This window comes from Diospyros lotus, chromosome 2 (assembly GCF_014633365.1).
Source record: "Diospyros lotus cultivar Yz01 chromosome 2, ASM1463336v1, whole genome shotgun sequence".
Taxonomy (NCBI): domain Eukaryota; kingdom Viridiplantae; phylum Streptophyta; class Magnoliopsida; order Ericales; family Ebenaceae; genus Diospyros; species Diospyros lotus.
The window spans coordinates 15,416,157-15,694,799 of record NC_068339.1 but is presented as its reverse complement, the minus strand read 5'-3'; the positions used below and the strand labels follow the sequence as shown (position 1 = coordinate 15,694,799).

The window sequence follows — 278,643 nt, the reverse complement described above, 5'->3', positions numbered from 1 at the left end:
TGTGTGTGTATATTTGTACGTATATGCTTGGTGAAATATAGAGTCAATAATGAATGTCGCCATATGTACAGATGAACTGTATACAAGTTTTACGTCGTACGTAACATTTATGCATTTAATTAATTATATTATTGGGAGATTTGCTTGCTGCCTTGTTGTATTCTCTTGAGTCGTTTGGATCTGAATTCTCCCATATTGTTGCCTTGTATTCTTGCCATCCATGCCGCGTTTGTTTTTCGGCTCAGGTGTTGTTCCCAAGTTTTAGCCTCAGGTGCTACTACTAGCTGAGTTTATGGCTCAATCTTATGGTCTCTGTTTATTATATTTTGTTGGCTTTTTTGTTTAGGTATAACCCATCGACTTTCTACTTATTTTGTTGGTTTTTTATTTTAATTTTCTAGTAGAAAAATATTTACCCATTTAACTTTTTTTTTTAGTTGAAAAGAGAAGAGAGAATAAAATATTAAAATCCATTCAGTTTTAAAAAAATATTTCTTAACTTTCAACTCTAATTTTACAGCTAAAAATGTTCCAACATCTTATACTTCACAAAATCATAGCATTTACATTTAGATATTTATAAAATATGAAAATAATATTTTAAAGATTGTGATATTTTTAGTGATGCTCGTGCATTATATTTACATTAATATGTTATAATATATAACACATTAATGTACAAATATTATTAAAAATCTAATAAATAAGCATCCCAACGAACAGCATCTTGGAAAGTTTAGATTAAGTTGACAACAAGAAGGATGAGGAGAACTGTAAGTGTTAAACGGGAAGCTCGATCGGGGCCATCCACTTCTGGGTGTGGGGTGAAAATTTTTAATTTGAAACGAGTCAAGCACAAGCAGCAGGCCGCATGCGGGCCGTGCTGCGCCAAATCGAAAGTGGCAAATCCTAAGTTGGGTATGACCCGTTTGCATCTCTAACGAGAATATCAACAGATATCTAGATTTTAGTGACCGAGATGGAGATGGTGTTGAGGCAATAAATAATAATTAAATGTTAAAGGTTAGAGTGTGGCCTTATGCGTAGGGGGACCAAGTACAATAACTATAAAAATCTTATCTTCTACTAATCAACTATCATTTTGCAAGCATTATTGCAAGTCTATATTTTGGCTCATAAACAGTGCAAAGTTGATTTGGTGCAAATCTAAAAAGCTAATATATATATGACAGAATGATTACAGAAATATTCAATAGCAGGCAGAGGAAGATAAAATAAAGCTAAGGGTCTGTTGCCGAGCATGCAAAGTGCTCGGTCCCGGCCGGAGCCTTAGGTCGACGGGTTTAGGTTCTAGAGGTCTCGTCTCTTTTCTTTCTTAACTTAAGCTCCAGTAGGGTTATCCATCCCACCAGCCTCTCTCCAATCAGTAATTACCTCAGTGTGATAGTTTTGTAACTTATTCGTAATCATGCAATCGCATATTCATGCACCTTTAAACTAACATATATAAATGATACTTTAATGTGTGGGATGCAGTTAAACTTAATTTGATCGGATTATGGATTTATGATATTGTCGTTAGAGCTTAACACGTACGATATATGTTCAATTTCTTAGATTGTCATTGCATGGACGTCGGTTAGTTGAGCCAGAGTTTACTGTAGAGACGTATCTTACAAGTCTCGTTTTAGAACTGACTTAACGTACCTTAAACGATATTTCTCCAAATTAATTAGACTTGTCCCTTTTTATTTAAAAAAAATGAATAATAATTCCCTAACTCTAAGTCTAAAAAAAGTAACCACTTACCTGCATGGACACTCTACATTTGAAGGCCAAAAATTCCTAGCAACACTGGGGGTTACTGGTTCAAGTTTGCATATTAATATATTTGTACGATTCTATTTCTACATATATAATCACTTGAAAACTAGGAAGCCCAGACCAAGCTGATAACACAACTGAAAACATTTGGCGATTAATTATGACCTAAGAAAGCACACTTAACGTAAATTTTCTCAAAAATCATCAAAGATATAAGCCAATTTGATTGGCCAATTTGAAAACATATTATGTCATCTCTTTTATATAAAATATTATTTGGTTCTTTCGCCTATCTTTGTAAGAGAGAGAGAGAGAGAGGATGAAGAAAAATGAAAAGAAGGCAATAATGGTATGTAGGGGAGCAGACAGAGGGTTGCTTTTTGGGGGAATAAAACTTTGTCTCTCTCCCCTCTTTCTGTTTTTATTTTTTTTTAAATTTTAGGTTTTAATATCTTTGTATTATTTTATGTCACATTAATATAAATATATAATATATTAATGTATGAATGTTATGAAAAAATTATGACTAAATACTTGAATAATATTTTTGTTTTTTTAAATTGCATTAGACGCGCAATAAAACCTTACATTTAATAAGAAAATACAAAAGAAAGAAGAGAGAAAAACAGACATTCTCTACTTTTGATTTCTCATTCAACACACTTCATTCTTTCCATCATTTCCACTTTAGTACTTTATATGAATTTCAGCTGGCCTCATCTGTCCGTTCAAAGGGTGATATGTATACATACATACGTACGTACGTACGTACAAACATATATATATATATCTCTCTCTCTGGAAGAATAATTTTCTTTTCTTAAAAAAATAAAAAAAGAAAGAAAGTAGCAGAGCTCTCTCTCTCTCTCTCTGTGCCTGCAACATCTTGAATTGTGGGTCCCAGTGGTAGACCCCATTTATGAAACTTTTTTGCATGAGAATAACACAGGCAGGAATTAACATCACATCATTGCCTATACCACGTTCTCATTGTCTTCTTGTAATCTGTTTTTCATAATAATAATAATATATCATCGTCCGTCACCCCTTACTTTATATTTTTAATTATGAGTTAATATTTAATTTGTGTAAAAATGATATTATTTTTATTACAGGTTACCATGATTTTGACATTACACTTTTTATATATACCTTAGTCCAGTCCAAATAAAAATAGTTGATAAGTTCTCAAAATTAATTTAGTTGCTATCTTCTTTCGTTTAAGTTTCAGCGATGAAGTCATACGTAAATAATTACATATGTGTATGTATATATATATGTAGAGAGAGAGAGAGAGATGGGACATTCCATCAGCTATTGCAAAATGATTAATGTGAGAGCAAGTTAATTAAAGCCTTTCCAGTAGGCTATAATTAATCCAATGAATGGCATATTATGTACATTCAGGGTACCTTCTCTTTACAGAACGAAGGGCGATAAAGGGTTGGGCTTTGGCTCTCTCCACTCACGGAGGGAGAGAGAGAGAGAGAGAGAGCAAGCAATCTAGTGGGAATAAAAAGCAAAAAAATGAAATAATTAAGTAAATAAAGGAAAAGGCAAACCAAAAACTAGAAAAAAAAGAATAAGTTAAAAGCCTAATTAAGGTAGAGCTAGGTAGCTCACAAGCAAGAGGTATAAAGAATGAATGGGTATGGTCTAGTCATGTTTCTCTATAGCCCTTCGTTCTTCTCTGCCCACCTCCCTCTCTCTCTCTCTCATTCAAAACATTCCCATTTTTAGACGTTCCTGTTTCTTCCAAACAGGAGCAAATTATAGAAAACCCACTAAACTAAGCACGAAGAAGAATAAGAAGAAGAAGCAGCAGCTGTTGGTGGCGCTGGGGTGGTGAAACCGTGAAGCATCACAAAGAAGAAGAGAATAAATAAGAAGAAAGATTAGGGTGGTTTTAAGAGCACAAAACCAAAGTGTTTTGTCTCTTCGGGGGTGCGGGGGGTGCGGGTTGGCTGAGTTATGCGCGGCGGAGCTTGTGCGGTACAGCAGACCCTCACGGCGGAGGCTGCTTCTGTCTTGAAGCACTCTCTCAACTTGGCCCGGCGGCGTGGCCACGCCCAGGTTCTTCTTGTTCATGATATATAATCCAAATTAATTATCGTACGTTTTGTAGGTGGAAGTTAGGATATAGTATGTAGTATATAGATTCTTTGTAGAATATATATATTTATGAGTAAATGCTACTTGCATTACTCTATATTTATCCGGGTTTGGATAGACTTTATCTTAAATTTGAGTTGGTTGTAACCAGGTCACTCCGCTTCATGTGGCCGCCACGCTGCTCAGCTCAAGAGCTAGCCTCCTGAAGCGCGCCTGCCTCAAGTCCCAGCCTCACCAAACTCCACACCCTCTCCAGAGCCGAGCCCTTGAGCTCTGTTTCAACGTGGCTCTCAACCGGCTCCCTACCACGCCCGCTCCGCTCCTCCACGCCCAGCCGTCCCTCTCCAACGCTCTGATCGCCGCGCTGAAACGCGCCCAAGCCCACCAGCGGCGCGGCTGCATCGAGCAACAGCAGCAGCAGCCGCCGCTCCTCGCCATCAAGGTCGAGCTCGACCAGCTCACCTTGTCCATCTTGGATGACCCCAGCGTGAGCCGCGTCATGCGAGAAGCCGGCTTCTCTAGCACCGCCGTGAAGAACAATCTAGAAGAAGACTCCCCATCCTCTTCCATATTCCACTGTTACGGCGGCACCGGCGGCGGCGTTTATTCTTCTCCTTGCTCTCCTTCCCGGAGCTTCTGGCCTGCCCATTTCGTCTCCATTGCCGATTCCGCCTCGCTCAAGGAAGATATAAAGCTAGTTTTGGAGGTTTTGTTGAGAAAGAAGAGAAGGAACACTGTCATAGTTGGTGACTCTCTGTCCATAACGGAGGGTCTGGTTTTGGAACTGATGAGCAGGGTGGAGAGAGGAGAGGTTCCTGATGAACTGAAATCTGCCCATTTCGTGAAATTTCACTTCACTTCAGTGCCATTAATGTTCATGAAAAGAGAAGAGTTGGAGCTGCAGCTTTCAGAACTGAAAAGGAAGGTAGATTCTCTTGCATCTGGAGGAAGGGGAGTCATTATCTATACAGGTTGTTAAGATTAGAACCAGATTGAATTTGAATATGTATTACTTGAATTGGGTATAATAATCATACAGTTAATTTTTATTTAGAGTGATATGGTATTTTTGTTTTGAGTCTCTGTGTTTCTTGTAACGCATGCAGGCGACTTGAAGTGGATAGTCGACACGGTAGGGTTCAATGGAGAGTTTTTTTCTGGGTATAGCCCAGTTGAGCATCTTGTTACAGAAATGGCGAGGTTTCTGTCCCATTACAACTCATTGAACAGAAAGGTTTGGTTAATGGCCACGGCCAATTATCAGACCTACATGAGATGCCAGATGAAGCAGCCTTCTCTCGAGATGCAATGGTCTCTTCAAGCTGTTTCTGTTCCATCAGGTGGACTTGGTTTGAGTCTTCATGCCACTAGGTGATCAGTTAAACCTTTCTTTTTCTCTACTCTACTTTTATTCTTAATGTATTCTATATATTGTTTGGGTAATTGTGTGTGTGTGTGTGTGTGTGTGTAAATGCTGGCAATATATTACTGGTTGGTAGCAGAAATTTTGTTTTCTTTCTATTTTGCTATATATATGTGTTTTCATGGTCTGACTTGTCTGAAGGAAAGCAGCACCACGCCACTGCAAATATGTAGGGTTGTTAGAGACAGATATGAATCACTCTCCTTTTGTTTCTATCTTTGTCTGGATATGCATTCCACTCGTGACCAATATATAATTTACTTTCTGTTCACGAAAACAAACAAGAAAAAAACAAATAATTCAAGGTTTTAAATTTTTAAAGGTTTTTTTTTTTGTTTTGGCGGGAAAAAAACTCTCTTGTAAGAATGCACGACTGCTATAGGGAATGGTGAAAAGAGAAAAGTTGCAAGTGAAGTGATACATGGGCACAGTGTTCTTTTCATTTCCCATTGAATTTGCTTCGTTTATAAATTTTATCTAGCTGGTATAAAATTAGGATTTTTTTAATTTGGAAATTCTATGCTGAAGAATTAATTAGTCTGACAAGAAGATGAAAATGTTAATATATGATAATTAATTTGGTTGTGCATGCAGTGTACAGGAGTCAAGGATGAGCTTCTCAGAAAACCCATCTCAAGCTCTGGAAACAAAAGCTTTTGTAGGAAACAAGGATGAAGATAACAAGCTCAGATGCTGTGCAGAATGCACCTCCAAATATGAAAAAGAAGCTGCTTTGCTCAAGTCTGGCTCAGCCCAATTGCCTTCCTGGCTTCAATCACATAACAGTACCCATGCACATCAGAAGGTATAAGAAGATCTACAATATAACACGCGCATTTATATATTTAACCACTAGGATGGGAGCCTAGTAGGTAAAGGTGAATTGTCTTGCCTCCAAGAGGTTTCGAGTTCGTCTCTTGAGTTCCTAGTTCACACTACCATTTGAGGACTAATTGGTCACTTAGAATGAGAATATCTCAGATTTAAGGTTAAAGGTATTGTCTGTGTAATGAATTGGTTCTGTCGAGCCTAACCTAATGAATGAGGGAAGAGACTGATCGTGCTCCGACACATAGAATCCCTAGTTCCAAACATACTCCTTTTCTATCAACAATTATTCATTCTTTTACCTTGTATGCCAACTTTTTTCTTCTTTTTTCTTAAGCAAATAATTATTCTGACTTCACTTCATCAATTTCAGGATGACCTGGTTGAGTTGAGGAGACAATGGAACAAAATCTGCCACAGCCAACACCAAGGCAGGCCTTTGTTCAACCAAAGGCTAATTCCAAAGAGCTGCAACTACAGATCATCAATATCATATCCTAGGTGGCCTAATGAGAACAACTTTTTCCTAGACTCCAATATTAATAATTCAATCTCTTTTTCCCCTTCCAACTTGAAATCCGACCAAATTGCCAGTAGCCCCCTGCAGCCTCGTTTCAGACGCCAGCAATCTTGTCACATCGAATTCAGTTTCAGCAATGGGTTCAATCACAAGCAGCAGCTGCAGCAGCCTATGGAACCAAACTTGGATTCTCTCAAGAACTCTGATGGAAAGGAAGTAAAGATCACTCTTGCTCTTGGCAATTTTTCTCAGCACCCAAACAGCACTAAAAGAAGTGATCAAATTTGTAAGCGTTTGCAAGAGAATGTGCCATGGCAATTGGGAACCATCCCTTCAATAGTGGAAGCTTTGATCGAACCCGAACCTATGAAGAAGGAGACTAAGTGGTTGCTGATTGAAGGCAATGATGCAATAGGAAAACGGAGACTGGCTCGGGCAATTGCAGAATCTGTTTTCGGGTCGCCCGATTTGCTTCTCCACATGAACATGAGAGAATCAAGAGAAGATCATAAGAGGGTGACAGTACTCGAAAGGGCCTTGAGAAACAATGAAAAGACGGTAGTTTTGGTTGAAGATGTTGATTTTGCTGATACCCAGTTCCTAAAGGTTCTTTCTTTGGGTATGGAAACTGGGAGTTTTGGAGAATTTTGCAGAAAGGATGGAGAAACAATATTCATCTTAACAAGGGGAGATTGCCCTAGCCATGGAGATGGGATCAAAGATCTGAATTCTGTAATCCATATGAAACTGGAGGTCAATAGAACGCTTCCCAGTATTTCAGAGGTCGGGATACAGCAGGAGTCTCGTGCACTGGGTTCGCCTAAAAAAAGAAAAGCGGAGTGGGATGTCTCAAACAAGGCCAAGAGTCCAAGGCAGCCGCCAAGCGGATCAACCACCCTTGATCTGAACATTAAGGCCGATGAGGACGAGGAAGACGAAGACAGAAGCGAAGGTTTCAGCCCCAATTCGAGCGATTTGACGCGAGAAATGGGGAATGAAGGCCAGATCAATCCATGTGGGTTCCTTGAATCGATCAAGAACCGGCTTGTCTTCAATTCGGATTGTGAAAAGGAGATAAAAGAGATGATCTTGGTCAAGATCAGAGATTGTTTTGAAGCGGTGATTGAGAGCAGTTGCTTCTTGGAAGTGGAAGAGAGTCTGTTAGAGAAGCTCTTGCTTGGCTTTGGGGATCTCGTCAACAGCCTGTTTGAGAAATGGCTGAAAGAGGTTTTTAGAACAAGCTTGTTAACGGTCAAAAATGGCCGCAAGGAGGGGATAAGCAGTGTTAGGCTGTGTTTGGGGGGGAAAGAAGATAGAGAACTTGAGGGTTTAGGGTTGGACTTGGAGAGTGGGTTCATGGCTTCAGCCCTGCCCAAGAAAATTCAAGTTTCCTTTATGGGTTGATAATGTCTCCTGTAAATGTAAAATCATCAAAATGTTTAATTAGTGTTACTGCAATGTTCTTGGTAGAACTAGAATGTCCCCCCTTTCCTAATTTTCTTCTTCTCCCTTCTCGGTTGGAAATTTTGGGGTCCCCACGACTCAATTCAATATCGATTCTGTATTGAAAAGGTATTGTGTATATTAATTACTTAATTTTATAATAATCAGTTTTAACTAATTATTTTTACTTGCTTGAAAAACACTTCAAGCAATATTTAAGATCAACTTAAAATTTTCGTTGAAATTGAGGGCACAAAAGCGATAGGACCGTGCAAAAACACTAATCCCAAGATCAACTCAAAACCATTTTTATTAAATATTTAAAATAACAAAGTTATTATCACTGATCCAATATTTTTTATTGACAATAACATTAAAAATAATCAAGTAAAAATATATATAGAAAGAGATTCACGTTGCATCAAACTAATCTAACACTTTACCATGAAAAGAGATTTCTTTTCTTTTTGAGGCATTCAAACAAAGCTTTAATTCTACACCTCATTGGACATTGTTCACACACTACCATTGAAAGGGATGTCTAGAAACTCCATAATGTTAAGCAATTTATGATTTTTTTTTTTCATAAATTAAATGTACTTGGCAAATGATAAATAAATGAATTTTATTAACTCCAACCCTCTTGGGTATAAGTAGAATACATCTATTAATTCAAAGCTTAATTAATCCCTAACTTGAACCGTTTGATTTAGGGGGTGTTTCGCTTATCGGTTTGATCACTTAATTATAAGCTGTTGTTGTTATTAAGCAAAAATTAATGAGATGTTTGTGTGTACCTCATCAGCGTTTAAGTTAGATAGCTTAAACGATACTACCACAGCATTTTACAAAAGCTGGTAGGGGGGAGCTTTTGCAAAACGCTTCTAATTTATAAATTGTGTTGACCAATCATTTTACCATTTTACCCTCATCATTTTTGTTAATTTTCAATCATGCCCTTCTTCTTCAACCTTTGACTCTCGTCGCTTGTCGCCCCAAATCTTTCGGCCATCACTGTCACCCCCACCGATCGTTTCCCATCAACTATTGCCCTCATTAGCAACATCGATCGTTGCCCTCATTGTCTTCTTCGTCGGCTATTACCCCCTCCCCCATTTACTTCAACAATTCTCCTTCGTCGTTGGCTATCCGTAGCCCCATCGATCACTGCTCATTGTCATCCCCACCCTCATCTCCTCCCCCACTATCATTGTTTATGTGTGTACATATATATATATATATATAAAACATCAATAAACATATATATACATATATTAATATTTTATCAATATATTTTTAATAATAATATATAATTTATCAACATTTAATGATAAAATTTTACATCTTTCAATATCATGTCTATTTTGATCTTTTTGTCAAGTTTTGATAACTTATTAGTTCTCTCAAATCAAGCACATAACTATTAATTGATAGTTTAAAAATATATTTATGCAAACACATTATCAGCTTAAACGCTATCAAACTTTTAAATTTTATACAACTTAAAAGATAAATAGCTTAAAAGCTATGGAAAAAAAGGGGTAGGCCAAACACCCCCTTAATCTCCCTTCCTTCCACTCAATTGGCTGTAGTCAATTAATGACCATTAATTTGCTATTGTTCTGCATCATGCCTGTTTCTCATTGGGTCTCCAATCCATACAAGGATTATTATTTATAAAAACAAAAAAGCATAATCATGATAGCATGTTTTATTGGGCTTCCATATTAATTAGATGTATTATTTATAATTAGTAAATATATATTATTGTAAAGGTACTCGAGATGTCTTTCTCACAAGTGCTGTATATATACAAGCACTTATATGGCCTTTTAATAATCAACAATTATATAATAATAATAATGTCACCTTTTAGTTCAAATTAAATTGCTTAGGTTGGTTTAATAATCAATAGAGAATGGATCGAGATGACTACTTTTGACTTGATCGTGGTGGTCTGGATGAAATGGGAAAGCATGATTATTGATTACATCAAGCGGCTGAGTGTGGGGTCATCGTACGTACCTATCATACAAACAAAACCCCCCAATAATTTCCACTTTTTTGTGTGGATATGATTATCACTTTGAGATATCTATCATCATAGTGTTGTAACACATTGAACTTGCTTTATCCTTTAGGAGAAGACCCTCCTCCTCAATCAATCACCCTATTATCTCTGTTCAAGCAAAATTAAAGCTCAGTCTATAATAGGGGAATGATGGGTACACCATCATTGCCAATTTACCCACTAACTTCTAAAACAAATAGCTAGGCCACGTTATATATATATAAACATAAAAAGAAATCATTTTTATTCTAATCACCTCAACCGAGAATTAATGATTGCAGACCCATTAGCTCAATCCAATCCTCCTGGCTTATCATCTAATTAACTTAAATTCAGTTTTTTAATTTGATATCAAAAAGGCCTTCTTTATCCCACCATTAAAGGAGTTCATATTCCTCGGGCTTCATCCAAGATTTCTCTTTTTGTTTCTTCATAGCTTTAAGTTTAACTTGGTGTGGGGCACCCACCTTTTTTTAATTTTGCTTATTTTTTCACTCTATAATTGAAAAACAAAATATTAATAAATTCTAATCCTCTCTTATAAATCCACGATTAAGAATAAAACATTCTTGATTAAATTTTTAAAATATTATAATCATGTTATTGTGATAATGATAGTGACTTTATGTAAAAATTTAATGAAAACGACACAAAAAAACTAAGTAGAGTTTTCTCACTCTTTTTTGGGAACCAACTCAAAAATTAACACGGTAACAAAATGTTGGTTGGATTGGAATAGATTGGAAAAAATAAGAAATTCACAAAAATTCTCCTGTTTAGTATCATCCAGTTGGCCATTTATTTATAGCTGTAATGCAATATTTTGAGTGTCCATAATTTTATTATATAAAATTTAAAATAATTGAAACCATAATGGACATTTTTCTCGCTTTTTCTTCAACTTTTTTAAGGAAAAAGCTAAAAATAAATATAAAAAGGCAACAGTTTTCTTCCCACCCAAAAAAATTAAAAAGAAAAACAACAATGATGTTCTGTTTTAGGGTTTCAGCTTTAGATATTAAGATATATATTTCACGATTTCATGCAATTTCCTATGCTTCCTCACCGATCGACTTTTTCCTTCCAAAATTTAATCAAACAAAAGAGATAAGTGCTCACTGTCTTGACAAAAGAGATAGAGAGAGAGAGAGAGAATTACAAATGTAGCCTCAGCTATATTATATATTAATGCTACAATGGTTACAAATTAGAAAGCAAAAGGCACAGCCGGGCTAAGTTGTTAAAGAATGAGGCTTCAATGCTGTTAACAACTTCCACACGAGAGAGAGAGAGAGAGAGAGAGAGAGAGAGAGCAATTAATGTACAAAGAATGGAACTAACTGCATACTCTAATTTACATTTGTATGCCTACGGTTTCTCACTCGACATATACAAGAGGTTGGGCCCTCAAAATACATTACCATCCCATAACGTGAAGCTATTATATTATGGGTGGGAACTCAAACTGGCACATAACTTACAGACGCTGAGTACTTGAAGGTGGGTTTGATAAATTTTCCCCCGCTCCATGTCCATGGTCAAGCAAAGTTTTTAGTCTTCTCTCCACCTCAGTGCTTTGTGAATTCATCTCTTCAATAATCATAGACATGGCAGATTTGCAGGAAACCTCATCCCTAAATGCCAGGGTCCATCTCCCATCAACCAAAGTATTTGTCTTGAGCTTTCCTTGGGTAGCACATTTAGCGGTATCCCTGAATGGAAAGGTGGTTGGGCGGATCCGAAGGTGCAACCATCTTAAATGTTTTTCGTCTATTCTTGGCTGAAGGCATAGAGTCAGAGTCAAGTCTATATCATTGGTCCTATGCGTTTCAGGATCAGCTAATATAATGATTTTACACCAACAGAGGAATAAGTATTAGTGAAAGAGATGGGTAGAGGAAGACCAAGAAAAATTTGGTGCGAGACATTTAGGTATGATATGACAATGTTTTAGGCAAGAATATCTAGCATAGAGCAGGACCACGATAGTGAAAACATTGTACTGAAGCTTAATAGATAAGAGTGGTATGGAATAGTTTCCGACACAATTTTGACCATGACAATTTATAGAAAAAAGTTCAAAATGGGATGCCGAGAGGAGACCAAAACAGTGCGTCCATGGTAGTACAGCTATGCCTCTTTAAGTGCAATTGTCCCAGCTTCTAGACCCTAAATCATCTGATTTTTTACTGGCCCCACTAGTTTCGAGCAACAATAGATTAGCTTTTCAGCCTAGACGTGCAAAGAATTCAATAATAATAAAAAATAGGTGGCATGACTCTGTTTTGGTTAAATATAAGAAGCTTGCTAATTGACAATTATTGAAAAGGATAGGGACCTTACATTACAGCCAGCCAAAGGTGCAGTAACACGAACAACTCCATAATGCTGTTTCAATGGTAATTCTTCAGCAAGAAGAATCCACCCAGATGTGCCAACAGACAATGCTAGGAAGCATAAATGGCGTTCTTTACCTCTCTCAAATGAAATTCTACAGGGCACTGCATCAACTGAATAGCAGCCGTGGAAGATTAAAGTGAGAGAAAAAAATGATTTAGCAACCAAAGTGAACAGTCATTTCCTCAAGAAATCCAAAGAATGATTTGATTTTAAGATAAGTTAAGAGCCATTTAATAAACAAAGACACGTATATGGTGCCCTATAGATAGACGCATTCACCAGTCAAAATAGGAAATAGTGTATAGCTCCTATCATAAGAACAAGAGGGAGAACATACCAAGCTTTAATTCAACACCTGGTTTTGGACTGAAACCATCCAGGCCTGCGCTTTTGGCTCGATACTTCTCGGGGACATCAGTTGGCAACTGGATAGGTGGTTGATCAGGCAAAGCTCCACCAACAGAGAAAGTCCGTAGTTGATAAAGAAGTACAAACACCTAAAATGCACACCATGTCAACAACTACTGAAATCAAAAGATAAATAACAACAGCAATAACAGACACTAGAAAACATTAATAGACACAAAATGAATGTGTGATAAACAAAAGCACGAACTTGAGGCCGGTTTTTATTTTTTATTTTGTGACAGTGGCATTTCAGGATGAGGTTAGTGGATCAACTTTTACCTCTCCAATATTTACAATAAATATAAAAATATAAAAAGAGGTAGAGGCAGACCTAAGAAGACTTTGGGAGAGACATTAAAGTTTGATATGAAGTGTATGGATCTCAATGAAGATATGACAAAAGATAGAAATACATGGAAGTCTAGAATTCATGTAGTCGACCCCACATAGTGGAATAAAGACTGGATATTGTTGTTGTTGTTGTTGTATAAAAATATAAGATCATAAAATTCCGCCACTATCAACTTATGTCTCTTAGTTATTTATTACAATCCTTCAAAGATCATAAGTGAACCCTCCATAAAACCCATTGTCCATTAATGAAGAATTGCAGAAAATTTTTCACAATGATTGATCTTGATTTATTATCCTGCATAACACACTTCCTCTATAACCATGGATGCTGCTGCCCCCAGAAGAGATTGATTTTGTATGTTAATCACATGTCGGTGATTTGTTAAGTAGTTAACCAATTAATATTTTATGATTGAATATTTTTTGAACTGTCATATGGTTTTAATCAATTCTCTAACTTTTTGAAATAAAGAATAGGATATGGACTAAAATACCTGCTTGCTTCACCATTAATAATCTTTCCCTAGATTAATGCACATCCAAAATAAAAAGGTGGACAGATAGAAACCAGCAGTGAATTCCTAGATCCATTGTGGCCACATGGCATAAAGGTTGTAGGATCAAGAATTACTGGATTATTTTTGTGATTCTGTAGAACAAATTGGTAAATATGGAGTTTAGAGACAACCTTCACCAACTCATACAATCTTTCTCCAGCAGTAAAGGATGATTCACCCAATGTAGGTCCTGCAGGACATACTATTGTCAATGCCCAACCATATACAACAATTTTAGAGGGAAGGGGGCCCAGGGGGGTGCTAATTTTAATATTTTTATGCTAAAACTTCAATTCCTTCAATTTTCCATACCTGTGTATGAGCACTGCCGGGATGGGAATAGCAAGCACTTGGGCTCTCTCTGAGGGGATGAAGCCTCAATTGCTACAAATAAAATTTCACAGGTCAACATACTTCTATTAAAGAAAATTTTAGTACATTTTTATTTATGGTAGCAAAGCTGAATACCTTTTTTACACTTCTTCCAATCATCACAGAGGAGTGTTACAAGTAGGTCACACCAAGTTCCTCTAGTCTCCCCAAGAAGGCCACTAGTACAATTCTGGTACGAATCCTATGCATGAAGAGGCTAACATGTCAATATGCAATTAAAAAACAATCAGCCATCCTGAAAATAGTGAGAAAAATTAAGTTAAAGATGCAACTCATGGACTGTATAGCCTGCAGATGTGAGACATGAACTAGGAGATGATAATTTTTTTTATACGCCATTTCAAGAGCAATTGTTATTATCCTTATCTAGAACATCATATCAGCAGTAGTGGTTAGGAGGAAAGGAGGTGAAGATGAGTTCAAGTTTCCAGGAACACCACTCACTGATGAGAAACAACAATCCAAAAGGCACATATGTCAACAATCAAATCTTTTAGCGTAAAAGGGTTTTTATACAATGATGTGATGAACTTTAAAACATCTGTTCATTTACAAGGAAACCTTCAGACTTGTCTACAGTGTGCAAATGAAAGGAAGAAGAAATGTGAACTGAACAATGTGGCTTAGAATTATTCAGATGGTGATGACACTTGTAGACATAATACGAGTAAGGCTTGGGTAATTTTACAGTTCTTTATGTTATCTGTACATGAGTCTACTTAATCTGTGCTTGACAAGACTGATGACTCTTGAGTCTGATGAAAAACAACCACTATTCATAAAGAATGTGCCAAACTATCCAAGGAAAGTTTTAAGATTAAAGAGAGCAGCATTAATTCACAGGAAAAATTAAATTTCATTGAAAAAGAAAGGGATGTCATAAAACCAGACTTGGAAGTGTCACTTGTCAAAGTTAGTAAACTAAAAAAACTCACAGAACTATCACGTCAGACAGAATGTGAAAAGTGGAAAAATAATTGTGTTTGCTAAGATGGATGAAAACTTAGGACATTACAAAACTTGAAACTGACCTGTCTACTTCACAAATATCTTTGAAGAAGTTAAATCCAAGTACAGATCAACAACAACAATCATAGCCTTAATCCCACTAGGTGGGGTCGGCTGAATGCAAGTACAGATACTTTGAAAAGAATCTTGGAAGCTCAGAAGGATTTTAAAGGCAGGCAAGACAATGGATTCACTTGAACACCTTTGCGTATCTCTCCTTAAGGTTAGCTTTAATCACAAACCGAAACAAGGTTCAAAAAATGCGCATTGCATTTCCAGCTGTATAAGTTTCAAATTTTACAGCTGGTTGGATGTTTTAACAACTTGTGCTTTACTAATCATTAACTACTAAACATTCCAAATATTACTTATAATATCTTTAAGAAAGAAACTATATTCAAAAAGACAAGATGTCCATCTCAAGGCAACTAAGTGTAGGAAGGATGGCAACAGACAAAGCAAACAGTGAGAGCGGTTATCCACCATCAAGTTATGCAGTCAACAAATAATCATGGAAATTAATTATCATCTATAAAATAGAAAGTGAAAGCTCCCACTCCAGCAAGTAGTTTAATTCCTCCGGAGGCAATATCTCTTGACACCCACAAAAGTTCTTCAAGTTTTTGGTTGAAGCTGGGCCACAAAGGTTCTTCAACTAAGTATTTGGTTCAAGTTTTTACTCCATTCCCATTTTCAACACAAGGCATCCAAGAATTTTGTTCCTTGTTGCCAGTTCTTTGGTAACAAATACGACAGGTGGAGATGAAGAGAAAAATGGCTTAGAATGATGAAGAGAAAAATAGAAAAGAAATATAGAGAAGAACAAGCAGAGAAAACCTATAAGAAAAATAATCTTTATACTTGTGAGGTATCTTCTAGATTCCTACATAACTAAAATTCTAAAATAACTAAAATTGTGAAATTGTAAAATAATTAAACACTTTATCTCCACCAGGTAGCTGATTTCTATTTGAACTGTGTAACATGATTGCATCCTTCTATTGATGATCTTAGGAAGATGAGACATTTTTAGCCAAATAGTGCTTAATGTGCACAAGACGATCAGGGAATCAGTGGATCACCTACTTCTACATTGCCCTTTGGTGCACCAGTTCTGAGCCTAATTCTGTGTATGTTTATGGTGCTGATTTCAGTTTCAAATCTCTTACACTCTTGGTCATGTAATTGTCTAAAGGAGGAGACATAGAACTGTTACGAACAATATCAGAACAGAAACAGAAAAGCTTTTGAGGGAGAAGGCCCAATAGCAGAAAACTCCTTCACCTCTTAATGTGGTTAAAGAGGATTCCTCTTTTCATCTGTCCCTTTTTGCCTTGTTCATAGATGATTTCCTTGATGAGATTGATAGCCTAGGTTTTTTCAGTCTCTTTCTTGTTCATCAATCAATATTGTTGTTTACGACAAATGAAGATCACCATAATGTTTACAAAATATGCAATGTGATTAAGAAAATGAATAATGCAATACAGGCTGACCATTAATTCAATAAAAGAACACAAGTCAATTGAGGAAACACAGACCATAATCCTTCAGTATCAAATACACCACGTTTGAAGAAATTTAAGACAGAAATTGTGTTAAATAAGCCTGTTTTTCAACAGAAACTACAAGACTATATATATATATATATATGTGCACTACATAATAAAAGGTACTCGGAAACAAAACAAATAAGATAGGGGGATTTATGTGATGGAGTAGTCCTGGATGTTTAGGATACTACTTACTTTGAGCAATTTGAGATGATAGCTATTAAACTCCGCCTCACTATAAGGAAGCAACTGGCGCAAAAGCCAACCACCATCCCATAATGTTTCTGCAGAAATATTTGACCTGCAGAAAAGACTGACCAATGCATCGAGCACCTAACAGAAAAAGATGTCATATAAGAATATTAATAAAAACAAGCAAACTTACTTGCAACAGAAGCAAAGTAAAAAATTTTAACTACCCTTAACCAAGACAGAGAGCAAAGTCAGACACAAAGCAATGTACACATTAGGCACTTCATAAAGAACAGGAAAATTGCACGCCACACTGGCTTTTCTTTTCCTTCCACAGAACTGCAGGTACTTCTACTGTTAAAATTTAACAGTACATCAATAGCTAGAGATTACAGAAGATTTTCTTCGAACATGTAACTCTGCAACCTTTTTTGCAATGTCAGATGCACCTTGAGGCTGAATTAGTCACATTTGCATATAATGCATCCCTTAATATAAGGAGTAATATACATGCATGTATGGATATAATACATGCCAAGAAGAATACTAGGAGGGTAAGGGGGGAAACGGAGATTGTAACAAGGTCTTATAGTTGCTAATAATTCATTTCTTATTCTCTATCTGTTATGGGTATTTCTATAATTTAGTTATGAGTTACATAAAGGTTTTCTAACAAGCTCAGTTACCAATATTCATTTAACCCTAATGGATCTAATTATTTGATTAACTTCAGTTTCACTAATGTACCAATATTACTTATCCCAAACTATAATCCGAGTGTCACAGACACTCGGATTATTAGAGGAATTTTTACAAAGGTATCAATATGTCTTCTTCTATTGGTGCCACACTTGGAGATGAACATAGGGTGTGAACAGATTTGACTTTTGGAGCTATGTTACTATAAAAATTTACATGTTATTTCTTTCCCAAAACGCACAAGCATGTGCACGCAAAAAAAGGATAATAATAATAATAATTCTTAATTTAATGGTTTAGAATTGGATTTCAGAACAGATAAGTCTTTGAACGCCTTTCACTGGTGTGATGCACCTGTTATATGAAAGTCCATTATGTGCAAATGAACCAGTGCAATTGCCTCACATCTCCTTCCCTATTATTCCCTCAGTCAACCTTCAAGCATGCATAAAGCTACACGTTTATTGTTTCTTTTGGAGGCAAAAGAAAAATATCCTAGATCAACATATAATACTCTAGGAGTAGAAATAAAGTTACTTGAAATCTGTTTATACTGGGGCTCAATCCAATTTCTGACAAAGAACACGGCAATCCATACTGATCCTGCTGACAGAAATGGGGGAAAAAGAAATCAATATTACTGGATAATTTTGCAAAAATTTGCAAGAAATAATTAAACTTGAACATGTTAAAAGTTGGCAAATTTGAAATCATTTGAGTTCAAACATTGATGCTACTGCAGTAAGAACTAAGAACAGTCAATATGATGCTGATATTCTGAATTATAAAGCCAACTTTGCTCAAATGGCAACAGCCTAATGCACCCGAGCTCAAGCCTGGAAAAACAACACTTCTCCAGCTGAGCTAGCAATTAATTATTCTGCTCTCTAGTGCTCGTACTCTCACTCGAAACACTAGCCCAACTATCAATTAAATCAAAATATAAAGCAAACAAGTACACAATTGAGAAGAAAATATAGCACAAAATTTTGAAGATAAATTTTACTTATCAGCTACTACATCAACATTCCAATACTTCCACCTTGTCCATACACGGATGAGAATCAGCCAATGAAACAGGAAATGGGCAACTCAACTTGTACGGTACTTCAGATGACAGTGAAATGGACAACCTAAATCAGGGGGAAATTTTCATGGCGACCCATTTAAATGTAATGACAACTTATAAAAGTAGGCATATGAATTTAATGATATTCCACCTACTTTATGCTCAAAGTATATTACCCTGTTGAGGGGAAGTGCTAGGAAACTAGATTTTCATTGTTGTGTTATCTGATTTAAAGGAGGATCAGTTAAAGGTAAACTTAGGAAAATTGGCCGTTAACTCTGGTGGTCTAAAGTTCATATCTATGGTCTACTCATCTGCTTCGTTTTGGATCTTCCATGTCAGGGGCTTGGTTATTGAAGGTCTCGGAGGGGAGAGATCGAGTAGAAGAGACTCTATATGTCGAAAGGCGGTGGGTCACTGCAAAGTAGTTCTATGGATTGGATCAAGAAAAAAAGATGGGATCTGGGAAGAACCCAAGTAAAAATCCTTGGGCTCTTTATGCATACATTGCCTGCATGAGAATATCTAGGCATCGGGCAGCCTTTAAAATGAATAAAAATAAAGAATAAAACAATGCCTCAAGGTTCACCTTCAGTGAGCCCGGCCTACACAAAAAAGACACATTCAAAATGTTGGAGAAGAAATCAATTATACTGATTATACTAACAGTCCTTATAGTTTGCTTCAAAATTTCATTTGGTCTGTATGGATTCAATTGGACCACTCTGGAACTTTTAATTTTCCTAAACTTGTAAAATTTAGCCCAATTGATGATATTCATTAACAACTGCACAAAAAAGTCCTTATGGGCCACATAAGTCTGGTAAAATAGTATAATTGCAATGTCATAATACCAACAATCATAAGCCCTTCATATCACCATAAACAAACACTAAAACCTATTCCATAAATACTCATACCAAAAACCAACCACATTGGCACCACCTGTACTTTCTCTATCTCTATTCATGATTTCACCCACCATTAGCACCACCTTCCACCACTATCATGCCCCTCCCCACTTCCTCTTCCTCTTCACCAATACACCACCGGACCATCCCCTCATCCTTGTCTCCACCAACTCACCACAGTCCTCCTGTTTATTCAACTCACCTTTCCTCCACCACCCATTTTTGTTCCAATTTATTAGAAATGTTATCAATTGGACTAGATTTGCATGCTTATGAAATGTGGTAAAAACAACACTACAAGGGTCAAAATAAAACTCAAGTAAACTACAGCTAGTATTTGCATAATTGGCCCATTTGTTTACTAGCATATACTCACATATTGGTCAAACTGGTTCTTACAATAGCTATCATCTGTTTGCGGCTCAAGTTTAAGATCAGCCAATATTTGCATTATGTAATGTGATTAGACACATCTCAGAATGTTTGCTTCTTCAGCTTTTCAGAGCGAGTGAAGAATCATTCAAATTTACAAACCAAATAAATATCTTTCATTTGCCAACAAAAATGGCAAAATCACAGATGCAAATAGAAGTAAGCGAATAAGTATGATAAAAGGCAGAGATGGAGAGATGAGCATCAATAACAGCATGGATACCTTTAGCCTTCGTAAATAGCTATCAAGTTCACTAGTGATGCCATCTTTCCCTGAGTTACTTTCTGATGAAAAAAGCTGCTCCTCACCTGATCCCTCACCCACCAAAGCTTGCTATAGAAACATAACAAAGAAGGCAACTATAACTCAGCCAAGCAGGTCATCACTGGATAGATAAACTTGATGCTTTGAGAGAGTAACTTCTAAATATGCTGACCTCAATCTAAAAGAGGAAAAAAAATATCACTGAAACTAGTTGAGAAATCCATCATACAGTCGGAAGTCAAAGAAAATGTAACCAAAGTTTTACACTAAAATAAAATATCAAGTTAGCCTTATTACAAAGATGATATTTTGTTCAGAGCAACAGTTATTAGCTTTTCTGACCCACTCCATGGAAGTATTGGGGGAACCTTAACTTGACATGGAGGCTAGAAGGTGCCAATTATTACAACATGACCTTTAAGGTTTCTCAAAATCAAGCGATGCAAATTGAGTAAATACTTAAAATACCTCTATCTAGATTTTTTCAGACAGCCATTCCAGTCTACACTACCAAGTGCAATATCTCGTCAGAATATTAGGCTCATTCACTCAACTAAAAGCCCCATCAAGTAAAAGATAGCAATTCTTCCATCGTAATCTAGAGAATAGATGAATGAAGATTTCAGCAAGCATTCTTAGAGGAGACACTAATCCAGGAGTATTCAATTATTAGTTCTACAAACTAGATATCTTTTTGGGAGAGAGATGAATTTATGAAAGAAAAGGAGCTAGCAATCCAGTGACCTCATTCCATACAACAACTTAGAAAAACTTGTGATCATTGATGACTATGATTTGAAATTTCAGTGGACTCTTGTTACGGAAAACATCTAGGTTTGGGTTTTATAAGTAAAGGAAGGTTAATTTGCACTTGATTTTGTAGAAGAAAAGGAAACAGTATTCCTTAAGTTTTATTGATATGAATGAAAATATTTATACAAGAGGTTTTCTAAGAATTCTCCTAAAATTTAGAACTAGATTACATTCCTATTCTCTAGATTACATTCCTAATATCTAGGACTAGATTACAACAATATTTGAATGTACAATAAGGATAAATAAAATAACAAACACTCTAAACTTTATCTCTAGTCAAGCTATCTCTATCTCTAGTCAAACTTGATCATCGGTTGCTGTTATCTTGCTGTTTTCTGTTATCTTGTTGTTATCTCTATCTCTTCGTATACTTCAACACTTCCCATCAAGCTAGTGAATGAATATCTACCATTCCTAGCTTGCCTACTAGCTCCTCAAATCACTTAATCGCCAACCCTTTAGTAAGAAGATCTGCCACCTGTTGATTGAATGAAACATAGGAGATTTGTAGCAATCCTGATTCAATTTCTTTTAATAAAATGCTTGTCAATCTCAATGTGCTTAGTCCAGTCATGTTGTACTTGGTTATGAGCAATATTTATTGCTGATTGATTGTCACATAGTAGCTTAATGGGGTGTTGTATTTGAATCTTCAAATCTTCTAGAATGATTTGTAGCCATAGGAGTTCACACACACCGAGGGTCATAGCCCTAAACTCAGCCTCGGCACTTGACCTTGATACCACCCTTTGTTTTTTACTTCTCCAAGACACCAAATTACCCCATAAGAACACACAGTATCCAGTTGTGGACCGTCTATCCACTAGAGAGCCTCCATAATCCGCATATGTGTAACCTTGAACTTCGAGGGTTGCTCCTGGTGCAAAAAGAATGCCTTTGCCTAGTGTACCCTTTAGATAATGTAGAATTCTTCTTACAGCCTGCATGTGTTCCTCATTGGGGCTATATATGAATTGACTTACTAGGCTAACTCCAAATGCTATGTCCGGCCTAGTATGGGAGAGGTATATTAACTTACCTACCAATCTTTGAAACTACCTTTTATCTATTGCTTCCCCAGAGTCATTTGTCAGTAGCTCGATGTTTGGATCCACTGGAATTTGTGCTCCCTTTCCTCCTAGCAGGTCGGTCTCAGCCAATAAAACAAGTGTATACTTACTCTGAGATAGAAAGATCCCCTTTTGTGAGTAGGCCACTTCAATTCCTAAGAAGTACTTTAATCTCCCAAGGTCTTTAATTTCGAATTCTTTAGCAAGATTTTGTTTTAGGCCTTCTTGTCCAGCTTCATCATTACCTGTCACAACAATATCATCAACATAAACCAATAAAACGATTACCTTATCTCCCGTATGTTTAATGAAGAGGGTGTGGTCCCCTCGGCTTTGATGGTACCCCATAGTATTCATTGCTGTAGAAAATCGCCCAAACCATGCTCATGGGGACTACTTGAGTCCATATAATGCCTTCTTCAATTTGCATACTTGTCCTGCTTTGTTATGTGAAAAACCGAGAGGTAATTCCATGAACATCTCTTCCTTTAAATCCCCATGTAAAAATGCATTTTTAACATCAAGTTGTTACAACTTCCACCCCAAATTAGCTGCTAATAAAATGAGTACTCGAACGGTTGTCATTTTTACTACTGGGGCAAAGGTTTCAAGATAATCAATCCCATAGGATTGAATGTAACCCTTGGCCACTAACCTTGCCTTGTATCTTTCAAGGGTACCATTAGCTTTATACTTTAGATTAAAGATCCACTTGCAGCCCACAGGTCTAACACCCTTGGGTTGAGATACTAATTCCCAAATTTGGTTCTTGTGCAACGCCCTCATCTCTTCTAACATGGCTTCTTTCCAATTTGGATCCTTTATTGCCTCCTCCATTGATTTTGGAATAACAATAGCATCTAGGGATGTTAGGAAGCTTTTGTGGGTAGGAGAAAGGCAATGATAGGATAGGAAATAGGAAATTGGCTAAGGGTGTTCGGTGCAATTTCGGACTCCTTTTTGGATTGCAATTGGAAGGTCTAGATCAGTAAATTCTGGTTCTGTTGCAGTTGTTTTTTCAGGTGTGTGTTCTTTCATACTTGAATCAGGGGCTGCCATTGGTGTGGGCTGTGGATCATCACTAGGCTGCCTTCTCTTGTACACATAGGGGGATCCTTTGTACCTGTCAGAAGGAACCAGCTGCTGGTTTGCTGATTCAGGGCATGTTGGATGAAGAGGAGAAGCTTCTGATGGATTGGACTGGTGAGAGGGAGATTGGGACTGCTTAGGAAGATGCTGGACAGCATCAGCAGTTGGTTCTGGAAAGGAAAAGTAGCTGTCTAAGTTAGTTTCAGGTTGAATGTTCTCCCCCTTTGGCTGAGAGTCAAAGAAGAATTGAGACTCAATGAAGGTGACATCCTTAGAAACATAGATTTTTTGAGAAATAGGGTTGTAGCACTTATAGCCTTTTTGGGTTGGAGAATAACCTATAAATACACACCTTCTTGCTCTAAGGTCTAGCTTGTCTTGGTGGATCTTGGGTATGTGAACAAAGCATACACATCCAAAAACTTTGAGAGGCAAAGGAGAATGTAACTTTAGGTCAGGGAAAAATTTGGTTAGGCATTGGAGAGGACTTTAATTATTAAGAACCTTAGATGGGACCCTATTAATTACATAAGTGGCTATCAAAACAGCCTCTCCCCAAAGATATTTAGGAACATTGTGATAATGAAGAAGGGCTCAGTTGACATTGAGGAGATGTCACATCTTCCTTTCAGCAACTCCATTTTGTTGTGGAATGTCTATGCATGAAGATTCATGGACTATCCCTTCATTTTGGAAAAAATGATATAAGTGAGCATTGATATAATCCTTTGCATTATCTATTCTAAATTTTTGGATAGGAGTTCCAAATTGAGTGTGGATCATTTTGCAAAAAAATGGTAGAACAGTCCCAATGCTAGCCTTATCTTTTAGTAGAAAAATCCAACACATTCGGGTGCAATCATCTATAAATGAAATAAACCACTTTGCCCCTGAATAGTTAGGAATTTTTGAAGGGCCCCAAACATCTGAATGAATTAAAGCAAATGGCTTAGATGAAAGTTTATTGCTAATAGGATAAGAAGATCTATGATGTTTGGCCATAACACACACATCACATTGAAAATTGCTAGGATAAAGAGTTCTAAACAAAGTAGGAAACATTTCCTTTAATAGACTAAAAGGAGGATGACCTAGACGAAGATGATAAAGCCAAATGGAAGATTGATCAGATGCTGAATTTTGGGTTGAGTAGGTTGCCTGCAGTTGGTTGTCTTTAGGTAATGAACTCCTCCCTTGTAAGATGTACAGCCTGTGTTGCTCTTTAGCCACACCAATCGTCCTCCCCGTATTCATGGCCTGAAATTTACACACATATGGAGAGAAAAAAGCATTGCAGTTGAGGTCTTTTGTGAGTTGTTTTATGGAGATAAGGCCTAGGGTTAAATCTGGTACATAGAGTACCTGATTTATTGATAAATGAGGGCCAAGACTTACTTTGCCTTTTCCTTTAATGGGAATAGAGGTCCCATTGGCAATAGTAATTTGTTTGACGGTTTCAAAGGGCTCATAGGTATCAAAAACATGGAAATTGGGTGTCATATGGTTAGTAGCCCTGGAATCCAAGATCCACGTGTTATTCCTATCAGTATGAGAGGCTGAAAAAGCTAAAAAAAGAGTAAAAAAACACTTGTTTACCTTCCTGTGCAATGGAGCAGGATGCTTTTCCATCTCTTCTATCTTGGATGGTCTTTAGGAACTCCTTCAGCCTATTTATTTCCTCTTTATTGAGCTGATTCAAATCTGATCCAGAACCAGTTACTTCTTCTTTTTTCTGCTTCTCCCTCTTGTCCCTTGGTTGACAGGTAGCTTTGAGGGTAGTTTTGTTGATGGCCTTGAGTCCTCATATTTTGGAACCCTCCAACTCGGCTGAGAACTGCCTCCTTCCCATGCAGTTTGAAGCATGTCTCTCTAGTGTGCCGTGGCTTGTTGCAAAAAGTGCACCACTATCCTTCACGTCCGAAAGCCTTGGTTCGGGTTGTAGATGGTTTCCACGTTTTTCCTCCTACTCCTTCCTTATTATTGGATAGGAGTGCTAATCCTTCCATGTTAGATCCACTAAGCATAGCCCTTCTCCTATTTTCTTCACTCCTCACAATAGCAAATACCTCATTTAAATTAGGAAGCTTATCTTTACCAAGAACTTGTACTCGTACATGATCAAACTCGGGGTTTAGGTCTGCTAGGAACTCCACTATTCAGTCTCTTTCAAGGATTTGGTTGAGGGTGGCAGTATCTTCTTGGCACACCATCTTAACGGCTTGATATTGGTCAAGCTCTAACCATAGGCCTCTCATCAGATTGTAGTACTCTGTGATAGTCAATTGACCTTGTTTTGTACCATTGATCTTTGTTTTAACATCAAAGATCACAAATGCATCCTTGACTTTAGAGTAGGTTGTTGAATGGTCTCCCAAACCTCTTGGGTAGTACTAAGGAACATAAAATTCCTGCTGATTTCCGGCTGTATGGTACTCCACAACCAAGACATAATGCGGGAGTCTTCCACATCCCATGCATTGAAACCTGGATCATTTTCTGCTGGCGGATTCTTAGTTAGGTGGCTGCCTTTTCCTCGTCCTTTGAGAAGCGTCTTGATCAACTGAGACCATTGAAGGAAATTCTTACCATATAACCGGTAGGATTGGTGAACATTCGGTAATTCACCAGCAAGAGGAGGTTGATCCACTGGAATTACTTCACCAGTGGTGATGGTCGGAGTTGGAGAAGGGTGTGCTGAATTTTCTGACATGATGATCAAAGGAGATCAGACACAAGAATGGCTTCAATCGGCTGTTGGACTAGAAACAGGGAACAAGTGCAATGAAGGCACGTTGTAACTGTAGAATGTGTGATGAAGGCATTAGGGTTGCTAGTAATATAGGCCTGAATCAGTAGGCTCTGATACCATGTAGAAGAAAAGGAAACGGTATTCCTTAAGTTTTATTGATATGAATGAAAATATTTAAACAAGAGGTTTCCTAAGAATTCTCCTAAAATTTAGAATTAGATTACATTCCTATTATCTAAATTACATTCCTAATATCTAGGACTAGATTACAACAATATTTGAATGTACAATAAGGATAAATAAAATAACAAACACTCTAAACTTTATCTCTAGTCAAGCTATCTCTATCTCTAGTCAAACTTGATCATCGGTTGCTGTTATCTTGTTGTTATCTCTATCTCTTCGTATACTTCAACAGATTTTCATTAGCTGTATATTGCAGTATTTTGATAACACAGCCCAAGCCATCAGAGGCCACAGCTTTTAATGTTACAACCAAAGTGGAGGAGGAAAGTTGGAATTTTGTGATTCCACTCATAGTTACAGCGCGCCCCCCCCCCCCCCCCCCCCCCCCGGCGCCCGGAACCACGATCTGGATTGCGCATTCCAGATCATGGTTCTTTTGCATCCCTGGATCGGGAGGAATGCAATCCAGATCCCCAAGAATCAGGATCCCAAACCATGCATGAAGTCAGTTAAAACGAGGGAAGAAATTTAAAGTTAAAATAATTTTCAAATAAAATTAGAGAAAAGAAAAGCTTGTCTACCTCATTTTCACTTATGTTCTATTGCATTTTGAAATATATTAAAACCAGAATTATTTGTGTAGGATTCTTCATAAAAATTCAAAACAGAAGAAATTAAACCAACTTCTATAAAAGCCAAGTATCAAGCCAACTAATTTCAACCCAAGTACAACTATAAAATGTACCACAACCCAAAAATAATGAATCGATTAAGTCTATCCCCTCCGTACCACAAAATTAGCATTCTAGTTTACTACCCATACCATGACTAGGAACATACCATGTTCTCGGTAACTATGATTCCACTTTTGTTTCCTTTCAATTTCCCAATAAGGTAGTGTTTGTTAACCAAGATATAGACCGAAAAAAGTAGGATATGGAAAGCATCCCAGACAAAAATGTTTTTCCTTGTGTTTGTTAAATTTATTTGAAAATAAGTCATGTGACTTCTTATCTTGGACTTTCCAGATAAATTTATCCCCTTCCCCCTTTGGATAAATTATCTTGGACATTACAAATAAGTTATCTTAATGCAACCTTATCTTACTCATTTTAACAAATGCTACCTAAGAAAATACATTTCAATGTTGCAATGGAAACAAAACAAAACATTGTTTCCTTGTGCAAAAAAAAAATTTGCAATTGAGATTTCTTAACATGACAAAAGATGTCTGCTCTACTATTCTCATAAAAAAGAAGTTGGATTATCAATCTGTCCAAGACATGGAGGATGTACCAGAGCTTTTTCTGTATGCATTTGTCATTTAATTTTTATTGATGAATTTAGTTACTTATTTTGGATTTTCTTTTGTGGAGGATGTACCAGAGCAAAATCGAAGAGAATTTTGTTCCACAAAATAGGGAAGGACTACTAATCAAATTCCAGGAGGCATACACTGGAAAAGCAAGATAGTTGAGAATAACAAAACATAGCAACCAAATATTTGACAAAAACCAAGTACATGGTGGACAAAGGGCTATTTCACAAAAAAATTATAATCCTAATTGAAGCTGGAACTGCAGAACAACATTCAGAAATGTGAAAGATAATTATCACTACAAGACTGAGGTTATACCAGTAAGAGTTTTTTATGTTGTTTGCGTTGTGGAAGAATTCCTAGGGCATCCAACATTGATTCCTCAAGCTCTGCAGATGAGAACTTCATAAGAAAACAGTTGTAATAACAACAGTGAAGTACAATCAATCAGTTTAACCTTTTGTTTGTAATAGTGTAGCCAATAAGCTCAAAGAACCTAAAACTTGAACATCATCACCAGTGGAAACATAAGAAAGCAAAGCCTCCCTACATAAATCAGAATGCCAATGAGGAGAATATTCAAATTTAATAGATATCAGTTACACTATTTAGTGTTACAAAAGAAAGGAACAAAAGAAAGCTTCTTGAGAATACAAATGCTCGAGTACAGGAAATCAGGAATGCAAATGTTTTATACATTACATTGGTCTAAAATTTCCAGTGCGTAATTTACAGCGGAAAAAAAAAACATTTCTAATATGTTTCTGGGTATGGATTAACTCAAATGGATGTTAAAAACGTAGTATTATAACATGTACTACCCAATAACATTGTAGAGTATTTGTTTCACCCTTCTGAAAACAAATTTGGTTTATTTTCACTTTATCCTTACAAATAACCATGAGATTGGAATTTCAGAGTGTTCCAGACAGTGAAATTCCTTTCCAGTATGAAGTTCTCCACATTATTATAGCCTTAAAACCAACATAAATTCAACATTTATTCACGCAAATTTTTTTAAGGGACATAATGCCTACTAGGACGAGTTTTTGACATTTTTCCAGTGCTTACAAGTCTGGATCTTATACCCACTAGACACTAGTTAATAAAACCAACATGTTACACAGTGGCCAATGCTGTCACAACAGCTGCTTCCAGAATTTACATTTTACAGCCATGAGCAAAATGCCCATGGCCTATAAAAGTTCAAGAGTGTTGTGGCAAGCTGTGAAGAACAGTTCTATTAGCATATATTTAAATTAAAAGATACAATCTAGCTAAATGTAACAAGAGCAGCATGGAAATATAATTGGCAACTAGCTGCTAATAGTGATTTATGTTACCTTAAAGCTGACTGCGAACCTTTAGAATGATGTTGTCGGACATCATCCTCTGAGTAAATTTCTGCAGAACTAGATGAGTTCAATATTGTATCTCTTAAACGTCCAGAGAGCATCTCTGTACTAAGATCATCTTTTTCTGGGTTTTGGTTTTCATCCGAAAAACCATAACCAGGCACATGCCCATTGAGTTTCACTTCAGAATTTAGTAAAAAAGCTTCTTCAGGACAGAAAAGAGCAGCAGCAACAGTATTTGCCAAATCTTTAATTTTCAGTATGCGCAAAATGCAGCAAAGTAAATATAGAGAAGTTACAGCACCCATCTTTTTTTCCTGGATTCACAGGACACAGAAATGGTTAGAAAACAAGTTTGTTGAGAACAGTATAACAAGTCAAAACTAGTCAATCAGCTGCATTACATCCCATTCCCATAAAAGAGGCAACAGAACAGTTCTAGAAACAAAAGGCTGGATAAGGGAGGCAATTCATACATCAATGGCATCTCTCCTCAATGCTGGGAGAAGCAAAGGAAAAATTAAAAGCTCCAAAATGCTGTCAGTTATTAACCTCCCAACATCAGGAATCCCAGCAGAAATAACATCACTAAAGTAATAGAGATTGTCTTCAATTTCATCTATGGCAGAAGAAGTGGTGGAAGCTGATTCTGGGGTGTTGCTCCTGTCTCATTAACCAATACATACAATTTAGACCATAAGCAAATATTACCTGAAGTCACAATAAAATAAATAATTACAATCCTTACTTTGCAGAATCCAACACTAATGCATTCAAACTTATGCACTGTTCTCTGAAAAATTTAAACAATTTCAGAAAATAATCTGCCTGAGGAGTGCTGCTGACATATTTATTGACATATTCATCGCCAACTGGAAAAGGGAAAAGATGAAATCAGAAAGACAATGATGCAGTCTACAAATCATGAGGATCAAAAGGAGGAAAACTGAGATGAGACCATATCAACTTACCATGATAAACATTCAGAGTCAAAGCACGTACAGCAGTTCGAATCATGCCCTCTTCATGGAAAGCATGTCGTATCGCCTCAACATACAGAGGAAAAGCAACCACTTCATCCTAGATGGACCCAAAAAAAGTGTAAATTATGAATTTAGAAATGGAAAAACAATGATTGCATGCTAAGAAAAGAGTGGAAGCATCACTTAAACCTTTAATTATGAGGGATATTGTGCAAACAAATCAAAACTACTTACTTCTTTGGAATCAAAAAGAAATTAACACCAACTGAATCTTAGTTACAAATGCACAACTTATAATTTAGTTGGCGAGGACCATCTTGGGTCCTAAACTTCATAATTCTAACCTGCACTGAACTTATATTGAATATAAACTTGAGAAAGAAAAGATCAAATTAAGCTTAATTGATATTCGAGGAAAGAAATTGCATCATCTTTCTTGATGTTTCATGACACTTCATAAAGCAAAAAAGTAATAGAATTCATGCAAGGGCAGTCCTAGATAAGTATTAGCTGGACACCAATTGGAGGAAATTGAACTTCCTATTACGAGAAAAGGCAACTTATAGTAGTTAAGAAAGCATCCTCCTCTAAATCACCATATCATTAATTAGCTAAGCTATTTTCACTACAATAGCTCTCTAAACAAATGCTAGCTTACATTCCAAATAACCATCAGAACTTTATCATAAGTAAAAAATAGTTTCGAACGTATGTTAATCCACATGCTAATCCCTTTCCCCAAATGCATCTGAAATAGTGGTGGAAAACTCTCCACTAAGGTGCAAAGTATTCTATTCATAATGGGAACCATTCTCATTACCTTATTTTTGTGGACTTATTTTGTGGCTCAGGAAGGACATACCTTTTTGCTTATCTTTGTTCGTGCATTTTTTGGAATATTTGTTCATCCCAAGATACAGGTATCTTTTGTTTTCTTTATTATTTATTCAGGTTTTGATCCATTTATTCCAGCTTGGATTAATCATATTTTTCTTATATAAAAAATTCAAAATTTAATTAAAAAAAGGGGAAAAAGGACAATGTGATATAACTTTTAATTCCTTCCAACACATTAAATCCTCCTTCAACTACAAATCTCCTGTCTAAATCTATAGGCCATATAGTAAGCAATCTTGTGTGGTTAAAAAACCCACTGGGAAATCTAAGCTAGAATAACGATGAGATCCAATTGATGCACAAGAATAATCGCAAATCATTGGCTTCTGCCACCTCTCTTTATAGGCATCAATTCAGACCTTGCTCAAATCACTTCAATGCAAAGATTTTCAAATAGAATGTGTGTATGAACTTTAGATTTAAATGGTTGACAGTAGATGGTCAAAATCTTCCAAACAAATATCTAAACATTCAAAAAGAATTGTGTATGGATTTTAAAAATAATGGTATTCTCATACTTTTATTAGTTCGGTGAAAAAAAGTAAATCGAAGTGTATAAATTCAGATAAAATTCACAAAAAGTTTGTCAAATTCAACCAAAAACTAAAATTTAGAAGTTCCAAATTCAATTTATATGATCAAAAATTTAAGAGAACTCAAATTCAAATAGATTTTGAGATTTAACTGAAAGTTCACATTTTTATCCATGCTTACGGCTTCCATTGCCTCAAAACAAAAACAGAAGTAAACATTGAATCACATCCACAAAAAAGACCAACATAGCATGAATAAATTAGGGAAACTACCATTTTCAGTTCTCAAATTTAGAAATAAAATAAAATAAGGGGTATTTCCATTTAAAGGTATTTAAGCTAATCTATAAAACATCAACTATTCTTTGTTAGGATCTTATGTTCCCAAAGGAAACCTTATAATTATTATCCTTATTGATGAATATCACTAGGGTGCATTTTATTTTATAGATAATTTAATCCTTTTTAATAATCAAAACTAACCCCACCTAGTGGAATTTGGGCTTAGTGTTGTTGATGTTAATTATCACATTCTAGATAACCTTAGTGGGTTTGTCTAAATGCCTCTGCAGTTCTGCAAGAATTATTTTCTGAAAATAAGTGGTTGCCCATGGCTCACTAAGATTTGAAGATCAAAAAACTGTTTCACCATGTAACCTTCACAATCAAATACATTTCTCTATCATGACAAATGTATTTATGTGTTTTGTTAAGTCGGAAATTAGACAAACAAAACCTCATTTCGACCGAAAAAATATCATCTTAATGCAATCCAATCCTTGGAGGGTGATTATACACAAAAACCAAAAAGGTACAGAAACAAGTTTCAGCCTGCATTCCAAGATAATTATGACAACAGCCAATAAAAAGATCAACATTGCAGAAATAAAACACAGGTAGAAACAAATTGACACAAATAACACCACTGTACAAATAAATAAAAAAATCAGAAAACACTTACATTATTTGTCTTAACCAGCAAAGAAATTGTATTCTTGTTCAACTTTCCACTAATAGCTCTTCATGGACCAAAATAATCCAGTTGGAATACCATGGTAACCCAAGAAAAAAAATAAATTATTGTTGAACACATAATATTATGTTCGCATAAATTAATAGTAAAATAAACCAAAAATTTAGATAAAATAAAGTTGAGGGCTGCCTTGGGAAAAATAAATAGTACAACATACCTCAAAAAAGATATGTAGTAAGATAAAAGCTCTTCATTGGAGAAATCAAAGGAATAAGTTATTAGGTAGTTAATGTGTTCATTACTGAACATATAATCTGCAAATTTTTCCATGTAAAGAAATCATCAATATTGTTCAAACATAAGGACAACAGATTGTCAAATGGAAAACAAATAAAAAAAATGTTCCTTTTCTTACAGTACTTACAGATTGCATGTTCACTTTTCAGGTTTTGGATCATAATGCCCATGGTTTGCAATAACTGAACAGAAACAGTAACACTTCTGCTAATCTTCTGTACACGGACAAACTCCCCCATGACCTGTTTCTCCATGAAATACCTATTGCAGATCCACAAATGACATCAAATTGCTGAAACACTAGCATGAAATGTAGCAATGAATGCAAAGAACTTAGAAGCCTCACTCAAAAAAGGCTGAATCATGCTGGTCTCCATAAGTTATTAACTCTGCTATTGATCTCAATGCCTCAATGACAAAATCCTTCACAACAAGATAAGCATGAAGATTTCATTAAGCATAGAAAATTGGCACTAAGAGCATCTTGCTGAACAGGACGAGAGGAAGGGGTAGATGAAGTATAGAAAGGGGAAATTTGCAGAAGGATGAAACTTACCTTGCTAGCTTCATTAACAACTTGAATCTTCATCAACTGCTCGGTTAGATATCTGTATCCAGTAAAACCAATCAATTTAAAAATCTGAGAAATCAAAAACCATTAGTATCAGTTGTCCAACTACCAGAATAGTTTCAAGATATCACCACCCTGGTGTAGTGGTGAGCATGAGTGTTAGTTGAAGAAGTCTGATTTATCAAGTGACAGAACGAAAGAAATTGGTTAAAGAAATTAAAACAAAAAGGTTAACCTTTCTTCAGACATAGAGATTTGGTCATAATAACAATGGGCATTGTATGGTTTTTCTAGAATTTTTTAACATGGATGCATTTCAATGGGTAGATAAGAAATAGAGAGGTAGTGAAAGAAAGAGAAAATGAAAGATGAAAGATTGGACAATAATTAACTAGGAACGGTGATGATGAAGGGAAGGAGGCGTAATATCAAAATGGCAGATAAAATGAGTAAAGAGGGAGTAAGTTAGAATAAAAGGAGATATAAATATCGTCGATACTATATGAATGGCAACAGTGAAAAATAAAATGAATTTATTTTTTTGATCAAGAAAGAACATTAAGAAGAACTGTATATTAGAGGGAAAATCTGCACAAAGGAGATGGAAAAGAAATTTGTAAAGCTATCTACCTACAACAAACCTCGTATATGAAAAATCCACAAGAGGATGGACAAAAGAAGATTCCTTTTTCAACCACAAAAAGAGGGAACAAGGAATGTTTCCTAACAAAAGTAATTCAGCTCTCAATGTCCTCAAAAAACTCTCATGGTTTGGTCCCTCAAAATGCCCCACATCACACATAAAGGGGTCCACCCACTTCTGTGACTCCACCTTGAACAAGTTGATATCCAAGAAAGTAAGACGTTTGAAATTATGGTCAGTATCACCCTCATAAACCCCAAAAGGCAAAAATAAGACACTGCATCTGTCAGGCCACAAAGTAAATGTAAAAGGAGGTGGTTCACTAATTCTCCACGCTCCTTGCACATGTAGCAGCAGTCAACTAAAATGTGTGTTCTCTCCCTTAGATTTTCAACACTGAGATGGAACCGTGTGAATGACACCAAAGTATGATTGTGTCGTGGCCATATTCTCCATATTCTTCTTCTTCATTAACAGGTTTGCTTTCTTATTGAACAGGTGTTAGGTGATGTTATGCCACAATTGAGGGGTCTCTTAAGTAATTTTGCCTTGCAATTTTTTCACCAAATTTGCATATAAAATTCAAATCTAATCTAGTATTACATTTGATTTCAATCACTAACACAAGTTTTCTTGGGCCAGAAATAAAATTACAAAAAGAAGCCCATCACTTTTTTCTCCAATGTGGCATTTGGTGTATCTATTTTTGGATGAAGTCATTTGGCAACAAAACAGCAACCAAATACACCATTTTACCCCCATGGAAAATTCTTGAGCAAGCTCCTAACACAATTCATCAGCCTGTGGCTTGTAGGACTGAGGTTTAATATGGACACAATAAAAGTATAAAACCTCCTTATTTTTGTTTGAATAAAAAAAATAAACAAAAGGTTTTGTTTGCAATATTCATCCCATTTATTTGGTTAAAATTGATTTAAAAGTATTTTGGTCGGTATCACATTCTTGCCAAGGTTTTATTTGCAAGGTACTAAATTTCTTGTGAGTTCAAGGTCCTTTCCGACAGAATATAAGATTGGTAAGAAACAGGTAGCATGGTTGCAAAGTGAAGTTAGCCTTAGATAACTTAACAAATGCAGAAGAGATAAACATTAACAACATAAGAAACATGGAGTGTTATCCTGAGATAGAGTCTCATAGGAAACATGCTAGCAAGCATTCTTGCCCCTCTTATGATAAATATTAACTAAACTGAAAAGCTTATCCCAAATTTTGTCCAATTTCACGTGTCCCTCCAAGTTCAAATGGGATTAAACCACCTTTATACAGGAAAAATAACATGGATCTGGTTTTCCTGAACACAGCAAAACTAATTATGTGAGCCAATTTCACAGAATCAAAATCTCTAGTTTCATCATTTCACTATGTGGAGTTGGCTATATAGATTCTAGCTCGCCCACCATCTCTATCCAAGATCATATCTACTGTAAGTTCATTATATCCCATGTTGCTTAATATAGTCATCGTCCCCACTTGGTTAAGAATTTCACAATTCCCACTAAATTTTCTTTGGTCTTTCACTACCTATTCAGTTACAAACTTCTTACACTCCATTTGTTCTCTTCACAAGTGCATCTATTAGTCTTCTTCCCATATATGCAAACTATCTTAAACACGTCTTGCTCATCTTAGCTTCAACAAGCACTACTCTAACATTGCTATGAATAACCTTATTCTTAACTATCTCTTTTTAATAACTAGATATCCATCCTAACTTCCTAAACCGGGCTATGCTGATATTCTGCACATGTTGGCAGTTAACTACCCAACATTCGATACCATGCAATAGAGTTGGTTTTCTAGCCATGCAATTAAATTTTTCCTTTATTTTTAAAGAATTTTTTAATTACATAAAATGTTGAAAGCACTACTCCACTTTAACTATCCTACCTCGATTCTGGAAGTAAAATTCTCAATAATCTCCCCACCCTTTCAAATAATTGATTCTGAGATATTTGAACTAATATTTATCTCGAATAAAACTACAGGGCTTGTAACTAGCTGTGATAAGAAATAACACTCTCAACACTAGAAGTGTTAAAATAACTACTCAATCTACGATTAGACTCTAAATAGCTGACTTTAAAAATAAAAATAAAAAAAGAGTTGAAAAGTACAATGAACTTGACAAACTACTCTTTATACTATAACAAGAAAATGTGATCTACGATTACCCAAGCAATCTTAAATAAGGAAAATCTCATTAACAACGTGTCAAGGTGCACACTCGATATATTCTTAGATTTTAACAAAGTGCCAGCTGTCAGTTGTTACCAAAGTAATGTCTTGATGGTTCAACATTGACGAGATTCATTATTTGGTTAAGTTGTTAATTAAGTTTTCTTTACTATTGCAAAATTCTTTTCTTTTTTATTTTGGAAGTTTTTGCTATGGGAATGATCTAGTCCTTTTGCCGGTATTTGATAGTTTTGCTTTCCTCAAAATGCCAAGATCTCCATGGTCCAAAAATAAGCACTAGGCACGAGCAGCTTCTAAACTTCAAAAGGGATCAAAGCACTAGATGTTTCTAGCTGCAGATTATATGAAAAATTATAAGTGCATATGGCAGCATTCACACAATAGAGAAGAGGAAGACCCAGAAACAAACTTTACCTGAAATTATTTGGGTTCCTCGAGCTAAATAAATGTAAGATATTTCAACGATTTGCTTTTAGTTTGTAAGTTCTTATTCCCAGCAAGGAAAAAAAGAAAAGAAAAAGGAAAGTCGAGCAACATCTGAAAATCACTACTTTAAATTAATTGACTTTCTGAGCTCCTCTTCTACAATGCAATTCGGCTCACTTCAACCAAATTTTCACGGGCAAACAGAACCAAACACGTAAAAACTACTCCAATCTTTCTGCAAAAGGCGAGTTGAATTGAACCCTATAAATCGAAAGAGAACTAAATCAAAGGAAGAGCACGTACCTGAGCTCATCCAAAGAGAAACGATTTCTGGGTCTCCAGAGGGAGGAAAGCCACATGGTTGGTGCGAATCAGACCTCCTCCGGATTGAAACGCATTCTCGCCCGACCCCACACTTCAGTAAGAACAAATTCAATCTTTCCCGGAACGGTACTCAAGACTGATCGAAGGAATCTGGTAAATCGGCCGACAACCCGAGAGTTGTTGAAATTGTCCCTGTCCGCCGTCCGGCCGGCGCTTCCCACGGCGAACTGTCAATGGCAGCGAGTGCCTCTCAACCGAAGCTTCAAATTTTTTAAGCACAGTTACAACAATTGCAAGACGAGCGAAATTGATGATCCGTGTCGCAGTATAATTCTGTAGAGACTGGAGATTCCGACTCTAATCTAATCTTCCACTTCCAAATTCAATTTCAATTCCAATTCTAATAATTAGAATACGCCAGAATAGCATAAAGAGCTCCACGACGCAATCCAATCCCAATTCGGATCCAGGTCCGGACTCCTCCATACAAATTACCTAAATTTCAGGGACCTCCCTGCAATTCATCACTTTTTTTTTTAATTATTAGGAACAACATTATTTAATTAAAATTGAACCGAAAACTAAAGCTGAGTTCTCATCAAAATTTGATTTGATTTGCTTTCGATAAAAAAAAATAATATTTAATTTTTCACTCAATTTTAACATTAGTATTCCCATCTTAAACAAATTAAATCGAATTGTTAAAATATATGATTATTTCATTAAAATATCAATAAATTTTAGATTATTAATGAAATCGTCACCATTATCAAAATAATTAGATGTCTAATTGTCAATGAAGATAATTTTACTTGCTAATGTGTCTTAAATTCTCAATTACCAAACTTTCTTAATGTTTGTTATTTTTAATTAATTTAATTTAATTATCAAATCATTTTATAATTGACTAAAATAACCAAATACTCACTTATAATTAAAGTTTTTAATTAATTTAATTTAATTATCAAATCATTTTATAGTTGGCTAAAATAACCAAATACTCACTTATAATTAAAGTATTTTGTTATCTTATTAAATTTACTTGTATTGTAGAATACTCAAATTATATGCAAATAGGGTTTATAATGTAAATAAAAAATGATATTATCTAAATTGAAGAATGACTTGTTGCTTGACACGAGTTAACAGAATTAGTATGTGGGTTCCACCCTCTTATACGATTCATGCCCCTCTCTTCTCTCTTAATTTGCTAGCGTTAGGCAAATTTCATGTTGTTCGGTACAAACAATATAAAAGTTTTGTTATTTAGTAATGTAAAGAATAAGAATTAAATTATAATACAAAAATGAGAAAAAAAAAAAGAAAGAAAAGAGAAATAAGAACCAAATATATAAACTATGCAAAACAATTCAAGATTGGTAGCAAAGTTAATGGTAACTTGCCCATCAAACCTCATGCCACACAACAGTGGTAGAATTACAGAGAGAATTATATTTATACCTTGATAATTCACATTGAATTTTCTGTATTAAGATATACAGGCAGCAGAACATTTCAAGTCAAAGACATTGATTCTTAAACCAATATCTCTACCTAACAAAACACTCAAGTAAAACACCCACAAGACAACTGAAAAACCAACATAGGAAAGCAATCACACTAATCAGCAGCTTTTAATGTACTCCCCCCGTCCCCGGGACAAGCTCCAGCCTCCACCTGCGAATAAGAGACCCTGCTCCAAAGAGAAACACATCGTTCCCTAACCACAGAGTTCACTTGACAAAACAATGACATGACAATCATCGGGCAAGATTGGTTGTTCCACCATTACCTTCCATCAAATGGTCCAACAATAATAATTAGAATTACGTCTGACAAAATCTCCTAAACTGAACAACACTCTACTCCATCCACAATTTTAATATCACAAATTGAAGAAACTAATACTCACAAAACTAAAGGGTTAATCAAAGTTGAAATTTTTTAAATATAACTCAACTCAGCCCCAACTTGAGGCTAACCACAAACAGGGGATCAACAAAACTTTTGAACTCCAGACAACATATGAATGACACTGCAACTATAAATAAACACTACAAAAGCAATAGAGCTAACAGAAACGGCTGAACCTTCACCATCTAAGACCTCCTTCCTCTTCTTCTTCTTCTTCTTCTTCTTGGCTTCAAAGAGCATTCATTCAAAAGGAATAAATAATCACAGGCCCGATTGCTCTTTCGCCTTCTTACTCCTTTTCTTGTCCTTGAGCTTCTCATCTCCTCTCTTTTTCTTCTTAACTTTCTTTCCTTCAGATTTATCTCCTTCTTCCCCTTCTCCTGCCTTGCCACCTAATTTCCTCGACTTCTTCTCGGCTTTCAGACTGGGGACCTGCTCAGCCATTGAATCTCCATTCCCAATCTTCTCGGCCTCATTGTCGTCGTCTTCAGTGGCCAGTTCATCTTCTTGGCCACCCACTTCGTCGTCCATGTATCGAACTTCATGAATCCTGCCCTTCTTTGAAGCAACCTTTTTCTGGATCAATTTTCCATGTCCCTCACTCGCTTCTTTGATGCCTTCATCGCTGCCATTGTCAGTATTCCTTCCTTCAATCTTCAATTTCGCATCCGGCAGGGCCTGGTAGATGGGTAAGGCCAGAGACTCCAAGAACTTCAAATGGAGCGATCTCAAGCCTGCCCACTTCTTCGGAATAACCTCCACAATTCTGTCAATGGCAGCCACCACATTCTCCACGATGTCCCCGCTCTCCATAGACGGCTTCGCGACCCTCACGACGCTACACGTCCCCTTCGCGACATAAAGCAGCGCCGAAGAGCACGCCCTCTCGATCTGCTCCTTCCAGTTATTGTGCGTCAAATCCACCGGCACCGGAATCTTCTTCTTCTTGAAGAATTGCTTGCCGAGAAGCTTCGGGAGCAGAGGAATCACGCGCTTGTCGGCGAAGAACATGTCGTACGAGTCGCAGAGCTTGCGCTTCGCTTCGAAGGGCTTGTAATCAGACTTCAGCTTGGAGAGCTTCAGGACCTTCGCGATCGGGATGTTCTCAGACTTGATTTTCTTCTTGGCCATGTCAGAGGTGAGCTTGGAGGACTTCGGCCGGTCGTCGATGATGAGGCATAGCTCGGAGGAGGCGCCGTCTTGGAGAGCGTGGGGGAGGGGGATTTTGTGGGCGTTGATGCGGGATTTTTGGGGGATTTTCTTTTGGGTTAAAACGAGGTAGACGAAATCGTCATCTTGGTCGAACAGATGTGGCTTTTGGTTCGCGGAATGGGCTGTTCTCCACTTGAGGAGGGCGCTCACCGCTCTTTCCACCGCGTCTGGGCTAACCCTAGACACCGTTGCGGCGGCCTGCGCTGCCATTGAAGAGAGAGAGAGAGAGAGAGAGAGAGAGAGGGACAGAGGGAGGGAGAGTGGGGGTAAAGAAAAGGCAGAAGACGGAACAGGTAGAACAAGTAGGGTTTAGGTGGTTGGGCTGGGCTGGGCTGTTTTTTTTTTTTTTTTTTTTGTAAACTTAATTTAGTTATCTAAAAATGAATTTTGTAATTTTTCATAAAATTATTAACCAAAAAGGTTTACATTATACCTAGTGAAAAAACTTAAAATTATAATTGAATTTAATACTATATTTTATTTCTATTCTATTTAAAATTAAAAATAAAATCTAAGCCATTTTTACACACTAATTGCCCATGCAACTCTCTATCCTTTATTTAAGCTCAGGCCAATTATAATAGAGTAATAATGTCTTCAAAATCATCAGAAAAAATTACCTTTAACACTGATAAAATTTTATTAATTTTCAACACAAATTATTATAATCCAAATGCATAAGATTTCTTATTTTTTTATCATCATATAAATATGCAACTTTTTAAAAAATTTATTTTGATAATAAACTTATAACTTGTTGGTTACAAAAACATAATTTTATCGTTGCTATCCAAGTTTAAATCATTGTTGCCTCAAACTAAAATATGTTAAAAATTTGAACTAGTCACTAAATCCTCTAATTTATATCTCCTGCTGATATCATGGAGTCAAACAGCGACGGACGCTTGTGATGGTGCGTTAACCAAAATATATATATATATGTTAAAAAATCTAACAATTACTAAGCAACTCTTCAACCATGAAAAATGATTTTTAGTTTCTATCTATAATTTTCTATTTCTATAGTCTAATTTTCTAAAAAACTAGGAAACTAGTCCACAACCAAACAGCCCATAAAGAGTAGAAGCAATACAAAACCACGCCCACCTACAGCTCAATTTCCTTCTTAGCATCTTCATGCTATAGGACGAGACAAACATAAGACAGAAGCTACAGTTTGCCTTATCCTCCTCGTTTCCTTTTTTTGGGAAGCTTCCTAGACTTGTTGGGGCGCCGTGTCTCAGAAAACAAACTCTTGTACTTGTCCAACACCCTATCCCTCTCATCCATCAAGCCCAGCATCTCATATGCATTTGCTACTTTCTGCACTACTGCCTTCTCTGGAGGCTTCCGATCGAAGGCTTCCAGACCCTTAAAAAGCTTCACAAGATTCTCCAGCATGTTGTTGCGATAATAGACCGATATCATCAGGTGACATAGCTGCCAAGGCACCGCATGCAGGTCGCTGCCAATTTTTCTCGCCCAAAACTCGTGCGCTTCTTCTGCCCGGTGGTCCATGTCTAGGGCCCGAATTAACTGTCCATAGGTGCCCATTGTGTTGCCCTGCCCCTTGCTTAGCATCCACTTTATGACCTGGATAACTTTGTGCCACTGCTGTTCTTTCTCCAGCGTGAGCAACGTCTGTCTGAGTGACCCGATGGGGAAGTTCTGCTCCCACGCAACCCACGCGTCGAGCGCACCATAAACAGCTTCTTTACTATCCTTCAGATTGTGAAGGGTATCATAGAGAAAATTAACCTTGTCCTTTCTAGGCACGTTCTCGCCAATTTGGTGCTTGTGTACTGCAGGATCCTTCCCTGTCAATTGATGCGTGGATTTCTTTTCATCCTCGAGCAATGCCACTGAGCTTGCATAACTTTTGTTTGGACCAGGAACGTGCGCCATCATACTGTAACTTTGGGTCTTAAACCCAAGCTGAGGGGAGTGACTAACTAGGTTAATGACTCCTGTAGAGCCCAATGTCATGGCTTGCTTGCCATGATGATTGTCTGGTGACACCATTGCATTTCCATGGCTCCAGTTCAGGATTGGAGTTTGCACCGAAGTATGGTAACTGTATCTCAGGCACCGAACTCTAACTATTTGAGTGATCCGGCCAACCAGGGCAGCCATTCTCACTGACTACGATACTAACACCAATGTTTACGTTCAAATGTTGATATAGCTGCAGGTGTATATCATGACGAGGAGTGACTTGCAGAAGAAATAAAGAATACCCTAAAAAGCAAGTCCCAAGATCAGTAACATTTGATGATAAACGTAAGAATGCACAGAATTCCAAAAATCTCCAACGCCATAAACATCAGAACGCACATAAATCAGTTCTCATGAAACAAGATATTATCGAATTTTTGTTTTGACAAAAAAAGGCTTCATTGAAAGACAGCATTGAGGGATTTAATTATCAAAAAGAAAAGACAACATCAAGGGGAGTTTCGTTAGTACGGAGAAGAATAAAATAAAGAAGCCATCTGTGCATGACAGAATATCAAAAGCCCACAAAATCCAAAATTATCTAGCAGATGCCATTGTTTTGACGATACATGAAGAGAATAAATTGCTGATTGAATTTACCTAATCTTTTGTCGAGGAACTATAAAGAAACACACAACATTCAAAAACTAAGCAAATATTACTTCTTCCTTGAAAAAATAAAAATAATAAAGAACAAAACTTGTAGCAATGTTAAATAGATGTCATATCAAAGCTAGTGCTGATCCTCTCACCACCTATGTTGCATCAGGAGGAAAAGGATAAAGAAAACTGGAGAGACAATTCAAAATCACCAGAATAATTTGATTGGGGGATAGTTGGTAACGAAATGGGATGTAATGAGCAAAATAGAACGTAAAATATTTCCTCCTCGTTTGGGAATATTGGGTGGAATATAATTTAAAACATTTTTCCCTTTTTTGGGAGAACAACAGAAATGGATGGAGTGGAAGGATATTAAACAACAAAGTGGAAGGATATTAAACAACAAATGACCATTAATATCCTCTTAATGAAAAGCTTGTGTAATTAAGTCAGTGGCAAATTTGAACTTCTAGAAAAACTATGAAGGTTAATGTTGTGAATAACAGTAAATTAAGTTTTCTATCTGTTTTCATTCCATTCATTCTCCCCCAAGCTGGGGGAAATAAATAATAGGGTTTTGGAGGAGAGTAGATGGAAAGTGTTTCCATTCCATTACTATTGTCTATCTCAAACAAGGAAAACATCTTCCATCCATTTTCATTCCATCCCCCTCTTGGGAAAAATCCTAGGGCTATTGAAAAGTTTCCCTTCAAAAGTTAGACAGTTCTTTCCATCTCACTTTTTATGAAACAGGAAGAAATAAAATCCATCTTGGTACCCTGTAATTAGTTGAAGCCAGTATGCTTTGTGAGCCATTTCTCCTCAGGATGTTCCAATGTTCCAACAAAAATTGCAAAACAATTGCTAATGAGGACCAGTTAACAAAGAACATATCTGCTACGACCAGTTAGCAGGTCCTCCCACCCCAAGCCTTCCATAAGATAAGGCGTCCAAGGCTCTTTAAGACACTCCAGAGCCTCATACATATCCACATTTCCCCACCAAGCTGCTACAGGCAGCTGAATTAACCTAGCAGGCCATACTTGACTGCAGGCAGCACCCAGCTCTAAATACCATGTTCCAACATTTTGACCCTGCTTTTGAGACCCACTCTCAGTGCATACAGCCAGCATCTATTTGAGGTCTTGAGCCTCTAATAGTGCACCACTGTCCAGTGTTTGTTAGCCACTTATCCAACATGCATCAACTGCAGTGGCAGTGTCTAAGGCTGATCTCAGACTCCTGAGCAACCTTCTTGTAATCCACTCTGGTTACTCCTAATTTGTAGGTTCCAAGTGAAGTAAAATATGAAAAGAATAATTTATGAAGGATGCTTGTTATCCAAAGAATTATAACAATAATGTACTGGGAGAACAAACATTGTAAGGAAATAATTATTGTCCTCGTATAATAAGCAAGTTTATTCGTTGTAGGAAGCACCATAAAAATCACATTACAAGCATCCAATGTATTTCACAATCTCACCAACATCATCCATGATCCCCAATTTTTACTTTCCCCAGCCAACAACACCCTCCTTTTATTATTGACCTTTCCACATCCAACAGAATGTACAGGTTAATAAAGCATCTGCCAAAAAATGACTCACAGTTTCACAAGTTAACTAGTAAGAAAAAGTATCAGATAGTCTAAGTAAAATTTCATGCATGCTAAGGACGACATAAAATTCAAGTCTAAAAGCACAAAAAAGATTACAAAACCTGAAATTTTTCAGAAACAAAAAAGAATTACTAACTGATGCTCTTGAAGACATGAGCTCGTAAGGGTCTAGTTGTCATGTCACGTTCAAGACAACTAGGGGGTTTTGCACATGCTACACGTGTATCATGTATTAATATGATTAAAACTCAAAATGTAAATCATTTAAGAGAGGAAAATACAGACAAAAAAGCCCAAAAACTCACACATACAGAAACTAGCATTTATTGTAAATAGTTTGATAGTGTTCTAACAGATGACAGTTTGAGTTTTGTTCCTCTTTTGTATGATGTGCAATTATTTATACTTCCAAATGATCAAATGTCATTTTAAATAACTAACAATAGATAACATTTTTTTTTATATACATTAAGAAATTGTTTCATAACACTTACATTGGCATCCTCCCTTTATATAATATAATTAAGTACACTAGTTTTCCTGTCTAACCCTCTGAGCTTTTGAGTCTCCTTGATGCTGTCTTTAAGCTACAGCTACTTCATGCAAGCAAGCCACCAATTAGCCTCAGTTATACGACTGAGGCATCATTTAGTAACCGATATTATAAAATTTCTCTTATACATCTACTGCCAATGGCCATTCATACATCTCATAAATGAAACAAGTAAATATAAGCAAAATACAGAAGGAAAACAATTTTACAAAAATTATGCACTATTCAAGTGTCCATCCAAAATTGATACATGCACGAGATTATGCTTAGATGTATCTAACCAGAACCTCTTTTAATAATCCAAATTGAAAGTGGATCAAATAACGTTGCAATTGTTAAACCTTGATTGGCCTTCATACTCTTCTTTCCAGAATTGCTCTTAAACCCTACCCAAACTCTCAACAAACACCAAAACAAAAGGAAACCCTAGAGGTCCCACACCAGTGCCACTACATATACAAGCATTAAATGCCAATACATATCAAGAAAGCAAGGATATAGATGATACGTTGCAAAATGAATGGCTATCATATAATCAAGTTAGGGTCAGTGGCATAACATTCACAATAAAACACATGTAATCAACATATACAAAAATCACAACAAATAATCAAATCAAACATATGATAAACTGAAAACAAATCAAGCAAATAATCAACATATGTCAAACTGAAAACAACAAATTAAACAATAATCAATATCTACTGAAAACAATTGTTGAGGTGTGACACCCAACAAGTCCAAGGCGATGATGTTTTGGTCAGGTAAGTTATCTATCATAGGCCTCGGCCCAGGATTGATAGTTATATTGAGAGGTTCAATCCCACAAAGAGGTGGCCCATCAAGAAGATGGCCCAAGCACATTTATTTTGGTTTTGAGAAAAGCTGGGCTTGGCCCAGCTGCTCAACACAAAGACCAAGCCCATTTCTTCACAAGCCCACTGCCTTATCTAAAAGCCCACATATATAAGTCCTTGTTTGACCTAGCTTCTTCAGTTCTGTTCTCCCAGCCGATTCCTACGCAGGTTTGTTTTTTGCTTCCCTTATCTTATCTCAATCGTTTCGGATATCCTGATGGTTATCCTCATCCTTGGAGAGATCTTTCCTGGTTCTTGGGAGTTATCTGGATCTTTAAATCGGGGATATAGGAGGCGCCAAATAGAGGAGAATGAGAGAGTGAAGAGAGAGAGAGAGAGAGAGCCGAGAGTGAGAAGAGGGTTCTCCTTGGTGGGGTTTCTTCGTCCTTGTGTGGGTGTGCGATTCTCGGTTGTGGGTTTTGTGTTTAAGGCAGTTTTGGGTGTTGATTGAATGCGGTTCTTGGGTTGTGCTTGGAACCGATTCTTGGTTATCTTTTGTGGGTGTCGAACCGATCAACGCTGAGCCTTGAAAATCCACCTTCTTCTTCCTCATTTTCGAACGCCTAAAGAGAGTTTACTGTTCTTATTTTTCAGCTTGTTGTTAGTCCATTTTACATACTGTTTTTGCTATTTTCTTTGCCCTAACGATCTGTTTTTCTGGTTGTTTTGCGAGACACAAACACAACAAAGTGGTATCAGAGCCTTGGTGGCTTCGTGGGTGGAAGAAATCGGCAATTCCTTGGCCGTTTTCAGATCTGGAACGTTTTGCAAAAAAAACGTAACCCAAATTTGAAGATCCAGCTAGATCTCCCAACTCTATTCAAAACTCAGTGCGTGAGACCCTACGTGGGTTTCTCGACGTTGAGGCGCACCTGTGGGTGCGGCGCGTGTCACTCAACGTCACTGGCAGCAGCAGCACGTGGTGACTGCAGCGGCGGCAAGCAGCGGCTTCAGCGACTGCAACTCCTAAACAGTGTGCTCTACCGAAGAGCACATCAGCCCTGTGTGATCGGTGCTTTCAAAACTCCCTTTTGGTTTATGGACTGATTTATCAGTCCGCTCGGTGAGAATTTTCTTAACCCTATTTAAATTTCTAGCAACTAGCAGGCCATCGGGTGGGGGTGGCCATTAGGTTGGGGGTTACCCTGTGGTGGTAACCAATATGTGTTGCTAGAACTAGGGTTATTATGTGATTACTTGCCTGCATTAGCTGTGATTTAATCTTCAGTGTGGTTGCTATTTTTGTTGATTTCCTGTTTGTTTAAATTGCTGCAAAATCTGCACCCTAACTGCTAGTCATTTTCGTGTCTTTAGAATTTGTTTCCATTGACATTTAGAGGACCTAAAAACAGTCTACTTGAATCTGTTTTTATCTTGGTTTTTTGTGTTGCATTCTTGTGTGCTTTGTGCATATCATGGCTGCACATCACTTTGAGTTAGGTGTGTTTAATGGAAAAGGTGATTTTGCAATTTGGCAACAAAAAATGAAAGGAATATTGGTTCAACAAAAGGTTTCAAAAGCAATTGATAATACTTTTGACAAAGCTCTCACTAAGGAAGAAAAACAAGAAAGTGATGAGTTAGCATATACTCTTGTCATCTTGCATTTATCTGACTCAGTTTTACGCAAAGTTGGTAAACATGACACTACTCAAGAACTTTGAAAAAAACTAGAGAAACTCTATTTAACCCAGTCCACTCCTAACAAACTTTTCTTACTTGAAAGTTTCTTTAGCTTCAAAATTGATCCCTCGAAAGATATAGATGATAATCTTGATATTTTCAATAAACTTGTTCAAGATATCACTAATTGTGGGGAAAAAATTACCGAATAATATAAAGCTATTATTCTTTTAAATGCAATTCCCGACATATATAAAGAGGTCAAGAATGCAATTAAGTATGGGAGGGAAACTCTTATCCCCAGATATTGTAGTTGAATCTCTTAAGTGTAAGGAAAGAGAAATGAAAGCTGAAAGAAACGAGAGAAAAGGTGGAGAGATACATTTTGTGAGGGGAAGGCCTCAAAATAGGGGTGGTGAGGGACAAAATAAGAGTGTCAAGAAAAATGGTAGAAGTAGGTCTAAATCACAGGGGAAGTCAAAAGGTAAAAAATGTTATGGTTGTGGAAAACTAGGGCATTTTATCAAAGATTGCTATGCAGAGAAAACCAAACAAAAAGAGAAAGAAACGAGTGAGGCTAATGTTATATCTTCTCAATGTGATACTGGGGAGGTATATATGTTGATGAACCAAGAACCCTCTGAAATTAATCTATCTATGAACTCCCATATGCATGAGTGGATCCTAGACTCCGGTGCATCTTTTCATGTCACATCTCATAAACACTGGTTTGAAAACTTGTATGAGTCTGATCATGGGCATGTCATTACGTGTGATAATGTTGCTTATAAAGTTGTTGGTGTTGGTGACATAACTGTAAGATTTGAAAATGGCTTTGTGCATACACTAAATGGAGTTAGGTACATTCCATAGATGGGTAGAAATCTAATTTCTGTAGGGGAATTAGAAAAGATAGGTTTCACAGGAGGGGTTGGCGGTGGCATGATTAAAATGTTTAAAGGCGCTCTTAGAGCCTTTAAGGCAGTTAGGAAAAATGGCATATATATCACCTATGTTGAAGTAATTGATGGCACTACTTCCACTATTGCATCAGTTGACACTGATCACACACAAAAGTGGCATAATAGGTTAGCTCATGTAAGTGTTAAGGGACTTAAATTTCTTAACGATAAGGGTGTGTTTGGTAAGGATCAGGTGTCAAATTTGCCATTTTGTGACCACTGTGTGCTTGGAAAACACCATAGGCTTTCTTTCTCATTTAGCAGTCATAAGACGTCTAAAGTTTTAGAGTATATTCATACGGACTTGTGGGGTCCTGGGAGCAATCCCACTTTTGGGGGCAATAAGTATTTTTTGTCCATCATTGATGACTTCTCTAGGCGAGTATGGATTTATTTGTTAAAGGAAAAATCTGATACTTTTCAAAAATTTAAAAATTGGAAAATTCAATTTGAAAATCAAACTGGCAATAAAATAATTTTTTTGAGAACGGATAATGGTCTTGAGTTTTGTAATGCTGATTTTGACAATATGTGCATTGAGAGTGGCATCACTAGACATAAAACAGTACCTTATACTCCACAACAAAATGGAGTTGCTGAGAGGATGAATAGGACCTTACTTGACAAAGTTAGGTGTATGATGTTGAGTTCTGGTGTGCCTAAGTCATTCTGGGGTGAGGCTATTATGACTGCTTGCTATTTGACCAATTTGACTCCTTCTGTTATTTTGAATAGTGATACTCCTTATGAACGTTGGTATGGTAAATGTGCGGACTATTCTATGTTGAGGACCTTTGGTTGCACCGCTTTCTCTCATCAGAGTGAGGGAAAGCTAGATCCTAGAGCTAGGAAATGTGTCTTCTTAGGTTATCCTGAAGGTGTTAAGGGATATAGATTATGGGATAGAAACCAAAAGGGTGTCAAAATCATTATTAGTCGGGATGTTACATTTAATGAAGTAGATATGCCATGTCTTAAGGATAAGTTCGATTTGGTGAGTGAAAAACAGTAAGATAGCGAAGAGCCTGAGGTTGAGGTGGAGAGAGTGAGTACCCACATTCCCATTACCCCTAGTGAGGTGGAGAATAATGATACTCAAGATCAGCATATTACTGAGGAAGAGAGTAGTGAGGATGTGGAAGAAGAACATCCTGTTGACCAAGATCCTTTAACCGATTACCAATTGAGTAGAGATAGAGAGCGAAGACCACATAGGATTCCTCAAAGATTAGGAACTGACTATAGTCTTGCTCATGCCAATTATCAAGGATTAGTTGACAAAGAGCCAAATACATACGATGAGGCAATTAAAAATGAAAACTCTAAGGAATGGGTCAAGGCAATGAAACAAGAAATGAATTCACTTTATAAAAATCAAACATGGGAATTAGTTCCTAAGCCAAAAGACAAATCCTTAGTGGGTTGCAAATGAATTTATAAAGTGAAAGAGGGTACCAGTGGGAACGAACCAATAAGATTTAAAGGTAGGTTGGTAGCTAAGGGGTTCACACAAAAGGAGAGGGTAGACTATAATGAAATCTTTTCTCCCGTTGTTAAGTATACCACTATAAGAGTAATGCTTGCCTTAGTTGCACATTTTAATTGGGAACTTGAACAACTAGACGTAAAAACTGCATTTTTGCATGGGGACCTTGAAGAAAAGATTTATATGTGTCAACCTAGGGGTTTTGAAGATAAAGATAAACCTAATCATGTGTGTTACCTTAAGAAATCTTTATATGGTTTGAAACAGTCCCCTAGGCAATGGAACAAACGCTTTGATTCTTATGTGCATTCCATTGGGTTTAAGAGGAGTGAATTTGATCACTGCCTATACTTTTAACAACATAATAATAATTGTGTGTTTTTATTGTTATATGTTGATGACATGCTTTTAATTGGCCCAAATTTGAAGGTGATAAATAAAATAAAAATAATTCTAGATAAAGAATTTGACATGAAAGACCTAGGAAATGCTAGAAAAATCCTAGGAATGGAAATTGAGAGGAATAGGTCAAATTCATGTTTATTTCTACACCAATCATCTTATGTTTTGAAAATATTGAAAAAATTTGGTATGCATGATTGTAAACCTGTTTCCTTACCTTTGGCTAGCCATTTCATATTGTCTAAAGAACAGTTATTTGCTAATGAAGAAGAAAAAGAATACATGAGTAAAATACCATACTCTAATGTCATTGGATCTATAATGTATCTAATGGTGTGTACTAGACCTGACTTAGCTCACGCAATTAGTACACTTAGCAGGTTTATGTCTAACCCTGGTCCTAAACACTGGGAAGCTCTGAAATGGTTGTTAAGATATCTGAAAGGTTCATGTGACATTGGCTTAGTGTATAAACATAAAACTGAATGAGTGAAACTAAAAGGATTTACAAATTCTGACTATGCCGGTGATAGGGATAATAGAAAGTCCATGTCGTCCTATGTGTTTACTTTATGTGATGCTTGCATTAGTTGGAAGTCACAACTTCAACACATAGTTGCTCTTTCTACTACCGAATCTGAATATATTGTTGTCACTGAAGCAATTAAAGAAGCATTGTAGTTTAAGAGTTTACTCAAAGAAATAAGTGTTTTGAGTGATGACGTGATTTTATATTCAGATAGTCAATTTGCTATTCATTTGTGCAAAAATCATGTGTTTCACGAACGCACTAAGCACATAGATGTCAGACTTCATTTTATTCGTGACATTGTGTCTCAAGATATTGTTAAACTTGAGAAAGTATTGTCTGAGTATAATCCTTCAGATATGGGAACTAAGGTTCTCACATTGGCCAAGTTTAGAAGCTGTTTTGCACTTCTAAACATTGGTAAAGGTAAGTGAATTTTTTCAATCGGTTTGGTACTTGTGTCAACTAATAAATTCGTTTGTTTGTGTGCAGGCCTTGTTAGGTATCAAGGTGGAGATTTGTTGAGGTGTGACACCCAACAAGTCCAAGGCGATGATGTTTTGGTCAGGTAAGTTATCTATCATAGGCCTCGGCCCAGGATTGATAGTTATATTGAGAGGTTCAATCCCACAAAGAGGTGGCCCATCAAGAAGATGGCCCAAGCACATTTATTTTGGTTTTGAGGAAAGCTGGGCTTGGCCCAGCTGCTCAACACAAAGACCAAGCCCATTTCTTCACAAGCCCACTGCCTTATCTAAAAGCCCACATATATAAGTCCTTGTTTGACCTAGCTTCTTCAGTTCTATTCTCCTAGCCGATTCCTACGCAGGTTTGTTTTCTGCTTCCCTTATCTTATCTCAATCGTTTCGGATATCCTGATGGTTATCCTCATCCTTGGAGAGATCTTTCCTAGTTCTTGGGAGTTATCTGGATCTTTAAATCGGGGATATAGGAAGCGCCAAATAGAGGAGAATGAGAGAGTGAAGAGAGAGAGAGAGAGCCGAGAGTGAGAAGAGGGTTCTCCTTGGTGGGGTTTCTTCGTCCTTGTGTGGGTGTGCGATTCTCGGTTGTGGGTTTTGTGTTTAAGGCAGTTTTGGGTGTTGATTGAATGCGGTTCTTGAGTTGTGCTTGGAACCGATTCTTGGTTATCTTTTGTGGGTGTCGAACCGATCAACGCTGAGCCTTGAAAATCCACCTTCTTCTTCCTCATTTTCGAACGCCTAAAGGGAGTTTACTGTTCTTATTTTTCAGCTTGCTGTTAGTCCATTTTACATACTGTTTTTGCTATTTTCTTTGCCCTAACGATCTGTTTTTCTGGTTGTTTTGCAAGGCACAAACACAACAACAATGAATGTGAGATGTGAAAACATATGCAATCAACACATAATCAACAAACCTCCATGGCTAATCAGAACAGAGAACATGAATGCTAAATAGATCGAAAAATAGAAGACCCTAAAGTGAGAAAGGGGGTTGGCAAACAGAGCAAATGGGCTAGCAAATGAAGAGGAAAAGGGTAGAGGAGGGATCAACAGCATGGATTTGAAAGCGAGAAGTGAGAGAAAAGGGTTTCTCCCATTCGAACAGAAGGATTTTTTCCATGCAAAATAGGAGGGATGAAGACCATTGATGATGTAGGAGGAACCGGTAATGAAGGGATAGAGCTTTGACGATGAAGAAGAGCTCCAGGTAAAGGGGAAACAATGAAGATGAATGGAGGGAAGGGAGTTCTGTTGCGTCGGGAGGGAGGTTATTTAGTTGTGCAAATGTTTTCCAGTTTTCCATCTTCACTTTTCCACAAAATCTCCAGTTTCATTTTTCACATAAAATTTGAAAAATGCAATCAAATGTTAGATACAAAAAACCATTTCCCAATCTATAAACCTAAAACAGATGTTCAAGCTGCTTGTTTTCCAACACACAAAATTTAGCAACAGTGATTATTTGCTTTTGCTTTTCCTTTTCTTTCCTTCCACAAGTGATTATTTCCTTTCCCCTTCCTTACAATTTCTAGATATAAACATAACTGGCGTAAAATCTTTGCTTTATTCTGGATCCAAAAAACTAATAACAATAACAAGAAAGGAAAACCCTTTGACCTCCTCCAAGTCCCCATTTCAATTTCAGGCTTCCAAAATTCTTATTAGAACAGTGCATAAGTTTATCTATCCGCGAACATAAACACTGTCTGGTTTTACCATTTTTTCTATGTGAGAACCCCAGACTCAACAGAACCCAAAAAAGATAAATCACTAAAGACGGTGCTACTCCTAACAGCGAAATTTTACCATATTTTCAGGTGGCGGCGGTGCAGCGGTTGCATGAACTTCCCCGCGCCTCCGTCGTCGCCGGATCGTGGCTGCTGCAAATGCCCGCCGACGATTAAGGAGGAACCGGTAATGGAGATAGCTTCGACGGCTGAATATGAGCTGGAGAATGAGAGGATTCTGTTGGGTAGGGAAGCGGAGATGGACAGAATTTATTTTTTTTTACAAACCGCTTATTAATTGCTTTTCTCGAAATTAAAAAGGTAAAATACATTTTACAAGGACACGAAACATAATGGACGAGGTCCAAATCAACTGCATGTGACACATAGAGTCACATCAATTTTATTAGAAAAATATTATTATTATATCTCTTTGTGTACACCTTTAACTATATAAAGATGTATTAACGATAACAAAATATTTTATGAGCCGCATAAAGACACGTGAATTATATGGAGACGAGAGGTATTTTAGTCATAATACTATTTTTGTATAGCTCAAAATATACAAAAGTAATACACAAGTAGCATGACTCATTTTATTATAACGGTGTTTTGTGCTCCATTTTGATCGTTTATAATTTTTTTTTAACTTATAAATTATAACCTTATTTAATTATAAATTTATTAAAATTTTAAGAGTTTAAATATTATTGAACTTATAAGTTATTTTATCAATGTTTTCAAAAAATTACTCCCACGTTTTTCAAATAAATTATTCCTACCTTATTTCGTTAATTGAATATGTTATTATTCCTACCTTTTTCAAGTAAATAAGATTTTAATAATAATAAAAATATTTTTATAATATAAATATATTTTCTATTCATATACAAATAATTATTTTAAATTAAAAGTGAGTACAAAAAATTAATTTATTTTGAATTAAATGTGAGTTGTATTTATACATGTTTCCTTATTTTAATCATTTATGTCTCAGAGGTTTATGTATTAATTTTCATATATAGATAAATGCATTTCTTACTAATGCAAAAAATAATTTTATTTTTAATTAAATAATTATTATTTCTAGACATATTTTCTTATTTTAATCATTTATGTCTCAAAATTTTATATTTAAATTTTCATATATCAATAAATGTACTTATTTATTATGAAAAAATAAATTTATTTTGAATTAAATGTGAGTTATTTTTATACATGTTTTATTGTTTTAATCATTTATATCTCAAAAACTTATATTTGAATTTTTAAATATTGATTTATCATGAAAAAGTAAATTTATTTTGAATTAAGGATTAATTATTTTTAGACATGTTTTTTTATTTTAATCATTTATATCTCAAAAGCTTATATTTAAAATTTTAAATATTATTTTCTCATATAAAAAGTAAATTTATTTTAAATTAAATATGAGTTATTTTGATACATGTTTCCTTATTTTGTTCCTTATTGTTTGAAAAAAGTCTAGACAATTTTTTTAATTTCAAACTTCATATTAACCATTTATTTAATTATTAATTTGTTTTAAAGAGAGATATATATATAGGGTAAGTATGGAGGCTTAGAAAGTGCTAGAAGTGTGCTAATTGTTAAAATTCTCAACCATTGGTACCTTATTTATAATTGTCTCCGATTATAAGTTTGTTATTTTTACTTACTTGTTATGCGAATGAATTGTATTTGCTAGTATTGCACTAGTGATTTTTACTTAGGTAAGGGATTATATGTTAATTATAACTTCAATTAAAGGGTAATGTTGATTTCTCTTAGTGAAACCTCAAGTTGAGTCTTGAGATAGAGGATTGGGCTCTTTAAAGTTGAGCATTTATAAATTTCTCTTATTCCTTGTGGTTATGTGATTTTATTGTTATCAATCATACTATAATCACCACATATTAAGATCACAAATTTAAGAATTTTCAAAATAGTTAAAATTAATAATTATTTTAAAAAGTAAATTCACCATCATCTTAGGTATTTTTATGGGCAACATAATAATTTTATTCTCAAACAACTATCATATCTTTAACATCGACCTATCATTTTTATTCATCTGTATTTTGTTTGTCATCGCCTTTTCCATTGCCTGTTGACATCATCCACTACCAATGCCTCTATTGTCCGTCACCTCTATCGACGTTTTCAATATCTCTATAAATATGTATATATTTAACACATATATATTGTATTAATATATATTTTTAATAATTATGTATAATTTATCAACATGTAATTTTAATAATTTTATTAGTTGGACATTAATTTATAATTTTTTCATTAAAAATTAATATTTTATAGATTTTATTTGTATTATTCAGCAATATGTCAATTTTAGTATTTTTGTTAAGTTAAGATAATTTATTAACTTTTTCAAATCAAACACGTAATTATATAAATAATTATTTAAACTACATTCATCCAAACATGTTATTAATTCAAGTGCTAACTTTTTAAATTTTACGCAACTTATTAGTAAAAATGCTTATAAGCTTGAAACAAAAAATAATAAGTTAAACAACCTGCCTCACGATGACTTTCCAAAAATTCAATTAAAAAATATTTTTCAATCGTGATTTACAAGACTCAAATATGCATCATGTAACAGTGTAACTCTAAGATCATAATAAGGGTCAACTTATACGATCTCAATAATTTTTGTACTTCTAAGGGTATTAACTATAATTAATTAAAATAAGTAATGATCCATTCCATGAATCTTCACTTTATTCTGAGAAACCACAATAATCTCTAATAACATTAAAAATTAAGTTAAATTAATTATTTTATCTTTATATTATTTTCTCTCATGTTTTACTCACATTTTTATTTTAAATAATTAAAAAATTACTAACAATGATCGTTGCTAAGTGAACTTCTACAATTACTGAGGTTAACCAAACAAGAAGATATATATAAAAAAAATAAATAAACAATAAGAGATGGAAGGAAAAAAATAAATATATATATATATATGTGTGTGAGAAGATAGTGATTGAATTTAATTGAGTCATTACTTAATTTTTAAAAAGTGAAAATATAATTTTTTACATAGAAAATAATGAATCGCAAATATTAAAAACAAGAGAAAGAGGTTTAAATGAATAAGGCCCTGTTTGTTGTAGTTTAAAAGTTGTAACTTATAGCTTATAACTTCAAAAAAGTTGAGATGTAGTGTTTGTTTTAGTTTATATAATTGTAACTTATAATTTCTACTAGCTTTTAGAAGGGGTAGAATATGATTTTTTCAAAGTTGGGGTACCCCAGCTTTTACAACTTATGCTTAAATAATTATATTTTTATGACAATTTTACCCTTATTTTTAGTAAATAATTATTCTATTGTCTACGCAATCATGGGTTTTTCTTTTCTACCGTCATTTTCATTTTCAGATCTCTTCCTCTCTCTCGTCATCTTCTTCTCTCTCTATACTTTAATTAATTTTTTTATAACACTTGAATCTTATACATATACACTAATTAATTTTTAAATTATCATTTTATAACTACTAAGGGTATTATGGACAATTATACAAAAATAAGTTATTTTAAAGCTTATGATATCAAATACCACAACTACTTAACTACAACTTATTCTAAGCTTTAGAAGCTATAATCTAAGAAGGTATAACTTATAATTTCTTTAATTAAGCCGCAACAAACGGGCCTAAGAGAGTTTAGATCCCTTAATTGACTCAATTTGACATAAAATAATACTGATATATATGTTTTCCTTTTTACTTTATTAGCCCTTCAGTTTCTAGGAATCACGAAAAGGTAAAGGTTCTCGATGTCTAGAAAACTGCAGAAAAGTCCTTGGAGTTTTAAAAAATAACCGAAAGGTTATTCACTTATTGGAAAATAATTAAGAAGCCCTCAAACTTTTAAAGAGCGTAGAAATACCCATAAATTATAATATGAGGTGACGATGGGGCAAACAAGTTGAGATAATAAATTAATAAATTATTTTGTGTACAATTTGAAAAGGGTTATTTATGATATTAAGGTATTATTGTGTGGTGTTACGAGATAATAATTTTGCAATAGCATACTTCATTCCACTGGGGCCTCACTGCTTTGAGACGTCAAATATTGTCAATCCCCCCCCACACACACATACATATACATATACATATACACATATATATATATATATATAAAAGGGGGCGTTGGGCCTAGAGGGGAGCGTGATTTGCTCAAATCAATCCGCTGCTGTGTCTCTGAACCGACACTTTCAAGACTCTCTTCGATTTCCACGTGCCCCACTGTCTCTCTTTCTCTCTCTGCACTTCAATCTGGCATTTTGTTCCCTTTGTTCTGCTGATTTCGAGTCTACTTCGCTGGCTTGCTTTCTGCTTCTTTACATTGCACTTGAATTGCTGAACTTCTCGCCGTAAAGGGGAGAGAGGCCTAGCGAATGTTCTGAGGGGAGGATGTTTAAGTTTAATTTCTTGAACAGGAAATATGTGAGGAAGATTCTCAAGCGCAAGGACAGTGATGCCGGCGAGAAAGGTACTGTTCTCCACAGCTTTTCTTTCCACTTTCTACAATTTCTATTCGCTTTTCTCGGATCTTCTTGCGCTTTACCTGGCTAGGGTTTCTTGCTTTTCCCCATTACCCTCATTGTTCTGCATACAGTTGTTTCTAAAGAATGTATTGGGTGGTGGTGGTGCTAACCTTTGTACAGGCCTTACAGGTACTTGTTTTGATCTGGTCCTCATACTTGGCAGTTGCATGGGTTTATTCGTTTTACCTGATCCGGGTTCTTATTACTTTTAACCAGCTTAAATAGTCATTTTTAGTTGATCTGATCTTTAGGTTCGAGATTTCATGGTATTTGTATTTTTTTTTTTTTATGGTTGAAAGATCAGATATTAGTCCTATTTCTACTTTGGTAAAATTATATTTATCAAATGTACCTTATCAGGATACGTGTCACGCCATTTAAAATGTTAATTAATTTCTAAAAATCATATTGACAATACAAATCCATGCAAATAACTATGTGGTAGAACTTTATGCCAGATGCCCTTTGTGACACAACCCTCCAACAAGTGAATGTTCAGATAAAGTTTTAACACCGTTTTCATATGAAATTTTTTTATGAGAGGGCGGTGAATGAAGATAATTGATATAACTGTTTTCCATTACTATAATTGATATTGTGAAATCAACTTGTATAATATAGAAACACGACTAATTAGGAAAAATCATGTATGTAAATAAAAAAATGAAGACCGCTGAAAAGAGATTATTCAATGACTCGTGTCAACTCCGTTACTAATTAGTGATACCAGAATCAACCTTGAACAACAAAACCCCTCAATGAAAAGTAAGGATTTAAGACTTTTGCCCCTAAGGCACAAGTCAAGTGGTTGGGTCACGATAAGCTGGAATTCGCACCAGTAGGTCGTAGGTTCGATTTCTTGCCTTGTGCAGTGAGACAAAAGCTCTACCTGCGATTTACCTCATCTTCTAAAATAGAGGGCACGAGCGACGGGGGATCACGCAAGGGTGATAATCCCAAGGATTTAAGACTTCTCAGTACCTAAAAACATAAGTCACAATTACTTTGTTATTGAATACTTAATTGTTTTTTTTTTTTTTTTTTTCTGTAACTGAAAAATTCATAACACAAAAAAAGTGAAACTATACACAAGCAAAGGTAGGGCATACCTCGAGCAAGAAACAAAAGCATAAGAAAAAACTAAAGTTACTAAACACATACCAGAGATATAGGGATTTAAAGGGCAGAATCCCTAAAAAAGCTACAGGCCATCTAAGACAACCTAGGGAGAGGCACCATAAGTGGATGAAGTCCAACCCCTGAAGAGACTGGGTGAATTGAAGAGTAGATAAGTGCATCCAAACGACGTTCTGGATCAGATGAGCCAATTGGTCTATTGAACGCTCCTAACCACGGAAACATCGGTTATTGTCTTCGCACTATATGTAGTAGACCATGCCTTGAAGAACATGACGGTTGCCCACCTACCATGGGTGCTTTCCACTCCATCTTCTGGAGGCCCAACACACCTTGCTATTCCAGTGACACCAGGGCCAACTATATTTAGCCCATCTCTGGAAGAGGACGACGATCAACTTTGAATAGGGGCACTCAAAGAATAGGTGACTATGCTTTTCTGCAACCTCATGACATAAGAAACATCGGTTTGGGAAAGGCAAATACATATTGAGGCGATCAAGAGTCGATAGATGCTCCTTGATAGCCAGGCAAAGAATGAAGGCAAATGCTAGGATCCCTGAGCTATGCCAGACAAGATCGCACCAAGGCACCCTATCATTTTGAGGAGACAAGGCCTTGAAGGCCTCCCCGATTGAAACAATACCATTCCTCTCTAGAAGCCACTGGGGGAGGTCAAGCTAACCCACCATTGGCAAGGGAGGCATGGAATCTCGAATAGCATCTAAGGAGGCATTGATCATAGACAACCATCTCCAATTTTACGGAACAAATTTGCAAATTCAAGAAAGTAACGATTTAAGAAAACTAGAAATCCATCAAGAGATTGGTAGACATCTTCATTAGTGATGGCAAATCTTGGATGGTATATGTATATGTATATGTATATGTATAACATATTGTAATACAAGCCACAAGTGTCAATAGATGTGGAGATAACAAGGGGGATATAGATGAAAATTTTTGGTTGTGTCACTGACAAATAGGTAAAAGGTGGGGATGAGAGTCCACTGCCAAATCGGAAAAAGACTGATATCTTTTTGAGTCTTTGAGACTTCCACAAAGTAGCCAAAAAGGAAAATGAAAAGTTCGAAAAACTTAATAAAAATGGGAAGTGGCATCACATAAAAATAGTACCAAACTCTTCCTAAAGTTTTGACCCCTAGAAGGAGGCCTGTGAGAGAAGAAAAGTCCTGGTAAGATCATACTCTGTCCAGTAAAGCAAAAACAGCCTTGCCATTGCTGCCTTCAACAGCTGACAAACTAATATGAGATGGAGGAAGAAGGAGAAGATGAAGGTTTGGGAAGAGAACAAAGAGGGAACTTAGGCAGTGGATTGACATCTCATTTCATCAAACTGGGTCCCTAAGCCCCTAGCTCTTCAAGACTGACATTCTTTATCTTATGTTGCACACCGCTAGGTCTCCATAAACTCACTTCATTACCAATTGACTAATTGTATGTGTTTATACATGTTGGAAGAAGATAGAGATAAGGAAGAACAAGATCAATGGGCAGAATGGATAAAGATCAAGATCATAGCAAAATCAAACTAACAGATAAGAAAGAATAAGGATAAAGCAGCCTTGGAATCAGATAAAGATATCCAAGTTCTTGCTAATCCAAATCTGTAAATAATTAGCTAAAAGTTGTTGTAATCTATTCCTGTAAATTAGGAAAGTTTTTAGGAGTTTTTTGTATATAAGTCATCCTAGATTAATGAAGCATTCATGGTGGAATGTTTTACAATTTCCCTAACTAATTCTTTCAATACATATATCCATGTATACTTATATATCAGTGGGGAAAGGAGAGATCTCATATGAGGGAGCATTTATTTTTTGTGTTTTTCTAAAAATTAAGCGCTTTTTTTTTCTTCTTAAATCATCCCGTTGATCATTTTGAAAGAAGTTGTTATGTTTTCTTGATATAATCCGGTTCATAAGCATATGAAGTAAAAATATCAGAATGTGACTAGTTTGTTATCTGGTTCTCCGATGAACCAACCTGGGTAGTTCAATCATAATAATACTGATATCATATTATGTGGAGTGTATTTGGCTCTGTATAGATATGATGCCATGGCATATTACCAACCCTGTCTACTACTAAAATAGTATAAAGAACCTAGATAATTAACTCTTAGAAATATTTTGTTTATGATGAAATAAGAATAGAGATATCATCAATAAATAAATAAAATAAGAATAAGATCCAACTGGATCCTGGAGCTCCTTAAAGTATATTTTCTTCTAGCTAAGTACTCTAGTAATCTAAGAATTTGTCTTCCTTAATTTTCCTTTGCCCAAAGTTAAACCCTGTGTAACATCCCTCATCGAGCGATAGGAAGGACCGAAACAACTTACCCTGATGGGCCTATGCGAACTTCCCAGGGGTCACCTATTCTTAAGTTTCCCCAGGTCAAGCACGCTTAACCTGAGAGTTATTTGCCTATATTCAACCTAAAAAGTATCCATCTGGTATTATTTCATTCTTTACTTATTCTCGATATATACTACCCTTCTCTGGGCTCTTGGGGTATTACATTCTCCCATTTTGAGCACATGACGTCCTCATCATGCGACCTTACAACTGGTCTCAGATCTTCTCCCCTCAGGGGGCTGCCATCCTGGAAGCCTGCTAGAAGCCGCTCCTTGTACAGGTCCTCGAGCCCCGGCGCCACTCTCCACCCTTATCGGATAGCCTTCACTAAGGTTCGACTCTGATACTACCTGTAACATCCCGCATCGAGCGATAAGAAGGACAAGAACAACTTACCTTGATGGGCCTACGCGAACTTCCCAAGAGGTCACCCATCCTTAAGCTTCCCCAGTTCAAGCACGCTTAACTTGGGAGTTCTTTGCCTATATTCAGCCCAAAAAGTATCCATCTGGTGTTATTTCATTCCTTATTTATCCTCGATATATATTACCATTCTCTGAGCTCTTGGGGTATTACACTCTGTGTGTGAGAGGCTCTATTAGCCATATCCTTTTCTTTCTATTGTTGTCAGATTTGGTAAATTAAATTAAATTTTCAGGTTTGTCTAAATACCAATTTATGCTTGAACAAAACCTGGTCGGGTGAATTAAGGTCCATGGGTGGCTGGAATGTATTGTTTTGAAGTAAATTAAGAAAAAAATGTTTTGACATCTCCTTTTTGCAGTCTTGACGATCTTTATTTGTTTTCCTTGTTAATTAGGAAGAGCACTGGAAGAATTGCGTGGTTCTTTGTTTAGCAAATTTCGTTTATATGGAAGTTCAAGGCGGCAACAACCATTATGGGGACCCACTGCTGCTCTTACCTTCAACTTTTTGGTTTCAGTGAGCATTATTTTGATGAACAAGTTGGTCAGTGAAATTGCTTTTCTTGATTATGTGACACAAATTAAATTCTGTTTAGCTGTTAGCTTGCTATAGTTTTTTATTTTTATTATCATTGTTATCTTTAATTCAGGTGCTTGGCCAAGTTGGGTTCAACTACCCTATCTTCCTCACTTTTATTCATTACATATGTAGCTGGTTGTTAATGGCTATACTAAAAGCTTTATCAGTCCTCCCCATATCTCCTCCATCGAAGTCAACCAAATATTCCTCGTTATTGACTCTTGGTATTGTCATGTCTCTCTCTACTGGCCTTGCTAATGTTAGCTTAAAGTATAATAGGTGAGACATGGCACCCCTCTTTGCTCTGTATGGCTGTTTCCATTTGATTATTTTATAAAACATTGATGGAAATCTCCATTTCTCAGTGTTGGCTTTTATCAGATGGCTAAGATTGCTGTAACACCAACAATTGTTTTAGCAGAACTGGTTCTCTTCCGTAAAAGGGTTTCTTTCCAGAAGGTAATAATCCACTGTTGAACTTTCTTGGCTATGTTTGATTTTGCCATCAGTTTTCACATATTTTTATTTGTTTTTTGTTCATTTTCGTTTTTTGTTAAAATATGGAGATTAAATATTGTATTTAATAATGTCCGTACTATCAAAATTTTGAAAATAAAAACTGAAAATGATGTTTGATAAAAAAAATATTATGTGTTTTGTCAAAAAATATATGTAAAAATAATTTTATATCGACAAATACCCATCCCTACAAAAAATCACCAAAGGTTGGGTTGATGAAAAGGGTGTGGCTACTTGGTCACAAGAGTTCTGGGATTGTTGTTTTAGAAAACAACCCACCAAACTCCATTTTCTGTTCTTCATTTCAAAAGAAGACAAACTAGAAAATTGAAAACCGTAGTAAAATCATGCAATCCCTTTAGTATGCATGTTCTAGGTAAGTGGCTGTCTTCTATGGTTTTGTGTTTTTTATATTAATCGCTTTCTCATAGAATTGTTGAATACCTTTATTCCTTTTGAATTATTTTTTCTGGGAAGATACGTGAGTGATCACAATATATGGTGATGGACAATCTAATGGGAACTATGTACCATTTTTTTCCACCAAGCCCTCAGTTATCTGGTTCTTTGTCCTTCTAAATTTGACAACTTCTGAATGATATCCGTGGATCAGATAAGAACAGTCTGGTATTTCTAAGTATAATGTGATGCTTTTGCCTGGCCCTTTTTTTGTTCGTTTTATGGACATTCAAATAGGCAAAATATGCAATGGCAAATAGCCTGACAAAGGAAAGACTTACATGGATACCTTACATATACTTGCCAATATAAAGAAATATATTTTGTATCGCATGCATGGGATAAGGATGCATTATTAGTTGTATGATAATTATTGCTAGGGTTGGGTATGTAGTGAGGTTGGTTGATGGAAAAGCTTGTTACCTTTAAGGTTTCAATTCATAGAAGAATGGTTCTGGGGTTTGTAAATAGAAAGCAGTAATTGACTTGAGGTGGAAGGGGGCAAGTTGCTGGTTGGAAGAGCATTAGTAACTGGATGTTCTAGAAGCAATTGTTTTAGGTGTTTGGATAATGAAATAAATGCTAGAAGGTTGGGGGAAGGATTTTTTATTGATCTTGATAAAGTTTTGATTTTGTCTAAAAATGGGAAGTATTTAAAAAGTTGTGAATTAATGAGAAGTGACTTGTTTACGTACTTGGAACTTTTTGTGGAAGAACACGAGAAGAAAGATTTTCAAGTCCCACTTAAATTTGTTCCTTTTAGAAGGACAGAGCTTCTCATGAGATCACCGAATCTAACTCCTAGAATAGCAAAATGCCGAGGTATACAAAGTTATATTTTCCATCTTATTTTTATAAAGAAAACTCCAAAATAAGAACCAAATCATTAATCAACTAGATGTACTAGAATTACTTGGAACTATTATAGCCCATAAATAAGATTTTGAAATATGAATTGATCCTTAATGCCCGTGGATTAGGTAGTACAATCCTAGGTTGCACGGAAACAAAGTCGGGAAACGTTTTCGATACGAAACGGAAATGGGGAAACATGCATTTTTCTAAAAAAATAGGTGTAAACAGTTTCGAAACGGGAAACGTTTCCAGTTTCGGAAACGGTTCGGAAACGCCGAAACGGTGCCTCTGAGCTATTTCCGTGCTTCACTGGTACAATCTATGTTGACTTAGTCACTGAATTGATGAAATACCTCACATCTCCAAAACACAACGAACACGAGCAAAGATTTTCTACCAGCACTAACCCATAAAAATAACTAATGGCTTTATTAATGAGGTCCTAGAGTCACCCATGAAAAAATATTAATTTCCACAGTTGTTGCTTAGCATGTTTTGCATCAAAAGTAATTTAGCTAGGTAGAGTGTTGCATGATAAGAAAGTTTGATGGATTAATGTTCTCACTATCCTACTCCCTTAATATGTTTGCCTCTATAAGAATGGGTGTATGTACCAAGAACACCTTGCAATATGCCTACTAAGACTCACATGGAATAGTAGTTCTCCCCAAAAATGACACATAGTCCTCTATTTCATAGTGTTAGATTTCTTAATTATTGTTACAACCCTCAAGTATAACTCACCCTCAAAAGCTAGCTGTTAAGGGGAGAGTGTCCAAAAGGTTATAAACCCCACATCAGAAGTCCTGAATTTCCAATGTGGGATAAGTCCCATACCTTACAGTGGATCATAACATACCACCACGCTCCGCAGCTCGGCGCCCACGACAACAGGCTGTGCACTAGCCACTACTAGTCTCGGGCGAACACTGCAATGCCGACGTCACCTCCGTCGCAACTCGCTTGTGTTGGGAGTCATGGGGTCGGATCTGATACCACTGTTACAACCTTCGGGTAGAACGCACCCTCAAAAGTTAGCTATTAAGGGGAGGGTGGCCAAGATATTATAAACTCCACACTAGAAGCCTGAACTTCCAATGTGGGACAAGTCCCATACCCTGCAGTGGATCATAACAATCGAAGGATGAATTTCTGTTAGGATCTTGTGTTTTCTGAAAATTGCTTCCGATGCCAATTCTTGCAGCCTAGCCTTCTCAGCAGCTTGCTTGACAGTAGCAGGCTGCATCATTTTTACCGTTGGCCTCAGCTCATCATTTAGGCTACTGATGAAGCTAGATACGAAATAGGACTCATTTAAAGTCGGATGATAAACGAGCATTAATGACTTCAAGTCTTCGAATCTGACTTGGTAGTCAATTATAGAACCTTCTTGGTTCAGTTTATTGAATTCTTCAATCACATTTGTCATTGGCCTCTCACTAAATCTGTCACAAAAGTCATCCACAAATTCTAGCCAATTAAAATCAGTCCTCAGCCTACTCCATCCTTGGAACCAGGCATTAGCCATATCATTGAGATATGCTGCTTCTAGGTTCACCTTTTGACTGTCAACACACGATAGTACTGAAAGAATCTCTCACACCGCCTGATCCACCACCTCGGTTTATTCCATTCAAAAATTGAAATCTCTAGCATCGGCATAGGTGTGTGGTGATGAATTGGATTAGAACCTCTAACTCGAATTTCCTGCTCAAATTCAGTTCGTTCCTCAGCTTCCTGTAGATCAGGAGCATGAGGAAGAATTCCAGCTCCTGCTAGAACAGGAGCTGCAGTGGATCTTGTAGGAAAGTCCACCGGTGGGCTGGCCTGAGGCATTTTAGAAAACGTCCTCAGAATTCCATCCAGCCTTTGGTTGATGTTAGCAAATTCTTCTTTAACTTCCCTGTCAAATGTCTGAACACTTCTTTCTAAGGTTTGCACAACTTCTTTGGTCACCACATTCTCCTCTCAGCCACGACTCACTTCCTCCTAAGTCTGCTGCAAACCTAATTCCATAATTTCCAGTCTTGTCTCCAACTGCCTCAAACAAGTCCCTTTGGCCATCTCTTCTGCTTGCCTTAAAATTCTGCTCTGGATCAACTGCTAAGAATTGCCTAGATTAACAGCGCTTCCTAAGAATCAATTGGCTCTAGAACAACTTCCTAATAATCAATTGGCTCTGGAACAACTTCCTAATAATCAATTGGCTTTGATCAGCCTCCTGAGAATCAATTGGCTCTGGAATAGCCTCCTAAGAATCGATTGGCTTTGTTACAACCTCCTAATAATCGATTGGCTCTGGAACAGCCTCCAATCGCTTCATCCTTGTACCTTGTACCTTCTGCCATTTCCTCAATTCGCCTGATTTGGAAAGTTGCTTGTGATCAGCTTCCAAGGACCGCCTTGCTCTAATACAAAATGACAGAATCTAGGTTTGACCTAGGGTTTTGAGTGGAAATTGGAAGAAATCGAGGGAGAGAGAATAGAAAGGAAGAGAGGATTCAGAAGAACAAAGAGAGTAAGATCGAAAGAACAGAGAAAGAGAGAAAGAATAGGGAGAAATCAGAGAGAAATTTGGGAGATAATTGAAGAGAGAGAAGTCTTAAATTTTGTTTATTACTTAACAATACCTCCATCCTCTCAGATTTAGCCTATTTATAGGCTCTCTTACTTTCAGTCAGTTGTAAACTGATAGGTACAATATGAACAGCAGCACTAGAGTACAACCAGAAAGAAACACATGTAATATACAATTACTGTTATATCATTGGGGTCGTGGCACCCTGATAATGAAGACTAGACCTGGGACTAATGTCACAACTCAAGGGTAGTTAGAAGGGCATTATTGTAATAAGGTTGTAGTAGTTAGTAGGAGGTATTTTGTGAGTTGTTAGGAGCACATGGGTGCTATTTTTCAGATTTCATTTACTATTGAATAGCCTATAAATAGGCCCTAATATGTAAAGAAAGAGATGTGGATGAATGAAGAGGATTCTTATCTCCCTAATTCTCTCTCCCTCTCGTTTCCTCTCTAATCTCTCCCACTCTCTTTCTTTTGATTTCTCTCTCCCTCCTTTAATTCTATCATCCAGTTCTCTCCCTAATTCCAATCACAACCCTAGGTAACCCCAGGAATGTGACAAATGATATCAGAGATGGTCCTTCCTCGGCTGTGATTTTGGTAAATTCGTATCAACTTGGTTTAAAATTGAGAAGCAAAACAGAGCCGGTTGATTCTAGGTTGTATTTGGCGATTACGAGCATTTGTTCCATCAGAGTTTGAAGGACTTGAAGGCAGATCGGAACCAAGCTAGAGCTAGGCTAACCTCAGCTATAATTCCGACGGTAATTATCGAAAGGGATTTTCTGGAAGCAGGCAATTCCAGGCGTGAGCGTGCGATTCAAGAGGGCAACCTCGGAAGCAAAGTTGCGCATCAAGTTTCTGAAATCCATGACGAGCAACAATTCCGATCGAAGCTGCTAAAGCCAAGGCAATTCAGCGCATCTAATTCCAATAAGGCCCGATGATTGTCGGTGTTTCAAGCGAGTAAAATTTGGTGGATAATTGAAGCAGAGGTGACTGAGGCAAGAAGGAATGGCACCGACGATTCTCGGCGAATTGTGAAGACTATCGGTGATTGGGCAAGAAGAGCGAATTGAAGCAGATCCAAATCTGAGTTCGAACGGAACCAAGATGATTCCAAATTTCAAGTGAATTTGGACTAATCAAGGTCGGTGATTGGGTATGAAGTGGATGTTGGCCTGGGCGAACTGAAGCGGAGTGATCAACTTCAGGAGGTGATTGGAGTTGATCAATTTTAGGAGAATCTTTCAGAACATTGATTCTGCAGACCTAAGCAATTTTAGCAGGCGATATCAGGGGGCTGATTCAGATCTATCGCTCGACAGTAATTTCGATTTGAATTTGAAGTCAAATCAGAGTGGTGCAACGGGTTTTGGGATCGAAAACGGATCTTGAAGGCGGAGTTAGGAGTTGATTCGACAATGAATTCTGGTAAATTGTGTTTGAAACTTGGAAGGCGATTCCGACGGTGACTGTGAACCAACGTGGTCATGTGGAGTTGATTGAGGCGAGCTTAGTATTGCTGAATTTGGATTTTGAGGAAGGCGACTGCAGGAAACAATCTCTTGTGTAATTGTGGAACATAAGCAAATTGCTGATCAGAAGTGATCCTAGCGAAGCGGATCTGCTTGGTTCTCTGGAAGTTGAGGGAGGCGAGTTTCAGGTTATTTCTGACTTGATTCCAACAGATTTTATTGGCTGCATCAGAATCAATCAACATAAGAGGTGGATCTAGAGCAGCTAATTGCGAATTGGGAAGCAGATTTGTAGGCGACTTCTATCTAGGCAATTTGAAGTGATTCGTCAAGAGCAACCAACCCTAGGTTGCTAGCTGGTGTGGTGAGTTTTGGTAGCAAGTAAGGCCAAGCTATTCAGGCGATCCAGGGAGAGGATTCATATCAGAGACGTTGAAATTCAAATCTAGGTGCATTGCTGTGGTTGCTACTTCGATGAGGTGAACCTGATTGGGTAACCCGGTAATCGGTCATGGCAGAGGGAATGGGAATGAAGCGATTGGAAACCACGACAAACAATATGGTAATTGGTGTCAAGTAGGTCCAAGTGGAGGCAAGTTGCTACCGATTGAAGTATGTGGCCAATCTGGATTTAGCCTTTAGCGGGCTCCGGAAGGAAATTGCTAGGTTCCACCAGCAAATCAGCCAGTAGTTGAACTCCTTGAGCATGTTAGCTAGGCAACCTAATGTCCGCCTTCCGATGGAATTCACTCCTAGGGCTTCATCGACTCCCATTCTAACGATGCCAATGAATAGACAGAGATCACATGATTCGAGGGAAGCAGAGGACAAAGCTGAGGCAGAGGAGGATAATTGGGACCAAGGGGTTGGCAATAATCACTCCACAATTCCAGAGTCACAAATGGACATTCCCCCATTTGAAAGAGAAAGACTTCAGTGGTGGATCCGACGGTGCGAACGGATGTTCTACCAACACCAAGTAATGGAAGGGGAGAAAGTGAAAATGGCTGTAGCTTATTTGGATGGTGTTGCAGACGCTTGGTTCTAGAATTGGAGCTGGGGAAGAGTAGGATGGAGCTGGCCACAGTTTGTAGATGCCTTGTGTCACCAGTTTGGAGAAAGGACCAAAACCTATATTATCAATGGAGCTTCTAAGGCTGTTAATCTGGAGATGCAAGAAGCTGATGAGGAAGAAAAAGAAGCGGAAGAAGGGATTGAAGAATTGGGGGATGGCAGTCCAACGATGTTCACTAGCAATCCGGGAACCAACGATCTTGGAATGGAAACGCCCACGACAGCCTTAGATTGTGGAGATCTTAAATCTATTTCTCTTGAAAAAATAGGAATGGAAAGAGTTGCTGAATTACCCACTATGGATCAGGTAATTCCAACTGAGAAATCAGTCAATTAGGAGGAAACTTGTGCCTTAATTGAAGTGGATAACCAATGGAGGGCAATTCAAGATTGGTTAGAGGTTAAGGGAGGATGTTTGCATGAAATTGATTACACTAAAACCTTCCAGCAATATGTTTCTGATTTGGAGCAATGGAGGATGCAAAAATATAAAGCGAAGCAAGATGAAAGGAAGAAAGGGAAGGAATTCTTTGTTGAAGGGACTGAGACCCTTGTTGTTTTGCTTACTCATGTTTCCATTGGTATGGCAACAAGACATAATGCTGTTGCTGCTGAGGAGAAAGAAAAAAGAAAGCAAAAGAAAAGTAAAAAACAAGATAAGAAGAAGTAAAAGCGAAGAAGAAACCAATGGGTGAAGATGGGCATTGGATGAAGAAACAATGGCTTGGTTGTAATAAGTTTCTTAGGGACAAGAAACCTTTCAAGGGGAGGGGAATGTCACAACTCAGGGGTAGTTAGAAGGGCGTTATTGTAATAAGGTTGTAGTAGTTAGTAGGAGATATTTTGTGAGTTGTTAGGAGCACATGGGTGCTATTTTCCAGATTTCATTTACTATTGAATAGCCTATAAATCGGCCCTAATATGTAGAGAAAGAGATGTGGATGAATGAAGTGGATTCTTATCTCCCTAATTCTCTCTCTCCCTCTCGTTTCCTCTCTAATCTCTCCCACTCTCTTTCTTTTGATTTCTCTCTCCCTTCTTTAATTCTATCATCCAGTTCTCTCCCTAATTCCAATCACAACCTTAGGTAACCCTAGGAATGTGACAACTAAAACAAAAACTGGTATGAGAGAGACATCCATCTAGTGGGAAGACTCATGGCTTTGTGGAAGGATAGTGGCCCAATTAGTGGCGGGATGTTGCAGTTATTCATAAGACGTGATCGTCTGGATTTCAGATGGCATCTTGCTTTGATCAGCTATGAACTATGGTTACATATTATATACATTAAATTCTTCTGGATGTTTCTGCTATGAAGTTGCCTCTTGTAGTGTGTTGAACACCCACTCTTTGAAATTTTCAGAAGCTTCTTTGCCGCTCCCTTGACATGTTAATAATTTGAATTTACATGCATTTTTTTGGCAGTTAGTTCGCCGTGTTTCAATCCCAGAATGTGGTTTGGATCTAATAATTATTTTCCAGCCACGTGTCACATTCATCAAAGTATGATGACACAAACTGCCTTTTTGTGTCTTTCCTTCGAGAAAACTTAACATTGTCTATATTGTTATGAACTCTGACATACAATTTGTATTATTGGATACTGAGCACATACTTTACCATAAGGATGTATAAAATCATAAAAATTCAATAATTTGTAATTTATGGCTGCATATATATGTATATATGTATGCATATTATTCTACATATAATGTTTTGTGCAGTTGTCAATTCAGTAACTTGTTGCTCTGACCAACTGCATATATATATATATACATATATATGTACGCATATTGTTCTACATATAATGTTTTGTGCAGTTGTCAATTTAGTAACTTGTTGCTCTAACCAAATTAATATAAGTGCGTTATAAACTTTTTCATGCCATGTTACTTCCTTCTTGGGCTACCCATTCTGCCTTCTTGGGCTTCCTTCTTGTGCCCATTGACCTCTTTTCTAGTCTTTTGGTTTTAAAAGTATTGTACTCTTATACATAATGTAGAAAACCATTTGCCGAAATATAGGAACAATTAGGTAGTTAGGCAAAATAATATGGACAGTTTAATTGATTCATTATATAGTTATTTGTTTTCCTAAGTTAGGCAATTTTGTGTGTGTGTGTGTTTAACTATCTCCATAGGCACATTTACCATTTGCAATATATATGTGTGTGTGTGTGTGTGTCCAATCCAAATAATAAGAAGGGAGTTTTACAATCCAAATTTCTTCATCGTATTAGAGCATTTCTGATTAGAAAATTCCTCCATTGTCCCAATGGCGTCCTTCACCACAACAGTCTCTACTTCTTTCTCTCAGGTTCTCGCTGCTCCTAGTTCTAATGGACATTCGGTTATGATGTTCATATGCGACAGTGGAAAAGATGACTATTTTAGTGGTGAAGCCCTTAAACCGAATTCAATAGATTCAAAGTACAAGATATGGAAGACAGAACACAATATGGTAATGCCATGGATTATCAATTCCATGACTAATGAAGTTGGAGAAAATCTCATCCTCCACGAGACGACATAAGAAATTTGGGATGCCGCAAAGTAGACATATTCTAACACTAAAGACACAACAAAGACATTGTCAAGTAGACCTCTTAGTCACCCAATATTTTAGTTGTCTAACTAGATATTGACAACAACTCAACATGTTCAAAGTTAACTAAATAGACAGACACTTCATAAACAGAAAAATTGAAGGTGGATTTCCTATATAGCAAGGATCTATCATAGACTACCTATTGAAGACTCAGTTTGAAGATGTAAATATCCAAGCTAGGCTTACTTCATATTTATAGTCTAGCTTGAGGGGGCGTGTAGAAAATCATGTGCAAAAATATAGGAATAGTTAGGCAGTTAGGCAAAATAATAGGGACAGTTTAATCGATTTATTATACAGTTATTTGTTTTCCTAAGTTAAGTAGTTTTTTCTGTGTTTAACTGTCTTTGCAGGGACAACTACGATTTGTAATATATATATATATATGTGTGTGTGTGTGTGTGTCCAATCCGAAAAATAGATCAAGGAATTTTACAATCCGAACTTCTTCACATAATATGCCCGTGATCACTCCCCTTGGATGGTCCTCCAGATTTATAGCAAACACTTGGTTGCTTCCTGCTTCCTCCTTTGTGATCCTTACTGTTGCTATCCACTTTTGCACTTTGGTCTCATTTGGTACAGTGAATAAAATGTCAACCCTTGTTTATTTTTCAGGTTCTTGCACTTACTGTTGTATCCATTGGTGTAGCTGTTGCTACAGTAACTGATATGCAGTTCAACTTGTTTGGTGCTTGTATAGCAGTGGCATGGATAATACCCAGTGCTGTCAATAAGATATTGTGGTCCAATCTTCAACAACAGGAGAACTGGACAGCCTTGGCGTATGTCCTGCTCATCATGGAATAATTGTTGCATCTAGTTCTCCTGATCTTCATTTGATACTATAATCACGCATGCTGGCATTTCTTACTAAGATTTATATGACTGATCCGTAGGCTAATGTGGAAGACTACTCCAATCACTTTGTTCTTTCTAGTGACTTTGATGCCATGGCTGGATCCTCCGGGCATTTTTCATTACAATTGGAGCTTCTATAACTCAGCAACTATTGGCATTTCTGCTCTCCTTGGCTTTTTGCTGCAGTGGTCTGGTGCTCTGGCTCTTGGGTGAGTGATATTTTTTTTGGGGGGCTGAAGGGTGAGTGATATTTGTTTCGACTTACCAATTCAATCATGTCACTGCCCAAATCAGAATCTGACAACATTTGATGCTCTTAAGTTGGTCACATTAGCTGCATTTGCTTCGATAAGCTCTGGGATGTCTTGAAATTAGGCATAAAAGTTGAGATGAGGCTTGATTAAGCTAATATGTAATAGTTAGTAATGATTTTTCTTTACCAAGTAATACTTTATGACTGGAAGGTCATGAGTTCGAGTTTTGAAAATAGGTTCTTTGCAAAGTAAGGGTACGTGGCTCTCCCCCAACACTTGCAAAGCAGGGAGCTTCATGCACTGGGGATCCCTTTTTCTAACAGAGAGTTTCCAAGATTCTATGGCTCGTTACATGTACTATAATTGGTGGAAGGTCATCCACTGTCTTGTTTGCATTCTTCTATTTTGATACTGGTTTAGCAGTCTTTAGGTAGATTATTCATTTGGATAAGCTGAAATTTAGGTTATGACTTGTGAGATTTAGTAATTTCAAGACCGGAGAGTTCAGTCAAGGCAATCTCTAGAGTGTCAACTCATTCCCCATTTTGAGTTTGATTGCAATAGGAAAAAAAATATGATTACTTTTAATCAGTAGGTTGTGAGCTATGGTCCAGATCTTCTGACTTTTATTAGTTATCTGATTTCAAGTGATACTACTATAGTAGCAGGATACACCAAGTGAAAAACCTTTCATTTCTACAGCCTTTTCTGATTTCAGTCGTGTCTATATGTCGTAAACCTTTCCGTTATATACTATGTCTCTAACATTACAATTTTCTGATTGGACAAGTTCTGTATTTCAGAGAACTTTTTATGTTCCTTTGGCCTGAAATTAGCAGTCACGATTTGCAACCAATGAACATGTATCTTTTATGAACATGAGAATGCATGAAGAGGTGCGGTTTATTGCTATGAATAGATACTGGCCTTCACTCTCTGTAATTGACAAAGAGCAAACAATGTAACGTTCACTTTGTTGGACCCATGATTATGAACTCCTCTAATACATGGCTGTTCAGTTTAGTGATCTTGCAGCTTTGTTTATGAGTTTGTGGCTTATTGTTGTAGTTTCTAGTTTATGGACCTGTTCAAGCTGGTTGTCTGATGACCATAAATGGATTGCAGGGCAACTTCTGCCACCACCCATGTCGTTCTCGGACAGTTCAAAACTTGTGCCATTCTGCTTGGAGGTTTTGTTCTATTTGGATCGAATCCAGGAGCAACTAGCATATACGGAGCAGTAACTGCCCTCGTTGGCATGTCCTTGTACACTTACCTCAACTTACATCCGCAGCAGCCATCGATGAAAACAACTTCCAGACAAGGTTCGTACTTGTTGCCAAAATCGAAACTCGGCAAAGAAAGTGGGCAGAGTGACGAGGGAAATTGTAGCGAGGAACGTGTCTAGTGCTTCATCCGGATGCAGGAAGAGGAAGCGCAGCAGCATACACAAGGCAGGTTTCTACTAACACGGTTGTCTAAATTGTTGAATTCAGATTTAATTATACTCAGCCCTTTGGATTTTGAGAATGTAATACTTGTTCATCTGATTTAGCTAGGCTGACTCTGGGGAGCAACACAAACTACTTTTCAAAACGGGCTTTTGCCCCCATGTTGTTTTAAATCTTTGTTGTTTACATTGAGGTTATCTTGAATTTAAAGTCAGTTTAACCTAACCTAAAAATATGATGGGGATAGGGTTTGTACATTCAATAAAAAAAAAAAAAACTCGAGTTTAGAATTTTTGATTTATCTTATTCTTTTAATAAATAGAACTGCATATTTGATTTACTAGATTTGGAGAGGACATTGATTAGAGTACAGTTTAGGGAGTGTCAAATTTCAGTGAAATCCTGAGTTAGGCTGTATTGGGTTTTGAGATTAAGAGTCAAGATAGTTTAGCCCTTTTGCAACCGTTTGTTTATACATAGTTTGAATTTTATCTTCCCTTTGCCTGTGGATGTAGATAATTTCCCAAATCACGTTAAGTTTATCTTTGATTTAGATCCCGCGTGGGTTATAACAAAATTTCTTTTTGTTTGGTTTGGTCCGCATTAAGTGGTATCAGATTGATACCTAACAAGGAAGCGACATTAAAACTCTTTATTTAATAAATGATACATCAGTCTGTCTGATTTATTAGCAGACAGTTTATTTAGGCAACCCTTTTGAAATTTCCAAAGCATGTGAATGTGAATTTTTAAAAAAAGTGGGAATTGCAGGAAAGGGAGGGGGGGGAAGCTTCATTGAAAACTTCCAAAAGCAACCTTTTTAAAAGCATGGTTCCCTGACAAATTAATTGTTTGGTCTGTGCCTAATTGCTTCAGCATATAAATTATAGATGGATGGTGCATGCATGTGACAGCAGCTCGTCTCAATTCAAACAAAATTAGGGCTGAGAAGGAGACATGTTTTGTATCCTGTCCTGGCCATTCTTGCTGCTGCTAGACAGATGAGTTTGTCAAATAGTACATGTATTACACATGCATCTCATCTATTCTATCCCTGTAGAGAATCTTGGGATCCGACCGTCCACTGCCACTCCCAGTCTAACGTCACTGTTAGTTTAATTTTTTAATTTTTGGAATTATCGTCCTTGTATGGTACTTCGTCGCTTGTGCCCTTGATTTTGACAAAGAAGGTAAATTGCAAGTAGAAACTTTTGTCTCGATGACGAATCAAACTCATAATTTATTAGTGTGAATTTCAATTTATTATGGTTTAATCATTTGTGACATGTGCCTGGGAGGTAATTATTTAATTTTTATTTTATAATAATCTTAAAATGATAGTTTTATTGCCCGAAATGTCTACAATTAGGACTAATTCAAAAGCATTTCGAACATTTTATATATAATAGTACTACTATTTAAGACTATGAAAGAGAACGTAAATAATAATATTATTCTTTATTAAAAGTAATATTTTAAATTCACAGAATATAAAGTAATATACTTCAGATTTTTTCTAATAAAACGATTGCCCTGAAATTAAGTTGGTTGTGACAAACTCTTGTTATTTAAATCCTTTACATCTTTTACAAAGGTTAATATTAATCTCGATTTAGGCTTGATATGCTCGTAACCCACATGTTCTACCCAAAAAATTGTAATGGAAAATGACTCTTAAATTGAGTTCTGACACTGACACTACCTCTTAAGTCAATCACCATGAGAGGTTTACATATATAGCTGTTTGAATACTGAGTTCCAACTTCCAAGGGCACCCTTAAAAAAATAAATCTTTGGACTTAGGGTATTATTATTGATTATACAGCTGGGTTTGTTTGATTTTGTCACCCTTGTAAGGACTAAGGTCCTCGCAAATAGGGTTGCTTTGGAAAGCATCTTCTATTTCTCCTTTTTCACACTGTATCTGAATTCTTTAAACGTTTTTGCCAGCTTTGTGACTAATCCTAATCCTAATGCCAATCCAAATTGTATGTATATGGGTCAAGCATTTTCTTTTTTAATTTCTTAATCAAATTTACATTTCTTTAAAACTACTAACCACACTCGCATGACTAACTAACTTTTTTTTTTTAAAGTATAGGATAAGAGTAGTTTTTATAATAAAACAATTACTATTATTTTTATTATTTGACTAAAATGACCTTTCTTATATATATATATATAATTCTTGGAATTATCATCATTTTTGTGCGGTCTCTCGCTTGTGTCCTCGATTTCGATAGAAGAGATAAATCGTTATATATGTCATTGATTTCGATAGAAGAGGTAAATCGCTATATATATATATATAATTCTTTTAGGGTGTTTTGTGGTTGAGGATACACGTAGAGGAAGACAGAGTATTATATAGTTCAAAAATAAAATGGGTTAAGATAATTTTGAATTTTAAAATTATTTTTACACGTTAATAATTAAGTCCTCTATCTATACTGCAAAATAAAAGAACCACCTTTTTTTCAAATTATTATTTTTTAAATTGGACCTATTTAACTAGTCGTAATTAATCTAGCTTAAATAATAATAATAATAATAAATGTTATAAATTGGTTTAAACCAATAAATGACCATTCGAATTGAACAATCTTCAGACCTATTCAAACTTCAAGGAACTAGCTAGTTGTATTTCACTCAAATATACATAAATAAGATCATGATTTAATTATTATTCTTTTAAGCATGTAGTAGTGAATTAATAAATTTGCGAATAAAAGTAATATATAATTACAAATTATGGGGTTGGGTTAGCACAGAAGAGCAAGAATGAAATGTACTAACTAATTAAACAATTAAGTAGCAAGCAGATGAATAATTCTATGTTTTTCCACTATTTTAATTAAGAATAATAATCTAGCTCAAACTGGCTTATCTGTTGGGGGTACTAAACTTACACCACATGAAAATAGAAAAACAAACTTAATTCGAAAGATTAATTAGAACCAAAACTGTGTTCGCCGTAGTATTTAATTTCTGCACTGAATCCAGTGGCTCCTTAATTTAATTTCCTTGGACTTGACTTGCTGCAGCTATACATAATAATAATAATATATAAATTTAACTTTCCCCTCTTTGTCACCACAGCTTAGAGGCCAAGCAGCACGTAGTAGAGTACTGTAATGGGCAAAGCAATCAGCATCCCAAAGATAACCCTGCAAAATTAATTTTGCCCATAAATGTATCTCCATGTCAAAATATATGTAATATTATATAGGCATTTGTTAATGGGTGGTATTTAATATATTTTATTTTTAACATTCAAATAATTTTATTAATCGGTAAATATTTTAGAACACAGTGCATTTATTATTATTTAATAGAAGTATTTAAATATTAAAAACAAAATGTATTGTATCTTAGTGGGTGTCATAAAGGCATTCGTTAGCGAAACTATATATTATATTGTCTCAAAAAATATTCATTATAAGGGTGATATCATGTGATTTTGTAAAATATGAAGATTAAGAGCTTACGCGGTGCTAAGAATGTCTGGGTGGATATTGTACTCTTTTGCAAATACGAAGGGAACAATCCCTTGAGGAAGAGCAGCCTGCATACAGAGAAATCCAATTGCATCGCTTTAGTATTGGACACTTTGTGTTGGACAAAACAATGCTCTCTATGCCAATAATAAAAAGTAAGAGAAAACTTAAGGAATATTAATTTGATTTGACTTAAATAGTTAGTTATATATGTTCGAGAATATTATGTTATTTGCGTCGAATAACATAAAATGAGAGAAGGGCATGGCTCCACCCCCTCCCAAACACACCCAGAAGAACAAATTTGTAGTTATGTTAATGAGTAATTTTATAATATTAATTAAGTACAAGACATCTCAATAATCATATTCTTTAAATAACTGGTCATTTAAATCTCAAAAATTCTAATTATCGAAGCATAGGGCCCTCATATGGCACTAACAGCACTCACCTTAACATGCTTGCAACGAGGGGAGGTGAAGTAGGGGTGGGGGTGCCTATTTATATTAGAATTCTTATTGTGAATGGCATCTTCCATTCTCATCTGTGTTCACACATATCTGTTTTGTATTAAAAATTGAAGAATGACCCAACACTGCTGCTTGACTAAGCTTTATCGAATGCTTTGATCTCTGAGGTTGTTGTTCCGGTTTGGTTTAAGTGTGAAGGGGGCTGATGATGTTATTGGTAAAGTCTAACAAAGATAGTGTCCTGTTTTATGGACAACACTTGGGTTTGCGAGAAGAGAAGATTAGCTTGTATATCCTAATTAAACTAAACTAAACTAAACTAAATAGGTGAGCCCAGAAACTAATTAAGACTGCTTACACATATTGGTGCTTTTTGACATGATCCCTGCTGGTTTTCTCTCGGCTAGAGCTTATATAATATAATATAATCTGGGTTATATGTGTGTGTGTGTGTGTGTGTGTATATATATAGGTACCTGGACAATGGCAATATGTAAAAGAACCCCACGAAGGCCTATAGCAATGGAGGTAGCTGCGATGACTGCTGGGCCAGTCAAGAACCTCACCGCCATTGCAAAGGTTGCCACCGATTTCCCGCAGGCTATGATCTTCGGCTGTAAAGCCATAAATAAACCTGCTCCCATAAACAAATTAACAAATTAAGGTATCTTCATCAACCAAACTTAAATAATAGTAATAATAATAATATTCTTTTAGTTGAAAGATACAATTAATTAATGCATAGATATATATGGATTTGATTAATAATTAGTTGATGAAGAAATTAAGATTATAGTACGTACCCAGGCTGAACATAGCCATTCCTAGACCTGCATCTGATAGAATCGATATTGAACCACGCACGATGGATGGCATTTGAATGTTGTACCTGCCAATAAAAGTACGTGAGGTGTAGTGACAATTAAGTATACATAAATAAATTTATGTGGGGAATCATTTGAACACTAGTCACTAGTCACAAGACAAACCCACATGATTTTATGTAAGAGAGTATGATTTTTTCACTGTATGTGGTAGGCCGAGCAAGCATTGCAAAATAATCTTTGAACTTCTAAGTAAAATGAGATAATCTTAATTATGGAAATGGTGATCTAAATGTCTGAATCATAAAGATTGATCTAACAACAAGAAACTATAGTCATAGAGATGCACTTAATTAGGGGTACCTGAAGGAGATGAGAGACCAGATGAGGCCGAGAAGACTTGAATAGGTGTTAGGGTTTCTTATAAGCTTCCTCCATACCATGATCAGTATGAGCCTCGTCATCACACTCGCCGGCGGCATCTGCTGCTTCTTCCCGCCGGCTCCTTCTCCTTCTCCTTCTTCCGTGCTCACCACCTTCTTCTGCCCCGTGAAGGGAGACCCACTCGCCGGAAAATTCGATCCCTCCACCTCCATCTCTATCTCTTTGTTCCCATTCATCAACTTTGCTTGACTCGCATTTTCCATCAAATCATTCATCCCTGTATATATGCATACATTTATATCATCATCACTAAAAATAATGGATATCATTCGATCTGTAAAAGTTCTAAGACTACTAATTTTTTTATACCTTTTGAGGAAGCAATCTCTTGTTGAAGAACAGCCTTGGAAGCGTCAATGGTGGCAAAATCTGTCGACTCAGCTCTGTTCACTGCGTTTCTCAGGTTCCCCTCCGACACCGGCGAAGCGCTTGAGCTCCAAACGAACATGTGAAGCTCCTTGTTCGCCGGGGCTGCGCCACCACTACTGCCCTCCTTCTTCCTCGGCCCCACGCTGGTGGAGCCGGAAAACATTGGATTTGGCGGCGGATACGATGGAAACTGAGTAAACAACTCGCCGCTTTTGCTCCTCCCTCCCCTCTTATTCGCCATTCTCAGCATCTCCTCTTCAAAATTCGAGGTCCTCGGCGTCGCCCCCTTCGACGACTGCAACGAGTAAACGTCGCCCCCAAAACTGTTCGTGTAGCCGTGCTTCGGACTCGCCGCCTTGCTCGCGAACATGGCGTAGAAGTCCATCTGATTGAAGCTCGAAGCTCTAGGCGTCGGCTCTCGCGAAGATTGTACCGAGTAGATCTCGACGCCGGTGAGATTCGACGCTCGCGGAGTAATCGAGGTTATGGAATTCAACGCGTGGGACTTGTACGACGAAATCACCGACGACGATGCCGATCTACGCACCACAACGTGGAGCTTGCCGTCGTCGCCGATCTCGGCGTCGGCTTGGAGCGGTTCCCGCCCGTTAAGCGAAACGACGTCGGATTCCACCCGGAAGGACGTGATCGAGCCGGCAGTCTCCGGAAACTGCTCACCAATGAGAAGTTTCGCGCCTCTGTACTCGAACAAGAACAGCATTAAGGTATACCAAATCACGCTCTGCAAAACCACAATCTGAACCATTAAACTCCCCGAGAAATCTCCATACATCGCTTTCAGAAGAGGAATTCCCATGACGAGAGTGTTTGGGAGAGTGGAAAGCGAAAACAGCGTGATCATCCACTCGAGGCCGCCGTTTTTGCTGAAGGCCTGCCATAGAAAGAGAGCCGTGAGAATCACGACCTTCTGCAGCGAGTCGGCGGCGATGAAGTGGTAGTTCATGGAGTAGGGATCGTTGGAGGAGATGAAGTGGAAGGAAAGCAAGGGCACGGCAAAGACTGCAACGAAACGGTTGATGCCAGAGCACTGGTCCGGCGTGAAGATTTTCCACCACCGGACTGAACCGTAAGCTAGAACCATGGCGACGTACAGCGGTACAATCGCTGCAAGAACATCGTAAATGTCCTTTCCAGTGATCATGGCGAATCAAATGGAGCTCAAAACCCAGTAGTAATCAGAGAGAATCCGACAATGAGATGAAAGAACACAGTGAAGATATCTTCGTTCTGTTATCAATAACTTAAGAGGGGGATGATTATTAGCTGTAAAATGGAAGTTGACGAAACAGAGAGAATCCGAGACATGTTTTCTTTCAAGAAATATGTAGGGTTGGTGTCAGAGAGAGAGAGAGAGAGAATCTCTGGGTTGGGTTTAGATTGGTTCAGACTTGAGGATTTAAGAAGCAAAGGTGGAAGAGAAGATGGGCTGCGGGCAGAGCTTAGTTCTTCCGTCGCCGCCGAATACGGTGGCGCACATGCTCGGAGGACACACACACACACACACATATATATATATTATGATGATGATGATGATGATGATACATAATTACATATCTCAATGTATACGCTTCAGTAAGGGCTGGCTATCAGCATGTGGAACGATGCAGAGAGAAGGTTAATTTACTTTAGTCTAAATTATAATTAAGTTAGCAACCTCAAGTCACACTTGGCTGCATGTAACTTATTCCTTTCATTGTGTTACAGTCTCGTGAGTCTACTATGCTTTATCATTAGTTAGTTCAGCAAAGGGCCCTTATCAAAGCCTTTTATATTAATTCGTATTCATCATCATGGCAGAGACCGAGGGGTTTCGGTTTTGGGTAATTGTGTTGGGGGGGCCGGATCGAAAACTTAAGATCTATCATCTCTGGGGATGTGGGAAACAGATCTGCCAGCCAGCCAGTTCATGCACTGAGAATTACCAAAATCAAGCTTCCCCCCCCTCATATATTATATATTATAATATACATCACTTCACACTTTCTTCTTTTTCTTAATTAGCTTCTCCAATCTCCGAAAGTTTGCTTATGTCGCGGATGATGCTGCAATTCCTTGAACACAAGGTGGTGGGTAGTTGGAACAAGGATGAGAGAGGGGGAGCATCAAATGAGCCCTTTGTGTCACTCTAAGCCCGGCCGTCATAATTAACAAAAGATTTACAAAGACGCAATGTCAGTGTGTTAGAATATGTGTGTAGTCTTGGTGTGGCTTCTCATGGTTCAATTGCATGTAATCCAATTGGAAAGGTAGAAATCAAAACATCAGGCTTTTAAAATTAGAACCCAATTAGAAGATGCCTAGACCCAAGTGCTAAAGTGTAATTGAAACCCATCCAAATTGCATGGATCTAACTAATTGGGCCCTTGAGGATAATACTTCAGAATAAATAATGGGCTTCAATTTGTAGCCCTAACCAATTTCTTACCAACCCAATCAAACTTAGCTAGTGAATATCATAGCCTTGGGCTTTAAGCGAACCTAACAAAAAAAAAAAAAAAATTTAATCATTTCAAAGTATATAGAAATTAATTTACCCTAAATTTTGAATTAAAAAGAGGATTTTTCCCTGTTATTAAGCACTTGAGGGGTGATTTGTGTAAAAAAATTAAAAACTTTTAAGCGAAAGTTTTACGAGGGGATATTTGATAATAATTGTTTAAATTTTAATTTTTTAGAATTTTTTTAAATAAAATGAGTTTTGATATACTAGTAAAGTTATTTTAGAAGTTAATTATTATTTAGAGATTATGAGTTTAAATATTATTAATTTTAGTTTATATTTTTTGAGCAAGGTAGATAAAAATATATTAAGAAAACACTTTGTTTTTTATGAAAATAATAAAATGGATATGTCTACAACTTCCCCAAATCTTCATATTTTATAACCTCTAGCTTATTTTAGTATTTATTATATCATTAAGAGTTCTCGCAGCTCAAAGATTTTCTAACCCTATAAATAGGGGTTGTGAGAAGTATGAAAGGGTGAAAAAAATTTCCACAAGAAGTTTACTCTTTGTTCTTCTTCCTTCACTTTTGTTCTTCTTTAGATTCATTACATTATTATTGACATAATACCAAAACTTAGTGTTTTCTTTATATAATACTAGAAGTGTGACTCATGCAAATAAAAAAATAAAATATTTTAAATAAAAACTTATAGGTAGCAATTGGTAGCTTGGTCTAGTTTTTATATTTTTTTAAGGTAAAGTTTAGATGAAGGTAAAGTTAATAAAGTATCTTATATTCTTGGGGTCACGAGATTAAATTTTTCTAGTTAAGCTTTATTTTTATTTTTTAACTAAAGCATATAAAGGATATTCTGAAAATCTAATTTATTGGTATAGAACGAGATGTTCCACATCTTGTGCAAGTTTAAAAAATAACAAATTTTAAATAAAAATTTATTAATTATAATTTCGTTTTTATATTTTAAAAAATTAATTTTATTAAAATAATTTTATAACACAAAAATATTTTATTTAATTATATAATAGTATAGAGTATAGAGAGGTATAATATTTTGGAACAATTATTATGGTGGTAGAAAGTATAAAAATACCCCTATATTTAATTTATTAAAAATGTCATGTGACACACTGAACTTTCAAAACATCCCTTTAAACATTTCTACTCCAAAAAAAGTAAAACTATTAAATGCTCATTAGATACTAATTAAAGATAATTTATAAGTATGAAATGTACACGTAGTGACATAAGCAATATAATGCGGCATCATGCAATCTAAATGAGGTGGACAAAGGGGCTTTGAAAGTTCCAAATGCTATTCTCTAGGGACAATTTGTGGCCTAAGTCAGATTAGAACCCTTTGATATGTGCTTTTGCTTTCTTCAATTCGTAATTAGTACCAACATGGTTGTTAAAATCGTAAAATTGTAAGAGGATTTTCGATATGTAAAATCGTAAAATTGAGTGCGATTCAACTTCAAAATCATAAAATCTTAAGGTTTTCGGTGCAAAAAATCGTAAAATCGAGAGTTTAACAACCATGAATACCGAGCCAAAGAAAGAAGAGTTCACGGATATTGTTTGAGTGTGTTTTGATTTTGTGATTTTCATTGGAATTACTAAAAAAAAGGAAAGTGGGGCGAGGGACTTTAGTGGGGATTTGAAGCTGGTTGGTTGATCTCAAATTCAAGTGGGCATCAATTATAGGTATATATTATGTTGTTTTTTTGCCATTGAGTTTTTCTTTAATGTTATTGCAAAATGGTGTGGGCTTTTTGTTATTAAGATGATAATATAGGGTTTTTTTTTTTTTTTTAATTAAAGTGAGTAAGCACTTTTTTCCAGGATAAAAAATTATTCCATCTTTGTCTTTTTTGCCAATTTGTGGTCCAATTTTCTTATTTTTGTTTTCCCCTTTTATTTATTTAGGTTATATATTATGGATAAAGTAGTGAACTTGTGATGGCACCATGAGGGAACTTTTGAGCTTCAACCTGTAATGAGGTACGTTGGTGGGATTGAAATAATTATGCCTAACATAGACCCTGATAAGTTATCTGTAGTGGAATTAAAGGCCTATGCAAAATATTTAAGTTATGAGCAAATATACTCTATATTCCTTAAAGATGTTATAGCTGGTGGTGATGTGGGAGGATTTTGTTATAATGGATGTAGTCAATGAGCTTGCAAATGGGAGTATTGTATATTTATATATTGAACATGCGATTAACTTTCCCATTTTGGTTGGGGAGAAAGGGGATGTGGTACAAGTGAAAAATGTAAATGCAGTTCTTGTTCCAGATGCAAATGCAAATTCAAATTCAAATTCAAATGCAAATGTAAATGCACAAGTTGAGACAAATAAGGTTTTAATATAAGTGAAGATGGTGTTGTATTGAATGAAGGAAGAGAAACAGGCAAGGGGTTAGGTGTTGGTGGTAACGAGGATTTTGGTAGAAGCAATCAAAAGGTAGATAATGATGATGTTAGTGAAGACTTAAATAGTTCAACTGAGGTTGTGAGTGAGAATGAAAGTGAGGATACACCTGAGGATGATCCAAATGATGGCAGTGATGTGAATCAGAAGCTTGTGACAGCAAGACAAAATATCAAAAATTACAGAGCCAAAAGAGGTAGACCAACATAAAACATAGATTCAAGAGTTGTAGAAATAAGGGAGGCTAGGACTGATACTGGGTTTAATGGTGAGGATATATGTAACAAATCTCGTGAAGGAAGTGAAGGAAGAACAGGTGGTGATGAGCCATACCTAGGAAGCTCAGATCCAGATGATTCAGATGCAAGTGATTGTCAATTAGAAAAAGAGTTAATAGAAAAGAAACAAAGAAAGAATTAGAGGAAAACACACTTTGATCCAGATGCTGCTATGTCTTACAGGAAACTTGGAATGATATTTAAAAATGTGTACGAATTTAGAGAGGCTGTTTCGAAGTATGCTAAGAGGGGTTGATGTTGTCAATTGCAGAGAAGGTTGTCCTTGGTTGCTATTTGTTAGTCTTGAGATTAAGACCAGCAACTTCATAATCAAAACTTACAATTTAGTTCACAAATGCTATAGGACAACTAGAAATAAAAAGTGTAATTCAAAGTAGGATAATATCCCAGCTAAGAATAAAAGTTTTAGAAAAGAGTTGAATGTGTTTGTGGGAAAAACAATTTGTAGGAGGGAGAAGAATAAAGTGTTGAGTAGGGCAGTAAGGGATTATAGGGTTGAATTTGCAAAATTGCACGATCATATTGATGAAGTTAAAAGGTTAAACCTTGGGGCCACATACTTTTCTAAAGTTAAGAGGCTAGAGAATGGGGGGCAAATGTTCAATAAATTTTATTGCTGTTTCGGTGCAATTAAGCAAGGCTTTTTGGAGAGTTGTAGGAAAATCATAGGTTTAGATGGTTGCTTTTTAAAGATAGAATGTAAGGGCAATTACTTGTGGTTGTTTCAAAAGATGGCAATGACCAAATGTACCCTTTGGCTTATGAAATTGTTGGTGTTGAAAAAAAAAATTGCTAGTGGTTCATTTCAAATTTGCAACATTGAAATAGGACTTGGGAATTACAATTGATAGAGGTTGGACTGTAGTCACAGGCATGCAACAGGTAATGACAATCAACTTCTTTAACATTTTTTTGGTTGTCAAAATGACATAATATGTTTATTCTATATAACATGGGTTGATTCCAGCCATAAACGAGGAGCTTCTAAAAGTGGAACATAAAATGTGTGAAAGACACATTTGGAAGAATTGGGCAAAAAATGGGGGTAGCGGAAAGAGAGAAGGAAAAAGTTCTGGGAATGTGTAGAAGCACCATTTGAGGTATTGTTAAAAGATAATTTGAAAGAATTGAATAAGTTAGACACTAGCATTGTTGAAGGTTTGTTGTGTTATAATCATCAAACATGGTGTAAGGCTTTCTTTAAAACTCATAGTTAGTGTGACGTTGTTGAAAACAACATGTTAGAAACTTTCAATGGTTGGATATTAGGTGATAGATTCAAATCCATCATCTCCATGCTAGAGGATATTAGAATCTAATTAATGAAAATGATAGCAGTGATGAGGGAGTTTGCATCCACTTAGATATGTGATATATCATCAGTGACTATGGATAAGTTGGAACTAAATAAAGTACTTGCTATGAAGTGTCACATTACATTCAATGGAGATTTTGGATTCGAGATAGTTGAGAAAGAGTATGGTCATGTTGTGGATCTAAGAAAACAAAAATGCGGCTGCAAGTATTGGAAATTGAAGGGTATGCCATGTCAACATGCCATATGTGCCATCTTTCATAGAAAACTCAATCTAGAAGACTTCATTGCTACATGGTATAGGAAGGAGATTTACCTAAAGTCATATTCACATAGTTTGCAACTAATTAGGGGCATGACGCTTTGGCTTAATTCTAATAATCCTGCAATGAAGCCTCCACAAATTGAGAAGACCCTTGGCAAACCAAAAAAGAAGAAGAACAAAGATAAAGATTCTTCTAAGAAGAAAACTGGTAAATATTCAAGAAAAGGGATTAAAATGACATGTTTTATATTTAAGCATATAAGTCACAATGCTAGAGGATGTAAACAAAAGTAAGTCAATCATAATGAGGTATGCACAATTATATTTTAACTTTAACATTTTAAATTAGTGCATTGTTTAATTTATTATGTAATTGTAATGATTTTGGTGTTGATTAACGTTGATAGAATCAAAATGGTCAAAATGTTAGTTAAAATATAGGCGAAACACTAACATGACACAATGGAGGGAATGATTGGAGTGGTATAAAGGTGGGACATGTTGATAGGTGTGGTGGGAGAGGAAAAGGTAGTAGACAATCAAATGAAGGGGTTGGAAGAATTGGAAGGAGTGTTAGGGTATCTAGTTCTGCTACTTTTGGGAATTTTGGTTTTGTTGCTTCTAGTTCTAGATTTGTTACTACTGAGAATATGAATATGCATATGTAAGTGTTGCAAAAAGAAGTGCAAACTAGAAAGAGAGCAATGCAAATCAACCAAAGAAGCTAAGAGTGTCAAAGGGATATAGTTTATATTACAATGATAAAATTGGTGGAATAACTTTCGAAGTAAGTCATTTCTGTTCCTAAATCTAAGTTCATTTTTTTTTTTTTCATCTCAAATAGGGAACCTCGTACTCAATAAATTTTAGGTTTTTCATTTTTTGATTTATATACAATAAATGAAGCCTCAATGATTAATAATAAGACAAACTAAATAAAGAGTTTTATTATTATAACTGGAGATCTTGGATTTAAATTACTAAAACTAGAGCGGAAATGTAAAGATCTAGACAATTACATAGACAAACGAATGAGATGCAAATGAGTAGGAGGCAAACAACTAACTCTACCATTTTAGGACCAATCTAGATCTCAAATTAAAAAAAAAATACTTAGCACCAATATGTATTGTTTTTGCTTGTACAATTTCCTCACACGTGAGGAAGTTTTTGGATTGTTAAATACAATGATCTATGAACTTTATTTTAGATTTTTAAGTACCCTCTCATAAAAGGTTGTCTTTAATCGATTTTGTTGAGGATGATTAACTTGAATGTAATGAACCATTTGATTTGTTATTAATATTCATATTCAATTGAAAAAACTCCTATTTTTTCTATGGAGAACTGTAAGAGTGTACACTTAAGAGAGGATGAATTAGGCATATCAAAACTTTTTCATTTTGAAAATATTTTAGACAAATACTATTTTATGCTTTTTAATAGTTTTGAAAATAATGCTGGAATTATAAAATTATAAATTCACTAGTGTATGAAAATCAAATGTAAAGGAAATAAAATAGACAAAATATAAATGCACAGGAGATTTATAGTGGTTGAGCACAATCCAACTTACTCTACTATGTTAACTTCTCACTAAATTTTTTTAACATTTCATTAACTGTTTAGGTTACGTTCTCTTTACTTTTCAATTTTCAGTTTTGAGTTTTGAATTCATTTTCAGTTTTCTATTTTGGTAATCTGTTTTTAGAAAATTGAAAATGCGTTCTCTTTGTCATTTTGAAAAACACTTTTTTAAAATAGAAAATTAGAAAACATATTCTCTTTGAAATTTTGAAAATAATTTTTAATAATATTTTATTAAAAAAATATATACATTTTAAAGTTAATGAATTTTATAATATTTTTTCTCATTAAAATAATAAAATATAAATAAATAAATAAATGTGTTTTGAGTTTAGAATTTGTTTTGGATAAAAACACTCAAAACAACTTTTGTTGTTTTGAGTTTTCTTTACATTTTTTTTTTTGTTTTTAAAAATGCATTGTTAAAAACAATAAAGAGAATGCGTTTTCATTATTTTAAAAAATTAAAAATTAAAAATAATTTGAAAGCAGCAAAAAGAACGCAATTTTAACTTTTGTAAGTTGAGATATAACATCAACTTTTGCAAGTTTAGTTGAAACATTTGCTTTTGCAAATTAAGCAGTAACCTTTTGGTAGCCTTTTCAAGGCTAAGGTATAACCTTTACAAGCTTTTATAGGGATAAGACAATGATCTTTGCAATAGTTTCTTTTAAAGAATTTTGGGCAAAAGTGCACAATGAAAGACAAACTCTCAAAGAATATGAATGAAAGAACAAGTGGGATTTTTAAATACAAACAAAGAGAATAAAAAGATAGAAAGTAAAAACACTCTACTCTCTCTCGCTTATAACAATTTGAAGGTAGAAGAACACAGAGGATGATGGCTTTCAACTTAGCTCTTCTTTTTCTTTTTTTTTTTTTAATAGCTCAAGTGTCAGAACCTACGCCCCACTATTCTTGAGGGAGGTGGGCCTCACCCCAATTTATTCTTAAGTAAATCATGATTTAATCTCCATATAACACTTTTAGGAGATTTCGAACCTAAGACCTCAAGCATGTTCACCTCTTACCCTTGCCATTGGAGCCACCAATGGGGTGTATCTTCTTTTTCATTATCCTTGAGAGAACTTCTTTTCAAATCTTGGAGCCTTAATACATGCCTTGGAAATATATAGCTTTGGTCTCTTTAATGCACTTTTTCAGTTTACCAAAAGGATAAAAACATTAAACTTGCAAATCTGCAAAGACTTTCTCCCCCTTTCATTTCTAATGGTTAGATTATATTCTTTAATTTAAAACATTATTGAATTACATGAAAGAGTGTTCACACATCTTTTTACAATGGCCTGATTATGTAGAAGTCAAAATCGATACATATTTAATACTGTTTGTAACGATTATATTTTTGAAATTTAGTGCAACATTAGTAGAGTAAAAATTAGATGCAGAGTTAATCGAGTAATCTTAAGAGTTGACTAATAATTTTTAGATATTACTTGATTGCTGAATAAGATTACTTGATTAAGGTTATCAGCTACATTAATTATTACTCGACTAAGGTGTAAACTTACTAGACTATATTCTTCTCTTTGTTGATTAATAAATCAGATATAAAGACTCATTCTTTGTCTAATAATTTTTACTCAACTAAGTATATATGTTACTCAATTAATATTAACTCCTTAATCAACTAATGTTTCAAGTATAGAAACTTAACATTATGTTATCTAATTATTACTTGATTAATAAAATTCATTACTTGACTAATTATATGTAATACTTGATTAATATGTTCTTCTTGGTCGATTAATGGTACAAATTTTTGTCCCTAATTTATTACTTTATTAGAGAATATGATTACTTGACTAATATACAACTTAATTGATTACTCAATTAATATTATTTCATCATATATTCATATAATACAAGCATATAATCGATTAATTCAGGTTTTACTCAATTAAAATCATAAGTTACTCGATTAACTTTTTTGTTACTCAAGTGAGACAATTTTACTCAATTAAATTTTTTGAGTTGAATTTTACTCTATTAAAAGATATTCATTAAAGTTTTGCATTTAATTCTCATCATCAAAATATTTTTAAAATCAAACTCAACATTTTCACATCACAATAATCAGTATATGATACACAACTTAGGAATAACAATGGATTACATCTACCCACACATCCAATAACCTCATTATCCTCATATAGTGCCTACTTCATCACCTTCCACTTCAGCATACACAATGCAACCAAAACAAAACATATCCATTCAGAGGTTTCCTTAAAGAGTTCTTTCTTTCATCTTCATACTCTCTTACATTTCTCAATAGTCCCACAATTACATGCTTTGCATGACCTAGGTCCACTCACTTGAAAGCTTACATCCACCGACTCTTAATTCTAAAGTACAAGAGTATGTTTTGATTATCTTTTGAAATTATTCTAGTCATCAAGAGAGAATGATGAACGATTTGAATTTTCAAGTTTGAATTTATTTTATGTACAATCACTATAAATCAGACTCGAATTTACCTTCTTTATTAAAAATTATGAGACCGAATACGATCCCGCAAAAAAAAGCATCCCAAAGAGTATGTTTTGATTTATGAGGCTAGTATAGTATGGCTGTGGGTTTCCTGAATTAGAATAGTGAGCGCCAGTCCAGTGTGGCAAAATCCATTCCCTGTTATAATTAATAATGATAATTTCTGTCGCTTCTCTACTCCCCAACCAGATCCCGAAATTTTTACATTCCCATGAACATGCGATCCCTAATCTCAGATGGCGTCAGCTAGCCCGATCACAATCCAGAAGAAGAACAAGAAGCAGAGGAACAGGTGCTACGCAATTGCCATTTTGTTTTCCATTTGCACGGTCTTGTTAATTCTCTTGATCCGAGCCACTGTTAACCCTACTGTCAGAGATCTTTACTTGTTAAACTCTCGATCCACCTACCCTGCTTTGTTTTCTCCTCCTCCTCCTACACCAGCGCCCAATTCCAGCTTTATTAACAATCCAAGCGACCTCCACGACTCTGGCTTTGAAGCGTCTTCGTTGCCGTCGCCATCGCCGGCGTACATCGGCATAGTGCCGCCGAATTCAGATTCTGCATCTGCATCTGAACCGACAGGGCTTGAGAATGGAGCCGGTGGCGAACAAATTGATACTTCTGTGGGAATGTGGTGTGAGAAGTGGGCGAGAGGGTCTGCTTCCAGTTGTGATATGTACGTGGGAAGTTGGGTGAAAGATGAAAGAGGGGAATATCCGGTTTATAGGCCAGGGTCTTGCCCTTATGTGGACGAGGCTTTTGATTGCCAGACCAATGGAAGGCCAGATTCTGATTACCTCAAATGGCATTGGAAGCCCCAGGGAGATGGTTGTGACCTTCCCAGGTCGGATTCACTACTTTCCTCTGTCGTTGTTGTTGCTAATTGTTGATGATAATGTTTATGCCAACTCTTTTCTTTAAAATCTTATCAGGGTATTGCAGTACTATTGAATTCATTCTTTCTTTTTTAGTACATTATTCATTCTTTAATTATGGTTGAGAGCATCTTTTGCCAATTGAAATGAGGTTACTTCATCTGTTGGAAGAAGAAATTTTTTGATGCTATAAGAGAAATTTAATGAATGGCATTGGTCATTGAAATTTATTTTGTTCTTTATGAGATCTTAAAGCACTCTTTTATGAGAATAATTTACACTCTGTTCTAAATTCAACCTTCAATCTGGTAATCATCTTCAAACTGATTTCTGGCAGAAGGTCCAAAAATAGGTCAACTTAAAGGACGAGCAGACAAGAAAAATAAAAGCTCTTGGCAATGCCTGACTCTTAGTGTAGTAAACCTTCAATAGCTACTAGATGTGTCAATTGTGGAAGCCATAAGATTATGTACTTGGTCAACAAGAGGATGTAGTGGACAAATATGTTAAATAGTTTGATAAATGATGATTTGTGATCCTTCCCCAGGTTCTCTGGAAACCATCCTGTTGCCAATCTTTCAGCATAGTAGATTCACTACTTTCCATTGTTTTGAGTGAATAGGTTTGTTTGGTAGTTGAACTCCGCCTGTAGGTTCCTATTTAGAATTGATCCCATGCCTAGATAGAGGATGGTTGATGAAAATGTGAAACTAATCCTCTTCTTCATGGTTGCCTTTAAGTGATGCAAAGACAATTTCTCAAAGTTGATGAAGTCTTCTTAGAAATAAATAACTGTACTTGTATTTTGATAGAGGTTTTATAAGTTGTGAGAATATAGCCCTAGTTAGAATGTTAATTAATGTATTTGACTTGAGATAGGAATCTGAAAACTTAAGCACAAGGGTAGTATTATGAACAGGGACAAAGACAGAATATGAAACAGGACATGATGAATGGTGAGAAATGATAAATATAGAGACAGCAATATGGCAAAAAGGAAAAATGATATAAATTTTGGTTAGCTTCTTTTGAAAAAAAAAATGATCTACCAAAGTACAAGACTAATTTGACATGGAAGAGATTGTTCAATCAGTAAATTAAATTAAATATCATAGTTTATAGCCAACCATTTTTTCTTTTTCACAAGTGATTTAAGACTATATTTAATACTTGTTTTTTCCTTTTGTACTTGAAACAACTCTTCCAACATTCTTTTATCTTGCACCAAGCCCTTTCTTCTCTCCTTTCACTCTGCTTTATATTCATTCATTCTCATCTCCTTTGCCTTTTATTTACTTCTTTCCTTCTAATTGTTTTACTCTCTCATCATATTTCTGTTCCTTTCCCTCTTGTGTCACGTTTCTTTTCCAAAATACTTCTGCTTTTTGTTGCTTGATCTCTGTCTTTCAATTAGTCTCCTCTGATTTCTCTGTTTAAATGAAGCCTTAGTGAGGTTAACTTTAGTTGCTTTCAAAAGCATTGATACGAGAGATCTGGTGAAATGCACACAAGAGTAAGGTTTACTACAAGTGCATGAATAAATAGTTTTAAAGAGTTAATTAAAGAAATAGACCAATAAAAAAAAACTAGATTCAAGTAATAGTGAGAAAAAGAATGCACCAATTATAACATTGATGAAAAGGAGGTATTTGAATGCAAGAGAATAAGTGTCTTTAATTGTGCACTTTTGACTCTATCTCTCATTTGAACTAAAACTAACTTTAAATTTCAAGTGTTCTTGTCAGTTTATTTTGATTAAAGAAAAGGTAAATAGGAATAAACTTTGTTAGGTGTTGCATACAAGTTCTGAAACAATTTATTGGTTCAGAAATGTTTTGTAGAATTTTGACAGTTTCAAAATGTTTTCATTTTTTTCATTATTGTTTCATGTGTGGCACAGGATATGGAAATGTTTTGACTGTGTTGATGAGAAAGAAATGAGGATTCCTTCCTTGCTCAATTAAGGAAAAGTAATGAAAGTGTTCTATATCTAATGCAGGGTTAAGCCTTGAGAGACTGTTTTATTTGTAACTTAGATGATAGAACATATTAATTGAAGAACCTTTGAACCATTACTGGCTTCTTTGTCTGAATAATTGTTAGTTTTAGGTTCAATGCCACAGACTTTTTGGTGAGATTGAGAGGGAAAAGGCTGATGCTGGTTGGAGATTCCATGAACCGGAACCAGTTTGAATCTCTACTTTGTCTTCTTCGTGAAGGCCTACCTGATAAGAGCAGAATGTTTGAAGTCCATGGCTACAAAATAACCAAGGGAAGAGGCTACTATATCTTCAAAATTGAGGTAACTGTAAAAAAATGTTTTCTTTATACTAATTAAAAAAAAAAAAAAAGCGTTTCCTTTCTCACTGCTTTGCATGTTTGAATGCAAACTGCTACCTGGACATGGTTGTTCAGAATGCTTACAAGGTTCGACACCCATGCTTGGCAGATTGGCAATTAAAACTGGGATTCTTGGGCTAGGGACACATGCTTTCCATTATAATCTTGGAACTGTAGTTTTTTCTGTGTAAAACCTGAGGGTCTCTCATGAAACTCCTGACAAATATTCTCCTTAGGCAGCAGCACCAATCTCGTTTTCAATTAAACACATACATAGAAATATTATCCAGGAAGCAGAGTCTAAACTGTAGACACATCTGAATTTGTTTGGGCAGGATTATAACTGCACAGTCGAATTCGTAAGATCACATTTCCTTGTCAAGGAAGGAATTCGGATTAATGCACAGGGAAACTCAAATCCAACTCTTTCCATAGACAGAATTGATAAGTCAGCTGCACGATGGAAGCGGGCTGACATTCTAGTTTTTAATACTGGGCACTGGTGGACGCATGGAAAGACGGCAAGAGGGTATTTCAGCACTCAGCAATTCTCTGTTTGAGATATTCATGTTTAATGCAACTTTTGGAAGTCTCAAATTCCTTGTCTACTAAATGTTATCTTTGTTTTAGTCCAGTGGCAGAGCAATGCTTTGACCTGGAGTGGCCATGCCCCCCGACACCCCCCCTCCCAAATTTTTGGTTGTTTATTATAAGTATAATATTATATGTGTTGAATATGTAATTAGATTTTAATAGAGTGACCCCCCAACACTTTTTTTGTGTATATAAATATGCATATATAATCATGTCATTTGGAAAAGACAAGATCTTGAAAATTGGAGTCTCACTATTCCAACTAATTAAAAATGTAAGTAATAATAAAGAAAAAGTTATCTTCACCCAGTTGTCATTTAAGATGAAAAAAGATAATGAACTCTACTTTCTTTTAATTGTAAGTTTAAAGTGATCACAGGTACATTTTAAAATCTTTCCTGTTGCTATTGATTTTTAGAATATTTAAACACAAAAAACTAAGTTTAAAACTTCAAGGCATGTCAAATTCATAATGGCAAAACCCAGAAGTTTTTCAAATTTTTACAAGAAAGCCCATCTACTCATACATCTTCTCCTTGCTTCTCTAGTTCTCCCCTTTCTTTCCTAGACTCAACTTGAATTTCATCTTTAAGTTTTTATGCAAATCAAATCTCTGCAATCTGATAAATGAAGACAACATTAAATATTTTGAAGTCCAGGTATCTATTAACTCAAGAACTCATATGAATTGGCCATACTTTTGTTTTAAACTTGTTTGTATTATTCAAAATTGACCCCCTCAAAAGTTGATCCTGGCTCTGCCCTTGTTTTAGTCTCTCCTGAAATAGTAAGCCTTATGCTCTTGGTTCTACTAATAGTTATGGAATTCTTGTTCATAGTTCATTTGTTTAGTAGTGGATAAATAAATCTGGACATAGGCAAGAGTAGTTTTGGAAATCCGAAAGTTATCCTAGAAAACATCCCAATTTTATCACATCTTTTATTTTCTGTTTGCAATGAAGTGCATGAAGGTTGACTCTGTCCTTGTTGAGGAAAAAGGTCTCTTATGTCTGCTCATACATGGAATTTCTCTTCTTTCTTGATTGGTCTTGGCTTCAATATTATATTTAAATCTGATTTTGGTTGTAGCGCCTTTTGTTTTTGTTTTATCTTCTATTATCCATTTCTCGATTTTATTTTGATCAAGTGCAGTAACTGCACATGGTGGGGCGTTAGAACTAATAGTGAAAGCTGGTTGGTGCAGGAAAAATTACTACAAAGAAGGTGATTATATACATCCTAAGTTTGACGCAGTGGAAGCATATAGGAAGGCACTGAAGACCTGGGCAAAGTGGATTGATGAGAATGTGAATCCTGCAAAGAAGTTGATATTCTATCGTGGGTATTCATCTGCCCATTTCAGGTAGTCTCCTCTTTTTTTTTTCCTTGTCTGTTTTGGATAGGGTTTGATTACTACTATTTTGTTTATTTTTAATAAAAATAGATATGAGGATTTGTGCTTCTATTGTTACGAAACATAAATAAACTGAACTTCATAGGTCATCAGTACTTAATAGAGGCTCTGGTACATGAATGTTCTTTTGTTACTCTTTGGACTTCATAACCGTTAACTGGGGAAAAAGAAAAGAAAATAAAGGGGTATACCATTTGAGGCTCTTCGCAAAATCAAACCAAAAGGCACCATCTTGTCATTTTCATAAGTTTATTGTTTTTATTTTTACATTCCACTAAAATTGTTATTTCTGCCAGAGGAGGAGATTGGGATTCGGGTGGGACATGTAATGGTGAGACTCAACCTATCTTGAGGGGGGCATTCCTCAATGAGTACCCCTTGAAAATGAAGATAGTCGAGGAGGTGATTCGAGAAATGCAAGTTCCAGTGGTACTATTGAATGTCACAAAGCTGACCAATTTCCGCAAGGATGGCCACCCCTCCGTATATGGCAAGATGAGGAATTCGAGCATTGCCGATGGGATTAAGATTTCTACGAGGCGCCAAGATTGCAGCCATTGGTGTCTTCCCGGGGTTCCTGATGCCTGGAATGAGCTCATTTATGCCACTTTGGTATTTCAACAAACTTGTTCCTCTCATTTGTAGTAATGGAGCAAGCACAATTAAGCATACCCATATGGTCAAGCAGATTGGATGGATCAGCAGAGCTTTCAGCATCTTGTTTTGGGCAAAATGTACTTGCTCCTCTTCATTCATACTCACATTGGGCCACTGCTGTGGGAGAAGGCACTGGGAACCCTTTGGATTTGGATCAAGTTTGAGAATTGAGAACCACTTGCTGCTTTAGGCTATGTTTGGAACAAGCTTTATATTCAAATTCTATAAAAAAAAAAAAAAAAAATGTTCACATTAAATTTGCTACAAGTAGATTATGGCACGAGTTGAGGAAATTATTGTTATTATCCTCACATAGTGGGATAAAGACTTTGGTACGTTGTTGTATTATATTAATTAATTATTAATATGATTAGGTATTCATTTAAGTTGGGGGCACTTCTTTTGCTGTTTGCTAAGTTAATGCTCTATGCTTGTATTTACCATCCAATTAAGTAAGTCAATTTCATTGACTTCCAATCTTCTGCTCCTCCTCCTCCTCTCTCTCTTCTTGTTTTTTTGTTTTTTCCACTCGTAACCATTACACTTTATATGTGTGCAATAATTAAAGATAGGTTTAGGGCAAATTAAAGGACTACTGGCAGGCTATTTCTACAATGCGAAAGTCATAGGAGGGGAGGCGGGGTGGCGGGTTCACACATTACACCAAAAAGGAAGTGAACCTAACCTTACCTTAGATAGGACAGGCTATGTGTTGAATTTAATCATCGCCCTTCCCCTTCAGGCACACACACAGCATGTTTCATGATTATGAAATGACGACTTGTGCCCACTGATTTGAATTACCATAAACAAAAATTTAACTAAATTTACTCCCTAATTATAAAAATGCCACTCTGTTAAATAATGTTATAACTAAAAAAAATTAGAGTAAATTATATTTAACACCCTCAAGATTTCATGCATACCCATGTTTCAAAAATATAATACACTAACTCCCCCTCTATTAAATGGAGGTTAAAAAAAAATGTTCAAATATATATAAAACATCAAAAGTATTTTTATGTATCATAAACCTAATTAATTAAGATGAGTGATAATCTTTTATAATTTTTGAACAATAAGAAGAGTAAATATAATTTCTAGAGGAACAGTCGTATTTATATATATCAAAACCTTATGATACACAATATGTATCAGTACGTACCCAAGAATGTCTCTCTATATATACCTCATTTATTTTGCAGCAATATTTGATTATGGGAGCCCTGACCAACATTTAAAGAAAGTGGGCAGTTACCTTGACCATGTTGTTCGCATGTTGTTCGAGTCTTTCTAATTAGTCAAATCAATCAATTAAGTCATGAATTAATTCATCAGTTATTCTTGTGTAATATAGGTCGCTCATTTAATATATACCCTCGAATCCTTGATTAGTGTCCAATTAATTAATGCAGAATAATCCATAGTAACTGTTGTTGCCTTACCTTTGGCCCACCTATTATTTATATAACCTTTTTCTTTGTTTTATTTTTAGAGTATCTAGGTTTGAACATTTGATGTCTTTTTATTTAAGTTATTTAAATAAGCTTCAACTTTGAAATTTTATTCAATAGGATTCCATTATTTTTTGATAAATATGAACAAATATTTTCCACTATTAAGTAGAGATAAAAGGAAAAAGTATTAATAATTGCGATAAAAGATACATTTTTAATTAGATTGAGAATGGAATAATTTGTTAAATTTAACTTAAGTTTTATTAGAGTAACTAATAATGCATAACCCCTCAAGGAATGTTAAAACTAATCCAATTATCTCTATATGCTGCTCTAAGGTTTTTTTTTTTTTTTTTTTTCTTTTTGTAATGTGTAGATGCTCTAATTTGATGCCTTTGCTTGTAGGGTTTTTTTTTTTTTTCCTCCCCTTTTAGGCTTTGTTCTTTGGGATATTGGTTAGTCTCATGCATCTATCCAAAACATAAAAATAAAAAAGAAACAAAAGATACTAACACACAACCCTCTTGTATTTTGAAGTAAAATCACAATAAAATGAATTTATCAAACTTATTAGTGCATGCATAATTTTTCACATGCCGACTATACATATTTCTTAACCTATCCAAACAATAAATTATACATATTTCTTATGACAACTATTGGTAAAGTAAATTATATATCAATTTCTTTTCATCGTTTCACCCAAATTAATTCATTAATTTTACAACGTAATATAAACTAATTTTTAAAACTAATACCATTATAGTTGTAACCTGGCTACCAGTAGATGGTAGTGCTACTTAGTTTGAAGCCTTAAAATTGAGTTTTGTAAACCTTAGTGAGGTTGTTTATCGTAAATTAAGGTCTAATATTAAAAAAAAGTAAATAGATTAAAAATAAATAAAATTGGAGCAACAGCTTAATCACTCTAATTATATTAAAAACTAAAAAGACGTAGAGAAAGAAAGAAAGAATAGCTTTGTTTAACTCAAACAGCATATGTAGCTTAAATCAGTAGGCTTAGTTATCAGAATCATGATGGACCACGTCCATAACCATTGTTGCTGCTGCTCCTCCTCCTCCTCCGCCTTCTTCTTCTTCTTCTTCTACCTTGGCTTCATCATCATCCTTCTTGGGTGTAGCAGTTGCAGCAGCAACAACATGAGTGCCATCTTTGTTAACAATTTTCTCGCAGGAAGGGCACATGGTGAGAGTCACCGCCTTGGGAAGTTGAATGTAAAATGGCGCCGGCGCCGGCGGAGGAGTAGGGCGGTGGAAGTGCTCCAGCTTTAGAGATTTCAGCTCCTGCAACTCTTTCTTCAATCTCCGGTTCTCGTTGCTCAGACTTTCACAGCATTTCTTCAAGAACTCGCAGTCCACTTCTGTTTGCTTCAACTTCGTTCTACCAACCAAAAAAGTAAAAAAAATAAATAAATCAAATTCTATTAATTAATTGAAAAAATACCCTTTATATATAATTTAATTTTACACAAAACCCATGTATTGATTTTTTTTATATTTATAAAACTTTTATACAAAAAATACTACAAAAAATGGCATCCTACATACCTTGCTCTTCTGTTTTGGAACCATACTTCTACTTGTCTCGGCCGTAGATTCAATGTCTCAGCTAGGATTTGCTTCTGAGCCTGCAAGCCAGTCAATTCTCTTTAGGCTAGCTATTACCTCTATTGCATCACTTTGATAATATTTTTTCATAGCCAAAAAATAGAGCTGTGATCGACAATATCCCCTAATAAAACTGTGTGCTCACTAAGTTGTGTAAGCTCCATATATATATAACCAGAATCATTATAGTAGTTCATCAACTATTTTGAATGATGAGATATGAATCACAGTCAGAATAATTTGAAACTCTTTATTCTGATTAGTTGATGAACACCCTTAGGTTAGTTCTATTATGTATGGTTGTTGATCATAGATTGTCTACTACGTGCAGTCTAGTGAGATTGTACCGTCATAATAAGAATAGTGTCGGTCACTGCTCCATTTCTAGATCCTCACATATATATATATATATAGTGTGAAAATTGATCGATCAACCGATCGGTTGATGGATCGATTGATTGGGGGGGGGGGGGGGGGGGGGGGGGAGAGAGAGAGAACTGTACGATGGGAAATGAATGCATACCGGATTAAGGGTTCTATTCAGTTTGAAGCTTTCTTCAAGGGTAGTTTGTTGATCTTTGGAGAGCCTGAGTTTCCTTGGGAAGCGGGGAGGATCGTGCCTGGGAGACGCTCCATGAGAGAGGCAATCTTTGTCTTCTTCAATTGTCTTGGAACTGGACCCTTCCGTCTTGTAATCATCAGCATCAATGGTTATGGTTTCTTCCTTGGGATGAATAGCAAAGGAGAGATCCAAGCACACAACTTGCTTCTTCCTCTTGGGCATGAATTCTCCCACTCCAATCCCAAGCGCTAGCCCTGTGTTGCATCTCTCTTGATCATCATCTATGTCTCCCATCCCCATCTTAATTTGCGGTTTCCCACTGTTTGGCCAGCCGGAAAGATGGAAGAAGTTTCTCACAACTGAGAAAAAGAAGGTCATGAAGGAGGGGTTTTATAGGGTTTGTTTTGAGTCATTGGTTACTATTGGTATCAGATTTTTAATGATGTATTAATTAGCATAACTCCCAACTACTTAATGTGATGAACACATTAATATGATATATAGGGAAGAGAGTTAAAACTCAAAAGCATGAGTTAGAAATTTAATATATATATGTAATAATTAAGTTGAAAATCAGTAATTTCTTATAATTATTAGGAAAAAAATACTGTTACTGTGCATTAGTCAGTGAAATTGTCTCCTACTAACCCCCCTTAATACGGTCAAATTATATAACTCCTCGTTTGCATTACTTGAGGTTGACCTTTAATTATTTCATTGAAACGAAAAACAAATTAATTAAATCTATTTAATTAGTTTGCTTCTCAAAATTAAATTATATATTTCTAGTAAATCATTTCAATGGTACTAAACCCATGCAAGAGTGTGACAAAACTTCAGTCTTTTTTTTTTTTTTTTCAATGAAAACACATTGCCGCCGTTGTTTGAGTGTGCTACACATATTAGACTTTATTGATGGGTTGATATATACCAAGGTAATAGAAGAAAATGTAACCACTATTTGAAGCAATTAAAATGTGACTATATATATATATATAAGACAGACCCACCAAAAAAACAAAAACAAAAATGAGACTATATATATATACACACACACACACACACAAATAGCTAAACGTGTTGCAAATTTCTCCATGGGTGGGGTGTTCTCAATATGATTATATTTAATCATCAAGGTAAATGAAGGATGTAACATTGTGTGGGAAAACCAAAAAAAAGAAGAAAAAAAAGAAATATCTGTTCCTACAACCGGAGGCAGTTTGCCCTACAAATTGGGCAATCAATTAAGTCAAGAAATCGCATTGATTTCAACACTTGACCCCTTCTTAGCTAACAGTCTTCGCATTAATTTCCTATTACTCTTTAATAAATGTTTTAAAGATACTTAGGGGAGTGAGAATTTGACCATCGGTTCCAAAATACATATATATATATATGGCCTATTTATAATTTCCATTAAATGACATTTGTATTGTCATACAAGTTAAGATTTATATACCAAATTCTGATCAGTTACTATGATTAGCTAAAAATCATACATTGAAAAGTTCTTTTCTTTTTTTTAAGTCATAAATTACAAAACCAGCGTTATCATATTATTTTGATTACAATTTTTGCGGAAATCAACAAAAACCCAAACGCGGTCCGAAGGCTAATGATTGCATATATTGAGGAGCGACTTGGATATCTTTCAAAATAGTTTTATGGGTTATCAAGCCAATGAAATTTGTAAGGTGAGTTGAGAAAATCATAAATTATTGATAAATTGGGCAAGAAAAACAAAACCTTAGGATATGTTGATTTGATTAATAATTAGTTTGGTTTATGATCGAGATGGGCTTACTCACATCCCTAAATATTATTTTGTTAAAGGTGATGCATCGAAGATGATGATGTAATTAAGAGTTAGTTACTAATTGAATTTTGTAAGTTTCGTTCGAAATTAAAATATAGTTTTATGCTTGCTACACACATGAAATAAGAATGATTATTTTAAAACTTGATTGGGATGATGCCAATATGATACTTGAGTTAATAAAGAATTTTAGAGATAGTTTATGAATTGGTGGGAATAGTATATAATATCGTGCTTTTAGCTCACCTCTCGTGATCTTTATATACCTTTCAGGGTCAAGGTTTATGATAAGAATCACAATGAGAATTAGTTGTCTTTGTCCATAACGCGGAAAATTAGTTGTTTCTCTTAATTTTGTTGGTTTGAGAATGATTTAGGATAAAGGATCATCGGTTTATCTTATTCTAAGTTCATAGAGATTAGAATATATACCACTAAAAAGGCTCAGGACGTCCATCATGTCATTCCCTTTGTTGGGCTAGGATTTACTTACTTTAGAGAATGTAGGGATTTGCCTCATAAGGGTTTATCTTGTGGTAATTATCTCTAGAAAAGGGCTTATCATATAGGTGCATAGCTCTAAAAGCTTCTTTTACTCAAATTATGTTTTGTGAAGATTATCTCTATCTTAATTTGGAGATTATTTCGTTAATTGTCTTTTATCTAGATTGGGTCTCATTTAGGTTGCTTATAGTTCAGATGTCTCAAGAAGTATTATCTACTTAATTAGAGTCTGACTTCCTCAATATAAGTGGTCATTCGAAATCAACTTGTGCATTGACTAGTATTTTGACTTCCAGCATGATTACGGTGATGTGGCAACTTGTTCTACGTATATTTCTTATTTTCTTTGATATCATCAAAAAGATTTGTATATATATTTACGTGATATCTTATCTTCAATATTTAAGATGAGATGTATAGATATTATATTCTCTCTTAACTAATTCTGTTCATTTTCATTTGTCTAGAGAATGAAGGAACTATAGACAACATTAGTTACATGTAGCAAAACAATATATTGTTTACATACCTCAATACTCTAGCTAGCATCATGCTTGTATTACAAGTTTCTCAACATTTTATAAAACAAATTTTTGACACATAACGTCCATGATATAAACACTAGAGAGCTTGACTCTTGGATAATAAGTCATTCTACAGGGTCAGACAACCTTACAGACGCAGTTATCGAATGAGGGCAAAAAGACGAAATTGCCCCCGCCCACTTTGCAAATTTGCAAGCCATTGCCTTACTCTCTCTTTTCCCCTCCCATGGCCACAGTCGTTGCCATCGCCGCCTCGCCTTGCCTAGCAGTGCAACGACAGTCGACGAGGTGGTGATGGCAGTGAGGCGACAGAGACGAGGCAGCGATGCACTATGGCGAGCCGAGAGCAACGACAGCCATGCGAGGGGAGATGAGAGAGCAGGACAGTGGCTTGCAAATTTATAGAGTGGGCGGGGGCAATTTAGTCTTTCTACCCCCATTCAGTAAAGCTCGTTGGTCATCTTTTTTGTCTCTCAAGACTTTTTTCTTGGATAATATGCAGAGATATAGATTTGTATAGAAAATTGTGTTAAATCTATGGCAAGAGGCATCTATTTATAGATAATTGGTGATATAGATAAATTAGTCACTCACTTATCCCAAATAAGTGAGGAGATAAATTTTGTTGTTAATAGAAAAATAAAATAAATCATCTCTCAATTGTCTTAAATAAGAGAGATAATTAGATAATTTATCTAATATCTTTTTATTTTCCCTCGAGTAAAAGATAATTATCACTAGTAAATAATCTAGTCCATGTGGACACAATCATATTTCTCTATCATCTCACATTCACAGGCATGAATATATATATAGAAACACTCATATATCCTATCTCAATTTACACACCAATACATATCTATTATACTGATAAAATACACTATGTAACTGTAGAAAACACTTATAGATAGGAGTTTTATACTAGATGTTGGTATGAAAAGTGAAAACATCAACCAATAGTGTCTCTCATACACCTCAAACACGTCCAATCACATCATTGAACAAATTTTAATCACTTGTGAGTGTATAACTCAAAACCATGATCTAACCATAAACATAATCAATAATGAACTCTTGATTATATCAAAACCTCGAGTAATGTTATGGCTTTACATGTAGTGGTGTTATTATTGTGACGTGATATCATAATATCTTCATTTGCCCCAATGTCATTACACAATAATTTAATTATTCTTCTACTTGATAAGGTTCGTGAGTCTAATACGGAGGAACAAGCATTTGCATACTTAGAATGTTTCGACAGTCGATGTTCAAAGAAATGAGCGTAATTTTTGCATACGGTGTCCATTTTGGGCCCATGACCCCATTTCTAAAAGCTACGCTGTGACGCATGATGAATTTTGGCTATTTGAAATCATTTAGAATGTCAAAACTGTAGTTTTGTGTTTTTAGTTCATTATTTTAAACGTTTCTTTATTCTGTTTTGTAAACTTAGCCCGTTAAGGGACTGCTAGCCCAATAAGTCTTCTGTTTTCGCTTATTTAAGACATTTATTCGCATTGTAGGATTTTCGATTGCTTATAAAACAAGAAAGACGTTTGTTTCCTTCGTACGATCTATATTCAAGTGTGTATGTTTACTATGAAATAGGTGAGCCTACATCACTAGTCATGTTTCATAGGATCACATCAATCATAACCTTCTAGCAAGCATCAAATCTTGAGTTACAACATAGTCAAAGATCATAAAAGGGTACTTGTATAAGCAAGACTCACACCATGAAGATGCATAATCTATTACTCATTTGAGTGCACGTGGTTGAAAATAGCACATACAATATGACAAAATAGCACATATGATGTGTAATCTATGATGAATTTCTTTTTCTCAAGTGGCATATGTCATTTGTTTTGAAATCAACATTATACAAATTTTAGTAATATTGCTTTTTTAGTGTCATACTCAAATTTTCTATTAGTTCACTCAAAGACGTCACTTGTCAATTATTTGTTTCGAAATCAACATTATACACATTTTAATAATATTACTTTTTTTAGTATCAATTAGCCGTCAAGGCATCACGTGTTAGCTATTACTTCGACCTAATTAAGGCTTTTTTTTTTCTTAAAATTATATATAAAATAAATAGAGATAAAATTATATTTTGGCCACCCAGTTGACAGGGTAATGATTATGCCCTCCCCAACAAATAAATTACGCAATGTTTGTATGAATGTTGTCTAAACTATGCATCATGCAATGCACAAAAAAAGAATAAAATAATATATAAGAGAAGGTCTTTGGGAAGATGATGATGACGGCTCAAAACCGGAGGACTTGCTGGGGCTGCTGGTTGCTGTGTGCGCAGCAAGAAGAGAACTTACCAGCCGCTGGCTGCTGGCTTCTGGCTGCTGGTTGCTGGCTGCCCAATAATTTCAATTTCAAAGCCGCGCATCAGCAATAAGGAAGAAAGAAATGCTTCAATTATTTATGCTTCAAGAAAAGTTCTCTTTTCTTTTCCTTAGGGTATGAGGAGGCAAGTCAAAGATTCCAATAGACATTGGGATTGGGCCTATTTTCAGTTCTGTACAACTTTAAAGCTGTAGAGATTAGGGTATGCACGGTTTGATTTAATTGATTTTTGACATTATTAATATGTCAAATTATTTGTATAATTTTTTTATCAAATTAAACTGTGCAGTCTAATTTGGTAAGCAGAAATTGCACCGAATCGCATCGCATTTTGCATTTTGCAGTGCGATTTGGTACAATTCCTATGATTTGTTCAAATCATTTAAAATATTAATCCACTCATTTTCGTAGTACGATTTTTATGATTTAATAAATTATTTCATCAACTATTCAATTCATAAATTAAAATAAATAAAATAATCTTTTATTTATACAATCTGTAAAGAGATTGTTAACTTCAAACAATTGAAAACAATCTGTTTGATTGTTTATATATAAACAAACAATTTTACAAACTGTTTGTATAAACAATCTGTTTTTACAAATTGTTAGTATAAACAATCTGTAATCTGTTTATACAAAAACAGTTTTACAAACTGTTTGTAAAAACAATCTGTTTGATTGTTTATATATAAACAGAACAGATTGTTTACAATCTGTTTACTTGATCATCTATTTTTCTAGTTTGAAAATAAATTATTTTATAATTTTTTTTATTATTACATTATACTCCGCAGTTCAATTTTAAACCGAATCGAGAAATTTTCAAACCATAAACTGCATGGTTTGAGGATTCTCAAACCGTGTCGGATCGCTAATCTCAAAAAATTGCGCGATGCGGTGCGATTCGATTCGGTCGATTTCCACGATTTTGCAATTTTTTTGAACACTCCCAGTAGAGATTGTTCAATTCATATTTTAAGTTTTAATTTTAAATTTTAAATTTATTTTTAATTTTATATTTTAAATATTTATTTTGAGATTGTTGAAAATGTATTTTTTTTGTCTATAATATTTTTCGTATTTTAAAAATTTTAAGCATATTTATGATGAAAACAAACAAAATCACATTTTGTTATTTTAAGTTTTCTTAACAATTTTTTTTTTAAAAAAAAGATACGATTTTAAGATTATAAAAATAAACACATTTTTATTATTTTAAAAAATTAAATATTAAAAATAATTTAAAAACAATAAAAAGAACATCACTGAAGTGTTTAAAGTTAAATAAAATTATATTTTAAATTGTTACACATATTAGTTGTGTGTATGTGAAATTAAAGGTTATAAAAAATTGTAACATGATAAGAAGAAATTTGACTAATTTTGGCATATAATGTTGTTGGAATGTGACTTTTAGGTAAGAAATTTGACTAATTGTGTTTGAGACTAATTGTAACATATATTAACTATTGTTATATGATAAATTTGATATTTAATTAATAAAATGTTAATTTTATGTTCAATTAATAGATTTATATATATATATATATATCAAGCTAAATATAAAAATATAATCATAAATAAAATATTAAAAATTGAAAAACACAATGGAACCAATGGGGTTTAATCTAAGTTAGATGAAAATATAAATAGAGAAATAATATTTTTTTAAAAAATAAAAAAAATAAAGAGATATTTTTGTGAATATAATTTTTAATATAAAAAATTCTAAAAAAAATTATTTAATCAAATATAAACATAAATCCAATCCTCCATTTAAGTAAATATAAACATAAATTATTTTTATTTGTATCATAATTTCTAGGACAAGAGAGAAGAAATTGTTTCCGTTTTTAATATTATAGAACATATACACATTTATAATATTTTTTTTAATATTACAAAACGACCCTAAAATGTTTTCAAAATTACAAAAACTGTTCAAAAACTTTTTTATTTTTTTTGTATTTCTTAATGTTTCATGATAAAAAAATATTTTAAAAATATCAAAACAGCACACTTTCAGTGTTTCTATGCATTAGAGGTTCTGACTTTATAAACTCTACAACCCATCACAACTGAGAAGAGATAGAGATCTAATTAGGAAAATGAATAATGCCTCTTCTCTAGATTGCACACAAATAAACAGAAAAAATAGATACAATACGCCCTCAGGGCTTAGCCCAAGTGACTTTGACACTCTCGTGGAGGTACCACAAGTGCGGATGCTCTCAGGTTCGAAACCAAGGGAGTTCGGGTTCTAATTAACTCCCCTCCTATGATGTGGGGCCGCCGGGATAGGGGCGCCTGTTTTGAGCGTTACCAAAAAAAATAAATACAATATAAAACATAAATAGAAAATAACATTTTTAGAAAAAATATGAAATGAAAACGTGGGAAGAATGTGTAAAGAAAATATAGGGTTTTTTGTAAATTAATTTTTAATATAAAAATTATAAAAATAATTATTCAATTAAATATAAATACAAATTTTATTATTTATGAATTATGACTTAATAATTAAAAACAAATAATAAATTAAAAAAAAAACAGACATAATATAATTTATGAATATTCCTTCATTTTATCATCATTCTCTTTCTCTGCATATTTACATACATACATACACAATCACAGCTATATACATATATTCACAATATATATATAAAGACAAGAAATGTATGTATATGGAAGGTCATAAGAAACAAGATATGTATTTTTAAATCGAAAACGAGTTTTTAATATTATAAAATAATTTTAAAACTACTAAAATGGTTTAGAAACATTCTTTTAGTGGTTTTTGTGTTTGGAGATATGAAATGTTTTAGAAATGTCAAAACGACAATAATTTGTACATCAAAACTCTATTGTTTCTTTTTTTTTTTTTTTCCAACGAACAATGTGAGAGAAACAATGACAGCAAGCCCCTAATGGAATACAACAAATAGCGATTATGGTTTGGCAAACAACAACGAGACAAAGGATTGTTAGAATTTTTAAATTTATATGACTCTTTTTTTTTACTTTGTCGGTATTAGCTTGCTATACGCAAATTCTTGAGCTATCTATTTAGCTGAAAGCTTAAGAGCTCGTTCAGTGTAGTCACTAGCCAGACCAGACGCATCACAAAATTTAAAAAGCTAAGCTCCCTTTGACCGCTAGAAGCCGGACGGGTACGAAATATATCGGAGTCGGGGATGGGGTGAGCAAAACCCGGATCCGCCCGTTACCATTCCTACGTTCCTCCCGTGCAGATATGGTCGCCTTTAGAGGTTAAAAAGAAAAGGCGGGGGAAGGGGGCATAAGACAAGGGATGAGAGGTGACAGAAACCAGGCTTTATCAATGAAGACGAGGCAGTAGCGATTATGCATGGACCAAGAATGTTGTGTTTGACATGGAACACCGACGTGACCCCTATGAATTGTACCCAAAAACCAACCCAACCCAACAAAGCTGACAAAAATGGTGGGGGAAGGCATGCCTCTTGCCTCAGCCTCAGCCAGCCCATTCTTTTATGCTGCTGCCCATCAATTTCATTACGCCAATCAGATGACTCACACATCAAGCCAGCCAAATCCCTCAACTTCACATTCAGTCCCTAATACCCATTATTGAGCCCTCTGTATATAGTTCACATAATGAATTTCAATTCCTCCCTTGGAGATAGAAACTCCATCACTTTCACTTTCATTTTCACTTTCAACAAAGATAGAATAGGAGGAGAGAGCTTCCACTTTCAGTGGCCAGCTACCACCAACCATGAAATCTTTACTTGCTGTTTATCTTCTTCTCCTCGCAGCTTCTCTGTCTTCTGTTCTTTCTGAACCCCCTGCCGGCTCTTCTTCTCATCGGGTTTTTCTTCCAGGAAGGCTTCCCCGGGCAGATCCGAGCCAGTCACCCCCCAATCCGCAACAGCACCCCCAGAAATTCCAGGTAGGGTATCTGTCTATGGCATCCTCAAAAATCTTTACTTTTCTGCCAAAGAAGAAAGCAGCAGCAGCCCCCAAATACTGCTTATAGTTTCATCAAATGTGGTGTTCATGACTTACCTGTGTGACAAAGTGTAGGTTAGGGGCATCAGAATTGTGAAAGCTGGCTCTATGGCTACCGGCATTTCAAGAGGTCATGAAGATTCTGAGGAGCTGACTTACCACACTGATTATCACGGTGTAACAACTCATCCAACTCCATACCCGAAGCATCCCAACCCATAGCGCTATTTTAAGCGCCTTGTGACAGGTTCATTACATATCCAGCCTTGATAGTATAAGCTATCAACAGATGTAAGAATGTACTTGCTAGACCATATAAAACATATATCCTCCTTGAAATTCCATATTTTCTTTCCTTTTCAACATGTCTCTCTGTTTACAAACTCCTATCCTGCACCAAACTCTGCAGCATTCCAAATAAGAGAGGACTACTTTAGGTTACCTGAGGCAAGGATCTATATATATAAATCCAGTATCCAAATACCAGATGAGGAAGCAACTCTCTCAACTCAAGCAGTTAACAGACGAGCTCTACCAAATACCATATTGAAAACGTATCAAAGAGCTCTACCAAATACCATATGAGGAAGCAACTCTCTCAACTCAAGCATTCGAGTCACATAAGAGTTAGTTTAAGAAAATTTTCCACTATTGCTACAGATATTAGCCGTCCCACCAATGGTATGTACATATTGATGGGTCATATTATATTTCAGCACATTCATACCACTAAATTCATCTTATGTACCTTGTGGAGAACATTTTTGTGAAGAATAGATCATTATAGAGCACAAAAATACTATCCAGTTGTCAATTACAATGCAATGAAAGCATCCCATTCGCATATTGTTTCCGAACCTTCCTATATTTCTCAAGCAGCAGTTTGTAGCATTGTTCTACGTTCTCAAATACTACCTCTCTGCAGAACTTACACTTGATCAGCATGAATGCCGCTTCTGCCTCATCTTTTTGCTGATTGATTAGAGAAAAGCCTTCACTGTCAAATGAAGGGATTTCCCATTCACGGAACTCCAAGTTCTTTTCTTCATCATCATAAAGATGCTGAAGCCATTTTATTCGTTGCAAGGGATCTTCATTTTCCTGAAGAGACACCTCCACACTCCTAAGAGCATCTGAGAACCTTGATTTAGCACCAATGCTTTCAACCAGATGATCGAAAATTGATTTCTGGTTCAGATGAAGCCAGCCATCACAATCTGAAAAAAATGAAATTGCACCAACCAAGCAAGCCTTCCGAAAAGTAGCATCAGCATCACCAATTAGCTTGATTGCAGCATGCATTAGGCTTACAGAGATAGCGGTTAGACTCCTGGATAATGATTCATCAGATTGCTTGTGATTCTGATACCAAGCACGAAGCGCAACATGAGCAAATCCCTCCCACCTGTATTTCATATGAATTATCGCAATGACTACACAGTAAACAGATTATCAATATGTCAGATGTCACTTTCATTCTGTAAGAATTCTCCAAAACTGGAAGTTTGTTTCTTCTGGTTAAAAAGTTTTTGGCATTTCAAATTTTCATAAAATTTCCATACTGTAGCAAGCCATTACCGCTAACAAAGGTTACAAAAACTTTCTACAATTTCAATCAGGACTAGGTTTGAAATTAATAATGTACAAAATTTAAGGTAAGCAATTAAACCATAATAAATACTATGTAGTCACTTTAGGTCACAATTAGGAACTTCTATGCACATCTAGGATGCAACCAGGGTGATATTTGCTTCATTGCTCTTGCTCGTAAATGTGAAAATATCTGTACCAAAATAGTGAGCGGAAAACCAAAGAAAACTAGGTGGAAAATCCTTAAACATGAGATAGGAATAATGGCTTTACGGAGTACATGGCCATAGATAGAGATAGATGGAGTTAAGAATTCATGTAGCTGACCCCACCCATTGGGATTAAAGCTTCTGAATGCTGTTGTAATTTGAAGGATAGCAGCAGTGTAACATGGACCAGAAATTTGTAGTGGAGCTGCTGAGAGTTTTGCCTCCAGAATAAGATTGAGGAAATGACTTAATGAGATTTGATTGGTAAGACATTTTCCATTAGTGTAAATTTGTTAAGAACTTCCTAATGTACATCAGAAAACACCAAAGATAAAAAATACATATTGTTGGGGAAAGAAGCTTTTTGACAAAACAAACGGAAGAGTCTACAATATATACTTAAGTTGGTGGAAAACTGTAGTTTTTCCCATTAATTACTTTTTACAACTGCATGTTTAATTGACTTCAAGCACTAATTGGACAAATTTCAACACTGTAGAATGATGACATGATGAGCGTATAATGATTACAGGCACCTCCCATGTTCAGTTGCTAGGGACATTGGAGCTAAAGTCTTCGTTCATTTCCAAATGGTAATAATTGTCACTGCCAAGCAGAGACGATGGCGGACTTCCTGGTTCGATGTGAATCAGTAGTCCACGGTAGGAAGAAGAATAGGGAGAAGGAAGTAGAACAGAGGGAAGAGAGAAAAGAGAAATTGAGAGAGACATAGACATTCTTCTTGGTATTCGATAATGATCTCTTGAGGCCCCGCGGAGTATTTACAGGGTCTTAGGGTGATGCTGCCACAGCAGATCACTTCTCAAACGGTTGCAACCGTCTCTTTTGTCCTATTCTAACCCAGCATGTGTTCTCTCTCTCTCTTACTAATTCTCTAACAGAAAGATTCCCAAATACAGCAGTAAAAGAAAAGAAATTACAGGAACTATAATAGGAAAGGAAATACAAAGGAAATATAAAGTCACAGCCACTAAGAGAAAACAAAATCGCTGTAATAAGACTCAATCCATGACAATAATGTGCAAATCATAAAATGCTAGAAGTATGGGCCCATTTACGCATGCCCTGCTGAGCTTTCAGCGTACAGGAAAAAAGATTCACAATCAATTACAAATGTACTTATTATTATTAGCAAAAAGAAATTACAAATATACTAATCTATGCTGGGAATCAGTAAAAATACGCCAGCAGAAAGCATGGATAGAGATAAAAAGGAATTAAGGAGCAAATCAGTTGTTAAACTATCTGGATAGGTTTAGCATGAGAAGAAAACCCTTTTCTGGTTCACCACCAGTTTCGATAATGTTGGCGGTTAGACTGGCAACTTCTACAGGCCTCCAAAGATTTACCAATGGATGATAAATCTATCAAAGGTAAACCAACTCCAACAAAATTAAGTCCTGGCAGAGCTAAGCAACCTAACAAAGCAATAGGGGTAAGAAACATCACAATCAGCAGCACTTGATGAATACAACCACTACCCTAGGTGGGGTACTTCATCACAGAAACCACGAGCCACAGGAAAGGCATTAAATTAATCAGGGACAGCAATCCCAGCACTTGAACTTAAGTAAACATAAAAAGAGAAATTTCATTAATTAAAATTCAAAAAGGAGATAATTCAATTGGACACAATTATGCTGTAGTTACCAGTATAAAAATGCACATAGAGAATGATAATTTAAATTCAACAAAAACCAAATCAAATAACGCAAAAAATGTACTTACTCAAATGGAGGTTCCACCTCAATAGAGAGTGTGAGATGTAAGGAGAAATCGGGAGTCCCTTTGGGCATGTCAGCATCCACAATGGTACTTGCCTCATGAAGGAAACCTCTAGGAACATATAAAATATCACCTTCTCTCAGCAGAAAATGTTTGTATCCATCATTTATCGATGCATCAGCCTCATGCAGGCTATCAACAGGTTCATAAAGGCGGGGTAACTTGAGACTTGATTGGGAAGAAACCTTCCACTGTTTGACCCCAATGAGTTGGCATATAAACACACAATGATCATCACAATGACAAGCCAGACCCTGAGAATTTGGTGGTGTCAGGTACATATTCACACCTGCTGATGGTTGACCAAACAGATATGCTAAACCATCTACGATACTGGCAATACTCCCAAAGCGAAACTCCATGCCACGCAGAGAAATAGTAAAACCTTCTTGATATGCTTCTTTACATCTCAGAATATCATTAACATATAGGTATTGTGGGTCCTGAAAGTAGCAAGACCTTGAGTACTCTTGAAAAAAATGCATCTCTCTTTTTAAATGCTTCTCATCCTGGATGCACTTCAAAACCCGAATATCTTGTTGGTAGATCATAGGGCAACCCAAATTACTTTTAACCTCCTTCAAGAAACTAAAGATGTCTAGTTCTTCAGAAGAAATAGGTAGACAAGATTTAAGATTATTAAGGATCATTGGGAGAAAAGAAGAGACTTCTTGGTTGAAGTTTACAGACTGTTTAAAAGAACTAAAAATGTCATTATGCTCATTAGAAGCCTTCAACAGCCTTCCAACAAACAAAGGTGACATCTCCCAATGATTCAAAATGAATTGTTGATAACTACACTGATTGCAGCCGAAAATGCTTTCCTTAATAATATCCATATGGACAGGCACTGTAAGTCGATAACCATTAATGGAGAGTCTGAATATGCTTTCTGCCAGATCATTTGTTCTAATATTGCTTATACAATAATGTCTATGTTGGTGGTATCTCAGGATTGTGCCAGATAAATTTTTCTTGTGGACTTCCGCCCATAGCCTTTTCAAATAAGCCAATAAAGTTTCAGATAACTTTCGTGGAATCATCTCCAGCTGGTCACTTTGGCACACGTTAATGAGAGTGATTGCAGCATCAAAAAGTAATACCAAAAGTTCATCCTCTTTAAACACTATTCTACTTTGTTTTTCCTCAGTAAATAAAAAAATCAACGGCTTTGAAGATTTAGGGACCTGAAGGAAGCAAAAACTAAGAGATGTTAAGTCAGATTACTTGAGGGCATGATCTATATTATTAATAAAATAGAAGCTACCAAACACATCCAGAATCTGCAGCATGAAAAATTAACATATAAAGCAGGACTTTGGAGGAAATGTGGATCACATTAAATGAGAAGATCTAAGTGAAACAAAAAGAAGAAGACAAAAAAGGCAGAAGAAAGGGAGCTCTTTTGTTATATCTCTTCTGGCAATTGTACAGAGCCTGAGTGTGATCAAATTTGGCGGAACTTATAAATTCTCATACAATCTTCAACCTTAAGAATCGTTGGTGAAGAGCACCTGAAGGGATCTGTCCAAACAAGAAGACTTAACATGCCATGCAGTATTCTTCTGACACCTATAAATTAAAACAGTTCAACACAATTGTTTCCAATTGGTGAACCATATAAGGCAAAGGGCGCACTTAAATGGGTTTTGGGGTATCTGCATGAAATGATGATTCCAACTGCCAGCAAATCAAAGATCTTTGAAGCATTGTATCATGGGGCCACCCGGCCTCAAAAAGTAGCCCTGACCAAGTTAGCTAGAAACCAAGTTCTAGAAAGCACATAGGTTTCTTTTCTCTCATCCATCTAGGTGAAATTCACCCTCCCTATCATGTTCTGAGCTGCACAAACCTTGTGTCATGACATCCTTCCCCACAATGAACTACAGGAATAGAGCCATATGACATTCATGCAGCAGTATGAAATAACCTCTAGAGGACTGTCATCTCTTGGAGAGAATTTTTTTTACAAAAGTCCTGATACCCATTGCGTAAGATCGGCTATAGTACATGAGATGCCTTTAAACACTATAGGTTCAAGGCAGAATCTAAAGAATCTATTTTGATGAGGTTGCTTGGAGTTTTGTGAATTCGTTGTCAAAGTTAAAAAGGTCCACCAAGATCACTAGTTCCTCCTCTCCACCGAGGAACTTTGACACTGACTAACCTAGGACAAGAACTCAGGGAAATAACCCGTACATGTTGGACTACATGCCCATGTTTCAGGTACAATCATCATCTGTAGTAGTGGTGCCACACTTGTGGAGCTCAAGGTAACAGAAATGTTGCCATCCAAACATGTGTGACTGAGATGACTATAAGTGGGCACTAATTGAGAAAAAGTCAAAACGGAATAAAAGAACAAACCTTTAAACTTATCTTTGCAGTTAGTTGTACACCCCATTCAGTAAATGTATTCTCAAATACTAACAAGTGTTTGCATGCACAGAACTCCCTACTTTCCTAGAGTTGGTTGGGAAAGGGTTATTTTTGTATGCAACCTTACCCTTGTTTTTGATACTTCCACAACTCAAACCTGTGACCTTTCAGTCACAAAAGAGTAGTATTCACATGTATAATGATGGTGTTAATTTTCTTCAATTAAAAATAAACAGTATGAACACATGTATAATGATTGCATTAATTTTCTTCAACTAAAGATAAAAATTTGATCTCTCATTTGCTGGCCATCGGCCATGGGTCGTATGGTACATTAATTTTTGACATTACAGCAACTCATACTTTGCTTTAATTCATCCACATAGGGACGACCGCCCATGAAGCATAAAAGTAACTGTTCTGGAAAGGAAAAAAGGCTTCCAGCTATCTCAATTGGTCAGCAAGAATGATGCATGACTTAATGTCACATTGTTGGAGAAACAACTGCTCGAAGTGATAATGACATTTTCCAATGGCAACATATGAATTAAAAAATTGAAAACAAAAACTATATGAACTATTGAAGAAATAAAATGAAATCATTTCGTACAAGAATGACACGAAAATCAGTTATATATATTGCAAAATTGAGGGGCAAGAAAAAGATGCTCACATAATAGAGTTCAGGGCATGGAATTGCAAGAGACGTTGTCGCCCAATGGACGTGGAGGACATATCCAAAATGGCATTGCAAGTGGCCACTAATGTGGTCCTCCTCTTCGAACCCGATGAGAACGCAAAGATCAAACCCCGCACAATTTCGTCATCACCGGCTAATTGCTCGTTCATCTCCAAGGAGAATAACGAAGCTGCGCCAACAAACTCCGAGCACTTGCGGACTACCGCAGCGCATCTGTGACAGAAAACCCAAAAAAAAGGAAGAAATCAATCAGCAGCAGAACTTGAATCAACCAATCAATTAACCAAAAGGAGAAATGAGGGATTATATTACTTGGAAGTGAGAAGGGGCGGAAGCAAGGAGAGGATGGGAGGGGGTAGGGTTAGCTGGGAAGAAGAGGAGTTAGGGTTGGGGAGGGTGGAGAGAAGAGAGAGATTGAGTTGGTTTAGGAGACGGAGTTGGAGTTGGTGGAAGTAGGGCTCCTTCTTCTTCTTCATCTTCGTTTTCGTTTTGTCAATAATACAAAGGGAAGCGAGCAAGACGGAGAAGATGGTGCGGACGTCGCCGGCGAAGTCGGCGTTGTAGTTTCCGGCATGGGTAGAGCTGCTTCTTTTACGCTTCTTGCGGGGCTCCATTTGTTGCGGGCGGCGGCTCAACCCCAGCCCCAGGTGTCAATTGGAGTTCAGAACTTATATTATTCAATTATTATGTACTAAAAGAAATTATAAAACATAGATATAATAATAATATATTTCATTTCGTCAGTGCCCTAATTCTTATTGCTGTTTATTAGTTGGGAATTTGAATTTCTATGCTGAAGAATTCAAAAGGCCAAACAAAAGACAGAGATATAAGCTCCCAAGTAGAAGGAGAATTACTCCTGAATTGAGCAGTAGGTGGTGGTATTAGGGTAAAATGAATCTTTTATTAGTTATGGTGGTCATTTCATTTGTCTTGTCGATTGAGGAGGAGCCGTGATTGGATTCAAATAATTTGAGATCCTTATGCTACCTTATCCTATTGCTTGTTACTTTTAAAAATTTGAACTTCTTTATGCCCTTGCTGACAATTATATCTGATTTGCTAGATAAAATTATTAACTTTGTAAACACCTGTCCCATTTTTATTTTATATGCAAAACCCAAAAAAAGGGGGGGTGTTTATTCGGTCACAATTGAACAGCCTTCAATTTGTTAGGTAATGGAATCGAATGATCTTTGCCTTGCCACTAAAAAAAGAAAACCATGAAGTTAATAATAAAGTGTAAAACCATCCAAAATAAATCATAGCGGAAAGAAAGAGACGACATGCCAGCATGATGCCAGTGCTTTGCAGTGCAAAAACTGCAAATACTCCATAAATAATGCGCTTAACATTTAACACTAGTTACTGAAAACTTCTGCCGCAGCCAGCCAATGGCATTATTTTTCCACTATTAGAAAGAAGAAACCATCACAGGTGCCCAGCCAGAGAACAGTAACTAATATTAGCAAGCTTGTTCAAAACCCCACAAAGACAACGGTTCTTGCATGATTGAAATTAGTACAAGTTCAGCCAATCATTCTTTTCTGAGCATATAAAATCATCCATCAGAGCATTGGAGATCATGATGATTTTGATCTCCATACAATCTACTCATCTCTAAAAGCAAGCGTAAAACTCACTTCTCAGTAAAGAGGAATTCATAGCAAGCCCCTACTACTCCTACTAAAAATACCAGGGATGACAAGAAGTAAGCTATGTTCCAAAATTGCACATCATCAAGTGGCCTCATCATATGCGCATGCATACGATACATGTTCTCTAAAGATCCCAATTGATCTACTATAAAGTTGCCAATCCCTCTCATCTCACAGGGATAATGTGCATGTTTTGTTATGTGCGAGAGAAGTTGGCTTTGATTTTCCACCAATTATTTAAAACTTCAATTTCGTAGTTCACATAACATTATAGACACTCTCTTAGACTCCACTCCTGTCATGCTTGCTGTCAGCATGCAACAAAAACAAAAATGTTGGATGCATAAAACTGGTTGACCAATTGCATAAAAATGGTTAGGATCAGCAGTATTCGGAAGATAAATTATCAGGCTCGACATGTGGCTCCTGTCCCAACTCAACTTTAGGAGTTGAAGCAGCAATGCTGTTGGTGGGCATAAATTCTCTTCCCTTCATCTGCCTCAAGTGTTGATCTAAGAGGTCAGCTCCTATGAAACAACGGAGAAGTGTACATGTTTCTCAAGGATCACTCTTCAATCAGGAGAGAATGCACGAAAGATGGCACCCTTATGGCACAACAGTGATAAGACTCGACTAAACTGAATATATTTTTTGTAATTTTTGCCTCACCAAATATATGTGTGTGGCCATGTCATGTGTATATATAGATGGACTAAAGAATGGAAGCTTTTTTTCTCTCCCCCTCACTCTCGCAATATACATGTTCTCTCATTTCTTCCACTTTCTTAACAACCAAACATTTCAACCTTGCACCAAGGTCACCCCATTTACAACTCACGCCACCCAGTACTATGAGCAATATGAGACATTAGGTAGTCTAGGGTTGAAGGTGCCCCATAATTAAGGTATCAATATCCAGCTTCCATATCACCTTACACATCAACGTTACAATTAAAAAGAAAATCCATCCCCAAGGCCCCCTGATACATCAGCACTAATCTCTTACCAGTATCCTTTTTTGCTCCCACAGCCCCTCGCAATACCCTTATGGCCCCAGGATACCTGAGGGTCGAGCATTATGAATGACCATTAACCCCTCATTTTAAATGGAAATTACACGTATTATGTCCAATTATTTAAGCACACAAAGCATACAAAACTTTGCATGGATTTATCACAATAATTAATTTTAATGAAACATGCCTTATCACTCACATGCAAGGATGTATTCATATTTAAGTTAAACTTTTGAGTCACCATATAACAGTGTGCTCACCTTGGTCCTGGCAAGATAAAAATCGGTCTTAACGCTTCAAATTTTCAATTGGTTATGAGTCCACTTCCTTTGTGTCTAACTAATGGTTTTAAATTGGAGCGTTAATTCTGAGATCAATTAATTTCAACCACCTAGGTATTAACCCCCAACATTTCCAATTTAATTTTTGTACCCATACCATGCATTCCCAATCTCCCAAAATTGCATTATTGACTAGTGATTATTTATGCAATTAAATCACATGTCCAAAACTTAATTTCTCAAGCCCCAAGGTGACACCAAAAGTTACTTGCTCAAAACCATTTCCCCTAAAATTTAGAAAGAATTAGTTGACATCAAGATTTCAAATCCAACCTCCCTTGAACATGGAAACAAAATCTAACCAAAATAAAAAAGATCTAGCCTCCTATATCAATACATACAACCACCATATATACACACACAAGTATGATCTACACGTGCACAAAATTTGATCTATCATTTCATACTAAGAAGGATTCTTAAGATATCTTACCTCTTTAACTCTTGCTAAACCTCTACAGGCCTCCAGCTCAAGATGATGGTGGATTCACAGTCACGGGAAGGCTTGAAATTATTTATGGCAAGGAAAAGTGGTGGCTGGCCAACAGTTTTCTAGCAGCTAGGGATAGCTTGGTGTGAGGTGGTGGGTTAAATTTTGATTCAACAATGAGATATTTCGTCCTTGGGAGAGTGCAAAGCTGCAAGAGAATGTAAAATCTAACATATTAACAGAATACATCCATTGGGGCAAAAAGAATTGTACAAAATCACACACAAGTTGGGTTACTAATCTCACCACCCTTCATCCAAAACTTCTGTAGTATGCAAGCTAAAAATTGAGCCAAGGGTAACATATGTATAGTCACGTCCAACTCAGGAACATGCATTCGTAGCTTGTCTAACCTATGTACAAGGATGTCCATCAAATGTCTTGAATATGTCTAAAAATAAAAGAGTACGCACCACTTGGCATGCGGATGGATCCTCATGCGTCCACCAAGTGTCAATGCCCAATACACAATGGATATTGATACTGTTGGATCATGAGGATATCCGAAACTAAGGCAATAGAGATTTGGTTAGGATTAATTCCTAAACTAGAATTAGGATCTTATATATATCTTTCCTTTTTCCTTATTGTTGATTATTTTTCCTTTCTTGTTGTTTCCTTTCTTGTTGTATTTCCTCTCAACAAGAGAGCTAATTGTGTTCATAGTTGTAGGAATGAGATTATTAAGTTTCTCCTAAAAATTTTACATGGTATCAGAGCCTAATAGGCTGATACACTAAAACCCTAGTGCCTTCATTGCACCAGCCGACACCCCTTCATTGGGTTCCTCTTCACCATCAGTTTTAGTCTGTTCGAGTGCCTTCAACGCATTGTCTGGCCACCAGCACTGCCACTGCCATTGGGTTCGCCGCCATCAGAACGACCAACCAATGGAGACCCACCACCGCCAGAGCCTTCACGCCCCCCCCCCCCCCCCCCCCCCGCGCCACTGTCCAGTTCATCTCCAACCCAACGCGTGCGCCACCCTCTCGCCTTCAACTTCTCCAGATCATCCCTCCAACATTTTTCTCGCCCATCCCTAGTGTTCAACGTGCCTTCATTGCATCTAACCTCTTCCTCACCAACTGGAACAGCCATGTCAGAACATTCAGGTGTGACTCCAAATCTAGCGACCGGAGAATCAACTCCAATGGCTCAATCAATGGAAGCTGGAACTAGATCAAGGACTGGAGAGCTGCCCGAAATCCACCAATCCTACTTATTAGATGGTAGGAATTATTTACAATGGGCCCAACTAGTACAAGCATTCCTCAAGGGTAAGGGAAAAACCAACCATTTCGCTTCGGCTCCTCCAAAACCAACAGATCTTGCACTTCCAACATAGGAGGTAAATAGTGTTCTAAAACACGTTAGGCGCTAGACTGGGGCCTAGAGCCTAGGACGCCTAAGCGGACTATTGTGTGTGTGTTTTTTTTTTAATTTTTAATGTAATTTCATGTTATTTTTAGATAAATCAAAGTTAAAACCAAATGAAACTTATATATATATATATATATAAAAACGGTGCCAAGGCATTGTTTTGTGCTTTGGCCGCCTAGGCACCGCCTAGACCCGATTAATCAGGCCGAGCGCCTAAGATGAGGACTTGCATGTATTCACGGCAACAAGGGTCCACCTAACGCCTAGGCCGCATTTTAAAACGCTGGAGGTAGAAGATGCTCAAATCATGTCATCGCTTTGGAATGCCATGTAACCCAAGAAAAGTAAAAACTACATGTTTTGGGTTCAGCTAGAAAGATTTGGGAAACCATACGGCAAACTTACTCCAAAATTCATGATGCATCAATTATATTTGAGGTTAAAACTAAACTTAGTAGCACTAAACAAGGGGCATGAGTGTTATTGAATACTATAATAAGATGCATGGCTTATGGCTAGAGTTAGACCATTATTAGAATATTAAAATGATATGTAGTGCTGATGCTGCAACTCTTAGTCAAATATTTGAAAGAGATAGAGTGGTTGAGTTCCTAGCAGGCCTCAACTCAAAGTTTGATCAGGTTCGGGTGCAAATCTTAGGGAGAGAAAAGCTTCTAGCACTCCATGAGGTCTTCGCTATGGTTAGAAGTGAGGAGAATTGAAGGCCAGCAATGCTTTATGAAGCTAGATCAGAAAGATCAGCCATGATCTCCAATCGAAGGGTTGTTGTAGTGACTGAAAGTTTGAAACTGATCCAGAAAAATCAGCCATGGTGTCCAACAGAGGAGGCAGATCAAGGATGAAAGCAGGAAGGGGAGAATTTCCATCTCGGGCTGCAAATAAAGAGGCACTATGGTGCACCTTCGATAACAAATCGAGACATACTAGAAAGACTTGTTTCAAGCTCCATGGAAAGGAAGTGGTTTTGAATCGTTTGGAAAGTTCTAAAAATCTGGCAACCAAGAATCAGGCATATGTATGCAACAGGGGTCCAGAAGGAGAGGGATTAACTACCCAAATTGAGCTTGCTCCAAGTGCTGATTTTTTAAACACTGAAGGGATCGCTAAGTTGAAGTTGTTCCTCAAGACCCTACAAGACGATGCATGCTCTCTTGCACACCAAGACTCCTCAGGTAACTGCCTTCATTCAGCATTTTTTCTAGCCTTTAAGACTGATAAACAGGATGTATGGATTCTAGATGTTGGGGCCATTGATCACATGACATCCCATTCCCATGTTTTTTATGCCTACCACTCTCTTTCCACCTCTAAACAAATCACAATAGCCAATGGAACATCTGTTCCAATTTTAGGTCAGAGTACACTCACTCTAAACCCTTGTTTTTCCCTCAAACAGGTTCTTCACGTACCTAGTTTATCAGCCAATCTTGTCTCTATTCACTAACTAACCAAATATTTGAATTGTCGGACTATTTTTTCCCCTCATTTGTGTGAATTTCAGGCCATGACAATAGGGAAGATAATTGGTGCTGCTAGAGAATGCAATGGGTTGTACTACCTGATGAACGAAGACACTTATCCTACAAATGAACAGCTTCCAGCTGCTACGTGCTCATCTCAGTCAACCTCCAATTATGGGGATGTATGGCTGCAACACTACCGATTGGGTCATCCTCCTTTCACTCTATTAAAATCCATGTTTCCTACATTGTTTGAATCTTTAATCCTAGTCTTTTTCATTATGATGTTTGTATTCTGTCTAAGTATCATCGTGTGTCCTATCCTCCTAGCAATAAAATCTCATCTAAACCATTTACTTTGATTCACTCAGATTTGTAGGGACCATAAAAAATCTCTAATTGTTCTAGGGCTCGTTGGTTTATCTCTTTCATTGATGATTGTACCCATATGACTTGGGTTTTTATATTAAAAGATAAGGCCACCATTAGTTCAGTTCTTCCCACTTTTTTTAAAATGATTGCAACTCAATTTGGTTCGCCTATCAAAAGATTAAGAACTAAAAATGCAAGAGATTATTTTAATCATCACTTGCTCCAATACTTCCAACAAGAAGGAATAATCCATGAATCTTCTTGTGTTGATACTCCCCAACAAAATAGGGTAGTTGAAAGGAAGATGAGACACCTCCTTAATGTGGCTCGATCTCTTCTTCATCACCACAATGTTCCTAAATCCTTCTGGGGGGAAGCAGTCCTTACAACGACCTATCTCATTAACCGAGTCCCTACCAAGTTGCTACAAAATCAAAGTCCTTTACATTGTCTATCCTCTTTCTTTCCCGATCAGTTCTTACATTCCTCTCTTCCCCTTCGGGTGTTTGGTTGTGTATCCTTTGTTCACATTCCCAACTTGATCCTTGAGCAATCAAATGTGTTTTTCTTGAATATTCACCCACTCAAAAGGGATATAAGTGTTACCATCCTCTCACTCGAAAATTTTATGTCTCCAAAGATGTCACGTTTGTGGAATCTTCACCTTTTTTTAGCTTATCCCAGGCTGGTCCCCAGGGGGAGACTTTGGTTCAAGGTAACCACCCTTCTAGTGACAGCCCTTCTTGTGAGTGACATCTTCTTTCCTTCTGTTCAGCCTATTCTTACATCTTCACAGCCCCCTAGCATCTCTCCTCAATCTCCAAACAACAATAATGAATTAGACCTCAATCAAGGTATAGCTGAGCAAGAGCAAGGGCAATCATATACTCAAGAGTTGTCACCCTTTGTCAGGTATAAGGGATCTCCTTATATATTCAAACGTAGACAGCCCCAGCATGCATCATCATCAGCTCTTAGTCAAGGTATGAATCCCATTCAACCTTCACCCTTAGTCCAACCTGATGACCTAGACCTACCTATAGCCATTCGAAAAGGGAAAAGAAGTTGCACTCAACACCCATTAACCAACTTCTTGTCCTACCATCGTCTTTCCCAGAATCACAAGGCCTTCTTTGTATCCTTGGACTCCATTGAAATCCCTAAGTTAGTTGATGAGGCTCTAAAAGATCTAAACTAGAGGCAAGTCATGTTGGAGGAGATGAAAGCTTTGAAGAAGAATCATACATGGAACTTAGTGCCTCAACCATAGGGTGTTACACCAATTGGTTGCAGGTGGATTTTCAATATCAAATACAATGTTGATGGAACCCTAGAGAGATACAAAGTTAGATTGGTCACCAAGGGCTACACTCAATCATATGGCATATACTATCTTGAGACATTTACCCCTATGGCAAAGATGGCAACTGTGAGAGTTCTTTTATCATTAGCATCTTATTTTGGATGGAGACTATAGCAGTTGGATGTCAAAAATGCATTTCTACATGGAGATTTAGAAGAAGAAGTTTTTATGGAGTTGTCCCTTGAATTTCAAGCAGGGGAAGCAAGGCAAGTGTGCAGACTAAAAAATGCACTCTACGGGCTCATATAGTCCCCAAGAGCATGGTTTGGTAGGTTTTCCAAGGCCATGACAGGTATGGGATATAACCAAAACAGGGGTGATCATACACTATTCTTTAAGCATTCAGATAAAGAGAAGGTTACCGCTTTATTGATATATGTAGACGACATAATAGTCATAGGGAATGATGCAGAGGAACAGAAGATTCTCAAGGACAAGTTAGCCAAGGAATTCGAGATTAAAGATCTTGATCCCCTCAAGTATTTCTTAGGGATTGAAGTTGCTTATTCTAAGGCTGGAATATTTCTCTCCCAAAGGAAATATGTGCTGGACTTGTTAGCTAAGACATGGGTATCAGGAGGAAGAGGATCTAATGTGCCAGTAGAGCCTAACAGCAAGTTGGGAGTTGATCCTAATAGTCAACCAGTAGATAAAGATAGATACTAAAGGCTGGTAGGTCGTCTGATATACCTATCTCACACTAAGCCTAATATTGCCTTTGGTGTTAGCCTAGTGAGCCAATTCATGCACAACCCAACAGAAGAACATATGCAAGCAGTAAGAAAGATCTTAAACTATTTGAAAGCTATCCCAAGTAAGGGGATCTTATTTAAATCGGGAGAAAAACTTGATATTAAGGGGTTTAACGATGCAGACTATGCAGAATCTCTTATTGATAGAAAATCAACTAGTGGGTATTATGTATTTCTTGGTGGAAACCTTGTGTCATGGAGGAGCAAGAAGCAAAGTGTTGTGTCAAGATCAAGTGCAGAGACTGAATTCAAAGCAATGGTTCTTGGCCTATGTGAGGTGTTGTGGTTAAGAACCATCCTAGAAGATTTGAAGATTAGGGTTCAAGGCTCAATCAAGGTGTTCTGTAACAACCAATCAGCCATCTGCATTGCCCATAATTCTATTCACCATGACAGGGCAAAACATGTTGAAATAGACCGACATTTCATTAAAGAGAAGTTGGATGCAAGCCTGATCAAAATACCCTATGTTTCATCTAAAGACCAAGTGGCGGATGTGTTAACCAGTGTTATTAAAGGCGCGCATACCAAGCGCAAGCCTAGCGCCTAGAAACAAACTAGGCAGGCGAGATCTGCCCAGGCGCGCCTGGGCGCACCCAAGCCCTCAGGCGCAACCTTGCGCTCATAGATGTTAAAAGCACCTAGGCGCGCCTCATGAAATTAGCTGTCAAGCAACCCACTACCCACCAAAACTAGCTGCCATTCTTGGTTCCAGCCTCCCCTCTTCTCGATTCCAACATGTATACATTACAACATATTTATGTAAATATCCACATTTTCTTTAATTTATATTTTACCTTCCATTTACTTTAATACATAAATGTAAATAAAAAAGTATCCCCCATTTGGATTCAATAAAAATATCTAAAAAGTCAAAATCATAACAATAAGAAAATAAAATTTTGATTTTAGTACAAACTCGAGATATAGCAATTTTACCACCCCCAAAATACATACCTACTATTTCTTGAAAAAATCATTAAAAATCATTTTAACAACAATGAATATTAGTTATCAAAATACCGGGAGATAGTTTTTCAAAATGAAAACATTTTCTTATGTCTCCTTATAATGCGCTAATCTTCCAGACTTAGAAAAATAACATTTTTCAAAATAAAAACATTTTCTTGATTGTGGACTTGTAGTGTTTATGTGTTTGTTTAGAATTTTGCATGATGATTGGTACTTTTTTGAGTTTGACTATTATCTCTTTGTTTTTCTTAAGATGGTCTTTAGAGTGGTATTGTTGTTGACATGTTGTGAATCTTGCAGGAATCAAAAATTTAAAATGTCATCCAACACTATTGATCTTAATCCTGATAGTAGCTCTGCTGGTAGAAGAAAAGATCTAGCATGAAAATATCATAGTTAGCATATGTTGAATTTTATATTTTTTTTATAACATGCTTGTTAAAATATTTATTAGAAGTTAGGACCTATTTTATACATTTTTCTTCAACCAGGACATATATTTTTACTTTTATTTTTTTTATTAACTTGCGCCCAGTTCCACCAGGCTGGCGCCTCGCCTTGTGCCTCAGGCTCCAAGACCCTTGTGCTTTTTAGTGTGCCTTAGACCTTTAATAACACTGGTGTTAACTAAAGGGCTTGTAGCTAAGAGGTTCAAGGATTTAGTATGCAAGCTGGGAATGATTGACATATACTCTCCAGCTTGGGGGTGAGTGTTTGATCATGAGAATATCCGAGACTAAGGCAATGGAGATTTGGTTAGGATTAATTACTAAACTAGAATTAGGATCTTATATATATCTTTCCTTTTCCCTTATTGTTGATTATCTTTCCTTTCTTGTATCTTTCTTTTCTTGTTGTTTCCTTTGTTGTTGTATTTCCTCTCTATAAGAGAGTTGATTGTGTTCATAGTTGTAGGAATGAGATTATTAAGTTTCTCCTAAAAGTTTTACAGATACGACACTCAAGTGTCCATGTTCAATGGGTCACAGGTGCCTCTTAGCATTCAAGAAGTTCCTAGATATTAAAAAAATAATAACAATTTTAAGATATGTTTAGTTAAGTGTTAACACATAATTAGAAGTGCCCTTGAATGTCAAGCTAAGAATCAGTGTCCAATACAACATAATACCTTCTTGAAAATGGTTGTGTTTATTAGCTATATATGATAATTTCAAGTGTCAAGTCTGTTGCTATAATGCTTCAAGAGCTTAAGAGTCCACATAATCCAACTATCAAGTAAGCCAAAAAAACACATGGGCAAGGAATGTTGAAGTTTGCCTCGAGTTTTGTCCTAGAAGATGGCAGAACCGGAAAGGAGCTGAAGGAGTAGTCTCGGCTGAAGAAATTCGGCAGCTAGGGGTCAAGTGTAATTAGTACATTTTGTTGGGGTTAATATGTAATTTCCCTAAGTTAGTTAGTTGCCTAAGTGTGTCCGCCTCCTCTATAAATAAGAGAGCAAGGCACCTGCTGAGAGAGAACTTCTATGAGTGCTCTAGTCCTTTGTATTATGAGTGTAAGGCATTGTTCAAGAAAGGAAGACTATCTGCAAGTCTTGGTTTTATTTTCTTGGGAAACAGTGTGGTATTGTACTCAGGTTTGTGGGCTATGATGTACTGATCTTCTTTCTGGAAATAAAGACTGCTAGGAAGGCTCTTTGAAAGCTAGATGTAGGTTTCCTCAAAGGAAACCGAACCAGGATAAATCCTTGCGTTGTGTGGTTTGCTTTCTGTTTCTTGTTCTTATGTTTTCTGTTTTCAATTCCTATAATTGCTGGGTGGATTTGAGAGTGTTGAGAGAGGCATATATCTTCCAAGGTTCATTCCACAAAGTCCTAGGATAACAGGGAATGAGGATGGAAATGATGTATTCACTCTCCATTCAGTTTCTCACTATCAAGCTAGGGAAAAACAGGGGAAGGGAATGAAAAGCATGCTTGCCCTTCAAAAATATTTATCTTTCAAACTTGTCAGAAAAGCCAGGCATTTCCTAGCCACAATATACCAGCAAGATTAAAATGGAATGGATCTTTGTATAAATGTAGTAAGAGGCTACTCTAAGCTCAATCTGTAAACATTCAAAGCATCAGTCTCTCAGGTGTTCATGCCAACCAACCAGTTGTTAGGCCCAATAAGAAACGCAAAACAAACTATTCATGCAACATGCAAAACCTTGAGGTGATCGAGATCAACCATATCAGTCGCTTGGCCCAACAACAAGCCACCAGATCACGAAAAACTAGTTATCCTCTTAGCCAAAATGTTGAACAACATAACTTAAAATAACAGGGCATATAGGTTTAAGTATGGCTATCAGAAAACATTCTTCCATTATCACCAACAAAAAATTGCAAAAGTAGCTTCATTACTCTTAAATCGTTAAGAGCATTTCAACAAGAGACGTATATATTAAAAGAATATGACCAACCAAACCAGGGATGTAAACTTGTATTATCCACATATAGAACGTAAATATTATATTCAAAAGCTTGGAATCAACCTGCTGACAAGTTTCACATGTCCCAAACGAAAAAGAGAACTAAGAAAAAATAAAAGAAGAAGAACAGGCAAGCAGGCAATTATTCTCAAGAAGTAGCATCTACACAAACCATCATTGTTGATGAGACAGAATAAAGACCAGACAAACAAAAAGGAACGCTAAAAAGACAAACATCCGGAACAAAAAAAAAGAGATCTGTACAGAAGAGGCAGGAGATTGAGGTTCCCCTAATCACAGAGAATTATCTGGATTTTCCTTCCTCTCCCTAGACAGGGGGAATGTTGGAAAATGAGAAACCCTTGTAACCTTTGTACGCATAGTACGCGATCCGCGTATAATAGAACCCCGGAATGAACAGAAGCGACCCCAGTACCGCGAAGACAATCCCTATTGAGGGGAAGGAAAAAAAAAAAAGAAAAAGAAGGGTCTTTCAGTGGCAAAATCGAAAAGGGAAAAAGAAAGGGGGGAGAGGAAGAAAAGAACGAATACCGTGAGCTCTGTCGCCGCCGATCCGATTGGCTGCCATGATCAAGCCGATGACGATGCCGAGGGTTCCGAAGACGAGGAGAGAAACGGTGAGGGCGATCTCTTTGATGGGAGGGCGGTTGTTGAGGCTGTAAGAGGACTCCAACGTCATGTCCTCATCCGAGATGGAAAAGGCGTGATCTACGTAAGCCATTGCTGTCCGGCTATCGATTCAGCTCAGCTGTCTGTAAAGGGGGTGGTCGATGTGAAGAAGAAGGATTCGATTAGGGCGAAAGGAGATGGATAAATTGAAGAAAGGAGGGCTTGGTTGGAAGGAAAAAGGAAGCACCCGGGGCTAAGACAAGGCGACGGGGGATACCCTTCCTTCGAGAGCAAAGACTTTTCGGCGGCGGCGGGAGGAGGTAGAGGCAGCCGAATTTTTATGTTTGTTAAATCCGCAAACTATTTTTCTCTCTTCTGCCTAACCACGCCTGGCCTCTCTCTCTCTTTCTGCTCCCTTCCAAGGATAAAATTACGTTTTTATCCCGGGTAATTTGCCTGAATTGTATTTTAGAAAATGCTAGTTGCACCTAATGGAAGGCCGAATGGTTGACACCTTTTGTAACGTGGTACAAATTTTTTTTTTTTATTTTCAACTTTATAGACCTCATTTTGAAAAATTCAAAAACCTAAAAATTCCCAAATCAAAATTCACGAAGACCTTGAAAGAGAAAGGGTCTTCACTTGAAATCGTTGGCCACTATACACCATCGACGTTAGCTAAAAAAATTTCAAGTGACAAAAAATAATGGGAGAAATTTTTTTAAAAAACACACTACTTCCGCCAACCAAAAATTGCCTAATTACTGATAGAGATTTTGGTAAATATAAATATTATTGAAATAATTTTTTGTCTGTATAGTCTATGAAAGCTATTGATTCTTTTTGCAAGGAATTATACCCCTTGTCGAAGGATATTGGCTTTATTGATAACAACGCAGTCACTTACAACAGTGTCTCAGTAATCATGGCAGACAGAGATAATAATGTTGATTTTTTTACATTCCACGTTTTTTCTTTTTTTCATACTAGATTAATTTTAGAAAAATATATGTTGGGAGACTAGGAAGTCTTTTAATATACAATGATGCTATGAAAATCCTTGTGACTTTGCTTAGCTTCCAGCTTTGCAAAGGGATAAGCTATTAATTTCATATATGAAATTGCATTATTAAGAGTTTTGACTTCCAAATTATTGCATTGTTTGGTGGATTTGTGGACTTTATCACCAAATAGTTATGATGGAATTTCTTGATTATATTATTAGACAAATAAAGTTAGATTTATTTATGTCTATGTGCAGTAGTAACGTATCTAAATAGAACTGGAAGTAGATGATCAATCATATTGTATATATAGTTTAGTAGGCACATGTTTTGAACACTTATAAGATTTTGAATTAGAGAAGTTTATTTCATTTTCTTTCTTCTCTGTTTTGAGAAGATTTAATTTCTCCAGTTTTTAATTTCTTCACATGGTATCAGAGCAAAGACCAGCTTGATTTGGAGAATGGATTTCATTTGACATTATTGGATTGATCATCAAAGCGATCGTAGATTTCCAAATTCTCTATTTTTTTAATCAAACCAGTGATAACGATTCATGGCTTTGAACGGATCTAACATTGTGATAGGAGATTCGCTACAAATTCATGCTTCAAATCATCCAGATATGATCTTAGTTTCTTCTCCATTAACTGGACTCAATTATAGATCGTGGAGTAGAGAAATACAAATTCCCCTAGGCGCTAAGAACTTGTAAATGGGGAAATTCTGATTTCGAATGAAAATAACGAGGAGTTTAATCTTTGGAAGATGTGCGATTATATGGTTACTTCTTAGCTGATAAATTTGATTTCTAAAGATCTTGTAGATGCCTTCATTTACACTAATAATGCTAGACAACTTTGGCGTGAGATAGAGGAAATGTAGGTTTGGGAAAAGTGATGGAGCTCTTGTGTATCAACTCCAATATAAGATAAGCTCTATTAGTCAAGATAATCTTTCTATGTCTGTGTATTACACTCAACTCAAAAGATTATGGGATGAATTGGCTGCAATAAAGCCTTTACCAAACTATTATTGTGATGCCTCTAAGGCTATAGCTCAATTTGCTGAAGAAAACAAGTTAATGCCATTCCTTATGGGACTACATGATGGTTATGATCAGGTGAGGAATCAGATTCTATTACTTGATCCTTTACCAAGTGTTAATGTGGCTTACTCGATGATTCTAAGAATAGAGTCACAACGTTAAGTAGTCTCCACCTTGAATGAGAATAATGAAGAAACAGTGTTTTTCTCTAAGCAAAGTTCAAACAATAAGAGATATCAGAAGAAATTTAAGAACAAAAGTTTTTGTGAAAATTGTAAATGGAGTTGGCATCTGAAGGACTCTTATTTCAAATTGATTGGTGTAAGGAGAAGATGAACAAAGATTCAACACAAAAGGTTATTGCAAATGTGACTAACAAGGCTGAATCAACTTCTGATACACCTCTAGATGTTGTCTTGTTGAATAATCAAGAATTGGGGAATTCAATTGCAGCAGCTCTCCTCAAAATGCTCAACCCCAATGTTGCGAGTATTAGCCTTAATATCGCCTTGAATGATTTTGTTGGTAACCCAAAATCTGTCAACTCTTATTGTTTTGGTATGCATGGTGAGGGTACATAGATTCTTGATAGTGGTGCTACTAACCACATTACGTATCATAAAAGGTTGTTTCGTTCTTTGCACAAACTGTCACACCATGTTTTAATTCATTTACCTAATCACACCACCACATTTGTTACACAAGTAGGAACTATTTGTTTAAGTCCTATTATTGAGCTTCATGATGTTTTGTTCATTCCTTTATTTTACTTCAATCTTTTATCTGTTAGCAAATTGCTTTTTCATCATCATTTGCAAGTAATTTTTCTTCCTATTGGTTGCCTTATTCAGGACTTGAAGACACATAAAGTGTTGGGGGTAAGATAGATTGAAGGGAGATTGTACAAGCTGGACCTTATGATACACCTCTAGATTGTACAAGCTGGACAGGTCCCTTAACTTACCTCTTGTATCTAATACTTTATCGAAAATTTCATACAAGAATAGAGCATTTACCAATTCTTCTTGTAATCTGCCTATTACTTTATCGTACTTTGGTAATTCTTTTGTTACTACTTCTAGTTGTGATCTGTGTCATAACATATTAGGGCATATGCTTGTTAAAAACTTGAAATACATACCTACATTGAAGCATTTGTTTGATGGTATCTTTTCATGTGATATCTATCCCTTGGCAAAGCAAACCAGATTACTATTTTCTTCTCATGATCCTAAAACCACCAATCCTTTGGAACTTCTACATGTTGATTTTTGGGGCCCATATTCAACTTATTCCTTAATTGGTGCAAAATACTTTCTTACCATTATTGATGACTATTCAAAAGCCACTTGGACCTACGTGGCTCAACACAAAAGTCAAAGCATTTCTCTTCTTCAAGCCTTCATTCAGCTAGTTGAAAACTAATTTCAAATCTCAGTCAAAACCATTCGAACAGACAATGGTTTAGAGTTTCTTAACCACTCTGTATCTACTTTCTTGCAATCTAAATGTATTTTGCATCAAAAAACATGTACCTACACTCCATAGCAAAATGGAGTGGTTGAACGTAAACATAGACATTTACTTGAAGTGACAAAAGCCTTACTGCTACATTCTCATTTGCCTAAACAATTTTGGTTTGAGTATGTGCTTACTACTACTTACCTTATAAACCGAATGCCTCTTTCAATTCTTAAATGGGAAACCCCTTATTTTCGGTTGTTTCGTAAAGAATTTGATTATACTTCTTTGAAAACCTTTGGTTGCCTATGTTCTTCCAACCTATCACTTTCAACCTATTGTGATGTAGACTGGGCCTCTTGCAAATTCTGACGTCAATTCTTAATAGGATCCTGTGTTTTTCTGGGCAATGTTCTAGTTTCTTGGAAGACTAAGAAATAGCCTATGGTATCGCAATCCTCTATTAAAGTTAAATATCACAACATGGAGTCCATTACTTGTGAGCTTGTTTGGATTTCTAATATTCTCAAAGATCTCAATGTTTTGGTTCCTTTGTCAATTACCCTTCATTGTGACAACAAAGCTTCTTTACATATTGCCACCAATCCAGTTTTCCATGAACGCACCAAACATTTTGATATTAATTATCATCTTATCTATGATTATCTCAAACAAGGTTTTATTGCTCCACTATTTGTTCTTTCTCAATTGCAGCTTGCATATTTGTTCACTAAAACTTTGACAGTTGCTCATCACCAATCTATGGTTGTCAAGTTGGGCTTGTGTTCTCCCCAATCTCTAACTTGAGGGGGGGGGGGGGGGCTCTTGGTTATATTGTTGGACGAATAAAGTTAGATTTATTTATGTCTATGTGCAATAGTAGTGTATCTAAATAGAACCGGATGTAAAGGATCAGTCAAATTGTATATATAGTTTAGTAGGCGCATGTTTTGAACACTTATGGGATTTTGAATCAAAAAAGTTTATTTCATTTTCTCTATTCTTTGTTTTTGAGGAGATTTGTTTTCTCCAATTCTTGATTTCTTCACAGAATTAAATGTAATTGAAGAAATTGAAACTAGTTGGGCACTAACATTTAAATGTAGTTATTATTAGCATTTAATATTACATCTTTTGATATTACCTCTGTTGATATATATTTTTTTTTAGTATTATTTGTTACTTTTTTTTTTTTTTAGTTTTTGTTAAAATGAACAAAATAAGAAAGTATCAAGATAAGGCCAGAATGTTTTCTAGACCAAAATATGGAATAGTCAAAATAAGGTTGAGAAGCATTCTAAGAATTTTATTAAACTGTTTGTTAAATGTTTTGAAATGTACTAGATGACACAAAACGTCATTTTTTTCTTATCTGTAAAGACCAAGATATGCTTATCTTGAGGGAGATGGAGAGATAAACATATCTTGAAAAATTAAAATAAAAAGTCATGTGATTTCTTTTCCAAGGATCACCAGATAAATTTAACAAATACGTTGGAAATGACAAATATCTAGAATGATTCTCATATCTGACCTTTTTCACCCCATATCTTGGTTAACAAACACTACCTAGATGAAAAGGTTTATCAGATTTGCAATTTTCTTTTCTTGTTTCAATTAAGTTAATGGTAATTAATACAATTAATAAAGTACTTTATTTTCTAACTCAATAATCAAATATGGTACCCTAGAATTCCAAGAACCTATTAATTCAAATTAACACGTGGATGTACTACATAAGAATAAAAACATAAACAAAGGTTTAAGATACATTAACAAAAACAAATGGATGAAAGTTAAAAATTCAACTTGGATCCATCTATTGGTTTTGCAATATCTAACATTTTTGTGCAATTCGTAGGATTTTTATTTCTTCTACTTTGTTCAACAATTCGTATAATTTTTTTTTAATTCTTTTTGTATTGTCTTATCTAGGAAACATATTTCATAATTCCGAAGACAAATGTTTTGAAGTCCCTGATGAATGGTTAATCACAGAAAATCGTGATGTGTGCAATGATGAAATCTTAATTGAAGAGAGTCAAATTATCTTGGAGGTTGGGATGAAGTTTAAAGACGTCAACAAATTGTTTGATTTTTACACAATATATGCTTATAGCATAGGCTTTCTAGTTAGAAAACGAAATTCAAATAAGGGTGATGATGGTGTGGTGAGATATGTGACATTTACAGGTAGCTGGGGGGCAATAGAGTTGGTAACACTAGTGTAACACTCGAGAATTTCATAAGGTTATAAGTGTAATTTATTTGAAGTGTAGGTAGAATTTCCCAAAAGGTTTAGAGGCAATAATGTAATTTTTATAGTATTAAGTAATTGAATCAACTGAAGGGAGTGCCCTGAAATGTAGATATCTAAGGAAAATGATATGGTATTGACAATAATTTCGAGGCATGATTTATGACATCGAAAGAAATTTAATCAGAAATATTTTTCGGTACAACTGTGATTCAGGCTTAAAAACTGAATCTGTGTAGGAGACTTTCAGAAAGTCAAGAGAACCCTTAGAAGACTTTGATTTTGTAAGTAGAATAACCCTGAAGTGGTTTCGGGTTAAAACGAAAGAATTTTTGGTCAAATAGTTCATTCGAGCCTAAGTGTAATTTTTTAAAATTGATTGATGGAGGTCGAAATGACGTTAGTCCTAAATCTTCGGGGTGTAAATAAAGAGTTTGGAACTTGAGGGTCTCAATGAAAATTTTGGAAAGCCTAGTGGGTAATTGGAAATGGCTGAAATGAAATTTCAAAAGTTAAGGGGGGCAAAAATATAATTTTGGAAAGACTGGCTGTGTGAACATTGCAAGCCGCCAACCACCTCTCCTATCGCCAATTACGGTCGGTGGGGGCTTCGAGGGATGGCTCAGAATGAGCAAGGCTAGGCATAAACTCTCTAGGGTTCATCCATGGCCAAGAATTGACCACGTCGACTACGGATTGGATGGATTTGTCGATCGTGTCTTGGTCAAAAAATTGAGGCCCTATAAGTCAATTTTTGGGGATTCGTTGAAGGGTTATGGGTCGATCTAGGGTAGGTAGAAGCATTAAAGACCATAGATTAGACAAGATTGGACGTTTGAAGGCTCATATTTGGCTATAAATAGAGGTTGAAGAGGTCGAGGGTTTTCAAAAAGTTCAAGTTCAAATTGCTCTCATTTTGGGTTGAATCGAGGGCTAGGGATAAGGGGCTTTTCTGGAAAGTTTGGTAGGTTTTCGTGTAGTTTTGGTGAATTTCGAAGCTTCGCCGGAAGTCCTAGGCAATAGTTTCGGCTGAAAGTTTAAACGATCGGATAGGTCACTTTCGATGCTTATTTCAAGCCAAAGTGGGTACCATTGTTATCTACTAAAGGTGTAGATCAAACTAGGAGCAAAATCCAGTATCGTCGGTGTACCGGAGTAAAAAAAAATGACCGGCACGCGAGTTGCACGGGCCAGTCATCCACTCACAGTACACGCGTGAGAGGGTAAGTTTGGAACTTTTTTTATTTTTTATTTTTTTTGAAATTTATGGTGTTGAAAAATTTGAGAAAATGTTTGAGCAAACTTTTATTTTGGAATTTTTAAGAAAAAAATAAGAAGAAAACAGGTGAAAATTATAGAAAAGTTGGGAAAAAAATATGTTTATGTTTTTTTTGAATAAATATGATATCTAGGGTGCTTTGAGACTCGAGATTGAGTGATTGTGCGATTTTTTAGACTGGGCATAAAAATTGAGGTTTTGCACACTTTTCGAGGTGTACTGAGTTTTTGTTCAAGGTGAATGGTTCTACTCTAAATACTTGGTTTTAATTCTTCCTAAACTTTGTTTGATTACATGTAAAGGGTTTTGTTGCATGTGAACGCTTTTAGTTGTGATGGTTGCTTTCATGTGGGGGTTCGTCCCAAAATATTTTATGCATGTGCATTGAATTTTGTGCGATAAATTATGTACATGAAATGTTTTATATGATGCATCGAATCATGACTTGTGACATTGGCACATTTTTGTGTTATCCATATGGGATGTCAACCTGGATGCTACTCGGATAGTGTAGCTGTAATTCTTCAAGGGTATTTGTCGGAACAACGTATAGGGATATTCTGTGCTGTGTGAGCTTACTGGGATGATTGCCTAGAATTCCGTGCCGGACTGGTTTGCTAGAGAAGTTACACTAGAGTGACTAGTTGTTCATATGGGTTGGGGCATGACTGCACTCTCACCCTGCAATTAAAACACAATAAAAACAAATCATAATAAAACTTTTATATTTTTTTTATTTTAGTGAGAGGTTTATACTCGCCAGTGTACGAGTGCAGTTGTAGTCCAAATTTAAATTTATATTTTCTGGATGAATCCAGGTCGTCCACTGAGAGATTTATTTATGGCAAAAGAAAAAGAATGTCACACACACGCACACGCATTTGGACAAATTGACAACAAGATTTTTTATGGTTTTGTTTTTAGACAACAGATACTAGAAAATAAAGTAAGGCAAAAATTGAAATAAACATTAAACGTAAAAATATGAATTTGGATAGTGCTTGAGTTAAGACAATTTCAGTACCAACCCGTTGATTCCCAAATTTTAGCATAAAAGATTAGCAACATTAATTTAATTTCAGATATGAGGATTTGTTATTAAATGCAATTAGAGATGATGATAGTTCTAGGTTAAGCAATCCCCATACATGATATGCGGGATTCTAATTTAAGCAACTACCATAAATTCAATTACAATTAATATACAAAACAACTAAATTAATCATCCGGATTTGGGTATGATAGCGTTTCCAGTTCTAGTAACTCTCATACATGGCATGAAAGCTCTAAGTTAGGCTTACGCTCCAATCCAAACCTAGTGATTTTTTAATAATTAATACACACTCATACTGAAATTTAAATTAATGTTACTTATTTAAAGCGCAGCTTTCTTTGGGAATCATTGGCATTGGACACTGTCCTTGCCTTAACCCAAGATTAGATTTAACTACTCATTTTTATTTGAAAGTTAATTGACAGAAATTTAAATGACGTAATTTAAATAACAGAATTTAAATGACAAGAAATTTAAAAGCATAAACTAACCGGCCATTTAGGCGGTGGATAATTAAATGACAATAATTAAAATTACAGAAATTTAAAGGCACAAATTAACCGGCCATTTAGGCGGTGAATAATAAAGTAATAATAAATGATATAAGAATTTAAAAGAAGAAAGAAAAAAAAGTAAGATTATAAGAGAAAGTACTAAAGAAAATGAGAAAGAACAAGAATAATTCTCAAATAGAGAATTATAAGGAAACAACTAAACTTTTATTCAAGAATAATAATCACACTTACAAATGCAATCAAGTGAGCTATTTATAGGCCACAAGATGCAATACAAACCACACAATTTCAATTATTCAATTAGACATAATTATATCTAATGGGCACTCACACACTTAAAGTTAAATGGATTTTAGCTATAATACACACCTAATATTAAATGGATTTTAGCTAAAATACATACCTAATAAAGCACTCATAAAGTTAAATGGATTTTAGCTATAATATCCACCTAATAGTTAAATGGATTTTAGCTAAAAAACACATCTAATAAAGCTCTCACATAAAAAATAAAAATAGATTTCTATAAATTGGTTTTTAATCTTCATTAGCATTAAAAATAATCCTTGGGCCTTCTCCAAATAATATTTTCCATGGGTTGCTCAAATTGGGCCTTAATTCTTCATGGACTTTAATTTTTCATGGGTTTGATTTCTTCATGGACTTGAATTCTTCATGGACTTTAAGTCTTCATGGGCTTGAATTCTTCATGCCTAAAAAAAATAAAAATAATTTAATGTTATTAATAAATTATATATTATATATATGTATTACACATGGCACATATATATATTAGATTATATTATATATATATTACATGCATGCATATAATGATATATATGTATTATATATAATTTTATATATTATTATTATTTACTTTAGAACTTCATTTCATTCATCTTTCAATTTAAATTTACATATAACCATAAAATATATATTAATATCTAATTTAAGCCATATTTAAGATCGAAAGAAGGGTATAATTATAACAAAATTTTTATAAAATTAACCACTAATCAGGGCACTTGAGTGATAGCTCTAGGGAAGAATGCCAAGGATTAATGCCCACTTGTGGCGGTGGCTAAGAGTGGACACCACCCTGACTCGTCCACAAATGGCAAGGCTGAGGGTGGACACCACCCCGGATCGGCTTGAATGTTGGGGTTGCGAGTAGACACCTCCCCAGGTTTTTTTGAGAGATAGCATTGTTTTCGAGGTGAACGTGGATTCCTAGGGATAATGTTAATCATCTTGTGGCCAAGGTTTTGTGTTGACTAGATCTGATATGCTTTTGAGTGGAAACGTAATCCCTAATCGTGGGGTGATTCCCTCAGTTCCTAAATTAATGTTGATCATTCCGTGTCGAAAGTGGTAACGATGGTTTTCTGTTGTATCAGGAAGAGGCGTTGATGTTACCCTCTTAAGCTATGATTGTATTATGCCAATGTGTCAGTATGGTCGTGTGGCCTTTAGAAAGATTACATTTTCCCCGATTAGGGTTAAGTGCTGTATGGGATTCTCTTGGACAGGGGCATATCAGAGATATGCCAGTTTTGTTTCATGTCTTACATACATTCATGATAATATTTTGAACTCTCACTTAGATGATTCAGCATCTTATTTGGACTTTGTCCCATGAATATTCAAACATTCTAGGTGAAGGCAACGACGCCAAAGGGAAAGGAATTGCTGAGAAGTAATGGCGATTGTAGGTGGTTCGTAGCATGTCATTTTTCATTATGATGTATATTATTTTGATGATGTCATGTTTAACAATGGTACTATCTTTATCTTATGAATAAAGTGGTTTCTGTTATATACCTTTTGAGATTTCGATTTAACTTCTTCATTTATGATGATGTTACATATCTTAACTTACTAATTTTAAGTTTGATATGCTGAGAAAGTAAAATGTGATTGTTAGTGAATGATTTATGTTATGTGCTTGTGGAAAGAAAAGTATATTTAAGAAATTCTAAGTTATAACACTCCAGGGAAAAATGGGGTGTTATAACAATCATTTTCTTAAAGCCCCAACCAACAATCCAAACACGTTGTAAAGCTATACTAATAGCTTGTTTAGATGTCAATGATGTTTGGCGTATTAACACAGTACATCTTAAGCATAATCATAAAACAAGTATATCCAAATCCAGACTTTATCGATGCAATCGTGAAGTTAGTGTACATGTTAAACAGAGGCTTGAAGTAAATGATTTAGCTAGGATTCCCTTACACAAAAGTTTTAACTCGACTATTGTTTAAGCTGGGGGATACAACCAATTGACATGCATAAAAAAGGATTATAGAAACTACATAAAAAAAGTGAGGAGACTATAACTTGGGGAGTTGTTGCAATACAAGCTTACTTTTCAAAAATGCAAACAAGTTGTCTCGATTTCTACTTCAATATGGATTTAGATAAGGAATGTCAGTTGAAAAATGTATTGTGGGCTGATAACAGGTGCAAGCAAGCGTATAAGGAGTTCAAAGATGTAACATTTGATACAACATACTTTACTAATAAGTACAACATGTTTTTCACCCCTTTTGTTGCAGTGAATCACCATGGATAGTCAACTTTGCTTGGTTGGGGTCTATTATCGAATAAGGATACGAAGACCTTTGTTTAGCTTTTTAGGACATGGCTTCAATGTATGCATGATTAGCATCCCAATGGAATAATTACCGATCAGGACAAAGCCATGCAAGCAGCAATTGAGATTGTTTTCCTCGATACGAAACATAAATGGTGTTTATGGCATATACTGAAGAAGTTGCCCAAAAAGTTTGGGAGTCATCCGTGTAAGGGATTGATACTTTTGGCAGTAAACGGCCTAGTGTATGACTTGCAAAGTCAAGAAGAATTTGAGCATGGTTTGATGGCAATGGTTAATATGTTTGATTTGGATGAGAACGACTGGTTATCTAGACTGTTTGAAAACAAAAGCTGTTGGGTTTCATGCTTCTTGAAAACTATTTTCTGGGCAAGGATGTCAACAATTCGCATTTTTTGATGGGTATGTTCATTCCAAAACTTCCCCCAGGCAATTTGTTGAACAATATGAGCAGACACTCAGGAGTAAGGTTGAAAAGGAGTTCCAAACATATTTCAAGTCATTCTTGCAGATGGTCCCATGTGCTACTAAGTATCCAATTGAAAAGCAATTTCTGGAAGTATACACAATATTAAAATTTAGGGAATTTCAAGTGAAATTTACTAGGAAGGTATACTGTGAAGTTATATCTTCTGATGTAGGTTGTCCAGTGACAAGGTATGATATATGAGAAAATGTAATGCTCGATGAGAAAGTGAGGAAAAAAAATGTTTACAATTTCATTTCAAAGAGAGACTTCTAAATTTATTTGTAGTTGTCACTTATTCGAGTTTAGGGGAATAGTGTGCAGACATGCGATATCAGTTTTGATCCGTAATGATGTCATTGCACTTCCGGAAAGGTATATCCCCGGGAGGTGGATGAGAGATATGAGTAGATGACACAACACACGAGACTTTCAGTTAATTACGATGGTTGGATCAACACTCCTACTCAAGTAAGATTTGATAAAAACGTACATTGTCTTTGCTAAGGTAACAAACCAGGTGGTCGATGATGAAGACCAAGTTTGCGTGATTATGGAGTAGATTGAATTTCAAACAACTCAGCTTTCCAACTCGAAATCCATACATGGCAATGGAAGTAATCTCCATTCTCAATCAAGTGCATAGGTGACCCCTGATTCATGAGCAACAGAACTCGTAGGAAGTGGGAACATGTTGGATCTGAAATGCTTGAGAACTAAAGGAGTTTCAAAGAAACTGTGGAAAAAGGTCCATTGGAGAATAGTTTTAAGAAATCCAAGGTATGCCTTTATTGATAATTATTCGTTTTTAACAAATGGTATGCCTTTAATAGCAACCCTTTGTTAACGTACAAGCAATTCCAATGACAGATAAAGGCCAAACAAGGGTCCAAAGCAACGCACAGCATAGCTCATTGGTTGGTGAAGACTCACAACCATCATAGGCCTCACATTCAGCCTAGTATCCCATATCTTGGACAGATTAGTCATTGGTAAATTTTGAATCATTATAAACATTTTTACCTAAACATTATATTGCAACCAAATCTATTAATCTAGATTTATGAAATCGGATGCCTATGAAAATGCACATTTTTGTTGGATTTTTTTTTTTGTTTTAGTTGCAGGAGCAATCTCAAGGGTATACAGGAAACAATTTCCAACCACCTAGGGCACTTTACATGCATCAACATGTACAATATGTTCAACAATTATCACTATTTCCCTTGAGGCCTACTTTATTTCCCAATCTTGTATTCGATACTTTTGGTATTCCTACATTAGTTTCAGAAATATGTTGTTGTTTTAATATTTCGAGGAGTTGTCCATGAATTTTTTTCTTGTACATAGGTAACACAGTACAGTATTTTAATCAATACTTGCAAAGAGGGCTGAAAGTGTGAGTTTTACAAATCTAACCATTCCACCAAGTGCAATGGTCATCCGCATAAACATAAGGCACAATCTGTTCGATCTCTCCCATACATTATAGAATTCATGTTGCTCATCAATGAGATCAGTGGGTTTCTCAATCTAAGTGCTAAATCAAGATTCAGAACACCTAAGTGAAACTCAACTTGTTCGCTCCAATTGGAGAAATTTAATCCGTTAAAAAACAGAACAGATGATGCGTGCGAATGCATTGCAACAGGTACAGATACTACAAAAGAAATTTAAATACTCATACATTAATGCATAAAATTTTTTACGTAATTTTAGATTCAGATATTCATCATAAGGCACATCATAGTTCTCATTTGGACGATACTAAGATGTACAAAATAAAACAATAATTGATAATTAAATATACACCAATTCAATCTATTTGCTATCTTTGGATATTTAAAATAAAACTAATAGAACATAATAATTATCACATTCATGTTTGACAATTATAAGGACAAATAATTAATCTTTGGGCTAATCCCGAATAGCTTATAATGCAAACTTCAATTTACCCACAAACAAATATCAAACAAAACTTTAATGTCATCATTAAATATTATGTTTATGGAAAATTAAAAATAATTTATAGTTCAAAATTTATTTACTTTATAAAATTTGGCAACTTTGGTGACTAACAATTTTTTTTAAAAATAAATTTTAAGCTATAAATATTTATTTCATTTATTATATATATAGACACACCATAATTGTATATATATGAGCAAATTCAATTATGGATCTATTATTTTATAATTTAAAATTTATTTACTTTATAAAAATTTGTCCATTTGGTGACTAACAAATTTTTCTTAATATAAATTTTAAATTATAAATATTTTATTTTATTTAATATATATATACCATAATTATATATTTTAAACGAATCCCATTATGGATCTGTTTAAATCATTATATGGGTCAAAACAAACCCAAACGAATCTGCTTGGGTCTTATCATTTTTGGGTCAAATTGGCTGACCCAAATCGTTCAATGGGTTATTTAATGGATCGGGTTGGACCAACCCAAATCCTTGACCCAACTTATACTCATCATTTTTTTCTTCAATTAACTAGGGCTTCCTACTGCTTTGGACCTCCGTCGCCACCCCTCTGCCTTTCTTTCAGCCATATCGTTGCATCTTCCCTTCTTCTCCATTATTCACAATGACCTTAATTGCTAGTTATTCTCTGTCAAAGAGGCGATTGACAAAAACCGACGACGATGGCACAACAAGTAACAACCCACTTTAAGTCAGCCATGGCAAAACAATAATGGCGAACAACCATGGCAATAGGTAAGGCCATGGTCAGTAGTTCATGGCGGAGCCATCAAAGATCTCGCGGCCACTGTTATGCGATGAGAAATTCTCCATGGCAGAAGCGGCAACCGGTGGTCAGGGAGCTTACGGCCACTGACAATAACATGATGCGATGACCATGGTGAAATGATTGTTTGTTAGATGGTGAAGCTCAGATCCCCTTACCAAAATGTTGCAATAATGAAGAAGGAAAAAAAAAAATCTGTCATAATGCATGTCGGCTACTGGAGACACAAGTGTGACATGGGCTGTAACATCTCGCATCGAGCGATAGGAATGATCGTAACAACTTATCCCGATGGACCTACGCGGACTTCCCAAGGGGGTCACCCATTCTTGGATTACCCCAGGTCAAGTACGCTTAATTTGGGAGTTATTTACCTATATTCAACTCAAAAGGTTTCCAGCTAGTGTTATTTCCTTCCTTACTTATCCTCGATATATACTATCATCTTCTTGGCTCTCGGGGTATTACATTCTCCCCCCTTAAGCACATGATGTTCTCGTCATGAGACCTTACAACTAGTTCTAGACCTTATCCCTTTTGGAGGCTGTCATCCTAGAAGTCTGCCAGGAGTCGCTCCTTGATCAGGCCTCGCGCCCCGACGCCACTCCCTGCTCTCATTGGACTACCTTTTTCAAGGGTCGACTTTGATACCACATGTAGCATCCCGCATCGAGCGATAGGAAGGATCGGAACAACTTATCCTAATGGACCTACACGAACTTCTCAAGGGGGTCACTCATCATTGGATTACCCCAAGTCAAGCACGCTTAACTTGAGAGTTCTCTGTCTACATTCAGCCCAAAAGGTCTCAAGCTAGTGTTGTTTTCTTCCTTACTTATCCTCGATATGTATTATCCTCTTCTGGGCTCCCAGGGTATTACAAGGGCCTACCATCCAAACATTCACAAAATTGTGAGTTATAATCCACAAATAATTGGTCACAACATGACTTTAAAGCTATGACTAATCCTTGGTTGGTGGAAAATCACACAATAAAGAAGCCCCAGAAGATTAGCTACAATTATGCACTGGAGAAAAAATCCACTACTATAATACCCATCAAAATGGAGACCCACTTCTGATCTCTGGTGATTACATAGAGATTATATTTACGTATAACCAGTTTATACAATATACAAAAAATGCATAAATTTTTTTACAAAAAATACACAGGTTTTATAACGTTGACTCTAATAACACATGTAAGATAACATGATATTGCATGTGTAACAATAACACACAATTAAAACATCATGCCCGTAATCGTAAAACCCATGTAATTCACGTAATTTCATAATAATTAAATGTGTCTGAATCCATAAGAGATTATGCTATAATGAGAAATACCAGTAGAAGACAAAATGTCGGAATCTGATTTCTCTCCCTTCACCTCAATTGTAATGATGGAAATAAAATTTAACTATAATTGCTTTGATAATGTTGGGTAGAGAGATGACCAAACCCCCTGTTTATAATAGTATAAATAGTCTCTCACCAAAACTCTTAGAAGTTATCATCATTATTTTCTAAATCAAATAGTATTAGAATTAATCATTATCTTATCAAATCCTTATATTTATCTCATCAAATAAATGAGCCGTGATCTGTTGTCCCAATTTGTTGTCCCCTTCCCTGTCCACCCAATGAAAATTAGGCACATCACCCATTATCAAATAGTAATTTTTAAAAAAAAGTTATAAAATCAAATCAAAAAATTATAAAATCAAATAATAATAATATATATAATCAACGTATATATGTCATTTATAACTTTTTGATTTGATTTTATAATTTTTTTGAAAAAACTATTGTTTGATAATGGTGATATTGCTAATTTTCATTGGGTGGACAGAGAAGGGGACAACAAATTGGGACAACAGATCTCGACTCCAAATTAACACAATCATATTTGATATATATTAATTATTGACTATATTGTAATATACCAGATAATATTACTCATTTATCCGATGAGATAAATTCTTAATTATCATGTGAGTCACATGAAGATAATTCTCACAAGCCACTGGCTTGCGGTGAGAAGAAACAATCACTGTGAGAGAGAGATACTCGTAGCGATAGAAATAGGGTTGGCCACCGTCGTCATTGGAGGTAGAGAGAAAAGATCAATTGGTCAAGAACTCAGGATCAATTAGAGACACTGGCAAGAAACGAAGGGAAAATGTTGTCTTCTTCTATTCGATTCAGTTTGTTCTATTCTTTTTTTTACTTTAGGCCAAAAATAACGTCATTTTGTAAATTTAATGGGTTCAATGATTTTGGTTATTTCCAACACAAAAATCAAAGTGAAACTAATTAATTGAAAATTTTAACCCAAAAAAACGAATCGAATAGAATTTTATCAAAAATTGAATTGTACTAATAATTTTAATTAATTCAATTTAATTATTTTTATTAAACTAAAAATTTTTACACGTACCTACACTTCACCACCACTTTTTGACAAAAATGATCCACTCGCTCCAATGCCATTGTGGGTAAGGATCTGGCGCTTTGGCCTACTCTTGACTGGTTTATGGTAAGAATAGACCTACCTACACCACGAACAAAAGCTGAATAGAGACAGCTAATTCAATTAGCCTAAGCTTTGTATTTTCATTTTTAATATCGGATTTATTAATTGAATTAGATTCGAATTCCAACTTGAATCCCTACTTGTCTATTAATTAATAAGACTAAAGTAGGCAGCTAAAATCTGGAATTATATACCCATATATTTAGATTTAATTTTATACCTTTATAATTTAAACGTGCCCCATTTACATTGCTTACTATAAAAAAAATAAAAAATAAATTAAATATTGAACCTTTAAAAAATTGGTCAATTTCATACCTATTGTCAGTCCATATAATTTGCCCAACAATGATTAATGGTTAATTGATGGTGATGTTAAGTTACGATGACTTTTAAATACTAAATAGACAAAAAAAAAAAAGAAGGAAAATACTAAATTAGACATTGGCATGCATATAATATTAGAATCAAAATTGTCTTTTAGCCAATATATAATATTTGAATTATTTATTATAATTTAAACATGGATGCACATACATCACTACTGTTTAGATATAGGAAACCATCTACACTCACTAAATAGACCTAAATTGTGGAAACTTATCCCAAAAATGTATAAACTTAATTAATTTGAAGAATAATTATAGTATTTTATGAATTATTATGTTATTCATGTCGAGCAAGATAAGTATTGTCTGACACGGATAATTTGAGATAAACAATATATCAATCTTTTTATTATAGAGGAGAGATGAGACAATCCTTATGATATTATATATCAATCTTGTTTAAATATAATGAAATTGTTTCTCATCCTCCACCCGCAAACCACAATTCATTTGATTTTCAATACAAATTTTGCTAACATGGCTTGTGGCTGGAGGAAGGAAAAGTCCAAGAAGAATCAAAAAGAAAATATATTGAATAACAGATAGATAGATATATATATATATGGGAGGGAAAAAGTATTTATAGCTTTGGAGTGGGAACTGGTAGATCTACGATCTTCCTCTTGGTGGAACTGGGAGGGCAGGAGAGAATAAAAAACATGGACGCTAGATCATCGGAAACTCGCAGAAACCGGCCGTGAGCAGGCGGCCGCCATTTTCGGGCAACCGGGCGAGGTTTCTTGGGCGCCGGCGGGCATACCTTGATTTGGGTCCTCAAAATCTGATCTTCTGACTTCGGGGTTCGGCAGCAGTCTTCCTCCTCCTCCTCTTCCTCAACCAGCTGCAGCTCCGCCGCCCTTTCTTCACCCAAGAGCTTGTTGGTGCACCGGCGTCCTCCTCGAGTGCCGACGGCCGTCCTCCCCGGCGTTATCGGCTGGAAATCCTCCAACGTTTCCAGACCCATGTTGGAGATTAATTGCTAATTTGCCGGTGGATGACCGAACGTATATATATATATATATGGTGTAGGACGAGAGTTACATTTATATACACACACAAACACACATATACACATAGATAGAGAGAGGGGGGCGGGGACAGAGAGAAAGAGAGGCGTGCTGGGGGCAATTGAGAGGGTGATAATGGAAGGCGCTGAAAGAGAGACAGACGATCAGAAAGAGGGATATTGAGGATTGGTGTGTGGGTGTCAGTGTTCATCATATATATTTAATTCTTTGTATTTTCTTGGTAGCAAGCAGCGATCAATGAACGATCGATCGCCATTTCAACGCCATCAGTACTTTTTACATTCTAAATTTAATAAATCAATGACAATATTTGTATGATAATAATTTATAATCATTAAATTAAACCTTAATTTGTTTCTTTAATGATTGGACATCAGGATCGCACGTTAAGTTAAACTTACGTCTGGAGACGGCGACTCAAAAAGGAAAAACAAGATAAGTATATAAAAAAGAAGCTGCTGCCTTTACTTATTATTCATAATGGTATGGTGATGATGGATGTGAGGCAAAAGCTGCTGCAAATGGCATGCTTTTCTCAATTTGCTGTCCCGCCACCCATTAATTAACTTGCTAATTAACTTTGATTAAGCAAATATATGTGGCGCTTAATGTGGAAAAATGGCTTTTCCCGCCACATAGCATATTGGGTCTAATGCTTGCTTGCTCTGTGACTTGTTATGAAGATACTGTATTTGTTCATAGTAAAACTCAAGCATTGGGACTTCTATTTGGATTAACGAAATCAACTATATATATGCAAACAAACAAATATGATGGGTTAATCAGAGTAAAGAGTTGTGTATTGTTAATAATAATTGTGGGTCTTGCTCTTGGGTTATTGAATTTTTCACAATTTCTGAAGAAATGGTAACAAGAGGAACTACGAGCTAAGAGGAAAAGAAATTTAATAAGGGAAGTGTTCTTATTGACTTTTATTTTTAAGGGTCAGTTACTTAATTAGTATACACATAAGACAATAAGGCATCATCATATTTTCAAGAGTTTGGCTTTTTTCTAAATAAATCTTTTAATAAAAAAATATACTCTTTTTTTTACACACACATATATATATATATAAATCATGATATTGTGTTTGGATTAGTAATTGCAAAAATTCCAAATTAATTTATCGCCAACACCTGCGCGATATTGTGTTTGCGTTATTAATTGCATCTATATCTATTTTGTTATACGTATGAAAATTGTTGATTTGATATTTTATAATCTTTTCGTACAAAAATTTAGATAATGATACCCAAAAATGTAAAAATTACAAATTTTGGCCCATTTGACAGCGTCCTATTTGGAAAATTTAGAAAGAAATATTGAAAATTCCATTTTAGAGATGAGACAAAATTCTTGAAAATTTATAAATAGACTTAAATGAGTTTCCTTTTATTCTAGACTTTGGGTTCAAAAGAAATCTATTGGGCATGTAGGTGAATAAATTCAAAAAGTACGATATTATGTCTAGAAAAATTTCAAAATATATATTTGACAGTTAACATGTTATATGGGTACGTTCTAAAAATGCATTAATTTGATTTTATAATTCATACTCAAATTCCACCATTATCCATACATTATCATTGTATCTTCATTTCAAGTCCATCCTAAAGTAGCACCTTAACATGTTTGCATAATACATGACATATATAGTCTTTGCTTTGGCTACAAATATTTGGGTAATTAGTGTCATTTAGGAGTGGAAATTTGATGACGTCTAATTACTAGGAAAGCTGTGTTAATACTTACCTCACTCATCTACTTGATTAACCAACCTAAACTCTAATTTTGTAAAAGAATAAGGATTTATATGGCTAGCTTCTCTAACCAAGTAATAATAATTATAATAAATAGTATTTGCTATTATATATATATATATATTGTTATGTCCTAATTGAATATTTGGTGGCGACTATGAACACTTTAAAGACGCATTTTTAAGCTCTTTGCCTAGTTGCATTCGTAAAAATGTAGACACAAAATCTAAGTTTGTCAGTCAAGCGTAGATCTAAGTGCAATAAATTTGAAATAGTTTCGAACTATGACGCAAGTAACATTATTTTTCGATGCACTTTATTTTCTTCGGAATTCTTTTGCTATGTTTGGAGCTAGGGTTGTTCTAAAGTGACAAAAAACCAATATCATTACACACGTGAAGAAATAAACTTAATTATTTGCATACATATAGAATTCCCAATTCCAAGTATAATTTTAATATAATTAACACAATTAAATAGATAGATAGGTTTTTCAGGTGGGAGTGGCTTTCAAGAATTCCACCAATTTAATGCAAGAGCAAGTATTAACATTTTAATGAATTTCATTCCATTAGGGACCTTATTTAGCACGTTGAGTGACACCATTGTTTGATTTGATTTCAACAAAAATAACAAATAATCGTAAATTTTGGGTAATGAAAGAAAAATAAGGGGATGAGTAGGGAAGTTTAAGAAAACACGTAACTAAAACTAGTTTCGATGTGGGGAATACAAAGGCGGGACATTTGGCACGACTATTCAAGTGTTAAATGGAATTTGCAATTGTCCTCTCTTCTCCTATCGCCGCGTGTGCTTCGCCTTCCCTGATATTCTGCCTTCTCCTCTCCTCCACCTCTTCATCTATTCAGCCCCCTTTGAAACTCCATTGCCATTTCTCGTGACCTTCCCCTCACAACAAAACTCCTTTCTCAATGGGGATCAAATGTTGGTGGCGCAAGATACGAAGCACCTGGCTGGCTTCTTTCGGCCGATTTAAGGCTCCAAAAATCGGTCAAGCGATTTTCACATCTACTTATTCACACAATTTGCGTCGAATTTTTGTTTTCTTTCAATTAGATTTCAAAAAGTATGTTTTCTTTCACTCACTTGAAATTTCATATCAATTGGTGGTTTTGATCCAAAATTCAGGTAGTGGTGGTGGTAACAGTGGTGGTGGTGGCAACACATCTGAGGCAACCACTGATGGGGTTAATGGCCTTCTAACTCTGCGTGAAGATGTGCAAAGGTGTGGATACAAAGACATAGAGATCATGTGGAACATCTTAATGGCTGGTGTCGATACTACTACCAACACAACTCCTCTTCCTCTACATCCTACTCCTCCAACAAAGCGCGCTGATAAGAAGTTCCAGTGGAAGTTTTCGTTCTGGGCTAATAATCACAAATCAGTTTGATCTTCGCGATAATGCTAGAACTCTCCGCATAATATCGACGGTTACTGATGAATGAATCGTGCAGATTACGCTTTTCATGATATATATTATATATATACGTGTCTTTCGCACCTACTCTTCGCTTTGAATGTGTCTATATATAAGACAAGAGATAATAGTTTCCGTACAGAGGCTATGAACGTATGTGTTCGTGTTGGATATGTTCTATGCAGTTGTTGTTATATATTGCAAGTAATTTTACTCATATTCATGGAAGATTTCTCCCTACTTAATGCTATTTAATCGAGTTCAAGACGAATCAAAGATTTATCGATGGTCCAATTTAAGGACTTGGTGGGGCTGGGCTGATGCTATTTGATCGAGTTTAGAATGGGGTGAAGGATTTCTCATATCATTTGGATCAAGGACATTGTTGATGGAAGGCTTAATTGTTCAAATTAAGGACTTATTTGATCGAGTTTGGAAGAGGAGGATGGATTTTCTAAATCATTTTGATGAATCATGGAGCTAAGTATGGGAATAATGCTATTTAGTCAAGCCATAATTGGGATCAAAGATTTTTTAAATTATTTTGGTTAATTATAAGTCAAGATGAGTTTGGAAAGGGATGAAGGATTTCCTAAATCATTTTGATGGAGCCAATAATGGGATTACTATTATCTAATCAAGTTTGAAGTGAGACCAAGGATTTTCCCAATTATTTTGGTCAAGGACAGGGTTGATGGAGGGGTTAGTCTTGTTTAATTAAGTTGGAAAGGTTGAGTTGGTATATACACATTCCGCCCTCACTCTTAAATCATACGTATATTCTATATATGCTAGAACGAGTAGTAGATTATATGTATATTATATGGCACGTGCTATACACATGCTAATAAAAAATGTCAAGTGAAGGCATCTTTTAGAGAGGCATTTGGTGATTTTAGTTTAGTATTTTTTCAAACAATTTTTAAATGAAGGTAAGTCCTCAATAGTAAGGTAGTTCTTTTATTATGATTTAAAGATTATAAGCTTAATAATAATATGGATATATACATATTAAAGAGGATGTGTGCTATGCACGTGCAAATAAAAAAATTCAAATGAAGATTCACTTTCAAGGGATGCACTGACTGGGGTTTGGCAATTGTCCTTATTTGTTTAATTTTTCAAATAAATTATAAGTGAAGATAAGTTTTAACATAATGATAAGGTCGTCGTAATTTGAAGGTCACGGATTTAAGACGAGAGATAGCAATTTTGGTAATTGTGTTTTATTTGTTTAAAAATTGGTTATTGTATTTTTTTTTTTCTGTTTTCTAAACAAAGTATGTAAAAAACATTTTGAGAAATAAAAAAAGTTGACAAGAATTTATAACACCAAATCTATCGCTTGATTATATAATACAATAGAAATTGCCAAACCATCATTTAAATCTTTTCTTTTTTGTTATCAAATGCTGAATTCTCTTTTATAAAAGTTTTATTTTTATTATTTTATTTATACTATATCATTAAATCAATTTTCGGAAAAAAATTAAAATAATTTGTCTTGCTTTAGTTATCTTTGCTCCTCACTAAGATAAAGATAAAACTTGAATTGTTTAACCAAATGAAACAAATAAACATGTTAAACAAGTCGAATCGATATGTCTTATTAATAGAATGAGTTTGAATTTGAGCTTAGTTCATTAACTAAACCAAGAGCCCAACCAAACGATGAACACATATAAAATATCTAGAGTTTGATCATTGAATTTTTGAGCTTAGTTAAACCCAATTTCATGAGCCTTAATAACCCAAGCTAGACAAAAGTCTACTAAGACAATTTACTTTTAAAATAGTTTGAAAATCATTTTTAAATATATATTTATTTGATTAATATATAACTTGTAAAAATACTTAAAAATGTAAATTCTACTTGTAAAATAAAAATTTAAAAAGTAGAAGTTAAAAGTTTGAGAATTAAATTTTTTAATACTTTCTAATTAGTAGTACTAAATTTTATAAATATTTAAAAGTTATAAAAATTATTTCATATTTCAAATTCAAACTCCAATGTATGAGATATATTTATTTATATATTTATAATTTTTTAAAGTTATTATTACTTTTTGTGTATGAGATATAATTTTTTTTTATAAAAAGTGTACAATTATTATGGAAAGTAAATTATTTGAGATTTATTGATTGTCATTGTAAATTTGTGACATTATTTTAAATTATTAACGTTATTAGGTTAAGTATCAAAATTTTATATTCAAAATAAAATATTTATATTTTTTATATAAAATCAAAATTCTATCCAACCCAATAAATCAGGCCTCCAGGCCCAAGCTAAGCACTGAATTAACAGGTCAGGTCGTGGGCTCAAAATGCTAGGCTTGGCCTAATTCTAAATAAATGACAAGTCAAATAGAGCCCGACTTGCTACGGTAACAAGACGGGTTGGGTCCAACTCATCATGGACTAACCTGCTTGGCTATTTTGATACCTCTAGAGGCAAAGGACAGAAGTTGAGGTATCAGGGTCAAGGAAAAAGTGGGTAAAATCTTGCCCCAATTTGTTACTAATTGTAGTTATCTCCTTTAGTAATTATCTCAAACAAATTATTTGAGAAGTGAATAGGGTGATCATTGGAACGTTTAAGAATAAGTTATTTTTTTTCTTTTGTTCTTTATAAGTTCATTAAATATTTGTGTATTTAAAATTATATCAATTTTTTCATTCATTTTCAATATTATCTTTACGTAGAACTTTAATATGTATCGAACGATAAATATCATCCCAACTTGAAAGTTTTAGAAAGAGTGATAATTTGGAAAAGCCACCAAAAGTGAGACCAAATGGGCAAGCTAGCAGTTAATTTACCACTGCAACATTAATTAATTTATTTTCACATTTAATTCGAATATTTTAATATTCAAATTTAACAAAATCTCAAATCAGTGTAGCATATTTTATAATTTATTATGTTATTTTTTGTCTAGGCAAGGCTCTCCAACTCGCAAGTCCCTTCATCCCCCACCCCCTTCACGTCTATCATATTCGTCGTATTGTGGGATGTTTGGCTTACAATTTGACCGCCTATAAAGGTAGAATAAGAGCTTAAATATTGTATAATTTATTTTGTTATGTATTAATTAAAAATTTAAGAGTTTAAATATTACTTAACTTATAAGTTATTTTAACAATATTTTTAATAAACTATATTCCAAACTTTTATAAATAAGTCGTTGGTAAGTTATTTTGCTAATCAAGTCAATTACTCAAATATTTACACTTTCTCATCATCTTCCATCTCTTTCTCTTATCGCTTTTTTCTTAGTTGATTGTCATTATCGTTGTCTCCAGCAAATTAGTTGATGCCTATAGCCTAGCATCTCGCTGTCATCTAGATCTTCTAATTCTACATCCATTGTCGCCTCCAACCATCTTTGTTACCCTAGCTCATCGTTTCATCTCTTCTCGTTTATCGTCGTTTGTCCTTCACTATATACACTATATATATATAAATATAACATACATATATATATTTAATATATATAAATATATAATATTTATTGTATTAATATATTTAAAATTTTTATAAATTAAATTTAAATTAAAACATAAAATATGATATTAATATATTTTTAATAATTATATGTAATTTATTAATATTTAATGATAAAAATTGTATAAGTTGATATTAATTTATAATTTTTTTTTATTAAAAATCAATATTTTTTATAAATTTTATTTATATTTTTCAATAATATGTTTATTTTAATTTTTTTGGGTTAAGTTTTGATAATTTATTAATTTTTTTAAATTAAATATATAACTAAATAAATAACAAATTAAAATATATCTATATAAATAAATACGTTAATAACTTAGACGTTAGGCAATTTTTAAATTTTACGCAACTAATAAAAAAAAGCTTATGAGCTGTTAAAAGAAAGGGTAAGCCAAACAGCCTCTAGGGTTCCGCACAGGCCATTCCCTTTCATCCATCAATCGCGCTCCTCTCCATCTTCCTCACCGATCGCCCGGTCGTGGAAGCCTCTCTGCTATGGAGGAGGAGGGATCCACATTCCCCGTTGTTAGCGACGGCGTCGGAGATTCTCTCATCAGGGACCTGGCCTCCTGCAAGAAGGTCACCAGAGACAAAGCCCTGAAGCAGGTCCTCAAATCCTGGCTTCCGTCACAGTCGCCGGACCAAGTCTCCGACGAAGACATGAAGAAGCTCTGGAAGGGACTCTTCTACTGCGTTTGGCACGCCGACAAGTCCGCCGTCCAGTTAGACCTCATCAACCGTCTCTCCTCCATTCTCCTCGCGCTCCCTCTCCCTCTCTCTCTCCACTACTTCTCCGTCTTCTTGCTCACCATGCGCCGAGAGTGGTCCGGCATCGACGCACTAAGGTTAGACAAGTTTTATCTCTTGATCCGCCGCTTTCTACACTTTTCGTTTATTATGTTAAAGAAGAATTACTCTTGGGACTTGGAGATCTCCCGTCGATTCTTGGCCACTTTGGAAGAGAAAACCTTTTTCGCTGATGACATGTTCCTTGGCAACGGAGTTAATTACCATCTTGCCTCCATTTTTCTGGAAGAACTTAGCCCTTTCCTTCCCATCAGGTCCGAAGCGGTGGTTGTCATTTTTGAACCCTTGGTTCGCCTCATGGCGCATTGTCTAGATAAGGTATTATTGGGTAAGGTTAAGTCTAATATATTCGATGTGTTATTGAGAATGGGATTGAGTTTGCTGGAGCTCAAGAAAGCGGGAGCTGATTCGCCCGACGAAAATGTTGTGCGACTTGGGAGTATAGCATTGACGCTGGGGTTTTCCACGAAGTTCTATGATTTGGGTAGTTCCCATGATTGCTTTCAAGCAAATAGAAAGGTTCTCTTCAGTTTGCATGAGGATTTCTTGAGGTTGGAGAAGGATTTAGCGTCTTCTGGGATTGAAATATCAATTCCTGATGTAATGGTTGATGATGAAGACGAGGTGCCCGAGTTAATACCTATTGCTTCCGAGACACAAGTAGCTGCTTCTGAGGTTGTCTCAGAACCAACTGAAGTTGCCTTCAAAGATCAAAATGCGTCTGCAAATAAGCCTTTGAAGAAAAAGAAGTCCAAGAAGGCTTCTAATAAAAGCAAGGATGAGGCTGAGGAATTGGATGGAGTCGATAAGGAAGCAGAGAAGAAGAAGAAGAAGAAGAAGGAGGAGGAGGAGGAGGAGGAGGAGGAGGAGGTTGAGCTACCTGAGTTACGCCGCGTGGTAGTTGAGAATGGGGATGTAATTCCTGTAAATGAGAAGATTTCTAGCAATGGAACAACCAGTGACGAGACAATTAATTCTCTGTTTAATGAGTCTGTCATTTCAAATCTTCAAATCCAATTTGAGAAGGTTGCTGCAAGAGCTGCATTGGATAAGGATGATTCAAGTTCACATGATTCACTGGACATTACACCTGCAACTACCATTTCAAAGAAGAGAAAGAGAGTAAAGAATATGGGTGGCAAGGACAATTGCAATCTGGGCCAAACTGGTGAGGGAAAGAGTCAGGACAAGAGTGCCAAGAAGGTTAGGTTTTCTATGAAAAATAATTTGGTCTGGAAGCCCCACAGTCCATTGCCTCCCCAGAGTCTGAGGTTACCGCCCTCTGTTACTCCCAGAGGCAGTGCACTTAAGAAAGGAGTACCTCCAGGCCCCATCAGGGAGATGCCTGTGGCAACAAAAAAGGTTAAGCAGAAGAAGAAGGGACGAAAAGGAATTAAAACAATCTCTCCTGCCATCAGAAGACTGAGGAAGCTACGAACGCTTTCAACTTAATAAAATCGGGGTTATGCATTCATTTGCTTTGTAATTGTTCTTTACAGTGGTTGAGAATTTCAAGATCCTGTGCTCATCTCAGTTGGCTTCTTTTGGGTAGTAATTCTAGGCCTCATTGCATTATCATATTCTCAATCCTTTGCCAAAGTTACAAAGGGGGAAAAAAGAGAAAAACAAAAAAACAAAAAGGAGAAACAATGATTTGAGTTGGATCCCATGCTTTTGGAAGGATTTTGGCAGTATTTTTCTTTCAGGAGTGCTATTTCTTTTAGGATTTAGTTTTTTTCTTTTTCCCTTTGATCAATTTTCAAATTCTCATGTGCTTTCATCTAGTAGTATATTGTACTTGACACTGTAAATTGCCTGTTATTTGAATATGCTGCTAATTTAAAGGAATGTTTTTCTCCTCTTTCAAGTGGGACACGGGTTGCAGAAGATAAGGCTACAGATAATAATGATTGGATGCTATAGTTCTTGTAGCTAACTCCGCATAGTGGGATAAAAACTTGATATGTTGTTTTTCAAGTGGGACATAGGGAGGGTTTGTCCTGTTGAGTGATGTCATGGTATTTAATTAGCTGTTCTTTTCATACCCACTAAGATCTAGTTGCCACGTTGACCTTATTAAGTAGTCAGTTATATCTATGAAAACAGATGTAATACTAATATTCATTGATCTTACATTGTTATGTCATTTGATGTTTATTTCTGTCACAAATTTAGTGATGGCCTTTGATATATATCTGATACTAAAAATATTCTCGGACACTCCCAATAATTTTGGTGATAAAATTCACCATTCCAATCTGTAGAAAGTTTCCCTGATGGTGCCCCAGGGACTTCTCAAGAATTTTAGTAATAACATAGTTAGATACAGCTACATAAAATATTCGTGACAAGAGTCCTTATGTTACCCCAGAAAATTCCACTATAGGTCCTCGAAATATAGCATCTTCACAAAGACTGAAACAAGCTGCAGTTTAACTCATTAACGCAGAAGATGCTAGCTAGTGAGCTAATGTTCACGCCCTGCGGGTGACACTATCGAAGGCAGCTGCAATCGGCCGAAAGAGGCACAGAGATATGCATAAGAGGTGCGCAAGGCCGGAGGTCAGAGACTCAAGTGGGACGTGCTGCCTAAGTTGTGGGGCGACGGAGATGAGAATGCATGCCATCGGGCACCCAAGTGGGCTGATGTCAAAGGAACGCACTTAAGGTTCATAGAAGATTCCGGAAGCTTACGGGACATGGTTCACTTGGCAAGATCCGGAAAACTCCATGGTCGAGCATTGAAGGAACTCTCTAGAAGGATAAAGAGAATTGCACAAGAGTGGCATTCTAGAGAATTCCATGGGATGATTCTAGGGGCTTAATCTAGAAACCTCCATTGTAAATATCTAAGATATTTTGTATGTAATATTGTAGAGAATTCTAGATGGTGATTGTAGCCCATTGGATCATGTCAATCTCCACCGTCCGTTCTAAGGAGGTGGTAGTATAAATCAGGGTTAGGCCTTCATTTGCAACCATCCAACAATCCAACACTCAAGAAAAGTATCCAAGAGTGTGTAAAGCTAGAGAGCTAGAGATAGGCCCTTGTGCGAGGGCAAGTGAGGACTTGTAGTCACAAGTGTTCTAGGAGGGTCATTGTAATTGTAGAGAATTTTAATACAAGAAGTTGTATATTCCTCTCTATGTTCGTTCGTTGGTTTTTCCCTTTGTGTTCACTTATAAGCACTTGAGTAGTGATTGCGTGAGGGTTAGGCTGACTTAGCTAGTATCCATGGGACGGATCAAGGAGCTAAGGCCGCACGGAGCTTGCAAATCTCCAAGTCCGTGACATAATTCTCTGGCGCTTCTCTGCAAAATTTTCCAGTTGAGAAAAGCATCAAATTGGTGAAGCAGATGCTAGCTGCTGTGATCAACTTTTCGGTTCATGTAGTTTGGCTTGTCTGAGCTGAAGGCATAAATCTGTTTGGAAGCCTTCCATTTTGTCTCATGTGGCTTATTTGGTGGGAGAGATTTGAGAGCTTCTGAGGGTGTGATTTTGAATAACTGAAAAGTGACCTAATGTCCGCAGATCCAACTCAAAAGTGATTCTAGTTACCTCTATTAGAAGAGTCTTAGCCAAAACTCAGATGTGGTAGAGTAGTACAAGTGGAAGGCTGTGATCTCTGCATTCTTAGAATCCACCGTAAAGAAAAGACCTGAAGGTGTTGATCTTGATGCCTGGTCACCAGGACAATATGGGTATCCTCTCTTGATGATTATCCATAGCCTTAAAACTCCTGGGCTTTACAGCTTACGATACCAAATGAACTAGCCAGTTGAAAGAATTGTCAAAAAACAGGCAATTTGAGTCATTTTAGATGCTTTAAGGTTATGGATCTTAAATTATGCGGTCTGATAAAATAATATTGTTTCTTTTTGAGTTATTATTGGAGCAACGTCTTTTTCTTGTGTTTAATGCATGCATTGTTTGCACAAGCATTTGTTGTGCTTGAAGGCTAGTTATATATTGTTAACATCTCAGTACTGAAAGAGAAAGTGATGTTGAATAAGAGTGGCAAACACTCCCAATATTGTCTTATAGCAGAACTATGGTTATTGCAACGGAACCTCTGTTACGATGGAATAATTGTCATGTTGTTTGCAAGCAACTTTTATTACTAACTTTTTTGAGTAGAGGACTTTCTGTTTTTCATTGTTGGTTTGTTAGAGAGGTGGGAAGTATTGTCTCTTTGATTTTTAGCGTATAGTTGGTTATGCCAGATTTTATGTTGGTGTTTTTGCGTATTTGGAGGCAGAGCTACTTGGGGGCTGGCCATTCTACAATTTGGGCTTCATTCCCCATTTCTATGTTGAGGGTTTAAAAGAGTTCCACTTTTTTTAGAGGGAAAGGCCTACTTCTTCTTCTTAGTTGGAGGTAAACTTATCCTTTTCGTTTTGAGGACTCTGCAACTTATTGAAGAAGATGTAGTTCTTGGCTGCTTGTGCAGCTATAAGGGCGCAGAAACGAGCGCATCTAGTACTGTAGTGTTGGTATGAAGAAAAAAAAAAGTCTTTATAAACTGCAGTCGTCCGGCAAAAGGCAGAATTTTGGCCTTCCACCCGGTTAGCTTCTTGCTGATTTGATCTCTCAAGGGACCACTGTTGGCAAATGCTGAGACATGTAGCAAGGTATCTTACAGCGAGTTGCTCCTCGTGCATACCGAGAATGGAGAGGATAGCGGCCTTCGGAGCGGAGTATTGATACCAGCTAGAACAAGCAAAACCCAGAGAACTTAATGAACAAAAAAAGGAAACCCAGAAAACTTTGATTTACTTACTTTTCATTAGTGGTGGTATACTGAATTGCCATCAACCAAAATATGAGATATGTTTTTTATTTGGACATTGTGATTGTTAAAATCGATGCAAGACATTAAATATTTTATTACTAATGTGGACTATTAAGTAGGATTAAATGTCATTTTTCTTTTTATTTTCATTTTGAGGTAAACAAGTTAATGAAGTGATAACTGAAATGCATTATTGTTTTGGGTTGAAAATAATTACCAATTTAGTATTTGGACAAGCAGATACTAAATTGAGTGATCAAATAGCCTTCGAAGATATAATTATGGATAGAGATAGTTGAAAAGGTAGAATTCACACTGCCTAACTTACCTGGTGATCAAATAGCTTTCCAGTGAGGAGGATTGTGAGGCTTGAGATGAGAGTGCGCTATCTAGGGAAAACCAATATAAATCAGACAAGAATCTCCATTATATTAGGACTTTCCACAATATGCCATTACCACCAATTAACAGTTTGACCCCTGTGCTGCATTTGCTTTCTTACCGGACATCAATGCAAATAGTTTCTTAATGCATCATTCATGGGCCTTGTGGTTTAGAAGTAGAAACCACAAGGCCCATGAATGATGGAAGATTGCAGGAAGTAGGGTTGTTCACGTAGTAATCCAAGCACAATCTAGAGAAGAGCCAAATAATAAACTATTAAAGGATTGGAAACTTTTGAAACAATTAGTTAGAATACTAAAGAACTAGGTGATCAAATAGCTTTTGAGGGAAAAAGTTCTAGAGAAGAGCCAAATAATAAGCTATTAAAGGATTGGAAACTTTTGAAACAATTAGAATACTAAAGAACTAGGTGATCAAATAGCTTTCGAGGGAAAAAGTTCCATTGACGGGACTTGAGGTTGGTTGATAAGAGTGAGCCATCTAGTGGAAACCTACTTGGATCGGAGAAGAAGCTTCATGGGCAAGCATATTAGGATTTTTTTTTTTTTTTTTTTTTTTTTTTTTTGGGGGGGGGGGGGGTTTAATTGTCCAAAAAAAAAAAAAATCAAACTTTGACCGTAATTTTTAATTATGTATTAACCTTTTAGTTTTTTCAATACTAGGATTGAACTACCATTTCGTTTCAAATTTGTACCCTTATACTTAAAATAGTCTCTTAATTATTGATGTATTTTTTTCACTTAAATGACATGGTTTTAATACAAAATAAATTTAGCAAATGAAGTGACGTCCAATGTGCATGTGTCACATTTTCTCTGACATGCAGCTGTGCAATACATTGGTGGAGAGGTGACGCATGGACATTATATGCCATGTCATTTGATTAATTCATCTTTTTTTAATGCCACATCAATTAAGTAATAATGATACATAAATAATTATTGAACTATTTTAATATAATACAGTACATAATAAAAGTCCAATCTTAATATTGAAAAAATTAAAAATTCAGTACATAATTATAAACACAAAGGTCAGTTTTATTTTGTAATTAACTCCTTTTTTAAAGATATAAGTTAGTGTCTTAGGATCTTCTGCAAGACCTTACCAATTAACTGTTTAACCCTTGCGCAGTACATAATTATAAACACAAAGGGGTAGATGCCCAAAGAAAAAGGGCGCATTGATTCAAAAAGTTACACCAAATGAGTGGTGATGTTACATTGAAGAATAGCGAGCAAATGAGAAGTAAATCCATAGGGAGTTGGGGAGAGGCTTCTGCCCTATAAGATGCTTCCAGAGTGAAATAAGTGATTCCAATGGGAAAAAAAAAGGCCAAAAGGTACATCTAAGAGAAGGGTACAAAGCTTCTCTAATGATGGAAGGTTTTATAAAGTTTGGTGGCCAAAGGAAGGATGTTTTATCAAGGCGTTAATTATTCTTTTGATATAACTCAAAATAAACGTAAAGTTTTATATATATTAATGGTGATGAAAAAATATTAGGATGGAGAAAATAGAGTTTGTTCGGTCCAAATCGATCTTTACTAGTTTGATGAAGTTAGAATTTTTCAAAGACAATATTGGACGGTTAATACTCTAGCTTACCATATCTTACATTTTTTTTTTTTTTTGGATTAACTATATCTTGTAATTGATATATGATAAATTGGTATCAAGGGCGAATCTGGGGGAGGGCTAGATTGGGCTTCAATATGTGCTAGTCTCAGCCCTTGCGTAAATATATATATGTAAATTAATTATTCAGACCATATACCAACTATTGCATAAGGAGAAGAAGAGGTTATAGACCAATCTTGCCTTTCCATTCTTTCTCTTTTTTTTCATATTCACAGGCCAACTCCAACGTTCTAAATTTCTGGATTCATCTCTGATTGATATCTCTAAAGTTCAAGAACAATATTTAGAGTAAGGTGTAAAATCTTCCTATATCATGTATTAGAATAAATTGTTCATTTGATTTCTTTTCGATTTATTGTGGTTAGTGTTGCTCAAAGTATATCCTAATTGCGTCTTAGGACTTTCTCTCTATATATTTATTTTAATTTCCTATTAACGCAATTTTACTTAATGAAAACAAAGAGGACTTGGTAGGCAAGTAGATCAACATCCTTGTGTTAATGTGGATGATGAGCAAATATTAATAGCCCACTTAAAACTAAATATAAATATTAATAGCCCATTGCGCTCCAATTGGGGTAGGGTCAATGCTCATTGTCTGAGTTCGAAATGGGACAATGATAACATTTAAATACTTGTTGTCCCACTACATATATATATGTATGTTATATGTGTTGTTTTTCTTTTCTTTTTTTTTTTTGCTATGCATTCTATTAAATTATACAAATAATAGCCTATTTTTGTGTTTGAAGTCCTATCAATATTTTAAATACCCAAATTGCTCTTCATTGGTTATGCGAACACAAGTCTTAATCATCTTAAATAGACTCCATTAGATAAATTTTAACTCTCTAATCTTTTTTTTTTTTTTAACAAGAAGCTGAATACAAAGCAATATAAAAAGGTAAAAGGCTAGCTTATTGATGAATTTGTAGTGAGTAGAGTTCACCAAATAACAATGGGTCTTGAACTATGGGGAAGGGAGGCATATATGACCTAATTATGCTCTGATCTTGAGGGCCCCCCATAATTAGCTCTCTCCATTTAGACCAATTATGCTCTGATTTGTAGTGAGTTTATCTGCTATATAATGTTAAGAGGGTAAAATATGAAGTTCAAGTGATAGTCTGACTGAGACATGCGAGCACTGATCTTAAAGGATATTTATCATTCCTCTAAAGTGTAAAGAGTACTGTTTAGAGAAGTATCTTCTTAAGTTGTAACAATCTCTTCTCTTTTACTTACAAACAAAAGGGGTTACAGAAATAATATTAAAAATACCTAGACAATATAGAAACTTTAGGTAAAAAGAGGCCAAGGAAAAGTTTCAAAAGTTGACAAATGAAAAATGGAAAGAAAGAAAAAGGCAAGAGTGATTCGTGGGGCTGTGTTTGAAGCACAAAGTGGGTAGGTTTATATAGATTATCAATTTGTAACTGAAATAGGGTTTGAATTTTGGTTTTAATACTAAATTAATTATTCAATCAATTTAAAATTCAAATCAAATCATAATAATGATTCCTTCACTTACAAATTAATTCAAAATTTAATAATTATGATAACGATGATGATATATAGATTTGTAACACGAAACAATTCAAAATTCAACAATTATGATAATAAAGGTGATTCATTTGTAACAATCAATTTAAAAAATTCAGTTATAGATTTGTAAAAAAATGCTTTTAAAATACTATTTAAACCTAGAGTTTTACAATAATTTGTTTGAAAATATATATAGTTGGTATCCATTCAAATAGAGAGAGCTTTATTATGGGAGGTCTCAAAATGGATAAATACTTAGTTATACTTGTGTATGGACTATCTGTATATTTAATGGTTAAAATTTAATTATACCAATCAATTTACGCAATTAAATCTTATTTAGCAAATAAATTAATAGACTCATTCTTTAAAACAGTGTTTGTTAAAATGAGCAAAATAAAAGAATATTAAGATAAGAGTGGAATACTTTTTATGTTGAAAACAAATGATTCAATATATAGGACAACAAATGTATTTTTTAAATGTGTAATACTATCTTAAAGTTTAGCCCATGAGCTCATCTAAATCTAAGCATATTGACATAAAGTTTCTAGTTGTGAAGGAAAGAGTGCAGAGTGAACAGATTTTCATAGAACATATTAGGACAAACTCCATGATTGCGGATTCGCTTACTAAGGGAGTATCACCTAAGGTCTTTCATGAGCACACTATTCATATGGGTGCTGTATTGTGTGAGGATATCATGTTTTAGTGGGAGTTTGTATTCTCGTTGTTTTATGTTTGTTCATAAAGACATTCTTATATTTGAATATTTTCTATACAGAAATAAAGTATTCGATTCATTTCACTCTGATATATTATGTTCAGTATTGATCTCACTAAGGAATAAGGTAGGACCAATTGGAAATAGACATGTTTGGATCACATCACATGTAATTTCTATGCTACACATCCATGATTGATCTATGTCATTTAGTTGTATTGGTATACATGACCATTGATGAATTTAGTCACGTTAAATGTGACGAAGATCACTTTGATCCTATATCAGTATGATTAATGGACAAGATTGTTCGGAAATACCCTTAATAGTGATAGCAAAAATTTTGGAGCTCATAAGGTTGTGCACATTTGTAAGGTTACACATGTGACCTAGTAGGAGATTGTTGAAAATAAATGATTCAATATATAGGGCCACAAATGTATTTTTTAAATGTGTAATGCTATCTTAAAGTTTAGCCAATTAAAAGTGATCTATAAAGTTTTTTTTTTTTTTTACTATTGGGTATTAAACTATCATGGAATTAATGTGTAGAGATATAAGTTATATTTCTAAATTGATAAGGGGCCAATTTGGAAATATTAGAAGTTGTTAACTGCTTTTAGCAGTTATATATAAAAAGGTTATGGTCCCCTATTGATTAAGAGGTTTTCATATCTTTGCATCCCCATCAACAGAGAAATTCTAAGAAACTACGAATCAATTGGAAGATCAAAATACTCGTTTTGATCAATCATCACAATGGATACATGTACGCTTCCGTTTATTGTTTATATTTATTCTTAGTGATTTGACATGAATGTTCTTGGAATTTGAATAATAATTCAACATTTCAAACTAAGATATGAAATAGTCAAGATAAGATTGAAAAATATTTTAATATTTTTATTAAACTGTTTGTTAAATTTTTTGGAATGTATTAAAGGACACAAGTGTCATTTTTTTTTCTTATCTATAAAAAGTAATATATGTTTATCTTGTGGGAGGAAGAGATAAATATATCTAAAAAAAATAAAAATAAGAAGTCACATGATTTTTTTTTTTCTAAAAATCACCATATAAGTTTAACAAATACGTTAAAAATAAAAAACATCCGAAATATTTCTCATATATGATATTTTTCACCTCATATTTTGATTAACAAATATTATCAATGTACTAAGTTTAAAATATGTTTAGAGAGAAATAAGAAAGTAGTTAACTTATTCCTTTTTTAATGACAGAGTTCTGTATTTTCAAAAAATATAGGGATACCAATTAGGGTGCGTTTGATTGCACTTATTTTTCATGAAAAATGCCTATTTTCCACCAAAGTTCTAATTTTTGTACTGTTTGATTAACCAAAATTTTCAGGAAAATTAAGTTATCATTTTTGGTCACGTGAGGGGTTTTTCTCGCTTTTGCTGGAAATGGTTTTACTGGGGGGGTAGAATTTCATTTCCAAGGGATTCACTCACCGCGCACAACACCTTTCTCACTTCTGTCCACCTTGATTTCTCTAGAGTTTTCCTCTTCTATTCGAGCCGACTTCGTCCCCTTCATCTTCGTCGCCATCTATTGCTGAAGTCGAGCCCCGACTCGGGCTTCGTCGCCATCTCCGACTTCCTGTGAGTCGCCATCCATTGCCGAAAATGAGCTCCGTATTGGGCTTCGTTGCCATCTCCACATGAAAGAGAGAGAGAGACTCACAGTGACGGTGACAATATTGCGGCTGACCCAGATGGTGAGCGTCTGGTTGTTGGGCACACTGACGACGACTCGGCGTCGGTGTCGTAGAGTCGAACATGGCCGATTTTTTGCACCTTCAGAAAAGCCAAACAACGGCGGTGGCAGGAGAAAGGCACGGGAGAGAGACAAAGAGGGTGAGAGAGTGGATTTTGTAATTTGTGATGAAGAATAACAATAAACACTCTCTATTTGATTGGGTTTATTTTTATTTTATTTTATTACTATTCTTCATCATAAATTAATAAATAGAGAGTGTTTATTGTTATTTTTAATTTTTTGTGATAAATACAAATGTATAAAAATAAAAAATAAAAATGATCAAATTCTATAGAAAATATTATCAATCAAATAGTAAAAGATATAAAATAATATCATTTTTTAGGTAAAAAATTATACCAATCAAACAGTTTAAACTTCTAATTTTCAAGAATTTATTTTCCCTGCAATTCAATTCCTTAAATTAATTTTCTTTTCACCTAAATTCCACCCTTGCAATCAAACGCACCCTTATAATTACGCTCGAGGTAAATTATATACCCAAACCTCCTTTGCTTTAAAAATAGCTTTGGTTTAGTTTTTTTTTTTTGTGTGTGTGTGGATGCCGTTCCCATTGCTAACACTATTATTTAACCCTAATTAGACTAAAGTAAATTAACTAAAGGCATGTTTGATTGGCAATTTTTTTCATGAAAAATGGTCATTTTCCATCTAAATTCTAATTTTTGAAGTGTTTGATTGATCAAATTTTTCATGAAAAATCTTTTCTCACTTGGGGTCACCTGACCTTCTTTTCTTACTTTTGTTGGAAAATGAATTCCCGTGAAAGAGAGAGAAATTGTTTTTTAGGTGATTTGGGTCACGACTGCAACAGTGAGTCTGCAGCAACTGGGAGATGGAATTCATCTTGGGCATCGAGTGGGAGTGGCGGCCTTCTTGTAGGGGCTGGTCGGCGACGGGAGGCGGAGGTGGGGCAATGGCTTTCTTATAGGAGTAGATCATTTTTGTTGATAGAAATGCACTCTTATTTTTGTCAACAATGCACTCTCATTTCTATGTGCAGTGCCGGCCCTAGTGTAAGGCTAAGTAGGCGTTGCCTAAGGCCCCAAATTGTGAAAGGCCTCATTTTTAAAATTTTATATTTTTTAATAATAAATATTTTATTAAAATATTTAATATAAAATACCAATTTTATATTTTTTCCATACTCTCTGTCCAATTTTGTATTGTTGTCTCTATAATTTTATAGTGTATTCACAATTCTCAATTCTTAAACCCACCCATTAAACTCACTTTTCATTTCTCATTCCCTTCCCCCTCATCTAATTTATAACTAATAACTATAATAATTGAATTAATGTAAGTCTACCAATAATATTTTTTTACGCATAGTATGAATTTGATGTTGAATACAAATTTAGTAAAATTAAATGATGTTTGCAATTTTTTTAAAAAAATTAATAAATAAAAATAAAAAATGACATCAATTATGTAATTGATTGAAATAAAAAATTAACAAATTTTGTAGTGGATTGAACTTTAACTTCTTTTTTTTAATTTAATGAATTGATTAATTTTTTTTAAAAAAATGTGTTATTTATTTTTTTATAAAAAAAATAATACTTTTAAAAAAGTCTCAATTTTTTTTTGTTTCCTAGAGCCCCCAAACTGGTTGGGCGGGCTCAATCTGTGTGTATATATATATCATGCATTCTAATTTCTGTGTGTATATATATACACACAGAAATGTATATATATATAGAGAGAGGGGGGCAACCATCTTTATTATGGGGAGGAGACAAAGAAATGTATATATATGATGCTCTCTCATTTCTGTGTGTATATATATACACACATAGAAATACATATATATATGTATAGAGAGAGGAGCAACCACATCTTCGTTACAGAGAGGGGTAACCATCCTTAGAAACTCCCCATCTCTCTGTTTCATCAACACCAATAGAAGCGAGGAAGGAAGGATGGATGAATTGGGTCTTTGTTTTCATTTGTTTTTTTTATAAATATTTTGTTTATGTATATTTGATTTATTGTTTGTAATTGATTATTGATTTGTATATTTATTGATTATCTGTATGTGTATATGTGATTATCTTCATAAAAAATAATCACAATCAAACACCAAAAGTTAGAAAATTATAATAACTTTTAGGTAAAAAATTAAGCTCATTTTTCCTGGAATTTAATTTTATGCAATTGAATTACCTATAAAATATTTTATTTTCATGCTTGCAATCAAACGCACCCTCCTTGAATGTTAATTTAGTTAAATTAAAACTAAATTAAGTAAAAAGTAAAAAGAAAACATAAGTTGGAACCCATGGGTGATGGGTTTCAGCTAACAAGTAGCAACCAGTTTGGAATCTATTGGCCATAATAAATAAATGTGTTCAGTCGGTCTAAATTGACTCTAAATCAGACTGAATTAAAATTAAAATTAATGAAAAAAATTAATTAAATCAGTCCGAATAAAGGTTAGATTAGTTCAATTAACATTTAGCAATGTGCATAAATACATACACATTGTTGTATATGATAATGCTATATTTATTTAATTAAAAAACTAACAAAGAGATTTGAGTTTCATTACGTACGTCAATGATAAAGAATAGAAAAAGAATACCCCACAATAAGATGAAAATTTGATCTCATTGGCCTTCTTATTTTCTCTCTCTTTCTCCTGGACGATGGTAGAACTCATTGTCCGTAAATTACCAAGTGTTGGCTAGAACCTATTGTCCGCCATCAATTCCAATTAGCAATTTTTTTTGTTTTATTTATTTATTATTTATGGTATTAATTAATTTCTAATTAAAATTTAATAGTAACATAAAGCGTGTCTGAGTGAAAAACTAGACCTCGGGACTTTTAAAGTTATTTTAAATTATTAGTCGATCTAGACTAATAACCCAAAATAGAGGTGTCAAAAGGGTCGGGTGGCCCGTTACTGTTTAAACGGGCCGGGTTGAGCCAAAGAAATTGGGCCCACGGCTCAGCTCGGCCTGTGGCTCGTTGGGCCCTTATGGGCCGGGCCCATGAGGCCCTTATGGGCCAGTAAGGCCCTTACTCATTTTTTTTTAATTTTGTTATTCTGTAGTAATTATTGATATTGAATACTAAAAAATTTAATTTCACAATATATATAAATAATAATCATCAATTTATTTAAAATTTTTAAGTTAAAATTTTTATATATTTAAATTATAAATAAACATTCTCCTTTTTATATGTACATTATTTTTCATATCAATTCACAAGAAAATTTATAAGGCATATAGAATTTTGAAATATAAAATGATGAAATAATATTTAAAACTTAAGAATTAAGATAGAAAATATTTTAAAAAGAAAAAAACTAATTTTTATATATGTATTATTTTGATATTTATATATGTATATATTATATGTATTATTTTTAAAAAATTATTTAAAAAAGAGAAAAAAAGGGCCCGGCCCGTTTGTAGGGGAGTCGTGGGCCGGGCCGGCCCTTTTGACATCTCTAACCCAAAATAGAAAGAATTTTGAGTGTAATTTACCCCTTACCCTTTTATATTTCTATTTTTTCTATACTTTTTAGATACATATTTCAAGTTATGTATTTATTTTTTCCATTACGATCTAAACTGTATCTTGCACCTTATTTTGATTATTTTACTTAATCTTAATTTTATTAAGAATGTTATATTTACGTATAAAAAAAAAATTTGAATCTAAGTGTAATTATTATTATTTTTCATAAAGATAATTACAAACTTTAAAGAGTAAAGTTACAATATATTAGAATTTACTATGGCGGTCAAATAACCACTTAAGTTATCAAAGATTAAATTTTTATAGAAATGAGGAGGTTGACTTTTAAAATATTTACTTAATATATGTGAATTCATATAATGCTTACTTAAAAATTATGATTACGAATTCTTCATCATAAAACTTATCTAATTTAAAAAATATATTTAAAAACACAAATTATAAAGATTGAAAATCTAAAAATAAAAATATTATGTTGGTGGAAACTCTGGTGCGCCATCACAATTCGTAAATATGTAAAGGGTAGATAATTTGTAAAGATAATTAAATCTCTAATGTGTTTTTGAATTAAGAGTTTAGAGTATAGATTCTATATAAGCAAAGTGTGATTAATTATTGTTAGTGAGTGTAGGCAGTCATTTAGGGTCCATGGCTCAAAGAATTTGGATTTAGCGGAGGAACTCAAATTTAATTGAGAATTTTTGTTTATTGAAGGCCCATCACCCAGTTAATCATGGGCTTTAATTCCAGGGGTATTCTCGAACTTAACAAAGATTAGGGTAACTATTATTAGAATGGAAGAAGAAGACTCAGGGAGGGAGAGGGAGAGAGAGAGAGGAGAGAGAGGCTGTTTGAGGAGCCATGAATCGGTTAGCAGGAGAGCTTCTACTTTCAGCTCGTTTGTCTTCAAGAAAACGCTTCCTTCTTTCCCTCATTCCTCTTCAACGACAAGTGGTACAGCGTTCCGTTACTGCTTTCCTGCAAAACCCTTCTTCTCTGCGCCACCACTACTCAAAACCGGCTACTACCAGTAGTATTGAGGAGGAGGAGGGCAAGGAGAGTTCCAGCTTCGAAAAGCACAAACCACAGCAGCAACAACGGTTGTCCAAGACGAGGAGGAGATACATGCTCGCCGAAATGCTTGAGAATCAAGCACAAGTATCCCATGGAGAGGCACCGATAGAATCAAGATGGCTACCGAAGGAGAAAGAAGAAGCATCTTCTTGGCCAAGGCCTAGCGAAATTCCATTTCAGACGAGGGTTGCCAATTCCGTCAATTTGATCGGAGATGTCGAGATTCCTGTGCAGTTTAAAACTTCCGCAGACGGCAAGTACTGGGCCGGCACCATTATCTCCCAATCCGATCCTGACTCTTCCGATTCTCCACCCTTTTGGTTGGTAGTTCCTCTTTGCCTACTCTCTCTAAGTCTCCAAGTAGTTTCTATTGTTATGCAAAATTTCTCTGCTGGGCAATGACATTTTTAGCTTAACACGGATATCCATTTCTAGAATCTTGTCCTTTGCAGACTCGTGGGACACGATGTATCTTGGAGTTAATTTCCTTTTCTCTAAATCCTTAAGCTGATTGGAATTTTAGCTCCAACATACTAATATGGATTCTGGGTCATCCCGAGATCGAAATGTTTACATCCATGGGGGTCATGATAAGATAGTGAACAGGGGATTACACATTACAATGTAAAATGTCTAGAAATTTTTGTCACTGAAAGTATGAATCTGCGCGTGCAAGTGCTTATACATGTTTATTTATTTTTTTAGGTAATAGATCCACTAAGGGAAACGCTAGGAAGGGAGGTGAACCCTGTTCAAAAGTAAAGCAAACCGAGCGGGGATGAAGCCTGTATTTTCATAGTCACATGACACTTATGAATAAATTGCACAAAATAGGAAAAGGAGAAAGGGGTGGCCAGCCCGAAACCAGAAAGATAGGAAAACAAGAAAATTTCCATTTCATATAATAAATTGATACTTCATAACCTTCAGATGCCCTTAGATGTCAAAGAATGGCGTGGCACAAAAGGCAATAGCATTCAAAGGAGGTCTGTTTCGAGACCTCTAACAAAAGAAGATAAAGTATCACAAAATGTAGTTCATATATCCAACTACTTCACTTAAAGACTGTAACAAGATGAGTCTGTTGGGTTTTTGCATGGAAGATTATTGTCTAGAAGTTGAAGAGAAGAATCTGTTAGAATGAAGAATGAAGTCCAACTGGTTTTTTGTTCTAAGTTATATTAAGTTAACTTAGTTATTTTATTATGAAGGGTATGTTAGTCTTTTGTATATGCTAAGTTCTAAACCTTTGTAATTTCCGCCCCTATAGTTTATAAATAGGAAGCGAGAGGCTTGCAATCGGTCATAACTCATAAATCATTATGATTATTCTCTGAATACAAGTGATACTGTCGAGAGTGAAAGAGAGAAAGGCTTAGAGATAAAGTTAGTCGTTGTATTCTCTTGAGAGAGCAGTGAACTTGTGTGAGGGAGAGAAAAAAGGTTCTTGTATCTTGTTTCAAAGCGGTTTCTAGTGGATTTATCTCTTGGAGAGAAGACTGGATGTAGGATTGCACTTTGCAGTCCGAACCAGGATAATTCTGTGCTTCTTGGATGGTTTGATTGTTCTTTTCTCTCATTTCTTTGCAGTTTTCATTATCTGTTATCTCTATTCTGTTGTGGTTTGATTTCCGGGTGAGGAGTGCAGAGAGATTGGCAAAACCTAAAGTCTTGAATTGGTTTTAAGAGCTCCTAATTATAACAGATTGGTATCAGAGCCAAGAACCCTAGAAATCTTTAGTTTTAATCCCTGTTATGGCTTCCGCACCTTCTTCTGCTAGGTATGACATAGAGAAGTTTGATGGATCAAATGACTTCGGTTTATGGAAAATTAAAATGAGGGTGCTGTTGGGAAACTTGGGATTAGAAGAAGCTTTAGAGGTAGATCGAAAACTGCCCAAGAATGCTTCTGAAGAACAGAAAAAGGATTTCAGTGAGCGTAGGAAGGAAATCAACAAGAGGGCCTATAATACTCTAATTCTAAGTTTAGGAGATAAAGTTCTTACTGAGGCTTTATGGTCTAAATTAGAGAGTCTTTACATGACAAAAACCCTGTCAAATAGGCTGTATCTAAAGGCAAAGTTTTTCACATTCAAAATGCAAGAAGGGCAGAAACTGAATAATCACATAGATGAGTTCAAGAAAATATGTCTTGATTTAGAGAACATAGATATTAACTATGATGAGGAAGATAAAGCCCTTGTATTATTGCATTCTTTGCCAAAAACATATGAAACCTTTGTTGATATATTAAAACATGGTAGGGAAAAGTTATCCTTAGAAGATGTTTTTGGAGCATTAAACTCTAAGGAGTTGCAACAGAAAGTAGAAGGAAAATCTGCTGGAGATGTCCTTACTGCTAGAAGTAGGACTGAAAAGAGAGAGTTTAAATCAAAGGGGAAGTCAAGAAGCAAGTCTAAGAATGGCAAGAAACAGTTTAAATGTTTTCACTGCCATGACGAGGGCCACATCAAGAGAAACTGCCCAAACAAGAAGAAAGAAATCCAGGAGAAATCCAGCCCCGAATGCTCAAGCACCATGTGTGGCTTTGGCTATGAGAGTGAGGATGTCCTATAGTTTCCCTAGGTATGCAAGTAAAGTATCATAGGTTCTAGGTTTAGGGTGTTATTCTCATAGGGAAAGGGTTTTTTACCCATAGAGTCATGGTGGAGGGGGGAATGCTTTGTCTAGGCAAGGTTAAGGGATTTGGAGATGGGAGAAATTAGGAAGCATGGTGGAGCTGTTCTAGAATATTAGAAGCTGTAAAATATGTCCCTGTTTTAATAGAAAGCCTAATGTCCTTAGGAATAATTAGATAGTGAGAATTGGAGTCCTAAGAAGTTGCAAGGATCTCTTAGAGAGATGGTAGCAACCCTCAAGAATGGAGGTTATGTGGTGCATGCTTGCATTTATATGTGGATAAGCTGTAGTCACTAAAGGATAGCCTATGATAAGGTTAGGCTGTGTCATTTGTTGAGGATGGCTCACAATGGTGAGCAAGGACTAGGAAAGGTATCTAAGGCTAGGGATATTAGGGGAAGGGAAAATTGCAGGTGTATAGGAATAGAAACCATGTAGTTTGGTAAGGTCACCAAAGTAGAAATCTCCAAATCAGACCTTGTATATGTTAAAAGCCCATTATAGATCAGTTCTAGGATCTAGGGTGACCTATCTAGGCTTTGTCTTATGGTGGAGCTAGGTGAAGTGTACCTAGTGAAGATGGTGTGTTCCTAAGGAATTCCCAACCGTATATGAGCTTGCTGGAATTTAGGAAGTTTGCTGGAAATTGCTTCTGGTGTGAAGGGTTAGGTGTGTGGAGTTGTGTAATAGGTATACCTAGGTCTCCTAAAGCTAGGGTTCTTACCTATGAGGGAAAACTCTACTAATAGGACATGGAATTAGTTGATTCCAAGGCCAAGGGATGGAATTTGGAATGCTGGCCAGCAAGGAGAATCCTTTGGGATGTCCTAAACTAACCTATGAACCAGGGTATAGCAATAGGGAAATCTGGAAAATGTTTTGATCAGATTCATTGTGTAAGCTTGGGCTGAATTGTGAGAGGGAGGAAGCTAGTGTTTAAGATAGCTTTGGCTCTTGCAGTAAGGGTCCTTGTGAACAGTGAGGGGAAAAGGGTGTGTGCAAGGGTTGTTGTCTTGTATGGTGAAGCCCTTGGTTGATCAAAATCTGGTTTAAGCAATGAAAGGAAAGGAGAGTCATCTTGTAGGTAATGAGCAAGGGAATAGAAGGTCTAGTGTTGCCTAGGATGGGTAAAAGATAGAACCTCAAGTAATCTACCAGTGAGGTATGGAATGTTGGGTTTGAAGGATACTTAGGCTCGGGTTTGAGTGCTAAGGAGCAGGCTGGAAAATAGAATTGTCAAGTCCTTGAATTAGGACTTGGCAATTTCCGTAATTTTTGATCGAGAAAGAGAGGGAAAAGAGAATTAGAATAGAGAGATTAGAAAGATCAAAGAGAGAAAGATTTATTCATCAATCAATCGGTAGGGGTCCATGTGCCGTAGGTCTCCTTATTAAGAAGACCTCTAGCTATACAATGATTATTCTAACCTCCTAACTGTTTCCAGAGGCTGTTATAACAGCCTCTCCCGCCTCCTAACTTGCCCAACAGTTTAATAGAGGTAGAGATTACAAAATAACCCTCAAGATCATAACAATCCCTTCCACTTGAAAGAATTCTTGTCCTCAAGAATTTAGAGAAGTCCCATGGCCGCGGAAACTGCTTCAACAGGTTTGGAAGGTATTCCCAAGTAGTGTGGTCTGGATGAAGGTGTGACCACTGGACTAATACTTGTGTCAAGGGTACTTTTCCTTCGTACATTATCCTCTTCTGTAGAATAGCGCGGGGTTCTATGATTTCTTCTGTTTCTTCCACATTGGGTGGTAATTCTATCTAAGTAGAATCAGGTGCTGTTGTAGTCTTCTTTAACAAAGAAACATGGAACACTGGATGATTTGTCACTCCTTCAGGTAGCTGCAATCTATATGCGACTGGACCTATTTTGGCCACAATAGGATAGGGTCCAAAATATTTGGGGCTCAACTTAGAGGGTGGCACTGCTGTATAGGGCTGTTGCAAGAACCTCCTTACCTTGAGATAGACCAAATCACCTATCTCGAAAGTCCTGTCACTCCTCCTTCTATCTGCTATTTGCTTCATTTGGTTCCGGGCATTAGCCAATTCTTGTTTTAGGACAGTTAACAATTGCTGCCTCTGCTGGAAATAATGCCCCACTTCTGCCATAGTAGGGGAAGACTCAGAAATAGCAGGCAGCAGCATGGGTCTATACCCAAACATGGCTTCAAAAGGACTCCTCTGAATAGCATTGTGGTAGGTGGTATTATACCACCATTGTGCCAAAGATAGCCACCGATTCCAGCTCTTAGGATTTGTGAAGCACATGCACCTTAGATATGCCTCTAAGCATTGATTGACCCTTTCCGTTTGACCATCCGTTTGAGGGTGGTATGCAGTGGACAAACACAAGCCTACTCCCAATTTTCAGAACAATTCCTGCCAAAATGAACTTGTAAATACCTTGTCTCTATCCAAGACAATAGTCTTAGGAATTCCGTGGATGTTGGCTATTCTGTCCAAAAATACTCTTGCCACCTCTTGTGCAGTAAATTGATGAGATAGACTAATGAAATGGCCAAATTTTGTCAAATGATCCACCACCACCATGATTACATCCTTGCCTTCCGATCGGGGCAGACCCTCCACAAAGTCCATAGAAATTCCTTCCCAAGCTTGATTAGGTATTGCCAAGGGCTGTAATAATCTCGGGTAAGTCACGTTTTCATGTTTACATCGCTGGCACACTATGCAAGACATCACAAATTTCACTACATCTGGCTTTTGTTTAGGCCAAAAGAATAATTGTTTGACCTTTTGATAAGTAGCTCTTATCCCTGAATGACCCCCCACCGGTGAAGCATGAAGTGCTCCTATTATTCTCTCCTTTAATGCACTGTCATCCCCCACTACCAACCTACCTTTGTACCTGATCAGACCGTTGGATAATGTATAATCTGCTATTGCAGTAGGTTGGACTGCCAGCTGTGTTAGGATACCTTGAAGCCATTCTGACTGGCCATAGCTAGCTTCTAATTCCTCCATCCATTCAGGTACTACTGCTGTGATAGCTTGGCAGGCTGCAGTTTCACTGCGTCTAGATAATGCATCAGCTATTATGTTTTCTTTTCCTCTGCGGTACTGAATAATATAATCCAGCCCCATGAGTTTAGAAACCCCTTTCCTTTGTAGCTGAGTATGCAATCTCTGTTGGCCCAGGAATTGTAAACTCTCATGGTCCGTGCGGATCACAAATGGCTGGCTTTCTAGGTAGTGTCGCCATTTGTCAACTGCTTCAAGCACTGCTAACAATTCTTTGTCATACACACTTAGTCCTAAATGCCTTTGAGATAATGCTTGACTTATAAAAGCCAATGGTCGCCCTTCTTGTATTAACACAGGTCCCACCCCCGTGTCACAAGCATCCGTCTCAACTGTAAATGGCTTCGAAAAATCTGGCAGAGCTAATACTAGAGCTGTAGACATGGATTTCTTAAGGGCCAAGAATGCTGCTTCTGCTTTCGGATTCCACTGGAACCCTTTTTTTTTTAGCAACACAGTGAGAGGTTTGCTGATAATACCATAGTGTTGCACAAATTTTCGGTAATACCTTGTCAATCCCAAGAAACTTCTTAGCTCCTTCACATTTTTAGGCCTAGGCCACTCTAACATTGCTTCCACTTTCTTTGGATCTATTTGTACCCCTTCTCCACAAATAATATGTCCCAAATATTCCACTTCCCTCACAACAAAGGTACATTTGGAGAGCTTAACATACAATTGGTGAGATTTAAGGATCTCAAATGTAGTGAGGAGGTGTATAATATGGTGTTCAATATTGGGGCTGTACACAAGGATATCATCAAAGAAAACGAGGATGAATTTCCTTAAATAGGGTAAAAAAATCTGATTCATCAAAGCTTGGAATGTGGCAGGGGCATTAGTCAAATCAAAGGGCATAACAGTGAATTCATATAACCCTTGGTGAGTTTTAAATGCTGTTTTATGGATATCAGATGGTGTCATTCTGATTTGATGATAACCAGACCTAAGATCTAGTTTAGAAAAAATTTGTGCACCATATAACTCATCCAATAGGTCATCAATCAAAGGTATAGGAAACTTATTTTTGATTGTATTGGAATTAAGCTGTCTATAGTCTATGCAAAACCTCCAGGTTCCATCCTTTTTTTTAACAAGGAGGACTGGAGAAGCATAGAGGCTTTGGCTGGGCTGAATAATGGCTGAGTCTAGCATTGTTTTAACTTGTTTCTCAATTTCAGTTTTCTGCACAAGAGGGTATCGATAGGCTCTAATGTTGACAGATTCTGAATTTGGTTTAAGGTGAATTGAATGGTCCAATGGTCTTTGGGGTGGTAAAGAGCTGGGTTCTACAAATAGATCCTTAAATTCTACCAATAGTGAATGCAAGTTCTCCGATAAACCTACCTTATTTGTGAGTTGGGAACCGATGTCAGCATTGGTGAGTTGCAATTCTGCCTTCACTTCCTTGTCATCCTCTATTTCTTTTGCTTGTATAGAATAGATTTGGGCTATCTTTCCTCCCTTCTTTGACATCATTTTCTGTAGCCTTTTCCCTCCAATTAACTTGCACTCTCCTTGCTCCAAATTTCCCAGCAAGGTTAACTTTTGTCCGTCGATTACCACTGTGACTTCTAACTTGTTGAAGTCAAAAGTCAGAGGACTTACAGTCCTCATCCAATCTACGCCAAGGACTATGTCACATCCACCCAAGTCTAAGATCCTCAAGTCAGCCACAAATTCTTGCCCTTGCATGATCCATGTAAATCCGAGACATTTATAGTGACTGTACATTCTATTTCCATTGGCTACCGTTACCGACAAAGGTGTTGTGGCTATCATGGGGCACTGAAGGCTTGTTGCTGTGGCTTCACTGAGGAAGCTATGGGTGCTTCCACTATCGATAAGCACCATCAGTCTTCGTTTTTCCACCTGTCCTTTTACTTTTATAATCTGCCCCATAGGGCTTCCTTTCAATGCATGGAACTAAATCTCTCCTCCTTCCTCCCTTAGCTTTTCTTCTTCTTCTTGCTCCAGTAACTCTTCACCAATGGTTTCCCCAGTTTCTGTTTCTTCTTCCATCTTTTCTCCGTCAACTCCTTCCATGTTCATCAGCTGTCTTTTGCACTGATGACCCGGACCGTATTTTTCTCCGCATTTGAAGCACAACCCTAGCTGCCTTCGCTGCTCTATCAAATTCCCTTTACCCCCGTTATTATTTACGGGTGTTTTGGAATTTTGTTGACTATGCCATGTTAGCAATGGCCTTGCGTTTCCCCCTCCATACTGTCCTGCTAAAATACTGGGTTTATAAGGAACCTTATGTTTCTTGAAGATGGCTTCTAAGGCCAATTCTTGAAGTCTTGCTTTTTCCGCTGCTTGTTTAACGGATGTTGGAGTCATCATCTTCACCATGGGCCGCAGTTCTTCCCTCAATCCGCTAATGAAGACTGATACCAAGTATTGTTCGGTAAGTCCAGGTTGTACCGTACTCACCAGAGATCTCAATTCTTCAAATCGGCTTTGGTATTCAATCACCGTTCCTTCTTGTTTCAACTTGCTGAATTCTTCTACTACATTGGTCATGTTTTTCTCCCCGAACCGTTCACATAACCCTTCAGCAAATTCGGCCCAACTTCCTTGCATTCCTCCATCTTGAATCCATCCTTGATACCAGGAATTTGCTTCTTCATTCAAATAAGCTGCCGCCAAATTTACCTTTTGCTCCTCTGGAATTCGATAAAATTGGAAGAATCGTCCACACCTCCTCACCCACCATCGTGGTTTCTTCCCTTCGAACATCGGAATCTCCAATCTTGGCATAGGAACATGGTTCTGAATCCCTAGCTGGTGATTCCTTCCCATAACTCCTTGCACCGTACCCTGGTCTGCTTCCTCAAGAATCCCTTGTGTGCCCAGACGATTGCCCTGGTGTGGTAGAATCGGTTCCGACGACTGTCGTGGTGGATATTCTGGTGGTAAACGGAATTGGGGTAGCGAAGACAGCATGCTTAGCAAGCTGTCCATCCTCCGCCCTTGCATCTCTACCGATTCTTGGCATCGATTTGTTGCTTCTTGCTGTTTCTCCATAGCTGTTTGCATTACTTCCCTCCATTCAGTCAATTCTTCTCGCGTTTGTCGTAGGGTCTCCTGGGTTTGGGTTGCGCCCAACTCCAGTGATTCTAATCGGATCTCCCATTGCTTCAGACGCGTGTCTTTCGCCATTGCGCCCTGGAATCCGAACCTCACAGCCGAATCGTATGGCTTTGATACCACTTGTCAAGTCCTTGAATTAGGACTTGGCAATTTCCGTAATTTCCGATCGAGAAAGAGAGGGAAAAGAGAATTAGAATAGAGAGATTAGAAAGATCAAAGAGAGAAAGATTTATTCATCAATCAATCGGTAGGGGTCCATGTGCCGTAGGTCTCCTTATTAAGAAGACCTCTAGCTATACAATGATTATTCTAACCTCCTAACTGTTTCCAGAGGCTGTTATAACAGCCTCTCCCGCCTCCTAACTTGCCCAACAGTTTAATAGAGGTAGAGATTACAAAATAACCCTCAAGATCATAACAAGAATCTCTTGTATAAGAAGAGGTGATGCACTCTTGTCCAAATGAATGGCATGGAGCCATGTAAATTTGGGGAGAATCTTGGACTTAAATGGTGTATATCCCTTAGGTTAAAGGGGTGGAGTGCTGTTGTAGTGTCTATTTGTAAATTAAGGAAGTGCTGGGAAATGGGAAAAGTCTAGGGAAATGGCTAGACATGGCCATTGGTTATAGCAGCACATGAAGGCTTAATTTGGGTCAAATAGGTGTCACTAATCAGCTAGTATCCATGGAAAATTAAGAGAGAAATTGGTCTTATAAGAGTAGCCTAAGGAATTAGAGGTTAGAGGGAAAGGTAAGCAAGGTTTATTGCTTAGAAGGTCTTTCTATGAGTTAAGTAATTCCTAAGCCAAAATATTATAAGAATTGGAGTCTCTTATGATGGTCCAAGGGGTTAAAATTGAGTGCATAGGAGTAGCTGTGTCAATTGCAATGGTATGCCTAGGAAGAGTGAGGCAGCTTCATTGATAGTTATCCAATGGGAATCTCAAGGTGTAGCTGAGGTGTTAAGTCAGTGTTTGAGATTGTTGGAAGGAGGAGAAGCTGGAATGATGAGGCATAGAGATTGGAATTGGGTTTTGGACAGCTTATGGCAGCCTAGGTTACCCTAGTCTTCAGCATATCTTGGTAGACTGGTAGGTAGATAGAGCAGTCCTTTGTCTGTTGAAGCAAACATAAGAAGGGAAGACAGTGGTAAAGCCTAAAAGACCAGTTTTGGGAAGCTAGGTGTAAGTCTAGCAATGTTAAGGCCAATCCGGGTATGGTGCACTGTTGATGTGATGCTGTGTAAGAAGTTTGGACCCTTTGGGATTAAGGAATAACATCATGTATGGATTTGGTTTATGGTGGAGTGTGCCTAGCTGGAAATTATGCATTTAGGGTGTATATGTTGCATTTTGTATGCAGCAGGAACCCTAAAATATAGTCTAGGTAGGAGGAGTTGAAACAGCCAATGGGCAGTCCATTTGGCTTAGTCTTTAGTCCCTCCATGGAGTATATCGATCATATTGATGTTAGGAAAAGTTATTCATTAGGAAATTCCTTGAGGAGGATAATATCTAATGAGAGTTGCAGGTTTAGTTATTGCAGCTGGAATTTATCCAAAGGTGATCCATTGTTATGTTTTACAGCATTGATTTGTTTTCTTTGATGTGTTTGTTTTGAAGTGATCAGGTTGTAGCAGGTCCAAGAAGAGATCAGATTTATGGAGCCGGATTCTAGAAGATAATCATGCAAAATGGTGGAGATTTGTTGGGTTTTTGCATGTAAGATTATTGTCTAGAAGTTGAAGAGAAGAATCTGTTAGAATGAAGAATGAAGTCCGACTGGTTTTTTGTTCTAAGTTAGATTAAGTTAACTTAGTTATTTTATTATGAAGGGTATGTTAGTCTTTTGTATACGCTAAGTTCTAAACCTTTGTAATTTCCGCCCCTATAGTTTATAAATAGGAGGCGAGAGGCTTGCAATCAGTCATAACTCATAAATCATTCTGATTATTCTCTGAATACAAGTGATACTGCCGAGAGTGAAAGAGAGAAGGCTTAGAGATAAAGTTAGTCATTGTATTCTCTTGAGAGAGCAGTGAACTTGTGTGAGGGAGAGAAAGAAGGTTCTTGTATCTTGTTTCAAAGTGGTTTCTAGTGGATTTATCTCTTGGAGAGAAGGCTAGATGTAGGATTGCACTTTGCAGTCCGAACCAGGATAATTCTGTGCTTCTTAGATGGTTTGATTGTTCTTTTCTCTCATTTCTTTGCAGTTTTTCATTATCTGTTATCTCTATTCTGTTGTGGTTTGATTTCCGGGTGAGGAGTGCAGAGAGATTGGCAAAACCTGAAGTCTTGAATTGGTTTTAAGAGCTCCTAATCATAACAGAGTCTATGCTGTGACTCTAAAATAGGGGCCGTGATTGGCTTGGATTCATAGGAAGGTGATGGGCCTCTTGGGGACCTGTGAGCCGCTACATACTCCAATTTTGTACAAACCTCATAATTGACGTGAATATACTTCATATATATGAAGCAATAAAATGTTAAAATACATTGTCTTCTGATCCTCGATGGACAAGACAACCTTTCCTGTATAACTGAGTATCAACATATAATGGAACTGAATGCTCTGTCTGGAAACTAATTTTAAGTATCTCAGCGACGTATCTGAGTAAGTCTATCTACCTCCTTGTAACTGTGTCATCAAAAGAAAAATGGCTGCCCCATACTATATCCAGGAGCAGGCATCTAATACAAATAAGAAAAGAAATAAAAGACTGTTCATGCAGGTCATAGTTTCCCTCATTCCATGTATCTTGTAATTGTGTCACAAAACTCGGCTACTCTGATACTGGGTAAGATGCCTCTCCTAAATAATGTAATTGGTAAAAAATCTGTAGAAGAAGAATATATACACTGGATGAGTCAACAGGGTACTGTGAGCAGATAACCTATGCCAAGGTGGATGGGAGACAAATGAATGCATATGACCAAAATGGGGTTGAAATGTAAGAAAGCTTAAGATAATGTGATTCAGAAGTAAATATAAATGGAATTCAGGGTTAATATATAATAATACACATAAAAGAAGCAATAAGAAACATGTGGGAGTAAACTTAGTAGCACATACGATCATATCTTGGTGTCAGTGTCTTCCAACTGGCTCATAGTATTTGGGCGTCAATGATTTTCAACTGACTAATAGTAAATGTGCGAGTTATTTCAACTGAGTTTGGCAGTTAGTGTCTTTCAACTGGTTAATATTGGATTATTGGGGAAAGTTCGAAAATAGGGTTTTATGTGATCTTTCAAAACTTGAGTATTATTTACTAACTAATATGGTGAACAAGGTTTTTATAGAGTTTTATTCTTCTTTTTTGGCAAACAAATATTATTTTCTGGGATCCCTTCCATTGTTCCCGGGTGATTTTTCAGGCTTAAATAGCTGAATTAGAGAATGTTGGCATGTCAGAAGTTCATAATTTTTCCTAAAAATATTACCCTGAGCTAGCTGCCTAATAACGTGCAGAGATCATACTGTCAATGCTTGTAGCTTACTGATAGATTTTTGTAGCTTTGGGAACTATTTATGCCTTAGATGAATTAACTTTATGGCCTGGGAAAGGCCATATGAACCAATCTACGTCAAAAAGGTTTACAAACCAATTAGCTGAGTCCATGTTAATCAATTGGAACTAAGAAATCTTGTTTAAGGTTTGGCTTATAAATTTATTCCACTTTTAGTAGCTGCACTGACCAGCATTCCAAGTGATGAAACTTGAGAGTTTAGAGAAAGAACTTGTGTTCTACTAAAAATGCGTTAATCAAACTTGTGCTTACACTTGAGTTTGTTTGCTTCTTAAGCAAATTGTTGTCTAAACTCTGAAGTATCTGTTGAAATCATATTTGACATTTAGATTTTGTTGTTGTTGATTAAATATCTTGAATTAATTTTGCTGCATATATTGGCACCCTGGAGGGTGAGCCTTGGTACCAATGGTAAGACGTCTCCTTTGTGACTTTAGGCCATGGGTTTGAGTTGGAGAAACAGCCCCTTTGTAAAACAAGGGCTGTATACAAAAACGACCCCTTTCCTAACCCAGAAAACAGGGGCCTTGTGCACTGGGGACATGCTACATATTAGCACTATGGATTCTGTCTCGTACTACCAATGAATTTTATTTGTGATCCTATTTTAGATTCATCCATCCTTTCTGACTTGATATCTTGGCTGGTTGTTCTCTTTTTTTTCTGCTAACTCTTTACTGGATTGTTATCATATTGTGAAAGCTTATTCAGATTTTCTTGTTTTTATATATCAGGATTCCAGTTATTTTTGAAGGTGATATGGCACATGTTGCTGCTTGCCATCTGAAAAAAAAGGATCGTGTTTATATAGCTGGACAGCTAAGTGCAGATCCCCCACCATTCACCATGAATGAAGGCCAAGCAAATGTCCAGGTAATGGAGAACATTAAAGCCCTTCCCCTCATCTTGGGGCAGATATTGAATCTGATGGCCACTTTTGAGATTCTTGAAGAGTATGCTAGCTTCCATTAACATGTCTAAAACATTACTGAATTGTCGATTTGAGAATCAATTTTGATTTTGTTGATAATTTGATTATACAATATTTTGCTTTATACTTGGAATTTAATCCTTTTTCTGGTGGCATATTCTGTTTCTTGTCTGCTTATCCATATGCTCCTTTTAGATTTATTTGACCATTCAGATTGACAGTTGTGCCAAATAAAACTGGCACCCTGAAATTTATAGTTTTTAGTAGCTCTAACCATTTTCATTCTGTGCCTTGGACGATGCATTACAGCTGAAGCAAGTCTTGGGAAAATTCAAGAATGCTTGCTTAAATTAATTCCGAGAGGTTTTAGAGAATATATACAAGTTCCAGTCTAATCTCTTTCCTATAAAGTAGGAAATGATTTGAGTCATCTACTCCTAAAATCTAAGAAACACTATCTCCTAAAAATTAGGAGATAAAAACAGATACAAGATATAATATTTACAGATATTTACAACAATTATCTACTACTAAAACATCCTAGGATAATTTTGATATCTACAAAGTCTTGTAAAGCTTCTCCACTCCTTTTCAATTTTTGACTTCTTTTTTTTTTTTCTGAATTTTCGTCCAACACTCACCCTCAAGCTGGCAAATAGATGAAAGTCATTCCCAACTTGCTAATAAGAAACTCAAAGACTGGTTTTGCAACCACTTTTGTTAGGACATCGGCCACTTGATCACTAGAAGATATACAGGACAAATTTATCCCTCCTCCTTCAATCTCCCTTTTTATAAAGCTTCTATCAATTCTTACATGCTTCATTCGGTCATATTGCATTGGATTTTTAACAATACTAATAGCATATTTGCTATCACTAAATACCTTTGTTTGTTAAGATAGAATTATCCCCAAGTCCTCCATTAGTCTTTCTAGCCAAATCACCTCACATATCCTATGAGCAATAGGCCTGAACTCGGCTTCGACACTGCTGCGAGCTACAACTGATTGCTTCTTGCTCCTCCATGTAATCACATTCCCAAATACCTTGGTACAATACCTTGAAGTGGATCTACTGTCCTCTCTAGATCCAACCCAATCTGTATTCACATAGTCTTCAATTCCCTTGTTTTCAGTTTTCTTGAACATCAATCCCTTTCTAGGTGTTCCCTTTAAATATCTTAGAACATGTTGAACAGCTTTCATATTGGCTGATCACACTCACTGAATAGGCTACATCTGACCTAGTTAGGGACAAATAAATTAATCTTTCAACTAACCTTTGATACCTCTCTTTGTCTACCAGAGCATCATCACCATTCTCTTCAAATTTCCAGCCTTTCTCTAGGGGAGTTCCAGCTGGTTTGTAGGCTGTCATTCCTGTATCCTTTAGCAAATTCAAGGTATACTTTTGTTGTGGGATGAATAGGCCTTCTTTGCTTGGGGCTACCTCCATGCCTAGGAAATACCTCATGGTTCCTAGGTCTTTTACTTCAAACTCAGCGTTCAATTGTTTATTTAGATTATCAATTTCTTGCAAATCATCCTCTGTCATAATAATATCATCAACATAAACAATCAATATAGCCTTTTTTCCATTTTTATTGTGCTTAATGAACAAGGTATGATTGGATTGGCCTTGTTTGTATCCTAGCTGGTTTAGTGTCATGCTAAATTTATGGAACCAAGCCCTCGGTGACTGTTTTAGTCCATAGAGGGACTTCTTAAGTTTGCACACACTTCCACTATCAACTTCTTGCTCAAAATCAGGGAGAACTCTCATATAGATCTCTTCATCCAAATCGCTATTAAGGAAAACATTCTTAATGTTAAATTGGAAGAGTGGCCAATCAAAATTTACAACAAGAGATAATAATACTTGTTGATGTGTTGCCCGAGTTATTATATTGGAAGTCTAGAAGAAATCAACAGAGAGAATGAGGATGATCGGATGATAGTTAGGATGCAGGGTTTATTTATAATTAACTATAATTAGTAGGGGTATTTTTAGACTTTGTATTAGTCGGTTATTTCCCTTAGGAAGGTTTGCCCATTTAGTTTATAAATAGAAGGGCAAAAGGACCTGCGATTATCATCAATCATTTGTCATTCCATTCTCTTATTTCGAGTGCAGTGAGAAAAGAGAGAGAGAGCTGTGATTAAGTATAGTTCTTGGAGTTTTTTCATGTGAGTATTGTATTCGAGAGATAAGAGAAGGAGAGTGAGGGATTTTTGTATTGATTTTTGAAAGTTCTTAGCGGATTGTTCTCTTCATTAGAGTGCTGGATGTAGTGCCATTTCTATAGCATGAACCAGGGTAAATCGGGTGTGTTACATTGTGGTTTGCATTTCTATTCTCTTTTAAATTCTGTTAATTATTTACTTTCTGTTATTGTAAATGTGTTGCGATCAATTTTGGTGAGAGTATTGAGTGATTATTGGGCCATATTAGTGTTCGGTTTCAACAATACCCAAATGGAGTTTAGCTTAGCAACCGAGGCAAATGTCTCTTCATAGTCGATGCCATAGGTTTGAGTAAAGCCTTGTGTAACCAACCTAGCCTTGTATCGTTCAATACTTCCACCAACCTTGTGTTTTATTGTAAATACCCACTTACAACCAATCAATTTCTTGTTTGGTGGCAGTGGAATCATCTCCCAAGTCTTGTTTCCCACTAAGGCAACCATCTCTTCCATCACGACCATTCTCCACTTAGGATCATTCATAGCAGTTTGAATATTCTTGGGGATGTCGGTGGTGTCAATCTTAGCCACAAAACTCCTGAACTGTGGAGACTATTTTGCATATGGTAGATGATTAGACATTGAGTATTTAACACATGATTGTCATGACCCTGGGGTTATTTTGTAATATTTACTCTACTAAACTATTGGAGGGAAGTTAGGAGGCGGGAGAGGCTGTTGTAACAGCCTCAAGAGACGGTTAGGAGGATTAGAAGAACCATTGTATAGCTAGAGGTCTTATTAATAAAGAAACCTACGACACATGGGGTTTTTACCGATTGATTGATGAATAAATCATTCTCTCTCTTGACTTCTCTATTCTCTCTATTCTAATTCTCTTTCCCTCTCTTTCTCGATCGGAATTACTAAAATTGTCAAGTCCTAATTCAAGGACTTGACATGTGGTATCAGAGCTGTATGATTCGGCGGTGAGATTCGAATTCCAGGGCGCAATGGCGGAAGGCACACGTCTGAAGCAATGGGAGATCAGGTTAGAGTCACTGGAGTTGGGCACAACCCAAACCCAAGAGACCCTACAACAAATGCGAGAAGAATTGACTGAATGGAGGGAAGTAATGCAAATAGCTATGGAGAAATAGCAAGAAGCAACAAATCGATGCCAAGAATCGGTAGAGATGCAAGGGTGGAGGATTGACAGCTTGCTAAGCATGCTGTCTTCGCTACCCCAATTCCGTTTACCATCGGAATATCCACCCCGACAGACGTCGGAACCGATCCTACCACATCAGGGCAATCGTTTGGGCACACAAGGGATTCTTGAGGAAGCAGACCAAGGTACAATGCAAGGAGTTATGGGAAGGAATCACCAGCTAGGGATTCAGAACCATGTTCCGATGCCAAGATTGGAGATTCCAATGTTCGAAGGGAAGAAACCACGATGGTGGGTGAGGAGGTGTGGACGATTCTTCCAATTTTACCGAATTCCAGAGGAGCAAAAGATAAATTTGGCGGCAGCTTATTTGAATGAAGAAGAAGATTCTTGGTATCAAGGATGGATTCAAGATGAAGGAATGCAAGGAAGCTGGGCCGAATTTGCTAATGGGTTATGTGAACGGTTTGGGGAGAAAAACATGACCGATGCAGTAGAAGAATTCATTGATTGAATACCAAAGCCGATTTGAAGAATTGAGATCTATGGTGAGTATGGTACAACCCGGACTTACCGAACAATACTTGATAACCGAACAATACTTGGTATCAGTCTTCATTAGTGGATTGAGGGAAGAACTGCAGCCCATGGTGAAGATGATGACTCCAACATCTGTTAAACAAGCAGCGGAAAAAGCAAGACTTCAAGAATTGGCCTTAGAAGCCATTTTCAAGAAGCATAAGGTTCCCTATAAACCTAGTATTTTAGCAGGACAGTATGGAGGGGGAAACGCAAGGCCATTGCTAACATGGCATAATCAACAAAATTCTAAAACAACTGTAAATAATAACGGGAGTAAAGGAAATTTGATAGAGCAGCAAAGATAGCTAGGGTTGTGCTTCAAATGCGGAGAAAAATACAGTTCGGGTCATCAGTGCAAAAGACAACTGATGAATATGGAAGGAGTTGACGGAGAAAAGATGGAAGAAGAAACAGAAACAGAGGAAATCACTGGTGAAGAGTTACTGGAGCAAGAAGAAGAAGAAAAGCTAAGGGAGGAAGGAGGGGAGATTTCATTCCATGCACTGAAAGGAAGCCTTATGGGACAGATTATAAAAGTAAAAGGACAGGTGGGAAAATGAAGACTGATGGTGCTTATCGACAGTGGAAGCACCCATAGCTTCCTCAGTGAAGCCACAGCGACGAGCCTCCAGTGTCCCATGACAGCCACAACACCTTTATCGATAACGGTAGCCAATGGAAATAGAATGTACAGTCATTATAAATGTCTAGGATTTACATGGATCATGCAAGGACAGGAATTTGTGGCTGACTTGAGAATTTTAGACTTGGGGGGGTGTGACATAGTCCTTGGCGTAGACTGGATGAGGATTGTAAGCCCTCTGACTTTTGATTTCAACAAGTTAGAAGTCACGGTGGTAATCGACGGAAAGAAGCTAACCTTGCTGGGAAATTTGGAGCAGGGAGAGTGCAAGTTAATTGGAGGGAAACGGCTACAGAAAATGATGTTGAAGAAGGGAGGGCAGATAACCCAACTCTATTCTATACAAGCAAAAGAAATAGAAGATGACAGTGAAGTGAAGGCAGAATTGCAATTCACCAATACTGACATCAGTTCCCAACTCGCAAAAAAGGTAGGTTTATCGGAGAACTTGCATTCACTTTTGGTAGAATTTAAGGATCTATTTGTGGAACCTAGCTCTTTACCACCCCAAAGACCATTAGACCACTCAATTCACCTTAAACCAAATTCAGAACTTGTCAACATTCGAGCCTATCGATACCCACCTGTGCAGAAAACTGAAATTGAGAAACAAGTTAAAACAATGCTAGACTCAGCCATTATTTAGCCTAGCCAAAGCCCCTATGCTTCTCCAGTCCTCCTTGTTAAAAAAAAAGATGGAATTTGGAGGTTTTGCATAGACTATTGACAGCTTAATTCCAATACAATCAAAAATAAGTTTCCTATACCTTTGATTGATGACCTATTAGATGAGTTATATGGTGCACAAATCTTTTCTAAACTAGACCTTCGGTCTGGTTATCATCAAATTAGAATGACACCATCCGACATTCATAAAACAACATTTAGAACTCACCAAGGGCTATATGAATTCACTGTTATGCCATTTGGTTTGACTAATGCTCCTGCCACATTCCAACCCTTGATGAATCAGATTTTCCTACCCTATCTAAGAAAATTCATCCTCGTTTTCTTTGATGATATCCTTGTTTACAGCCCCACTATTGAACACCATATTATACACCTCCGCACTACATTTGAGATCCTTAAATCTCACCAATTGTATGTTAAGCTCTCCAAATGTACCTTTGCTGCGAGGGAGGTGGAATATTTGGGACATATTATTTGTGGAGAAGGGATACGAACAGATCCAAACAAAGTGGAAGCAATGTTGGGGTGGCCTAGACCGAAAAATGTGAAGGAGCTGAGGAGTTTTTTGGGATTGACAGGGTATTACAGGAAATTCGTGCAACACTATGGTATTATCAGCAAACCTTTCACTAAGTTGCTGAAGAAGGAAGGGTTCTAGTGGAATCCAAAAGCAGAAGCAGCATTCCTAGCCCTTAAGAAATCCATGTCTACAGCTCCAGTATTAGCTCTTTCAGATTTTTCTAAGCCATTTATAGTTGAGACGGATGCATGTGACACTGGGGTAGGAGCTGTGCTGATACAAGAAGGGCGACCACTGGCTTTTATAAGTCAAGCATTGTCGCAAAGGCACTTAGGATTAAGTGTGTATGACAAAGAGTTGTTAGCCGTGCTTGGAGCAGTGGACAAATGGCGACATTACTTGGAAAACCAGCCATTTGTGATCCGTACGGACCATGCGAGTTTACAGTTCCTAAGCCAACAAAGGCTGCATACCCAGTTGCAGAGGAAAGGGGTTTCTAAACTCATGGGGCTGGATTATATTATTCAGTACCGCAGAGGAAAAGAAAACATAGTGGCTGATGCACTATCTAGATGTAGTGAAACTGCAGACTGCCAAGCTATCATAGCGATAGTACCTGAATGGATGGGGGAATTAGAAGCGAGCTACGGTCAGTCGGAATGGCTTCAAGGTATCCTAACACAACTAGCAATACAACCTACTGCAATAGCAGATTATACATTATCCAATGGCCTGATAAGGTACAAAGGCAGGTTGGTAGTGGGGGATGACAGTGCATTAAAGGAGAGAATAATAGGAGCCCTTCATGGTTCGCCAGTGGGGGGTCATTCAGGGATAAGAGCTACTTATCAAAAGGTCAAACAATTATTTTTTGGCCTAAACAAAAGCCAGATGTAGTGAAATTTGTGATATCTTGCGTGGTGTGCCAACGATGTAAACATGAAAACGTCGCTTACCCGGGGTTATTACAGCCCTTGGAAATACCTAATCAAGCATGGGAAGGAATTTCTATGGACTTTATGGAGGGTCTACCTCGATCGGAAGGCAAGGATGTAATCATGGTGGTGGTGGGTCGTTTGACAAAATTTGGCCATTTCATTAGTCTATCTCATCCATTTACTGCACAAGAGGTGGCAAGAGTATTCTTGGATAGGATAGCCAGCATCCATGGAGTTCCTAAGACTATTGTCTCGGATAGAGACAAGGTATTTACAAGTTCATTTTGGCAAGAACTGTTTCGGAAATTGGGAGTGGGCTTGTGTTTGTCAACTGCATACCACCCTCAAACAGAAAGGGTCAATCAATGCTTAGAGGCATATCTAAGGTAGTGCTTCACTAATCCTAAGAGCTAGAATCGGTGGCTATCATTAGCACAATGGTGGTATAACACCACCTACCATAGTGCTATTTGGAGGAGTCCTTTTGAAGCCATGTTTGGGTATAGACCCATGCTGCTGCCTACCATTTCGGAGTCTTCCCCTACTATGGCAGAAGTGGGGCATTATTTCCAGCAGAGGCAGGAACTATTAACCGTCCTAAAACAAGAATTGGCCAATGCCATGAACCGAATGAAGCAAATAGCAGATAGAAGGAGGAGTGACAGGACTTTTGAGATAGGTGATTTGGTTTATCTCAAGGTAAGGAGGTTCTTGCAACAGCCCTATACATCAGTGACACCCTCTAAGTTGAGCCCCAAATATTTTGGACCTTATCCTATTGTGGCCAAAATAGGTCCAGTTGCATATAGATTACAATTACCGGAGGGAGTGACAAGCCATCTGGTGTTCCATGTTTCATTGTTGAAGAAGGCAACAACAGCAACTGCTCCTAGTCGGACTGAATTACCTTCCAATGCGGAAGAAACAGAAGAAGTAATCGAACCCCGCGCTATTCTATAGAAGAGGATAATGTATGAAGGAAAAGTACCCTTAACGCAAGTATTAGTTCAGTGGTCACACCTTCATCCAGACCACACTACTTGGGAATACTTCCCAAACCTTTTGAAGCAGTTTCCGCGGGCCATGGGACTTCTCTAAATTCTTGAGGACAAGAATTCTTTCAAGGGGCAGGGATTGTCATGACCCTGGGGGTTATTTTGTAATCTTTACTCTACTAAACTGTTGGAGGGAAGTTAGGAGGCGGGAGAGGCTGTTGTAACAGCCTCAAGAGACGGTTAGGAGGATTAGAAGAACCCTTGTATAGCTAGAGGTCTTATTAATAAAGAGATCTACGGCACATGGGTTTTTTTTCCGATTGATTGATTAATAAATCATTCTCTCTCTTGACTTCTCTATTCTCTCTATTCTAATTCTCTTTTCCTCTCTTTCTCGATCGGAATTACTAAAATTGTCAAGTCCTAATTCAAGGACTTGACAATGATCTTACCCCTTTCCTCAATGCTATAGGAACAACCCAATCCAAACCATCTTTTTCTCTAGCATTGTTGTCAGCATCAAGTGTGGCTATCCCCTTGTCATTATCGGTGTTTTCCTCTGAAGGACCAACCTCAGAAAATGATGGCTGGTCTTCTTTGATTCCGGCCAGCCTTTAGGTCTTCTTGAGTAGAAGAATAAAGGGTTAGGGTTATTGGTTGCTGTAGGTGGGGGCTGATGTGGGGTTGGATCAAAATTTGAGGTATGGGAAATTTCAGGCTCAATAGGGTTAGAAGCCGGTTCTACCATTGTGTGATCATGAGACACTGAGCATTCTCCCCCTTGAGAGCACACTGAGACATTGAGCATTCTCCCCCTTGAGAGCACACTGGTAGAAAAGGATAAATGGAAAACAAGAGAAGAGAAGGATCATTCGGGACTGTTTAAGGTGTGGTAATGGAATAAAATGGATGATCCTCATAGAATGTTACATTAGTGGAAACAAAAAATTTGTGATTAAAAGAACAATAGCACTTGTATCCCTTTTGAGAGGGAGAATACCCCACAAAGATGCATTTTTGAGCCTTAGGGTCCAATTTGGTTCAAGATAGGGCATTGTTGTGAACATACACAATGCATGCAGAGACCTTTGGGGCAATAGAAAGAATGGCAGAAATGTTAGGATACATAGTGTTGAGGATACTAAGGGGTGTTTGGAATTGTAGGGTTTTGGAAGGGAGACGATTGATTAAATAGGTGGCAGTAAGGACAACTTCTCCCCAATAGGAGTGAGGAACATTTGTGGTAAACATCATAACTCTAGCCATTTCTAGGAGATGATGATTTTTTCTTTCAACCATGCCATTTTGTTAGGGTGTATATGGACGAGTTTTGGTGAAAGATACTTTGCTCGGCCAAGGAGTTTGTGAAATCATTTAAAAAATACTCTTGGCAATCGGTTCGAAGGATTTTTATAGAAGTTTGAAACATATTCTCAATTAGTTGTTAAGCCTTGGATCTGAGGCTTGCACAATTCGGTAATTTAAGTAGCTGTGGAAATTTGAATTGAGTGAGAGAGAGAAATAGAATGGAGGGAGAAATTGTGAGAGAGATTGGAGGGAGTAGAATTTGGAGAGGGAAAGAATTATGTCCAATTCATTCATAATTCCCATCCTCGGTGCCTATTACCTTTTATAGGCTGCCTTTAGTTACACTGCCCAAGTACAAGTGGCTTATAGCTATAACCGCAAGGTGCTGCTGTGTGTTATTATATGTATTCGCTTACTAACGACTTTACCCCCTCGCCTACTAATTACAATCACACCCTTGGCTTGTCTTTGGGTTGTAACATTAGCTTATGAAATCTTTTGAATATGTTACAAGCTTCTGATTTTTCCTTCATTAAATACACCCAACAAGCTCTAGAATGATCATCTATAAATGTAATAAACCATCTTGCACTAGTGATATTAGGGTGTTTAGAGGGTCCCCAAATATCATTATGAATTAAATGAAAGGGTTTAGAGGGTTTATACAATCGAATAGGATGATGTGATCTAGGTTGTTTAGCAAAAGTGCATTGTTCACATGTAAGAACTTGCTCTTTATTGCTGAAAAAATCGGGATACAAAAATTTAAGGTAAGGTAGGCTAGAGTGTCCTAAGCGTTTATGTCATAACAAGACTTTGGCATTGGTGCTTACACTTAGGACAACTCTATTTGAAGAGGAATTAGGAAGATCTATTGCAAGACAATAAAGACCGTCCATCACTTTAGCATTCCCAATCATCCTCCCTGAGTCTTGATCCTAAAAAACACAATAGGAAAGATAGAAAATTACATTGCAATTCATATCCTTAGTGATCCAGCTAACTGATAGCAAATGATGTTTCAAACCAGGAACATGTAGCACAGAATTGAGCTTCAATTTTGATATACATATTGTTCCCATACCCAAAACAGGTGAAGTGGTTCCATCGGCCATAGATATGAGGGGTCACATAGGGTATAATCAGTCATAGACCTTGCTGAATTTGTCATATGGTCTGATGCACCTATGTCAATCACCCATATATTCTTACAAAAACACTTAGAAACCAATGAATAGTGTTGAAGATTACCTTGCAATGCTAAGAGGCAGTGGACTGAGGATTATTAGTGCTTGGTTGGGCTGTACCTTGATTTAGGAGCCTGTACAAGGCTTGAATTTGGTCTTTGAATAGATTCAAACTTGGTTTATTTTCTGTTGGAGCTCCAACATTGTAAGCTGATATGGGATTCTCTCTCCTTGGCCATGGTTTCCAATTTGCTGGTTTTCCATGGATCTTCCAGCAATTTTCCTTAGTATGGTTGGGCCTCTTGCAATGGTTGCACCACAATTTTTCCTTCACTTGATTCCTTGTAAAAAATTCCCCTTGTTTAACAGACGCAATGGCTGAATTCTAGTGGGACAAAACTGGGTCTGATGGGTGTTGAAGCATCACCTTTCACTTGCTCTCTTCCCTTCTAACTTCAGAAAAAACTTCATTGAGAGATGGTAAGGGCTTTGTGCCCAATATCCTTCCCCGAACTTCATCCAAATCAGCGTTAAGGCCATGTAGGAAGTCAAAGATTCTATCTTTTTTCATCATCTTATTGTATTGAGTACTATCAGTCGGAGATTCCCAACTAAGTGTATAAAACATATTCATCTCATGCCATAACTCCACCAAAGTATTAAAGTATTTAGTCACACTATTCATACTTTGTTTGGTTGTTCTAATAGCCGATTGAATTTCAAAACATTGAGAGAAATCCTCCAAATCTGAATACATCTCTTGGACTGATTCTCAAACTTCCTTGGCTATTTTGTAGAATAGGTATGTTCTCCCTATTTTCGGCTCTATAGAATTTATCAACCAAGTGATGATAGTGGAATTTTCTGCCTCCCAAAGACCATAGTTGGCTGCCGTAGATGGTGGGGTAGGAATTGATCCAGTTAGATAACCAGATTTTCCCTTTCCTTTGATCACTAACTTCGCCGATTGCAACCATTCCCTAAAATTACTCCCATTTAGTTTATGTTGAGTAATTTATAGAGGATGGTTATCAATAGATGTTGCAGTGAGATTAGATAGCGCCGGAGGTGGGATAGAAGTACTCGAAGAAGTGGTAGAGGCCTCGGTTAGGGTTGGGTTTGGATTGGTTTCCGCCATGGATAAAACTGGAGTGAGTCACCGTCATTTTCTGATCGAATAGTGCTCTGATACCATAAAACAAGTCTTTGTAAAATTCAAGAATGCTTGCTTAAATTAATTCCAAGAGGTTTTAGAGAATATATACAAGTTCTAGCCTAATCTCTTTCCTAAGGAAAGGATTCGGGCCATCTACTTCTAAAATATAGGAAACACTATCTCCTAAAAATTAGGAGATAAAAACAGATACAAGATATAATATTTACAGATATTTACAGCAATTATCTACTACTAAAATATCCTAGGATAATCTTGATATATACTGAGTCTTGCAAAGCTTCTCCACTCCTTTTCAATTTAAACTTCTTCTTCTTCTTTTGCTGAATTCTCGTCCAATAACAGCCTACATGTTTTTGTCCTTATATTCAACCTAAATTGAAGTGCAGTGGTTTAACAGCTTAAAAAGGGGCATGGGAATTGGCAGGAGTTTATGAAACATTGGTTTTTGACTTCGGATTGAGTCTTGCAAGAGCAAATAATTGATGTTTAACCAAATTAAGAGATATGCCTCCATTCAAAGACCAGTAGAGCTCTGAATAGTCACCAATTTCATTACATCAAGATATAGGGCCCTATTAAGTTGGTTGCACTAGGGCTCCAATCCCATTTAGAACTCTTGAAATATGAAAATCCAAGTAGCAGATTTACAACCTCACCAGGAACTTCCAGACATCTAAGATTCCAGAATATAAAACCTTATCAACACTGTAATTCTTTCCTACTATAATTTCCTTTTTACAAATGCCCAACTTAATAAATGCCCTTTAAAGTAAAAGTTATTTTTGAATGAATGTATGTAATTGCCATTGACATCCTTTTATCTGTGCTCCATTGAAGGGGGAAATGAGAAAATGAGATAATAGTACCAAGGTAAATGAAAAAGATTAAAACTGGAAACTGAATTTTCTCAAACATGTTTGAGAACTAATCCAACTTGTACAAATAAAAGATGCGAGAAGATATGCTAAAATTTGTTACTCACAGAAAGGTAAATGTCTCCTACTGTGTTTGCTTCCATGTTGAAAATGTGTCTTATATTTTCTCCTTTTATGAAGACTTTCCATTGATTATCTTTCCCATGAATAAATTGTCTTCATTATTGAAATATACAAACTTCTTCCCAAACTGTTGAGGATAAACCTTGTTACTGATTGTACAAGTTGACCTTACAGCAGCATTACATTACTGATAAAAAGGGTTAAATTGATGAGGCTGGACTTCTCATTTTTGGAAGGTTAATAATATCTTGTATCAATTAAACATTTTTTTAAAAGTTATTGTAGTTTCATTCTAACGTAAACTCAAAAGTGAGAGAATATGTCAACAGATATAGACAGGTCCTTTTGTTAGCTTATTATATGACAAATGGAGGGTATGCTTCCTATTATTCAAAAGATGAAAGTCTCTCTCTCTCTCCCCCCCCCCCCCCCCCTTCTCCCTATTTGCATATAGTGGACATTTATTTCTTATTGTTGCTTGCATATGTTAGAAGGTTGTCTCGAGAAATCCAGAATATTTGCAGTAAGAATGCATCGGATTTTAGGGGGTATAGATAGGCGGTTTTCAGTACAAAGATTTAAGTTGGGAAGCATAACCAGAAATGCCTATATCGGTTATAACAGTCCTAGATATTAACGCCCTATTCTTTTATAAATAGGACAGAGGTTTGGTACAGGCGGCGCATCCATTCTCACGAGAAAGTCAAGAGAGAAAAGGCTGAGTGTGTTAGAATAGTCTTTGTTATCTTGAAGGCTTGTAATCGTGAGGGTTGTACTGATCATTCTGATAATCAAAGGAGGCTGCTCTTGGGAGGTTTTTAGAGGCTGGATGTAGAGCCAATTCAATTGGCTTGAACTAGGATAAATCTGTTGTCTCATGTGGTTTGCATATTTCTTTTTTGTTCAGTTTTATGTCTTCAAATTTCTGTTCTTTATTATCTGTTTGCTTTGTGGTTTGTTAGCTGGTGAGTTGAGAGTGATTGAGAGTGTGTTGGGTGGTGTTTGATTGGTTTCTTGGGTGAGTTTAAAGGTTGCTAGTGCTCCCAATTTATAACAGCATAATTTAAAATCGTGAGTTGCGATCATGTAGGTTATGGTACGGAGCATAGACTTTGTGAAGGGGTCTCCCCAGATGAAAAAAGGCATTATGTCAGACAATCTTAAGAAGCTGCCTGCTAACAGTGCTGGTAATTTTTTTTTTGAGGTTTACTTACATAGCTTCTTAATTTCATTGTGAAATCTTGAGGTTCACATTTAGTTGGAAAAATATTGTCTTGCTAGTTGTTAAATGCATTTATTATATATCCATAAATGGTAGCTATAAGTTTTTTTCTCTTTTTATTTTTGTTTTATGCTTCTTTATATATATTAAATGGTTTCCCTCCTTATTTTATGAATCTCTTTCAGATCAGGAAGGGTAGAGAATCTGTAAAGGTTTTGAAGAGGAAATGCAAAGTTTTAAGGAAAAATGAGACAGTAAGGGGCTTAGTATTGGAAAAAGTTATAGCAGGCCATAATACTTTGGAATTTATTAGAAGTGTTCCTGTATACATTGTGATTGCCAGCTCTCATTACAAAAATGGCTTGGAATAAGGTCCATGTATATTTCAGCAACATTAACATTGACATCTTCCTGTTGACATTTACATCGTGATACTCTTATTTTTGTATTACACTATGATCAATATGGCTTTTTGATACATTTGTTTTTGTATATTTTTGCAATTACATTGACATCTTCCTGTTGACATTTACATCGTGATACACGTATATTTGTATGGCACTATGCTTTGACATTTTGTCACAACCTAGGGCTTTCCTAGGGTTAGAATGGGAAATTGGAAGAATCCGAGGGAGAATTAGGGTAGAAATGGAGGAGGAAAGAGATGTAAATGAGGGAGGATTCAGAAGAAAGGGAGAGAATTCAAACGAAACAGAGAGGGAAAACAGAATTCAATTCATTCATCAATATCACTAATTCTCTAGGTTACAGCCTATTTATAGACTTTCTAGGTAAAGGTACAAACCAACAAAGCAGTACAATACAACCACTAACCAATACATGTAATATCCTATGCCTAATCTACCCTTTGAGGTTGTGACACATTTTTATAACTGATTAGGGGTAAGTAGATGTCAGATCCGTGAGGACCTGACGATGATCAATTCAGAGCTTCTTCCGAATTGATACTGAATGCCATAAATTCGAGAGCATTTCCGGGAATGAGACGGACAGATTGATAGAAAGACTGATTCCAAAATTTTCGGGAATGAGATCAGAAGAATGAAAGAGAGAACAAAAGTTTGGAGGAAAATTCAGAGAATGATCTATTCAATTTCTTGATAGTTCTCCATGTGGGGTGGGGTACAATTTATACCCCTTACCTGTGTACATATAGGTGTTCTTGCCAAGGCTGATTACAAAATAGCCTAACTACATTATGTTATTATTCTTTACTGCTTTTCCCACTTGCACCCTTACATTTTACCAAAGTACCCTCTAGATACGTGACAATACCCCCCTTGAGACATTTCTTGTCCTCAAGAAATGGCCAGTAAATTGGCTGCTCGTAGAAATTGGTTGAGCAACTCTGGGAGGTACTCCCAGGTGTTGTCATCCTCATGTCGGTTGGTCCATCCCACCAGGACTTGCATTATGGGTGCCCCTTGGCAGTAGATCACCCGTCTATCCACAACAACTGCTAGTTCTGGAGCTCCCTCAGTCTCTTATACTTACAAAGGTAAGTGGGAACTCACCCTTTGTTCTCCTACTACCTTCTTTAGCAAAGACACATGAAAGACCGGGTGTATCTGAGTGTCCCTAGGTAATTGTAGCTTATAGGCCACTTTGCCAATCTTGGCTAAAATAAAATTGGAAATGGCCCAAAGTATCTCGGACTTAGCTTGGAGATAGGACCTGTAATTAGGGACTTTAGGTGAGGCCCCCTCAGTTTCAAGTACACTTCCTCCTCTACTTCAAATTCTCTCACTTCTTCCCTTATCTGCCATTTGCTTCATACGATTCTGTGCTATAGTTAGGTCTTTCTTAAGCTGCTGTAGGACCTATTATTGTTGTTGTAGGTGCTTGTCCACTGCTGCTACATTGGTGGGTCCTGGAAGGGCTGGTAGTAGTGAAAGAGAGCCTTGAAAGGGGACATCTGAAGGGCACTGTGGTGGTTGGAATTATACCACCACTGTGCTACTGATAACCATTTGTGCCAGCTTTTTGGATTCTCAAAACATAGACAACGAAGGTAGGTCTCTAAGCATTGGTTGACCTTTTTTGTTTGTCCATCTGTTTGGGGATGATAGGCAGTGGAGAGGTTCAACTTAGACCCCAAAGATTACCACAAGGTTTGCCACATAAGGTTGGTGAATATTTTGTCCCTGTCTGAGATAATTGTTTTAGGGATCCCGTGCATCCTGATCTAGCAGAATCCGAGCCACTTCCTTGGTAATATAGGGGTGAATGAGGTTTAAGAAGTGACCAAACTTCGTGAACTGGTCTACCACGATAGGGATGTAGTCCTTCCCTTCTGACATAGGTAGACCTTCTATAAAATCTATTGACATACTCTCTCATGCTTGGCTTGGGATAGGAAGTGGCTGCAATAGCCCCGGGTAGGCCACAATCTCGTGTTTGCACATTTCATAAGCCAACACGTACTACATTACTTCTTCCTTCAGCTTTGGCCAATAAAACAATTGTTTCACCTTGTGATAGGTGTTCTGCACGCCTAAATGTCCCCTCATTGGAGTCTCATGTAAAGCCTAGAGTATTCTCTTCTGCAATTCTTCACTGCCCCCTATCACCAGTTTGCCCTTATATCGGATCACTCCATTTTCATAGGTGTACCCTGGTTTACTCTCTGGTTCTACAATTAGTTGTTCCAAGAGACTTTTCACTCGTTCATCCTCATAACTCTTTACTATCTCCTGACACTAATTAGGTATCATTGCTGTAATAGCTGCTATCATCCCCTCCTCCATACATCTAGATAAGGCATCCGTTGCAACATTCTCTTTATCCTTCCTGTACTGAGTTACATAATCCAAGCCCATAAGTTTTGTCATTCCCTTTTTCTGTAAATGGGTGTGGAGCTTCTGTTCCAACAAGAATTTTAGGCTCTCGTGGTCGGTTTTTATGATAAATCTCCTACCTTCCAGGTAATGTCGCCACTTACCTACTGCAAATATCACTGCCAATAGCTCCTTTTCGTAGATACTGAGGCCTGTATGCCTTGGAGCCAAGGCCTACTTATGAAGGCCCTGGGGGTCTCCCCTCCTACATTGGGACAACCCCTATTCTCATCCCACTTGCGTCTGTTTCAAGTACAAAAGTCTTGTCAAAATCCGATAAGCTTAGTATAGGGGTTTCCCTCATTGTTTTCTTCAACAACCCAAATGCATCCTTTGTTGTTGGACCCCATACAAAGTCGTCTTTTTTTTAGTAAGTTAGTCAACAATTTACTGATTGTTCCATATCCCCTAACAAATCTTTTGTAGTAGCCCGTCAGCCTTAAGAATCCCCTCAAGGCTTTAATTGATGTAGGCCTTGGCCAGTTGATCATGGTCGCTACCTTGTTGGGGTCGGTACTCACTCCCTACCCAGATATCAAATACCCCAAATATTCCACCTGATTTTGTGCAAATGCACATTTTGACCTCTTGATATACAACCTATTGAGTTTTAAAATCTCAAATGTAGAATGTAGTTCTTACGTGCTTCAAGCGAAGGTCAAAGGTGGGGTTGTACACTAAAATATCATCAAAGAATACAAGTATAAAGTCTCGAAGGTGGGGTTCAAAAATTTGGTTCATGAGGGATTGGAAGGTGGCTGGGGTGTTTGTTAGGCCAAAGGGCATTACAAGGAATTCGTAGTGTCCTTGGTGGGTGCGGAAGGCAAGTCTTATGTATATCAAGGGAGTTCATCCAGATTTGATGATAACCGGATCTTAGTTCAAGCTTAGTGAAGATGGTGGCATGGCTCAATTCATGTAGTAAGTCCTCAATAAGGGGAATTGGGAATGTCTTTGATGGTAACTTCATTCAATTGGCGGTAGTCGATGCAAAACCGCCATGTACCATATTTTTTCTTTTCTAGCAACATAGGGGAGGCAAAGGGGCTATGGCTAGGTTTGATGAGGAATTTCTGAAGCATCTCTCTAACCAGATTCTCTATAATTGTTTTCTGGTTAGGGGGTATTGATATGGACGAACGTTAATTGGGTCAGTGTTGGGTTTGAGGTGGATTGTGTGGTCAATAGGTCTGGTTGGGGGAAGGGTTACAGGTTTTACAAACAGATTTTCAAACTAAATAAGTAGCATATTAAGGAGGTTAGTTTGATGTACCTCTAGGTTAGCTTGAGGAGTGGTGCTAACCGTTAGCATGAATTCTCCCTCCTCTTCCAACTCTTCATTCCCCTTTTCCACAGCTTGGATTAAAAATAATTGGGTCACCTGATTCAGCTTCTACCTAAGCATCTTATGTAGCCTTCTCCCTGTTATCATCTTACACATTGCCTATTCTTTGTTTCCTATTAAGGTCATTGGCTTACCCTCTTTCTCAAACTTCACCTCCATCTTGTTAAAATCAAAGCAAATTGCGGCTTGCTTCATCCAATCCATGCCTAACACCATGTCGCAACCTCCCAATTTGAGAAGCCTCAAATCAGCCTCAAACCCCACTCCTTGCATCTCCCAGTAAAACCCAACATATGTTGATTTGCTTAACACTTTGCTTCCATTCACTACAGTCACTGACAGTGGCTATGTTGTAATTAGGGGACATTTCAATCTCTGGGTTGTTCCCTCATCCAAAAAATTGTGGGTGCTACCACTGTCAATAAGGATCATTAGCTTATTGTTATTTACATTGCCTTCAACCTTGATGATCTTGTTGTTGGTCAAGCCCTTCAGGGCATGCAATGAGATCTCTCCACTGTCCTCTTCCTCTTCTCCCTGTTAGAGGGGTGGTTCTTTTTCTTCCTCTACTAACTCCTCTTCTTCTCCTTCCAATAATAGGAGTTGCTTCCTACATTGGTGACCGGGGAAGCACCTTTCCCCGTACTTGAAGCATAGGTTGGCTTGTCTTCTCTGCTCCATGGTCTTTCCGTATTGGGTAGTAGGGGCTGGTAATGCCAAATTCTTCGTCCTCAGGTGGCCCCCTACCCACTTTCTTCCCATAATTCCTTCCCGGTGGCAGGCCTCCTTAGGCAACCCCCTTAGCCACTCGTTATGACCCTAGGAGTAATAGATGGGCAAAATTGTAATAGGGATATAAATAGTTGTTAGAGGGTATTTTGCAATTTGTTAGAATTTCAGTTGTTATGCACATGGGTGCATGGTTGAGGCTAAACGGACTGCACATGGGTGCAGGAGCAGTGGGCTAAAAATAAGCCACTGTTATAGGAAGAAAGCATGATTGAAATGATAAATGAAATTCTAATTCTCTCTACCGTTCTCTCACAATCTCCCTCCAATTTCCCTCTCTATCTCTCATTTCCCCTTTAATCTTCTTCTCTATTCTGTTCTCCCTTAATTCCCTCCCTCAATTCCTTCCAATTCCTCTTCTAACCTATCACGAACCCTAGGTTCGTGACACCACTATCCTTTGTTTCTTCATCAGCACCTCAACCGTTTGCTTGTGGAGCGTAGCGCTATTAGCGGCATGTTTAAGAGTTCTGGGATGGAGTGCCTTCACCATTGGCCTCAGTTCTTCATTTAAGCCACTTAGGAAACTTGAAATGAAGTAAGCCTGCTTAGATACGGGTTGTGATTGAGCATTAAGGCCTTGAGCTCCTCAAACCGCAATTGGTAGTCCATCATCAAACCTATTTGCTTGAGTTTCCTCTACGACATCAGAGAGGCCTCGATCCCCAAATCTCTTGCACAACTCTTCTGCGAATTCCTCCCACCTGCACTCTCCTCTAACTTTGGACCACCCCTGGTACCATGCGTCATCGACGTCATTAAGGTAAGCGGCCATTATCGTCACATTTTGCCTCTAGGACACCCCGTACCATTCAAAACACCCATTTGCACCTCCTAATCCACCAACAAGGGCTGAGGTCGTCGAATAACGGAATTTCTAACAGTGGCAGGGGCATACCTTGTTGGTGATGACCAGCCGGAATCTCTAGTCACCTTCTCCATCCCAATTCAACACTCTCCTCGTCGCCTTCCGATGTCTCCGATGGTGTCTCTGATTCATCCCCTGCTCTTGTGTCACCGGTCCCATCTTTACCTATCCTGGTAGTATGGGATTTGTCCTTTCCCTTGGAGGAAAATCAGGCGAGATATGCATCTGATTCTACCTTTCAAATATTACTACGAATGTCTGCATTTGTTCCCTTATCTGGACTCCCAGATCATTGCGGATCTGCGCTACCACTGCCTCCAATTTTCGATCAATAGCCAAAATGGCCTCATGATTCTAGTTGGATCCTAATTCCAACTGATCCACTCTGTTCTGCAGATCGTTCGCTGTGGATCCAATCTGTTGCACCTGAGTCTCCAGACTCTTCATTCTCGTTCCCTCGGCCATCGCTGATCACTTCAAACTCCTACGGCACAAGCACTGCTTTGATACCAAAATTGTCAGATCCTTGAGGACCTAACGATGATCAATTCAGAGCTTCTTCTGAATTGACATTGAATGTCGGAAATTCGAGAGAATTTCTGGGAATGAGACATACAGATTGATAGAAAGGAGAGAGATAAGAAGAATGAAAGAGAGAACAAAAGATTGGAGGGAAATTAAGAGAATGATCTATTCAATTTCTCGATAGTTCTCCATGTGGGGTGGGGGGAAAAAGAGAAACCTAGTGACTAGGGACACAACGTGATGCTTTCTAACTCAGCGGAATTAGCACAGTGGCCATCCAAGAAATCTGTGAAAACCCCTGCTAGGAGCCACATGAGGTAGTGTCTTCAGGTCCCAGGCTCTTAAACTCTTAGACTGTATGGTGGGTGACAACCTAAGGAACTACTGGGCACTGGACTCCAACGTGGGACCTGACCTCAAACCCCAGTGCAAGGGGTATCACCGGAGGAGCTACCATTTTAGGTGGTGATGGCCAAGGAAAATCATTCACTTTGTGAACATTTTTTTCATTTTCTTGGAGGTGCATTAAATACTTATTTGAGTAAACAACTGTAAGCATAAATTAATTGACTAAGTACTCAGAAAGTATATTGGTGCTGTAAGGGTGGCCTTGGGCCTGAGGTAGATCTAATGTGATTTGGAGTCATGTTGTCAAATCGTGGAAACTGCCTCCCAGGGACAATGATAGGAGTTTTGTGCATTAGGTATATTTCTCTGCTCTGGTTGAGGACATTCCATGGTTCTCTTGCAGTTTCATCTCTTTCTTTAACATTGATGTTGGAATTTCTTTGTACCAACTTACTCTCTTCATCTGCTTCAGAATTTTGAAGATCTGTCAATATCAACCTTACAATGCGGATTATCCTTTATTTCCAGCTGAGAAATTGTTGAAGTTGCTAAAACCTTGTCATTCATCTTTTTTTTTTTTTCTCCCCCCCTCCCCCCCCCATGGATATGTTCTGCTTAGCAAGCCCAAAGGATGATATATCTGTCAACCAGTCATGGAAGGATCTTTTTGCTAGCCCCCATGAGTGGTGGGACATCAGGTCGAATAAGGTTTGAAGTTCGTAATTATCTTATCTCATTTGTTTCTTTTCAGTGTACAAATGTCTATTCTCTAATTGTTGATTTTTTGCATATTTGCCAGGGCAATTCGATGGCTGCATCTTTTGAGAACAAACACAGTGGCCAGTTACTCTGGGTTAATGAGTCTATTCCAGAGTGGATTCAAAAGAAATTAGAATGTTTGACACTGGATCATAAAGTTGTTCGGAGAAACCTGGAAAATGGTAGCCCATGTTTTACCTTATTTAGCTTTCATTTATATGTCATTCATTTTGAAGAACTGATGTTGCTGTTTATAGTTTGTTAGTCTCAGTGCTTGGCACTATGTTAAGACTATTCTTTCTGTGTCTTTCCGCATCCTCAAATAAGTTTTCTCAGGTAGTGACATAAAAGGTGATAGAGACCCTGCATTAAGCAGTTGGAATGACCTTTTAAGAAATCCGCAAAAATGGCGGGACAACCGTGAATATAAGCTCAGGGGACGGGTGAGTACTTATATGAGGGTACATTTCTTATGGTCTTGATTGATTCCATTGAGGATATTTTTATGATTTATTTATTTATTTTTGTAGTGCAAACCAAAATATCCAGATTTTAAACACAAGGATACTGGTCTTGCACTCTGGCTTGATAGTGCTCCAAAGTGGGTGTTGTCAAACCTTGATGGATTGAAATTTGATGTTAAACAAGCAAAGGACACCAAAGGTCGGTATCAATTAACATTACTTTATCCCATTCATTACAGTAGAAGAATATCTTGGAATCTTTAACACTTACTGGATTCTATTAAAGTATAGCACGCAAAAAAATGTCTGTTTCTTATTGTTAGGATGTCACACACTCTATAGGAAATAACTGAGCTTAAAAAGTAATTTGCTAAATTGTTGAACCTCATCTTGGGTATGGGTCTTGGAGACACATTTCATACCTTTGCACTTGTCATGTTCAGTGGACATGGGTGATCAAGGGAACCAGAACCCAGAACTTGGAAGAACCTATAAAAAATCTTCTGATCTTAACTATAATTCATGCATACAATAAGTTATTTATACTGTATAATTGGTTGAAATGGTAATTGACTGACCACAAAAAAACAAAATTTTGTTCGTTGAGATTGACAAATTACGTTTCCTTCAGGACATAAGGGTGCTTTAGCAAAAATAGGGGCAGATGAAAACATGATATTGAGGTTGCATTTGAATAGTTATAATTCTATATTGTAGTTGCCAGATCTGGACCAGGCATTGGTTCATCATTCCTTGTGCCTTTATGCAACATGGTTATATCAAGGATCTAGTTTATACATCTTTTTGATAAACAAAATGTTCTGGTATCATAATACCCAAGCTACACATACTTCCAAGTATAACATATACTTTCATTTCATAACATGCTTTCAGATTTAAGACAATTGTCAAAATAGAAAGTCTTCAATGCACATACTAACAGCTCCCTTGCCAATCCACCTTGCTTGTTAGAGCTTTGAGATTACCACCCTTGTACGGTCCCTCACCGCTCGTGTTCTCAATTTTGATAGAAGAGGTAAATCGCAGGTGGAGGCTTTGTTTCACTGCGCTGGGCAAGGAATCAAACTCACGACTTATTAGTGCGAATCCTAACTTATCGTGACCCAACCACTTGACTTGTGTCGTGAGGGCTACTTGTTAGAGCTTTCCTTAGGCTGAAATGGGGACATGCACATGGCATGAGTCTTAACTACTCAATAAGGGCATATATGGCAGGCATACACATAGTCAATGCACAAACACACACAACATCATATTAGCTTTCTTTCGACACATTTTACTTTTTCATGCACCCCACCTTCATGCTCATACTTCATTCTTGGCAAACATCATTTTCACGGCCTAAGGGATCTGAAGGCTCACCAACATATGTCACAAATCAAGAGGGGTCACATTTCATACACCCTTCCAACCACATGAAATCATGCTATTATGCTGCCACAAAATATTTCATGCATAAATCATTTAGCATGCCACACATAATGGACCTTATTTTAGCCAAATGCTAGCTTTCTATCTTAGCTTCTTGCACAAATGCAGGAAGGGCAACTTTGGCAGAACCATCTGCACTTTATGACTAACAAAAGTGCCTGCATTGGTTCTGGCAGTGACAAAAAACAACACTTGTTTCTTTTTCCATATGATCTGCTGCGTCATTTTTCACTGTAGGTAGGAATTTATTAGGAAAATAAGGGAATTAATTTTTCTAAAAAAGTCACTGTCTTTTGTACCATGATTCTGCTGCTTCATGGTTTAAAAACAATGAAGCTTCCCCTCTTTTTGTCTTCATATTTGCAGTCATGTTAATTCTGCCTAGTCAGCTGATGTTGATTTGTTTCCTGGGACTAGGGGATGATTTTTGGAAGAACTTGGTAGACAATCCTGATAGATGGTGGGACAACAGAATGAACAAGGTAACCCTTGATGTTGTATGGTTCTACTCATTCGTTTTATACTGGTGTTCCCGCTCTACTGTTTCATAATTCAAAAACTATGTAGGTCAACGTAAAGGCTCCCGATTTTAAACACAAAGATACAGGCAAAGGACTATGGTTAAGTAACTCGCCAGATTGGGTATTGGATAGGTTGCCTCCTTTGAGAGCTAAAAATGCTGCCTGATCATCTCTACCTGGGGAGAAAGTTGAACATCCCCCCCCCCATTGTTGATTCATCTGGGTTCTGTGCATAAAATTCCGATGCTTCTTGTCATCTTTATTCCACATGCTCCACAAGTTTTTCTCAAGTTGTCAACCCTAGCGACGCGATGACAGGCCTTGGTCCTATTGTTTTTTGATGATACAGCGTTCGGAGGATGTTAATTTACTCATAGTTGGTGCAGTTTCTCAATGGCATATAGAGTTCTTAGACGCCAGAAAAGAAGGCTGGTTTTCTTTATCTGTTTTTTGGTTCCATCGTCCGTATAGTATCTTCTACCTTTCCACTAGCTGTTTCCTCTTATTGTAGTTTTATAATAATTCCTTTCTTTCAATCAATGCAAGTCAATTGCATGTAATTGTTGCCCTGTGAGAATGTCTCTAGGTATTGCAGCTTCAGCTAAGGCGCAGATGGATTTACTTACACTGAATTTCAAAGCAACGACTCAAGTCTTCCTACCCCCTTCAATGGTTCTTTCAAGTTCGAACTTATATATATATATATATATATGAAAAATAATTTTAAATGTCTATATAAAAGGACGTAAAAATATTTAAATTTATAATCTCTTGTTTCTTACGAGATATTAATGGATATTTGAGCCATTATTAGAGACAAAGTGTGAACTACTTTGAAAATTTTAAAATCCCATGAACTCCACTTTTAGCCTTAAAAGAATGCATGCCCTCCAAGAAGAATGTATGTTATGCTAAGGTGAGTTATGAAAGCGATGATAGATGGGTTACTCTATTTAATTGCAAGTGTGGAGGGCATTCTGGATTTCTTTATTTATTTTTTGTTAAATAAAAAAGAGTAGAAAGGGCACTCAAGTTCAAGGATATATTGTTGCATTTAGTAAGTCTTATATAATATTAGGATCTTGTTGACAATGTTATATTAACTTTCTCATGTAAATTGAATCTACCTTTACACTGATGGGCCAGTGCCACCAAAGTATTAGCAGAACTAGAAATTGAATCTATAATTTTGATATTTTCGAATGTTCTTGTGAATGAACCATCTATCATGGTGGACTGGAGCATGATATATTTGTGGACGATTAAATACGGTAAAAAAGGGGGGGGTTTTAGTTTAATTGTGGTTTGAAAACAAGATGGTAGTTTGCTTGGATTTATAGGAAATGATTGGAGATGCGATTAGCAAGTCATTGATCCATCCCAACTGCCGACATAGATATTGAAGCAATAAATAACTATGCAGGGGCTGCACATGGTTGGTAAAGTAGACGTTGGGGGGGGGGGGGGGGGGGGGGGGGACTAGGGAACTTGCTTTAGACTAACGTCTTTAACAGTCAGCTTGTAATTATTTTATTGTTAAACCAAAAAAAATAGGCATCACGCAGGTTAGGTTATATGAAAACGTAAACGAAAAGGGGAAATATTTCTGATATAAAATAAAAATAAAAAAATAAATATAAATAAGATTTAAAATAAGAATAAAAAATATTTCGTAAACAAAAAAATGAGTCTTCTAAGTCGTTTATATTAGGCATGTACTTGAATTTGGAGAGCTTTGCCCAAGCTAAGCATAACATAATAATAAATTAGAAAAGATGCTACACTAATTTCACGATTTGTTAAATATGAATATTAAAATAAATAAATATTAAAATTAAAGTTGCAGTGGTAAATTAGCTACTAGCTAGGGGTAGCTGGCTCATTTGGTCCCACTTTTGGTAGCTTTTCCAAACTGCCACTCCTTTTAGGGTTTTTAGATTGGAATCATATTTAAGTATTAGGGTTTTTTTGGGTTTTAATATTTATTTATTTTATATAATATTTATTTATTTTAACAAATCCTAAAATTAACAGATCCTGAAATTAGTAAAGCAACTTTTAAGTGGTTTAAAGCTTCTAAGTTATGTGATATTTAAACTGATAACGTGTTTTGATAAATGTACTTTTAAACTATTAATTAATAATTATATTTAGTTTGAAAGAGTTGATAAGTTATTAAAATTTGATAAAAAAGATAAAAATAGATATGTTATTAAATAATATAAATAAAAATATAAAAATATTATTTTTTAATAAAATTAAATTATAAAATAATGTTTAATGATAAAATTTTATTATTAATTGTTGATAAATTATATATAATTATTAAAAAATACTAATACAATATGTGTGTTAAATATATATGTTATATATATATATATATTCATAGAAAGTTGGTCGTCGACGATAGAAGCAGTGGATGCAAGCGACGGATGACGGGTGATGAAGATTGGAGGTGGCGGATGATGGCTGATGGAAGAAGAAGTAGCAAACGCGAGCGATAGAGGCTAAATGCAACAATCAACGATGAAAGTGGTGGATTTGCACGCGGCGACTAATGGTGACTATGGAGGTGAAGGCTACAGTCACAACTAGAAGGAGGCGATGATGACGAAGGTAACAAGCTCGATAGATGAAAGGAGGTGAGTAGATTGAAATTTCAAAAGTTGTTGTTTGGTCCACACAATAAAACCCTTAAAAGCATTTTTTTTAAAGTTGGGTTAAAAAAGTTTTTGTCAAATACTAATAAATTAATTTTTAAGTTAAAATAATATTTAAGTCAATAATAATTACTAAATATTTTAAAAAATAACTTATAAACTAAATGAATAGTTTTTTTTTTTTTGCTTAATGCACCATCACGAGCATCTTCGTTGTTCGATCCTACAATATCAATAGGATTAATCCTATTACAAATGTGAGGACGATAAATAATTTTTAATTTTTAAAATTATTCTAAAAAAATTAGAAATCTGAGATTCAAAGACTAACACCAAAGAATTTACTTCCTTTGCTGGGGGCTGAAGGAATAGCTTATTATGTTATGGTCAGATTGGACAAAGCTCCCCAACTCGCAAGTTCCTTCGTCCCCTACCCACTTCACGTCTGTCATATTCATCATATTAGGGTTCCGCGCTACGCATTCCCTTTCATCAATCAGTCGCGTTCCTCTCCATCTTCCTCACCGATCGCCCGGTCGTGGGAGCCTCTCTGCTATGGAGGAGGAGGGATCCACATTCCCCGTTGTTAGCGACGGCGTCGGAGCTTCTCTCATCAGGGACTTGGCCTCCTGCAACAAGGCCACCAGAGACAAAGCCCTGAAGCAGGTCCTCAAATCCTGGCTTCCGTCACAGTCGCCGGACCAAGTCTCCGACGAAGACATGAAGAAGCTCTGGAAGGGACTCTTCTACTGCGTTTGGCACGCCGACAAGTCCTTCGTCCAGTTAGACCTCATCAACCGTCTCTCCTCCCTTCTCCTCGCGCTCCCTCTCCCTCTCTCTCTCCACTACATCTCCGTCTTCTTGCTCACCATGCGCCGAGAGTGGTCCGGCATCGACGCCCTAAGGTTAGACAAGTTTTATCTCTTGATCCGCCGCTTTCTACACTTTTCGTTTATCATGTTAAAGAAGAATTACTCTTGGGACTTGGAGATCTCACGTCGATTCTTGGCCATTTTGGAAGAGAAAACCTTTTTCGCTGATGACAGGTTCCTTGGCAACGGAGTTAATTACCATCTTGCCTCCATTTTTCTGGAAGAACTTAGCCCTTTCCTTCCCATCAGGTCCGAAGCGGTGGTTGTCATTTTTGAACCCTTGGTTCGCCTCATGGCGCATTGTCTAGATAAGGTGTTATTGGGTAAGGTTAAGTCTAATATATTCGATGTGTTCTTGAGAATGGGATGGAGTTTGCTGGAGCTCAAGAAAGCGGGAGCTGATTCGCCCGACGAAAATGTGGTGCGACTTGGGAGTATAGCATTGACGCTGGGGTTTTCCACGAAGTTCTATGATTTGGGTAGTTCCCATGATTGCTTTCAAGCAAATAGAAAGGTTCTCTTCAGTTTGCATGAGGATTTCTTGAGGTTGGAGAAGGATTTAGCGTCTTCTGGGATTGAAATATCAATTCTTGATGTAATGGTTCATGATGAAGACGAGGTTCCTGAGTTAATAGCTATTGCTTCCGAGACACAAGTAGCTGCTTCTGAGGTTGTCTCAGAACCAACTGAAGTTGCCTTCAAAGATGAGAATGCATCTGCAAATAAGCCTTTGAAGAAGAAGAAGTCCAAGAAGACTTCTAATGAAAGCAAGGATGAGGCTGAGGAATTGGACGGAGTCGATAAGGTGGCAGAGAAGAAGAAGAAGAAGAAGAAGAAGAAGGAGAAGAAGAAGAAGGAGGAGGAGGAGGAGGAGGTTGAGCTACCTGAGATACGCCCCGTGGTAGTTGAGAATGGGGATGTAATTCCTGCTAATGAGAAGATTTCTAGCAATGGAACAACTAGTGACGAGACAATTAATTCTCTGTTTAATGAGTCTGTCATTTCAAATCTTCAAATCCAATTTGAGAAGGTTGCTGCAAGAGCTGCATTGGATAAGGATGATTCAAGTTCACATGGTTCACTGGAGATTACACCTGCAACTACCATTTCAAAGAAGAGAAAGAGAGTAAAGAATGTGGGTGGCAAGGACAATTGCAGTCTGGACCAAACTGGTGAAGGAAAGAGTGAGGACAAGAGTGCCAAGAAGGTTAGGTTTTCTATGAAAAATAATTTGGTCTGGAAGCCCCACGGTCCATTGCCTCCGCAGAGTCTGAGGTTGCCGCCCTCTGTTACTCCCAGAGGCAGTGCACTTAAGAAAGGAGTACCTCCAGGCCCCATCAGGGAGATGCCTGTGGTAACAAAGAAGGTTAAGCAGAAGAAGAAGGGCCGAAAAGGAAATAAAACAATCTCCCCCGCCATCAGAAGACTGAGGAAGCTACGAATGCTTTCAATTTAATAAAATCGGGGTTATGCATTCATTTGCTTTGTAATTGTTCTTTACAGTGGTTGAGAATTTCAAGATCCTGTGCTCATCTCAGTTGGCTTCTTTAGGGTAGTAATTCTAGGCCTCATTGCATTATCATATTCTCAATCCTTTGCTAAAGTTATAAAAGGGAAAAAAGAGAGAAAAAAACAAAAAGGAGAAACAATGACTTGAGTTGGATCCCATGCTTTTGGAAGGATTTTGGCAATATTTTTCTTTCAGGAGTGTTATTTCTTTTAGGATTTAGTTTTTTTTTTCCCCTTTGATCTTGTTTCAAATTCTCATGTGCTTTCATCAAGTAGTATATTGTACTTGACACTGTAAATTGCCCATTATTTGAATATGCTGCTAATTTAAAGGAATATTTTTCTCCTCTTTCAAGTGGGACACGGGTGAGAATAATGACTGGATGCTAGAATTCATGTAGCTAATTCCACATAGTGGGATAAAAGCTTGATATGTTGTTTTTCAAGTGGGACATAGGGAGGGTTTGTCCTGTTGAGTGATGTCATGGTGTTTAATTAGCTGTTCTTTTTATACCCACTAAGATCTAGTTGCCACATTGACCTTACTATTTAGTTAGTTATATCTATGAAAACAGGTGTAATACTAAAATTCATTGATCTTATTGTGTTATTTCATTTGATGTTTATTGCTGTCACAAATTTAGTGATGACCTTTGGTATATATCTGATACTAAAAATATTCTTGGACACTCCCAATAATTTTGGTGATAAAATTCACCATTCCAATCTGTAGAAAATTTCCCTTATGGTGCCCCAGAGACTTCTCAAGAATTTTAGTAATAGCATAGTTAGATACAGCTACAAAAAAAATTCGTGACAAGTCCTTCTGTTACCCCAGAAAATTCCACTATAGGTCCTCGAAGTATAGCATCTCCACAAAGACTGGATCAAGCTGCAGTTTAACTCATTAACACAGAAGATGCTGGCTAGTGAGCGCTAATGCTCTGGCGCTTCTCTGCAAAATTTTCCAGTTGAGAAGAGCATCAAATTGGTGATGCAGCTTCTGTGATCAACTTTTTGGTGCATGTAGTTTGGTTTGTCTGAGCTGAAGGCATAAATCTGTTTGGAAGCCTTCCATTTTGTCTCATGTGGCTTATTTGGTGGGAGAGAAATTTGAGAGCTTCTGAGGGTGTGATTTAGAATGACTGAAAAGTGACCTAATGTCCCCAGATCCAACTCAAAAGTGATTCTAGTTACCTCTATAGAAGAGTCTGAGCCAGAACTCAGATGTGGTAGAGTAGTACAAGTGGAAGGCTGTGATCTCTGCATCTTAGAATCCACTGTAAAGAAAAGACCTGAAGGTGTTGATCTTGACGGCTGGTCACCAGGACAAGATGGGTATCCTCTCTTGATGATAATCCATAGCCTTAAAACTCCTGGGCTTTACAGCTTACGATACCAAATGAACTAATGCCAGTTGAAAGAATTGTCAATAAATAGGCAATTTGAGTCATTTTAGATGCTTTAAGGGCATGGATCTTAAATTATGCAGTCTGATAAAGTAATATTGTTTCTTTTGAGTTGTTATTGGAGCAACGTCTTTTTCTTGTGTTTAATGCATGCATTGTTTGCACAAGCATTTGTTGTGCTTGAAGGCTAGTTATATATTGTGAACATCTCACTAGTGAAAGAGAAAGTGATGCTGAATAAGAGTGGCAAACACTCCCAATAGTGTCTTATAGCAGAACTATGGTTATTGCAACAGAACCTTTGTTACGATGGAATAATTGTATGGGTTTTGTCATGTTGTTTGCAGGCAACTTTTATTACTAGCTGTTTTGAGTAGAGGACTTTCTGTTTTTCATTACTGGTTTGTTAGAGAGGTGGGAAGTGTTGTCTCTGTTATTTTTAGCGTATAGTTGGTTATGCCAGATTTTATGTTGGTGTTTTTGCGTATTTGGAGGCAGAGCTACTTGGGGGCTGGCCATTCTACAACTTGGGCTTTAATCCCATTTCTATTGAGGGTTTAAAAGAGTTTCACTTTTTTTAGAGGGAAAGGCCTATTTCTTCTTCTTAGTTGGAGGTAAACTTATCCTTTTCGTTTTGAGGACTCTGCAACTTATTGAAGAAGATGTAGTTCTTGGCTGCTTGTGCAGCTATAAGGGCGCAGAAACGAGCGCATCTAGTACTGTAGTGTTGGTATGAAGAAGAAAAAAAAAGTCTTTATAAACTGCAGTCGTCCGGCAAAAGGCAGAATTTTGGCCTTCCACCCGGTTAGCTTCTTGCTGATTTGATCTCTCAGGGGACCACTGTTGGCAAATGCTGAGACATGTAGCAAGGTATCTTACAGGGAGTTGCTCCTCGTGCATACCGAGAATGGAGAGGATAGCGGCCTTCAGAGCGGAGTATTGATACCAGCTAGAACAAGCAAAACCCAGAGAACTTAATGAACAAAAAAAGGAAACCCAGAAAACTTTGATTTACTTACCATAATGTTACTGTTTTCATTAGTGGTGGTATACTGAATTGCCATCAACCAAAATATGAGATATGTTTTTTATTTGGACATTGTGATTGTTAAAATCGATGCAAGACATTACATATTTGATTACTAATGTGGACTATTAAAGTAGGATTGCCATTAATAATTTTCAATTTAGTATTTGCACAAGCAAGCTTCCAAATAATAAAAGAAGTAATTGTTTTTTTTTTTTTTTTTAAATTATTACACTGATCATTACTACTGTAAACAATTTATTAGATTATTTGCTACCAATGCCATTCCATCAACTCAAAACTGATGATTCTAAGCACGTTCCGGACCTCTGTAAGTGAGCTCCCAGGTGAACAGAAATGGCCAAAAGCATGTTAATGCTCTTGAAATTTTGTTTTTTTTTTTCTTGGGAAATCTTAAACTTTACATAATTTTAAATGTGTTTTTGAACTTAGAACAAAAATATATTTTTGTTCATGATTTTTTCAAGTTTCTAAATGTGTTATTAAGCTGTGCAAAATTATTCATTTAAATACTTGATCTGTAAGTGATACTAATGCACGTAGACATGATAATTTTTTAGTATCTTTTCAACTCTCCCTCTCTCTCTGGTGTCTCCTATGTGTCTTTGGTTGGGTTGCATAGATCGATTAGGTTAGGTGGGTTGTTAATGTGCTTGGATCGATGATCACCTTATCATTTGGGGGATCAAAGATGGGACTAGTTTGAGGGTAACATTTTTTGCAAGAGACGCAATTGAATGAGACACAACCAGAGGAGATGTAAGAGACATTGAAGAGAGAGAAGATGCAATTGGAGAGAGAGAGAGTTAATTGAGGAGATGCTGTCGAACATAGAAATGGAGTTGAGGAGATGCTGGAGAGAGTTGAGTAGATGCTTAGATAACTGTCACGTAAGTGTGCATGCATGCGTATTATTTGTTGACTATGCATTTAAATGAGTAATTTTGTATAATTTAGAAACACATTTAGAATTGCTAAAGGTTTAGGATTTCACAAGAAAAAATCATAAAAATTTACTGACCTAAATATGTTTTTGACCTAAATTTAGAGAAATGTTTGTAATTATGAAAAGTTTAAATTTTTTTTTTAAAAAAAATTAAGAACATAAATATGCTTTTAACATACAAAAATTCAGGCTGGAAAAACATAATAAGAAAGAAAAACCCCATGCCATTTATCTACTCCTTTTGTATCTTTGCAGTCAACACCAATGACTGTTAAAGAGTATTTATTCTAAGAGCCGTGTTATAATGCCCAAAAAAATTGATGCACGGACTTATCGAAAAAAATTATTGAAGACCACTAAAATTGTTGGGCTGATGAAGCCCGCCTAGCAGTGTGGGCGGGCCCGCCCGAACTAGTGATTTTTATAGAAGAAAACAATCAACAATATCTTGGTGCACTTTAAATAATGATGGAATTGTACTGAATATGAGATTATTGAGTTTAGAATGAGGAAATTGCTATTTTGCCTGAATTAATTGATATACGTGATGACTAAAAAATATCAAATGACAAATATATCTTTACCTTGAATTTACAGCCTTGCCTCAAACATATCACACGCGCATCAAAATCAAAATAAATCAGACAAGAAGCTCCCTGGGTCATTATATTAGGATCTTCCACAGGATGCCATTATGACCCTTGTGCAGCATTTGCTTTCTTACCGGACATCAATGCAAATGGTTTCTTATTACAGAATTTCAAATCCCAAAGTGCATGACTTGAAATCCATATCCTGTTCTCAATGCATCCTAAGGTGACGAGGACTCATAGAATCGTCTAACGTAAAGTAAAATGTTTAGTGGTTTAGGAGTAGAAACCACAAGGCCCATGAATGATGGAAGATTGCATGTAGCAGGGTTGTTCTTGTTCGCTTAGTAATCCAAGCACAATCTAGAGAAGAGCCAAATAATAAGCCATTAAAGGATTGGGAACTTTTAAAACAATTAGAATACTAAAGAACTAGGTGATCAAATAGCTTTTGAGGGAAAAAAGTTCCATTGACGGGATTCTTATGGAAAACCTACTTGGATTGGGGAAGAAGCTTCAACTCCTATATAGCAAGATGTTGTCTAACTAGACTCTCCTTGGCAGCAACGACAAAATCAAGAACCAATTGGAACTGTTCATTATGGAACTTAAGCGAGCACTTTCTTGTGAAGGTCTGCAGTATCCTACACTGTAATAGAACTAACCAAGTTTGAAATTCAATTCAATTGCTCAGTCCTGTCACTGTTCTCACGCCCTTTGTCGTCATGCCCTCTCGTCACTGATTGCTTGATGCTCAATGCTTGTGCCATTGTCAATTCAATTGTTTGGTGCTTGGTTGCTCCCTCTTACCACCACTTGCTCATTGCTCGGTGCTCCATTTTCGCGCTCAAGTGCCCTGTCACACTGTGGATTACTGGATTGCTCACTCTAAATCTGATTGTTTAATAACTATTTTTTTATAATTTTATATATTAAAAAATTATATTTACAAAAAAACTTCTATATTTTTTTATTTACACTTTTACCATGTGTTCCTGTTTCCTATATTTTGGAAAAACGTCGTTTCCTTGTTTCCATTAGGTATCGAAAACGTTTCTCATTTTTGTTTTCGTTTTTGTGCAACCTAGACCACCATCTCATGTAAAATGTTAAGTTGATAGATAAAGGGTTAATTTTATTTTTTATATTTTTATTTTTACTCTCAACTATGCACACATTGTATCTAGTAGTAAGGAGACAAAGATAGATCAAATGCTAAGTTCATGGAATGTATGATCTTTTCATGGTTGAGAAATGGAGGGTTCTATTTTATTCTAGGATATTCTCTTACGTTTTTGTATGTTCTAGAGTGTCTAAATTGTTCTAGAGTTATGTATGGTCTCTGTCATTCTAGAATTTTTCATATGTAATATCTAAGGGTAATTGAGTCCATTTAGTAAGAAGGTTCTAGAATAGGTGGAGTTCCTATATATGGTTGTAAGTTGTAACACACATTCGTAAGTTGTAAGTTGTAATATATCCTAGAATAGAATTGAGTATTCCTTCTAAAGGATCCTAGTTGAGAGCTTCTTTCTCTAGAGTGGGTGAGAGTGAGTACTACTCTATCTAGATTGTGGCGTGCTCCCATCCTCAAAGTCGAATAGGCATCCATAGAAGGTTAGGTTCACTTAGCTGATGGGGCATTAAAGCTAAGTGCTAGTCATGTGGTGGTATAGTGTAAAGTTTTCGCCAATGACATTTAGCTAAAAAGTTCTGTGAATTTAAGATGAAAAGATCACTCTACTAAAATGCTTGGAAGGTGTTGCAATGCTTATGAAGTAAAGAATCAATTGAAAGCTTCAATAAAGCAAGGAAAATAAGGATTACAAAGAAATAAAAAGTAGAGAGGAAAGTACTAATAAGCAATGCATTATTATTTGAAGTCATGCACATGTATAAAGAGCAAATTTGCATGATGCTTTCATTGATAAAGGAGAAGAAAATAGAGTCATGGAGTATGCTCAAGTATACCCAAAAACAAAAGGTAATAACTAGTAAGTGTCATAACCCATTGCCACAATGTAGTGTCTTGGAGAGGCGTTGTTTCTCTACGCAACTCAGAGCGAACTGTTACATTTCCTACATTCCAAGCATGATGTTGTCTAATTAGACTTTCTCCTTGGCAGGATTGACAAAATAAACGACTAATGCAAACAGTTCATTATGGAACTTAAGCAAGCACTTTCTAGTGAAGATTTGCAGTGTCCTACACTATATTAGAACTGACCAATCATGGCATTCGTGCACAAACCAGATCTAACAAAATTGTTGAGAGGTAGAGAATTTGAACTTCTATAATGACTTTGACAAAGTACTTTCATATACAAAAGTTTTAGGTTAAGTTATGCCAAGACTAAGAGCTTAAAAATTTGTTCCTACTTATTTGGCAAATCAAGAAAAGGTTATAAGCCACCCAATTTATAAGTTGCTCCAATAGATTATTTGGTAAGTTAGTATACTATAGCATATTTTTTATAACTTATAAACTACCTCAAAATAAGCCAATGTCGACCGAGTAAATGTCCAAATTATTATCCTCATTAGAATAGGCTCTTTATCCAAATAATTTAAAAGCTTGTTACCAAATAAGAAGATGGGAGCATGCCACAATTTGAACCTAAGTGCACATGACTTGCACGCTACGTGTGCACCATGTTAGTTGAGCTGTTTAGCATCATCCTCATCCATAGAAATTAGATGTCGTCCTTCCTTGTCTTCAAGCTCAACAGAAAAATCAGCAGCACAGGCATAAAGTGGGTGATGTGCCACACAACATGTATTCTTTGAACACCGGATGCAAGCTCCATAAGACACACTATAGAGCTACACAAAAGCTTCCTGCGGTCCTTATGGATTCTACCCAACCTATAAATCGGCCCCATGTTTTTCCATCAAGTAAGCATGTCTCTAGTATCCATATGACACAAGCAAGATGAACCAAGTGTCCATCAGTTGTGGGCTTCATACTGCCTTCTATAACAAGACAAAAACAGGGTGAGTGAAACTTAGGAACCCCTGGACAGCACAAGCAGACTAGGCATGTCAAATGAGTTAGGTTGGGTTAGCTCATTCATGGGACGGGCTAAACTTTGGGTCTAGTAGTCAGCGAAATATAGGGCTCAACCTGACTCGACCCATGAGCGTGCCCAAGTTGGGCTGACCCAAGCTAACCTGTCAAGCTCGCAGGTCAAGCCAAGCCCAAGCTCGCTAGCCTGAATGGGCCAAGTCTAGCAGAACTTCACTAATTTGACTTGTTTTTAATATAGTTTTAAAATTACTTTCAAAAAATTATATTTATTTATTTAATAAATAGGATATAGAACTATTTTTAAAAATACAAATTCCACTTCTAAAACAAAAATTTAGAACTTAAAAGTTAGTAGTTAAAAGTTGAAAATTAGAACTTTTATCTTTTAATAGTTTCTAATGATCCAATTATACTTTTAAAAATATATTAAATTTTATAGATATATAAAAGTTATAAAAAGTCCAACCATGTACAGTCCAACATTTGGGTGTGAGATTTAAAATTTTTTAGGTGATTGATTGTGAGATATAATTTTTGAGCTTCCACCTTCTAATTGTTACTAACTTTTCTATTTCAAAAATGAATATAGATTAGGCCCAACTGACCAAGCTCAATGAGCTAGACTTCGGGACAAGCCGGGCCGCGGGCCCACACATGCTGGGTTTGGCTTGACCCTATCTAAGGGAGCAAGTTAAGTCAGGCCAAGCGGGCATATATACACTCCAATCTAATTCATTCTAAGGCTCAAACAGCAATTATACACGCATATCATTAGAATAGGCAGTTTCCTAAGTCTAATTAGGAATATTCCCAATTAGATAGTTTCCTAAACTAGCTTAGGAAATCTGTACAGAAAAAGAAAGACTTTATAATTGTAAATTACAATACAAATACAATCAAATCAATAGAAGACAATCAAATCAATCAGTGCCAATTAGCACACTCATGATACAGACCAGATTAGGAAAGAACCATATTAGGAAAGCAAGAATCTACTCGTTTTCTAACACTCTCCCTCAAGATAGTGAGAGTATGTCATACATTCCTAGCTTACTCAAGAGTTTATGATACACTTGACCCAATAAGCCCTTAGTCAAAAGATCTACCAGCTGTCCTCCTGCAAGAACGAAGGGGGTACATATCAGGCCACAATAAAGCCTCATAAGAGCTGTAGGAACAAAAGATCTACTAGCTGTCCTCCTATCATGTTAAACTGGGTTATGGGCTATGCTTATTGCTGACTTATTATCACAATAAAGTCTCATAGGAGCTGTCAACTTGATTTTCAAGTTGGTTAGCACAATTTTCAGCCACAACAATTCACAAATGGCTAAGGCCATAGATATAAACTCAGCCTCAACACTAGATCTAGCCACCACGTTCTGTTTTTTACTTCTCCAAATAACAAGATTCCCCCCTAAGAATGTGCAATAACTTGAAGTGGACCTTCTATCCATAAGGGACCCTGCATAATCGGCATCAATGTATGCTTCTAAAGATAAATCTCCTTTCCTCTTAAACAAAATACCCTTATTAGGAGTGCCCTTTAGGTAGTGAAGAATAATGTGCACAACCTTTAGATGACTTTCTCTAGGATCATGCATGAATTGGCTGGTCACACCCATTGCATAAGCAATGTCTGGCTGAATATGAGACAAGTAAATAAACCTCTTTACCAGTCATTGATAGGATCCCTTATCCATTGTTCCTGTTTCATAATCAACATCAATTCTATGATTTTGTTCAATAGGAGTATCAAGTGCCCTACCTCCAAACATGTTAGTTTCATTCAACAAGTCTAGCACATATTTGTGCCGAGTAATGAAGATCCCCTCCTTAGACCGTACTACTTCTATACCCAAGAAGTACTTTAATTTTCCTAGCTCTTTGATCTCAAATTCATTTGTCAAATACGCCTTTAATTGATCCATCCCTTTGTCATTACCGGTAACGATAATATTATCAACACACACTAAGAGTGTTGTCATCCTTCCTATGATTGAGTGATGAACAAATAAAGTGTGGTCACCTTGGTTTTGCTTGGGTTAACCTAACCCAAGCAAAACCTTAGTAAACCTCCAAACCAGGCCCTCGGTAATTGTTTCAACTCATAGAGGGCCTTTTTCAACTTGCATACAACATTCTTCTTTTCAGTCCGCAGCCCAAATCCAAGGGGAACCTCCATATAAATCTCTTCTTCTAACTTGCCATGTAGAAAGGCATTTTTTACATCAAATTGATGTAATGGCTAGTCATAACAAACTGCCAAGGACGACAATACCCTGACAGTATTCATTTTGGCTATAGGGGAAAAAGTTTCTAGATAGTCCACTCCATAAGTTTGAGTATACCTCTTAACCACTAATTTAGCCTTGTAACTTTCTAGAGACCCATCGGATATGTACTTGACCATAAATACCCATTTACATCCTATAGGCTGCTTCCTTTTTGGAAAATTAACCAACTCCCAGGTTAGGTTCTTCTCAATGGCTGCCATCTCAATCTTCATGGCATCCTTCCAATTTTCATCACTTAATGCTTCAAACAAGGCCTTTGGGATAGGTATGGTATTCAGGTTGGTTAAGAAGGTTTTATGAGTAGGAGACAAGTGGGAGTAGGTTATAAACAAATGGAAAGGATGTTTAATGCTGGTCCGGGTTCCTTTTCTGTGGGCAATGGGGATGTCCAGGTCATCAAACTCAAGTTTAGGTTGAGGATAGGTACTTGGGTCTGGTTCTGACATAGTTGGATTAGTGGACTGCATATGTCGTGTAACACCCGAAATCAATGTTATAAACTATGTATAATTTTTTTAAGGGTGAAATTTTGAGTTATGAATGCTCTTGAGGATTATTTTTATGGATATGTGATTTCTTTAAGTATGACTTGATATGATTTAAATCTTCTAAATTATAAGAGATAAGGTAAGATTTAAATCCACATATGTAAGAATGATTCTTTTAAACAATTAAAAGTATGCTAAGTTATGACATAAGCCATGACATCATGCTAATATATGACATATGCCATGACATCATACTAACCTATGACTTAAGCAATGACATAATATCATTTAACTCTTATGTAATTCAACACCATTCTTCTAAGATATGATAAGATAATAAGAAGAAAGATAGGGATTGAATTACTTTAAGTAATTAATAAAAAGAAAGATAAGAATTGAATTACTTTAAGTAATTAACAAGAAGAAAGATAAGAATAGAACTCCTTTCCTACACTATAAATATGGCCTTTCCCCTTTCACAAATCCTTACCTCATTTCTTCTTTGTTAGCTAATCTCTTTCTCCCTTTCTATTATATCATTACTCTTTTACTTACTACAATCAAGACAACTAGTGTGAAAACCTTGATTAAAGAGTTAAGTTGAAGGTAAGTACGTTATGAGCTATTTATGTGTTTTTATTAAATCAAGTTATGGTCCCTCATGTCATGTTTACAAGCAAGTTTTGGGACCAGAGTTTAGTAGCTACGCACAAAGATTCTTACCCCCCTCAAGTTGGTAGAATCTTTTGTGTCTCCTCATGTTGCAAGTTCAAGTTTTTCAAGCTTAAATACAACTAATGGTTCATATGTGCTTACTGAGATTTATCTCACTCCCCCTATGTTTTGTTTTTCCCCTATGTTATCTTTTTTCCCTCTTTAGGTGACTATGATTAAGAAGATTGAAGCATGGATGTGGATTGTGGTGGTGATATTTCAAAAGGATTAGAAAAGTTTAAATCCAGTTTTTCTTTGTTTTAGAACAAAGTATTTCTATGTTAAATTCTAAAATTATGTATAAAAGATATAAAGTTTGTCTTTTGGGAATTTTATGCAAGTTTTATGAAAGTTTGATTCTCGGATAATATCTGGGTGTCACATGTCGAACCGGTGATAATGTAGGTTCAGCATTGGGATTACAGGGTTCTGAACACGGTTCGAATGATCTAGCATGTATAGGATGAGAAACTAATGCATTTCTCCTTGAATAAACCTTTAGTGGACACGGAGAAGTCAGATGTTTTTCCCTGTGTATCACTTTTAGAGAATCCTGTGGAATATCGTGAGGAGAAGACGAAGAATGATTTGAGGAAGAATAGGGAGAAACAATTCCCTATTCATTTCTTCTATATAAGAATTTAGTCTCCCCCTTAGGATAAGAATCATTGAAATAGGAATTCTCTTTCACAAAACTTACATGAACTGAGAGAAAAAACCGTTTAGATGGAGAATGAAAACACTTATAACTCTTTTGAGTGGAGGAGTATCCAACAAAGATGTGGGCTCTAGGATCCAATTTCTCTCTATTAGGTGAGTGATTATGAACAAAACTCACACAACTGAATACTTTAGGACAAAGACCATTAGAAAGCATGAAATCTGGAAAAGCTTTAGAAAGTAGCTGAATTGGGCTGTTTGAATCAAGACTTCTAGAGGACATCCTATTGATGAGATAGGTTGTTGTCAAGGCTGCTTCTCCTCAATAATGTTTAGGAACATTATTGTGAAATAGCAAAGCCCTTGTAACAGCAAATAAATGCACATTTTTTCTCTCAACTACCCCATTTTGTTGAGAGGTATAGACACAAGAATACTCATGGATTATACCCTTTTGATGGAAAAAATTAGACAGGGTTTGGTTGAATTTTTTTTTGGCATTATATGTTCTGACCCTTTTAATTTCAACCCCAAATTGGGTCTTAATCATGAAAAAATTGGAAAAGATGGTACACACTTATGATTTAGCCTTTAAAAGATAAAGTCAAACCATATGTGTGCAATCATCCATGAACAAAACAAACCATCGGCCCCGTATAGATCAAGAATTGGGGATGAACCCCATATGTCACTGTGAATTAGATCAAAAGGGAGAGAACTTCTCTTATTAATGAGAGGGAAATGAAGCCTTTATATGCTTAGCAAGCTAACATACATCACATTGGAAGTCTCTAGCATCTAATCTCTTGAACAAAGAGGGAAACATGAACTAAAGGACTCTAAAAGAGGGGTGTCCTAGCCAAAAATGATGAAGCCAAATTAAGTCTTTATTAGGTTTAACAAAAAGTCATACATGGAAAAACTTTCCTCTTTTAAGTTGTCCACTAGGGTTTTCAAGATGATAGAGACCATTCTCTACCCTAGCACGCCCAATCATCTTTCTCGAGTCATTTTCTTGAAATTCACAAAAGGAATGATTGAAGATAACACGTCAATTAGCATCACGGGTTAGTTTTTGAATGGAAACTAAATTAGTGAACAACTTAGTAACATGCAGGACATCCCTTAAGATTAGATGGTGATTAATGAGTATATCCCCTTGTCTAGCCACTATTGTCAATGATCTATCGGCCAATAATATTTTCCTTGTACTAGGGAAGGGTTTGTAGGATAAAAATTTGGTAGAAGAAGGTGTCATATGGTCTGTAGCCCCAGAATCAAGGATCCAAGTATTTCTTAGGGATAAGTCTGAAGCATGAAAGTTAAAAAAAGTGGAAGTCATACCTGTGAAGGCTAGGTTAGAAGTACTTGCCCCTAGCACCTCAACAGACTTCTCAATTTTTCTATTTCTTCTCAATTAAGCTCCTTTGAATTAGACTAATCTGGACCCTTATCCTCCTCACTCTGTTGGCCACATAGGCTTTACCTTTGGATTGTCCTCTTTTAGCTGGCTTGTCATGAAGCTTCCAGTATTTGTCCACCGTGTGTCTAGATTTCTTGCAGTAGGTGCACCACAAATTATCATTGGTTGTGGTTCTTACTAAGTCCAAAGTCTTCCTTTCTTATCTTGCCATTCTCTCCTTACCGAGTCCTTTCAAAGTTAGCAGGGATGAGCTCTCCATAGGGCTTGCCTCCTACTCCTCTTCTGCCCACACTATTGAGATTGCTTCATTTAACGAATGCAACTCAGACTTGCCAAGGATTTGGACCCTAACAACATCATATTCTACATTGAGTCCTGTAAGAAAATCGTAGGTTCTCTCATTTTCAACAAATTTCTTTTGGAAAACAGCATCCTTATTGCACTTCATTTGAATACACTGATAGTGATCCAATTCTTGCCACAAGGTTTGCAAAAGATTTGCACACTTGGTTATAGACCGAGTCCCTTGTTTAGTGGCTGCTACCTTGGTCCTAATTTCATAGATTTGAGCAGCATCATTTACCTTAGAATATGTGATCTTCACAGCTTCCCAGATCTCTTTAGTTGTGGAAAGAAACATCATAATGTCACTGATCTCTGGAATCATTGAGTTCCAGAGCTAGGACATCACAAGAGTCTTCCTCATCCCAAGAGGCATATGTAGGATCACTTTCCTGTGGCCCTATTCCAAGCAAGTGACTTAACTTCCCCTTACCTTTCAGAAATATCTCTGGAATCATTGAGTTCCAGAGCTAGGACATCACAAGAGTCTTCCTCATCCCAAGAGGCATATGTAGGATCACTTTCCTGTGGCCCTATTCCAAGCAAGTGACTTAACTTCCCCTTACCTTTCAGAAATGTCTTAATTAGCTGAGACTACTTAAGGTAGTTCTTCCCATTCAATCGGTATGCCGCTTGGACATTTTGTAACTCACCATTGGAAATCACCCCACCACTGGAATTACCTGTGACAAGAGCTTCATTGGTGCTACCGAATTCTATGGTTTCGAACAAATCTCAAGTTTTATGAAAGAAGATTGGATCAAAGAAGGTTTTTGGCCACAAACACTCGAGAATAGAACCTAGGGCTCTGATACCATATCAAAAGAGACGAAAAACAATCCAATCTAATTCATTCTAAGGCTCAAATAATATATACATGCTTATCATTAGAATAGGAAATTTCCTAAGCCTAATTAGGAATATTCCTAATTAGATAGTTTCCTAAATTAGCTTAGGAAATCTATACAGAAAAAGAAAGACTTTACAACTGTAAATTACAATCAAATCAATAGAAGACAATCAAATCAATCAGCGCCAATTAGCACACACTCACAATACAGACCAGATTAGGAAAGAACCATATTAGGAAAGCAAGGATCTACTCGTTTTCTAACAAGACCTTTGAAATCCACCTTCCGCAGTAAATCCATCAGAACTGCACTATGTTTTCCTTATTCTTTTGTAAATTTTGTTCCAGCAAGAAAATGGTGTGGATCCTTTGAACTGCTCTCTGCTCTCCACTATCCAATGTAATGCGAAATTTTATGCTGGTGGCGACCAAGTAACTGTCTAAATTATGCTCATTAAATGAGCTCTTTATCCAAACAATTTAACTACTTATTACCAAATAAGCTCTTATAGTGTATAAACTTTATAGATTAAAAGCTCCTATGATTGAAGCTAAACCAAACAGGCTCTAAATTTTTGGATCCTAAAGTGCACGTGACTTGCACACTGCATGCACATCATGTGAGTTGAACTATTCATCTTCATCCTCATCCATAGAAATTAGATGTAGTCTATCCTTGTCTTCAAGCTCAATAGAAGAGACCAACAGCCTGTACACAAAGTGGGTGATATGCTACATGATATGTATTACTTGAACATTGGATGCAAGCTCCATAAGACACACTGCAGATGCTACATAAAACCTTCTAGTGGTCCTTATGGATTCCACTCAACACGTCAATTGGCTCTATTCTTTTGACATCAAATAAGCATGTCTCTAGTATCAAGCAAGATGAGATCAAACCCAATAAGTTACAGGCTTCATAGTGCCTCTTATAACAGCAAAAAGGCAAGAGGGTGGGGGTTTGCTTTTAGTTCTAGGCATTTTGAAAATCAAGCACTTTGGTTCAATTCATTTATTTCTAAAATCCTAAGTTTACGCACACCTAGTAATTATAAGACTGGAAACATCTTAATCGAAGAGGTTACTGAAGAATTGAGTGTTCAAAAAGGATGTGAGGGCATCTTTCAGTCCAATTAAGAAGGATTTTGAGTGTTGGAGATGAGGTGCACCATTAAGGGAGGGCCAGCTTGAATTGGGTAACAAGCTTAATAGGTGATATTATTCATTTATGATTAGAGTTATTCATCACCAATTAACTGTTTATCCCCAGTGCAAAATAATGTTCCCTACTACAACATTGTGAACTATTTCTTGCTATTGAATTTTTCGATCCAAAAGTACAAATGGCTTGCATGTTACATGCAGATCATATGCATACTGCATCTTGAAGTGCGAACACATAAAAGGATCAGATGACAATTCACAGAAAGTCTGACATTTTTAATAGCTGAGAAGTACAAGGCTTAGCAATGAGGGAAATTTTCTTGGTAGTATGATTGGTAATGTAGTAATCCAAGTACAATGTACAGGAGATGCACAATAATAAGCTAGCATAACCCTAGAAACTTTTTAATGTAAGAGGTTACTAGGGAAGAAAGTCAAAGTCTATATTCACTTCAAAAAAACTTCTAGACTCTTCTTGACTTAATACTGATGAGCAAAGCTGAAATGAAAACAGACAATCAAGAAGCTAATAGCAAAGAAGTTCACTATTCACCTTCTGAATATCTATTGCTTGAGGTAGGTTTACCTTCAGAAAATGACAAAAAAGGTTGTACTATGTCCTCACAAAAGCTTTGGACAATAAACCACTGAATGTTTTCCCTGTCTCCAAGTGGAAGTGCTCTAGATAAGGGTTGTCCTAAAAGGCATGCCTAGAGAGAACAAACACATTCATTCAAGAGGTTACACTGAGTGGTGATGCTATATCGAATAAGACATCTAATGGGGCAAGCAATTCAGAAGTAAATGCACAGAGACAATTGAGGATAAAGGCTACTCTTGGAACTGTTGTTGAGGAAAAGGCTTCCAAGCATAAGTCAGGGCTAGAGTGACTCAACAACAAATCCATTGAAAGAAAATTAGGCCAGAAGGTACATCGAAGAGAAGGAGACAAAACTTCTTGAGACAAAGAAGATGATTAGAAGCATGGGAGGGGAAAAGCTACTTTAAAGAAGATTGTGACAAAGTTCTCCACTGTTGATAGTGAGATCCTTCGCCAAAGCCTTTTGAAAAATTAATTAAAGATGAAAGCCACTTAAAGGAAACAACCCCAAGCCGAGTTCCAGGAGAAAACACAAACCAAGGTGAGAGAAAACATTTGATACCATAGGGTATGGAGATAATTTGGTTGGTTCAAAGGTTAAGGTTTGGTGGCCAAAAAATGTGTAAAAAATATGTAGTTATTCACTTTTGAATATTCCATTTGAGTGTATAGTTTGTTATAATTTTATTTATAGGGTATTTCTTTTCCTTGTTTGGTAGTTTCTAAGTCATAACTGACTCGTATGAAACAGTTACATTTGTACCATATATATTGCTCTATGAATTTCGAATGAAAGGAAGTTGATTTTCTATCAAATTCTACATGGTATCAGAGTAGTCCTAATACTGATATGTTCATTCCAAATCTGCATCTGATAATTTCGGTTTGTTCTTCTCAATTATGTACCCGATTCCATTTCTATTCCACTGAGCATTTGGATTCTGTTTCTCTTTTGTTTTTTCATTTACAATGGCTTTTACTGTTGAAGTTTCTTCTTCCTCTCAAATTCCCTCAATTCTGACCCCAACAGAAGGATCTGATTCCTCTGCTCTTCTTATTACCGAACATAAACTGTGTAACATCCCGCATCGAGTGATAGAAAGAATTGGAACAACTTTCTTTGATGGGCCCACACGAACTTCTCAGGGGTCACCCATCCTTGAGCTTCCCTAGCTCAAGCACGTTTAACCCGGGAGTTCTTTGCCTACATTCAAACCAAAAGGTATCCAACTAGTGTTGTTTCATTCCTTACTTATCCTTGATATATACTACCCTTCTCTGGGCTCTTGGAGTATTACAAACTGAATGGCCACAATTATCTGCAGTGGTCTCATTCAGTTATGATGTTCATTTGTGGCTGAGGAAAGGATGATTATCTTATTGGTGTTGCCCCTAAACCGAAGACCGATGATCCAATGTACAAGGTGTGGAAGACAGAGACCAATATGGTCATGTCATGGCTTATCAACTTCATGACGAATGACGTCAATGAAAACTTTATTCTCTATGAGACGACACAAGAAATCTGGACAGCCTCCAAAGAGACATACTTTGACACAGAAGATGCAACAGAAACCTTCAAAATTGAAGGAATATTCCATGATATTTGTCAAGGGGATCTCACCCTCACCCAATATTTTAGTCGACTGACAAGATATTGGCAACAACTTGATATGCATGAGACAATAGCATGGGAATGTCAAACTTATGCTGGAAAATACAAGAAGATTGTTGAGAAGAAGTGAATAAGTTTTTGCTGGGTCTCAACAAGAATTTAGATGAAGTCCAGGGGTGGATTTTAGCCATCAAACCTCTACCAAATTTGCCTGAAGTTGCCTCAGAAGTGCGACATGAAGAAAGTAGAAAGCCGTGTACAAGAAATAGAGATAGTTAGGTAGTTAAGTAGACTATAGGGACAATTTTTTCACTCATTATACAATTATTTATTTTTTAAGTGGCAGTTTTTTATGTGTAACTACTACCATATGAGCAGTTACCATTTGTGTATAAATTTGTCCAATCCAAATAATAAAATGAGAAGTTTAAAATCCAAACTTCTTCAAGATGGACCTAAAACAAAATCAAACCAACAAAAACCTCACATGCTAGCATAATTCCTTTTAGAGACTACTCACCACTCTAGACAGTATTAACTCAAAATGCACCTAAAGGATTGAAGTCAAGGGGTTGGAAATACACTAATCCATGTCTTCTTCAGCTTCTCCTTGCCTTGTCTTTGATAGTTTAAAGGCTGTCCTAAAGGATGAGTGATTCGAGTTGAGCAGAGCAGTTTGTTTTTCATCTTTTCATGGAAAAATGTGGTTGAACTTAGAAGCAATGGATCTCCAATGTCATGCTCCTGTTTTTGAATATCAGTGAATCAAGCTTCAGGTCAAATTTTGGTAATTAGTTTCTCTTTATTTGTCATTGTCTAGGGGCGATGGTTTCTCGATGTATCTTGGTAGTGATTCTGTCATTGAGGGGTTTTGATTTCAGTATCTCATTCTCTGTCTAGTTTAGGTTTTATTGGGGTTGTTCGTATTACGTAGGGTGGTTGTATCGCTGCTTCTAGTGGCCTTACTTTTATGCATTAATACAATATAGTCTAACCTTCTTTTAGAACCAAAAAGAATCACGCAAAATGCACCTTACATAACACATATGTTCCCAATAATTGTGTCTTCCATGAACACCATATTGGTACCTCAGTAATAAGTTCATAAATACATTTCTTCTTGGAAGCCAAGCTTCATGAACACAATACAAACTCAAAATAGTAATGTATCATTATACAATGTCCACAAGCATTTAGAGTATCCAAAACTATTTAATTTTTACAAGCGCAAGCTTGAGTTCTCACTGTCCAAGACATGTTGGTGTTTGTCAATACAATGTTTGCTATACTAGGTTTCCCTCTGAGGGGACCAGTATACACTAGCATCCTGAGCTTGTATAAGCATAGTAAAAGGAACATGAGGCAGATATTAATTAGCATCAAGACATTTATTGTAAGGTTCAGATAACCTAAATTTCTTACAACGTAAAGAAACAGTAAATTGACCACCAAGAAAATGAAATAAATGATCATGCTTTTGATTAGCAAGGCAGAGATTTCTTTCCTGATATCACAGCTATTTAGCGGGTTGCTACAATCAACCCCTTACATGCCCACAAAGGCACAGAGTAACCAGTAGCTCTGAATAATTTAATCCAAAAGCATCAGCAAACAAAACATATTAAAAAAGATGGTAGCAGCAACAGCTAAGAATAGACTAGCCACTTGAGTAGAGGAGGCTATCCAATGTAAAATTTGTTCTATTGCATAGATTTGCATTGTTAATGTCACTTTTATAAGTCAATTGACAATATGAATGCCATGCCACCAACTCTAACTTGCTTAGGATAAAGAGGAGTTGATGATCATGATGAGCATAAATATAATTATCCTTATACAAAACACACTCAACCCTTGCAATAGATTTTGCCTACTTACCTAAAATCTCATTTTGTTTTTGTAAATATCAAACATGTTTTTTCTTTTTTGAGCTAGGATCATTTTCCGAGAGATATTTGCTCAGCCACTAATTTTACTTCACCTAATTGATGACAAACCAGTTTGGGCAAAAAGTTCATAAATAAAGCATCTCACAAACTTTAACATACCATTGTGGAAATTTCAACTTAAAACCAAGTGAAATTACTATATCTTGGATGGCCTGATCTCTTGTATAATTAAGAGACAAAGAAAGCAAGAGTTGATAACCAAAAGCAAAAAAATAGCTTTAAGAAGTACAAAACATGAAAGGTCTAAACGCATATGCACTGATGAATACAATCATAGGTACAGAATCCACATGCCATCCACAAGGAGACAATGTTTCTAAAGTTAACTCCTCAACACTAAGAATTAAATTCATCAACCCTACACAAATCTACTTTGTGGTGATTATTAAGATATGTAGGGTTGTGATTGGTTGCAACCATTAAACTTGTTGTAGTGCATCACATCATTATCTAGTATAGAATGTCTTATATTCTTAGCTAGGTAGTCTTAAGCTCAAACAGGAAGTAATATGCATTATCAGATATAGCACATGCATGATGTCAGAAACCATCATATTTAAGACACATAAATTTACAATCAATTGAAATTTTCAACTAGGAAAGGTAAAGATATTCTTAACCAAATGAGAGAAAAATCAGTTCTGAAACAAAGTTTAAAGAAGAAACAGGGAGAACTTGCCAAAAGATAGCATCAGACATAAAATAGGTCTCTGTGCAGGGATGCATTGTGAACCATGGGCAAAGTCCTAACAAATCACTAGGATGCAGCTTCAAATCAAAGACCTCCCTAAAACTCCCGTCCTTGAAGTTATAGGATATGAGCGTACCCGGTATGTACAAGACCATGCACGAATCCACTTCAAGATTCCTGGGAAAAAAGGAACCCCTCATGGGGGATGATTGCACTTGGATAACTATCTCACAACATTAATCAACAGTCATAGTTTTGTCCAATAACTACATCTAACATACAGATGTACTGGTCATCCCCACCTTCGCTCCCCTCCCCAAAAAAAAAAAAAATGCTTCCTCTAAGGGGAATATACTTAGCAAGTAGCATCTCAATTACATTCAATGCAGCACTTGGACCTCTGATGTCATACTTTTGACCAATTCCAGAAATAGAAAAAGAAACATGACCAGTATGTCACTACTTAAGAGTTTGAACAGGCACCATTACAGGTGCTATATGACTATACAAGGTATAAACCTAAGCTTAACTGATAAGTGGCAGCTCTAAGACTTGAAGTGTTATCGTGCTTGATATTCAAACTTTAACAATTGCAGAAGCAAGGGTACATTACTTGTGTACCTGCTAGTTATATGAACTGGCTGATTCCAACAAAGTGCTGATATCTTTGACCAATAAGCAACATATGCTGTAGAGCTTTTAACCAACATCCCCTTCACAGAAGCAAAGAATCAACTTTAAAAAGTTGAAGAAAGAATGAATGTCTTATGCAGCTTAGAGATAAATCTGTTTAAAATACTGAACATCTTAATGGATAAGATGACACAAGATTAAGGTTCATATAATTAAGAAGTATGGCATTAACTATAAGTTTATAACCAACATGATAAATTGAAGGATAGAACAGATAACAACAGCAATTCACATGTATTCCTTGAGAACTTGTAAAACCACAGCAAAAATATTGATGCAAAACCAAATAGAAGAACACAAGAAACAACTCAAAATCACTTAGTAAACTCGAGTCAAAATCAATAATCAATGCTGGTTTCAATTACAACCTAAACTACTATATATAGGAAACTAATACCTATAATCCTTTCCTAAAATTCCATAATCCCAATCCAATTAGGACTCCTAATAGAAGCAAATAACAAAAGGAAACAAACTAAATTAGGAAACAGAAGAAAATAGGAAATAAAAAAAAGAAATAAAATAAAAAAATATTAATTCCTAGTATCTACTTTTCTGTCCTACACCAAATATGCTGTAGTGATGAACTACTTAATAAGCATTTTAAGAACTTAGATCCCATGTAAATGCTAGAAGAGGTGATGGGATGAGGCTAGACTTCAATCCAGAACACTTTATTGAACAACTGATAATAGAAATAGTTCTTGTTTTTCTGATAACAGATTTAAACATATTGTCAGAGAAAAGATTCCTGAAAAATTCTTCTCTTTTCATATATTTCGACTAAAATCCCACTGCACGACAAAATTCAACCACATAACAGGAGATTCTCATTGACAGACATCAATTATTTCCATAATTAATTAGGAGTCTTCAGTGGTAGACACAAATTTGCCACAACATTCACCATATATATTCAGTAGTGATACTCGAGAAAGAAACATATACAATTAACTAGGTAATATAAACCACAATGGAAAATGAAATAAAATTCTGTACAAAATTGTAAAAGAAATATCTGTGAGCTATTGAGATCAGAAAAAGAATTCAGAAATGGTTGGGTCCAAGCCAGTTTAGTTTTAGAACTTATGCATACTACACTCCCAAGTTGCAGGTAGGCAATAGTACAATAGGTTCAAGTAAAGATAACCCATCAACATTATCACCAGCTGCACAACCACCGCCAAGGTAACTGTATCCCAACCCCACACTAATAAGCACATAGTTAGTTTTTTTTTTTTTTTTCAGCATCGGGTTGGGGGGGGGGGGGGTGATGTATGAACAACCTTCAACAAGTAATGTACTCCATGCTAGAGTATAAAACTGCATTAATAGTCGGAGAAGGACAAATGAAATCTCACTCTTAATATTTTGAAAGCACTAGCTGAAAATCCTATGAAATAAAAAAACTACCAATGCTGTTGTGGTTGCATTATGTTTTGATGAAGCAATAAAAATGGGTACTGTTTTTTCACGTTACTATGATTCTATTCCTCATTTGTGTTTTAACAAGTCATATAAAATTTTATTAAATAAGTATGAGAGCAAACAATTGAGTCAATATAGATTTTGCCCCCAATTTGCCCACATGAATATCATCTCACAGTATTTCGGAGTAACATTACAATATTACATGTGTGTGTGTGTGTATCTCAAGTGACGATCTGACAATCAACCTACATGAAAGCACAAATATGTCAGTTAAAAAAACAAACAAACAAAAAAGCAAAAAAATTGATGAAGTCGAAACAAAGAACCAAAATATGTCGATAACAGCTTCTTTATTTAGCCATCCTTATGTAAGACATATTCAGCCCTTGTAATAGCCTTTGTCAATTTATGTTAACAATCATTTTAACTCTGAAATTAATTGATAAACAGGTATTCCTGTTTTTTGGCTAGGATAATTTTCCAGGAAAGCCAACTTTTTGACTTTGTAAATAATGAACAACTTTTCTTTTCATTGGCTTAATCACTGCCACTGCTTCGCCTAGTTGAAAGTAAACCAAAAGAAAATTTAGCAAAAAGGTTAGTAAATAAAGCATCACACATGCTTTACGACCAACCATTGTGGCAACTTCAGTTTACAACCAGTTGAACTTGCTATATCTTGAAATAGTCAACCTCTTGGTCATTAAGAAACAGGGGGGAAAAAAGTAAATAGGAAAACCCTAAAAATTTGATAATGTAAAAGAAAGATTAGTTATCAAAAGAAAAAACTTTTCCAAGAGTACAAGCAAGAAGAACTATTCAACAGATTATGATTAACGCTAACTCCTCAAATTGAAATTTGGAATCCCCTCTCATTATATAATTTTGTGATGGTTGTCCAGATGACTATAAAAGAAACAAAGTATAAAATAAGAACCAAAAGACAACTTTCAGAGAAATGCCCTCAACCATAAGACAGCGTCTCCATGCACCGATGGATGGTCATCCAGGGGCGAAGAACTATTGAGTCAAAATCACAATCACGATATGGAGAAGATAACAACCCCGGAAATGCCGCTGCACCCACTTGAAGGTCAACACGATATTTCAGAAACCACGTAGAATAGTCTCTCTGCATCTCAAACACATCAAACTGTGTATTGCGAGGTTCAGAAAAGGAAACAAACAACAAACGACCTCCGGACTCCTCGAAACGTCGCAGCCCTCCTGACCAGGAAACAGGCATAGGCATAGGCATTTGCAGCACTTTAGCACGATTGAGATCATAATAAATTGAAGTTTCCGAGCAAGAAGGCCAGTGGATCTTGCCATTCAGGAAGATGCCATTTTCAAATAGTGCACCACAAGAATCATCAAATGATGCAGTGGACAGGACCCATTTTCCAGTGTCAGATGAATAAACGTCAGTCTTATGAGGAGAACTAGGCGAACCATTGGAGCACACACAAAGTACTTTGTAATGAAGAGACACAGATGGATCAAATGCCAAGTTCATGGAGAGTATAACGTTATATTGTTCACGGGAACTGCGAGGCCTAGGGATGGCGGTATATCGTTTTGTCGTAGGATTGTAAACGTAGTAACGAGTGTCATCAGAATCCATCATGGAACTAGAGGAAGAGCAAAGCAACAAGCCACCACAGGACTGGGAAATTTTTATCCCTGAAGGATCACTTACGAAATCAAGTGATATCATGGGTCTACGACGGTTCGGTAGGGGCTCATTGAGGGAAACGAAATTAAACTTGATTCTGTCAGACTCGAGAGCAGAGTACCTTCGGAAGAAAAACGAGGAAGCAGATTTCGGAGGCTTCCAATCTAGAATGAGCTGAGGACTGGAAATTAGATGGCACCACCTCCAGGAGACGAGCATGAATCGGAACAGTGTCTTTATTGGTAGACGGATCAGGATTTACTTCAGGAGGTCGTCGTTTCCGGCGACCAGTTCGGCACTGGGACACGAGTAGGGCTTCTTCGGCCCTCGCAAGTGGATTTGGCCAGTGCGTGAAGCGGAGGAGCGGGAGGAAGGCATCGTGATCGAAGGGATGAGGGTTTCGCCATCCCTCTCGCTGCTGAATGCATATATAGAGAAAGAGATGCCACAGATACATGGAACCTGGTCAGGTGGTAGTTGTGCGCTAGGAGTTGATTGCTTTCCTTATTCGCCGTCTTCTTCCATCTCCGGCATGCCGCATTAATTGAGTTTCCTGTTTTCCGGCCGAGCGGCGAGCGGGAAGATAACCCACTGAAGAACATCCTTCCACATTCACTGTACGAACGTCCTCTCTTTCCATTTAATTCCTATTTTTAAAAGAAATAATAAAAGACAATAATTTGAATGGGAAATAATGATATTTTCCATAAATTTTTTACCTGAAATTACCAAAACAGCTCAGCTTTATTTTCAAGAGTAATCCTACAATGCCCGACAAAAGTTACCGACAATTTTACCGAAACCAATTTTACGCGATATTTTGACTTTCAAAATATCACCATCTTGAGCAATTCGACAAAGGACGAGCAAGTTTTATCAAAAGAAGCACAGTCTCCTCATCTCTTCTGCTTCCTTTTTTCTCCTATCTCCTTTCTCATTGTCGACAGCCTCCTTATTCCTTCTTCCTTCTTCTTTCTTCCTCATTCCTTCTCGTCGACAGCCTCTCGCCGACAGTCTCCTTCTTCCTTATTTCTTCTCGCCAACAACCACTACCGATCTGAAATCTGCACCCGCCTATAGTCGTCGATAGCTTCTTTCTTCCTTATTTCTCCTCGCCAATAGCTACAACCCGCCCCACCACCGATTTGAAATCTCCACCCGTTTACAGTTTTTTGTTTGGTTAATCTTCTCTTGCTAGCTAGAGTTGAAGGTGCTTGAATTTAATAAATTACAGATTTGTTTTGGGTCCAAATAATTTCTTATGTAGTGATGGTAATGGAATGTGGTTTTTAATACTCAACGTTCATGGTAATTAATATGTTTGTGTAAAATGGATAGAACTTCATGATCTTTTTTGCTATTATCTGTTACCGTCGTCATGTTTGTTCGTTGCTTAGAATTGCTATTTGCGAAACCTTTGTTTAGAATAAAAATTTTGGGTGGCGATACGAAAGCATCCAAATTGACATATCATCAAATTTTTAAAAAAAAATAAAAATATATAAAAAAAAAATTGTGAGAGGTATACCCATTGAAGATGAGAGTTTTTAAAATTTCTTATTCACAACATCACAGTCACAACCAGTTCTACTTCTCACATAAAAGAAGAAAACAAATGAAAAAGAAATGAGGAAATAATTGTGCTGGATAGTTGGAGATATCATCAACCGAAACAAGCCGAAGGCACTCTGGAGGCCTAGTCGTGCGCGCGTGAGAGAGAGAGAGAGACCACTGCTGGTGAGGAGCATCGATTACAGGAAGAGATGCAAGCCAGAGGTGGAGGAGATGTCTGTCACGGTGGAGAGAGAGAGAGAGAGAAAGAGAAATAGATGGTGGAGAGATAAAGCTTCAAGAAGAACCTGAAGGAAATTCAATGTCAATTTGGCAATATTGTTAAGGGATTAGGGGTAATTATGTCAAAGTAAGTGGCTTCGGTAAGGCGGTCGGTAAGTTTTGTCGGGCAGTGTAGAATTACTTTATTTTCAAATTTATCGTGACAATTTTTTGTCCTGTTGGCCTTTGGGCAAGTAATTTGGGAGTGCGATTTTGTTCGCTAATAACCCGTGTTAGTTTTTACTATTAAGGTAGGAATGAGTCTCTCTTTTAAAAAAAAACTTATTCACTCTATTTATTTCTTTTATTTTTCTCCCATTCCCTCGCTCCAGTTACTGTTTTTCGTCGCCACCGCTTTTCGTCGCCACCGCCTTGCCTCTTGCCTTTCACGTGTCAACCATCAGAGCATCCTTCATCTTCACAACGAGGATGATGCAGCAATTGTATGCAAGTGAAAAGAAAGGTGACGACGACAAAAACGTCAACGACGAGAGGTGGTTGCTGAAGCAAGTGAAGGGGAGAGAGAGAAGAAAGAGAAACAAGGTGGGTGGGTTTTTTTGAGAAAAAAGATCCACCCTAGTAAAAACTAACCAGGGATATATTCACTCTTGTTAAAGGGGTAAACAAAATTACACTCATAATTTGTGACATGAATTCATTAAAATTATCATTATTTAATTTAATTTTTAGTGTTTGATCTAATAAATGTTCAAATATTTAATGCAATTTTTGTCGTTTATTTAGAACAATTATTATCATTTATTTAAATTTAAAATAATTGAACTTGTTATAAATAGTAAAAAGTAAAAACACTTTTGATATTAAAAAAAATCAACATAATTATTCAATTTAAGTCACAAATTTTTGTCGTTTCATAAATAACTTTAAAAAGTGTAAAGTTGTCGATTTATTAACTTTGTCTATGATTTTTAAAATTTTATATCAATTTATAAATTTTAATATAATGTAAATAAATATCATTTCAAAGTCAAAATCAAAATCAAACTTTTTAACATATTTTGTTGAATGGTCGTCCACCGTAAAAAACACAAATACACCAATATGTTACGTTTATGTTATAATACTGAAAATGCTAAATGACCAATATAGCCTTTAAAATGGTGAATTTTAATTTTTTTCTTCAATTATTGTTATTATTTTTTGAGTGGTTTCATTACAAAAATGAGATTAGGTTATTAAAGTAAGAAAGTATTTTTTGCAATCCTCAAATATGGATAAATCGTAAATAAGAATATTTTTAGTTAGCTAAACGAGGAATAATATATGGTTGTTTATTGAGTGGTAGGTGCATGCATCGATGTAATTTTTTAACTTTGAGCTAATTATTACAATGCATTGAAGGGATGGGAGGGTGCAATGGATTTCATTTGATGCTATAATATTCAACAATTCAATTAGAGCATACAATATTATGAATTTATATAGAAAGTAACTCAAATAAATTCAAACGTTGTTGTCAAATTTATTGAAACGATACCGTTTTAACTAAAACAGTGTAATTTTGTAATCTACATATTTTTAATTTATTAAAACATTTTTTAACTAAAATAAAATTATTTTACTTATTTAGATTTATAATTTTTTTAACAAAATAAGTGTTGGGTTTGATTTTGAGAATGTTTTGATAATGAGAAATTAAATGTAAAACTTTTATACACTTTCTCTATTAAAATATGTTGATAATAAAATATTCTATAACTTAAAAATTAATCAACTAATGTTTGAGCACGCTAAATGCACATTTCCTTATCTCTAAGCTCCACAAAGAGATCTAGGTGAGTGATAAGCTACACAATATGGATTGTTGAGCACTAGATGCAAGCTCCATAAGACACATTGCACATGCTATATAAAAAGCTTCCATAGTCTTTGTTTCACTCGTCTCGTTAATCAATTTCATTTTCTAGACATCAAATAAACACGTCTTTTCATTCATATGGTATAAGTAAAATGAGTTCATTAGTTGAAAATTTATGGAGCACAACATTTAGCATTGACCATATTCCAACACTCACAATACAAGAACAAATTATTTTTTATATTCCTCATCCACATGGCAAACAACGCACTTATTAACGTCTCTTTATTTCACATTGATTGGTTTCTAAACAATAATTAGTAGATCTAACAACTTTTGGAAATCCAACTTACATAGAGAAGATCTGGAATGAAATTTAGAATTTAATTTTTCCAACTATAAGTACAAATTCTTAAAATTGAAAAAGCTAAACATATCAAACACAAAAACAACAATCGCTTAAAATCCACCCTTAGTAATAAAGTTAAGTTGAATTGTGTACACAATTAGTGGGTAAATGGAGAGAAAAAGGTAAACCCTATCATTCAACCTACTGAGAAGGAGACAAAAAAGGAGAATAACTTAGTCTACTTAAATATCAGAACTTCTTCCTTTATCTCAAGCCTTAGAATAAATCACAAATCTAACCTCAAAGGTAAGTATTGTACTTGGTCTTCAAGAAATCCAACCATCTTTGGCACAGATGATCTAGGGCTCACCTTTATGGTCAATTTTCCATGGTGTAGAGCTCTCTATCCTTGGGATCTTGAAGTGCGCATGGCTTGCACGTTGAATGCACATAATGTGCACATTGCATCTTGAAGTGAGGTCAGATTGAATGATTGGGTGAAAAGTTCATGTGCACTTGCACTTGATTCACTTTTTACTAAAAAAATAGAATAAAGTTAAATTAGTTTTGATATAATTATTTTGTGTGCAACAATTTGGGTTAGTGCAAAAAAGATTGGGAAATATAACCAACCTTTTTGAATGATCATCATGCAAAAACTCAACTTCTAAGGAGCTTGTGAGTCGAAGGAAATAAAAGCACAAAATTGAGAAGGAAAGGAGATCAACTCAGACTACTTAGACATAGAAACTTCAACCTCTCACTTTCAAGTTTTAGAAGAGAGAACAAATCTAGTTTTGAAAATAAAAATTGTACTTTTGTTTTCGAGAAATCCTTCCATATTTGGTGTAAATGAACTAGGTCTCATCTCTACAACCAGACTTTTTAGGGTTTATTCAAAACATGAACTTTCAGCCCTTGAGATCAAGAAGAATTACTTTGTTGCAGGTGGATTAGAAGACCTTTCTTGGTCTCAAATAGTAAGCTCATGGCTTTCGAAGATGTGCATGTGACCAGACTTACACTCTACATGCATATCAGGTGATGAGAGATCAAAAACAACAATTCAAGTGCATAAATTTGACTAAAAGCAGTGTAAGATCAAAGGTGGAAAGATAACATGAAACTTAAGGGTTTAGAAAACCTCATATGTTGAATTAAATAATAATGACAAACTATGAAGTGTCTCAAAAGATTATTTACTCTAGGTAAATAATCTCATAGTCATTGATTAGAAAGAATCCTTCTAATCTAAGCCATCCATCTATATTTAGAAATCATATCCAAGTCAAATGACTACTTACTAAATGGAATAATATAAATACTAACCATTAGCTAAACAAATAAGAAAATAAAACCCTAATAAATCAAAGAAGATACTCTACGTCAATATCCTGATATGGATAAAATTTGGAAGAGAAGAAAAAGAGCAAAAAAAAAAAACAAAATTAAAGAAGAAAGAATAATAGACGAGACAAAGATTGAATTTTTAATTACCTTCCCTTTATGATATTTTTTGACTATTTGTAATAATCTTATATGCTTGGAAAGAGAAAACAACCCACTACAATGCATGGAATTAGGAAAACACTACCCACTACTAAACTATCACCTCACATTAACAAACAAACAAACTAACTAATTAGACCAACTCCACTACACATATCATTCCCCCCCTTTTAAGGATCCTTTTACTGCGCTCAAAGTAGTTTTGACAGTTTGATAATTCAATAATTATCTTCCATAGTCTCATCGTTGTATTAATTCATTTTTGAATTTTTTTGTCCAAGAGATTACCATGGAAATCTGGTACATAAACACTGAAACTTGCTCCATCTTCAACAAAAATAGATTCCTTCCAATCAAGAGACATTGATGAAATTTTGCAGTACAAGATTGGCTTGTGAACAACTATCCCATCTAATTGATTTTTGATTGGCTTGTGAATGTCAATTAGCGCAATGTACCTATTTTCAACAATCTCAAATTCTTTAAAACTCTCGTTGAGGATTATGACAACAAGATCCTCGTCAAAGATTGAAAGACCGTTATAAGTACTGTCATCATCAAACTCATTGCATTGTTCGAGATTGTATGGTAAAAATAGGTTTGCTGCATCAAACTTATCAACACCATACTAGTCGTTACAATCCTTTGCTCCAAACATCTTCAGTCAAGATCGCTTGACTCTGATACCATTGATATGAATAAAATTTGGAAGAGAAGAAGAGAAAAAAAAAAAGAACACAAAATTAAAGAAGAAAGAATAGCAAACGAGACAAAAATTGGGTCTTCAATTACCTTCCCTTTATGATATTCTTTAACTATTTATAATAGTCTTACATGGGAAAGAGAAAACAACCCACTACAATGCATGAAATTAAGAAAACACTACTCACTACTACACTACCACCTCACCTTAACAAAAAAACAAACAAACAAACAAATTAGACCAAGTCCACTGCACATATCATATCCCTATGTTAAAAAGAAACTTGGTGGGTGGCTATTTAGCATGAAGAGAAAGTGCTCTGTGTAAAAGCTTCAACAGTGAGAACTTAAGTAGTTAACCCAACTCGGGTTAATTAACTTGCCTTGGGTCAACTTGGTTCCAAGTTCCAACTCTTGGCCAACCATACAATCAATAACCTCTTTTGTTTTTGTATATATCCTTATGAAGAGGAAATGGCAATCTCACAACTAAAAAAGCTATTGGCTGGCCTTCTTGTTTGTTACTCTTTGAGGAAATTTGTCAGTACAATAATTAAAGTTTGAGGATGGGGGATGCGACAATGCATATCACATGTGCTACATGATATGGATTGTTTGAGCACTAGGTGCAAGCTATATAAGACATATCACATGTGCTACATAAAAGCTTCCAACAATCCTTATGGATTCTACTCAACCCATCAACTGAGTCCTTTTTTTAGACATCAGATAAGCATGTCTTTGGCATCCATATGGTACAAGCAAGAGCAACCCAACATCCATTAGGTGCAGGCTTCATGATGCCTATAACATGATACTAAATGTAAGTTGGGGGGAAATTGAGAGCCCCTAGACAACACAGGATATATCAAACCAACTGTACCAACAAGTTCTAATTCACCATAGCACTTGGCATGAACAATCATCTGCACTTGTGACATTATAGAAACAAATTATTTTTCATATTCCTTATCCATATGGTAAAAGATGCACTTATCTAGTTGTCTTCATTTAACATTGATTGGTATATAACCAATAGATAGGTCATGCAATCTTTGAGAATTCAACTTGCACAAAGAAGATTTTGAGTGAGGTTTGGAATAATATAATTTTCAAATCCTTAGAATTGGAAAACCAAACATATCAAATGCACATCAAAGACACTTTAAAACTCACCTTCAATAATAAAATTAGGATAAAGATTAAATTAGTTTCAATATAATTGTCCTTTTGTGTGCAAGTCAAACAAATTTGGGCCAACCAAGAAATGTCTAGGAGATATAATCCCACCTTCGTGAAGCATTATTTTGTAAACAACTTAGCTATAGAGTAGCTTGTGAGTGTACTGCAAACCCTATCATTCAACCTACTGAGAGAGAAAAAAGATCAACTTAGTCTACTTAGACATCAAAACTTCTCTTTCTATCCCAAATCCTAGAATATATTGCAGATCTAGACTTGAAGGTAAGTATTGTACTTTGAGGTTTAAGAAATCCCACCATCTTTAGGGCAAATGATCTAGGGTCAACATCTATGGTCAATTTTTCATAGTGCAATAATTCTCTATCCTCACGATATTGAAGTCCACGTAGCTCTCATAGTGAATGCACATTATGTACACACTGCATCCTGAAGTGAGGTTAGATTGAATGATTAAGTGACAAGTGCATGTGCACTCGCATCTAATTCACTTTTTGTTAAATATTAGGATAAAGTTTCATTCATTTTGATACAAATATGCTCTTTTTGTGCAACAATTTGGGCCAACGCAAAAATGATCTGGAGATATAACCACCTTTTAGAAGGATCATTGCATAAAAAAATTAACTTGTGTGGAGCTTGTGAGTCAAAGGAGAAAAGGGCACAAAACCTAATATTTAGGCAAATGAGAAAGAAAAATAAAATAAGCATAGTCTACTCAGACAAATAACTTCTCCATATCTTTCTCTCAAGTCCTAAAATTGATAAGAGATCTAACTCTGAAGACAAGAACTATGCTCTTGTCTTTGAGAAATCCATCCATCCTTATAGTAAATTATCTAGGGGAACATTTACAACCAACTTGATATTCCAAACATGAACTCTTTCCTAGGTATCATCAAGAATATTTACATTTGTTGCAAGTGGATCGAAAGCTTTTTTTTGGTCTTGAAGAGTAAGTTCATGGCCTTCAATTATGTGCACATGTGATAAGATTTGCACTCTACATGAACATCATTTGATGCAACTAGATATCAAAAACAACATTCAAGTGCAGCAATTAGGCTAAAAGTAGTGTACGATCAAAGCTATAAAAGATAATTTGAAACTTGAAGACTATTTATACAAGGGTTATAACAATAATAAATCATAGTTGTTAATAAAAAAGAATCATTCTACTCTAGACAATTCATCTATATTAAATCATAGTAATAAATCATGGTCATTCAACACAAAGAATCCCTAATCTAAGCCATCTATCTATATTAAAAAGTCACATCAGACTGCTGAGTGTTCATAGTAGAACTTTGGTTATTTCCTTTTATATCTGAATATAATGGAAGTGCAACATGAAGTACGCCAACATAACCAGAGTTCAAAAACAAAATGTTCTTGTGTCAGCAGTTGGATTAAGAAACATAGAATTGAATTCTGAGCTAACTGAATTGAATTCTGAGCCATCTTGTAGAAATTTAATCATGTCAACACCATATTCAGCTAGGTAAGGGACCTCATATAGTTAACCTTTAATCAACCTATAAGCCACTGGACTTTCTTGCACTAGAAGTAACAAAAATGAGCTACATGAATCAAATCAGATGTCAGGTGGTTGTACTTCTCCTTTCCTTTTCAATTTCTCATTTTATCTTGTCTTTTGAATCATAAGCCTTTAGGGAAATAATAACATGTGATTAGGTTACTTGACAAAGAAAGAGCTTCGACTTTTTCAAGGCTCCATATAGTGATAATTTTGAGTTCAAAAACCATGAGAAAAAAGTTAATTTACGTGAAATATTGGCTTATCCTCTTTATGTAAATAATTGCAATTAATGTGGTTTTGGATGCAACTAGGTGTTAACAGGTGAAGGAAACTCAAAATCTGTGATTTTGAGTTGACTAAAAAGTCTGAGGACTGGATTTTGAATTTGCAATTTAGAATCAACTCCATAGGCAAAGTGCCAATTCCAGACACGAAATTCAGATATAGGAAAAACTGAACAATTATTTTTACAGATCTAACTGCATTAAATGCAAATCGCCTACACATGACTTTTTCAAGACTATAAATACGAGCCTTTCCCTCAGTTATTCCAGGAGATTGTGCAGACAATGTGAAGAACCTCATGTTCATATCATGGTTGAAGCCCTAGCAAATAACTTTCTCCATCCTCTGGGATTCATTGATTTACCATCTCTTTGGGTTATAGAATGGTTCCTAAATGCAAGCAGGAACAAGAAGTTATATTGTAAGCATTTGCTTCTCCAAATTTTTTTTTAAGCCATCATAGAAAACAATATCATTGATTTTTGGAAGTTGAGAAAACACTTAAGCAAGTGTACTTGGTTCTTTGGTAAAGACTGGAGTTGTTTCGAGGTTGATGTTTCGAATGATTTTCCAGACAAATAACTAAAGGTGAGCCAGCACCTATCAAGCTAGTTGATATACAGCTATTTGCAAATAGTGGACAACACTCAATGGGAGCTCTTGGAGGATGGATGTGGAAATGACCAGGAATCTCTGTCTTCAATCTATTCTCTCCTTATCTGTTTATATCTCATTTTTAGAAGTTGTAATACTTCATCTTTACTATCCAAGCTTGCACATTCTTTCACTTTCATTTGCAGAAATACATTTACACTACATATCATGTTCTCATCACTTTATTTTAATACTCTTGCCATTAGTGGCTTGTCATTTGGGTTTCAATTTTTGACTTCATATTTTTAAGAGTGAACCCAACTCACCCTCTATCTTGGTTTCTGTAGCTTGGGCAAAATGAAGAATTCTGATAACACAGATACAAGCATGAAACAGAATGGAAATAACCATCTGTGATTATGTTCAAATGTGCATGGATTGATGGATTTGTACAAAATATTATGCAAAAGAATGTACTTCCAGCAAAAGGGCTCAAAAGAGCATCATCTTTTATCACACCTGAACTTTACTATCTCCATGGAACAACCAGTACAAACCCTCTAGCATGAACACCTATTTGCATATGCAAAGTCTGTTGCTCTAAAAAGGGTGCACCTAATTCAATACGCACAAAGAGGCAGATTGAAACCACATTTTTTTTTTTTTACCACACCAAGACATTACTCTAGGGCAAGTAGTACAACCCTGAAAAATCCCTCCTACCAATGCCAATCCATAATAGTAAATTATATGGTCTTAAAACCAGGCGCCTAAATTTAATACTCACATTTTTCTCAGTAAGAAATCATATGTACAGAAGCAAAGAACCTCAAGGTTGTGTGTGTGGGTGGTGATGGTGGGGGGGGGGGGGGGGGGGGGGGGGGGGGGGGGGGGGGTGAGGCCTGCATGAAGGAAGGGATTAAAACCCAGCATCTAATACAATACTTGCACATACTATCTTCTTAAACATAATAACAAATTCAAAACGAAATTCAATACCACAATTAAACTCCAGCTCCATCCCCCACCTAGAACAAAATCAAACCAACAAAAACCCATCGCATGCTAGCATAATTCCTTTTAGCGGACTACTCACCACTCTACACAGTATTAACTCAAAATGCACCTAAATGATTGAAGTCAGGGGGCTGGAAATACACTAATCTATGTCTTCTTCAGCTTCTCCTTGCTGTGTCTTTGATAGTTTAAAGGCTGTCCTAAAGGATGAGTGGTTTGAGTTGAGCAGAAGCAGTTTGTTTTTCATCTTTTCATGGGCAGATGCGGTTGAACTTGGAAGCGAAGGGTCATGCTCCTGTTTTTGAATATTCAGTGAATCAAGCTTCAGGTCAAATTTTGGTCATCAATTTCTCCTTATTTTTCATTGTCTAGGGGCAATGGTTTCTCGATGTATCCTAGTAGTGATTCTATCTCATTCTCTGTCTAGTTCTAGGTTTTATTGGGGTTGTTTGTATTAGGTAGGGTGGTTGTATCGCTGCTTATAGTGGCCTTACTTTTATGCATTAGCTTACATAAAACATATGCTACCAATAATTGTGTCTTCTATGAACACCATATTGGTACCTCAGTAATAAGTTCATAAATACATTTCTTCTTCTAAGCCTACCTTCATGAACACAATACAAACTCAAACTAGTAATGTATCATTATACAACGTCCCCAAGCATTTAGAGCATCCAAAACTATTTTAATTTTTTAAAGCGGAAGCTTGATTTCTCGCTGTCCAAGACATGGTGTTTGTCAATACAATGGTTGCTATACTAGGTTTCCCTCTGAGGGGACCAGTATTCATTAGCATCTTGAGCTTGTATAAGCATAGTAAAAGGAACATGATGGAGATATTCATTAGCATCAAGATAACCTAAATTTCTTACAACGGAAAGAAACAGTAAATTGACCACCAAGAAAATGAAATAAATGATCATGCTTTTGATTAGCAAGGCAGGGATTTCTTTCCTGATATCACAGCTATTTAGCAGGTTGCTACGATCAGCCCCTTACGTGCCCACAAAGGCACAGAGTATCCAGTAACTTGGAATAATTTAATCCAAAAGCATCAGCAAACAAAACATATTAAAAAAGATAGCAGCAACAGCAGCAGCGAAGAATAGACTAGTCGCTTGAGCCAAGGAGGGTATCCAACGTAAAATTTTGACACATTGTTCTATTGCATGGATTTGCATTGTTAATGTCACTTTTGTAAGTCAATTGACAATATGAATGCCATGCCACAGACTCTAATTAGTTAGGATAAGGAGCAGTTGATGATCATGATGAGCATAAATATAATTATCCTTATACAAAACACACTCAACCCTTGCAATAGATTTTGCCTACTTACCTAAAAGCTCACTTTGACAATTGTAAATATCAAACATTTTTGTTTCTTTTTCAAGCTAGGATCATTTTCCAAAAGACATTCGCTCAGCCACTAATTTTGCTTCAGCCTTCACCTAATTGATGACAAACCAGTTTGGGCAAAAAGTTCATAAATAAAGCATCACACAAACTTTAACATACCATTGTGGAAATTTCAACTTAAAACCAAGTGAAATTACTATATCTTGGACGGCCGGATCTCTTGGATAATTAAGAGACAGAGAAAGCAAGAGTTGATAACCAAAAGCACAAAAAAAAGCATTAAGAAGTACAAAACACGAAAGGTCTAAACCCATACATGCTGATGAATACAATCATGGGTACAGAATCCACATGTCATCCACAAGGAGAAAATGTTTCTAAAGTTAACTCCTCAACACTAAGAATTAGATCCACCTCAACCCCCTATGCAATATCTACTTTGTGGTGATTATTGAGATATGTAGGGTTGTGATCGATTGCAACCATTAAACTTGTTGTAGTGCATCACATCATTATCTAGTCATAGAATGTCTTATATTCTTAGCCAGGTAGTCTTAAGCTCAAACAAGAAGCAATATGCATTGTCAGATATGGTACATGCATTAATTATACAATCAGTTAGGCAAAATATAGGGGCAGTTTCATTAATTATACAATTATTTATAATATACAGTTAGGTAGTTTTTTTTTATGTGTGCAACTGTCCCATATGAGTAGTTACCATTTGTAATGCAAATATGTGTCAAATCCAAATAACAGTCAAGGAGTTTTACAGTCCAAACTTCATAGTATTAGAACATTTCTGATTAGAAAATTCCTCCATTGTCCCAATGGTGTCCTTCACCACAGTAGTCTTTACTTCCTCTTCCTCTCATATTCCCATTGTTCTTAGTTCTAATGGACATTCAGTTATGATGTTCATTAGCGGCAGAAAAAAAAATGACTATCTTAATGGTGAAACCCCTAAATCGAATTCAACATATTCAAAATACAAGACATGAAAGGAAGAACACAATATGGTTATGTCATGGCTTGTCAATTCCATGACATGAAGTCAAAGAAAATCTCATCCTCCACGAGACGGCACAAGAAATCTGAGATGTCACAAATGAGACGTATTCTGACACTAAAGACACAATGATGCGTTGTTAAGTAGACCTCTCAGTCACTCAATATTTTAGTCATCTAACTAGATATTGGTAGCACAGTTAGGCAGTTTTTTTTTATGTGTGTAACTATCCCATATGAGCAGTTACCATTTGTAATGTAAATATGTGTCAAATCCAAATAATAGCGAATGAGTTTTACAGTCCAAACTTCTTCATTGACCAATAGCAATATATGTTGTAGTGCTTTTAACCAACATACCCTTCACAAAAGCAAAGAATCAACTTTAAAAAATTGAAGAAAGAATGAATGTCTTGTGCAATTTAGAGATAAAGCTGTTTAAAATACTGAACATCTTAATGGAGAAAACGACACAAGATTAAGGTTCATATAACTAAGAAGTACAAAATTAACTAAAAGTTTATAACCAACATGATAAATTGAAGTATAGAACAGATGACAATAGCAATTCACATGTATTCCTTGAGAACATGTAAAACCACAGCAAAAATATTGATGCAAAACCAGAACACAAAAAACAACTCAAAACCACTCAATAAACTCGAATCAAAATCAATAATTAACGCTAGTTTCAATTACAATCTAAACTAATATATATGGGAAACTAATACCTATAATCCTTTCCTAAAATTCCATAATCCCAATCCACTTATGAATCTAATGGAAGCGAATAACAAAAGGAAACAAACTAAAATTAGGAAGCAGAAAAAAATAGGAAATACAAAAAGAAATAAAATAAACAAATATTAATTCCTAGTATCTACTTTTCTGTCCTACATCAAATATGCTGTAGTGATGAACTACTGAATAAGCATTTTAAGGACTTGGATCCCATGTAAATGTCGGAAGAGGTGATGGAATGAGGCTAGACTTCAATCCAGAACAATTTATTGAACGACTAATAATAGAAATAGTTCTTTTTTTTTTTTTTCTGATAACAGATTTAAACATATAGTCAGAGGAAAGATTCCTGCAAAATTCTTCTCTTTTCATATATGTCGAAAACTAAAATCCCACCACACGACAAAATTCAACCACATAACAGGAGATTCTCAATGACAGACATCAATTTTTTCCATAATTAAGGAGTCTTCAGTGGTAGTTTTCCATAACTTTCACCATGTATATTCAGCAGTCATACTCAAGGAAGCAACACAGACAATTAACTAGGTAATATACACCACATTGGAAAATGAAATAAAAATCTATACAAAATTGTAAAATAAATATCTGCAACTACTTGAGATTAGAAAAAGAATTCAGAAATTCAGTTTAGTTTCAAAGCTGATTCCTATTGCACTCCCGAGTTGCAGGTAGGCAATAGTACACTAGGTTCAAGAAAAGATAACCCATCAACATTATCACCAGCTGCACAACCACCACCAAGGTAACTGTAGCCCAACCCCACACTAATAAGCACAAAGTAGGAGAAGGACAAAGGAAATCTCAAACTCTTAATATTTTGAAAGAATTATGCTCAAAATCCAATGAAATGTAAAAACTACCAATGCTGTTGTGGTTGCATTATGTCAATACAGCAATAAAAATGGGTACTGTTTTTGCATGTTATTATGATTCTATTCATCATTTGTGTTTTTACAAGTCATCAGCATAAATAAACCAATCAATCAAATTTTATTAATCAAATATGAGAGCTAACAATTGAGTCGATATAGATTTTGCCCCCAATTTGCCCACATGAATATCTTCACAATATTTCAGAGTAACATCACAATATTACATGCATGCATACATACATATATATATCTCAAGTGACGATCTGACAATCAATCTTCATGAAAGCACAAATATGTCAGTTAAAAAAGCAAATAAAAAGAAAAAGAATTGATGAAGTCAAAGTGAAGAACCAAAATATGTCAATAACAGCTTCTTTATTTAGCCATCCTTATACAAGACATATTCAGACCTTGTAATAGCCTTCGCCAATTTATGTTAACAATCATTTGACTCTGAAATTAATTGATAAACAGGTATTCCTGTTTTTTGGCTAGGATAATTTCCAGGAACAGACAACTTATTGACTTTGTAAATAATGAACAACTTTTTCTTTTCATTGGATTAATCATTGCCACTGCTTGGCCTAGTTGAAAGTAAACCAAAAGAAAATTAAGCAGAAAAGGTTAGTAAATAAAGTATCACACATGCTTTACAACCTACCATTGTGGCAACTTCAACTTACAACCAGTTGAACTTGTTATATCTTGAAATAGTCAACCCCTTGGCCATTAAGAAACCCGGGGGGGGGGGGGGGGGGGGGGAGTAAGTAGGAAAACCATAAAAATTTGATAATGTAAAAGAAAGATTAGTTATCAAAAGAAAAAACTTTTCCCAGAGCACAAGCAACAAGAACCATTCAACAGATTATGATTAACGCTAACTCCTCAAATTGAAAATCGAAATCCCCTCTCATTATATAATTTTGCGATGGTTGTCCAGATGACTATAAAAGAAACAAAATAAGAAATAAGAACCAAAAGACAACTTTCAGAGAAATGCCCTCAACCATAAGACAGCGTCTCCATGCACCGATGGATGGTCATCCAGGGGCGAAGAACTATTAAGTCAAAATCACAATCACGCAGGTGCAGATCACAGACCTTCCTGAAACTCCTATGTGCGATGTTGTAGGATACCACTTGACCAGCTATGTACAAGATCATGCATAGCTCTCCTTCAACTTCTCCACCAACAAAGCAGAGCAAGAAATATGGAGAAGATAACAACCCCGGAAATGCCGCTGCACCCACTTGAAGGTCAACACGATATTTCAGAAACCACGTAGAATAGTCTCTCTGCATCTCAAACACATCAAACTGTGTATTGCGAGGTTCAGAAAAGGAAACAAACAACAAACGACCTCCAGACTCCTCGAAACGTCGAAGCTCTCTTGAACGGGAAACAGGCATAGGCATAGGCATAGGCATTTCAAGCACTTTAGCTCGATTGAGATCATAATAAATTGAAGTTTTCGAGCAAGAAGGCCAGTGGATCTTGCCGTTCAGGAAGATGCCATTTTCAAATAGTGCACCACAAGAATCAACAAATGATGCAGTGGATAGGTCCCATTTTCTAGTATCAGATGAATAAACGTCAGTCTGATAAGGAGAATTAGGCGAACCATCGGCGCACACACAAAGTACTTTGTAATGAAGAGACACAGATGGATCAAATGCCAAGTTCATGGAGAGTATAACGTTATATTGTTCACGGGAACTGCGAGGCCTGGGGATGGTGGTATATCGTTTTGTCGTAGGATTGTAAACGTAGTAACAAGTGTTACTAGAATCCATCATGGAACTAGAGGAAGAGCAAAGCAACAAGCCACTACAGGACTGGGAAATTTTTATCCCTAAAGGATCACTTACGAAATCAAGTGATATCATGGGTTTACGACGGTTCGGTAGGGGCTCATTGAGGGAAACGAAATGAAACTTGATTCTGTTAGACTCGAGAGCAGAGTACCTTCGGAAGAAAAACGAGGAAGCAGATTTCGGAGGCTTCCAATCGAGAATGAGCTGAGGACTGGAAATGAGAAGGCGCCACCTCCAGCAGACTAGCATGAATCGGAACAGTGTCTTTATTGGTAGACGGATCAGGATTTGCTTCAGGAGGTCGTCGTTTCCGGCGACCAGTTCGGCACTGGGACACGATAAGGGCTTCCTCGGCCCTCGCCGGTGGCTTCGGCCAGTGCGTGAAGCGGAGGAGCGGGAGGGAGGCATCGTGATCGAAGGGATGAGGGTTTCGCCATCCCTCTCGCTGCTGAATGCATATATAGAGAAAGAGATGCCACAGATACATGGAACCTGGGCAGGTGGTAGTTGTGCGCTAGGAGTTGATTGCTTTCCTTATTCGTCGTCTTCTTCCATCTCCGGCATGCCGCATTAAATGAGTTTCCTGTTTTCCGGACGAGCGGCGAGCGGGAAGATAACCCACTCAAGAGCATCCTTCCACGCTCACTATACTAACGGTAAAGCCTCGTCTCTTTCCATTTAATTCCTATTTTTTTTTTTAAAATAATAAAATAGAATAATTTGAATGGGCAATAATGATATTTTCCACAAATTTTTTACTTGAAATTACCAAAACAGCCCAGCTTTATTTTAAAATTTACCGTGACGGGTTTTTGGCCTTAGGCCAAGTAATTTTGGGCGTGAATTCATTAAAATTATCATTATTTAATTTAACTTTTAGTGTTTGATCTAATAAATATTTATATATTTAATGTAATTATTGTCGTTCATTTAACACAATCATTACCGTTTATTTAATTTAAAACAACCGAACTTGTTATAAATAGTAAAAATTAAGCATATTAAAAATTTAACATAATTATTTATTTTAAATCACAGATTTTTGTCGTCTTGTAAATAATTTTAAAAGTGTAAAGTTGTCAATTTATTAACTTTTTCTATGATTTTTAAAATTTTATATCAATTTACAAATTTTAATATAATGTAAATAAATATCACTTCAAGAAGAAATCAAAATCAAACTCTTAACATATTTTGTTAAATGGTCATCCAATGTCAAAAACAAAAATACAGTAATATGTAACATGTGTGTTCTAATGCTAAAAATATTAAATGACCAATATAGACTTTAAAAGGTAAATTTTATTTTTTTCTTCAATTATTATTATTATTATTTTCTGTGTTGTATCATTACAAAGATGAAAGATGAGGTTGGGTTATAAAAGTAGGAAGATATATTTTGTAATCTCCAAATATGAGTAAATCATAAATGAGAATAATTTTAGTTAGCTAAACGAGGAATAATATATGATTGTTTATTAAGTGATAGGTGCATGCATCAATGTAATTTTTCAGTTTCAATTAATTATTACAATGCAGTGACCGGATGGGAGGATGCAATGGATTTCATTTGATGCTATAATATTCAGCAATCTAATTATAGCATACAATAATATAAATTTATATAAAAAAATCGCTAAAATCAATTCAAGCCATAAAAGAAGTTACATTTGGAACTTATCAAAACAATGTTATCTTGATAAAACTAGCGTTGTTTTGTAATCTTTTATTTTTATCAAAACAACGTTATCTTAATTTACTCATTATAACGAAATTTTTCTCTCACTCTGTCAAGTCTTGTTAAAGATAACAAATTTAGATTTGAAAATAAGAATGAATTATTTACTCGAGTAACTGATAGACTTACTCAAGCTATAAGAAGACTTACTTGACTAACTTGTGAAAAATAAAGATTTTTGGAGATCCGAGATTTTAGTTTTCTAATGTATTAATGTATAAATAATTTTTTCTTATTAGTCAGCTTCCCAATGTATAGTTTTTTTTTTTTCTTTTTTAGAGGTTACTTGACTTAGTGGTTAGTTTCCTTATGAAGGTTTCGGGATCAACCTTAAATCCCATTGTAAATCAGTTTTGTGTATGCGAACGAGATTACCAAAAATTTTTATATAGTATCAAAGCCACATTCTTTCGATCTCAATGGAACCCTAGTAGCTATCTCTATTCTCTTCATCATAGTTTTCCTTTCTCCATAACTATATTAGAAGTTTGTTTTGATTCCACTACCTATCCCAACAAAACCATCGAAACTCCAATTGCACGTATCTCTGAAGTCTACTCCGTGTAGATCACAACCATTAAACTTAATGGTGATAATTTCCTATGTTGATCGTAGTCCGTTAAGATGTATATCAGAGAGCAAAGAAAAATCGATTACCTGACAATAGATTATGGAACCAAATCCAAAAGGTTGCACATATGCAGCTTGGGATGCCGAAAAATTCCATGGTTATGACTTGGTCAATTAACTCTATGGAATAAGACATTCAATCCAATTATATGTGCTACTCAACTACAAAAAACCTCTAGGACAATGTCACCTAGATGTATTCTAATCTCAACAACCAATCCTAGGTATATGAAGTCATTCTAAAACTTGGTGAGATATTCAAGGTGAGGATAGTGTCATTAAGTATTTCCATTCTTTTAAAACATTGTGGCAAGATCTTTGATCTTTTTAATGATTATGAGTGGAAGTCTATTGAGGATTGCAACCATTATAAAAAGATGGTTGATGCTAATCGTATTTTCAAGTTTCTTGCCAAGTTAAATGTTGAGTTTGATGAAGTTAGGGGGAGGATTAGTGGTTCGGCACCCCACCTAGCCCATTACCTTTAAGTCTTCCCACTTGAAGGATTTTTCAATCCTATCACTTTTACTAGTGAAAATACAACAAGAATTTTATCACAGTTCACCTAAAAATCTTGTACATAATGAGTTTTAAGTCTCAACTCAAACCTTTGACACAATGAGTTTTGAGTCACAACTCAAATCTTTGACACACTGAGTTTTGAGGCTCAACTCAAACCTTACAACAAATATCGAGATAAATAAAGTTTTATCTTTACAACCCAGATGAATTTGATAGCAACAAATACCTTACCAGTGGTTGTACAAACCTCTTATAACAGCTTAAGGTGAGGAGAGCCAAAAAATGTAAGACTTCTTATTTTCACTTGCTTCTCCTTTACATCCTACAACGTATATTGATCTTCTTTTGAAAGCTCAATCAAAATCTTTTATCCATCACTTGTGCTTCTATGTGTATTGTATCTCTTGTGTCTTGTGTGTGTGTATATCACTATCTTTCTTGTCTTCAAACACATGTTATGTATATCAAGAGATAGAAATTTGACTGTTTATAGCCATTAGAGACAAAATTTAAAAACATGTTTCGAAACATAGTTCATGGATTTCGAAACAGTACAAATTTACACTAATGTTTCGAAACATATACCCCATGTTTCAAAACATTCAACCTTTTACAGCTGGACTAGCACTTGAGACAACACTCAGTGGGAGACATAATCTTATGGGATCTTATGGCCACTATGAATATTTTAACTTGCTCTCAAATTCAAATTTGAATTTGAATTCTCAGGTGATGGAGATTAGATTAAAAAATCTTTGAGAGACTTTTAGATGAAAATAAATATATAGAACAAATGCATTTCAATTTTTAAATGCTTGGCTTACAGAAATGACAGTCATTTCGAAACATATCATGCAAGTTTTGAAACATTGACCCCAATCTCATAGATGTTTCGAAATATAACAATACACTTAGAAAAACTTTGAAACCTTTTCAAGAGAGTTTCAAAACAAGTATAAATAAATGGTTTAACAATGTTTCGAAACATAGATATTAGGTTTCGAAACATGATGCATAAATTTTAGGTTTTTCAAACTTTTGAACTTTCGAGCCAAAACCTTTATTGCATGTTTCGAAATTAAGAATGCTTATTTCGAAATATGAGATTAACATAATTGATTTTTCATTCTAAGACTTGTTTTTCATCAAACACATTTTCTCATTAATCAAAAAATATGATACAACAATTGGTATCCAAATTTTTTGCTTATGATAAAATGCGGAAAAAATTAAGAAAAATACATAATTGTGTTAATGAAGTTTGATTGATGTTAAGAACTAAATGTTTGATAGTTCGTGAAAATATTCTTTGTGATACTAAATCATTGATAAAACTAACATAATCTATTTGTCCCAAGAAGAATTCAAGAAGCACTTGATCATCCAAATTCGAAATTAGCAATAATGGAAGAAATGAATGCCTTAAAAAAGAGTGTCACATGAGAGATAGTCAACTTGCTACAAAATAAGAGACCAATGGGGGTGAAAATGGGACTTCACAAAGAAATGTAGGACTAATGGAAGTGTAGAATGATACAAAGCAAGACTTGTGGCAAAAGACTTTACATAGACCTATGGAATAGACTATTAGGAGACTTCTGCTCTAATAGTAAAAATAAACTCTATTTGGATATTGCTAATTCTAGTTATGAATTTCAATTAGCCATTACACCAGTTAGATGTTAATAATGCGTTTTTAAATGGAGACCTGGAGGAGAAAGTATTCATGGATCTTCCACTAGGTTTTGAGAGCAAACTTGGCAAAGATAAGGTGTGTAGGCTAAAGAAATCCTTGTATAGTCTCAAGCAGTCGCCTAAAACCTGGTTTGAAAAGTTTGGAAAAGCAATCAAGAGTCACGTGTACATCCAAAGTTAGGCTAATCACATACTACTTTACAAGCACCAAGAAAAGGTAAAATAGTTGTTTTAATTGAATATATTGATGATATCATCATAACAAGAGATGGTAGTGTAGAAATGATAAAGTTGAAAAGAGAACTCACTAGTGACTTTGAGATCAAAGATTTAGGGGTATTAAAGTATTTCCTGGGGGAAGGAATTTGCTACATTAGAGGAAGGCATCTTTGTTAATCAATGTAGGTATGTGTTCCACTTACTTAATGAAACAAGGATGATGCGATGCAAGGCAGCCAAGGCTCCAATTGAACATAATTTGAAATTTCAACCTGCTGTTGTTGAAAATGTGAAGGTTAGGGAAATGTATCAAAGGTTAGTTGGAATATTGATCTACCTATCACACACTAGGTGTAATACCCCAAGTCAAAATAAGTAATATATCGAAATATCTCATATTTTATGATGTTAAAGAGTCAAGTTCAAAGATTTAGAAGACAATTTAATAATGTCAAACAACCGAGTTAATGGAAGGAAGTACCCTTGAACATAAATGTCTAAAGAAAAGGGTATGTCATTGACGAGCGTCCCGAGACAAGATTTATGATGCTAAAAGGAATCAAATTAGAGACAATTTTCGGTACAACTAAAATGCAGCCTAGAAAATTAAATGATGGTAATGGATCTCTAAAAAGTTAATGGAACCTTGAGGGAACTCTGATTTTATGTAAGAATCAACCCTGAAGTGGTTTCGAGATGAAACAAGGGTTCTGTGAGGACACCAAGGTAAAAAACGTGCTTATCGAGTAACTGAGAGTTGTTAATCTTGGATTTTAAGTATTTCAATGATTATTAATTCAATGTTTGAGGGAACAATTGCAATTAAGAAAATACCCAGGTGAGATGATCAAGAAATTTGGGAATTAATTGAGTAATTTTCTAGGATATTATATCACAAATATATTATATAGTTATAATATAATAGAAATATATATATAATACATATATGTGTGTGTGCGCAGTGTGTGTGATGGTCAAGAATTGTTGCAACAAGTTGATTTCTTGGTCAAGAATTATTGTAGAAAGTATATTATATATATATGATGACTAAGCTTGGAATTTCTCGGCCAAGAGATATATGGTTATATTATATAGCATGCGCGTGATGGCTAAGTAAGTGAAGTATATATTATATGTATATATTTATGCGTGGTGCCCAACCTGAAAGCACCTATAAATTGAGGGAGAAAGGAGACGAAATGGGGAGGTAGAATCAAGAAGAGGGAGAGAAAGCAGTGGCCAAGGGTGCCAATTGGCTAGTGGTTGGTGGCTGGAAACGACCAGAATTGGTTGTAACAATAGGCGGTAACCATGGCCGTGAGCAGATGCAATGGGCGGCCGACGATAGCGTGCGATGGCACGCGGATGTGGGCGATAATAGGCAGTAGTGCGCGCAGAGGTGGCTGGGGTGCTGCATGCACCAGTTGGAGGCAGTGCGTGGAGGGAGGAAGGAGAAAAAAGAAGAAGAAAAGAAAAGAAAAAAAAAAGAAAAAGAAAAAATATGAAGAAATAGAGAAAATAGTGAAAATGGGGAAAAGTCTTTGAAAATTTCTAAAAAATTCTAGAAATTAATTTGGGACTAAAGGAGCAAATTATTCAAGCACGCATTTCAAGGTACCAAAACTCGATTTTATGTAAATAGTTTTATCATGTTGTCATGCCTTGTTATGCTATATATCATGTAGATTGCATGAATGTTGATGAGAAATGCATATATTCATCGGTGAAGTTTATTTGTTATGCATTGTATGTTTATTTGGTGACACAGGAAATTGACAGTTTATTATGAATGTTATATTACATCCCAGCCTTGGAAGAGAGGTTGTAAAATGATGGTTAGAATGCTATGTTGATGAATGTTCCGACCGCGGAAGAGAGGTTGGAAAATGGTGATAGCAAAGGGATTCCTTGTGGTCACTAAAGGAAGGTGAATAGATGATGTTATTATTGCATTTTGCATTTATGCTCCATTCATGTTTATTATGAATCCCTTACTTAGATGATTCAACATTTAACTTGGACCATACCCGTGGAACATTCAAACATTCTAGTTGAGGCTTGCAGCAAAGGCAAGGAAGTGGTTGAGATGTAACAGCATGAGATGTCATGTCCGATGGATTTGGCAAGTTGTCCCTGTATTTTCTTTCTTCATGAAGATTTAGTTATGTTTTAGTCATGTTAAGAAATTTATGTTCCGTTGATGAGCAGTCTTGTAAAATAAAAGAATGTTATTTATGACGAATTATGAGGAACGATCATGTAATACTGTTATGGTTCAATGTTATTTTTGAGGTTCAATTCTTAGCTTTCGCATTTTATATTTATGATAATTTTCATTCGAGATAGATGAATGAAAATTTTGGGATGAATATGAGGAATGATATGATTTAGCGTTAGTTTTAGAAAGGAAAAATTTATTATCCTAAAATTGTCCTAAGTTATAATATGTCTGAGAAAGTGGAGTGTTACATTAGGACAGACATAACCTTTGTTGTAAGTGTGGTAAGTCAATTTATGCATTCTCCTGGTCAAGAACACTTTGAAGCTATGTATAGAATCCTAACATATTTGAAAGGAACTCCAGGTACAAGAATATTTTTCAAGAAACGAGACAAGATATAAATAGAAGCATATACTGATGCAAACTAGGCAAGAAGTGTTGTAGACAAAAGATCTAATCAGGTTACTGTACGTTTGTAGGAGGTAACTTGGTTACTTAGAGAAGTAAAAAACAAAGTGTGGTAACTAGGAGTTGTGTTGAAGCTAAGTTTAGATTAGTTGCAATGTGCATATGTGAGATGATGTGGTTCAAGAGATTTTTGGAAGAATTGAAGATTTCAACTTCATCTCCAAAAAAGCTCTATTGTGATAATAGTGCAACCATCTTCATTGTTCATAATCCAATCCTCCATGATAGAATAAAACATCGTGAAGTTGACAAATATTTCATTAAGGAGAAAACTCACAAAGGTCTTATTTGCATGACATATATCCTTACCTCCAGTCAAGTTGTTGATATTTTGACCAGAGTACCACACAAGACACAATTTGACAGTTTAGTAGGTAAGCTATCAATGGAAGACATTTTCATACTAGTTTGAGGGGAAGTGTTGAAATTAGTTGAAGAATTAATAGCTTACTCGTGTAATGAAGAAAACCTACTTGAGTAAGGATGGACAGTTTATTTGAGTAGTGATAAAACTTACTCGAGTAAGAATGAATTGTTTACTTGAGTAATTAAAAACTTTACTGATGCGTAGTGAGAAATCAAAAACAACAATTCAAGTGCAGAAATTATAGACTAAAAACTATGTCAGATTAAAGTTGGAACGATAATATGAAACTTAAAGAGTTGAGGAAAACCTCATATGTTGAATTAGGCTAAAAATGATTGTCTACAAAGGCTATTTATACTAAGATTATAATAGTAATAAATCATAGTCGTTAATCATAAAGAATCCTTCTAATCTAAGCTATCCATCTATATTAAAATGTCACGTCCTAATTGAATGACTACTTATTTGTTAGGAAAACTATCGAAAAGAATTATATTTAATTGTGTAAATAATATAGTTAAAAGTACAACATATTTATAGACAACCTACCATTGCGACAACTTCAACTTAAACCCAATTGAACATATCTTGAAATAGCCAATCTCCCGGCCATTAAGAAACAAAATGGAAAAAAAGGGCGTGGAAAGCCTAAAAACCTTAGTAGTGTTTTATAAAGATTACTTCTCAAAAGATTAAAAAAAAAAGAAAAAGAAAAGCTTTTTCCTAGAACACAAACAAGAAAAATCACCAATATATCCTCCACAAGGAGACAATTATTTTAAACAGACCATGACTTAAGGTCAACTCTCGAAAATTGAGAATTGGAATCCATCTCTCACTATATAATGTTTACTTTGTGATGGTTGTGTAGACATGCATACGTCATTTTATACTTGTTCTCAATGCATCACTTCATCATAGTTTCTCTTGCATGTTTAGTTAGGAAGTCAAGAATTCAAATTCATTATGTAAGCTACTAGATACGACACACGAGTGATGTTGGAAACCATGCAATTTCACAGGAAGCAAACAAATTTATAATCAATTAAAACTGAAAACCAAGAGAGGAAAAAGACATTTTTAACTGTAAGGGCAAGAAAACTAGAAAGGAAACAAAATTTTAAACAAGAAATGGGAGAATAGTTTTCAAAGAAATACCCTCAAAAAAAAAAAAAAATAGTCTCCCCATGCATGGATGGATGTTGTGATAATCAAAAGGATGTAGCTTCAAATTGCAGACTTTTGACACTCCTACTTGTGAAGTTACATGAAATAAATTTACCATGCATGCACAATACCACACACGAATCTCCTTTAACCTCATCTCCAACAAAGCAAATCGTGAAAAAGCCAAAAGTTAATGAAAATGCCATTATAACCACTTCGAGGTCAATACTGTAAAACACAAACCACAACGAATAGTTAGCTACATCTTGAACATATCAAACTATGTGCACTATGAGGTTTAGAAAATGCAACAAATAGTAAGAGATTGTTTAATTGTGAAAAATGATTTCTAATTTTTTATCTCAAATTTTCTATAAAATCTCTAGTTTTCATTTTTTATAAATAATTTGATGTTGATGGCTCAAGGTAGAGTACTCAATGGGCTAAGGTGGCCCCATTTCGCCATACCAACCCCAGGAAAACTCTGAATCCATGCCTAGATTATTTGTACAAATAGACTTTTTGGGTGTTAAGATCCAGAGTTGAGAAGGAAATGACCCAGATCATACGCTAAGGTCCCTAAGCAATCACTTAGGGGAAAACAAAATGATCGAGCAATGATAACTAGGAGGTGGGCTTGGAAACAACCATCCTTTGAAGAAAGCATAATAGCTCATTAGTCTAGCTCTATGGCACCGTAAATGTATTAGGGCTCAAGTGATTCACTGAAGTGATAAGACCTTGAAAGCTTCTTTTCAAGAGTCGATAGTGGGACGCTTTGTCAATTGGGGAAGGTTATTGGTGACAACATGTAAATATATCAAAAGTGAGAATGCTGACATGAGTAACGAGAAATCCTATGAAAAACATGATTGCCAGCCAATGGAAGGTTTTCTGTGTTCAATCAATCTATGCTAGCAACAATACTATAATTGTACCATACTGCCAGGAAAGCATACCACCCAAACAAAGGATACCCTATCAGGCATAGCAAAAAGCAAGGTCAACCAAAGCAATCTACCCCAACACCCAAGCCAATATTGCCAACAAGGTGTGAAGCGACTACTAACTTGGCTAATAAAGAAATGATTGTCCAGGGCTTCGCCCTTTGAATCTTTCCTATTATTTTTCCCCTATACTGGCTATTTCTCAAGAAAAAGATTCATTTCTTTCCTTCTCCTTGAACAAACCTATTTAGTATAAGAAAACACACCATCAATAGAGTCCGGAAAAGACAAGAAGAAAGAAAGCTAAGAAAATCCTATCTTGAAGCAATTAGTTCACCCGAGAGTCACTCATTTCCACTTTCTTTCAAGTTAACTGCATGGGATCTTATCACACCAGCTGATTCAACGGGATCTTCTCTTTCTATTCCTTTATCTTTTATTACTGCTAGCAAGAAATCATAATAGAGTAATGACTCTTAGCTCAAAGAAGACCCAGGCCATGCCAATCTCTATTCAAAAGCAACTACACCAAGAAGGAAGCTTTCCATACTATCGACTAGAGAGCATTAAATGATTCTTGCCCTTGTTCCGCAATGGGCAACGATCCTTCATCTTAGAATTCTCGAGAAAGAAAGGTTACTAAGGCAAGTGGGGAAGCAAATCACATATATAAAGAGTAGGCATCAAATGTTGCTATTGAATGTGCTGTTGTTGGTAAGTGAATGAGCAATCTTGTCGTATCAGCTATGATGTTATCAATTGAATTAGCAACCGTTGGTACAATAATTGGTATTCAAATAGTCGTGGTTGGGATCTTCTCCGCGATCTTAGCAATTGCTTCCGAAATGGCTTGAGGTTCCCGGCTTTCATACAACAAATTATAAATATCTTTCTCTTTAAAGACACTCAAATTTAAAAGAACATTTGGTATGGATTCAATATCTACCCCCATTTTTCATATTAGTCAAATCCGAGGAGGCCAACCTAATCACACATCCAATTGCCAAAGCCAGAAACAAGCTTTTATTAAACAAAAAAGAAAGGTTAGGATTGAATTGAATTGAATTGAAAATCCCTTACCTTTACCACTTCGAAGTCTTTATGTTCATTAAACACTGTACCAACGCCTCACTCCAAGGATTCAGCTTAGGTTACTCAATTCCTTTCCACACATTCAATAGTTAAGAATAGAAAAACTAATTTATGATACTGAAAATAGAATATATGTTAAAAAAAAAGATATTTTTAATTTCTTTTGTGTAATTTATGCTAGAGAATGAGATGAAGATTATTTGTGAAAAAAAAAATTGAAAAATCGTGTTCTCCACATATCCAAACTCATAAGGAAAACTTAGAAAAATCATAAGGATCTATATTTTAGTAGCATCAAATTCGAATGATAAACTTGCAAGGATACGCATAACAACCATCTACTCACGTTGAGACTGTTAAGTTTTCACATCAATGCCAAAAGAAAGAAGAGCATTCAACTCCTCGTACACCTATTTGAAATCAATAAAATATTCAATAAGAGACATTTAATGTCTCTTAATGATAAAACTCCTCACTCACACACACACACACACACACACACACATATATATATATATATGAGAAATTACCATTGCTAGAATATAAGAAGGCCAAATAATCTATAAGACCTTTAACAAACTCGTAATGATTAACCAAACAAATTACCTCGGTGTCAATTAAATTTTGAATCTGTAAAAATGTTTTTACATCCTCTCTTAGCCAGGCCTTCTTTGTTGTTGCATCGGATAGTGGTTTATCAATGAGATGATCATCCTTATCAATGCTAAGTAGTTACACACACACAATTTTGCTCCACTCCAAATAGTTTTAATCACTAAGTTTATGTTTTGTGATTTTTGTTGTCATAGCATTAACATCAGAAATCACAGCCTTCATGTTTGTGTGTTAGCCATTGTGTTCATATGTGTTATCAACCATTACAACTCAAAGGACAATACTTCAGAAAGAGTAACTCAATAGGGTCACACCTCATAAAATAAAAATAAACAGCTTGTGCTCTAATACCTTGTTTTGAGGAAAAAAATTCTTTTTTCATTATGTTCAAAAGTACAAGAGGTTTTTGTATATAAAATTCTAAGACCAATCTAAATCATAGAATCAAGCTAAGCTATACAAGTTTAGGATCAAGCTAATCTATACAAGTTTAGGATTAATCTAGATCCTAGAATCAAGACACAATCAAGCCCTACAATTAGGTAAATATACTACTATATTTACAACACATATCACTAGCTTAAAAGGTATTAAGTTAAGCAAATTCATTTCATGTTTTTATGGAAATATTAGAATGTGATAACCAGAGAACCTTCCTTTGAACTATTATAGTAGTATTTGGATCACATGTTTGTATAGGAAACTTATCTGGATGCTCTTAACTGTTTGCATGTTTTAGTTCATATGTATAAACATAAACATAAAATAAGGATAGTGGCATGCAAATGAAATAATTATTCAAAGATTAAGTAGTTTGACTGCAATGTATAGTTTAAGCATCAAATACAAAAAATTCAAAAATGGTAGAATGTATTATTCACAAAATCTTTAATGAAGATGTGAAAAATCTAGGAAAACAAAAATTCTGGTTATTTATTGTAGAAGTAAACTTGAAAAGGAAATCCTATGAAACTACCTAAATGCATGCATGAAATACCAAGTGTGAGCAAACCATGGAAAAGATATCTGACTTGAGAGGCATATATTCTGGGACAATAATCACATGGTAATTGGTAAAGGCCATGATTATAATGCAACTAATATTTATGAGAAATGGGGGTGGGGAGATCTCCCACCAAACTTGTTAAGATTGTGACTCAATAATTCATTGGGTCTTATATATAAATAAAATGGGTTGGGCCATTGGTGTCTACAGCCTAACAAGCTCAAGCCCGTGTATTGAAAAATTATTTAATTTCATTTGTATCCCTTGGCCCAACTATAAAGCAACAATTAGGGGAAAATTGATATACGAGCATTCGTGAATCAAAGAGTTCAATCGATCGTGGAAACCCTAGTTTCTCTCTCTTTCATTGTGTGAATCGCTATATTGGGGAGAGATTGTGATGATCAAGTGTTGGGAATGCTTTGGGATGAAAGAGCTTGTGTGTGATGATTTGTTCGTGTAATCTTGTAATTTCGATGGCCACGATATAGTGGATTGACTAAGGATTCTAACCCCTACCGTGAGTAGGATTTAATTTGAATCCGAACACGTAAGTTCTTGTGTTCTTCTTCATGTGATTGCTTGATCTTGTCTATGGTTGCATTGATTTCCAGGTTCTGTTCAAAGGCTTGTTATTTTTATCCTGTTTTTCTGTTTGTATTTTGTTATTGCTTGTATTGTTATTGGATTTGGTTTTAGATTTGAAAACAAGAAAAGAAAAAAAAACATAAAATCTACTTTTAAAATGTATTCCAAACATGTAAAGCCAAAGATTGTTGCAAGGCATCAAGAAAGTAACACATAGATATTGCAAAGATCATGAAATTAACATAAAGAAGCAGTAGCTAATACATAAAGATTCCTTCATTTTTTTGGCTTTCTCAGAGCATCTTCAAATTCCCAAAACTTCAAATTATTTATGGAAAGGAACGCAAGAACATCTATATTTAAACCAACCAAATGGGATTACTTTAAAACCCTCACCATTTGCACCTAGCTCTAGCACTCACAACAGCTGTAATTTTTAGCGATCTACAATCTCCAGACTGCTGAGTGTTCATGGTAGAACTTTGGTTATTTCCTTTTATATCTGAATATAATGGAAGTGCAACATGAAGTACGCCAACATAACCAGAGTTCAAAAACAAAATGTTCTTGTGTCAGCAGTTGGATTAAGAAACATAGAATTGAATTCTGAGCCAATCTTGTAGAAATTTCATGATGTCAACACCATATTCAGCTAGGTAAGGGACGTCATATAGTTAACCTTTAATCAACCTACGAGCCACTGGACTTTCTTGCACTAGAAGTAACAAAAATGAACTACATGAATCAAATCAGATGTCAGGTGGTTGTACTTCTCCTTTCCTTTTCAATTTCTCATTTTATCTCGTCTTTTGAATCATAAGCCTTTAGGGAAATAATAACATGTGATGACAAATAATTCTATAAACATCAAAATTCAGCAATAGCCAATGTAAACAGCAATTAGATGCAACTCAATATATACAAGCTCCAAGTACAAAGAGAAGCAAAGCAACAACAATATTTTCTGTCAAAAGAAATTGTAATTTAGTCTTCTAATGAATTATGATGATAAAGCAAAGATGAAGCTTCAAATGAAGAAATTCTAAGAATTTTTAGGTTACTTGACAAAGAAAGAGCTTCGGCTTTTTTCAAGGTTCCATATAGTGATAATTTTTGAGTTAAAAAACCATGAGAAAAAAGTTAATTTACGTGAAATATTGGCTTATCCTCTTTATATAAATAATTGCAATTAATGTGGTTTTGGATGCAACTAGGTATTAACAGGTAAAAGAAACTCAAAATCTGTGATTTTGAGTTGACTCAAAAGTCTAAGGACTGGATTTTGAATTTGTGATTTAGTATCAACTCCATAAGCAAAGTGCCAATTCCAAACACGAAATTCAGATACACGAACAATTATTTTTATAGATCTAACTGCATTAAATGCAAATCGCCTACACTGCGTAGGGTGACTTTTTCAAGACTATATAAATACGAGCCTTTCCCTCAGTTATTCCAAGAGACCGTGCAGACAATGTGAAGAACCTCATGTTCATATCATGGTTGAATCCCTAGCAAATAACTTTCTCTTCCATCCTTTGGGCTTCATTGATTTACCATCTCTTTGGGTTATAGTATGGTTCCTAAATGCAAGCAGGAACAAGAAGTCATATTGTAAGCAAGCATTTGCTTCTCAAATTTTTTTTAAGCCATCGCAGAAAACAATATCATTGATTTTTGGAAGTTGAGAAAACACTTAAGCAAGTGTACTTGGTTCTTTGGTAAAGATTGGAGTTGTTTCGAGGTTGATGTTTTGAATGATTTTCCAGACAAATAACTAAAGGTGAGCCAGCACCTATCAAGCTAGTTGATATACAGCTATTTGCAAATAGTGGACAACACTCAATGGGAGCTCTTGGAGGATGGATGTGGAAATGACCAGGAATCTTTGTCTTCAATCTATTCTCTCTTTATCTGTTTATATCTCATTTTTAGAAGTTGGAATACTTCATCTTTACTATCCAAGCTTGCACATTCTTTCACTTTCATTTGCAGAAATACATTTACACTACATATCATGTTCTTATCATTTTATTTTAATACTCTTGCCATTAGTGGCTTGTTATTTGGGTTTCAATTTTTGACTTCATATTTTTAAGAGTGAACCCAACTCACCCTCTATCTTGGTTTCTGTAGCTTGGGCAAAATGAAGAATTCTGATAACACAGATACAAGCATGAAACAGAATGGAAATAACCATCTGTGATTATGTTCAAATGTGCATGGATTGATGAATTTGTACAAAATATTATACAAAAGAATGTACTTCCAGCAAAAGGGCTCAAAAGAGCTTCATCTTTTATCACACCTGAACTTTACTATCTCCATGGAACAACTAGTACAAACCCTCTAGCATGAACACCTATTTGCATATGCAAAGGCTGTTGCTCTAAAAAAGGGTGCACCTAATTCAATACACACAAAGAGGCAGATTGACACCATATATTTTTCTTTTACCACACCAAGACATTACTCTAGGGCAAGTAGTACAACCCTGAAAAATCTCTCCTACCAATGCCAATCCATAATAGTAAATTATATGGTCTTAAAACCAGACACTTAAATTTAATACTCACATTTTTCTCAGTAAGAAATCATATGTACAGAAGCAAAGAACCTCAAGGTTGTGTGTGTGTGTGTGTGGGTGGTGATGGTGGGTGGGAGAGGGGGGGGGGGGGGGGGGGGGAGGCCTGCATGAAAGAAAGCCCAGCATCTAATACAATAATTGCACAGACTATCTTCTTAAACACAATAACAAATTCAAAACAAAATTTCAATACCACAATTTAACTCCAGCTCCATCCCCCACCTAGAACAAAATCAAACCAACAAAAACCCGTCGCATGCTAGCATAATTCCTTTTAGCAGACTACTCACCACTCTACACAGTATTAACTCAAAATGCACCTAAATGATTGAAGTCAGGGGGCTGGAATACACTAATCTATGTCTTCTTCAGCTTCTCCTTGATGTGTCGTTGATAGTTTAAAGGCTGTCCTAAAGGATGAGTGGTTTGAGTTGAGCAGAAGCAGTTTGTTTTTCATCTTTTCATGGGCGGATGCGGTTGAACTTGGAAGCGAAGGGTCCTGCTCCTGTTTTTGAATATTCAGTGAATCATGCTTCAGGTCAAATTTTGGTCATCAGTTTCTCCTTATTTTTCATTGTCTAGGAGCAATGGTTTCTCGATGTATCCTATCCTAGTCGTGATTCTATCGGTCAGTATCTCATTCTCTGTCTAGTTTCAGGTTTTATTGGGGTTGTTCGTATTAGGTAGGGTGGTTGTATCGCTGCTTCTAGTGGCCTTACTTTTATGCATTAGCTTACATAAAACATATGCTACCAATAATTGTCTTCTATGAACGCCATATTGGTACCTCAGTAATAAGTTCATAAATACATTTCTTCTTCTAAGCCTACCTTCATGAACACAAAACAAACTCAAACTAGTAATGTATCATTATACAATGTCCACAAGCATTTAGAGCATCCAACACTATTTTCATTTTTTAAAGCGGAAGCTTGATTTCTCGCAGTCCAAGAAATCAATGTTTGTAAATACAATGTTTGCTATACTAGGTTTCCCTCTGAGGGGACCAGTATTCATTAGCATCCTGAGCTGGTATATAAGCATAGTAAAAGGAACATGATGGAGATATTCAATAGCATCAAGACATTTATTGTAAGGTTCAGATAACCTAAATTTCTTAAAACCGAAAGAAACAGTAAATTGACCACCAAGAAAATGAAATAAATGATCATGCTTTTGATCAGCAAGGCAGAGATTTCTTTCCTGATATCACAGCTATTTAGCAGGTTGCTACGATCAGCCCCTTACATGCCCACAAAGGCACAGAGTAACCAGTAACTCTGAATAATTTAATCCAAAAGCAAGAGCAAACAAAACATATTAAAAAAGATAGCAGCAACAGCAGCAGCTAAGAATATACTAGCCGCTTGAGTCAAGGAGGGTATCCAACGTAAAATTTTGACACCTTGTTCTATTGCATGGATTTGCATTGTTAATGTCACTTTTATAAGTCAATCGACAATATGAATGCCATGCCACAGACTCTAATTAGTTAGGATAAGGAGCAGTTGATGATCACGATGAGCATAAATATAATTATCCTTGTACAAAACACACTAAACCCTTGCAATAGATTTTGCCTACTTACCTAAAAGCTCACTTTGACTTTGTAAATATCAAACATTTTTGTTTCTTTTCGAGCTAGGATCATTTTCCAAGAGACATTTGCTCAGCCACTAATTTTGCTTCACCTAATTGATGACAAACCAGTTTGGGCAAAAAGTTCATAAATAAAGCATCACACAAACTTTAACATACCATTTTGGAAACTTCAACTTAAAACCAAGTGAATTACTATATCTTGGATGGCCCAATCTCTTGGATAATTAAGAGACAGAGAAAGCAAGAGTTGATAACCAAAAGCATGAAAAAAGCTTTAAGAAGTACAAAACACGAAAGGTCTAAACACATATGCGCTGATGAATACAATCATGGGTACAGAATCCACATGCCATCCACAAGGAGACAATGTTTCTAAAGTCAACTCCTCAACAATAAGAATTAAATCCACCTCAACCCCCCATGCAATATCTACTTTGTGGTGATTATTAAGATATGTAGGGTTGTGATCGGTTGCAACCATTAAACTTGTTATAGTGCATCACATCATTATCTAGTCATAGAATGTCTTATATTCTTAGCCAGGTAGTCTTAAGCTCAAACAAGAAGCAATATGCACTATCAGATATGGCACATGCATGATGTTAGAAACCATCATATTTAGGACATATGAATTTACAATCAATTGAAATTGTCAAACAGGGAAAGGTAAAGATATTCTTAACCAAATGAGAGAAAAATCAGTTTTTAAAACAAAGTTTAAAGAAGAAACAAGGAGAACTTGCCAAAAGATAGCATCAAACATAAAATAGGTCTCTGTGCAGGGATGCATGGTGAACCATGGACAAAGTCCTAAGAAATCACTAGGACGTAGCTTCAAATCAAAGACCTCCCTAAAACTCTTGTCCTTGATGTTATAGGATATGATCGTACCCGGTATGTACAAGACCATGCATGAATCCACTTCAAGATTCCTGGGAAAAAGGAACACCTCATGGAGGATGATTGTACTTGCATAACGATCTCACAACATTAATAAATCAAAATGTTTCCTTTGAGGGGAATATACTTAGCAAGTAGCATCTCAGTTACATTTCAATGTAGCACTGGGACCTCTGATGTCATACTTTTCACCAATTCAAGAAAGAGAAAAAGAAACATGACCACTATGTCGCTACTCATGAGTTTGAACTGGCACCATTACAGGTGGGATATAACTATACAAGGTATAAACCTAAGCTTAATTGATAAGTGGCAGCTCTAAGACTTGAAGTGTTATCATGCTTGATATCCAAACTTTAACAATTGCAGAAGCAAGGGTACATTACTTGTGTACCTGCTAGTTATCTAGGATGAACTGGCTGATTCCAACCAAGTGCTGATATCTTTGATTGTAGAAAACCGTGTACAAGAAATAAAGACAATTAAGCAAAATATAGGGACAATTTCATTAATTATACAGTTATTTGTAATATACAGTTAGGTAGTTTTTTTTTTTTATGTGTGTAACTGTCCCATATGAACAGTTACCATTTATAATGTAAATATGTGTCAAATCCAAATAACAGTCAAGGAGTTTTAGAGTCCAAACTTCTTTATTGTATCATAGTATTTCTGATTAGAAAATTCCTCCATTGTCCCAATCGTGTCCTTCACCACAGCAGTCTTTACTTCCTCTTCCTCTCAAGTTCCCGCTGTTCTTAGTTCTAATGGACATTCGGTTATGATATTCATAAGCGGCAGAGGAAAAGATGACTATCGTAATGGTGATGCCCCTAAACCGAATTCAATATATTCAAAATACAAGACATGGAAGGTAGAACACAATATGGTAATGTCATGGCTTGTCAATTCCATGACAAGAAGTCGAAGAAAATCTCATCCTCTACGAGACGGCACAAGAAATCTAAGATGTCATAAAGGAGACACATTCTGACACTGAAGACACAGCGAAGCGTTGTCAAGTAGACCTCTCAGTCATCCAATATTTTAGTCATCTAACTAGATATTGACAGCAACTCAACATGTTCAAAGTGAGCTAAATAGACAAGCACTTCATAAAAAGAAAAATTGAAGGTGGACAAGAATCTACCAAAGACTTAGTTTGAAGCTGTGAAGATACAAGTTAGGCTTTTTTAATATTTACACCCTAACTTGAGGGAGAGTGTAGAAAACCATGTACAAGAAATAGAGACAGACAAAATATAGGGGTAGTTTCATTAATTATACAGTTAGGTAATTTTTTTTTTTTTTTTTGTGCGTAACTGTCCCATATGAGCAGTTACCATTTATAATATAAATATGTGTCAAATCCAAATAATAGTGAATGAGTTTTACGGTCCAAACTTCTTCATTGACCAATAGCAATATATGTTGTAGTGCTTTTAACCAACATCCCCTTCACAAAAGCAAAGAATCAACTTTAAAAAATTGAAGAAAGAATGAATGTCTTGTGCAATTTAGAGATAAATCTGTTTAAAATATTGAACATCTTAATGGAGAAAATGACACAAGATTAAGGTTCATATAACTAAGAAGTACAACATTAACTAGAAGTTCATAACCAACATGATAAATTGAAGTATAGAACAGATGACAATAGCAATTCACATGTATTCCTTGAGAACATGTAAAACCACAGCAAAAATATTGATGCAAAACCAGAACACAAGAAACAACTCAAAACCACTCAATAAACTCGAATCAAAATCAATAATTAACGCTAGTTTCAATTACAATCTAAACTACTATATATAGGAAACTAATACCTGTAATCCTTTCCTAAAATTCCATAATCCCAATCCAATTACGAATCTAATGGAAGTGAGTAACAAAAGGAAACAAACTAAAAGGAAGATTAGTTATCAAAAGAAAAAACTTTTCCCAGAGCACAAGCAACAAGAACCATTCAACAGATTATGATTAACGCTAACTCCTCAAATTGAAAATTGGAATCCCCTCTCATTATATAATTTTGCGATGGTTGTCCAGATGACTATAAAAGAAACAAAATAAGAAATAAGAACCAAAAGACAACTTTCAGAGAAATGCCCTCAACCATAAGACAGCGTCTCCATGCACCGATGGATGGTCATCCAGGGGCGAAGAACTATTAAGTCAAAATCACAATCACGCAGGTGCAGATCACAAACCTTCCTGAAACTCCTATGTGCGATGTTGTAGTATACGACTTGACCAGCTATGTACAAGATCATGCATAGCTCTCCTTCAACTTCTCCCCCAACAAAGCAGAGCAAGAAATATGGAGAAGATAACAACCCCGGAAATGCCGCTGCACCCACTCGAAGGTCAACACGATATTTCAGAAACCACGTAGAATAGTTTCTCTGCATCTCAAACACATCAAATTGTGTATTCCGAGGTTCAGAAAAGGAAACAAACAACAAACGACCTCCAGACTCCTCGAAACGTCGAAGCTCTCTTGAACGGGAAACAGGCATAGGCATAGGCATAGGCATTTCCAGCACTTTAGCTCGATTAAGATCATAATAAATTGAAGTTTTCGAGCAAGAAGGCCAGTGGATCTTGCCGTTCAGGAAGATGCCATTTTCAAATAGTGCACCACAAGAATCAACAAATGATGCAGTGGATAGGTCCCATTTTCTAGTATCAGATGAATAAACGTCAGTCTGATAAGGAGAATTAGGCGAACCATCGGCGCACACACAAAGTACTTTGTAATGAAGAGACACAGATGGATCAAATGCCAAGTTCATGGAGAGTATAACGTTATATTGTTCACGGGAACTGCGAGGCCTGGGGATGGTGGTATATCGTTTTGTCGTAGGATTGTAAACGTAGTAACAAGTGTTACTAGAATCCATCATGGAACTAGAGGAAGAGCAAAGCAACAAGCCACTACAGGACTGGGAAATTTTTATCCCTAAAGGATCACTTACGAAATCAAGTGATATCATGGGTTTACGACGGTTCGGTAGTGGCTCATTGAGGGAAACGAAATGAAACTTGATTCTGTTAGACTCGAGAGCAGAGTACCTTCGGAAGAAAAACGAGGAAGCAGATTTCGGAGGCTTCCAATCGAGAATGAGCTGAGGACTGGAAATGAGAAGGCGCCACCTCCAGCAGACTAGCATGAATCGGAACAGTGTCTTTATTGGTAGACGGATCAGGATTTGCTTCAGGAGGTCGTCGTTTCCGGCGACCAGTTCGGCACTGGGACACGATAAGGGCTTCCTCGGCCCTCGCCGGTGGCTTCGGCCAGTGCGTGAAGCGGAGGAGCGGGAGGGAGGCATCGTGATCGAAGGGATGAGGGTTTCGCCATCCCTCTCGCTGCTGAATGCATATATAGAGAAAGAGACGCCACAGATACATGGAACCTGGGCAGGTGGTAGTTGTGCGCTAGGAGTTGATTGCTTTCCTTATTCGTCGTCTTCTTCCATCTCCGGCATGCCGCATTAAATGAGTTTCCTGTTTTCCGGACGAGCGGCGAGCGGGAAGATAACCCACTCAAGAGCATCCTTCCACGCTCACTATACTAACGGTAAAGCCTCGTCTCTTTCCATTTAATTCCTATTTTTTTTTTAAAAATAATAAAATAGAATAATTTGAATGGGCAATAATGATATTTTCCACAAATTTTTTACTTGAAATTACCAAAACAGCCCAGCTTTATTTTAAAATTTACCGTGACGGGCTTTTGGCCTTTGGCCAAGTAATTTTGGGCGTGAATTCATTAAAATTATCATTATTTAATTTAACTTTTAGTGTTTGATCTAATAAATATTTAATGTAATTATTGTCATTTATTTAACATAATAATTACTGTTTATTTAATTTAAAACAACCGAACTTATTTTATAAATAGTAAAAATTAAGCACACTTTTGATATTAAAAATTTGACATAATTATTCAATTTAAGTCATAAATTGTTGTCGCCTCGTAAATAATTTTAAAAGTATAAAGTTGTCGATTTATTAACTTTTTCTATAATTTTTAAAATTTTATATTAATTTATAAATTTTAATATAATGTAATAAATATCACTTCAAGAAGAAGTCAAAATCAAACTCTTAACATATTTTGTTAAATGGTCATCTACTGTCAAAAGTAAAAATACACTAATATATTACGTGTGTGTTCTAATACTAAAAATACTAAATGACTAATATAGATTTTAAAAAAATAAATTTTATTTTTTTTTAATTATTATTATTATTATTATTTTCTACGTCATATCATTGCAAAGATGAAAGGTGAGGTCGGGTTAATAAAGTAGAAAGGTATATTTTGTAATTTTTAAATATGAATAAATCATAAATAAGAATATTTTTAATTAGCTAAATGAGGAATAATATATGATTTTTTATTAAGTGATAGGGGCATGCATCAATGTAATTTTTCAGTTTCAATTAATTATTACAATGCAGTGAACAGATGGGAGGATGCAATGGATTTCATTTGATGCTATAATATTCAACAATCTAATTAGAGCATACAATAATATAAATTTATATAAAAAATAGCTAAAATCAATTTAAGTCATAAAAAAAGTTACACTTGGAACTTATCAAAACAATGATGTCTTGATAAAAATGCATTGTTTTGCAATCTTTCTCTTTTTTTCAAAACAACGCCATCTTTGAAAAATTTAGTTTGAATTGTAAATATTAATTTTTTTAAAACTTAGGATAAATATTAAATTAGTTTCAATTAATTACCTCCCTCTCTCAAACTCTCTATCTCTCAAGCCCTAGAATAGACTACACATCTAGTATTGTACTTTGGTCTTTAAAAGATCCAACCATTTTTGGTACAAATATTTCAAGATTTACTTTTTTGGTTAAATTTTTTAATTTCTTTGATGTACAAACCCTCTATTCTGAGGACCCTAAAGTGTATATGGCTCGTACGTTATATGCATATTGTAACGTCCCGTCTCTTTAAGGCATTAAATTTATAATAGGATTTTTTCTTTTATACATACTCGAATCATACTAGAATCTCCAACATAATCATATAATAGAAATATTTCCAAATGAAATTAGGGAAAAGTAAACTTAATCATAAACAAAAGTAAAATTGGAACTTAAAGATCTTGCAAATTAATACATAAAAGATTCATACATTCACATCACTTCGTCTAACAGAATATTACAATAACAGTTTAAAACTAAATACGAAACCAACTGAAATACTGGTCCTAGCCTTAGCATAGGACCCACAAAAACTTTCATCATGCTCATGTCTTAATCACTCATTTGCCTTTTGGCTGCTCGTCTTGCCTGGAACGTGAAATATTTTAAGAACAAATGTCTAACATTGGAAAATGAATCTTTTAAGAGAGGGTTAAAATAACATGTTTACATGATGCATGGACTCACATAACAGATACCCTGGTGTAACTTCCCTAGCAAACTAACTGTAATACACTGAGAGCCCAGAGAAGTTAGGATATATCGAGGATAGTGTAAGAAAGGAAACAACACCAGCTGGATACCTTTTGGGCTGAATGTAGGCAAGGAACTCCGAGGTTAAGCGTGCTTGAGCTAGGAGCAGTTCAAGGATGGGTGACCCCCTGGTAAATTCGTGTAGGCCCATCAGGGTAAATTATTCCGGTTCTTCCTATCGCTCGATGCGGGATGTTACAAGTGGTATCAGAGCCGACCCTTGGTAAAGGCGGTCCAATAAGGGCAGGGAGTGGCGCCGGGGCTTGAGGGTCTGTACAAGGAGCGGCTTCTAACAGGCTTCTAGGATGGCAGCCCCCAAGGGGAGAAGGTCTGGGACTAGTTGTAAGGTCGCATGACGAGAACGTCATGTGCTCAAGGGGGGGAGAATGTAATACCCTGAGAGCCTAGAGAAGTTAGGATATATCGAGGATAGTGTAAGAAAGGAAACAAACCCAACTGGATACCTTTTGGGCTGAATGTAGGCAAGGAATTTCGGGGTTAAGCGTGTTTGAGCTGGGAGCAGTTCAAGGATGGGTGACCCCCTGGGAAGTTCGTGTAGGCCCATCAGGGTAAGTTGTTCCGGTCCTTCCTATCGCTCAATGCGGGATGTTACACCAGCCCGACAAAGAACCCTAGGCAGTAGTCTTGACATGCTTACGGGGTACTCCTAACCCTGTTCCAGCAAATACCCTTGGAAAATTACGACTACACTATCAGGGCGACATCTCATCCCATGCATAAGTATCAATATGTCAACAATAACATGCCATGAGAAGAGTCACATTTATCGATGCAACAATATATGTATGAAAATGACAATATGTTTGGAAATTTCATAATACTTAGCAATTTTTGGGAATAGCATGCATAGTAAAGGAAAATCTCGTCACATATAAGTATTTGGGATAAAACCACTCATCTTGAATAAAAATTTGACTCGTGCCTCAAAAGTCATGCAAAACCTCAAACTTCTTGGCCGAATCACCTTGTAACACCCCACTTACTTAGGGCGTGTTATAACTTATGAAATTCGGGACTTATTATTTTTTTTTCTTTTGAAACCTTTTCTCATGCTAAATTTAATCATTCTCGCAATTTTCATAAACCTATCTAGTGCAAAACTATGCAATTCATACACTAAGTTTAAATAAAATCTTATAAAGCAGAAGCTGAAATGGAACTTAAACATGGCATCTCATATATTGGTAACGAAACATGGTTCTTGATACAAATTCTTCAAAACTTGGTACAATACATAAGCTTCCAAAATATGACTTAAAACATACATTCTTGTCATGACATAATACATAATACTTGAAATATTTATCCTACAACAAAACATGGTACAACTTGCTCATTCCTCGACAACTTGAGTCGTTACACATATTTGATTTTCGTACCGCCACTGCAAGTCCCAATTGGACGTTGAATGTTCTAAGGGCATAACCCAAATTAGATAATGAACCATCTAAGTAAGGGCACGTAATATTTTATCATGCATGTATGCAATGTCTTACTTATTCATAAGGGTCAACTGCACCTTTCTTGCTACTCACCATTTTTACTGTCATCTCTTTTGAAATCGGGGTGTATGGAGGCATCCTTGATAAAGTAGCGGTGCTAGTTCGTACTCCCAAACAGATTCAATGCGAGTGATCAATGATATCAACGTATACATATGCATTTCATAGTCATGTCATGTATGTAGTTTACATGATGGATGCATATCAAGGTATGTTAATATGATGAAATCATTCCCGAAGATCGGGTTTTTAAACATAAATCACTTACGTAGTATCAAGTACCTATTTAAGGGTATATCATTTATAACCGTACAAAGCTTGTAAAATCATCTTTCAAAAATCAAGCTATCTTGATAAGCGTGTCGACCTCGGGAGACGTGCCAAACGTGCTATTTCTCAATTCTTGACCTCACAGGTTCCTAAACATCAAATTTATTCCAAAATATCAATTTCCTAATCTCCTCATAATTTTCATAATTTCTCTTTATTTTCTAAGCCTTATTTCATCAAAAATTCATAATAAATATCTAAACCCTCATTTAATCCAGTTTTTCTTCACTAATATTCTTCAAATAGCATTTCTAGACTTCTAAATTTTTCTTGCAATTTTTCAGATTTTATTCCTATGCTTTCTCTATTTTCCATAATAGCAAAATCATAAAATAAATAATTAATTTAGCATTTTCTAGAAAAATTTTCCAAAATGAGGCATAAATTAAATTCTAGATTTTCTGAAATTTTTTCTAGATTTTTTGAAAAGTTCTTCCTATTTTATTTATATTTTTTT

At 36.0% G+C, this 278,643-nt stretch overlaps 15 protein-coding genes and 1 long non-coding RNA gene across 31 annotated transcripts; 7 read left to right on the top strand and 9 right to left on the bottom strand.

Annotated features, from left to right (window-relative positions):
- Window positions 1–3,235: 3,235 nt before the first annotated feature.
- Window positions 3,236–8,140, top strand: LOC127795606 (protein SMAX1-LIKE 4-like). The gene is made up of 5 exons (XM_052327388.1): window positions 3,236–3,858; window positions 4,049–4,868; window positions 5,004–5,268; window positions 5,915–6,125; window positions 6,522–8,140. The coding sequence occupies exons 1-5, from the start codon at window positions 3,757–3,759 to the stop codon at window positions 8,070–8,072; spliced, it is 2,949 nt and encodes a 982-aa protein (XP_052183348.1). The 5' UTR covers window positions 3,236–3,756; the 3' UTR covers window positions 8,073–8,140.
- Window positions 8,141–11,305: 3,165 nt separating this feature from the next.
- Window positions 11,306–37,277, bottom strand: LOC127795045 (protein TRANSPARENT TESTA 9). Of its 4 annotated transcripts, none has more exons than XM_052326460.1 (21): window positions 36,850–37,275; window positions 33,246–33,297; window positions 33,036–33,112; window positions 32,817–32,950; window positions 32,610–32,706; window positions 32,381–32,438; window positions 29,978–30,086; window positions 29,755–29,878; window positions 29,483–29,669; window positions 28,995–29,323; window positions 28,109–28,197; window positions 27,970–28,040; window positions 20,382–20,492; window positions 18,284–18,352; window positions 17,051–17,188; window positions 14,370–14,475; window positions 14,214–14,285; window positions 14,033–14,091; window positions 12,920–13,079; window positions 12,526–12,692; window positions 11,306–11,962 (listed from the first exon to the last, which is right to left on the bottom strand). In XM_052326460.1, exons 1-21 carry the CDS (start codon window positions 36,903–36,905, stop codon window positions 11,660–11,662), a joined length of 2,568 nt encoding a protein of 855 aa, XP_052182420.1. In that variant the 5' UTR covers window positions 36,906–37,275; the 3' UTR covers window positions 11,306–11,659. The 4 variants fall into 4 exon arrangements, with proteins under 4 accessions (XP_052182420.1, XP_052182421.1, XP_052182422.1 ...); XM_052326461.1 differs by having other exon boundaries at window positions 18,284–18,349; XM_052326463.1 differs by having other exon boundaries at window positions 11,876–12,021; window positions 36,850–37,277.
- Window positions 37,278–38,787: 1,510 nt separating this feature from the next.
- Window positions 38,788–40,277, bottom strand: LOC127794989 (uncharacterized). Its single transcript, XM_052326361.1, has one exon. The coding sequence runs from the start codon at window positions 40,204–40,206 to the stop codon at window positions 39,046–39,048; it is 1,161 nt and encodes a 386-aa protein (XP_052182321.1). The 5' UTR covers window positions 40,207–40,277; the 3' UTR covers window positions 38,788–39,045.
- A 632-nt stretch (window positions 40,278–40,909) lies between these two features.
- On the bottom strand, window positions 40,910–53,110 carry LOC127794990 (pentatricopeptide repeat-containing protein At4g18975, chloroplastic-like). Its single transcript, XM_052326363.1, has 2 exons — window positions 52,915–53,110; window positions 40,910–42,234 (listed from the first exon to the last, which is right to left on the bottom strand). Exon 2 carries the CDS (start codon window positions 42,127–42,129, stop codon window positions 41,179–41,181), a length of 951 nt encoding a protein of 316 aa, XP_052182323.1. The 5' UTR covers window positions 42,130–42,234; window positions 52,915–53,110; the 3' UTR covers window positions 40,910–41,178.
- A 3,926-nt stretch (window positions 53,111–57,036) lies between these two features.
- Window positions 57,037–75,359, top strand: LOC127795711 (nucleotide-sugar uncharacterized transporter 1). Of its 6 annotated transcripts, none has more exons than XM_052327565.1 (8): window positions 57,037–57,367; window positions 61,762–61,910; window positions 62,017–62,225; window positions 62,312–62,405; window positions 72,138–72,304; window positions 72,419–72,589; window positions 73,760–74,088; window positions 74,976–75,359. In XM_052327565.1, exons 1-7 carry the CDS (start codon window positions 57,289–57,291, stop codon window positions 74,040–74,042), a joined length of 1,152 nt encoding a protein of 383 aa, XP_052183525.1. In that variant the 5' UTR covers window positions 57,037–57,288; the 3' UTR covers window positions 74,043–74,088; window positions 74,976–75,359. The 6 variants fall into 6 exon arrangements, with proteins under 6 accessions (XP_052183525.1, XP_052183526.1, XP_052183527.1 ...); XM_052327566.1 differs by lacking the exon at window positions 74,976–75,359 and adding an exon at window positions 74,194–74,258; XM_052327567.1 differs by lacking the exon at window positions 74,976–75,359 and adding an exon at window positions 57,494–57,551 and having other exon boundaries at window positions 73,760–74,258.
- A 1,532-nt stretch (window positions 75,360–76,891) lies between these two features.
- Window positions 76,892–81,283, bottom strand: LOC127794039 (auxin efflux carrier component 2). The gene is made up of 6 exons (XM_052324904.1): window positions 79,630–81,283; window positions 79,240–79,537; window positions 78,856–78,941; window positions 78,529–78,686; window positions 77,574–77,650; window positions 76,892–77,252 (listed from the first exon to the last, which is right to left on the bottom strand). Exons 1-6 carry the CDS (start codon window positions 80,849–80,851, stop codon window positions 77,186–77,188), a joined length of 1,908 nt encoding a protein of 635 aa, XP_052180864.1. The 5' UTR covers window positions 80,852–81,283; the 3' UTR covers window positions 76,892–77,185.
- A 9,440-nt stretch (window positions 81,284–90,723) lies between these two features.
- On the top strand, window positions 90,724–96,863 carry LOC127795780 (protein trichome birefringence-like 5). Its single transcript, XM_052327671.1, has 5 exons — window positions 90,724–91,441; window positions 93,582–93,774; window positions 94,148–94,341; window positions 95,611–95,769; window positions 96,117–96,863. The coding sequence occupies exons 1-5, from the start codon at window positions 90,831–90,833 to the stop codon at window positions 96,463–96,465; spliced, it is 1,506 nt and encodes a 501-aa protein (XP_052183631.1). The 5' UTR covers window positions 90,724–90,830; the 3' UTR covers window positions 96,466–96,863.
- Window positions 96,864–98,848: 1,985 nt separating this feature from the next.
- Window positions 98,849–100,467, bottom strand: LOC127795779 (homeobox-leucine zipper protein HOX17-like). Its single transcript, XM_052327670.1, has 3 exons — window positions 100,087–100,467; window positions 99,504–99,583; window positions 98,849–99,336 (listed from the first exon to the last, which is right to left on the bottom strand). Exons 1-3 carry the CDS (start codon window positions 100,423–100,425, stop codon window positions 98,955–98,957), a joined length of 801 nt encoding a protein of 266 aa, XP_052183630.1. The 5' UTR covers window positions 100,426–100,467; the 3' UTR covers window positions 98,849–98,954.
- Window positions 100,468–109,126: 8,659 nt separating this feature from the next.
- Window positions 109,127–109,701, top strand: LOC127794469 (uncharacterized). Its single transcript, XM_052325573.1, has 2 exons — window positions 109,127–109,300; window positions 109,435–109,701. Exons 1-2 carry the CDS (start codon window positions 109,127–109,129, stop codon window positions 109,579–109,581), a joined length of 321 nt encoding a protein of 106 aa, XP_052181533.1. The 3' UTR covers window positions 109,582–109,701.
- A 135-nt stretch (window positions 109,702–109,836) lies between these two features.
- LOC127794468 (uncharacterized) lies at window positions 109,837–120,470 on the bottom strand. The gene is made up of 4 exons (XM_052325571.1): window positions 116,356–120,470; window positions 116,017–116,256; window positions 112,908–114,167; window positions 109,837–110,764 (listed from the first exon to the last, which is right to left on the bottom strand). Exons 1-4 carry the CDS (start codon window positions 116,655–116,657, stop codon window positions 110,170–110,172), a joined length of 2,397 nt encoding a protein of 798 aa, XP_052181531.1. The 5' UTR covers window positions 116,658–120,470; the 3' UTR covers window positions 109,837–110,169.
- Window positions 120,471–128,310: 7,840 nt separating this feature from the next.
- On the bottom strand, window positions 128,311–129,269 carry LOC127794470 (uncharacterized). The gene is made up of 2 exons (XM_052325574.1): window positions 128,854–129,269; window positions 128,311–128,751 (listed from the first exon to the last, which is right to left on the bottom strand). Exons 1-2 carry the CDS (start codon window positions 129,041–129,043, stop codon window positions 128,630–128,632), a joined length of 312 nt encoding a protein of 103 aa, XP_052181534.1. The 5' UTR covers window positions 129,044–129,269; the 3' UTR covers window positions 128,311–128,629.
- Window positions 129,270–154,457: 25,188 nt separating this feature from the next.
- Window positions 154,458–212,531, top strand: LOC127795906 (uncharacterized). 2 transcript variants are annotated; one of them, XM_052327883.1, is made up of 2 exons: window positions 154,458–155,763; window positions 211,571–212,531. In XM_052327883.1, the coding sequence occupies exons 1-2, from the start codon at window positions 154,572–154,574 to the stop codon at window positions 212,140–212,142; spliced, it is 1,764 nt and encodes a 587-aa protein (XP_052183843.1). In that variant the 5' UTR covers window positions 154,458–154,571; the 3' UTR covers window positions 212,143–212,531. The 2 variants fall into 2 exon arrangements, with proteins under 2 accessions (XP_052183843.1, XP_052183842.1); XM_052327882.1 differs by lacking the exon at window positions 154,458–155,763 and having other exon boundaries at window positions 210,207–212,531.
- Window positions 170,094–207,713, top strand: LOC127795907 (protein OSB2, chloroplastic-like). 4 transcript variants are annotated; one of them, XR_008021888.1, is made up of 10 exons: window positions 170,094–170,679; window positions 183,414–183,552; window positions 197,094–197,190; window positions 204,578–204,666; window positions 204,758–204,899; window positions 205,045–205,160; window positions 205,248–205,380; window positions 206,076–206,217; window positions 207,051–207,115; window positions 207,201–207,250. XR_008021888.1 is itself a non-coding variant. In XM_052327885.1 (9 exons), exons 1-9 carry the CDS (start codon window positions 170,147–170,149, stop codon window positions 207,318–207,320), a joined length of 1,434 nt encoding a protein of 477 aa, XP_052183845.1. In that variant the 5' UTR covers window positions 170,094–170,146; the 3' UTR covers window positions 207,321–207,713. The 4 variants fall into 4 exon arrangements, 3 of the variants coding, with proteins under 3 accessions (XP_052183845.1, XP_052183846.1, XP_052183847.1); XM_052327885.1 differs by lacking the exon at window positions 206,076–206,217 and having other exon boundaries at window positions 207,201–207,713; XM_052327886.1 differs by lacking the exon at window positions 206,076–206,217 and having other exon boundaries at window positions 170,095–170,679; window positions 205,054–205,160; window positions 207,201–207,713.
- A 5,366-nt stretch (window positions 212,532–217,897) lies between the features above and the next one.
- LOC127795355 (F-box protein At5g07610-like) lies at window positions 217,898–253,020 on the bottom strand. Of its 4 annotated transcripts, none has more exons than XM_052326976.1 (3): window positions 252,634–253,020; window positions 232,635–232,726; window positions 217,898–218,267 (listed from the first exon to the last, which is right to left on the bottom strand). In XM_052326976.1, exons 1-3 carry the CDS (start codon window positions 252,967–252,969, stop codon window positions 218,246–218,248), a joined length of 450 nt encoding a protein of 149 aa, XP_052182936.1. In that variant the 5' UTR covers window positions 252,970–253,020; the 3' UTR covers window positions 217,898–218,245. The 4 variants fall into 4 exon arrangements, with proteins under 4 accessions (XP_052182936.1, XP_052182935.1, XP_052182934.1 ...); XM_052326975.1 differs by lacking the exon at window positions 252,634–253,020 and adding an exon at window positions 235,934–236,445 and having other exon boundaries at window positions 218,011–218,267; XM_052326974.1 differs by lacking the exons at window positions 217,898–218,267; window positions 252,634–253,020 and adding exons at window positions 219,664–220,333; window positions 235,934–236,445.
- Window positions 222,481–230,016, top strand: LOC127795356 (uncharacterized). The gene is made up of 3 exons (XR_008021783.1): window positions 222,481–222,607; window positions 222,882–228,980; window positions 229,084–230,016. It is a non-coding gene; the product is annotated as an uncharacterized LOC127795356 (long non-coding RNA).
- A 19,937-nt stretch (window positions 253,021–272,957) lies between the features above and the next one.
- LOC127794669 (F-box protein At5g07610-like) lies at window positions 272,958–273,910 on the bottom strand. Its single transcript, XM_052325916.1, has one exon. It carries the CDS (start codon window positions 273,840–273,842, stop codon window positions 272,958–272,960), a length of 885 nt encoding a protein of 294 aa, XP_052181876.1. The 5' UTR covers window positions 273,843–273,910.
- Window positions 273,911–278,643: the final 4,733 nt, after the last annotated feature.

What these genes read in the sequence shown, in the direction of transcription:
- LOC127795906 (XM_052327882.1), top strand. Translation starts at nt 210,370, where the DNA reads ATGGAGGAGGAGGGATCCACATTCCCCGTTGTTAGCGACGGCGTCGGA.
- LOC127794469 (XM_052325573.1), top strand. Translation starts at nt 109,127, where the DNA reads ATGAAATCTTTACTTGCTGTTTATCTTCTTCTCCTCGCAGCTTCTCTG. An exon ending in AGCACCCCCAGAAATTCCAG is followed by an intron (nt 109,301 to 109,434) that starts GTAGGGTATCTG and finishes GACAAAGTGTAG; the next exon opens with GTTAGGGGCATCAGAATTGT.
- LOC127795779 (XM_052327670.1), bottom strand. Translation starts at nt 100,425, where the DNA reads ATGGGGATGGGAGACATAGATGATGATCAAGAGAGATGCAACACAGGG. An exon ending in TGAATAGAACCCTTAATCCG is followed by an intron (nt 99,584 to 100,086) that starts GTATGCATTCAT and finishes ACTGGCTTGCAG; the next exon opens with GCTCAGAAGCAAATCCTAGC. An exon ending in TTCCAAAACAGAAGAGCAAG is followed by an intron (nt 99,337 to 99,503) that starts GTATGTAGGATG and finishes TTTGGTTGGTAG; the next exon opens with AACGAAGTTGAAGCAAACAG.
- LOC127795711 (XM_052327565.1), top strand. Translation starts at nt 57,289, where the DNA reads ATGTTTAAGTTTAATTTCTTGAACAGGAAATATGTGAGGAAGATTCTC. An exon ending in GTTAGCTTAAAGTATAATAG is followed by an intron (nt 62,226 to 62,311) that starts GTGAGACATGGC and finishes TCCATTTCTCAG; the next exon opens with TGTTGGCTTTTATCAGATGG. An exon ending in AAAGGGTTTCTTTCCAGAAG is followed by an intron (nt 62,406 to 72,137) that starts GTAATAATCCAC and finishes TTTATTTTTCAG; the next exon opens with GTTCTTGCACTTACTGTTGT.
- LOC127795045 (XM_052326460.1), bottom strand. Translation starts at nt 36,905, where the DNA reads ATGTGGCTTTCCTCCCTCTGGAGACCCAGAAATCGTTTCTCTTTGGAT. An exon ending in TGAGGAGAGATGCCATTGAT is followed by an intron (nt 29,324 to 29,482) that starts GTATGAATTGCC and finishes CTGTGAATCCAG; the next exon opens with GAAAAAAAGATGGGTGCTGT. An exon ending in AACATAAAAAACTCTTACTG is followed by an intron (nt 20,493 to 27,969) that starts GTATAACCTCAG and finishes ATGTTTCTATAG; the next exon opens with CAAGCTTTGGTGGGTGAGGG.
- LOC127794039 (XM_052324904.1), bottom strand. Translation starts at nt 80,851, where the DNA reads ATGATCACTGGAAAGGACATTTACGATGTTCTTGCAGCGATTGTACCG. An exon ending in AGAGATTGCTTCCTCAAAAG is followed by an intron (nt 79,538 to 79,629) that starts GTATAAAAAAAT and finishes GCATATATACAG; the next exon opens with GGATGAATGATTTGATGGAA. An exon ending in AATGGCTATGTTCAGCCTGG is followed by an intron (nt 78,687 to 78,855) that starts GTACGTACTATA and finishes TTATGGGAGCAG; the next exon opens with GTTTATTTATGGCTTTACAG.
- LOC127794468 (XM_052325571.1), bottom strand. Translation starts at nt 116,657, where the DNA reads ATGGAGCCCCGCAAGAAGCGTAAAAGAAGCAGCTCTACCCATGCCGGA. An exon ending in CATGCCCTGAACTCTATTAT is followed by an intron (nt 114,168 to 116,016) that starts GTGAGCATCTTT and finishes AACATCTCTTAG; the next exon opens with TTTTTGCTTCCTTCAGGTCC. An exon ending in GAGGTGGAACCTCCATTTGA is followed by an intron (nt 110,765 to 112,907) that starts GTAAGTACATTT and finishes TATGAAATACAG; the next exon opens with GTGGGAGGGATTTGCTCATG.
- LOC127795907 (XM_052327885.1), top strand. Translation starts at nt 170,147, where the DNA reads ATGAATCGGTTAGCAGGAGAGCTTCTACTTTCAGCTCGTTTGTCTTCA. An exon ending in GGGACATCAGGTCGAATAAG is followed by an intron (nt 204,667 to 204,757) that starts GTTTGAAGTTCG and finishes CATATTTGCCAG; the next exon opens with GGCAATTCGATGGCTGCATC. An exon ending in ACAAGCAAAGGACACCAAAG is followed by an intron (nt 205,381 to 207,050) that starts GTCGGTATCAAT and finishes TCCTGGGACTAG; the next exon opens with GGGATGATTTTTGGAAGAAC.
- LOC127795606 (XM_052327388.1), top strand. Translation starts at nt 3,757, where the DNA reads ATGCGCGGCGGAGCTTGTGCGGTACAGCAGACCCTCACGGCGGAGGCT. An exon ending in GGGAGTCATTATCTATACAG is followed by an intron (nt 4,869 to 5,003) that starts GTTGTTAAGATT and finishes TAACGCATGCAG; the next exon opens with GCGACTTGAAGTGGATAGTC. An exon ending in TTGAGTCTTCATGCCACTAG is followed by an intron (nt 5,269 to 5,914) that starts GTGATCAGTTAA and finishes TTGTGCATGCAG; the next exon opens with TGTACAGGAGTCAAGGATGA.
- LOC127794989 (XM_052326361.1), bottom strand. Translation starts at nt 40,206, where the DNA reads ATGGCAGCGCAGGCCGCCGCAACGGTGTCTAGGGTTAGCCCAGACGCG.
- LOC127794470 (XM_052325574.1), bottom strand. Translation starts at nt 129,043, where the DNA reads ATGGCTTACGTAGATCACGCCTTTTCCATCTCGGATGAGGACATGACG. An exon ending in CGGCGGCGACAGAGCTCACG is followed by an intron (nt 128,752 to 128,853) that starts GTATTCGTTCTT and finishes TCCCCTCAATAG; the next exon opens with GGATTGTCTTCGCGGTACTG.
- LOC127795780 (XM_052327671.1), top strand. Translation starts at nt 90,831, where the DNA reads ATGGCGTCAGCTAGCCCGATCACAATCCAGAAGAAGAACAAGAAGCAG. An exon ending in GATGGTTGTGACCTTCCCAG is followed by an intron (nt 91,442 to 93,581) that starts GTCGGATTCACT and finishes TGTTAGTTTTAG; the next exon opens with GTTCAATGCCACAGACTTTT. An exon ending in ACTATATCTTCAAAATTGAG is followed by an intron (nt 93,775 to 94,147) that starts GTAACTGTAAAA and finishes TTGTTTGGGCAG; the next exon opens with GATTATAACTGCACAGTCGA.
- LOC127794669 (XM_052325916.1), bottom strand. Translation starts at nt 273,842, where the DNA reads ATGATATCACTTGATTTCGTAAGTGATCCTTTAGGGATAAAAATTTCC.
- LOC127795355 (XM_052326973.1), bottom strand. Translation starts at nt 236,031, where the DNA reads ATGCTCGTCTCCTGGAGGTGGTGCCATCTAATTTCCAGTCCTCAGCTC.
- LOC127794990 (XM_052326363.1), bottom strand. Translation starts at nt 42,129, where the DNA reads ATGGCTGCCCTGGTTGGCCGGATCACTCAAATAGTTAGAGTTCGGTGC.